This window comes from Saccostrea echinata, unplaced genomic scaffold, assembly GCF_033153115.1.
Source record: "Saccostrea echinata isolate AGI-Se365-2 ecotype Australia unplaced genomic scaffold, CSIRO_AGI_Sech_v1 ptg000037l, whole genome shotgun sequence".
Taxonomy (NCBI): Eukaryota; Metazoa; Mollusca; class Bivalvia; order Ostreida; family Ostreidae; genus Saccostrea; species Saccostrea echinata.
Window position 1 is genome coordinate 3,233,976 of NW_026889786.1, and position 276,025 is coordinate 3,510,000.

The 276,025-nt window shown below is 33.9% G+C and overlaps 9 protein-coding genes and 1 long non-coding RNA gene across 13 annotated transcripts in view; 5 read left to right on the forward strand and 5 right to left on the reverse strand.

The window, feature by feature from the left end:
* Positions 1–37,667: 37,667 nt before the first annotated feature.
* Positions 37,668–107,387, forward strand: LOC133200204 (uncharacterized). The gene is made up of 104 exons (XM_061336007.1): positions 37,668–37,841; positions 43,326–43,419; positions 44,182–44,308; positions 46,280–46,422; positions 48,012–48,145; positions 50,984–51,181; positions 51,770–51,978; positions 52,186–52,310; positions 52,498–52,669; positions 52,789–52,919; positions 53,049–53,182; positions 53,358–53,537; positions 53,754–53,980; positions 54,140–54,270; positions 54,381–54,487; positions 54,600–54,785; positions 58,765–59,006; positions 59,194–59,327; positions 59,477–59,607; positions 60,565–60,744; positions 61,002–61,219; positions 61,642–61,805; positions 61,886–62,022; positions 62,310–62,507; positions 62,736–62,953; positions 63,446–63,600; positions 63,748–63,884; positions 64,231–64,428; positions 64,671–64,879; positions 65,150–65,295; positions 65,535–65,662; positions 66,115–66,282; positions 66,459–66,655; positions 67,012–67,148; positions 67,288–67,406; positions 67,600–67,806; positions 68,085–68,287; positions 68,428–69,229; positions 69,561–69,740; positions 69,855–70,045; positions 71,338–71,453; positions 73,109–73,227; positions 73,752–73,940; positions 74,258–74,481; positions 74,653–74,771; positions 74,941–75,059; positions 75,552–75,728; positions 75,932–76,119; positions 76,306–76,415; positions 76,598–76,701; positions 76,958–77,146; positions 77,393–77,571; positions 77,657–77,772; positions 77,920–78,050; positions 81,006–81,197; positions 81,513–81,667; positions 81,764–81,900; positions 82,061–82,155; positions 82,453–82,640; positions 82,999–83,129; positions 83,559–83,689; positions 83,876–84,082; positions 84,599–84,789; positions 85,197–85,330; positions 85,563–85,681; positions 86,021–86,218; positions 86,452–86,629; positions 86,881–87,045; positions 87,296–87,435; positions 87,567–87,686; positions 87,778–88,030; positions 88,177–88,306; positions 88,415–88,588; positions 88,775–88,892; positions 89,057–89,247; positions 89,600–89,738; positions 90,031–90,235; positions 90,376–90,486; positions 90,710–90,878; positions 91,008–91,127; positions 91,393–91,476; positions 91,572–91,768; positions 93,046–93,204; positions 94,863–95,074; positions 95,388–95,520; positions 95,814–96,075; positions 96,292–96,387; positions 96,574–96,801; positions 97,059–97,231; positions 97,651–97,711; positions 97,944–98,121; positions 99,438–99,553; positions 99,921–100,068; positions 100,271–100,524; positions 100,772–100,892; positions 101,247–101,315; positions 101,733–101,839; positions 102,110–102,251; positions 103,877–104,011; positions 104,219–104,322; positions 104,518–104,610; positions 104,707–104,812; positions 104,989–105,126; positions 105,286–107,387. Exons 1-104 carry the CDS (start codon positions 37,680–37,682, stop codon positions 105,514–105,516), a joined length of 16,977 nt encoding a protein of 5,658 aa, XP_061191991.1. The 5' UTR covers positions 37,668–37,679; the 3' UTR covers positions 105,517–107,387.
* Positions 107,388–121,482: 14,095 nt separating this feature from the next.
* On the forward strand, positions 121,483–131,745 carry LOC133200205 (kelch-like protein 18). Of its 2 annotated transcripts, none has more exons than XM_061336009.1 (8): positions 121,483–121,598; positions 123,285–124,276; positions 126,196–126,342; positions 126,622–126,753; positions 127,492–127,668; positions 128,947–129,093; positions 129,415–129,580; positions 129,971–131,745. In XM_061336009.1, exons 2-8 carry the CDS (start codon positions 123,328–123,330, stop codon positions 130,125–130,127), a joined length of 1,875 nt encoding a protein of 624 aa, XP_061191993.1. In that variant the 5' UTR covers positions 121,483–121,598; positions 123,285–123,327; the 3' UTR covers positions 130,128–131,745. The 2 variants fall into 2 exon arrangements, with proteins under 2 accessions (XP_061191993.1, XP_061191994.1); XM_061336010.1 differs by having other exon boundaries at positions 121,490–121,580.
* A 1,509-nt stretch (positions 131,746–133,254) lies between these two features.
* On the reverse strand, positions 133,255–198,753 carry LOC133200206 (U3 small nucleolar RNA-associated protein 6 homolog). Its single transcript, XM_061336011.1, has 22 exons — positions 198,578–198,753; positions 197,450–197,534; positions 196,943–196,984; positions 196,698–196,769; positions 196,087–196,107; positions 195,675–195,722; positions 195,499–195,562; positions 195,148–195,266; positions 194,963–194,995; positions 194,837–194,878; positions 194,619–194,694; positions 194,408–194,492; positions 194,189–194,274; positions 194,015–194,062; positions 145,501–145,589; positions 143,691–143,768; positions 143,125–143,310; positions 140,370–140,447; positions 139,591–139,697; positions 136,787–136,853; positions 134,350–134,422; positions 133,255–133,630 (listed from the first exon to the last, which is right to left on the reverse strand). Exons 1-22 carry the CDS (start codon positions 198,667–198,669, stop codon positions 133,470–133,472), a joined length of 1,752 nt encoding a protein of 583 aa, XP_061191995.1. The 5' UTR covers positions 198,670–198,753; the 3' UTR covers positions 133,255–133,469.
* LOC133200207 (uncharacterized) lies at positions 159,187–172,347 on the forward strand. 2 transcript variants are annotated; one of them, XM_061336012.1, is made up of 2 exons: positions 159,187–159,370; positions 170,589–172,347. In XM_061336012.1, exon 2 carries the CDS (start codon positions 170,675–170,677, stop codon positions 171,656–171,658), a length of 984 nt encoding a protein of 327 aa, XP_061191996.1. In that variant the 5' UTR covers positions 159,187–159,370; positions 170,589–170,674; the 3' UTR covers positions 171,659–172,347. The 2 variants fall into 2 exon arrangements, with proteins under 2 accessions (XP_061191996.1, XP_061191997.1); XM_061336013.1 differs by lacking the exon at positions 159,187–159,370 and adding an exon at positions 167,719–167,994.
* A 133-nt stretch (positions 198,754–198,886) lies between the features above and the next one.
* On the forward strand, positions 198,887–207,668 carry LOC133200208 (AP-4 complex subunit beta-1-like). Its single transcript, XM_061336014.1, has 3 exons — positions 198,887–198,929; positions 205,347–205,446; positions 205,732–207,668. The coding sequence occupies exons 2-3, from the start codon at positions 205,357–205,359 to the stop codon at positions 207,256–207,258; spliced, it is 1,617 nt and encodes a 538-aa protein (XP_061191998.1). The 5' UTR covers positions 198,887–198,929; positions 205,347–205,356; the 3' UTR covers positions 207,259–207,668.
* On the reverse strand, positions 199,158–202,423 carry LOC133200256 (uncharacterized). The gene is made up of 6 exons (XM_061336069.1): positions 201,678–202,423; positions 201,061–201,445; positions 200,718–200,948; positions 200,300–200,588; positions 199,951–200,189; positions 199,158–199,746 (listed from the first exon to the last, which is right to left on the reverse strand). The coding sequence occupies exons 1-6, from the start codon at positions 201,952–201,954 to the stop codon at positions 199,179–199,181; spliced, it is 1,989 nt and encodes a 662-aa protein (XP_061192053.1). The 5' UTR covers positions 201,955–202,423; the 3' UTR covers positions 199,158–199,178.
* A 143-nt stretch (positions 207,669–207,811) lies between the features above and the next one.
* LOC133200257 (uncharacterized) lies at positions 207,812–213,207 on the reverse strand. Of its 2 annotated transcripts, none has more exons than XM_061336072.1 (4): positions 213,082–213,207; positions 210,106–210,381; positions 209,260–209,415; positions 207,812–208,909 (listed from the first exon to the last, which is right to left on the reverse strand). In XM_061336072.1, the coding sequence occupies exons 1-4, from the start codon at positions 213,098–213,100 to the stop codon at positions 208,689–208,691; spliced, it is 672 nt and encodes a 223-aa protein (XP_061192056.1). In that variant the 5' UTR covers positions 213,101–213,207; the 3' UTR covers positions 207,812–208,688. The 2 variants fall into 2 exon arrangements, with proteins under 2 accessions (XP_061192056.1, XP_061192055.1); XM_061336071.1 differs by lacking the exon at positions 213,082–213,207 and adding an exon at positions 211,788–212,031.
* A 23,917-nt stretch (positions 213,208–237,124) lies between these two features.
* On the forward strand, positions 237,125–246,149 carry LOC133200258 (uncharacterized). Its single transcript, XR_009722907.1, has 4 exons — positions 237,125–237,240; positions 237,677–238,017; positions 245,585–245,646; positions 246,083–246,149. It is a non-coding gene; the product is annotated as an uncharacterized LOC133200258 (long non-coding RNA).
* Positions 246,150–258,781: 12,632 nt separating this feature from the next.
* Positions 258,782–261,021, reverse strand: LOC133200104 (uncharacterized). The gene is made up of 2 exons (XM_061335841.1): positions 260,963–261,021; positions 258,782–259,092 (listed from the first exon to the last, which is right to left on the reverse strand). Exons 1-2 carry the CDS (start codon positions 260,973–260,975, stop codon positions 258,782–258,784), a joined length of 324 nt encoding a protein of 107 aa, XP_061191825.1. The 5' UTR covers positions 260,976–261,021.
* An 8,526-nt stretch (positions 261,022–269,547) lies between these two features.
* The window catches only part of LOC133200209 (guanine nucleotide-binding protein subunit alpha-12-like), an 11,994-nt gene continuing 5,516 nt past the window's right edge, over positions 269,548–276,025 (reverse strand). The window contains exons 2-3 of the mRNA XM_061336015.1: positions 273,666–273,716; positions 269,548–273,471 (exon numbers count right to left, since the gene is read on the reverse strand). Of these exons, the coding sequence (XP_061191999.1) occupies positions 272,902–273,471; positions 273,666–273,716 (621 nt within the window). The 3' untranslated portion in view covers positions 269,548–272,901. The remainder of the gene's footprint in view (positions 273,472–273,665; positions 273,717–276,025) is intronic.

A 276,025-nucleotide genomic window follows, 5' to 3' on the forward strand; every position in this document is an offset into this window, starting at 1 on the left:
GGGGGACCTTTTATTATAGAGGCAGACCGGACCTTATATGTTATCGTATTAGGTCCCCCCGGACCTTTAAACGAGGCGGACCAAATATTATGCGACACCGGTCACACACGCCGTGTGCACTTTATGATAATCAGGTAGAGGGACAACCTGTAGTCAATTCAGTATGAAAATAAGCATTCTGGTAATATTGCATTAGCAATACTAGTACTCTACCGACAAGTGTAATCTGGATCCCATTGAAAATTGAAAATGTCGTAATTCAAAAATCATTGATGCGGACCAGGCTTGGGGCCAATTACATTGTAAAGTAATGCATTACATTTCCATAACGTCAAGAATTTGGACATTAAATTAACATAACTATTACTTTAATTTCTTAAAGTAATGCATTGATTTACCAATACTTTAGCAAAGTAATGCATTACCATTACTTTTGGAGGTTTTTCAAAAATAAAAATACAAAACTTTGCAACTATTTTCATAAACATGCATCCCACCCCTTCAAATTTAATTTCAAGTTCTTGTATTTATTACACTGTAAATAATTTACATATCTTTTTATTCTTCATAGGAAGTACGAACTTCTCAATTGCCAATAAGATATAAACATATACAATATGCACTTTTTATGTAACTATTGATGTCATAAAGCAGTTTAACTTTTGTGGCAATTTACTCCCTCCCCAAAAATAAAATTAAAATTAATAAGACATATTAAGATTATTTGGATCTAGTACCTTAAATTATGACAAAAATTAAATGCATTGACAAACTTGTGAAAAGGGTTGGACAGTATATACATTTTGCTCTTTTAAAAGTAGAAGGCCTGTCTTCTATTTCTGTTGGTGCAATGGATTTGTCATGGTCAGCTCAAGCTAGACCAGCTCAATTAATGTTTCATAAACAAAGTCAGAAGAAAGGGACTGGTTTTAGGGGAACTTCTCAAAACAATACATTGTTTTGTTGCATAACCTTAGAGGCATTGTGTGTTTTGATGATACTCTATTCAAAAGATGACAATTATCACTTTATAGTGTACATTAATTATCATACCGGAATTATTTTAAATGATCTTTTTTTTTAATAAACTCTTTAAGATATTCTTTGAAATTAAACCTGATTTAAAATAAGTATGAAAATATAAAAGTGTGTTATTGTACTTCCAACAGAAAAAATGCATTTAAATAGATACAGAGAGTTTATTTAAATAGGTTAACTTTTTTCATTCGTTTCTATTATTTAAAAACAACTTATCTAAACAATAATTTCTATGTCCATTTTCAATTTTTTAATATAGGTATATACAAAGTCATGCTCTGTAATGCTAGGTAATGCCATCGTTACTCTGGATTGAATAAAATAATGCATTACATTAAAAAACATGTAATGAAAATTTTTGAGCATTACACATTACTAGCATTACTCAATATCTGCAAGTGTTCAGAATAAAATAGCGAAAAACCAAGTGGAGCAGATAGACGGAAGGACAGAGAGACATACGAAAATGAAACCTATAGACCCCTACGGTTTCACAGTGGGGAGGACTAATAATGGCCTAACAATTTGTATGAAGGATGTCAGTCAACATTCGACCGAACGAAGATTGTATTTGCAAACAATTTTATTTTATCGACCATAGAATTAACGAAATGTTAGCTATTAACGATCTTGTAAATACCTATCATAAACTTATTTGTTTGTAGTCTGCCTTGTTTTAGAAATTGTTTGTTCGAAGAACATGATCTTGCGTATTGAATCAACTCGGAGACATAAACCACATAATATACTGCTTCACAAATAAGGGAAAATAAAGTTAAGCTGTAAGGTTGGCATTAATTTATTTCTCTAGTGAAATATCCAAAACATGAGGAAGATGTGTCAAATTCTAATGAGTCTTTTAATTCAAGTTCAATGGCATATATATTGAATCAACGTTTGAACATTCTTTATTTATACAACGTCATCGATATATCTTAACGTTGATCGAATTGATGGCCACGGCAAGAGACTTCTTTTGAATGAATTTTGCCACATAAAAATACAAAAAAACAAGTCTACTAATAATGGGGAAGATTTACTGCCCACGGGAATTCCAATAGATTGTTGGAAAACCTGTCTGCAAAGATTACATAGATATTGTCAATGAGGAAACAAGCATCTTTTTAATATCAACTTCAGAGTACTTGTGCTTATGATCAGAAAGGTTTTTCTTTTAAAGTTTGGTTTTTTTTTGTTTTTTTTTTGTATGTTATTTAACGTCCCTCTCGAGAATTTTTCACTCATATGGAGACGCCACCACTTGCCGATGGAGAGCTGCAAATTTTGTCCTATACTCGGCACTTACGGCCATTGGGCAGTGAGGGATCTTTTTCGTGCCAGCACCTACTGCGACACGGGACCTCGGTTTATACGGTCTCATCCGAAGGACCGGTCTCCACGTCCCACAGTGGGATTCGAATCTGCGATGTAAGGATCAACTCCTTACTTCGCGACTCCAGAGCAGACGCTCTAACCACTGCGCCACGCGGGCGACTTAAAGTTTGTAGATGACCAATGACAAGATAAGAAAATTTGCGAGCACCACTCTTATTAAAAGCAGTCTACGATGATAAAATGTCTTGTATTTAATTTTCATGGGGTATGGGTTGTTTAAAGTGTTGAAAAGTCGTGCTAATAACTTTGGTAAAATTTTGAATTTTTACAAAAGTTCTTTTTTAACAACATCATGCTTCTCTAATATATTGTTTCATAATACTGCTGAATTTTCTCCTTCACTGCTGCTGTTTTCGTGAGGAGTACAGATGACGTGGTAGAACATTTTTAAAGAATTTTTATGAAGTTTTGAAAATCCAGTATAGGGAAGGTAATTACAATGTCTAACCCAAATTATGTCACTTTGTGCCAAAGGTGATGTGAAAGGAGACACGATATGATGGTCTGTAAAAAGAAAAAGTAACAGTTTACTTAAAAAAAAAAGGTTTTCATTCATAGACTTTTTAGATATATAACATACAGTAACTTTTTACCAAATGTATATTTAGATCAAATAATAAAAACAAAGATTTAGGAAAAGAACTATATTAATTAAGTGGAATCATTTAAAATATACTGTGTCAAATTTATATCACTAAATAAGTTTTATATATGAAGTTTTTTTTATTATAATTATGAATAAGTTTTCTTCTACATTAAAAATTATTAATATGAATAATTTCTTGATAGATAGAGCAAGGGAAAAGAAGGACAACTCTAAGCAGAGATTGAATTTTTTGTTGATTTGGTTGTTATCGGCAATGGCATTAATTAAATTCTCCATGCAATTTTGTTGAAATTCATACCATTAATTTAATTCTCCATGCAAATTAGTTGAAATTCATACCAAATATTCTCTTTAACTACAAACTATCCTTAGTTCAATATATACTTTTGTATTGAGTCAGGTGATTTTCGTAAAAAGTTTGTGTTAACCTGCAAGACATTCCAGATCACTTCTAATTTCATATCATGCTAGTAAACAATGGGATCTAATGCTGGATGAAAGGAAATCTGATTTCTCTGAAAATGAATTTATTTTTGTACTTTTGTGGGGTACAAATGTCAACTTTCTATGATATCATTTCTAAAACTTCAAAGAACCTTGAATCATATTGAGATGAATAAAATGAAAATTATTGCAAGAAAATATTTCAATTTCAAGCTTCATTTTGAGACTTTTTTAAAATTAAATAATAGATTTAAGAGTTATCGTTCCTAGCTGAAGATCCGGATATCCTCAACATCGTCGGAAACCCACGGTCGGTCTAACGAGCAAAATTTATAATTTAATAGCTTAGGGGAAATTCAAAGATGTGTTTACAATAGTGAGAGGTCTTTTAAAATTTAAAAATCTGGTAATGAATTCGTTTGTTTCTTTTTGTTTCAAACAAATAACATAACAATTATATCTCTTTGATTCAGTCAATCCATAGATATATCGACTTCACAGAAAAGCATATCGACCTCGCGCTTCGTGCTCAGTTGATATGCTTTTTTGTAAAGTATTTTTATATATATATATATATATATATATATATATATATATATATATATATATATATATATATATATATGTAATTTTTTTAACATGTAAATATGTTATTGTTATGAATAAAGAAGGAATAGAATTTTTGTTTGTATGAAAGGCCCTAACCATGGAGACTGATTAGTGCCCTGATCTTGGAGCCTAATTAGCGCCCTATTTATGGCGCCTAACAGATGTTCTAAATGCATTAGGTGTCTCGACACCTAACAATGGTGCAGCGGCCCTAATACTTGGAGCTTAATGCCCTAACGGGTGCCCTAATCATGGAGCCTAATGCCCTAACAGGTGCCCTAATCATGGAGCCTAACGTCCTAACAGGTGCCCTAACTATGGAGCCTAATGCCCTAACGGGTGCCCTAATGACGTTAGGTGTCAGACAGAGTATATAAGGAGAGAGAGAGAGATAGTGAACAAAAACAGATAACTTGTACTTGATATGTAAACTGCGAATGGATATTATTATACTCGGTGAACCAAAACTCTGCTGTTGTTGTTTTTTTTTTAATTAGATCTATAAAGATCTATAGTTCTTAACTTGAACACAGGATCCACAATATTTTGTGACACAGGGACGTTGTGAATAGTCACTTCTTAAGGACTGATTCCTAGAGTTATCGTCCGGATAAATCCCGAAAAAACGTCACATTTATTTATTTGTTTATTTATTTATTTATTAATTTATTTATTTATTTATTTATTCATTTATGTGTTTATTTCTAATGAGCAGATTCTACAAGTTATCATTATCAAAGAGTAGTTTGCAGAGAATATGAAAGTGAGGAACTCCTCTATTTTGGTTTCTTTACATATTCAGTTTTGTTTCCTTATGTTTTTTTTAAATTAAACTTGATATTTTGATAACATGACTATTTAACAGAAAGATGGCGACAATAAAAAGATTGATACATCTTCCTTTGAAAAAGATCATCTAGCGTTCCACGGAACGAGCGATTATAACTCATTGCAATTGCTTACAACAATTGCCTTACTCGAGGCAGAAGAATTCATGGCGTATCTTGTTGATTATTGTAGTGCACAGACAATGGACTGTATTTTGTATGGTAGCACAAGGCATCAGCTAGGGAATGGAAGACGTTGCAGACCTGGTGAAAATGGAACAGAATTTCCTGAAATATTGAGACTGTCCCTGTAGCATCGTTTGGGCTCAGTGTGTAAGTTGTAATGTTTTATTTCTAACTGCTTCAAAATCTTCAAAGTACTAAAGAAGAAGCTATTGGAACCGTATTTATATTAGAAACCAAGATGTTTGAAGATTGCCTCAGTCTTTTCTTATCTCTACTAAGATAAGAAAAGACTGTAGAGATGTAAAAATGAGTTTTAAGATTTATCAATACACATTTTACAATCGGCTCACTGTTAATTTAAAGTCACCCAAACGTTTAAAAAATGTGTTCTATGCCACCAAAACTGAAAAAAACAAAGCACCCAAGCATACAGGGAAGACTTCTTGGATTCTAATATAAATATGACTGCAACGATTAGCCGACATTTTATCGGCATTTAGAGGATTCTGATTCAGAAGACAGCGTGGATTTTTGTGAGAAATCCCAGAACAAGAAAATCGCAGAACATGAAAATCCCAAAATAAGAAGAGAAAATCCCACAACAAGAAAATTACCAGATACTGCATTGTTAAATTACAAATAGATGTATTACAGAATAACTTTCTTGCCCTCAGCGGTTTGTTTTATCAAATTCTAAATTTGGAAGGGAGTCTATGACGTACGATCTAAACAGTTAATTAAGGAATGGAAAAATGGATTAGTAATATTTAAAATTATTTTGAAAATGTGGTTGTACATATGGGTGAATTTTAAAAAAAATGGCCAAACACATATTTATCAACCTGCTCTAAAAATACATGCAATGGGAATAAATTTCTATGTCTCAGCATATGTCTTTTCATAGTGTCTATATCTGCCAAATATCTCATTGATGTCTCAATTTACAAAAAAGTTATGCCCAAAAATGATGCTAAAAATGTCAGGAGTGCAACACCTTTTGTGACATTTTGAAAAAAAATTATTTTTTGAAGATATGTGGAAAAAATAATAATGGTTGGAAATAAATACTTTCCTTATAATATTCAAAGTACTGAGCTTTAAATGAAATATATGGAGATAGCGAACAGTATTCAAGCTCAAAAGTCCTTTAAACAATACAAAATAGGAGCAGATCAAACACGGACGTCCAAAAATCAGAGGTGGGATCAGGTGCCATGGAGGAGTGAGCATCCCTTGCAGACCGGTCACACCCGCCGTGTGCTCCTTGTCATGATCGGGAAATAACGGAAAAATCCGCCGACATTTCAGTGTGTAAATAATGGCCTAACAATTAGTATGAAAAGCGTCAGTCAGCATTTGACTCAATGATAAATTGTATTTGCTGACAAGGTCTTTGTATCGACCATAGAACTTACGAAATGATGACTTTAAACGAGACTGCTGATATTCTTGTTTCATCAACTTATTTGTCAATAATTTACCTCGTTTTAGAAATTGTACATACGTAGAGCATGCTCTTGCGTATCGAATCAACTGAGAGATATATACCCCGTATGCAGGTGATGAAGGTATATTGCTGCATAAGTAAGGGAAGTTGACGATTGAAAAGTCAAAGTCATCAAGTTTATCATAAAGCTTTGTTGTTAGATTACCATTAACGTCTTTTTCAAGTAAAATATCCAAATTTGAAACAGATATGTCAGACTCTGTGGTATCTTTTATCTCAAGCTCACCAGGATATATCGTATCGACATAATAATGGAAATAGCCATTGTTAATGACAATACGTCGTCGATATATCTAAATGTCGAGTTGAAGGCCACAGCAAGTGTTTTCTTCTTTTCACGTACAAGATTGTGGACAAATTCTGCTTCATATGAATACAAAAAAAAGGTCTGCTAATAACGGGGCGCAATTGGTACCCATGGAAATTTCAATAGATTGTTGGAAGACCTGGTCTCCAAAAACCATATAGATATTGTCAATCAGAAACTCAAGCATCTTTTTAATGTCAACATTTTTATTGAAAAAGCAGCTGTCAATGATATCAAAAAGCCTGGGCTTTAATTTAGCATGGGGAATGGTTGTGTATAAAGTTGAAAAGTCGTAAGTTTTTAAGCTGTTGATTTTGGTAAAATCTTGTGATTTCAAATTTTCCAAAAGTTCATTGGAATTTTTAAGTATCCACATCTGATTTACACCACTTCTCGAGTATATTGTTGCACAGTACTCTTGAAGTTTCTCCTTCACTACTGTTAATATCTTAGTGAGGAGTAAAGAAAGATGCTTGGTTGAATATTTACTGGAACCCGCTATATATCTTTGTAAAGATTTTTATGAAGTTTCGGAATCCAATATAGATATTGTAATTCAAATTCATTTTGGTTGTTTGGAATATTAAAAATATAAATTCATTAAATGTAGATTGTAGAAACATTTGTTTGACCCAGTTGTGGTCATGGTGTTGAAAAAAACTGTTATACCATGTCAGGAGTGCAACAGATAAAATGTAGTGTTGCCAAAAAACATCGATTTTAAATATCTGAAAGAGATTTAAGTCAAAAAGAATTTTCAAAGAGTAAAGCAATAACTGATATACAATTTAAAACTTAAAAATGTTATATAAATCACAAGCAGCATTAATGAGAGTCAATTATCAGTACGTACCCAATAATGCCAGGAGTGTAACATTTGATGTTTTGCTCCCCAACATGTAAAAAAAACTTTTATCAGTATATGATTCTCTGGTTTTAATTTTGGAAAATAATGATACAAAGAACATTTTTACCAAATGGATTTATTAATTACAGGGTCTGTATGTGTTTCAGTTCAATTCCTTTTTTTTTTTTTTTTTTTTTTTTTTTTTTTTGATAGTTTTACTGATAAGAATTCTGAAACTTTTGTATCCAATTGTCTATTCTATTGCAACTTCAGGACTTTTAACTATAATGCATGTACAATATGATGATATTAGTGAAAAATATGCTATGGGTAGTTGAATTTTATCAAAAAATTCAAATTTGGTGGTCATTATTTTTTAATTCACCCACATCAGTTCTGGAACTATACTCAAAGAAAATTTAATATGTTTTGTTCCTTGTTCAGCTTGTATTGATGAAAAGTTAACGTCTAAAGCCTGAGAGTTTCATATAAAACATATTTCTTGGTTGAGAAAGGATGATGTGCAAACAATAAAATATCTAAATTTTACTCTAATTTTTGCATCCACTTAATCACTGATATGTGTACCGTCATGGAATAGTACTTTTACCGAAAATAGAAACATAATTTGGAAGATATTTATCTTAAGTTAAAAGTTAACACTGAGGTTCCATACGTATTATCAAGTATAAAAAGCCTTTGCTGACCATTAAGAGTTTGAAATGTAGTAGAGATAAGTTGATCTAAGCCACGTGTCTGTGATAAAATGTAAACATGTAGTAAACTAGCAAGTTTTGTCGTTCAGTCATCGGATTGGGTAAGCGACTACACAGCAAAATGTGCCACGTACGTATCACGTACGTTAAACGTATGTGATACGTACGTGACTTCACTTCACACATGTTGCACACGTACGTTATTCATATGGTTCAGGTATGAATAACGTACGTGCAATGTTTGTGTAATGTATGTTTTTAGAAATATGCGTTTAACATGTTTGTTAAATTCACTGCTCATATGATAAATGTATAAGTACCATACATGTGCCAAACCATGGTTAAACATATGTTTTGACCACCGAATATTCTTTTTTACATATATATTGTAAACATACGTGAAACAAAAATGATGTGCAATTAAAATATTCATTTCATGCATTTGACATAATTTTCTTCAGGGGCTTATTTTCTTTTCATCTGTTGAATGATCCACATTTTGAAGGTACATATCTGGATATCCTTCACCTCAAATTTCCTGATCCTAATCGCTCTTTAGGCAATCACAACAAAAGACATAATCAAATTCAAGCCAATTTTAATGTTGAGATGTTAACATCAATTCATTCTTCTGCAATTCCCTTTCATCTGTAAAGAAAAAGAAAATATTAAATGAATTTGCATATGGAAAAACACATAGTTTTTTTTTTTCAGAACATTATTTTCTACATATAATTACTCCTGGTTGACTCCCTTTAGAACTAAACTAGAACTGTCCAATATGAACAAATACCCCCCACTGGGTTTTTCAGAGAAGATGCCAAGTCACTAATACTAGTATTTTAGGATCTAAAAGGTGTTCAAAAATTGTTTATACATTTAGAGAGAAAATTTACCAGTAATTGCTCATTATATTTTTTTAATGAATGAAACTTTGGCATAGCCTAGTAAAACAGCAATACTAATAATAATATTGTTTTTTATTACATTGAAAAATTAATAACACTTTTTTCAAGTATTTCTCTGTTGGAAAGTATGGATGCATTATTTATCCATTTTTTCTACAGTATGTGACTATAGGTCAGGATCATGACACACCCTCAGGTCATAAGCAATCTTTGTGTGAAGTGGATACTCCCAACATCCAAATTATCCTCAATAGGAAAGATACAGACCGAACACGAATTATGAACTTTTTCTGTCATTGACCTTGAACTTGTCCAAATGACCTTGGGTCAGGTCATGACACACCTTCAGGTCATTAGCAATCTTTGTGTAAACACGAATTATGATTTTTATCTGTCAGTGACCTTGAACTTGCCCAAATGAGCTTGGGTCAAGGTGATGACACACCCGCAGGCCATAAGAAATATTAATATAACATATGGTTTTGTTGTTCTTGAGCAGAAATTTTTTAAAGATTTTTCTCTACATATGCCTTTGTAAAAACTTGATCCCCAGTTGTGGCCTCTCCCTACCCCAGGGTTCATGATTTGAACAAAATTGAATCTACACTACCTGATGATGCTTTCATATAAACATGACTAATCATGGCTTTTCTGTTCTTGAGAAGAAGATTTTTTTCCTATATATTCTATGTAAAACTTTGATCTCCCATTATGGTCCAATCCTATCCCCAGAGGATCATGATTTAAACAAACTTGAATCTACACAGCCTGAGGATGCTTCCATTTCAAAATAACTATTCATGGCTTTGCTATTCTTGAGAAGAAGAATTTTAAAGTTTTTTCCCTATGTATTTCCTATGTATAAATGTTGATCCCCCATTGTGGCCCCTCCAAACCCCTGGGGGGTCATGATTTGAACAAACTTGAATCTACACTACTTGATGATGCTTCCTTATCAATATGACTAAACAAGGCTTTGCTGTTCTTGAGAAGAAGATTTTTTAAGATTTTTTCTTATATATTCCTATGTAAAACTTTGATCCCCCATTGTGGCCCCAACCTACCCCTGGGGCTCGTGATTTAAACAAATTTGAATTTACACTTTGACATACAAGGTTTCCTATAAGTTTCAACTTTTTTGGCCCAGTGGTTCTTGAGAAGATGATTTTTAAAACATCCCACTAAATTTTCACTATTTCTTAATTATCTCCCTTTTATTGGGGGTGTGGCCCTTTATTTGAACAAACTTGAATCCCCTTTACCCAAGGATGGTTTGTGGCAAGTTTGGTTGAAATAGGCCAGTGGTTCTGGAGAAGAAGTCGAAAATGTGAAAGTTTACAGACAGACGGACAGCTAGACAGACTACAGACAAAATGTGATCAGCAAAAGCTCACTTGAGCTTTCAGCTCAGGTGAGCTAAAAACAGATAGCAATAGGTCATGACTGACTCAGATTATCTAATTAGTTATAACATTTTTTTGTGATTACATGTAAGTCAGCTCAGGTGCAAAATATTGCTTATCACTGATATAAATACAACAGTAAAATTTTAGACATAACCATATGTCTGACAATTAAATTCTATATAATAATAGAACTTACCCTCAGCATAAATCTTTCATAGCTTGGCATGGACCTATATGTTTTTGTGTCTGTTCGAAGTGTAAACTTTTTGTCCTTGGGGAAAAAAGAAAACATATGTTAAAAAAAATTGCATTTCAGACTTGTAAAGCAAAACAAACAATATGAAAAATTACTTATTTTACTGATAACATTTAACATTTTCTCCTCTTTGTTTTGCTTTACAAGTCTGAAATGCAATTTTTTTTAACATATATTTTCTTTTTTCCCCAAGGACAAAAAGTTTACACTTCGAACAGACACAAAAACATATAGGTCCATGCCAAGCTATGAAAGATTTATGCTGAGGGTAAGTTCTATTATTATATAGAATTTAATTGTCAGACATATGGTTATGTCTAAAATTTTACTGTTGTATTTATATCAGTGATAAGCAATATTTTGCACCTGAGCTGACTTACATGTAATCACAAAAAAATGTTATAACTAATTAGATAATCTGAGTCAGTCATGACCTATTGCTATCTGTTTTTAGCTCACCTGAGCTGAAAGCTCAAGTGAGCTTTTGCTGATCACATTTTGTCTGTAGTCTGTCTAGCTGTCCGTCTGTCTGTAAACTTTCACATTTTCGACTTCTTCTCCAGAACCACTGGCCTATTTCAACCAAACTTGCCACAAACCATCCTTGGGTAAAGGGGATTCAAGTTTGTTCAAATAAAGGGCCACACCCCCAATAAAAGGGAGATAATTAAGAAATAGTGAAAATTTAGTGGGATGTTTTAAAAATCATCTTCTCAAGAACCACTGGGCCAAAAAAGTTGAAACTTATAGGAAACCTTGTATGTCAAAGTGTAAATTCAAATTTGTTTAAATCACGAGCCCCAGGGGTAGGTTGGGGCCACAATGGGGGATCAAAGTTTTACATAGGAATATATAAGAAAAAATCTTAAAAAATCTTCTTCTCAAGAACAGCAAAGCCTTGTTTAGTCATATTGATAAGGAAGCATCATCAAGTAGTGTAGATTCAAGTTTGTTCAAATCATGACCCCCCAGGGGTTTGGAGGGGCCACAATGGGGGATCAACATTTATACATAGGAAATACATAGGGAAAAAACTTTAAAATTCTTCTTCTCAAGAATAGCAAAGCCATGAATAGTTATTTTGAAATGGAAGCATCCTCAGGCTGTGTAGATTCAAGTTTGTTTAAATCATGATCCTCTGGGGATAGGATTGGACCATAATGGGAGATCAAAGTTTTACATAGAATATATAGGAAAAAAATCTTCTTCTCAAGAACAGAAAAGCCATGATTAGTCATGTTTATATGAAAGCATCATCAGGTAGTGTAGATTCAATTTTGTTCAAATCATGAACCCTGGGGTAGGGAGAGGCCACAACTGGGGATCAAGTTTTTACAAAGGCATATGTAGAGAAAAATCTTTAAAAAATTTCTGCTCAAGAACAACAAAACCATATGTTATATTAATATTTCTTATGGCCTGCGGGTGTGTCATCACCTTGACCCAAGCTCATTTGGGCAAGTTCAAGGTCACTGACAGATAAAAATCATAATTCGTGTTTACACAAAGATTGCTAATGACCTGAAGGTGTGTCATGACCTGACCCAAGGTCATTTGGACAAGTTCAAGGTCAATGACAGAAAAAGTTCATAATTCGTGTTCGGTCTGTATCTTTCCTATTGAGGATAATTTGGATGTTGGGAGTATCCACTTCACACAAAGATTGCTTATGACCTGAGGGTGTGTCATGATCCTGACCTATAGTCACATACTGTAGAAAAAATGGATAAATAATGCATCCATACTTTCCAACAGAGAAATACTTGAAAAAAGTGTTATTAATTTTTCAATGTAATAAAAAACAATATTATTATTAGTATTGCTGTTTTACTAGGCTATGCCAAAGTTTCATTCATTAAAAAAATATAATGAGCAATTACTGGTAAATTTTCTCTCTAAATGTATAAACAATTTTTGAACACCTTTTAGATCCTAAAATACTAGTATGACTTGGCATCTTCTCTGAAAAACCCAGTGGGGGTATTTGTTCATATTGGACAGTTCTAGTTTAGTTCTAAAGGGAGTCAACCAGGAGTAATTATATGTAGAAAATAATGTTCTGAAAAAAAAAACTATGTGTTTTTCCATATGCAAATTCATTTAATATTTTCTTTTTCTTTACAGATGAAAGGGAATTGCAGAAGAATGAATTGATGTTAACATCTCAACATTAAAATTGGCTTGAATTTGATTATGTCTTTTGTTGTGATTGCCTAAAGAGCAATTAGGATCAGGAAATTTGAGGTGAAGGATATCCAGATATGTACCTTCAAAATGTGGATCATTCAACAGATGAAAAGAAAATAAGCCCCTGAAGAAAATTATGTCAAATGCATGAAATGAATATTTTAATTGCACATCATTTTTGTTTCACGTATGTTTACAATATATATGTAAAAAAGAATATTCGGTGGTCAAAACATATGTTTAACCATGGTTTGGCACATGTATGGTACTTATACATTTATCATATGAGCAGTGCATTTAACAAACATGTTAAACGCATATTTCTAAAAACATACATTACACAAACATTGCACGTACGTTATTCATACGTGAACCATATGAATAACGTACGTGTGCAACATGTGTGTAACGTATGGTAGTCAATACGTATGTTTAACGTACGTGTCACGCATGATATTCATACGTGTGAAAACGTGCGTTTAACATACGTGGTGCTTTTTTCATGTGATACGTACGTGAAGTCACGTACGTATCACATACGTTTAACGTACGTGATACGTACGTGGCACATTTTGCTGTGTATGTATTTTTATATATATATATATATATATGTATATATATATATATATATATATATATATATATATATATATATATATATATATATATATATATATATATATATATAGTGCAAAATTATTTTTCTGGAAGATTAAATCAAAGGAATGAAACAGTATAGATTGCAGATAGAGGTAAAAAAAATAAATTCTGCACTGAAAATTCACTTAAGAATACCTTTTTTTCAATTCATGGATATAACAGCTTATAAAATTCATTTTTATTTATGTTTACCAGTCCAACATGAATGACATTCATGTCAATTTTTGTCACATCCGATCGCCTGTAAATTGCCGCGGAATTCGCAATCCTTTATCACATGATATAGCTATTAACTTTAAGGATTCATTAATATTCAGATGATCCTAAATCAACAAGTATAGTGGACATGTATGGTCAGTTAATGGTGACCATCGCGGTTGAACTGAGGTTTGTTTGAGGTTTAAACACCTTTTTATCTTGTTGTATAAGGCGGACACCCTAGTTAAAAGGTCAGGGCAGAACTTTGAAGATTTTAATCAAAAACAATGTAAGTAATCACTTAACACACTGAGTCATCAATTTACTTAAAGGTGACCTCCTGATATAGCACTACTTTCTTATCATAATGAACTAGTATTAGCACACACGAGGTGAATTGAAAGGTTGATTGATACCCTAATTAATATTATTGACGCATCATTGTCAAGTGAAAAAAGGAAAGTTCAAAGAGCAGGGTCATATTTCAAAAACTGAGTCAGAGATACAATCTCGTTGCACCGTTTAAGGATTGGGGAGTGATATACATACATACATATATACATGTATATATATATATATATATATATATATATATATATAGATAGACAGATAGATAGATAGATAGATAGATAGAACCCCATTAACTAAAAACATGGCTCTAAAAATTGTATCGCACAGAAAAATCATTACAGTCCAAAAACTCTTTCATGTACATGTACTAGTGTCCTTAAAGGAGGTATTATGCATTATAGTACGTAATTAAAAAATTGTTTGTATATCTCAATCAATTAGCCTGAGGGATACTTAATACTGCTCAGTGTTTACTAAGGGCATGGCCCTTGATGTTATACTTTAAATAACTCAATAATCCAAAAGTCACGATCTATGGCATTCGGAAATTTTGCAATCAGGGGCTATTTCTAATTTTTGAAAATTGAAAAGGATCGCGACTTTTTAGTTATATAACTTGTATCATAATTATTATCATATACCATTTTATAACGTCTTTGCTATCTAGTCACTGGAGAAATTTGTTGAATTTAGCTAAATTTCAAGTCTGTATACAGGGAAATTAATTATATTTAAAAAAGAAATTTATGAAAAATAAAACAGAAGGTTGTTCTAAGCACAGAAGAAAGAGAGATGTATTAAAAACAGCAATGCTGCAGCTGAGAAGTATCTTGATTCATTGCCATTAGTCTCTGATCTTGCTTACTAGATTTTCGTGGCAGAGGCAGCAAGATTTTTTCATGAAATGTGAAAATAAGTAACAACCCTAAAATTCATTTCAATAAAAAATGCCAATGCCAACACGGATCTCTGAAAACAGAGGTGGGATCAGGTGCTACCGAGAGTTAGGATCTCCTGTCGACCCGTCAAACCCTTCCTGTGCTCCTTGTCATGATTAAGTAAATGAAAAAAAGCTTAGACAATTCAGTGGGAAAATAATGGCCTAACAGTTACTTTGGATGAAAGACGTCAGTAAACTCGAGCTAAATACAGATTGTATCTGTTAACAATGCCATTTATTGACCAAAGAATTTGCGAAATGTTCATTTGTTAATACCCTTGCAATATCAACTTTTTTGTCAATAGCCTGTCTCGTTTTAGAAATAGTTCGTACGTAAAACATGTTATTCAATCAACTCGGGGACATAAACTGCAAGTCATTATGGTATATTGGTACATGAAATATGAAGAAAACGAACAATAATCAAGTTCAACAGTTCATTGAAAGAATACAAATTGTAAGCAGAGCCAACACGGACCGCTAAAACATCAGATATGGGATCAATTGCCATAGAGGAGTAAGCAAACCCTGCCGACCGGTTAAATCCCGCAGTGAGCTGATCAATTTGAAGACAATTTAGTCTGAAAATAATGGTTTAAAAATTGTGTGAAAACATCAGTCAACAGTTGACTTAATGATAGATTGTATTTGCTAAAAAATGCAAAATGTTGATTTTAAACAAGACTGTTGGTATCTTCGTATCATCAGTTTATTTGCCAATAGCTTGCCTCCTTTTAGAAATTGTTGGTGCGTTGAAAATGCTTTTGCGAATCGAATCAATTGGGGGATATAAACTCCATATGCAGGTGATAATGGTATATTGCAAATAAATAACCGACGCTGGCGATAGAAAAATTAAATTACGTTTATCATAACGTTTAGTTGTTAGTTTGTCATTAATGTCTTTCTTTATTTAGATTTTCAGATATGAAACAGATATGTCAAGGAATATATTGAATCAATAAGAATGAAATTGAATATTGTTAAGTGATAAAACGTCGTCGATAGATCTTAATATCGAATTGAAGACCACAGCAAGAGACCTCTATTCATGTGGAAGTTTTTGGGGAAAAAAATGCTGCTTCTTCAAAATAAAAAAAAAGGTCTGCTAAAAACGGGACAAAAAGCACCCATGGAAATCCCAACAGATTGTTTGAAAATCTGATCTCCATCATTTTGTTGTATGTTTTTATATCAACCTTGAGTACTTGTTGTAGAAGAAGAATCTTTTTAACAAAATAACTTTGCAGATAACTAATGACAATGTATGCAAATTTACGAGTTCCATTTTTATTGAAGAAGCAGTTGCTATGATGTCAAAATGTTAAGTCTTTAATTTATCGTGGGGAATGGTTGTATAAGTCAGTGGAACATTAGGTGGCAAGAATTGTGTAGCTTACGTCAAAACAACAAAAAGGACCGGTACAATTCGACGCTTACATCTGTGAAAACTTGATTATCAATCCACCTCAGATTTTCTCATATGCACACTATTAATGATTAATCCAGAACAAATAATTTTAATTTACGAATACTGCATAACGCCAATTTTTATAACTATTTTTTTGTTTTCTTTGAGAGCGTTTTTAGATTTCCAAAAAAAAAACAAAAATAAATAAATAAATAAATACTTATAAAATTGCCACCAGTTGTTTACCTTGGTGATAACATAGACAAGTATTATAAACAACAGAGAGGATCGCAACAATAGGATCACGGAATTTAAAATAATAGCATTTTGGAATAGTGAAACTGTGATACGCAGAAAAGATGTTCTACGATAGTTTGAAATATTCAATAAATTTAAATTAAATTTTATCTAAACAGTGTTTTCAAGGACACTGGCGAAAGATATAGATATTGATAAATTCTTTCAGGAGAAATTATTTGATTCTGACAGGGGGGATTCCGTTGAGTTAGAATGTTTATTTTCATTTATTTATTTTATGACAGAGTATTTATTTCTTTGATGACCAGAAAGATTTTTTTTTTTTATTGAAAAGGTTGGATCAGAATCTCGTACGTTGCTGTTTGACTAGCAAAGCAAAGGGGGTTTCCTCTATTTCACGCACCTCCGCTACCCAGGTGCCCACCAGCGAATCGGACATAGGCTGGTAAAGATTAATTTCATGGGAGAATGCGCACACGACAATGTCAGACTACTTATTTTCTTGCCATTGGAGGACAGATCATTTATTATATGTCTCACTAGACTCTAATTTGGAAATAAATTCTATTTTATTTTATTCTTTTCTATTTTCAAGGACCGCCGCTTATTTATTTCCAAGATATATCCCCACCTTTCAGAAAAGACATTTGCATGTGCATTTCTATTTTTTAAAAAAGAAAAATAGATAGAAAAGTCTTATCTGCATTTATTTCAAAATTTTTAGAAATTGAAATAAAATTATTTGTTTTCTGCATCAATCATAAACATGTGCGTTTGAGAATAGCTTAGGTGGGTTGAAAATCAGATTTGAACTAGAATTTTAATCAATATTTTCTCCATTTTCCGTGGAAATGACGTAAGCTGCATATTTCCAATCTTGCCAGTTACCGGTCTTATTTCACTTGATTCTTTAAGCATGTGTTTTAAAATCTACTTTCTTTATGAGTTTTATTTGCTTCTGATTCCTTACTTTTAAAAGAAAGTAGTTTTAATAAAGATGGGAGGTAAAAGTTGTTAGAATAAAGAAATGATGGAATTATCAAAACATGCTTTGTTTAGCCTTTATACAAAGCTTAAATTTTATACCTTTCTAAAATTCTTTCATTACTTCTTACAAGAATTAAATAATTTTCCTAACGTGGCGTCTCTTCTGCCAAGCTTCCAATATTTTGTTTATTCATTCACTTCGCCATTGCTGAATAGCATGTTTTAAATGGACTAAATATGTTACTTCACGTTTCATTTGTTCAATTTCATGTATGTAAATTAGCATTTATGCCATCCTACCGTAAAAAGGGTTATCTTGCACGAATCAGTGAATATTTCTAAAATCAATTGTGGCCTTTCAAAGCATGCACTTGTAAACAACTCACAAAACGTTTTAAATTTTTTTTAAAAGTCTACATTGATTACGTACAAGTTGTGATAGAAAACCTACACTGAAACAAGAGATATGATGTAAAGATTAGAATATCTGGAAATACTAGTAATTGTATCAAAAAAAACCATGTTGTGTTTTAAAAGTATAATACGCTAGAAAAATTAGGAAAACAAATAAGAAAATGTTACTTTTAGCTTTCTGCCAATTTATGGTCGACTTTGAACCCTGATAGAAACCTTATTTGATCATATTGTCTTCTTTATTTAAAGTTTAGAGATCAAATTGTTCTAAACTGGTTTTCCCTCGAAAATATTTTTTTTTAATATACTAGTTTGAAAAATTGCTATTTCCAGTTATTTTCTAAAATAAATAAATATATGTCTCTTGTTAAATGTATCAAAGCAAACACAAATTTAAACATTTCCTTCTCTGATGAGCAGATGGGCCTATTTTATTATACACGGTGAAAAAAAATCTAATGTGTTGGATACCAGTGGAGAAGAAGAATGTGTTTTCTTCTGATGTCGGCTGAAATGACAGTCAACAAAATTGAATGTAAATCAATAACAGACTATCTTTCGAGGATGAGGGATAAATGGTTGAATTTGCTCGCACATTTGAAAACCTGGCCTGGTCCCAAGTTAGCCTGGACTCTTTTTTTTTATTATTTTTTTTATTTTGGTAAACGCGGTAAGGCTAAATGTTGCAGTCATCAAAATTAAGACTGCTCGATGGATAAACAATATATAAAATAAAATAATTTGTTATACCATTTATAAAATTACATGAAATTTAATAAGCAAATTTACAGAACAATGGTGTAATGAAATAGGCGAAGATAACAAACAACGATCGATCTCAAAAAAAAAAACCAAAAAAAAAAAAAAACCTACAAACAATACAAATCTATGAACAGAGTAATAAAAGAAACACGGACCCCTGGAAATTCCAGAAGTGGGATCGGGTGCCTAGGGGGGAGCAAACTTCACCTATCGACCAGTCGACACTCGCCTAAAAATAAATGCAAAATAAAATGAAATTAATCACTATTTTGAACAAAGATTTCATTTTGCTCATTTTGGCCAATATGAAGACCAAGAAGAATTAAATAGAGGCAAAGCTTGAGGCCAGATCAACTTATGATACGAGGCCAAAATTTAGGTTTCAACTATAATGGAGGTATAGAAGTGGAATCAGGCCAGGTTGTATGATTTTGTCCATATAAAAGCAATAGAAATGAAATGTTATAAGGCTATTTGACAAAAATGTTTAAAAAAAATTATAATATTCATCTGGTCAATGAAAAACTGAATTAGTTTTCATTACGTGAGGTGTCTCTAGTTTAATTATATACTTTAATTACTTACAGATAGCCATAGACATAAACTCTTTTAAACCTATCATTAAATATGGAATCAAAGTTTAATTGCTTTAAAGCAAGGTACTTGATTTAGCATTTGGACACGCCAAAAAACTATACACTGTAATTCAACTATTGGATTTATATAATTATAATGAGAACTAATCATTTACTACGAAAGTGACAAACTTAATATAATTGATAACTATAATAAATATCTAAACATAATTTTGGGATGTCAATTGTTGCAATTATCAATCTTTTCCCATCTTTATTCTATAATTGTCCATTTTAATTGCATATTTCACAATCTGTATTGGATATTTTTCCATTTGTATTTTATGTATGCTTTTCGATAAAAATAAACAGTAATCTTGCGCAAAAGTTTAAATGAACTAAATTGAGAGCAGACCAATTACAGACCTCTGAAAACATCAGAGGTGGAATCAGGTGTCATTAAAGTGTATTCATCCCCTGCCAACCGATCATGGCCGCTTGCGCCCTTTGTCTTCATCAGGTAAACGGAGTAATCCATAGACAATTCAGTATGAAAATATTGACCCAAGAACTTGTATCAAATACGTCAGTCTACATTCGTCCTAACGACAACTTGTATCAAATACGTCAGTCTACATTCGTCCTAACGACAACTTGTATCAAATACGTCAGTCCACATTCGTCCTAACGACAACTTGTATCAAATACGTCAGTCCAAATACGTCAGTCCACATTCGTCCTAACGACAACTTGTAATTGCAAACAAGTTAATTGCACCGACCATAAAATTCTTCAAATGTTAACTTTAAGATAGATCGTTGATAAACTTGTAACATCAACTGATTTGTTAGTAGTCGTTTGTCTTGGTTTAGAAATTGTTCAAACCCAGAACATGCTCTTGTCTATCAAATCAACTTGGAGATTTAAATCATAGGCAGGTGACATTAGTATGTGCAAAATAAATAACGAAAAGTTGATAACAAAAAAGTTTGCCATCATTGTCTTTCTCAAGTAAAATATCCAGATAAGAAGCAGATTTGTCAGACTCTGTGGCATCTTCTATTTCGAGTTCATTGGGATATATTGAATAACATATGAATAAAAATGAATATTGTTACTTGATAAAACGTCATCGATATATCTAAATGCCGAATTGAAGACCACAGCAAGACAGTTCTTCTTTTCATGCAGAAGTTTTTTTTAATAAAACCTGCTTCATAAGAGTACAAAAACGTGGCACAAAGTATCCATGGGAATTCTGAGAGATTGTTGCAAGACCTGATCCCTGGATCACGAAATAGACTTAGACATGAGTCAATTTTTCAATCGCCTGTTGAATGTTTATTAATTCATTATTTAATCTTTTTTGTATAAATCAGGGTTTTTGTGAAGCAATATTAATAAACATTTTAATTTTGGACTGCTTGACTTCTACAACATTTTAGTAAAACCTAAATGTTTTGACTAAAGCTTTAGATGTTTCATGATCCCGGGGCCCAGGCCCCAGACTTACACTTACATGTAAGTCAAATTTTTAATCGCCTGTAAAATGTTTATTAATTATTGAATTAATCTCAAAATTTGCAAATAACAACACTTTTGTGAATCAATATCAAAACCTATTTTAATTTTGATTTGCTTGACTTCCACGACATTTAAGTATAATACAAAAATGTTGACTTAAAGTTAAGATGTTTCATGTTCCAGGGGCCTGGACTCCAAAGACTACATTCTAGATGTTGTCTTTGAGGAACTCGATCTTCTTTTTCATACCAATTTCATAGTGCTAGTGTGTGGAATCAGACTGAATTTTAACAAGCTAGGATTGTAGATGACAAATCACAAGGTATGATTTTTATGCCCCCGGATCGAAAGATCCCGGGGGTATATTGTTTTTGTCCTGTCTGTCTGTTTGTCTGTTCGTTTGTCCGTTTGTCTGTTTGTCTGTCTGTTGTAAACTTTAACCTTGCCCATAACTTTTGATTGGTTGGAGCTATGACTTTCATATTTCACATGTGTATTCCTTGTGACAAGACCTTTCTTTGGGTACCATCATATTTGACCTTTTGACCTTGGAGTTTGACCCACTTTTGCAAAATTTTATGAGACTTTAACCTTGGCCATAACTTCTGAACAGTTGGTGCTTGGGGTTTCAAACTTCACATGTGTATTCTTTGTGACAAGGCCTTCCTTTGGATACCAACAACTTTGACCTTTTGACCTTGACCTTGGAGTTTGACCTACTTTTGAAAAACTTAAACCTTGACCATAACTTTTGAACAGTTGGTGCTTAGGGTTTCAAACTTCACATGTGTATTCTTTGTGACAAGACCTTCCTTTGGATATCAATCACTTTGACCCTTTGACCTTGACCTAGGAGTTTGACCTACTTTTGAAAAACTTTAACCTTGGCCATAACTTTTGAATGGTTGATGCTAAGGCTTTCATATTTCACATATGTAATCCTTGTGACAAGACCTTCCTTTGGATACCAACCACTTTGACCCTTTGACCTTGACCTAGGAGTTTGACCTACTTTTGAAAAACTTCAACCTTGGCCATAACTTTTGAATGGTTGATGCTAGGGCTTTCATACTTCACATATGTAATCCATGTGACAAGACCTTCCTTTTGATACCAACCACTTTGACCCTTTAATCTTGACCTAGGAGTTTGACCTACTTTTGAAAAACTTTAACCTTGGCCATAACTTTTGAATGGTTGATGCTAGGGCTTTCATACTTCACATATGTAATCCTTGTGACAAGATCTTCCTTTGGATACCAACCACTTTGACCTTGACCTTGACGTTTGACTTTTATTTAAAAAACTTTAACCTTGGCCATAACTTTTGAACAGTTGTATCTAGGTCTTTCAAATTTCACAGGTGTATTCCTGGAGACAAGACCTTTCTTTGGTTATCAACATTTTTTATCTTTTGGCCTGGATTTTGACTTGCATTTGAGAAACTTTAACCTTCGCCATAAGCTGCCATACGGGGGCATCAGTGTTTCACAAACACATCTTGTTTTTTTTATTTTTATTCATGAAGCAGTTTTATTTTTGTTATGCCAATAAATCTGGTCTTTAATTCATCGTGAGGAATGCTTGAAAAAATTGTTAAAAAGTCAAACGTTTGATGCTGATGATTTTGGCAATTTTTTTTTAATTCAAAGTTCTAAAGGTTCTTTCGAATTTTTTAGTGTTCATATTTGGTTACCGATATAACACCACTTCTCAAATATGTTGTTGCACAGTTTTGCTGAAGTTTTCCTTTCATTGCTGTTGATATTTTGGTGTGGAGTAAAGAAAGTTAGGCTTGGTAGAAAATTTACTAGATCCTGCTATGTTCATTTGTTTGTAAAGGTGTTATTGAGTTTTGGAATTCAGTATAGGTATGGTAACAAATTCCTTTTGGCTGTTAAGAATATTGACAATATTAAACTGCTATTTCATGATTTTGAAGATTCTCTTCCTTTGAAAGGGAACTATGTGTATACGTTGGATTACACTTGTAGAATTATAAATCTTCTATAATGTATTTGTTATAATGCACCTACGCTGTTACATACTTTTAAAGCTGAAAACAGTACATACAGATCATGTAATCTATCTTATTTTTTAATTTTTTTCTGAATCACTGACGACAGACGGATAAACGGTTTTTTGTCATTCAACCCTTTCATATCAAATTTCAATATCCAGCTTATATATTTGACCAATCAGCTGGCATAATCTTCGACAGAATTCATAACACTCTTGAAATTTTGTTACCAATTGAAAGATCGGTCTTCCCCAAATGTTGGACCCTTTCAAATGAGTTATTTGAGGCTCTCTTTGTGAAATACATGTATATTCAAAATTACCAGTATGAAGTGCCCAGCTAGACTATAGCGGGAAAAAACAGAAAAATCGGTAGACAATTCAGTAAATAATGGCCTAACAATTAGTACGAAAAATGTCAGTCAGCATTTAACTTAATGGTAGATTGTATTTGCTGACAAGATCATTGTATGGCCCATAGAACTTGCGAAATGATGACTTTAAACGAGACTATTGATATCCTTGTTTCATCAACTTGTTTATCAATAGCTTGCCTCTTTTTAGAAATTGTTCGTACGTAGAGCAAGCTCTTGGGTTTTGAGTCAACTGAGAGACGATTGAAAAGTTGAAGTCACCATGTTTACCATAAAGCTTCGGTTACAATTAACATAATTTCTAGGAAAATATCCAACTATGAAACAGATGTATCAGACTCTCTGGTATCTTTTATTTTAAGCTCACTGGGATATATCGAGTCGACATATGAATGAAAGTAACTATTGTTAATTGATAATAAATCGTCGATATATCTAAAAGCCACAGCAAGTGGGGGTTTTTCTTCTTCTCATGTATAAGATTTTGAAAAATATTGCTTTATATGAAAACAAAAATAGGTCTGCTAATAACGGGACGCGATTGGTACCCATGACAATTCTGACAGATTGTTGGAAGACCTGGAAGTGAGTATCCTTGTAAAAGTGTATATAACATATTTGAAATCAGTTCAAAGTATGTACACCTGAAGACGGATTGTTAAATCCAGAAAGCGCTTGTGTTAAATGAAATTTGGAAACTGTGCATTTTCTTTTTCTTTTATGATAATTTATTTCGTGTGTGTGCAGATTCTTGGAACTGAAACCATATTTCAATTTTCAACCTATAAAAATTCAAACACTCAATCATCATTTCTTGGGATCTAGTAGTTTCTTTTTTTTTATTATTTCAAAAGGAATTATTACACATCTTAAAAGATGACGCAGGAATATAGATTTTAAAAGTAAAACTATGTCACCCCAAACATATAATAAAAGTAAATGAATGGAATTAATCCAACATGTAAGAAAATTGGCCAAGGTGTGGGAGTTCTTTAATATTAAGTAGTTGATCTTTCCCATCAAATTCCTTCGGTGATCGGGGGGCACCTGTATTTGACCAGTTAAAAGCATCATCGCTTCAGTGATTTCCATCTCTTCGTGTAGAAAGACCAGGTCAATAAAAATTGATAAAGGTGAAACATCGTTCTCCGAGATATATTTAATCCATTGCATTTTTATTCAGGCAGGCCAGGGTCGTTGTCAGTGCCATGGACTAAATCATATTTTGGTGAAAGGATTTTACTTTTAAAGGTAAGTACAGGTATTACTACGGAAGTGCATTCCGTGTTTTGCAGCTTAGAGAGACAGTTATTTCGCGAAAATGGCTGAATTATTTCTACTGCTGATTTAAAATGAAGATCAGAGGAAATTTTATTACAAATTCAATGCGAACTGTATATAAACATCAAAGTTGTCTTTTTATGGGGTACTTTGGTAACTATATTATATGATAATTTCCGACTAATCATAATGAGGTCCAATGAACTCAACATTGATGTAGGACATTCCGCCACATGTCGGATTAGATTTCAAGTCGAATCTGTTAATTAACGTCTCCGTTTTCAGTTAACCTAAGACCTAGTTTAACAGATTTCAAAACTCCTTGTCGCAATTTTATTTTGTCCTATCATATCTTTGTTCCTCAGGAACACTCAGGAATATTAGAAACTGCACGGGTTCTTTCCTCTAAAAATTTTCACTGCCACAAAGGGCAAATGTAGTGGCAATCAAGTGATATATTTAAAACTATATGATAATATTTGTACATAGTGATACTTCTGTGTATTTGCTCTAAACTTAAAGATAGCTTTTTCCTGATGTAGATTTTTAGGTATTACATAAAACCAACACGATTTAGAACTACTTTCTTAACTACCAATGCCCATATTTTCACATAGTTTGTCTTTATCACTTTTTTTCACATTACATGGGTATGGACTTTTGCATCTCATAATATATTGATTTATTGTAGAATGAATTTTGTTTAACATTAGTATAATCCACCAACAAATATTATCAGAAAGTAGAACACGAATTCTTGAAATCTGTAAAGACGTGTATGAAATGTTGACATAGTCCTGTTCAATAGTCGGTCAAAAAATGTCAAAGGCGACTTGTGTCAACAAAGTTTTTAGAATGGACCCTAATGAATATTTATTAATTTTAACACAGTTTCGAAATCCTTACGATGGGGTACATTTCATAAGATCTATATAGGACACGGCTATCAGGACCAGTTTTCACTATCGCACCCCTCGAGTGGCACAAAGTTCACACCTCTATCGCGCATGACCCATTTATCAATGTTTGCGCAATAGTTTAGATGTGATTATTTTTTAATGTGAAAAAAAGGGATTAATTAGTATTTTATTAATCAGGTAAGAATACTTCTTTTTTATAGAAAAGAAAATAATTGGCTTTCTCAGGCCTATCCTTGGGGTCAGAAATTAGTTATAAGGAGAATTTTATTGCCTTTTCTTTTTTTTCCGTTTTTGACCAGGGGTATCAGCGTTTTTGAATAAGGAACTCGTAGTACATCAATCTTCTTTCCATAGAGTTTCCTCAACTCTTTGTACATGTATATATTTAGTAATTGAAATCTTGTCGATTTTAATCTTATTATTTCTACTGTGAGCATTTTTTGCATTCTAAACGATCAGAGATTGAACGGATTTATATTTTTGCCTTGGGAGGAATTTACAAAATCAAACTAAAGGTTAGTCATGCTTTCTGGATCAATGAGACAGATTGTGTTTATTATTACAGTATAACACTTTGCAGGTAAAACTCTTTAAACTTTATTTTGCTGCTTTGATTAAAACCTGTCTTACATTCGTGTATCATTGTGACTGATCGCATCACTTTAATTAAGGTACAGCCAATCTTTGGTCGAGATTCTAAATTTTAAAAAAAATCCTGTTTATGAGTGATTTTTCTCCTGTAAAGAAGATGTCAAGACCACACTCATTAATACTGTTATTTTAAATGGTTAATTTTTTTAAGATTTAGTGTAAATTTTAAAATTCAGTGTAAGAAAAATTGCTTTTTAGTCCGCAGACTGCGCCTTTGAATCGAACTTAGTTTAAAAAAAAAACCACGCACGCTTTTATTCCATACCCAATTACAATGACAGAGTCCAAATAAATCCCTCTGGGGTAACTCCGAGCGATCTCAGGATTATAAAACGTCTTTGCATTTCGAAATGTTGTACCATGCCTAAGTTGTTGTGATAGACTGCAAAGGGAATGGGACTGGAATTTCTTCTTTTCAATAGTTTCGTCCAGAATTTACAAAATAAAACTACAATCCTCAAAAATGCATATCCCAAATTTTGTCAGGGTCATTAAAAAGTTCTTATGTAATATATGTACATGTATTGGTACATAGGTACCGAGAAGATGTATGTGGTTTCAAACAGCGTTTGTATAAGACACTCTTTGCTTATCATGTTTATATAGGAATTAAGATAATACAAACAACGTTGACTATTCACCAAGTGAAGTACTCATATAAAGATTTCATTTAAATGTATGGAAAGATCTTTTTCTCTTAAAATCATTCTATAAGGTATTACAATGTATTACAATGTATGCACAATTGCACGTTCCATTTAAAATACAATTTTTGCATTGTTTTGAAAAAAAAATACCGTAAAACATTAATAAAAGTATCTACTGATATCCCATTCATATTATATTAGTCTTTTACAATAAGCTTCAAATGATTTTAGAATGTGAAAAGTTATTTCTTTATCAATTTTTTTTGGGAAGAAATCAAATACATGTATATATACTATATTATTTCTTCACTTTACTCTTGTGTATATTTCATCTTTATTATACATCTATTTGTGGGTTTGTATTGTAGTTCTCACATTTAAAGTGAGGAATGTTTGACTTTTCAGATATCGTCATCTTCATTATTCATACCTATATCATGAACTACACAATACACGCTTTCGCCAATAATACTTTGAAACTCACTCTACACATCTACGCTACTGTTTATTATACTATGAGTGGGATAGCAAACACTTTTTGCCATACTTGGGAAAATCTGCGACATCTTGTCTTTATTCTTATTTAATGGACGAGATTGTCTAACATATTTTTTTTCAGTTTTTTTAAATGTTATGGAAATTCCGTTTAAGAATTTCATTAAGCTTTAAGGTATCAATATTTCTGAATCCCAATTCTCCTTATTATATAGAATATATGCATGGTACATTTTACAGAGCGGATTTTAATTATCTAACATGTCCACAGGTATTATGAAGCTATACTTAGAACATATCAATATTTTGTTTATGTAGCAAATCTTGTCTAGCCGCTTGACCTCGCTTTTGTGTATCTTTATTGTGAGAACTTTGTACATTACGATACATGTATATTTTGTTGGCTCGATTACGAAAATTCACCACAAAATATTCTCAATCATATATGGTAAATCTATTTAAAAGGGAAAAATAATTTTAGTGTTAACATCTTTTCGTCCCATTTGCAAATACTGTGTGTTTGATAATTCGATTATCTAACCATGCTTAAGTCAATAAAACCTTGTATATCACAGCAAAATGAACTCTGACAGTTGCAAAAGACCGGCGAAGGACATTTTAGCCGAATTGCAAATGGTGTGAATAGACATTTTAACGGGAAAAAAATCAGTTAACTGTCGTATGACTATTTCTCAGTCACTCCGGGTGTAACAACATACATAGGCACGCTTCTTTTATGAAGATGTACATGGTTTCCTTTTAGTAAATGTCTTTCATAGCAGCATTGGACATCTTAGCAGGTTGACAGGACTTTTTAGCGGGGAAAAAGTGGAACGTTTCAGCAGAAAATTTGTAGAAATTTTAGCGGAAGATTAATACATATATAAGGGGAAATTAAAATAGGATGTGGACATTTTAGCGGATAGTTAAGTAAAATATATTTAATAATTCCTCGTTCGGTAGCCAGACTGTCTGTTGCGCCCCGCTCACAAAGGGGGAAGTAGGAGTGGGATTTTGAGGAGGACAACGTTCCTTATAATTAATATGGTTAATGCTTAAAACAATATCAAATCAGTCCTGAAACACAATATTAAAATTCTTATTTAAAACCGTCACAAATGATATCCCCTTCCCTTTATTTAACCGTGAAAAAAATCCGCTAGAATGTCCTGTGAATTCTTTTTACAGGTAACTGATTTTTCTTCCGCTAAAATGTCCTATGAATCTTCTGCTAAAATGTTCATTCACACCGTTTGCAAGTCCGCTAAAATGTCCTTCGCCCTTCCATAGATAAATGTCCTTATTAAGTGACTTTCTTTTATTTAGTTCACAATACGTATCGTCAGGTGTTCATCATTTCGCAATACACTGATTGCGAGTGTTGTTACACCCTTCGGTTATCTATATCATGCTTCATTTAGAAATTTGTATTAAATCTTTTTTTCTTTTTTTTGACAATTCGTGTCTCATTTCATTGGATATTATGATTGCGCTTAAAATGACGAACAAATTGATCTTGTTTTTTCAATAGAACTGATATTGTATTCATCATTAACAATTTCCGAGATTCAATTCCTACAGCTAGAACTATGCCATTTTCTTTTATTTCCCCCCTCCCCCTAAATCAATATATTTCTTATGACAATGTGAAGTTTAAAAATCATTTACATCTCAAAACAAAAGTCGAAAAAAGCAAACATTGCCGGAAAGTAAACCCTCGGAAGTAAACAAACTGTTTGGAATACAGTGTACACATCTGACCTCGAAATACATTTTACAGGATTTTTAACCGAACTTGTTTCAAGAAATTAAAACAAATAGAAAAACCGAACTAACTAGGGCTTTGGAGACAAATTAAAAGTGCATGTGCAGAATACATTTACTTACCAACAGAACACCTAAATGTTCTACCCTATGTTCTATTACATATACAGGATTGATAAGTAACCCCACAGTTCCTACAAAAAGTGCATTCACTACGATAGGAAATTGCTGACATCTTATCAAATAGGCATAACCTACTGTGTTTCAATAAGCGTATATAATAAAAGAAAAGAGGTCCTGATATATTTTTTTATGCTTTAAAAGTATTCCACGGCGTAAAAAGTTTAAAAGTAAGTCGCAAATAGGCCTAGATGTAAACAAATGCAGATAAACTACCGCATGTCAGTCAAAATAGGACAATGCGTAGCTTAGATCGAGTATAGTACCTTTTTATTTATACATAATTTTATTCACATGAAGTGAATGGGATTAGGCAGCAGGCATAGCCTATTTTAGCCCTCTCCCTACAGCAAGGTCAAGGTAAATACACTGCATAACATTAATTAAACAAACATTTAAAAAATGCGAGGAAAAAAACGGGAAAAAAAATACAATGAAGTACCGGTTTGGAAAAATTGACAAAAGTTATATATACATTTACATGACAGTGTTCAAGTAAAACGTTTTGTTGCTGCTATATATGCATGTACTGCTTCAAAAATTTGTATATTAATATTGAGTCCATGATCAGGACTACCATATAATAATAATTCAAGTTCAGAAACCTGATTACAATCAATAATATTTTGAATTCTTTGAAAAAGTATATCTCTATAAGATGTATATTTTGAACAAGCGAGAAAGTAATGATAAGCATCTTCAACAGAATCAATACAGTGTTCACACATTGGTGTTTCTGATAAACATTGGCTATATAAGTCTGCCTTTAAATTACTTGCATTGTTCCTTAACTGACAATGTATTATATTGTATTTTTTTATTCCAATATGAAGTAGTTCATTACTTTTTTTACAAAAATAAGAATTCAAAAGACTTTTGAATGATGATATTCCAGAAGCATTTCTAATAAGATCTGGCAAGTTATTCCATAGTTTAACTGTTGATGGAAGGAAACTTTCCATGTATGATGTAGTTCTAATTATTATACTTCTGTTAAAATGTTTTCTATATAAAGTTAAGAGGGTAAAATAACTATCTTTATAGTCTCAAAATTTCCACACATAGCAAAGCTATACCCCGGGGTATAGTTTTTGCTATCCACCCCTCGGAAAATGTTCATGCAATTTTTGCCGCCAAGTTTGATTTCCTGTAATCAATCTATAGATTCATGATGTCATCCTGACTTCAGTAGCATTGTGACGTCATCAGGATTTCAGCTCATTGTAGCAGTGTTATCTTATTCCAAATACTTGTTCAAGACTTTTATAATTTTTTTTTCATGTTTTTACTATAAAACTGTAGTTTCAGGTAAATCCAACCCTCAGAAATTATGATATACATCAGTATAATAAAACGCTTATCCACTGGCTGTGAGTGGGATAGCAGTGTTATCTTATTCCAAATACTTGTTCAAAACTTTTATAATTTTTTTTTTTTCATGTTTTTACCATCGAACTGTAGTATCAGGTAAATCCAACCCTCAGAAATTATGATATACATCAGTATAATAAAACGCTTATCCAAATACTTGTTCAAAACTTTTATAATAATTTTTTTTTCATGTTTTTACTATCGAACTGTTGTATCAGTTAAATCCAACCCTTAGAAATTATGATATACATCAGTATAATAAAACGCTTATCCACTGGCTGTGACTGGGATAGCTCTTTCATCAAACCCTTGACAGGAACCCTCGGGGAATAGTTCCTGTCGCGGGTTTGATAAAAGAGCTATCCCACTCACAGCTAGTGGATAAGTGTATATTATACCATGGGTATTCCCTCTTGTATTGAAACCATGTACGGCAATCCAATGAAGATTGGCGGAGTATCTGGTACATCCAAAATTGTGATCAATAGGTTGGCAGTACAACTAAGACTGGGATTACCTCCATCCTTAATGTATTATGATTAAAGATGCATCTTGGCGCACACCTATTATCTCAAGTATACTAAATGCATATCACTGCATGTATGCCATGCGCATGGAATAATTTGCATGTGTATGTATATTTGCGTACTGTATTGTTGGAGAAGCACCTTAAAACTTATTTGTAACTTTTTTAAGGAGATGCAAGTTTGAAATGTGTTCTTGGTAAAGATGCAGGGAATATATCTTTTTCTATCAAACTGTTTACCGCGCTTTAGAATACATTATGTCCATTGCAGTCTTCTATGCATTATTTTTTGATAAAAAATATGCATAAATTTAGGCTAAATTAAACATCACAAAAATAAATTCGGCTATTTCCTTTATTGAAGTTATTCAAACATACAATAAACTAATTAAATTGGCTATGAGTAATTCAAGTTTTGAAATGAAATATATGGAGATAACGAACAGTATTCAAGCTCAAAAGTCCATTATACAATACAAAATAGGAGCAGAGCAAACACGGACCTCCAAACATCAGAGGTGGGATCAGGTGCCATGGAGGAGTGAGCATAATATAATCTAGCAGAGTTCATTAATTAATTAATTACTATGAATGTTTTAAATTGAGGCCTGCACAGAGAGAGAGAGAGGGGGGATCGAGAGATCACAAATTATCCTGTTACTTTATCAATTTGTCATTTGTGTGTAAGTATCATATGGTTATAGTATATTGCTTTAAAATTTACTATTACGAGTATATTGCAGTTTATTTAAACCACACATTTATAGTGATCGTCTTGAATTAGGTTCGTTCAGGTAATAAAAATCTTCCTAGATATAGGATGAAATAATTAGCACAACAATTTTTAAAAGAGAAATTATTGAAATTTAATCGATAAAGTAGTTCTTAATCAGCAATGACTTATCTCTTGGACTTGCCGTCAAAGAAGTTGTTTACATCAATTTATCTGAGGTCTACATTTCATTTCACAACAAATTACTTATATTTCATTCAACATTTAACCACAACGTAATATCAGAAAAAATGAATCCATTACCAGGATGTTCGCTGAGTGTAAATACTTTTTTTGTCTTACTTTTAAATCAGGTATTTCACAAATAAATCTTCCTTGGAAAATGTGATCGGTATTTGTCAATTAACGTCTTATTGCGCAAGACATCCATCACAACATAACTTCATTTGTTTACGTTGATTTAACATTTACACAGGTAGGATGTTTTAATTCTTTTTTACAAATGATTACATTATACTTCTTTTAAAACATTTAAGCATGAAAATATACTTTTATTATAATCAAACCATTTTCGATTCTATATTAACTTTATTTGGCATATACAGAACTTGATGTACTTTTTTAAAACATACCCGGTACATCATTGTAAATAATTTTTCACTCATATTTTATCCTGTGATAGCTACAATCGTACACATATATTTATATGTGCTTAATATAAAGGGCATTTTGGAGACAGGGTTAACAATGAATATTTACATTTTTAAATGTGTTTGTCTTTTGTTAATGTTTGTTAAGTTTCACCCCTACCAATATTATACTAATGTTATTGTGATTTAATTCAAGACACGTGGTCTTGGTTTACCAATTCAAAGGTTGTAGTGGAACCAGTTTCATTAAAAAAAAAAGTGGCAGTAAAAAAGAAATTGCTATAGTCTGGTGCTATTGTATCATATATTTATTTGTTATTTTTTCACAACTATGACAACTTACTTATAAACTGTTCCTCATGTACCACTGATGTTGGTGTGAGCGAAATTAATGAACTTGAACTTGTTTCCTTAAGGTAGGGCCGTATAGTTTTACGGATCCGGTTTTAATTTTATACACCTTCTATAAACTTTGTCCATCGAAAAGAGTTTTACGTGATAGTTACCAATAGAGTAAGTAAATTGTTTATAATAGTGCCTTTATGAATATAAGACATTTAAGAAACAATATATATGGAAATTAACACTTTGTTAGCTCTATTTTTTATTGATTTTAATGAAGACTGTACCTTCCTTTTATATCTTACTATTTTCAAATTTTTCAAGAATGAATACAAAAACTTGACATCTCCAAAATTGGGGTATACATGTTCTAAAGACTGTTTTTATTTATGTGGTCAACCATGATAAAATATGTAATTTTGTTAACCTTAGATATAATTTTAAATGATTTTAAAGATAAAATGGCATGTGAACAGTTTATATTTTGAGAAATGTTCAAAATTAAAGTATTTTGTTGATTTTATTTAATTGACGTGAGAAGATTTTATGTAACATTAATTTGTAATTTTTTCAGTGAAAATCTTTAAAAATTCTCTTAACAAGTAAATATTTTTTTGATTTTCGTAAGTTATAAGCTAATATAATGTGTTTTAGTGCATAACTAAATAAAATATGAGATCATCCTTTTCTATGTTAAATTTTGGCTGTTGAATTTCATGAGATATGTATTCTGAGACACTTTGTATGAAAACAAGCATACAAAGGTATGTCATTTATGAGCTTTTTAGTTGGTTTATGAGTTGTTCTAGGTATTCAAATGAAAGAAAAAAATATTTGTTTTACAGAAATTTTTGAAAGCCCGAGCCTACCTTAAAAAACATTATTTTTAAAAATTTTTGTGATGGATTTTCATGATTTACAAAGAAGGGTGTGGGGGTTGAAAATTGTAATCTACTTAAACTTCGAGTTTGTGTGAAGTTTGGAGTTCAATAGTGCCTATTTCACTCCAATGGTCCTTTAGGTGGTGAAAAAAATGCTACACTGTCACCTTATGCCTTATATGGCAATTGTTGTTACTGCACAGAGTTCAGTTGTCCAATCGTTGAATGCATTACATTTTTTTTTTCATTAAAATATACGTACCTGAAGATTTTTGTCTTGGGCCAGTGAATCCACCTGATATTTGCATTCACCGATAGTACAACTAAGGAATACAAAAGCAAATCGCAATAATAGAATAGAGAAAACTTAAATTCTGTGTTTATTTAACAATTGTTTGTAAACGTGAGCGTGAAAATAGTAGTTAAAAATGGACATTTTTTTATCTGTGAAATGCATGAAGAAAACAAAATTGTGCCCCCCCCCCCCCCGAGATCTAGTAGAAAACTTGGTCTTTATTGTAAAATTCCTTTAGTATTCTTAGTAAAGCATAATGCAATTCAATGATTTAGCTGATTTGTTGGTTTATAAGTCACATTGGTAACTCATTTAGAATGTAAATTTAGTCTAAAGCCAGAAAATATGTTTTCCTATGCAAGCATATTTGTCCAAGAAAGTATATTATACAACTGGAAAAGATATATCAGGAAAAATTACTGATTGAGGAAGTCTGAATGAATTATATAGAGAGATATTGTAGAGTGATGAAATGTTAACTATGTCTCTATTATCTTCGCTGGGCCAAGTGTCCGATTCACTCTCTCTCATCTTGAAAAGAGAAGAGGAGCGGTTCGTCACCCTTGACCAGCGAAGATGTGTCTCCATGTGCTGCCACATCCTAGATACACTTCCGTGAATAATTTACCTGTTTCATTAAAAGTCTCGCTGTAGTCTCGATAAATCTCGACAGAGCTACTTCGAAGTTCTCGGGTATTTTAATTTTCTGAACACCGATAAATAAAAGATTCCGGATACATAAGATTTATAACTTTGTAGTACATACTTGCCCCCGTTTTTAAAGATGCAATTAGGCATGTTATGAACTAAGTTTTCATATAACGTTTTTCGAATTGAGTATCATTCCCTCTGAGCTATCTTCCACGTGTCTTTTTTAGCTGTCGGCATGTTTTTACCAAATTCCTCACATTCCATTTTAACATTTCCATGAATTGCTTAGATTGAGTTTCAATCGGGATCATTAATGTAGAAAATGCGTTGCGTTTGAGAAATTCTTTTGTGTTCATCAGAAAGACACTGAAAGATTTTAGTACCATATGTGCTTGTTTGGAATACAAAACGATTTGCAATTATTATGGAAGCAGCATATGTCTTAACTCAGAGAGCACAAGAGAACCTCTCAAACGAAATGTAGTTTCTATATTTACAGTCCTCATTCAAACCCAAATAAAAACATTGGGGTCAAACAAAGAAGAGTGTACCTGACTCGTACCATGCTAACAACTTATAAATTAAAAAGATATGTGAATAGCACCCTAGCAAGAACGGTGCTCAATTCCAAAAAAGGGGGGTTCTTTGAAAGCTTGGTTTATAACATGTTTAGTTGTATTAAGGTTGTTATTTCTGCAAAAAAGGAGCAAATAAATACTACTAGTTTTTGTTTGTTCAATTTTTCAGTAGAAATATCTTGATTTCCAAAATGTGCATTCAACCAGTTCTGAAAAGCATGTTCTAGGTTAATAAGTTCTTTTGGGCTGTAAACGTTCATAAAGTTTTACCTTTTAAAAAAAATATATATCATACCATTAGTAGATAAAATCCCTAGGCATACTGTAAACGTATTTGGTTTGGATAAGTATTCTTCTTACCCCATTGGAATTAGACAATTGAAGAAAAAAATCAAATATATACAGTAGTAATGGACCATTATAGAATACAAATTGAAAAATTCAATAATAAAAATAAAAAATACAATACAAATAAAATATAAAAAAAAAAACAACTCTAATACAAAACGTGAAACTTGCATCACAAATAAACAGAATACAAACTTTAAAGATCAAACTTTGCAATGCTATAGGCCTGACATTAATGGAATAATGGGCTCTAAAAGTCAAATAGAATCCATTTGGCACATATGGAAAAAGACAATCACCGCAAATGTTATTAATACATGTCCTTTTGTCTGATTAGCCTTTTTTTCATTAATATTTAAGGAATAACTGTCTAATTTTTTGGATTCATGATGTGATCAATCGAGTGGCTTGCGTGATAATTTGCATAAACGCCGAAGGCGTTTATGCATAAAATTATCACGCAAGCCAATCGATTGATCATCGTCATGAATCCAAAAAATCTGACAGTTATTCCTTATATTTACATGCTCCTGATTCTGCAAATTTCCGTGCTAATAGCCCCGCTTCTGTCTCTATTTGTCCCGCCTCGCACGTGATTTTTTTTAACCGCGCCTATCGATGAACCAGTAGATTTATGTAGAAATAAAGTATTTTTACAATTTGTGATTTTATCTCGGACAAAGACATTGGAAATGTAAATAATCATTCATTTACATTTCTTTCTTGAGACTGTTTACACTCGTATTTAATACGGATATGTACTAGTCTGTTCAATATAAGCTCAAAAGTACGAGTGCGAAAAAACATACAATTTAATGATAAAGAGGGAAATAAATTCAGTACAAACAAAGTTTATATAATTCCAAAAATACTATTGCGTAAGCAAGTGCAATTTACTAAGTTGTTTAAAAGGAAAACAAATTAATTACATAAATTAATTACATAAAAAAGTTCTGTATAATATCAAAAATACGAGAGAGAGAGAGAGAGAGAGAGAGAGAGAGAGAGAGAGAATATAATAATGATTTTGAAAATAAAATCAATACAAATAAAGTTCAATATGATCTAAAAAGTATAATTTAATATATATATATATATATATATATATATATATATATATATATATATATATATATATATATATATATATATATATATATATATATATATATATATATATATCACAGTAATGATAAAGAGGAAAACAAATTCAATAGCCAAGTGCAACAAAATACGTACTATAGTAAATTGGAGACATGAGTGGTTGATATCATTGACCAGTAGGATCTTACATATAACGCCTTATCTAGGGAAAATAATTTCTAGAATAAATGCATATTTATTGTAACATTATAAAAATATGTACAGCAAATAGCTTCTAACACATCATAGAAAAAACTTAAAAGAATATTTCGCAATTTTCCATTGATCTATAGTTTTTCTATTTCCCTTCCTTTTTTCTGTAACGAACATATATTTTTAAAAGCTTTCAAAATACTCAAACATATATCCATGTAAGTCATGAACTCACGTGCATGTTAAACTCGACATGTTATACGTTATGTTTACTTCCTTTACTTTTCATTGTGAAATTAACAACAGGAAGGGAAAAGAGGCGATGAGTTACTCATTTATTTCTCTCCCTCTATTGCCATGAAATATCATAGATATATTGATGATGAAGAGTCTAAGTTAAAAATAAGTGAACGGCTGCGTAAACTTTATGATGATGTTTCAGGTCTGGGAAGCATGGGCCTTTTTAGGCAGTTTCTTCAACTTCTGTGGAAAAACCTCATTCTCAGAAAACGACAAAAGGTAAGAAAAAGCTTAGTGTGCGGGGATCTGTGTGCGTGTGTGTGTGTATTCATTTACTCTCAAGATTTTTTTTCCCTTTTACTTGACAAAATCACACATTTCACTCTGAATGCACTATGCATTACAATTCATTAGCTAAAGTTTCCGTGCAGAGATTTAAAAAAATATATTACTCACTTACCTTTGTGAGAAAATCAAAACTTTCATGAAAAAAATACTCTTTGAAAATTAGATTTAATGTAACGCCATTACAATTTAGAGAAAGAGTTTTGATTTATAATATATTCCAATTTAAACAATCGTTTTAATAAAATCAAGTTTTTCTAATAAGGCCGTGTCACACTTTCACGATTTATGCTACGATTACCCACGAATTAAAAAATGTTGAAAATCGTCGTTCATCGCCAGGTTAGTCTTGCGATTTTTCCATAGCGTGTGGAATTTTTTGCCGCGAGAACGGGGTGTCTACGATGTCTGTGCGACAAAGTACGATGTTTGTACGATTAAAGAACGAACTGAGGCGACAACATTACGAATTGGTTACGATATTTCCACGATTATGAAGGATTAAACGCGGTTACATACGATACTTGTACGAAGGACTACGATATGGCACGATACATGCACGAAAATTCTACGATTAATGATGATTTCTTACGAATATACTTGTAATGAAATGCATATAGAAGAAAGGGAGAAATGTTTGAAATTAATAAACATCATAGTAAAGTTAATTGATCAGGGTAAAAGCTACAGTGTGGAACTTTTGATTGTGTTCAATCTCTTCATGAATTAATTGGACATGGCCTTTATAGTTTCTGTTTGTGTCACATGTAAGTAGATCTTCGAGAAAATAATCATTATGTTAAGCCCATGTCACACTGTCACGATTTATAGCTGCGATTCATTGCGAATTCAAAAATCGCAGCAAATCGGGATTTATCGTAGAGGTAGTCGTAGGATATCTTTCTTAATCGTGTTGAATCGCAGCAAATCGCAAAACTCGGCGATTGTTTTGAGCATGTTCAAAACAATCGTGGACACAGCACGATTTTTAAGTGTTCGTATATAATCGCACAACACCCGCACAGCACGCGTACACAAATTCGTGGTAAAATTTCGACATTCGTGGAATTTCGTAGTACTCGCGACAATGCGAGTGTCCTTCGAGCTACTGCGAGTGTCCTTCGAGTTACTGCGAGTGTTCTTCGAATTGACATAGACGACTTTCCCGCAAATATGATACGAAAAAGGATGATTGATAGCAAGTGCTGTACGAGTACTGTGCGATTGAACTACAAGTTATTACGATGTAGGCAGACGTTGTCTGGTATTAACACTGTCGAAGTCAAATACCGCATAAAATGAAAGGAAAGAAGCTAAGAAAAGTGAAATAAACTGAAAATGCATTTGTCGCAGAAACTATAAAGACCGTGCCCAATAAATTCATGAAGAGATTGAACATAATCAAAAGCTCCACACTGTAGCTTTTATACCCTGATCAATTAACTTTACTATGATGTTTATTAATTTCAAACATTTCTCCCTTTCTTCTATATGCATTTCATTACAAGTATATTCGTAAGAAATAACCATTAATCGTAGGATTATCGTGCATGTATCGTGCCATATCGTAGTCCTTCGTACAAGTATCGTATGTAACCGCGTTTAATCCTTCATAATCGTGGAAATATCGTAATCAGTTCGTAATGCTGTGGCCTCAGTTCATACTTAAATCGTACAAACATCGTACTTTGTCGCACAGACATCGTAGACACCCCGTTCTCGCAGCAAAAAATTCCACACGCTATGGAAAAATCGCAAGACTAACCTGGCGATGAACGACGATTTTCAACATTTTTTAATTCGTGGGTAATCGTAGCATAAATCGTGAAAGTGTGACACGGCCTTATATACCCGGTAGTTAAAATAGTGTCAAGAGATCACTTACCGTATTTAATATATTTAATATAAATACTTCAATTAGAAATATAAAATGAATATTATATTTAAAAACTTAACACAATGACAGTATTATAAACCCAAGTTCACCACAATGAATAAAAAGCATTGTACGGGAAATCCTAATCGGACATGTCCCTAAACATTATTCAGTTTAAGGGGGGATTCTTCTCATATTTCTTGTATTTAGAAATTAATAAAATTTTCACAGATTCAAGAAGACATTACCACTGGGTGATGGTATCAATTAGATTAAATTTGACCGTTTTATTTTAGAAGCAAGGTCTGGTCAAAGTCATTATCTTTTTCCTTCACAATAAAAATGAAAAGTTACTGTTGCCAATCATTCAACGCCTACTTCTATTTCAAAAGTTTAAATACTTTTCTTTTTGCATAAAAAGATACTACCGTATAAGGTGTTTCAGATGATACTACCAAATCGACATGACTAATTCAACTAAAATAGATATTAGCTAATCCGAATTTCCTCTACTTTTCTTAAATTTCTAGGATATATTAGTTATTTTAATATGCTTCATATGTTTAAATTTTTATTATTTTCACATATGGTAAAGTAGTCATATAAAGATACAAATTGACACAAAAACAAAAAATGTTGACCGTTTATACTTAGCGAGAAAAAACACTTTTTACAGATTTTTTGCTCAAATCTGTACTTAGACTGGAAGCTTTTAAAAGCTAATAAAATTGTAGTTTGTTTGAAAAATTATATTTATTTGATATATTTTAAAACTTTAGTCCCTTATTATCAATTTTACTTACATTTGAAATTTTTTGTGAAGTCTTTGATTGTTTAAAAATTTTAACGAAATTCATTGTTAAGAAGGCCCTTACATCTAAATCTATAAGACCTATAAGCGAATATACTTTGAATATCTCATCTTGTCAGAAAACAGACAAGAATCCCCCCTTAATTTTAATTTTAGTAAAAATGTTAATATTAAGTATTTTAATGTTTACACTAAAAACATTTCTACATTAAAAATACTTTTAAAAAAATAACACGAAGACAGTATGTTATAAACCTTAGTTCATCATTCTCCACAATAAATAAAAGCAGTTTAACTCGATAAATTTGGTAGTAACAATACGTACATATATATAAAGTATAATAGGTCCTCTTGTTTATAGTATTAAGAAACTGATAAATAATCTATTTCTTAAAGTAAGGCTATGAAGCAACCTGATATATATACACATGTTTCTGGATCACAGAAAGTGTCTTATCTCTTCATAAATTGCAATAATTGTGACCAGGAAGATAAAAGTAAAGTAAATACATATACGATATTAAAAGTATATATATATAATATATTGTGTACAACATAAATAGTAGATACATACACAAAATTAAATGTAGATACATATACATATACAACATTAGAAGTAGATAAATATACAACATTAAACGTAAATACATGTACAACATTGTAAGCCATTTTTTTAAGAAAAAAAGATCTTTGAACATTAAACATTAGACTAACCAGGTATTTTTATACTATAAATATACGTCGTTGGACAGTCTCCCTCTTTATTTTATTCGTGAATACCAAAATATCAGAAAAGTTACTTGTCTTTTGAAAAAAAAACGAATAGAAATTGCTAATCTATAAGTTGGACAATGTTTTAAATGTTATTTTAACCGTTATTATTAAGGTCTTCCGTTTCAGACGGAAGACCTTATAGTGATTCTACTGTTTCTTTTTATTATTATTTTTTTTTTCCCCTTTTCTTGTCGGAGCGTTTTCTCAGAGATGGCTGGACGGATTTTCTTGAAATTTTCAGGGATGATAGAGAATGAAAATACCCCTAGGCGTTTTTTTCATTTTTTCAAAATTCACTTCCGGTCGTCAGATATGTCCGATTTCCGTTTTTTTCAAAAATATTTTGTCCCAGTCATATCTCAGAAAAGGTAAGAGATTAAGACACCAAACCTATACGGTTAATAGATCTTGAGGAGTAGGCAAAACCATTTGGGTTAAGAGCGTCAGCCGTCACTTCCGGTCGTCACAGGAAGTGATCAAAGAAATCGAAATTTTCAACTTTTCTTTTTTGATTTTTTTCTTTCATTACATTGTTGCATCTTATTTGTAGATTCGAAATATGTTAGTCTTACCGGAACCAAAAACGTCAACTTCCGGCTATAAGTGAAAAACTGCATAATTTGAGTATTTTACTTTCCCATAAATATTTTTTATACATAATGTATTTGAACTGATTTTTGAATATGTTATCAAGACTGCAAATGTCTAGAGTAACGTCAAATATCTTTGTAAAATTCACTTCCGGTCGCGCGTTTAAATGTCCGCAAAATGAGAACTTGTCCGAGTGAGATCTCAGAAACGGTAAGAGATTTAGACACCAAACTGATAAGAGTATTAAACCTTGAGAAGTAGACAAAACAATTTGGCTTAAGAGCGTCAGTCGTCACTTCCGGTCGTCACAGGAAGTGATCAAAGAAATCGAAAATTTCAAATTTTCTCTTTTGAAATAAGACTTGCATCATATAATTGTATCTTTTTCACAGTTACGAGATGTCTTGGTTCCACCGGAAACAAAAAACGACAACTTTCGGTTTTAAGAGAAAAACTACATAATAGGGGTTTTGAATTTCCCCCAACATATCGCTTATAGATAGAGTTCTTTAAATGATTTTTATATATGTTATTGAGACTGCAGTTGTCTAGATTGACATGAAATATCTTAATAAAATTCACTTCCGGTCGCGTGTTTTCTTGTCCACAAAATGAAAAGTTATTTCAGCGAGATCTCGGAAACGGCATGAAAGTAAAACACCAAACTTGTAGGAGTAATAAAACTTGGTGAGAAGGCAAAACACATAGGGTTAAAAGCGTCAGCCGTCATTTCCGGTCATCACAGGAAGTGATCGAAGAAATCGAAAATTTCAACTTTTCTTTTTAAAATTAAAATTTTCATCACTTTATTGCTTCCCTTTCGCTGTTTTAAAATATGTTAAATTCCACCGGAAAAAAACTTTAAACTTCCGGTTTTAAAAGATAAACTACGTTATTTCGTGGTTTAGCTTTCTCATAAATATCACTTATAGATAAGTAATTGAAATGTTTTTTTTTTTTTTTTTTTTTTTTTTTTTTTACATATGCTGTAGATACTGCAAAAGTCAAGAGAAAATTCAGAGATTTTTATTCAGTTCACTTCCGGTCGTGTGTTTTCTTGTCCTCAAAATTAGAATTTGTTCTCACAATTGTTCGGCAACAGTAAAAGACTGAACTCTAAAACTTTCAGGACTTATAGTCAGTCATCAGTTCATTTGCTTGGTGTAAAAATCGTGTGTCGTCATTACTTCCGGTCGTGAGAGGAAACGAAGCAAAAAAGTATATTTTAAGTTATTTGGTTTCTACATAAGTTTTAGGCTAATACCGACGTTGGAAAAGACATGTTCATGCAAACAGGAAGTCGTATAACGGAAGACCTTCTCATTACTAGTAATGAGTTTCTAGTTATCATTATTATTAATTTTAGCATGTGCTGCTATTAGAAGTCGTGTGGCCAGTGTTTATATTTTTGGTGGTGATCATCATTCGTCAAGGCACACCACCCGTGAAAAAAGATACATGTAAGTATTATTTACTTCTTATTATCTACTCACTACTTGATCTGAAGTATTCTGAATGTAGGAAATTTTCATTGTGGTATTTCTTAGAATTGCGATTGCTCTGATACATCAAGCAAACGAAATTATATCCTCATTAAATATACAAAATATATACAATTGGACGTCACAAAGCTTAGTTTACAGTACATATAACAAGGATATATTTTACTTTTTTGCAATACAATATAATATACTATCACCTTTCACTATGAAGTTGAAGTTAAAAATACATTTCCTTCAAATATTAGAAAATATATTTGGGGGGATATATCAGTGCCAAGTTATGAAGAAAGTACTCATTAATGACGGGAATTTATTAAGAAAAAATGAAGATATGTATATTTTGTGAAGAATTGTAATGTAGTGTCTGAAATTAATTATTTCTTATAAAATACTCGAATCCATCCAGTATCATTCGTCGAAAATCAAAATCCGTCTTTAGAATAAAACCAAAGAAAATTGGTGTAACATACGGTAATTAAAATCCACAGGAGTAAACTGTTATTAAAATATACAGGAAACACAAAAAATTTTGGAAACACGCTGAATTTTCTTTTCAAGCCTACATTCTTATAAAGTCTGACACCTGGTTCTAATAGTTCTATAAAGACTAATGTCCATTATATTTGTTTCACAATAACACTCTGTTGATTTCTATCAATCCAAAAATTGGTACCATAAAATTTTGAAAGTAAAATGTGAAAGCTAGATTTGTCTGTATAGGTTCTTACAATGAGCACGCTATGCCCAGCGCTGGACTGGTTCCATTCCTACAGTCCACAGTCTGCAATTTACAGAATCCATGTGAAGCACGGAGCAGTATAGAAATAAAACAAAATAATATGAATAGGTAAGAGTTCACACTTTAACGAAGAGGGAACAATTCACATTTCATAAAATATTTATTCTAAAAACATTTCGATCGAGTTTTGATGTGCAATGTAAATACATGTACATGTATGCTGGATAAAGAAACAATGTGTGCAAGGAATGTTTCACGGGTTGCTAAGCCTATTTCTATAATTATAATCCATTCAATTATAACGTGTTTTGAAAAAAACTAAAACAATATCATTATTAAATTCATATGGGCCTAGAAACGAATTATAAAGCGAAATTTCAACTCAGAATCAACATTACTAGTATGCTGAATTGCATTTTATCACGTGCCGATCAATCTCAACAAAAGTCTGGCCAGAGACACAAATGCTATAGATAATATTGAAAACAATTTGATGCTATATATGTATTGTAATATATATGTTGTTGAGACAGTTCTTATTGCACAAAAGTTTAACAGTTATTATCAGGTAATTATCAGGTATTGTGTCGCCGTTCCTGAACTTTTTTTTTCGCTGAGCTTTTGCATTTTTATTTCATTGTGGTCCACGATAACACTAGACTAATGACGAACTTCTAGTGCTTCAATGATTACAAGATTCGAGATTAGATTAAGTATAAATAAAACAAATACAAAAGTTTAATCCTCAACTTCTTTTCTCTTTTTCTATGTCGCCCCCCCCCCCTTTTTTTTCTTTTTTGGGCCAATGAATGTTTATTTTATAAAATTGTCCTTTATACTGTATATTATGATATGGAGAGAAAAAATAGCTTCAAGAGTAAGTTACACAGCCTGAGGTGGTATAAGTTCGATAAACTTTATTCACAAAGTTTCAGTCTCTTTTTTTGGGGGGGGGGGGGGGTTATTACTTTTTAAAGAATTTTTAGATTTTTTGAACCGAAAATATCATGTCTCCCACTGATACCTTTATTTGAGATGCATGCTATTCGGTTTCAATCTTGATATAGGACAAAATTCTAATGGATAATGAAGTACGATGTACTTTAACGAAAATTATTTAAAAGTCATAGATATTATTCAGAATGAGCTCCCGTATAATTGCTCAAGAAATAAAAAAAAAAAAAATAAAAAAATCACTAAAAGTCAAATAAAACGTAGAGAGTTTTGACATGTTTGCTTCACTGGATAGATTTACAGATTTCAACTTTTGCCTGTGATAATGATAGAGATCCTGATATGTGAGACTTGAGCTGTTTTAATTATTTTTGTAGACAAACCTACCAATTCTTGTGGTTAGTAAATTCCTTACGATTTCGCAATATCCGTGTGGGAATTTTCTACGAGTACATACTAGGTGAATATTAGGGATGGATTGATTCTTTTTTTTCTAAATAGTTTAATATTGGGGATGATTTAACTCGTATATCTGTAGAGCTTTTTAAAAACTTATTTGCATAGAAATCATTGTTAAATTGAAAAAAAAGTTGAATAAATTATTCATCCGACATATGCGTCTGGTTTCCCCCCTGTGTGAACTTTGTAAGGAGTGTAGGTATGAGCAAAACAACATCGTGCATGGATGAATTCGTATCAGAACTAATTTTTTGCATTTCAAATGTTAATCTAAAAACCCTCACATCAAAAGCAAAAAATAAATGAAAATTTCAAAAGAAATAGATAGATCTTTCTTTAATAAAATCCGAACAGCTTCACGTACAGTCTCTCACAAGAAATATATATAGTGAACATATTCCCTCTTTTTTAAAGTAAAGACATAATTATCAATCATGATGATTTAAGGCTATCCTTAATCCCATTCAATCCCATTCAATCATTTATGTCGAAGAATTTTACCTGTCAAATCAAACCTTTCATGCTTTATGGTTACAAAATTTAAAAATATCAACATGAAAAACATATCTATATACACCACTAAAAGGGATGTGCATTTTTCACCATTTATCTGAAATGCTACTTGCCTTTTATAAAAGAAAGCCTTATTTTAGTCACTTCTTTCAGTTTTGCTGCAGCTATACAAGATTTGACTCCACATTTCTCAAGCGAACCGACCCTTAAGGCCTTGAAGTCCGTAAAGACCGGCGTCAAGCTGGCCAATGCCATAAGTGACATCTCAAAGAATGGTTCTCTGTCAAACCTGATGAGTGAGTTACAGTGTATATGTAATCTTAAATTTATTTTGTACCCCCGAATACTTATAATCATAGGGGAAAAGGATACAGGGGTCCAGGGACACAATGTTTGCCAAACAATAGGAAAATCATTTCATTGATGCAAATTAAAAAAAATCAGATGAGGCAGTCTTCATGAATATTTTGGTAGAAAAATCAAACATTTGTGTAGAATAAATGTTATTTTAAATAAAATCAATTATTGTTTTAAGTTTGATCACAAAACGAGTGGAATGGAGTGTATAACAAAAGTCGAACACTCTATTTATATATGATGAATACTTTTTTATGATTTACACATATGAATCGGTTGATTACATAATTGAATTACAATTTTTCAGTTTTGAACCATGAAATTCGCAAGAACATGGGGGATCATGCTTAAAATAATACCTCTGATTGGTCAAAAAAAAAAAAAAGATTAAAAAATCAAAAAGCAACCATAACAATTTTTTTGTACTGTATCAGTTAAATTTATAAACTTGTACATGTACTTGACGTAAAATTTATACAATATTATACTAGTTTCATTAGTACTGAAAGTACTAGTATATACCATGTACAAACCAAAGTTAGCTCAATTTATCATTTTCACTTAACAGTTCATGACACATTTTTCTTCATATGATTTTAATTTGTCTTTGCGCAATCTTTTTGAAAGTGTGTCTTCAAAATAGGAGTAAAAAGAAGGTTGCAAAGCCAACTTTACATTAAAAGTACATTTTATGACAAAAGCATTGTAAAAGTGCTTGAAGACCACATTACGCAAACCAAATTTAAATGCCGACACTTGTTCCAGAAGTTTAATGACGCAGTGATTAAAGTATCTATTTCATTCACAGAATCAAAGTAAGGATTTTTTCATCGTTCGGGTTTAATCCCTGCGTGCACCCATTTTTAATTTTTGATTCTTTTTTTTATTACCATAGAATACTTTCCCGTAAATAGATATTGCTTGGAACAATGTCATACTTTATTAATGATAAAAACATTGCGTTAAACATAAAGTTTAAAATGTTATCCAATGAATCATTCCCTGAGCTATTTCCTCCATGTTCTTTAGTTTCCATCTTTTGTGCATCGTACACATACAATAGCACAGCACAAAAGTAAGTGAAAACAATAGCACAGCACAAAAGTAAGTGTTTTATTTCAACATTTCCATCTGAAAAACGGGTTTCCCAATTGCATAGTATTTACATCAATACGTTTGGGTTGTTTTAGATACTAATTAGTAAAATCGTTAGCTATACTATTACGGGTTGAATAGGATTGTTTATTGTTGCTCACTTCAGAGACAATAAACGGATTTCAAAAGCTTCATATAAGTTTGATTAACTTTTGAGAAATTTGCTATAAAGAATCATGAACTATAAATTGTTTGGACATCAGGTGGGGGGGGGGGGGGGGGGGGGGTCTGTGTATACGGTATATTTAAATCACAAATTATTCACAGCATGATATAAAATATATTAGTTTTATATATTCAAGAAAATAATAAAAAATTACTTATTATTTTATTTTATTAGTAATTTACAAAATAACGATTGTTTACTTTGCAGACGACACAAGTTTTCTGCTGAAGAAATTTTTTCGAGACCCTGACAAGATGAAGGACATATTCGTCAATGAACTCGGAGTGATGACTAGTGACGTAGCTGACGCACTGCTCAACGCCGAGCTCAACATTCCAGAGGTATCAGTCGTCTGCAAGATCAGACTTATGGTGTTGAATGACTAACTTTATCCCTGATACACAGAAAAAAGTAAATTAACTTAGTCCAACAGGTGACACATGAGTACAGTGGGTGTGCTAACAGTATCATTACGACTGATGACGCTTCTCACTTGACAGTAACAGATGAGACTATTCGAACACTCTGTTAGCAATATTTCACTCCCTTTCTCCGTTGATTGCTTCCGGTGTCGTTCTAAGTGACATTTCCGGGGTAGAGCTTACATCAAATGGTCCCTCTTTTACTGACAATACGCAAATTGTCAAGGAAATTACTCTTAAACCATGTCTCCGACCTATCATTCTGATATCGATAATATTAATTTATAATTAAAATCATTCATTATTTACAAGGCATGTTTCCTTGTCCTACAAACAAGAGGACTATACGGACAATACTCATTATTTTCTTGTTGCATTCTTATTCATTGCAAAACATTCTTTAATGAAGCTTTAAAAAAAATTACCTGCGTTGCATATACTATGGTGATCTAATGGAATTTAAGATCTATTTTGAATTAACCTTGTTTTGAAATATGTAAAACAGTAGCATATGTGTTTTATCAGCTTATTTACCTCTTGTCCCGTAAACTGGGTATCCAAAATGAATTGTCTTTGAAAAGTAATCTGCCACATATATAATTTGCATATTTTAGTGTATACATAGAAATACGAGAACATAAAAGTGAAATGGTCATAATTTTGCTCAATTATTACGACGTACATTATGAGGGTTGTTTGAAAAATTCGCGAACTTCTGTCATAACTTGACGTCATATTATATTCAAATTTGGTAGACGTGGTTTAACAATGAATTCGAATGATTTATATTAAAAATTTCAGATTTAGTAATAAATCGATATAATTATATTTATATAAGAAGGGAATAAAGCGAAAATGGAGTCAAGGAGCTGGTCAAAATTTAGTAATTTACAAACAAAACACAAAATAATAACTGTATTTATGAAGCAATATACCCTTATCACCTGCATATAGAGTCTCGTCTCCCAATAGATTCGTTACACAAGAGCATGCTCTTCGTACGAACAATTTCTAAAACAATGCAAGCTATTGACAAACAAGTTGATGAAACAAGGTTATCAACAGTCTCGTTTAAAGTTAACATTTTGCAAATTCTATGGTCCATACAATGACTAGTCAGCAAATACAATCTATCATTAAGTCGATGACTGACTTTTTTTTTCATTCAAGTTGTTCTAGTCCATTATTTTCATACTCAACTGGCTACAGATTTTTCCGTTTACCCGATCATGACAGGAGCACATGGCGGGTGTGATTGGTTGACAAGGGATGCTTACTCCTCCATGGAACCTGATCCCACCTCTAATGTTTATAGGGATCCGTGTTTGATCTGCTCCAAATCTGTATTGTTTCAATGGTCCTTTGAGCTTGATAACTGTTCGTTATCTACATATTTCGTATCTCTGAAATTCAGACATTCAAATTAAAAATTGCTAGGTCGTTTCATATGCCAAATTGACTGATTTTGATTCGCTGATAAGAAATTTATTTCAGAAGATAGGTAGTTCTCATTAAAAAAAAAAAAGATGACGACATAGGAGCAATTAGCTATACAATTTTTAGTGTTGCACTCGGGGAAACTCCAGAACAAATTATGAAAAATACTGGCTGGAGGAAGCAGGGAATATGTCAAGTGAGCTGTGAATTGGAGTATAAATTGCACAGGTGGTTTTTGAGTGGTAGAGACTGTATCAGACGATGGACGATCTTTGAGGAAACGGATTATCAGTAAAAATCTGATCAAAAGAGTTAGTACGTTATGGAAAGAGATGGGTGCTTTACTGTTGCGGATCTTTTGGAAACAGATTTACTCGGTCAAAAATTTGAAAATGAACTCATGGTACTGGAACAATTGTTAGGAAACTAAATATCAAGTAATATAGATACATCTTTAATGAGTGGGTATGACTGTGTGTGAAATGTGTATAGGGAGAGTATTTTTGAGAAACTTGTGACGCTTTTTTTTTGACGTTACAAGGTTGTCAACTTGCTCCGGATCCCTGGTAACAAAACATGTTGATTTAAGAAATTAAATAACACGATTTCCATTTAATCGCATGGAGTGAAACTTCACACATCAAAAATTCAATAATTTTACTTATGATAATGTGCTGATTTTGAATATTTTGGAAATAATATGATAAAGATTGACATTGTCCGCGAATTTTTCGAACACCCCTCACACGAGTTAAAAATATTGTTGATGTTCATGTATGTAAAAATGACTTTCTAAAGAAAATTATCATTATTTTCGACATTATCAAAATAACATGTATTACATGAGATGCAGAACTGAAGCTCTACGGAAAAGTTAAAGTTGACAGACCGGTCTATCAACCTAGGTTTTCGCTTCAGTTCTGCAGCTAGCATTTTCACCAGTGTGACAGTAAAAGGAGATTTCATGAAAGACTTCTTAAGACCACGCGTAATTTAATAATACGGATAGCTTCTGGACACATTTTTGCACAATAAAACCTAGCTGCTTTTCATTCTTCTGATACCCAAACCTTTTTCCTAACCATGTAATACTCATATTCATTTATTAATCATCATTTGATTCTGAATATATCTTTCCTGTGAGATGTGAGGTTTTCAATTTTTGCCGCAATTTTGCAGAATCGTCACAATTTTAGTCAAGAAGAAATAAAGCATAAATATATGTGAAATTTTTAAAAGAAACCCTGCTCATATATACATTTTACAATTTTATTTCTCAAAACCCATCTAACAATATTCACTTTATTGTCGTATCCCCAGGTCCTTCACAATATAGGTTCTATAGACTTCCGTGATATCGTTTGTGATCGAGACAGACTGATGGAATACATGATGTTCCGACTAGAGGTCAATGTGACGTCAGTGTCCACCACGCTTTGTTCCATCCCCGAAAACAGGATCCCAGAGATCACTAACGTGGTGCAGAACCAGATAGATGTGGCGGCCATTATACGAGTGGTGAGTACGATTATACAAAGATCGGAATCGGAAGTACATAGTATGCAGTGTATGGAATGAATACTAGTATATCCTTATAAGGAATAGTTTTCTTATCCTAGTTTTTTCAGCTTACATGATAACCCAGCCACTGGGATTATTTCATCTTACAAAAAAGGAAAATGATACGTAAAATAGAAAAAATAATTTTATATCTTATCGCTGGAACTTTTTGATATGACTAATCTCAACATCATTTAACACTATGATATGACTAATATAAACATCACTTTACACTATATGACTAATCTCAACATCATTTTACACTATGATATGACTAGTCTCAACATCATTTTACACTATGATATGACTAATATCAACATCACTTTACACTATGATATGACTAATCTCAACATCATTTTACACTATGATATGACTATTATCAACATCACTTTATACTATGATATGACTAATCTCAACATCATTTTACACTATGATATGACTATTATCAACATCATTTTACACTACGATATGACTAATATCAACATCATTTTACACTATGATATGACATATATGACTAATATCAATATCATTTTACACATGCTTTAGTCTAAGACACTGACCACTCTGACGATGGATTACACGTTGACGGACGCGCTAGAAGACATCGCCACAATGACGGACCTCCTGTATGGAACCCCCAACTTCATGAGCATCATCCGAGACCTTCCTAACCTCAAAGATCTACCCAGTATAATGCACAAAATTCCAGGGCTGGTGGACTCCATCATCAAACTGGGTGTCACCGATCTTTCCTGGTAAACATTGTTTTGCTCTAAATCATTTCGCTAAAAAACTTCTTAAAACATTTTTTAGAAAAATTAATGTAGGATTTGTTCTGATGAGCAAATAAAGAAAATACTACTAGTAGTATATAATAAGAGTTGATGAAAAATAATAACTTCTATACCATATGATTGTAAAGTCTATAGTATTAATTTTCTTCAATATTGACATATTTGAAGGATGACGGATCTAGTCAAGTTTCTGGATCCAATCATCGATCGTTTAGACCCTGATAACGTGGGATGGAACGTCACTAAGGAACTAGTCGGTGTAGTCTTAGACGTCTCAAGTATCGCAAACGGAAGTACGTAATTCCATGGATGTGATTGTTTTTCCTCTTTTCATGTGTCTAAATACAGAATAAAATATACTAGTATAGTAAATAGAAAATACAAAAATTTTAGGTATTCAAAAAATGGGATTTATCGCGGGGGGGGGGGGGGGTCCTTTATACTTGGACATCATCAAATAAATGGGTTTGACTTTTCCAGAGACTGTTAACATGACGGACCTGATTGAAAAACAGAAGGAAGTGATGGAAATGTTAGAGTCGAGAAACATGAGTTTGGATTGGTTATCCACAGTACCTAACGTCAACCTTGACAACGCTGTAAACGTCATGTCGGCTCTGTTCAGTGGCAATCTTACAGGGCTTAACGAAACGTAAGCCACTTAGAATAAAGAATAAATCCATTGAAATTTATCTTTTTTTATTTTCATAATATACAGAGGAATTATTTTATACCCTGCGTGATATGTACTCACATAGACGGTTTGTTTAGAACTATCCTGCGTGGTTTGAACGAGATCCAGAATTTCACCGAGATGATTATCGGGAACAACAGTCGGTTCATCATGGACTCGATTGATGGCACCATGGATATTCTGTCCACCGTGCTGGATGCCATGCTTGGTATCTGGCTTCCTCACTTATGCTTCTTATTGATCTTTTTCGATTGAATCTCGAAAAGAAAATCTGTATGAATAACACTATGGTCTCTGGGAAATAATGGTACATAATGTATATGATTTGTACTTTTAGAACTAGAGAAGAGCTTAAATTCAACCTTTGTGTACAACCAAGATATAATGGATGCCTTTACAACATTAATTGAGAACGGACCGAACCTGACAAAATCCGTGGTTATGGAGTTCATAGAACCACATAATTTATTGGTATTGTCCTTTTTAATAGATACAACATTTTTAAAAAAAACTTTGACAACTTACAATTAAAAAATGTTTTCCTATGTTATAACAATAAAAAGTTTCTTTTTCGTTGTCAATTGTTTCTTCCTAAGACTCATGTGAAATGTTTTATGCCATTTTTTCCTTATTTTTTTTTAACCAGGCCATAGTAAACAACACCAAAGACTACCCTGCTATTTGTAAACAGATTGTGGAGAAGAGTCTGCCTTCCAAAAATAGCCACGCCCACATCTCAAAATTGGAAAACAGTCTATGTAGTCACAAAATTACCAAAAACATTGAGACTAGTATGCAGATGTGGGAGGATGTGTTTAATAAACAGGTGCGCAGTTGCAGATTTAAGTTAAACATAAGCATCAAACAGTAACACATTACATCACGTTACATCTTCCATCTTCTGTACCTGAAGTTTGCGTATGCCATACATTTCCACGAAAAAGGCAGTTCTGCAAGTTATTGCCAAATTCCTTGAGAATTAACTGTCTTCTTCTATGATTTTTTGTCCTTGCTAATATCAATATTTTTATTTCCATTTTAGATCCAGCCTATGATAGACAATGTTGTAAACGGTACTGTCAGACGTGTGGAAATGGCCACGATCTACCAAAAGGCCAAAGCCCTTGTCTCAGGGGTGGATGAGCTGTACGGGAGGGGGAGCGTGTGGGAATCTATATTCTTGAGGATGAGTCGTCCCTCCATCGATCCTAGGACTGATGAATGGCAGGCATTCTTCAGAGACACACAAACATATCTCATCCAGGGAAGGTACAACCGTTTTCTCTCTCTCTCTCTCTCTCTCTCTCTCTCTCTCTCTCTCTCGTATCCTCAATGACACATTAACCAGACTGGTTCAATGCAAAGTATGTGATTTACATGCGATTTAGTCAAATATTTGGCATTAATGCTTATTCTTCCTGATTGCAGTTGGCCAGTGGTAGTTGTCATGACTGGGCAGTACCTAGAGAATTCACCGATGTGGAACACTATTGGTCCAATAGTAAAATCCATCAGTGTAGTCATGCAAAACCAGATGGAGCAAAATAGAAAAATCGAAGGTATAATATGTATAAAGTATGGATATAAATGATATTATTCTATATTCTGTTGGTTTTGATTTTTTTAACACCCCTCGGTAAAATTTATACTTTTTCATCATCCATTTCAGAACTAACTCGAGAAAACTCAACTATGATGACCCTCATGAAATTTGTGGTTAACTATTCTCCTGAAATCGCAACAGCTACCATGAAAATGATGCAGAATGCTACTATGGTATCTAAATAAATTATATCTGCTTGATTGAGACACTGTCATATTTGTTTTCACTAAAATTATCTTTATCACAAAAACAGTTATTTACAAATATTGTCTTTTATTTTTGTAGATCCAGACTTTAGCCACACAGGGTTTTACATTGGAATCTTTTTGTGACAACCACATGCTGAAAGAAATGGGAATGCCTAGTTATGTACCAGTGGATACTGTAGAAAACAAGATATGTACCACTAACTGGACGGCCATGATGACAGAGGTGGTGTCTATTGTTGACACAAGCTCAATGAGTGCAGAGGTATGTGTTATGGGTTTTTACTTTGAGAGAAATTTATCAGAATTTGCACTATTTTTATTTGGATGATTTTGGTGGCAATAATATTTTTTTATGTTAACAAATTATACTGTATACAATGGGGTTATGAATCATTTCAGTTGTCAAAAAATTGAATGCTACCAATTTTACGTAATTTCTGCCACATTTACTCAATTGCAATTCAGGAGAAGTAATATTGGAAGGGGGCACTTTTTTCGAGAATAATCTTTAAATTTAGCGCCCCCCCCCCTCCCTTTTTAATTTGTCGAAAAGAGGGGAACAACCCCCACCCACAAAGAAAAAGGACATCAAGTTTGGGCTTTTTCTGCTTGTCAACGTTTTTTCAGGCACTTCTTTGGATTTTCAATTATTTCTGACACCCCCCCCCCCCTGCCCAACCTTCCTTGAAAAACGCCAGTCCTTGGACATGTTGGGGTTGCACAATTTTTCAATTTTCCCAAATTTAAAAAAAACACAGGCTTAATTTATCAATTTTGATAAAATTTGATAATTTAAATTTATCATTTTTTCCCTAATTTTAAAAAAAAGCAGAGGTTTAAAGAATGATCGCCAAATGATTCCTCGTGATTGACACGTCGTTCAATATCAGGCGAAATAGAGTTTCTCAACCGGTATCTTATATTCGGTGTTTTCTCTCGAAACTGCATGGGAGAGAAATGGGAAGACAAAATTATACGTAAATAGATTTAGATTTCCACATTACAAAGGGATTTTTAGTTCCCTTATATTTATTTTCATAAAAATTTGTCGACAAACCAAACCCATAGTTTTATTTGGATCGGGTTTGAAATTCCGATTTTGCGGGTAGCCTAATGCAAAATCATGTTGACTTACTAGCAGAAGTTTTGAGAGAAGGGCATTAGTTAGCTCCTGATGATGACGCGGATGCCTTCGAAATTTAATTTTTGTCAAATTTTGTTATCTGTAAATGAAAGTTTAAGTTGGAAAGGCGTTGGATGGATTGATTGATGAAAAGGTATGGGATGCTATCGAAAATATCTCTGATGAATAGAACAGTGTAGAGATTTAAAATCAAGTGTTCATAGACCTTTTTGTTTTTCTAATATCGTACATGTGTTTTGAGAGTAATTTTCTCAATGCTGGGAGCGAGATCTGAACAATGTTCGTTTAACAAACAAAAGAATTGTGCAATGTTAAGCAAAGCTTCAAGTTGACACGTTTCGGTGAAACGTATGACAATAACACTAAACAGACAAAGATTAATGGATATTTGGCGAATACAGTTCTATATGTAAAAATTATCAGTTTGTTTTAGGCCTATTTATGCTGAAAACAGTCATAAAGAGCTAGGTTCACATTATGCATAAAATGGCCCTGTAGACCAGTCTAGACGAACTCCAAAAACAGCGTTTCCAGAAGTAAGAAATTGAGACTGAAAAAGTCTTCGAAAAAAGAGTCCACGCATGCGCACACACACAAAAAATGGCGATTTTTCGGCAAAAATGATGGGTCTACAAAAATTGTCCGTGCAAAGTTTTGGAAAGTATGGCAATTATACCAGTACTCAGAAATGCTAAATAAAAGACTTAGGAAGAGATCGTATTTGTCAGATTTTTGATTTTATTTGCAAAAAAGGAGATATTTACTTTCAAAGTTAACGTTTCAAGTCAGATCAATTATAGAGAAAATGATACGTTTTGAGAAGTAAATATGCATAAAAAAGGGATATATCTGCAAAATGGGACAATATATATTGTAACTGTTAAAAACTTGACTGAATTTTACACATAAATTAGCATTCCGGTTTTTTATTTGTGTACGACATCTGAATTGGACGCGTAAGTTTTTACCATCGTTATTTACCGATTTTTTTATCATATACGAACAGATATTATTATGAACACATTTTTAAAACTATTATCTATCAATATAAAGGCTTTAAAACCCACTCTTCTAGATATTAAGGGCACAACATATCTTCTAAAAATGAACCTGTTAATACTCCTACTCCGTGGTGAAAAATGCCCATTTTCTGATTTAAATAAATACAAGTTGGGTGTCTTCAAAAACAAATAAAAGCACCTTTAGTGTAGGAACGACATAAAATTTAAATCAAGGAGACAATAAATATTTCTTACCGGCAGTATTGAATTTGATGTCGTATATCCAATTCACTCATATGCAAGAGTTTGAAGCGATAAATAAGTCAATATTCACAAAATAATTTAATAAATGCAATTATCCATTCAACAAAAAATAAAATGAAGTAATATTGCACTAGATACAGCCATTATGCAGCCGAATATTTGGAGAAAGCGAACGATAATCCATCGTTTGTTTACATCGGACGCCATTTTGGCGCAATGCATGATGAAGCCAAAGACTTCGTTTTCGGAGTTCACGCTGTTTTTGGAGTTCGTCTAGACTGTAGACATGGTAGATATACCAATTTATTGACTAATACCCCATGTACCATTTTCAACATTAATATAAAGTAGAGACTTAGTGCTTACAGTTTATACAACAGAATTTCCTTTGAAGAGCCCAGGCATTGAAAAACAGGTTGTGTGAAATTGCAATGTTATTGAATTTCGCAGAAAACAGGTGTTTTTGAAAACCTTCAGCAAAGAATTAAAATATGAGCACACCCCTCGATCCAAAAATTAAAATATGTTTTATAATCTTCATTAACAGTTCTTTTACAATATATTTACACATTTTGGATCGGAGGTTGTGCTGTATATGAAATATTGAAAAATGGCATCATAATTTGGCTATTTTTGAAGAAATATTCAGGATATGTGAATGATGACGCAATTCATGACGTCATAATACATTGACTAGAAAGAATATTACGTCATTTTCAGTAGATATTCATTCACCAAGTGCTCAAGTATTATTTATTGCCTTGTTGACAAAAACTATACAGTTTCGAATTTTCAGAAATTCACGGGCCAAAAAAGGCCCTAAGTGGCTCTTGCTCTTTACAGGGCAAAAAAAGCTATGAATATTGAAAATCCACTTTAGAACAGGTGCGGGTTAAAAAATATATCAGATAATTAAAAGTTATAACTTTCATAGATATATGTATTAAAGGTAAATGTGTCAAAATACGGTCTACTAATTGCTAATTCTAATAAGCTTACTGGGGCTTTGCTCCCAGGCTTACATTAGACATTGTCCTTCACCAACTTGGGACCTCGAAGGTGCCCAGACCCCTTGCATCTAAACCTGGCCTGGTTTGTCACATTTTTCTCCTCTCCTGTTACATTTGGTGCTGTGCCATGCTCTGAAATTGACAGGTAAAAGACCTGCCAAGGAAGAGCCTGGGTTTGTGTCTTCTGGGGCAGAGAGCTTTAAGGAGGGAGGAATGTGGCAGTCAGATGGATTTGATCACCGGTGGCCAGATAGCTCAGTTAGTAGAGCACCTGATTAAATATTCAGGGGGTCAGGGTTCGAATTCTGGTCTGGTCTGTCTCATTTTTCTCTTCTGCTGTTACATAATATTTATGGCTAGAATAAAAAATCTTTATCTTTTGTACAGCTGTATATTTATATCCCAATTAGGATATTACATACATGTATAAATGAGTTATTATATCCCAACCTGATGAATATGGTTATTTCAAGTCAAGCAAATTTTATTTATACAGTTTAAGAAATAAATATGAGCTAAGATAGCTCTTTAACCAGCTTTACTCATGTGTTTACCTAAATTACTGGATCACAATGTAAAATTATTTTAAAGATTCCATGGAGTACTATGCTGAACAAAAAAAGATGCCATAAATTGAATGATAATTAAAATGCTATCATTTTTCAAAAAATCCTGACCAAGTGTTACCTTTGAATTTTGTTTGATTTATGATTTCTTTTAAATGTACATTTTTTTAATGTTGATATGCTAATTTGATGTAAGAAGCAGATTTATTTGAATTGATTTTTACAAAAATCTCAAACATATTTTTACTAAATTCAGATTACAAATTATGTGACCAACAAGAACGCCAGCACAGATGTTGATTGGGCCCAGATGGTATACAATATACAGAGTATGGTGTCAATGGAGCAGAACCTCGTGTCATACATGATTGAATCCATGTTGATGTCCTTTAATTTCAGTAAAATAAGTGAAACTATGGAGGTGGTGATGAACCAAATAACGGAGCCAATGATGATATCCAACATGGCATCTAACATGAGTGTTCAGAATCTTATGAGGTATAGCCAGCTTGTAGACTTTAATAGCTATAAATATGAAAATTTTATACATCAGAGGAGTGAGAGTATTCTATGGTGTATTTACTTGATGGTTTATATTCAACATAAATTTTGATAATTTTTTTTTTAAAAATAGCTTGCAAGTATATTCCATTTGAATATTGTCTTAAGAAAAATGATTTTGCAGTCTGAGTGCTGGTTTTGTGCCAACTCTGCAACAACTAGATGTACAGCTAGAAAATGTAACAGAGTGGAAAATGGTGAAGTACTATGTTAATGTGTGGAACAGTATCTCCAAAATGGCTCTGGAATTCCTTCAAGGTCAGGCAAGATTTGCAAATGTTTGCAAAAATTGATCATTAAAATTTTTTTTTATCATTTTTGAAACAAAAAAGAAGTACATGTACAGTGTATTAAATAAAATTACAATAATTGTTCATTTTAATTCTGAAGCTCTGCTTTTTGAACAGATTCCATGTCAGATTTGGATAAATATTTGATGGATTTATCTCCAACTTTTGCGGACTTTTTGAACACTGTAAACAGCTCCACTCCATCACTGTTTAAAGCATTGGAAAGGGTCACACTTCACCCTGGCGTGGTGAGTGAGCAGAAAAAAAACTGATTTAGACTATTTCTACATTCCTACAAATACTGTAAAAGTGGAAACTTTGATGATGTGGAAACCTTGACTAATTTATAACAATTGTCAAAATTTTCACTCATCAACTTTCCAAATCCTTTTAAAGCTAGAGCACTGTAAAATATTATTACTGGTGCATTGTCAAGGTTTTCACTCGCTATATATTTCTAATATACTAAAATCATCAAACTTTCAATCCTTCAAATTGACCACTTTTACAGTATTACAACACCAATAATTTTATATACCGTAAATCTGGAAATTTTTACGGCGATTTATTTTTGCAAATCTGGGTCAAAAAGCTGTTGATTAATTTTTACGTTTCAAAATTTTGCAAATTGTCATTGGCGCTGAAATTAAAAAGCTCTTAGAATTTTCATAACAGTTTATAAGTTACGCATGTACAAACAATATTAAATGAAGCAAAAGTTCCATGATCAGATAAAAATATTAAAAGAGATAAAACATCTTGACTGTTTAAAATATTGAATGTAGTGAAGGAGGATTATCACGGGTAATTAGCTTGTAGTGTAAACGGGTTTCTTAAAATGACCACTGCTTAAGAACACCTGATCACCGGGTTAAAAATAGACACCAGCTGTCAGCCAAATTTTTGTTAAAATTTTTTTGTTGTTGATTTATTTTTAAGAAAAATATTTTTGAGAATGCAATGCACTCGCAAATTTGCTAAAAATTTATCTACAGTAAAAAATTTCAGATTTACGGTAAAAGATAATGCTGTGAAACTGTTAAATAAATATGTTGTTGAGATTTTTCTCTACCTTGGTTTTGACTCTGTCACACAAGTTTTGATTTATGCTTGATTATTTGCATGGTTATAACTTTCATACAACACCAGTGCTTCCACTTAACATTTAATTTCTTCTTGATTGGTCCAATTTTTTTTTCATACAGCTGTTACAGAAGTTGCTGACTACAAACCTGGCTGAGGTATGTCATGGAGTGAGGGTCTCTGATCTCCTCGACAGCCCCTCCCTGGCACCATATGAGGATCACCTGTGTCAGGTAGACTGGACCCAGGTGTACAGGGAGGTTCTAGACAACACTGGTCTGTCAGCAATCTTTAATGACACAGTAAGTTCTGTTCACATCATATGTGTGGCACTGTTAAAGCATTTTCTGAGAAAATTAAGTTCTCTTAATGCATGGAATTGGCTCAGACTCTGTTTATGTTATTGGAGAAAGTGTTGTTGTAAATGTGCTAGACATTTTGTAAACTGTTTCGAAATGTCCTTTCTTCAGAAAATAATATGATATGCACATACAGTAAGTATTTGAACTATTATATAATTTTTTTTTCCTTGAATTAAAAATCTAGTTTATGTTAACAGATGGAAACTGCAATTCATGAAAAAATATATGTCAACTGGAATGAGACATTCCATCAAACTGAGCAGCTGTTTGAAGAAGTCTGGAGAATTCTCTCTCATCCTTCTAACTTAACTTCCACTCTAGACAAATTCTACAATATACAGCTGGGGAAAACCAACATGACATGGGAAAGTCTACTGTCTTTGTATAATACAACACAAAACATGAATTTGACTAAGTAAGTGTAGAAGAGTAGGACTGAAATATTTTATGGATTGACTCAACTTTAATTTACTGTAAACCAACTACATGTATTATTGGGTATGATCAACTTCAGCATCTTTAATTGTCACTGGAAAACCAGGCTAGTGACTACACCAATACTGGTGCTTGAGCTTTGTTATTTTATAAAACTTGACACAGTTAGTTACTGGTTAAGAATGAGCTTGAGTTGCTCAATTCTCACTATATACATTTCTGGCATGTGTATATAAGTTGGTTTACAATACATGTATTAAAAAGTTGTGAATTTTTCTATACACTGTACAACAGAATTGAGACATTTGATGAAATTTTAGGCTTTCCATGAACTGCTCTCTACAATACAGAGAATTTTTTTAAGTCTTATTTTCAGATCTTTTTGTTAATAATTTGTTGTAGGCTTGCAGAATTGGCAAACCAAATTCCAGCAGTTTTAGAAATGTTAAACAAGCTCACTGGGAATTCCTCCATGATTTCATCCTTATTGGACATGCAGCCACAGTTTCTCTACCAGACATACTCCATTCAGCAGTTTATTATCAACCAACTCCAGTATTTTAATGGTATATTTGTCTTATAATATGTTAAGAAGTTACATATATGTAACACATGCATCTTTAATTTTAATTCTGTTTCTATTTAGACACAACACACGTAACTCTGTCTGTATATCTGAACTCCTCTGAGCTGGAGCGACTCTTTAACCAGCTCTCGGATTCTCCAGCAATGAGTGGGGTCCTGTATAGGATTATTGTCAATGTTGTCTTTGATCCCTCAAAGGTAAGTTTGTGTTCATGCAAGTTTGTGTTCATGCATAAAACTTGAATTAACTGTTGTATGAATACTATACAGTCAAACTTTGCTAACTGGAACTTGATATAGCGAAGAAAACAACAGACAGATGTCGAAAAGTTCTCGATATTGAGGTATAAATACAGAAAAAAAGTGGTTGGGACTTCTACATCACTTCAACATATCAGTTGTATTCAAGATATCAATGTTAGAGATATGGAAGTAAAAAAAAAAAACATAGTTTTTATTGATTTGAAATTTTATTTATTTTAAAGATGACAAACCTGACTAGTTCAGTGGACAAGTTCTGTACGGAGCCCGGATTCCTGACTCCTTTTGTGTTACCCAGTGATTTCCAGTCTGCAGAAAAGTTGCGGAATTACATGTGTGACACCGTTAACATGAATGTAACAGCTTTATTACATGAGTTGTCACAAACACATGGCCTTCCTCAATTAATGGAATCATTAGAGGTATATTAGAAATTGTCAAAATTCCTTTGAAAATATGAAATTCCATGTAAATTGCATGCAGGGGGTGGGTTTTTTTATTTTTTTTAGAATATTTGATCGTAGAGTTTGAAATCATCCAAGCCAGTTGTTTTTACTCTAATCATAAGTTTTTTTTGAGCTACGTTTATATTTTAAGATAAATTTTTAAATAAATTAAAATTATTTATATATAAATACTTCTCATTACAGAAGACTGATAACTTTCCCACTATCAACATGAGTTTGATCATTGAACAATCGGAGAAACTGTCCAAGTTGATTACAGACATAATAATTCACCCTCCAACCATCAGCCTCAACGAGAAAGATGCCTGGTTAAATGGATCTCTCTACACAAAAGAGTTCACAGACTTCTTACAGAGACTCACAGACAAAACGACTAGCACAGATATCATTCAGAATGGACAGTATGTACTACATCTTTAATGGATCATATTATCTGAACAAACAGATTCTTAGAAATCTTGCTCCACAAGGGCAGGTAGTCAAGTAAAGTCAGATACATGTATATCTGAGGGACATTAAAAAAAACTCAGACTTTTGTCATAACCTTTTTGTTTAATGTCATATTATGACCAAATTCAGTAGAAATATTTCAATAAATCTGAATAATTTGAAATAAAAAATTCAAATGTATCGTGATATATTTCAAAATTATTTAAAAGATAAAACTGCAAAAATGGAGTCAGGGAACAAGTCAAAATTAAGTAATGTAATCACAATACTCTATAATTTGTCTTAAGTCATATCTCTTTAAAATGGTGTGTAAACAAAATCAAAATTAAATATTCAAATTATATACATTACTAACATCGAAATACTAACATTAGTAACATGGTAACTGATTATATACTTTGTAGATGAATTAATCTGATTGTTAATTTGATGCTGTTTTACAGATTGGCAGAACTATTCCCAGCTATATTAGAGATGATAACTAAGATGACTGGAAACTCCTCTGAATTTTCATCTTTTATCTCCATGCAGTCACAATTCATCTACCAGACGTATTCCATTAATCAGTTCATCATTAAACAGTTGCAGTTTTTTAATGGTACTGTACCTAATTAAGATAATTCAGTATCTCAATGGTTTTATTTGCACATCTAAATGTCTCATATTGCAGTATTTGAATAATGTGATACTTTCAGCCAAGTACTTGTACATATTCATTTGTTCAATTCAGTGATTTCGTTTTCAGATTCCACACACATCACACTAACCACCTATTTAAGTTCCCCGGAACTGACCCGATTGTTGAACCAGATCTCAGACTCGCCAGAAATGAGTGGAGTGTTGTTCAGGACACTGGTCAACATCATGTATGACGCACAGAAGGTGAGAAAATGATGTGTTGGACTGAAGGTCTGACCTTCTTCAGAGTTTGAATCTTTTTTTTTAATGTGCTCTTGTGGAAACATAGAGTCTCTTTCTTTGTTATTTTAGAAAAAGAGTTAAGGATAATTGTAATCTCGTATATTTTGATCAGTGTATGCAAGAAGGATTGGACTCACTACCAATAAAATTAGAATCTAACATTTAATATAATCAGAAATAGTAACCTGTGTGAAAACTGCTATAATGATATATATACTGTGTAGTGTACAATACTGTAGGCCATACGACACTTTTACAGAATTTATTGACATCATGCGATACCGAAATACCTTTTGTATTTTTGCAGACACAATACCTTACAAACAATGCAGAAAAGTTCTGTACAGAAGCTGGTGTATTAAATCCAGTGGTGGATCCAAGCGACATCCAAAAAGCAGAGAAACTGCGTAATTATGTGTGTGATACCCTGAACATGAATGTCACAGCCCTCTGGCATCAGCTGTCAGAAGGCCATGGAATACCACAGCTTATAGAAGCATTACAGGTAGATATAGTCTATTTAGTGTAACAGAATTCATAGCTGAATTGTTTTCATACATTTTGTAGTCAAGAGGCAAACAGCCAATCCCCAACTAGAGCATTACCAGTAAATATTATCAAGATTGGTAAATCACTAGCTAAATTGTGTCAGTACCACGAAACTATTATATGAGTCATAAATATGATTGTATTTTTAGTTGGTTATGATACAACAAAACTAAATGATTTATTATTGTTTAATTGTAGAAGACTGATGGTTTCCCGTCTATCAATACAAGTGTAATCACTGAACAGTCAATGAAGATGTCCAAGTTGATTACAGATCTAATAACTCACCCTCCCACCATCAGCCTGACTGATAACGATGCCTGGTTAAATGGATCTCTCTACACAAAAGAGTTTACTGATTTCTTACAGAAAATCACAGACAAAACAACCAGTACAGACATCATCCAGTATGTCTAAAGCATTGATTCTGAAATTTTATTGTCCATTTTGCTTTTCACAGTTTTCAGTAAATCTTTTTACTGTGGAATTTCAGTTTTTAGATCTAAGAAAACCATTACTTTTGACAAAACCTTTTTTTCTTTCCTTATCAAAGCTCAATAAATAATGAAAGAGTGTGAAAAATTTGAATTGAAATTTAATATATGTTTATTAAAAATATACACACCATAGATTCACTTTTATAAACTGTTAAATGAACTGAATTGTCTACTTTGTAGAAGTTTGATGACAGCTTCCTACCAGAAGCCAATAATTGACTCCATTACTGCACCCCTGGCAAATGTGACAGAGTTCCAGACTATTGTACAGGTCACTGACTGGTTCCTGGTAGAACTCAAAGACAAGATTCTGGCTGGAAGCTCTGGTGAGTCCACAAAGTAAATCTGTATAAGATAGAACCAGGAAGAATCACTTGCATGCATCAGAGCACATATTTAATATTTAGACCATAAAAATGCAGTTATTTCAGGAAAGAAGGGGAAAAAATTTATATTTCCTTGGTAACAATATTTATCATTGTGATTTCAAGATTTAAAAGAACCCATAACTTTATTTAATGATCTAAAGTTGTTAATTACTCATGGAAATTTCTGTATGTTGCAGATGCTATGAAGGATATCATTGCTGAGTTCAAAGGTTATCCACAAATGGAGCGTCTATTGAATCTTCTTGACCAGCTGCCAAGCTTCTACCAAACCTTGCTCTACAACATTGTCCATCATATGGAGAAGGTATGTAGGAGTCTTCATGAATTTCAAAAACATTTGAGTTTTGAAAGTGTAGTTGAACTTTGGTATCTCGAACATTGATATCTTGATTGACATGGTTATGTCAAATGAATTTGAAATCCCAGCCCCTTATTCTTTAAGTATTTTACCTGGATATTTGAAATCCTTGGATATCTCGCAGTTTTTTCTTGGTCCCATAGAGTTGACAAGGTTATGAGGTAACGAGATAACAAAGTTTGACTGTAATAGGAAAGAATGTTCTTTCTCTCTGTTTCAGGTTTCTAAATTGTTTATTGCAGTGTCTAACGGTTGGCATGGGTTTTGTATTGAGACTCTCTTTACATGTACTTTTCCTTGTTTTAGGTGACTCGATTATTTACTGCAGTGTCTAAGGGCTGGGATGGATTCTATAATGAGACAGATTATTTCTTTAGATGTACTTTTCCATGTTTCAGGTGCCTGAATTGTTTACTGCAGTGTCTAAGGGCTGGGATGAATTCTGTAACAAAACAAATACACTGATTTATGATGATCCATCACAGACTTTTAGTGCTAAAGCATTCCTTGGAGAATTGTGTCTGTTGGACTTTGATGAAATGATGACTGAAGTTTCAAGGTTTCAGGTATATATCATACACATGTATGATTATTTACTGATCTTAAATATGAGTGACATTCTGTTTTATTATTCAAGATTCATAGTAAGTGCTCCTAAGAACACAACTTACATATACATAAACTAGACTTAATGAAAACTAAGTAATATTGATCTTTTCTATAATGCCACTTTGTTTATCAGGTGTCCAACAAATCAGCTGCTTCATCTTTGAATGTTAGCGCTGGATTAGAAGACATTATCCAAAAGGTAGAAGACATTGTCAAACTTATGAACACCTCAGCCATTGATAATCTGCCCAAGTTCATGCAGCTGGAAGTCTGGAACAGTGCCTCCTCCATGATGGCGAAATCACTGACAGATCCTCAGATGATGTCCACGTAAGTATTGTAGTAGAGTATTGTAGAGTAGCTAGAGTAAGTATTGTAGTAGAGTATTGTAGAGTAGCTAAATTAGGTATTGTAGAGTAGCTAGAGTAAGTATTGTAGTAGAGTATTGTAGAGTAGCTAGAGTAAGTATTGTAGTAGAGTATTGTAGAGTAGCTAAATTAAGTATTGTAGAGTAGCTAGAGTAAGTATTGTAGTAGAGTATTGTAGAGTAGCTAGAGTAAGTATTGTAGTAGAGTATTGTAGAGTAGCTAGGGTATTTTAGTAGCCTGCTTAGAGTCAGATTTCCTTTGGTTGATTTACAAGGTTGCTGTTAGATCTAACAAATTTTCACGTTTTCTGTCTGACAGTTGGATAAGTGGAGGAGTGAGTAGTCTGACAAGTGTGCTGACCATGATCGATGGAGGTAAACAATTGCTGCAGGTCTTCGATGCCTCGTTCACACTCACAAAAGCTCTTTGGACAAGATTCAGCAATCAGAAAAATGGTAAATCTTGCTTTCTATACTCTTTTTTTTGTTTCAAAAGTGATAATGTCTGTAGCACTTCCCAGTTCTTTTTACCTGATTTACATGAAATAATACAATGAACCTTGAAACATACTCACTTTGTGATTTTACATTACAGAGTCTGTGCTAGACCTGATGGTTCTGCTGAATGGAGCAAACAATACACAGAAATTGTGGAAATTAATACAACAACCAGGTTCTATTGAGGTTCTCATCCACTCAGCCAATACACCACAGGTACTGTAAAAACATTACAATAAAAGCTGGAAAAAATATATGTCATAGATGAAAGGAAATCTAAGGTAGAAGTTAGAATTACATTATTTAAATAAAATGTAATAAGATGTTTTTTGTAAGGGTACTTTTTTGACAGAATTCTGATCCAGAATGTAGAATTAGAGAAGTAAGATTAACTGTGTTTTCTTTGTAGTTTAACCAGCTTGTTCAGAAGAACATGACTGAGGCTCTGCTGGACCTATGTGATCCATCTAGAGGAATGTTTACTCAGATCTTCACTGTGCCGGCTGGAGTTATGGCCAATAGGACTGACCTACAGAGAAGACTGTGTACAGTCAATCTCACACAGCTGGCCACAGAGTGGGAGGATATCATAGATCTACACACTGTTAAACTCATGGTAAGATAAAAAAACAAGTAACCTAGTTAAATGTTTAGTTTATTTAGTTACAAAGGCATAGCAATCATTTCCTTAAACACAAGGTGGTGAAAATGTCCTATATTTTTTATGTAAAATAATCAAGGTACCGGTAATATGTGAAATCATTTTCAACTTAAATGATTATTACAAGTGCACAGTACCATTCTCCATTGTGTAATTAGGACTTCTTGGCAAAAATCTGTATCATCATTATTGTAGGTATGTTGTGTTATGACTAACTAATTTTTTTTATGCAGGTGGATCCAAGTCACCAACCCTCCCTGAACTGGACAGAGGTCACCTTATTCTTTGATGAGATGACTAAGACTATATCAGAGTGGCTGGTACATCCACCTCTAGTGACTGGTTATCCCAGCAGATGGTCAAATGAATCCTATTGGCTCAACTTGTTGATGCAACAGCCAGCTTCCTCTGGATCATTGTCCAACATTACCACTCAGTAGGTCACCACATACTTTAGCAGAAAACCTATATACATTTATATGCATGAAATTATGGTTAAATATTTTATGGGGATTTCCATTTTAAATAACTGAGTATAAATAGAATATTTTTGCACTTTTTATTTCTACTCTGAAGGTTGAAAAGCATTCTGGATGCCATGTCACCATTCTTGGACCAGGAGCCAATCAAAACATATGGTTTGTTTCTGGAAAAATTGCTCAATTTAACCAATCATGAATTAGATATGATGGCAGGTAGGAACTTCACAAACTTACAGGACCTGGTGCATTATGTCCCTGCCCTTGAGAAGTTAATGTTAGCATTGAATCTGAGTGAGGAAACAGCAGAACAGTTAATGATGGCTCCTATTAAAAACCCGTCAGAGCTTGTTAAGATACTGACTAGTGACCAACCTCTAAACATGCTTTGCTCTGCAGATTTCTGGCAAAAACTTGTCTCCTGGTCCAATAGTTCCAGTCCTGTGTCGTCAGTGCTATGTCATCTGAACGAATCTGACGTAATTAAGGTCATCATTGACTCACTCAAGGTAACAGACCTTGTCAAAATTCTGGAAAATGAGACATCAACAGAGAAACCAAATTGGATGAATATCATTGATGAAGTCATGCATATGGTGAAATCTGTCGAAATATTAATCAGCAATTCCTCCTTCCATCTAAATATAGAAAGTGCTTTTGACAATGTAATGAAAGCTTACACAACACAGAACAGTGTTGATGATTTCACCGCCCTGTTTAAAGTATACAGCGAGCTGGCTCTGATGTTCAACAACACAGAGATTTGGCAGAAGGTGAATGAGTTCTTACAGACAGGGGAGATATTGATGACCTCGGCAGTCAGGTTCATGGACCGACTGGTCACTCTGGACTCCAGTGATCTCACAGGAATGATCCTAGGCTTGATGAAGCCATATAAGGTACAGTGGCTTTATTCTTTCTGGATATACCCAGGAGTGTAAATGTGCTTTTTGTACTTCACTGCCTTCTTTTGTTTTATCCAAGTTAAATAATCTGTACATACACTTTACTTCTGATACATATACTGCAAATAGTTGTAAATGTTCTGAACTGGCCAAAATTTTATTTTAATGAAAAATAAGTAAGGAGACAGTACCCAGTCTCATTTGTAACGGATGTTTTGGGATGACTAATTAGTGAATTTGAATATTTCTATCATCATGCATTTAGAAAGACATTCATTCGTTGTGAAAATCTGAATGACATTTCTGAAATCAGAATTTCTTACAGCTTTCAGACCTGTTTACAAAGGAAATGGATTTGTGGGGTGTGTACAACTTAACATGTAATGCCACAGCCTGGAGAGAATTGTTTCATTTTGCTCCAACCACCAATGTGACAGCTTTGGCCAATTTAGCATGCTTTATGAATAAAAAAGAGGCTTCCCAATTTATTACAACTCTTATGATGGTAAATACTATAATTTTAGACAAAAAATAATCCTGCTATTTAACAATTTTGATTCATGATTATCAGACGAAATAGTTTGGATGATATGTTGAAATTTTTTTTTTTGTTTTACAGAGAAATCAAAGCCTTCCTGCAGTTGATATTCAACAATTCTTGAAGACAGTAGAGAAGTTTAACGATAAGTTTGCGATGTTGCTGAATGGTTCCAGTCACATGGTTGACATCAACATGACATCATTTCTACAACGGCTGCAACAGGAAGTGGCAGTACTCTCCAGTACAACGTCCCCACTTATGATGGAGAGGTAATACAATCATTGACAAATTTATAGTAATGCAATACAGGTAAACTTTGTTATCTCGACATCGACGGGACCATCGGAAAATGTCGAGATATCCGAGGTGTCGAGATAGAGTTGAGACTTGACGTCCAAGATTTCATTGCATAGCAAAACAGACAAGCTTATTATATGTACATGACTTTAATATAGACTGTAGCTCAACATATTTCAGAATTCCCTCTATTATTAAAAATCTAGGAAGTTATTTTAAAAATTTTGTTTATAAAACGTGTTCTTTATCGAAATCTTTCTCAATTCACAAAGTTTCAGCACAAAGTTACAGCATTGAGCTGCATTCGCGTGTTACTTGCCTTTTCATCAGAACAGGATACGAAATGCGCTCTATAAACTTCGAACCGTATAAAGTCGACATCCGATATACGGTAAAAAAAAATTGAATGCGGATTATTTTTTTCTTATTTCATTCTGGAAGAATGTACATTAAAATTAATTTTTTTAAAGAGATTTGTGTATCTAAACTAACATAGTGATGTTGCACGAATTACGGCTGATTCGGTCAATCGTGTCATTAATTGGATTGTTTCCTGTTGAATACATTTTAACTACAAAATATCAAAACATTTTTTTTTAATTCCTTAGTTTGAATTTTTCAGTGTGTTTGTTATTCATGGTAATTTAGTTATCTTTTTCAAATTTAAAAGTTATGTTACGTTTCGATATAAATAACATTCTGTACATTTACGCAGAATCGTGTAGATTTAGCAATGATATTACCCAAGCTCAAATAACTTCTCAAAGACGCCGAAGGGGCTTGATATTCACCTAAAAACACAGTCTATAAAATTAATTAGGCAGCGTGCAGTCAAAACATGGGTGTGAAACTTTGAGGACGTTGAGATACCTGGAGTCGTCCGTGCGTGATGAGAGACCCTATCTGACAAACAGTTAGGTTCAGTAGAGCAGAAAATTGCCGATGTCGACATATGCCAGGTAAATTTTGCACTTGGGACTGTGAATATACGTCGAGATAACCCGGGTTGTCGACATTACCGAGGTTGACATAGCAGAGGTTTTGCAAATCATTTATATAGTAAATACTGCCGGGACCGCGGAATGATGTCGACATATCCCAGGTTGTCGACATATCCGATGTCGAGATACCGAAGTTTACCTGTATCTATTAAAGTGATTTGAATTTGGGGGTTTGTAGAAAAATGGATGTATATTCAAGAAAGTTTTCAGTATTATTTTTCTTTTGAAATTCTTGTTATATGAGCTGATTTGGAATATTTCAGCCTAGATAAATATTTTACTGCTATGAACTCGTCAGACTGGGGAGAAGTTACAGCTGTGGTGAATGGAATGTCATTGTGGCTCAAAATGTTGGCTTCTAAACTGGAAAATATTGCAAGTATGTTGTTTTAATTCAGTTTATGGTTTAGTCTTAATACATGTACCAGGTACATGTATTTTAAAGAAGTTCACATTCAAAATACATAAGATATATCCAAAAATGTTCATTAAAAAGAGAAATGTTTTATGATGGTAAATATCAGGCTTTATTATGCTTGTTCTGTTCAGTTCTGTTTCTTCATAAGGCCAAATAAAAAAATGTGTGTGGTTCCGGTTACCCGACCGTCCCTATTTTATACCCCCGACCCTAAACTTTTTTCTGACAATTTTCATATTTTTTTCTGGAATTTTCCCAGATTCCTATCAATGGCTCCGGTTTAAGTTTTAGTTTCAGCAATGACGGCCTACTTGCAAAACATAGTGCAAATGTTTAATAGTGTTAAATCCAAAGCAAGCTAGCATGTAGGTTTCCCCTACTAATATTGACTAGTATATTATCTCACCACATCTAAATGCCATTTGCAGAGCAGTGATCGGTATTATTTAGAAAAAATTTTTTAAAAAAATCATTTTGTTTAAAAAAAAAAAAAAAAAAAAAAAAAAAAAAATCCCGACCTACCTACCCTAATTTTTTTGGAAGTGTAACCGGAACCACACATTTTTAGCTCACCTCGACGAAGTCGAGATGAGCTTATGCTATACCCCCGGCGTTGGTGTCGGCGTTAGCGTCGGCGTCCTGGTTAAAGTTTTAGGAGCAAGTCCCATTCCCAAGTTACTATAAGCCCTACCTGGACCAAACTTGCATGGATGATGCATCTAGAATGGACACTGCCACACTTGCTTCGGATGCTGGATCTGACCTAGATTTTCCAGATGAGTGACCAGGTTAAAGTTTTTGGAGCAGGTCCATTCCCAAGTAACTATAAGCCCTACCTGAACCAAACTTGCATGGATGATGCATATAGGGATGGACACTACCACACTTGCTTTGGATGCTGGATCTGACCTAGATTTTTCCACATGAGTGACCAGGTTAAAGTTTTTGGAGCAGGTCCATTCCCAAGTAACTATAAGCCCTACCTGGACCAAACTTGCATGGATGATGCATCTAGGGATGGACACTACCACACTTGCTTCAGATGCTGAATTTAACCTAGATTTTCCAGATGAGTGACCAGGTTAAAGTTTTTGGAGCAGGTCCATTCCCAAGTAACTATAAGCCCTACCTGAACCAAACTTGCATGGATGATGCATCTAGGGATGGACACTACCACACTTGCTTCGGATGCTGAATCTGACCTAGATTTTCCAGATGAGTGACCAGGTTAAAGTTTTTGGAGCAGATCCTTTCCCAAGTAACTATAAGCCCTACCTGAACCAAACTTGCATGAATGATGCATCTAGGGATGAACACTACACACTTGCTTCGGATGCTGAATCTGACCTAGATTTTCCAGATGAGTGACCAGGTTAAAGTTTTTTGAGCAGGTCTATTTCCAAGTAATTATAAGTCCTTCTTAAACCAAACTTGTATAGATATTGATCTTGGGATGTACACTAACTAGAAAAAATATGATGTGAGATTTGCCTTACTTATAGATAACCTTCGTCGAGGTGAGCTTCGTAATCTTTGATTACCTATGTTTTTGTTTGGCCTAATAGTATTTTTATACAGACTTGGATACATGTATTTAATTGAATTTCTTTACACAGATCAGCCCCTGAGTCTCTCAGTGATCCTGGGTGGGGCCAGTACAGACCCTACAGTGAAGTTTATACTGAGTAATGAATTCCTGAACAGTATAGGGGATATCAAGGTTAACCCTCAGAAGGTAAAGAAGTCAGAGTCCAGGAGAGCTTGTACAGTTGTTATTTTTTTTCTCTGTGAACAATTAAATCAAAATTTTACTCCTCATAATTTTTTTTATAATAATGATAAATTTTGTCTGAACACAATAAAACATGGTATGAAATTAAACCAAAACTGTAGGAGGAGTACCATTTGAAAGAATTATTTCATGCATTTATCTATTTTTAATAACAATGACAACACAATTCATCAATACCTGACATACAGAATTACGTGTATTCATGTAGAAGTTCTTATATTCTACTTGTGTAAAAATTGGACATTAAGTTTAGTAAACATTAGACACATAAAACTAGAAAAATGTGTATCAAGTTCATGTGCTAGTAGTAGAGCTACAGTCTCATCAGAGACTTCTAATTCTATGCAATTTTATATAGGAGTGATGGGGGGTTCAGAGACTTCTAATTTATATAGGAGGGGTGGGGGTGGTGATGGGGGAGGATCACATTCAGTGTTTATGACTGAGTATTTGTATTCTTGTTACAGTTGTCCTCAGCCCTTCAGAATATGAATGACTCGAGCCATGTGTGTGCGGCAATCCTACTGTCTCTATCCACCCCTGCTAACAATGCCACCTTGCTCCACCTCCAGAATTTACTCTGCAGCCTTAACCAGTCCTCTGTACTAGAGGCAGCTATGACTGGGTTCCTGGCCAATCATCAGTTTGCTAAACAAGTAAGTCTACTGACAAATTATTTTTTGTAAGCTTAGATGTATTCCTTGTTTGTTTGTACAAGTAGAATATGAGACTGAGAGAAGTGCTGAAGATTGATGGGGCTGTGATGTTGACTTTTTTGGAGATGAATGGGGCAAAAAAGTTACAACTTTTTGTTATGGAAATTTTGTTTTTGCTTTAATTTTGCAAAATAAGATAAAGAAATAGAAACAATTATTAAAATAGAATTTTTTCAGTATCTTTATTTAGAATGTGGATATTTTTTAGTTTGAACGTTTTGGTTTTCTTATAAGATATAACACATCTTTCGTTTCAGTTCCAGGCTGTGATAGATGAATCTATGAGTGGACAGTCTGCCCTGAACATGAGCGCTTATAGTGAGGCTGCAACAGAGTTCAACATGGCCATTCAGCACCTCGTCATGAAAAATTGGACAGGGCAGAGTCTGGACAACATCTTCAATATGTCTGCACTGCTGAATTCTATCCAGCGATTAGAACAATCATTCCAAAATGAAATGAATGAAAATCTTCTGAAAATGTTAGTTTTTTAATCAGTCTTAATTGTTAGCCTGTCTTTTTCACATGTAATTTCATTGGATCAATTTTGATATGATGATTTAAATTCTACTATTGAATATGTAAATCTGATTAGATATAGGTCTAAACTTTATTTTAGAATTTTTTGTATTTTGTTGAGTTGTGTTTTCAGGGCACCAGTCTTACTGCAGTCAACACTAGGAGCTGTTCCAGACCCAGCAGTCGCTAAAACTGTCAAGACAGTCAACATGTTCCTAGAGTTTGCCAATGATAAACTGAGGTTCTTAAAAGGTAAAAACAGACAGAAATCATGGCTACATTACAACCTGTAGAGGAATTCAAAATACTGGATATACATGTAGTATTTTGCTGAACTTAAAAATTATTAGGGCCCATTATCAAGGTGCTGTATAGTAATCATTGACATGTATGTTGAGGTTTTCTCTTGTCTTTTTTATAGGATCTTTGGGAATCAGCAATGTCTTCCAGAACTCCTCTGCCTTGATAGATTACTTCAATGCTGTGCAGAAACTGACAAACAATGGAATTCAAGAAGTCCAGAAAATGAATTTTACCCAGGTACATGTTTAAGCATTACTGGTGGTGTAATTCTTATATTTGTATGTATCTACAGTGTCCAAGACATTTTGAGCTGTCAATCTGACAGAGTGAAATTTGCATGATAAATACTGGTACACAATTTTATCTGAAGTAACGGACTCTTGAAATATACTGTAAATTCCTTATTTTACGCGAGTACTTAATATCGCGAAATGGCCCAAGGGCGTCAAATCGCGGGAACAATAATTCGTGAATCGGTGATTTTTCTAGAGATTTTACATACATTAAAGCACCATAAAAATAAAAGCGAGTAATTTTATTTCGCGAGTGGTGCTTCTCGCGTAATTACGCGATAATTTATTCCTCGTGTATATTTAGGAATTTACAGTAACTGATCACAATTCTTTACATGGTATATATCTGTAAAATGTTACATTAGCTATTCTTTTGGGGAATACACTGTACATCCTGCAGTTCACAAGTTAACCTGTTTTCACTTTTGATTTCCAGCTGATAGATTCTTTGATGAATGTTGGTTCTATTGAGAACCACTGCACACATGGGACAATCGGCCCATACTTTGGATTGACACCAGATTCCCCATGGATCCCCATTCTGTGTGCTGATTATGATCAGCTTTTAAATTCTTTAGATAATCTCACAGATTCTTCGTCCATTTCAAAACAGGTAGGAATTAAAATTGATATATTTGAAAGACTTTTTAAAGAGAAAAAAAAGTGTATTTTCATTAGATACTAAGGTAAATGATAAATGTCCTTGGGATAAAGTTTAAATTACTTATTTTGAATTCTTTTACACAGATCATGTGAGATTTAAGACAAATTTTCATTCTATTGTGTTTTGTAACATATTTTTTCTTCCCTGTGAAGTTGATGGACATTTGGAATGCCAGCAGTGCTGTTGTGGTAGACTGGGGTGACCTCAGTAAAAACATGGACACCTTTAGCTCCCTACTGACAGAGCTGGTCAAGACCCCGCCCAGTTTCACACTGACCACTTTCCTAGACACCAACCACACCATGAGCATAATCTCAGAGTACATCAACAACCCTCAAAGGTAGGGAGGGGGTGTATTCCATAAAGCTAAGAATCAGAGATGTAGCTATTTCCTAATTGAAAAACAGGGATCCATATTCCTATTTTCAAGAAGTAAACACAGATATTTAAAACAAAGAAAAATCTGAAAAGGTTTTTACCTATTCTAAAAAAAATATGACATAATTTTGTAAAATATTTATTTTAGGATTGTTGAGTTTATGCTACAGACCAGTATAATGGACAAGCTTCCCCCAGTACCGGAATCTTTCAGAGGAATGTATAATGTCCTTACAGAAATGTTGGCATTTTTAAATGGTCAGTACCAAATACACATTCTGTTGTCCTGATTTAAGTAAGCTGTTTATGTTGAATGTAGGATATTCAAATGTTTTAGTAATTTTGCTTCCATTGATTTTGATGAAATCACAGAATTCTGCAAAATTGGACAATTCAGAAATTCACTGTTTTTAACATAACTTATTGCACTCTTGTTGTAGACACACAGAATGTGAATGGACTTGCAGATATCTTCAGAACTTGGTCTTCACTGAATACTCGATATGAACTGGCTTCTAGTCGCTTCAATAAGCTTGTCATCTTGGTGAGTAGAAGTGCCTTTTCATTAAAGTAATTAACATACAATCGTGCAATTTTTAGCATACCAAAATGCATGTATCTTTATTAAAGAAAGTGATGAAGCTTCACTACATTATATGTGAATCTTTCTTATTTAAGTGTACAGTGTTGTATGGGGAATTAAAATTTTAATGTGAAGTGTCTTTTTACAGAACAAGTATTCATTAGTTTCAAGATAAAAAAAATATTGATTCTTAATCTGCATATGATTTTTGTCTTAGCTTGAGGACCACCAGAAGATGTCAGAATTCTCCTCTGTTTTCTGTACCCCTGGAATACTATCTCAGCTCCAGAATTACTTTTCTAACAATACCAAGATAGTATCGGATATTTTGTGTACTAAGTCAGTAGATTCCTGGTACAACGAACTACAGAAAAACTCCATGTCACAGGACATTTTCACCAATTATGTAAGTTTTGTATAATCAGCAAATGTAATCACTGATTTATTTCCATTGGCACTTCTTACACATCACTTCATATCATTCAATGCAGTCAGTAAATATCTTCATTTTAAAGTGTGTTCAATCATGCAAAACTGATTTTATATGTAAATCTTGAAAGAAATTTGACATGAGTATGGAAAACCATGTTTCACAAATTAATGCAGGCAAATGAAATATGTCATGAATTAACTCCAGCTCTTTTATTTCTAGATACTGGCTATATACTACACAGAGACAGGTGTAGAGCTGATCCCAGATCCAGTACCAGTAGCCTGGAGTGAGATGCTTAACGAGGTCAAAAAGGTCATGACAGCCTTGACCTCTGGAAATCAGAGGGACTGGGAAACTTTCCTCAACCAACAAACCTCTGTCAACGACACCATTCAACAGTAAGATAATCTACACAATAAATTTTTCTGTTTTATAGAGGTAACAGGTGTATGTGATACATCATTACATCATGTCTATTTATAGAATTATGGACTGGTTGAAGTTCTTTGAACAAGAGTTTCACATGGGTATTGGAGAGTTCTTCAGTGTGTTTGTGCCAATCAGTAACATGTTCAACAAGCAAATTGATAGAGTCAAAGGTTTGTATTTGACGAAAGAATTTTGTGTCTGTGTGTGTGTTAGCAGCTGAAATTACAAATTCTTTATAGTCCATAGCAGGCCATGTCTTTTCTGTGCATTGGTGCAGTATTCATATTCCTTGTCACTATTGAGTTCTGTTTTTTCAGGTTTTGGTCACAATATTTCCCTTTCTGCATTCCTACCTGTAAACAACACACATCTGGCTAGTTTGATCGGTGATGAAATAAATCACCCTTCAGCTGCTATCCTTGTGTCAGCTGTGGTCGCCCCAGAAATGGTATGAAATACATCACATTTCTTGGGATCAGGTTTTTAGGTCACCTGAGTCACTCAGGTGACCTATTGCTATCCGTTCTCGTCCGTCGGCGTGCGTCGTGCGGTGTGCGTCGTGTGTTAACATTTGAACATTTTTAGCTTCTTCTCTGAAACCGCTTAACCAATTTCAACCAAATTTGGCATATAGCACCTATGGGTGAAGGGGAACAAAAATTGTGAATTTCATGGTCCCTGCCCCCCTGGGGCCTGAGGGGTGGGGCTAAAACCACCAAAAATAATGCAATCTTTAAAAATCTTCTTCTTTACTCCTGGACATCAAGCAGTCAAACTGTTGGCATCATTGTAATAAGCATTGAGTCCTCTACCAAAATTGTGAAATTCATGGCCCCAGGGTCAGGGGTTCTGGTGCTAGGGTGGGGCTATATAGATCATATAGGGAAAGTGCATTATTTCTTTGAAAATCTTCTTCTCTGCTCCTGGGTATTAAATAAAGTATCTAAGTACATAGTTATGAAGAACAAGAGTGCCTCTTTCAAAATTGTGAAATTCATGGCCCCAGGATCAGGGGTTCTGGTGTTAGGGCGGGGCTCTATTGATTATATAGAGAAAATGCATTAATTCTTTGAAAATCTTCTTCTCTGCTCCTGGGTATTAAATAAATTTACTAAGTATATAGTTATGATGAGCAAGAGTGCCTCTTTCAAAATTGTGAATTTCATGGCCCCTGGGTCAGGGGTTCTGGTGTTAGGGCAGGGCTCTATTGAGTATATAGTGAAAATGTATTAATTCTTTGAAAATCTTCTTCTCTGCTCCTGGGTATTAAATAAAGTAACTTAGTACATATTTATGATGAGCAAGAGTGCCTCTTCCAAAATTGTGAATTTCATGGCCCCAGGGTCAGGGGTTCTGGTGTTAGGGCGGGTCTCTATTGATTATATTGTTAAAATGCATTAATTCTTTGAAAATCTTCTTATCTGCTCCTGGTTATTAAATGAACTAATTTAGTACTTAGTTATGATGAGCAAGAGTGCCTCTTCCAAAATTGTGAATTTCATGGCCCCAGGGTCAGGGGTTCTGGTGTTAGGGCGGGGCTCTATTGATTATATAGTGAAGATGCATTAATTCTTTGAAAATCTTCTTATCTGCTCCTGGATATTAAATGAACTAAGTTAGTACATATTTATGATGAGCAAGAGTGCCTCTTCTGAAATTATGAATTTCATGGCCCCAGGGTCAGGGATTCTGGTGTTAGGGTGGGGCTCTATTGATTATATAGTGAAAAGGCATTAATTCTTTGAAAATCTTCTTCTTTGCTCCTGGGTATTAAATGAACTAACTTAGTATATAGTTATGATGAGCTAGAGTGCCTCTTTCAAAATTTTGAATTTCATGGCCCCAGGATCAGGGGTTCTGGTGTTAGGGCAGGGCTCTATTGATTATATAGTAGAATTGCAATAATTTTCTCTGCTCCAGGGTATTAAGTACATAGTTATGAAGAATAAGAGTGCCTCTTTCAAAATTGTGAATTTCATGGCCCCAGGGTCAGAGGTTCTGGTGTTAGGGTGGGGCTCTATTGATTATATAGTTAAAATGCATTAATTCTTTGAAAATCTTCTCTGCTCCTGGGCATTAAATAAAGTAACTTAGTACATAGTTATGATGAGCAAGAGTGCCTCTTCCAAAATTTTGAATTTCATGGCCCTTGGGTCAGGGGTTCTGGTGTTAGGGCAGGGCTCTATTGATTATATAGTAGAATTGCATTAATTCTTTGAAAATCTTTTTCTCTGCTCCTGGGTATTAAATAAACTAACTAAGAACATAGTTATGGTGAGCATGACTGCCTTTTCAGAAATTGTTTCATGGCCCTTGGGTCAGGGGTTCTGGTGTTAGGGATGGGCTCCATTGATTATATAGTAAAATTGCATTAATTCTTTGAAAATCTTCTCTGCTCCTGGATATTAAATAAACTAAGTACATAGTTATGATGAGCATGGCTGCCTCAGAAATTATGAATTTAATGGCCTCTGGGTAAGGGGTTCTGGTGTTAGGGCGGGGCTTTATTGATTAGATAGGGAATTGGCATGAATTCTTTCAAAATCTTATGTGCGCCTGGGTATTTTTCAAACAAAGGAAGTGCATGGTTATGATAAGGAAGAATGCCTCATGGCCTTTGGGTCAGGGGTTCTGGTGAGGGGGAAAGAGCTCTATTGATTATATATAGTGAAAATGCATAATTTCTTTCAAAATATTTTTTCTACTACTGGTTATAAAGTAAAGAAACAAGTGTATAGTTATAATGAGAAAGGGTGCTTCTTCCAGAATTGTGAGTTCGTGGCCAATGGGTCAGATGTTCTGGGTAAGGATGGGGCTTTATTTATTTAATTTTATGGTGAAAATGCATTTCTTTGAAAATCATCTATGCTTCTGGGGATGTTCAAGGCAAACAGAGTAAAAGTTTTAATATGCAAGGGTATTTTTACCAGATTTTTGAACACCTGGACCATTTAGTCAAGTGTTCTAGTCCTGGCCAGGGCTCTATTAACTTGTATTCTGCTGAGCAAAGTTATTCCCCTTTGCCATTCACCTTTGATAATTAATCAGTGTAAATAATGTATTTGAAAGCTTAATAGAATAAGAGAATTATGCAAGATAATTTATTGTGTAATGAAAATGTACTTTCATAGATTTAATGACTTGGAAAGTCAGATAGGCAGATAGATACTAGACCAATTATTTTGTTGATGCTAATCATACTATTTTTCTTGTTTTTGGGCAACAAAGGTTCATTTTTCAGTTTATGGATCCTCTAAATTGTTGTATTGTACTCAGGTGACCGTTAAGGCCCTTGGGCCTCTTGTTCTTATAGTCTTACCCTTTGCATTCACAAGTTGTACTTTCCATGTGATTTTTTTTATTCAAGTGAGGTTGACATTACGTTACTGCTTCTTTTTTGAAGCTGATGAATCTAATTGGGAATGGCATTTGGAATGAAACTATTTGTAACCTGACCAAGTTCCAGGATATTTTCACTTTCCCAGCTGAGACAGATGTGAAGAAGATTCAGTCTGACCTTTGCAAGGACATCAAGGAACCGGGCTCCTTTATTTACAAACTCATGAACGATTTGAATGTCAAGGACATCATAAAGGTACATGGAACAGTGGAGTCCATTACTTAGTGGAAAATTCTCTTTGTTTTTTTTTTTGGTTTGTTTTTTTGTTTTTTATGTTTTTTTTAGAAAATGGCATAAGTTTTTAGTTGTGAATATGAGTTAAATATGTCAAACGTTTAAGTACATGTAAAAATTAACTATTTTAAAAATGTGCATATGTACATGTAGTCAGAATTAAATTTTGAGATTTTTTACTTATAAGAGTTAATACACAAATAAAGAAGATTTGCCGTAAACTTAAGATAAAAATAGGGTCTATCTCAATTTATAAGTTGTTTTATTTTTTGTCAGATTGTGGATAATTACACACCAGTGGAATGGCAAAATGCTGTCATAAAGCTAGTAGATAATATCATGTACCTCCAGAAAATTGAAGTTCGGGATGATTTGTCTGCCTGGATCAGACCAATGATGGATATCTTCTCTACAGATCTCATGTCTACAGTGTAAGTATTGTCCAAGATACAAGAAAACACCAATTATTGTACTGAAAGTGACACCTAGTTTAACAACAATGACTGACTAATCTTGTTTTTTTACAGTGATCTAGAGAGCACCTGCAATAACTTGGTGATGTATGCTTCTGATTCAGCGGCTTATAGACGAGAGGTAGAACCAGTACTTATAGCTGTCACATCTAATCTTCAGACCACTAAGATACAGCTACAGCTTCAGTTAGGTTAGTCCTGATATAGAGCTATAACCAAATGTAGTCCTCTTGTATATAATCCAGTATTTGGTTTTAGGAGAAACTCTTTAGTTATAAGAATAGTAGTAGAACTCTGGATTTGTCAGTTTCTTTTTTAACCATTCTTCATATATGTTTTTTTTTTTTTTAGAACTTGAAGATTTCATGTGTGATATATCAAGCATGAACATGTCATCTCTACTTCACAATTTGGAATCAAAGAATATTTCACACCAGATTCAAGAGGTAAACACATGTCAAAAATTACTTGATATTATTTATTTGGTATATGCCATAAAATTCTTTTAATTTTTGGCTGAAGTTTCATCAGATATTGAAAATCATCACAGTTGCTGAATCAATTTTTGTAATTTTTTCTTGAAAATATCTGCAATGTTTTTAAAGTATATTGGCAGCCATGAAAAAAGCAAACCTTAAATTCATTTTGAAGAAAAGATCTGTACAACATGTATATAAGTAAAACATGTTTGAAGTTATTGCCATATACATAGTTTCAACAATTTTTTTCTCCCTGTTTTGCAGTACATTAATGTGATGACTGGCCAAAACACCAGCAGATTTGAGTGTCATTCAACGTTCAATACTATGAAGGATATATCAGAGTTGTTTCAGAGGATGATCAATCAGACTTTCAAGGACAGTACCAGGACAGTGCAGTGTCTGGAACAAATAACAATGCTGCCATCCAAAATCTTTTCAGGAGATGTGATGTAGGTTTTGGAGTCCTTAAACATTACTGAGTTGAGGTCTAATGATCATCTGATTTATATTTTAACTCATTCTGGAAATCATGATTTTTTTTTGCCTGTTTGGCAGTGTCAGGCAGATATGTAATAAGATTTTAGTGCTCTACTTTTGTACAATTTAAACTTTCTGCATACTAGCAATTAGACTTTGTCTGTGAAACAGTTGTGATAAGGTTCAGAGCAATAAAATTACTGGATTCTTCAAGTGACCTACATTCCTGAGTGTGACCTACATTTCTGAGTGATCAGATTAAAGTTTTCCCACAGGTTTATCTCCGTGTAGCTTTAATTCCTATGTTGTCATGTTATATTTATATTACAGGGAGTCCATTAAGTCTGTGTCTCGTCTGATGGTGGATGGAATGTCAGTGCTGAATCAGCCATTTATGCAGAACAATGAAGTCCTTAACATGATTACATCTGTATTCCAGAAACTAGCTACAGAAGATTTAAGTAAGTCATGATACATTTACTAATTTACTGTATACAGGGCTCTTTTTGCCCCATGTTATTTTTGCCCTTTCATGGTTCCAAACTATTTTGCCCGGTTTTAAATTTACTCAGACACAGTTGTATATGAGATAATGCTGTCTTCTTTAATAAGCCCTATTTTAAATTCACTCTATTTCTACAAGGGCAAAAATAAAATGGAGTAACTACATGTAAATGTTGTAAACACACCATCAAATAGCATTTTAAAATTCTTAATGCAGGCATCAAGTATTTTACATGTAAAGATTTCCAAAGTCATTCATTCTGTCTGAATGTTTTTGTTTTCTTATATTTTAGCATGTGTTGAACCATTCATATACGTGGACACATACACATGTATGTGTGTAATGTACATGTTATGTTATGTACATGTATGTAATCTAATTTCAGCATCAGCTGGAGTTTTGGTTTCCGATCTCCTAAGTTCAAACTCCACAATGGCCGAGAAGTTACAGGATATCTTAGACTTGGCACCAGAGGCTGCCTCTGTGTTCCTTAATGCTACAATCAAACCAGACTTTGTATGTTCAAAATGTTCCGACTTTGAATTTCAAACGCTTTGCTGGGCTTATTGTTGTTGCCTGAAAAAGAGTTCAAACAATACTTGATAGAATTTTAAAGTCTGATTTTTAGGGGTTTTGTTTGCCATTTGTATAATCAATGGAATGGGAAGGTGCCTAATGGGTAAAAAAAATGATTTGTTGTAGATAAACTTGTTAATAAACAATTCTCAAGAGGCAGCAGAAATACTTTGTAACCCAGACAGACTGGAGAAGTATGTAGAACTTCCTGGGGAGCTGATGAATTCTGTCCAGAATGTCTCGTCTGTGTTGTGTGGTACAGACCCAGGACAGGCGGCAAACACAGCTAAAATTATAGGAGACCTACTGACTGTAACTGCCAAAGTTGTTAATGTAAGTACTGACTGTAACCGCCAAAGTTGTTAATATAAGTACTAACTGTATATGTCACTACCAAAGTCTTTGACATAAGTACCAACTGTCGCTGCCAAAGTCATTATCATAAGTACTGACTTACTGCTAAAGGGGTTAACATAAGTATTGACTTACTGCCAAAGTTGTTAACATAAGTTCTGATTGTAGACCAATTATTATTTGAAATATCTTCACAAGATAAATGACTCAGTTATACATGTACTAACTATTCTGTCAAGCAATTTTTGATCCAAAGAAGTCATTCATTTAGAAACATCAACAAGGATAATATTAATTCTGAACTAGTTTTTGTTAGTAGTTGACTAGAAGATGTTGTGAAGAATTGTTGCTTTATCATATTCCAAAATAAATATACATAATGAATAATAATTTAGTAGGATGCAGTCTTTGGATACCTCCATTTATTCTGATAGGGTATCTTTTAATTTTGTATATTGTATCTTGACGTACCGGTACACCAATGCTCTCTTTCAGACCCAAGACTTTGGGAGCCCCGCCTGGTGGAACCACATCAGTGCAGATATTACAGATATTATTGGGAAGGTTCAGAAACTAGGCCTCTTTAACCTGACTTCTATTGACCTGGACAGTGTTGATCTGAAGACAGTTTTACCATATATACAGGAACTGATCTATAGGAATGGCCCAGATGCTCTTGCAGACAGGTATAACTTATAAGCTATGTTACTTAGATGAACAGACCAGTGTTTTATCAAATCTTGGCAGTCTACTAGCCCATCTATTTGTCCACATTCCTGAGGTTATACAGTGAAACCTCGTTATCTCAAACTTGATGGGACCGAGAAAATACTTCAAGATATCCGAGGATTCGAGATATCTAGGGCAAAATACTTGAGGAATAAACGGTTGGGACTTCCAAATCACTTCGACATATCCATGGTATTCGAGATATCAGTGTTCCAGATACGAAAGTTCAACTGTAGTTTTAAAGCAAATATTAAAGAAATTATGTTCATATATCATAGTACATGTATCTATCAAATTTGCATTACTTTGTAGTTGATTTAAATGATAATGAATTACTTAAAGTATATTTGCTTTTAACTAACAGTTTGGTGGAGCTTTTGAATGATTTCAAGCCCATTATGAATGACACCTTCATGATAAGTGTGACCTCTGACATTGAGGTCATCATTAGAGGCCTGACCTCACTCAAGGCCATCAGAAACTTCATACCAAGGACAGGTAATCTTACAGCTATCCAAATGATTTATGAGATGATACTGCTACACAATTTTCTCAAAGTCAGTCAAATACTGCAAAAGCATAGGTTTTGATAGAGATTACAGGCAGATATTTCCATCAAGTTCTGATAAGCAGAATTGCAATGTGATTAAAATTTCCGAAGTTTTGTTTTAATGAAGTGTAAGTTATTTGTTACTTTGTTTTGATGTGTTATTGTCTCTTTTCTGTATAGTGTTGATTAGGACAGTGTTGAAGGATCCAGCAGCCTTCCATGACTACCTGACCCAGAACTTGACACTGTCAGATGAGGATGCCACCGCCATCATTGAGGGAACCATCAACTATGCTTCTGTATGTATCACTTTGGCAAAGGGGAGCAAACTCAATTTCAGCAAAACTCAGTTGTAACGCAGTCACAGGGACTTTCAGTTTTGCTTCCTTATTACTAAGATTCTGCACGTCGATATAAGGAACAAAGTGCAAAGTCTTCTAGGGGATTCATAAAAGTTTTCTTATATCCAAGATCTCCTTGTAAGGAAGTTCTTTATAAGCAGGATATACTGTACATTGTTTTAATTTTTATATACATGATCATGTACAACTAGATTTAAATCATTTTTAGAAAAGTTAGATTTCACCTTAAACATTTCTTAAAGACACATGCACATGTATTATATTCTCACATTTCAGCTAATGAGTCTGAAGGTAGAAGATTTTGGAAACTATGTCTGTAATGTGACCAGCCTTGACATTCTGTTGAATTTGACATCCACAAAAGTCAGCATTTCTGACCTTAGTAAGACTTTGTGTAACATTGGAGAAGCCAAGGCTGTTTCTTTTGTGGAAAGTATGTTGCAGAACATGGATCTTGGAAAACTTGTGCAAGAGGTATGGTATACCAGTAAAAAAAATGCACATTCACATTTCACTTATGGGATTAAAAAGCACAAGCACAGTCTCAAAGATCAAAAAAAATATATAATATTAGTGTCTGGTAACTGAATCAGTAACAAAGCCTATGAAATTAAAGAAAATTGGCTATATTATAACTATTCATTTAATTAACTCATACATCTTTCAAGTTCATAATCTCATTTCTGAGTATCTTGTAAATTTTTCAGTATGTCAGTATGTCATCTGGTAAGTTCCTGAAGCATGCTCAGTTGACCCCCTCAGAGGTTCAGGATGCTGTGAAGTACATGAGTGACAGTAGCTCTCAACTGAATGACCTGGCCAATCTCTTTAACAATAAGTCCAGCCAACTTGGCTTCAGCATGGGAACCTTCGATGCTCTCCATGGTATGTGGTTATTATCTGTTCAAGAAATAAAAGCAAGAAACAAAAAGTCAGTATCTATGATACTTTATCTGAACTAATAAAATTTTTCATTTTTCAAAAAATTTCAAGAACATTTAAGATGGGTCAAATTTGGAATGCAGATTTTTTTTACAAAGTATAAAGAAATTCAACCTATCCTGTAGTTAAACCTAATCTGTGATAAAAGTGTACGCCACGCCTCTTGTTTTGTACATGGATCTTTGTTTATTTAGGGTCAGGATCCTCCTCCGTATCTTCACTGTATGACATGATCTGTGGGACGGGGAAAAGTACTGCCATCAAGGACTCCACTGGAGTATCCTCCATCTCTTCCAAAACCACAACACCTACCACTTCCCTCACCCCAGATCAACAGGCAGAACAAAAGACCCTGCCAGGTGCGAGTCCATTTAATATATTTCGTACCATTTTAGAACAATTTTATAATGGAAATGAACAACATTTTAAATGTTAATTAAGATGTCAATAGATTATGATTTTCAACCAGATTTTTGAGCTTTGTATGCTCTGAAAAACTTGTGAGCATGTTGGTTTGAAAGAGCCAATTATTTTTTAAAGACATATATGAATGTAATACAATTTTATATAAGTTTAGAGTTTTTTATGTTAATTTTTTTCATCTTTAAGGTGAGTTCTGTCAGAACATGTATGAGACGATTATTCAGATGAGCCATGGACCAGTAATTTGGTCCTACCTAAAACCCCTCATCATGGGCAAAATCCTGTACTCCCCAGACACCCCAGCCACACGCAGCATGATTGAGAAGGTAAAGGGTTGTACAAAAGTTACCAAACTAGCTATGAATTTTACAAGAAATTTGATTGCTCCGTAGAATGTAAATTGTACTTAGTGTGATCTAAAGGAATTTCCTCTGATCTCTTGACTTATCATCATCAGATGTACAACAGCAGTTTCAAAGTGTTGGCAGAAGTCAAGGATTTAGCAGAGCAGTGGTCAAATGGCACCCAGGATTTAGGAGAGTTCCTATCTAACACTGCAGCTATTGCAATGGTTAAGGTAACAGTGCTGATTTGTATGTAAACATGCTTGTGTATTAGAATGTAACTGACTTAAAGGTGATAAGTTACCAATGTTTCTTTTTTTATAGAGTCTGGATGGTAACAATTTCATAAACAACCTACTTGAGTCAACTCTACAGGTGTCCTCTGCAGATGTGATGAATGGTTTCTACACACTGGACACCCTCAGTAGTAACGAGGTCCTCAATATCTCCTCCTTCTTCCGACTCCTTGCTAATTACACTCAGTGTGTGTCCACAGATAGATTCGTACCTATGTCAACTGAGAGAGATATGGAACTCATGGCAGTACAGCTACATCAGAATAATACATACTTAGCAGGTATTTTTCTTTACATCAGCTTTATTGTTATTTTTCTGGGTTCTTTTATATATCCAAATGGACAGAGTTATACAGGTGGTCAGAACTTAGCATATTATAACACTTTTTAGATTCATGTATTTAGGCCATTTTGGAATGTTTTACAGGTATTGCTTTTCAAATGGAAACAACAGGAAGAAAGAAAAGACAGGCCACAGATTCTATTCCTAAACATGTGGTCTACAAAATCAAGATGGACATTGAAAATGTGGAGAGCACAAGAAGACTTAAAGAAAAGTAAGTGAGGGGAATGAGAAAGAATTGGATCATGTCCTTAATGCTTGGGTTAATTATATCTGATGATATGGAAAGAGATGGGTTTATAATTTTGATTATAATTAACAGATTCTGGAGGCCATACCCAGAAGACGATATGTTCCTTGAGATGAGATATTTCCGAGGATTTATTCAGCTCCAGGACATGTTAGACCGTGCCATTATAAATCTTCAGACAGGATCTGACGTCAATAACACAGTGTTTCTACAGCAGTTCCCCACTCCTTGCTATGTTAATGATAAGTAAGAATGAGAAGTAGTTTTACAATCAGTAATTTCAATATTTTTTTATCAGGATATAAGATTCTCACAAAAATATTGGAAAGAAAGAATCGTATAACACATGTAAAGTGTATGTGATATAAATTTCAGCACCAGAATTTTATACTTGTAATTGTTGTTACATTTGAGAAATTTGATTTTCAATAGATATATGGAGCTGTTGAGTTCTTATCTTCTGCCGATCATGATGACTATAGCGTGGTTGGCAGCCATATCAGTTGCTACTAAAAACCTGGTGTACGACAGAGAAAACGGCCAAGAGGAAGTAACTCTCTTTTTTACTTTTTACCAAATCAAAACAGATAAATGGTCTCTGTTAAAGAACTGTATGTGTAAAGAGAAATAATTGGAATTCATTAATATTTAGCTTCAGGAAGTCATACTTTTTTTTATTTACAAATTAATTGACTCCTGTACTTTATATTTTAGGCTCTGAAGATAATGGGTCTGAACTCTGTCATGACCTGGTGGGTGTGGTTCTTGTCGACCATGGTGGTGATGACCATCATCTCCCTGATCTGTCTCCTCCTGCTAAGGGTAGGGGGACTCTTCACCTACACAAACTTTGGCATTATCATCCTCTACTTCCTGGCATTCTGTTTCTCCAGTACAATGTTGTGGTAAGTTTACTCCCTATCTTTATGTTATAAAAGTTCAAGATAAATAACACTCTAATTTACACCAATTAAAATTATTCTTATGATTTTTTTTTTTTTTTTTTTGTTGAAATTTTATGTCCTCTCTCAAATTTTGAATATTTCATTGATTTGAATTTCTTTATCAGTGTATTCAACTTTTTATACTAAAGATGTCTATATGTCACTAAAATACTATTTTCATACAAAAAAACTGACAAATATATTAAATACAACATGTACATGTATATGACAACAGTTGTCACTTTCCCACCAAGCACATTGTAAATCTTGACAAATCATTACATTTAATCTTTGGTATTGTTTTGTGATACAGTTACATGGTGGGTGCGTTCTTCACTCAGGCCACGCTAGCCATCCTGTTTGTGGTCATCATATACCTCCTCTCTTATCTCCCCTACATCATCCTCATCGCTATGTCAGCCGAGATGGAGTTCTGGCAGCAGATCCTGGCTGTGAGTTATATATTATTGGTCTATTTGTATGTCAAACTTTAACTAATAAAGATGTAATAAAGATTTTTGATAGAAATAGTAGGAAAGATATTTAGTTGGTTTCAGTTTTTGGACATTGATTTTTCTCCAGAAGAACAGAAATGTTTTGGTTCATTAAATATCTTTATTTTATAGAAGTTAGAAAATTTATACTGGAATAATGTAAACTTGGATTGGGAAATTCACATTGGAGTATGTGTAGACTTGAGGTGTATCATACAGATGTAGTAAGAAATGAAGTCTTTATTTGTAGTGTCTGTCCTCCACTACAGCCTTTGGATTCGGATCACAGTACCTGGCTCACTATGAGATCCAGATGACTGGAATTCACTGGAATAATCTGGATTCCAGTCCTATAGAGGGAGATCAGATGAATTTCCATTGGTGCCTGGTGATGATGGCCTTGGATGGAGTAATCTATCTCCTGATTGGTTGGTACGTCAGAGGGGTCAAACCAGGTCAGTATCTCATCAAGTGTATTTGTAATCAACTTTCTGATTTGATTTTTATTTTACAGCTGTTCTGTTTTTCATAACCAACACAATTAATATATATTTAATATCAAACTTTTATTTTTAAATTGATTCTCTATTTTTAGGAAAATATGGAGTTCCTGAGCCTTGGTATTTCCCATTATCTCCCTACTACTGGGGATGTATCAAATCCACTGTAAAATCGGCAGACAAATATAGAACAAGCTCTGGCACTGGTGAGACTAGGTCTATTAAGGAGTGATATGTATACATGTATTATAGCTTATGTATACATGTATGTTGAATATTCATCATCTCTGTTTACATTCTCGGATATTTATTGGAGGATATGTATGTGTTGAATATTCATGCTCTCTCTTTTTACATTCCCAGGTACTTTATAGGAGGATTATGTACATGTATATACTGAATATTCATGATCTCTGTTTATGTTCCTAGGTGCCTTATTGGAGGAATACAGTAAGGACAGAAAAGTAGGAATGTCTTTAAGACACCTCTCAAAGAAATTTGGGAATCAGGAAGTGGTCAAAGATCTCAATTGTGACTTCTTTGAGGGTCAGGTGACTGTGTTGCTGGGTCACAATGGGGCTGCCAAGTCCACTACATTGTACGTACTTGATTAAATTGACATTTTACATGTAACTGGAAAGTATTTCATGATATTATTAATTTGATTTCATTGTGTATAAATCATGATAAGATTTTACTAAGAATTGATATGTGTGTATTTGATCAGGAACATGATGTGTGGGATTCTGCAGCCTACTCATGGTAAGGTGTCGATATACGGACACCGGGCCAGACATGGGGCTAAGAAGATAGGAATCTGTCCTCAGTACAATGCTCTGTTCCATTAGTAAGTCTTTTTGTTCCTTACCCATTGTTGTACTTCATAGCACTTGTAATATTTGTACATACAATGATGCCTATTTACTTCTTTGACTAGAGTGTTGTCTTGGACTGATACAGTGGCTCCCGTTTTATCCAATAGTCAAGTTGTCAGTCTAATTTTATCAGAATAGCCGATTATTAGAATAGCCGATTGCTCCATACCGAGTCCAAAGATAGATGTATAGAGCTACATGTACTGATAATACATGTAATATGATATATTCTTTCAGCATGACAGTTCGCGAACACTTGGAGTTTTATTCTGCAATCAAGTCTGATGCTTCCAAAAGTAAAATAAAAAAAGAGGTTGACAGGTAAGTTTGTGCACAAAAAAAAGTATCTGTTAATTTGGTTACCATACACATATTTCAAAATCATTATGATAACTTTTTTTTTAATTTTCTGTTAGTTTGTTGCACGATGTTGACCTATGGAATGTTCAGGATGCAGTGGTGTCTACATTGTCTGGTGGTATGCAGCGACGACTCTGTGTAGCTCTAGCCTTCGCTGGGGATTCTAAGGCAGTCATTTTGGATGAACCAACAAGTGGGGTAGATCCTAGTGCAAGAAGAAGCATCTGGAACCTGCTGGTCAAACGCAAAATGAGTCAGTACATTAGAAAACCATTAAATATGCAGTTTTCTTTAAAATGCATCATTTTCATCATACATAATCCAGAAATGTTTGTTACCTATGTAAACCAGCTCTTTTCCTTTCACTTTATTTTGCTGTTAATTCTTGGTAAAAATTGAGATTATGTTTATATGTGTACATCTACAAACATTTGTAATTTAAACAATAATTCCGGTTTCTCAGACATTGGTTTTTGACAAGAAAAGAATTTAATAGGAAGTTTTAAATAGCTAAGCTTTAAAATGATTTTCCTATAGGAAAGAGTTGGTTTATTTTACTGATACACAGTGTTGATTGACAGAATGTTTATATTTGTTTACTAGTGGGTGGAGATGAGGGTAAGTTAGCTGGTAGAAGGGTTTTTGTATAGATAGCTCCTAATGTTGGCATTCTGGTTTATAATCAATAACACCATTTGTTAAAGCTATGATAATTAGCAAGAAAAAATATCTTGCATCCATTATGACCTACTCCAGGGAAAATGAGAAACATATATACATGTATATACCAAAAGTGAGATACAAGTAGTGCACCCAAAAAAGCACTTCTTAGGAATTATACAGTGAAGCACTGTTTTACACATAGTCATTGTGACCCCTTTTCAAACAGAATTTGATGGTTTCTTCTTAGCACACTGCGGGTCTTGAAGTTTTTTGTCATGTGATCAAGAGGTATGACTTAGATTAATTTGACAGACAAAAAGTTGCATGCACAGTAGGTATTTTTTCAGGATATCATAATATTGTTCTTAAGTGTATGATGCTTAACCATGTCATACCAAAATTAGGTATAAAATATGATCTGGACACCAAAAATTAACTGACAGAAAAACATATAGATGAGAAAGACAGTATCATGAAACAACCCATCAGAATGCTGTGTATAAAGAAAAGAGCATCTTATATAAACTCATGATGCATTGTGCATGACCCAAGCACAATCATTCCAGTAGACTTAATATTGTACAATAAGTTTCCAGTGTATATATGCAGTGTATATATTGTATATTAAAACTCTTTGTCTGGTATGCATGTGGATTCTGTATTTTAAAATGATGAACTGCTCAAAACAGTATACAGATACAGGTATTCTGTTGTAAGAATGAACTGGAGTTAATCCAGTTCAGGACATAATCGTATGTTAAAATTTTTCTAAATATTACTTAAAACCATGATTTTGAAAAGATGTTTTAGAATTACCTGTATGTACATGTACCATCATCATTTAATGTGATTAAAATTTACGTACAGGATGTACAATCCTGCTGTCAACCCACTTCCTGGATGAAGCAGACACCATCGGGGACAGAATCGCTGTGATGCACAAAGGCCAAATCCTGTGTACAGGGTCACCCATGTTCCTTAAGGAGAAAGTTGGCAGTGGCTATCACCTCAGATTTGCTAAAGCAGGTACATACCCTATGAAAAACCTAAAAAAAAAAAAATTATGGCAGTTTCATTGAAATTTCTATTTATTTAGTTGTACAGGTACATGTTACTCTTGATGGCTTGAACTTTGGTCTCTCAAAGTTTTTGATTGCTTGAAGTGAATCTCCGGTCCTGATTTTTCCCCTATATAACTAAGCAAAGGATGACTGCACTTAAGGACATGCGAAATTTGCGACAAAATAAACTTTCAAAACAAGCATTTTTCTTTTCATTGCAAGAATGGTCAACATCCAATCTACAACTTTATCTAATTACGTTTAATAAAAGTGTGTATTTACGAAGTTCGAATCTGTTTTCAAAGGCAGGGGTCATCACAATATCTTAAATCTCCGTTCGATAATGAGGACGCCCACTTTTTTACTGACTTTATACATAGTCAGCGCATGTTTGTCTATTGTTCTTCGTTTAACAGTAGTTGTATATTTGCATAAATAATAATGTGTCAAAAGGAGATTAATAGACAAACATGCGCTCATAGTTAAAAAGAGAAAAAACTGCTTCTTATTACATTCGCTCTCTGTGTTGAAACCAAGGATTATGACATGTTGAATATTATAATTCACCACGTGGTTTCTTACTTCATGTAACTTTGTGAATACTAAATTCCGTCACGTGACTTGTAAGGTAGCATGTTTTGTGCTAAATAGGACATTGTGTTCGAACACGATAAGTCATCTGGCATTGAAATAAAATCTGCTTTAATTACATTGACATGCTTATATTGTTAATTTCGTTTTGAAACCTTTATCGGAAGTGTATTTGTGCCATCCAGAATGGAGAGGGAGATTGGAAAGAGTGATCACGTTCTTTTTTCCAAACATGTCATTGTTATTTATCAAGTCTAATTTTAGACCAAATCTTACAATGTTAGCTCCACCTCTCATGCATATCTAATGTTCAATCAAGGGCAGGTAAGTGTAAATTCACTATATTTGGAAAGCAGTAAGGACAAAAAACATTAAATCATTTTATTGTATCACAGTCTAAAATCATTTTAAGATTTAAATGTGGTTCCAAATTGACAGGATTCTTTCATAAATATACAAAAGTGAAATAAGGTTTAGATATAAAAGCAACAGAAGCAACCGAAAAAGACCCAAAAACAGGCGTTAAGTGCAGTCATCCTTTACTCTTGATCTCTCAAACTCTCAATCTCGAGAAACCCTTGAACCCCCAAAGTCAAAATGCAGTCACGATATGCATAATTTATTGGAATTTTAGTTTGATGTTCGTCTTACATAGAATAAATATGACAAATTACAATTTTTGCTATATTCAGTTTAAAAAATATTCACTACAAAAATACAAAGAAGTATAAAATCACGAGTTTAAGATTAGCACTTGAAATAAATAAAAATCATTACATCAGGTAAGACTAATTTTAAAAGCTGTCAACCAGCCCAGAAAATTCCAGACTAGAAAAAAATCAAACTCTTGATCTTTCAAAGTTTTTCCTTGGTCCCGCAGATTTTTGGGTATCAAGAGTTACCTGTATTTGCACTAAAATCTTCAAATTTTAACAATAACCTTGTTAAAAAATATTTTGAATTTTGAGACTGTGGTCCATGTATTATTTTCTTATAGGCCAATACAGATAATTGTAATTATATTTTTGTCAGATACCTGTAATACTAATGAGGTATTGGCAGTGGTGAGGAACTTCACACCAGAAGCTGAAATCGTCACTGAGGTTGGATCAGAGGTCATAATGTCATTGCCATTCTCCAACGACCAATCAAATCAGTTCTTCAAATGTCTATACAACCTAGACAAGGCGGCATCATCACTCGGTGTAAACAATTATGGGGTCTACGATACCACACTTGAAGAGGTAGGAAACCAGACAAGTATATGGCTGTCATATAAATAAAATATTTGTAATAAATAAAACTTCTTTTCAAAAAAGGCAAAAAAAGTTAAAATGGCATAATTTATGAAGGCAGGATACGAATATTGTAAATGTCAAGGCAAGGTACGAATATTGTAAATGTCAAGTCATTATAAAAATTATCTTGTTTAACTCATATACATGTACCTGGTAGATGTGGGTTTAAACCAAAAAATGGAAGAAAAAATGATGAATCTACCCTGAATTTGTAAGTATTTTTTGATAAGGATTTTATGGATGGCTTGAATGGTTTTAGGTGTTCCAGAAAGTGTGCTCTGTAGCAGACAAAGACATGACCTTAACAGAACAAGTCCTACAGGAATGTCGTCAAAAACCCAAAATGGAGAACCCAGAGGAGGAACAGGCTGAGGACAAGGCATCTGAAAAAAGTCAGTGTCTAAATCTGTTACATATCTGATAGCTTATATCAAGTATGAAAGTAGATTCTCAATCCCAAAAAGTCAGTGTCTTAATCTGTTACATATCTGATAGCTTATATCAAGTGTGAAAGTAGATTCTTAATCCCAAAAAATACACTTCTCCTAAATGAATTTAGTGCTTTTGTCATCTTTTGATTCTAGCCTTTTTCTTTGAACTCTTAACAACAAAAGAAATTTTATATCTAGTAGTTCTACAAGTTTCATTAACAATCTGTTTTGATGAATTACATGTGTTTATTCAGGTGCCAGTTATTCAGTGCATTTCTCTGGATCTAAACGGAAGGGGCTGATTGGACACAAACTGGGTCAGTTTACTGGCATGCTGATCAAGCGTTTCCACCATTACCGACGGGACTGGCGTATGTTTCTGTCTGTATTCCTGCTCCCCTTGGTGTTTATGACTGCTAGTCTGGGTCTGATGGAGCTACAGCCACAGATAGGAAACGCCCCAGCCAAAGTCCTCACTCCCCCGCTGTATGGACCCAGAAGCCACGCCTTTATCAAGTCAGTATAAAGATGGAGATTTATTGTTATTTATTTAATGTTGTCCTCAATTCAGCTCTTGGTAACTTTTTCAAGTTATCCTTTGCCGATTTCTTCTTTGTCCGCTTTTTGTCTTTTATGATGAGTAACAGGTACATATAGTTATAGCCGTCATTTATTCTTTTGATTTGAAACCAACTGGTGACTGACATAAATTGTGATTTGAACAATTTTTAGAGATAATGTCAACAGTAATATGACCAGGTATATGGTAGACAGCATCAAGTCCCGGCCTGGATTTGGAACCACCTGTATGAAGGATATTAACTTTGGGTAGGTAACCACATGCATATGAAACTACCTGTATGGGTAGGTTACCACATGGAACCACCTTTCTTGTGTAAATTCTGTAATGTACACATGTATATAGTACATATATCTGATGTTCTCTAGAAAAAGCTGCAAAGCTTTCCCAGAATCTTCTGCCTGAGTTATTTATGACTGGTTTAACAATTTCAGACCTCCTTTTGAGTGTGTTACACCAGATGCAGGATTTTCTACAGTGACAGGTGGACAGAAGTATGACAACTGTTCCTGTGTGGACAACAAGTATGTCTGTAGTCACAGAACAATGTACCAAGACGTCCCACTCATGACAACACGGACAACCACTCAGCTGTATAATCTACAGGATAAAGACATAGACCTCTACTTACTACAGACCTCGCAGAGATTCCTATGGAACAGGTAGGTTCTGGTGTGTTGCTCAGTAGAGAAAGGGATTAGTCACTATGAAGTTCCATTTAACTACAGTGTTCAATTTCTCAGTCTTTTCATGCACCAAATTTATGCTTTCATTATTTTCTTTGATTTTAGTTGATTTCGCTTTTTTTCGTAACCCCTAACTGAGTATGATTTTTGTAAATAGTTAATTTGTTTTATTTTCAGAGTTTTGCATTGTTTTAAATCAGGCTTAAGTTTTGTGAGGAATGTCTTAATTTTAGGTTTGGTGGACTTTCCTTTGACCCAGTTTCTGGTGACCCAACAACAATGAAGTCAACAGTTTGGTTTAACAACAAAGGGAGACATGCTCTACCCTCCTTCTATAATGCCCTTTCTAACACAATGCTGAGAGCTACATTGTCTGAGGCTGGAATGACAGACACAGAGAATTTCGGTAATCTTAAGATGTTTGAAAAGATACTGCAGATCTACTTAAATAATATACTGTAAAACATGCTTATAGCGAAGTGCCAGGGACGGACAATTTTGCTTAGTTATAAATGCAATTCTTTATATCTGTTAAGTTCACAATACTGTTTAAAACCATGGGAAAGGAAAATCACTTCGCTATAAGTGAGAATGCATTATAAGAATGAGAATGCATTGTTCACTATGAGTGTGTTTGACTGTATACAAACTTTCCTGTTAAAATTGTATTTTTAAAAGATTTTTATTCCTTTTCATCTAATAGATCATAAAGCTGTACAATTTAGTTTCAAATGATATTTTAAGTACAAATCATTTCTTTTCTTAATGATGGAGAAATTGAGGGTAGTTAATGATAATCTGTGTAATTTCTTTTTGTCCTATCAGGTATCACTGCCATTAATGAACCCATTCTGCTTCATGAACAGCAGCTAACCATTGATACACTGTAAGTTTACAGCACTGTTTTATGTAGATCTTACACACTCTGCAGTAAAACTGTAAAATGACTAAAATTTAAAGCATAACGAGATGGTCGAACAACATTATAAGATATCATTATTGAAAAATACAACAACAACAAAAAAAAACAAGAAATATACAAGGGTTTGATTTAAAAAATGAAACAGATTTGATCTCTTTCCACATATAAAGACTGATTGATGTATTTTGTCTTCCAGAACAAAGAAGGCCTCTGATGTTGGAATTGGACTGTTCATGTTGGTGGCTTTCTCCTTTATCCCCGTGGGCTTCACCATGTATGTCCTGAACGAACTGTTGAAGAAGGAAAAACAACTCTTGTTCCTCAGTGGAACTGGTCCCCTGCTGTACTGGTTCACTGCCATCTTATGGGATATGGTGAGCCATCAAGACTTTAAACATGGGCTGGATTCAAGCCCTTAGTGGCTATGTATGTCTATGTAGAGCTGCGATCTTGAATGATATGCTAGCCTAGCTGCTACATTGGAATAACAAGCATTAATTCATGCATTCAATAGACCTAGCAGATAGCCTAACTGCTAGGCTTAATATCCACTATCTTGAACACAGCCCTTGTTAATCAACTGTTGGCTAGTTATGGTATCAGCCTAGAGAATATCTGACTGAAGTTTACATAGTAGTACAAATCAGTTCTATATACTATAAATATGTAAACGTTGATTTTAATAACAACGAAGAATTAAAGTCTGGGTTCAATTAATATATTGTATATTCCATCATATGTACAGGTCATTTCATGTGTAGTTCTGTAAATAAAATATTTAACAAATAATTCACAGACAAACAAACATACACAAACATCACACAAAACACTGAATTTTCTGGCTAAGGGAAATAACTCCATTTTCCTCATAACTTTAAGGATAAAAAAATAATCATTTCAGGCATTATATTATGCAACTTCATTATCATAAAATAATTTCCTTTTAACTATAAACATTTCCACTCATAGTATCCAAATGAAATTCTATTTACAATACAAATAGACATCACAATATACACAGACTTCACTAAACACAAATCTTACCAAATATATGGTATATGAACCTGATCTTTCCTGATCCTTTAAATTCTCAGTCAGTCATAACTATAATAAATTATCACAAAGTAAGTCTGACTGATTATTGGCAAAATATATTTAAAACTCATAAAAAATAATATTTTACAGAAATCTCATTCACATAACTTTCACACATCATGCTCATAATTACTAATGTTAAAATGTTAATGAACTGACCTGTTTAGTATATTGTCCGTAAGTCCATAATGTCTGGTATACAAATTGTCAATAAATTATTTAGGAACTTTGGAGTCGGTAAAAATACACTGCTCACTCTAAGGGTCTTTTTTGAATGTCTAAAAAATTACTACAATAGAGAGCTTCTCACCAGAGTAGCCAATCAAATACTTGGGTTCACCCATGCATGAATAGCATGCTTGAGTTAATGAAAACACTATGGAAAGCCTTAGTGTAATAAATATACACAAACGCTCTTACTTAGTACTATTTAAAGTATGGAAATACATTAGGGACAAAAATTAAAACAATAAGTCAATGCTGTATTTTTATTAGATAGTGTCTTTATTGATAAAAACACAAGGTCACAAATATTTAGCTATAAATGTCTTAATTATGTAGCCTGTTTTATGATTTTGACCCCATTCTATTTAAGTTCCTGTACTGTCTCACTGTGGCTCTCACCGTTGCTATCATGGCCATCTTCCAAAATCCTGTTTACTGGGAGAGGTCCAACCTAGTAGCCAGTGTGCTCCTTGTAATCCTGTATGGGTAAGTTATATCTAGTTAATTAAAAGTAAGTCTTTCTCTGGCCATAAAGGCCAACACTTCAGCCATATGCTCAGGCTAAGGTTTTGTAGTTTTGTTTTGAAGTTGGGATACTTATGTGCATACCAGTACCTGAGTCATTTGCCAGATCTAATATTTATTCTAGGGTGTAGTTTATTTTTCTGTAGAATTTTAGATGCTAAACTGGAAAAATAATTTATCATACTTGATAAATACAATTTTAGTAGTATCGGTTCATTGCTTTTAATCTGGATACACTGTTATGACTTTGTGGTAGCAGCCAAGTATTGTGACCCACATGTACATGTATCTTTACAAGTCCTAGCCATCTTTTGTGTGTCTATTCTAGCTGGGCATCAATCCCTCTGATGTACAGCATGATGAAGCTGTTCAGAGATACCTCCACGGCCTACATGGTTCTTTTCTGTGGCAGCGTGTTTATTGGAATCACCACTGCCTGCTGTACATTCCTTCTAGAGTACTTCTCAGATTCAGAGGTATGTCAAAATGTTTTTCTTGCATTAATGTTCCAACATCTGCAAATTAAGTGTAAATTTTTGAGTTTATATGTTCTTTAGTTCAGGCAAGCTCTCAATTAATTTTCTTTTCTATGCATCATTATATGTATGTATATTCTAATTCTTCTGTACTCTTATTTTCTATATGTAAACAAGTGACATGTCCCTTACTTTTTTCCAGAAAATTCAGGAAGCATTTGAAATCCTGAGTTATGTGTTCCTGGTGTTCCCTCAATTTAGTTATGTAAATGGCTTCCTGAAGCTTACAGCCAATCAGCTACGTACAGAGATCCTATCGACGTTTAAGCAGGATGCTTATGTGGACCCGTTCTCCTTTGATATGCTGGCCTGGAACTACATTGCCATGGCAATACAGGGTGCTGTGTTCTTCATCATCACTCTACTGACTGAGTTTTCATGTCATTGTTCAAACAGGTATGTACAAGAATTTGTATAAAAGAATGTATGATTGATAAGTAATATTAAATGGCAGTATTTGATATTAACTGATTAACTTGAGCTGTCTGGTTAAAATAAATCTACTTCTGTGAAATTCATTCATAATAGGATCCGGAACATCACATCAGGATTGCATTATATATACGTATATATGTGGTGCTTTATAACGGGGCATTTAATCATTTCTAACAGTCTACTGATGCTACACTTTTTGTATGTGCAGAGTTCCTCACAGCTTATACCACGAGGAAGAGAAGGAGGATGAGGATGTGGGTGCTGAGCGAGCTCGTATCAGGGAAAGCACGACCAGCGGGAATTCTGTCACCGTGTCTAATCTCTCCAAGGTCAGGTTATCATGTCTACTATGGTAGATACACTGGTCAATAAGGACTATCTCTCATAGGTCAAAGGGTTATTTAAGACTTGTGCAAAAAATGAATTACAGTCAAACCTCGTTATCTCGAACTCGAAGGGACTGAGAAAATACTTCGAGATAACCGAGGATTCAAGATATCTAGGGTAAAATACTGAAGGAGTAAGCAGTTGGGACTTCAAAATCGCTTTGACATATCCATGGTATTCAAGATATCCTTGTTAGAGATACCGAATTTCAACTGTATTTACCCATACATTCAAATTTCATTCATGAACTTTAACACAATTTTTGTAATATCCACGTAAAATTATGTGAATTGCAGGTGTATAGACGTGGGGGACATGACTTCCTGGCTGTGAACCAGCTATGCTTTGGGGTGAAGAAGGGAGAGGTAGGTCAGCTGAGATCACTGAAGTCAGACAAAATTGAACTTTTTGTTTTTATTCATGAAAAACCATCAAAAATGTGCTGGATTTGTTAACTTTTACTGCTGTTACTTCGAACATTTTTAGCTTCTTAATTGTAATGCAAAGGTAAACTGTTAAGTTTCATGTAATTCCATCATTTATTGGAAGGGGGGGGGGGGGGAGATCTCTTTACCTGCCTACATGTAAATAAAATTTGATTTCTGTTTTTTTTCCTTATTATAATTGATAATTCGTCTATATTTACTGGGTTTTTTTATTACTGTAAATTTATTCATCTTCAGATGCATTTCAGATAATCATTTAAAAGTTTTGGATTATTATTAATAATGTATCTTTTAGTAGTATTTTTAGATAATTATGAATGATCTTTTTATTTGTAGTGTTTTGGACTGTTAGGTGTGAATGGTGCAGGTAAGACCACCACCTTCAGAATGCTGACAGGTGATATCAAGCCATCCAGTGGGGCAGCTTTCATAAAAAATCACAGGTAATGTTTTAACTAGTAACACCATCAACTTCTTGTACAATAAAAAGTTTTTCATCAAAGAAAAAAGTTTATTAAGCAAAGCATTTATGATTCTATTGAATAAGCTGAAAATGTCATTTAAAATTTAGAATTTTAAAATTTAGGCTGTCTAACAATAAGATGAAAGTAATAGAGATTTTTGTTTTCACAACAGTTCAACTCGAGAAGTCAAATTTAGAAATTAATATTATATGTTTAGCTTATTGAAGAGATTTTGTTTCCCCCACACAGAATTGCGTATGGAGAGTCCAGTTTGGGTCGGGATCTGGGATACTGTCCCCAAGAGGAAGCACTGGATCGTTATCTGACCGGTGGGGAGATGTTACACTTCTATGCCAGGATGAGGGGACTACCCAGAAGCTATAGAAATTACGTAAGTTTTCAATGATATAGAAATTATTTAAGGTCAAGATCTAGTAAATAAGTTTAGACAGCCTTTTGGTGCTATTAGATTTATTAATTAATTTAGACTCACTTTACAGCTACATGTATCATTATACCCCCCCCCCCCATGAAGTTGGGGGGGGGGGTTATACAAGAATCACTTTCTGTCTGTCTGTGCATCTTGTCTGTGCTATATGCTTACTGGAGAAATTTTTGTATTGGAGAATCATTGGAAACTTGGTACAAAGATTGATTGTGTGTCAAGATTTTGACCCAAGGCCATTCCAGCAAGTTCAAGGTCATTGACAGAAAAAGTATGAAATTTTTGTCTGGTCTTTGGAGAAACATTAAAATTTCATACTTCATACAAAGATTGAATATGACCTGAAGATGGGTCATGACCTTAAAACAAGGTCATTTGATTAAGTTCAAGGCCACTATAGAAAAATATTTAATACCTGCCCTGACCATATGGTCATTGCATTGGAGAATATTAAAGGTGCATACTTACCACAAACATTGCATATGATCTGAGGGTATAAATTGATCATGAACCATGGTCATTCCAAGAAGTTCAAGGTCACTAGGAAAAAAGTGTTTTTTCATGCCCTGTCTAATAACTTTCAAGTTAATAGTTGATTCAAGGATTGCTTATGACTTTAAGATGTGTCATAATTTTTGCAAGTTCAAGGTCACTGGCAGAAAAAGTGTTAAATTTAGGTCTGTATATAACTTTCTGATGGTTAACCATTAGAAGTTGATACTTCACACAAATATTACTTATGTCTTGAAGATGTGTCATGACCTTGACCTAAGATCACTCCAGCAAGATAAAGGTCACTGGCAGAAAGAGTATATAATTTTTACTAGAAGTTGGAACTTCCAACAAAATTTTTTGTGAGCTAAAAGTGTGTCATGACCTTGACCAATGTCATTGTGGGAAGAACAAGGTCACTGGCAGAAAAAAACTATAAGTTCTTTTCAGGACTTTAATTTTCTAATGGAGAAACTGGATGCCGTATTTCACTCCAAGATTAATTATTGCCAGAGGTTGTTTCATTTTTTTAACCAAGGTCTTTTTGGCAAGTTCTAGGTCAAGTTTACAGAATTGTGAAGGGGGGGGGGGGGTTATTATTTTGTGAGCTCACTCACTGTACCTCTAGTTAAATTATGTAGAATATGAAGCATTTTCATGGCATTCACTTTGAAATCATGTGGAAAAGTTATCTGGATGCTCATTATCAATTTCATGCTGTTTTAATAAGAGGTCAAGAACCTGTAAATAAGTATTTTCTGGGAGACTGTAGGCAATCTGGATACATTTCATGTATGTTATATGGACAAAATTTACAGCTGATTTTCCTCATTTTTCCTTACGCCCCCCCCCCTTTCCTAATTTTGTTGAGTTCACCAATATATTTAAATTTTGCCATGATTTACATTGGTAAAATAGTAAGATATGGTAATTAAGCATCAGTGAAGAAATTTACTTTTCAAGTTTGAGAGACCTGTAGGCTCTTAGATCTTGACCTTAAGTTATTAATTACATGTACATCTGCACTGATTTTACCAGTAGCAAGAAGTGTTCTAAATAATTGCTGTTTTTATGTATAGACTGTGCAAGACTTGATCCAGAGATTAAAGTTGGCATCCTTTGTTGACAAGCCTGTCCATACATACAGTGGTGGAATGAAGAGGAAGCTGTCTGTAGCCATAGCTCTACTGGGAGAGCCTAATGTTGTCTTCCTGGTCAGTGTTTGACTTACTGTAGGCTTTTTTTTTTGTACTCCTTAGAACTGATGTTTATGAAATTGTATCAACCTGAATATATTTTTCCCATCAGGCTTAATTAGCATTAATTATTTAACCTCCCCACCTTAAAATTTTTGCTGTAGATGTGTATGTCTTTGTATTTGACAGCTTGAAAGATTGAATTCATTAAATGTTCTGTTACAGGATGAGCCAACTACAGGAATGGACCCTACAGCCAAGCGTCAGGTGTGGAATTGTGTGCTGGCAGCCATTAAGAATGGACAGTCTGTTGTCATGACATCACACAGGTCAGTTTATACTACATATTCCGTTATTTTAGCAGAGTTAATATATTTCCGACTCTGATTAAGAAAAAAAAGTTAAATTATTGATGCCATTTTTGGATCTGAATATCAAAAAGAGTCATACACGTTTCTTCAGGTTGAGGTAACTATGCTTAGATGTTTGGTTACACAATATTAAAATAAGTATTTTGTTTTTAGTATGGAAGAATGTGATGCCATTTGCACACGACTAGCCATCATGGTGAATGGGAGCTTCCAGTGCATTGGCAGCTCACAACACCTCAAAGACAAGTAAGTTTTCCTTAATATTAAAATGTTTGGATATCTTTTATTGAATCCAGAAACATTAGTTAAATGATTCTATGTTGTAAACTCTCTGATCTGTAGGTTTGGAAGTGGACACACAGTGACAATATCCCAGTGTGGTCTTCCATCAGAGAGAGAGGGATTAATGAATTTCTTTGAAGCAAGGTTCCCAGGGTCAATATTCAGGGTATGTTAAATTGTATGTATTACTATTCAAAAATGAAATATTGTCGATGTCATTTTTAACCCCAGTTGAAAGTATCTCGCTCTCTCCTACAATTTTGCTCTGCATGTCAAAAAAAGTGTTCCTGGTGAGTTGTTATTTCAGTATATTCATAGAAAACTGATGAAAAATTTTGTCAGGTACAACACCAGGGTATGCTAGAGGTCCAAGTGCCAAGTAACCACACCTCTGTAGCAGACGTCATCCAAGTTCTGGATGAGCAGAAATGTCGAGGAGTCATTCAGAACTACTCTGTCTCTCAAACCACACTGGATGATGTGAGTTTATTTTACATATACTTTCTGCATGATTACTAAACAGGAAATATTTTGTTAGTTTAGAGTTGATATACATGTGAAATTGGAGGTGTTACTTGTGACATCATCAGGTATATCTTTTGTAATTTCTCCTCTGATACACTTTTTTTTTTTTTTCAGGTGTTCCTAAGCTTCTCTCGCGAGCAGACAGATGGGGTGGGAGCCGAAGGAGAGGATTCCTATACAGACTTCAGTAGTGATGCCAGCGAAAATGTCTCACAGATCAGCAGCTCTATTGCAAAGAATCAGTATGCCTACATGAACCCAGGTTATGCTGGAGACAAGGGGGAGAAAATGGGGCAACTGTCAGCAGTATTCATCAATCCTGAGGAAGAGTTCACTGCCCTTTGATCCATTGACATTCTGAAAGTAGTTTCTAATTCAGCATTATAAAATTTTATCACTAATGTTGCTGTGTTACAAGGATATTTCAAATATATTCAAATAGTTCTGTGATATCGGTGCTTCTGTATTGTGTTAAGGTATATCTTTGATAATTTATACCCAACCTTGAATATATTATGGTTTTGATGCACAAGACTGTAAATATGCACAGCAGTTCATGTGAACTTTAAGATATAAAATTCAGGAACTGAATCGATAGTGCTATGTCTGATAAATTTTTTGTCATCCAACTTTAAGTCTGAAGTTTATCTACTCTACCAATGAAATCCATATGTGCAGTTACAGTGTAGTAGCTGATCTTCATTTATTTATTATCATGCATTGAACTTGTATTTTATTAGCCTATTACGCAGAGTAAAACCTCATAAAAGATTATATTTTTATGTATATCAATGAACCAGGGTAAAATTACGTGTACATGTATATTTCAGTGGGGATGTTTTTTTTCTGTTGCATTGATAACATGAGTCTTTATACACAGTATACTGTAAAAGTGAAAGTTTTGTGAGGGTCATTTTTTGTAATTTCTGTTTACCAAACTTTACACCTTCGGGGTTATTTTTGCAAAAATGCGGAAATATTATTAATCATGCATAAAACAAATTACTATACACACTTCTCATGTTTTGCAAATCTTCTCTAATCCCAAAATTCACAGAGATTACCTTCAAATTTTCACATTTACATTATATAAATACTGTGGTTTTGTCATTTTTCATTGAATACCAATTTTTGTTGTTGTTGTGGTTGAGCCATAACATTGGGTGATAATGAACTACATGTTATACTAATTATAGAATGGGACAAAGTAGCTGTTCACAAATTTACATACCAACGAAATATGGCCAATATCTGCTCCCAAAATCAATTTTTGATGGAAAAATCTTTATGGATATTTGCAGACTTCAGAGCATCAAATATTTTCATCAACCATGACATCATATGTTAGACATGACTTTAAGAAAATGATGTAAATTGAGAATTCCAATGATTTTGAAAGAAAAAAGTATATTTTACATTGATATTTTGATTGGAAGTTATTGAGCCAATGTCAGCTAAGACTTGATCATTTGATATAATGTGTAGAATGATTCATGTATATCAATAAATATTTGTCTAAATATAGTACTAGAATAAGTTACTCTGTAAATACTATTGTCAAAATTTAAACAAACTTTGAGCAATTTGTCCTCTTCTTAAAAAATAACAAAAAATCCCAATAGTTTGTAATGTCAAAGGGACAAAAAATGCTTAATATGGTCTTCCATTCCATAATATATTTTGATATATTCAGATTTCTAATACAATATACTGGTAAACAAATATGCATGTTTCAAGAGATTTTCAAAATATGACTTTTATGGGGGCAGGAATATGCCTTTACCATGTATAGTTCTTTGATCCCGACAAAGATTAATGAAACCACAGGGTGTAGTCCTAATTTATAACCCTTTCATTTTTATGTACAGTTCATATGATCTATTTTTCAGTGAGATATTGTAAAATCCTTATCACTTTCTTTTTTAATGTTGTTCAGTTTTTAGAATGTCTTTGTAGCATATTATCTACAATTAACAATGCAATTTTTAGTGATATGACTGTTTTATTCTATTAAACTGGTTATCTGTAAAACATAATCGTATTTCATGAACAAATATCCAGTACTCCATTTATTCTCCACTTTATCTGTAATCATTGGCTTTTTTTTTTTTTTTACAGAGAACCAGTTTATAGCTTGTTGTCAATTATAATATATATATGGTGCAACTTTGGATACCAATGCAAAATGCTTTAAATAATTTTAATTACACTAATTTTACAAGCAAATCATTAAATAAAAAATATAGTTTCCTAATTTGTGATTGTTGTTATTTAAAGCAGGAGAAAATGTATGCTAGCTGGACAAAGAATCGAACACGGGATCCCTGCATTACTAGTTAGGTGCTCTAACCACTGAGCTACCCATGTCGATATCCATACCATTACATATGTATTCAAAAAATTTATGATGTGCTAGAAAGGTTTGATTGTGTAAGGCTCCTCAACTTTAAACTGGTCATGGTAGCCTATATGTAGAGTGCTTGCTTCGTGATGAGGTCTGTGTTCGATTCTTGTTCCCAGCACTACATCAAACATACGATGTATGACATAAGTAATGACTTTTCCTTTGCCAAGTGCCAGGCATTTAATAGGTGTGAAAGTCATGGATCTTTTGAATATGACCTTCAAAGTGTAGGTTCCTGTAGGCATTGGCATGGTAAAGAATCATCACTGCTCAATGGCCCTGAGTGCCGTCTAAATTTGAAGTCCGACGATATTTGGTGATGTCTCTATTTTTGCAAGGGAGGTAAAAACAATCAGCCCTAGGAAAATGCCTTTCTTAGCCTTTGAGTAGAAAAAATAGCTTGCAATGAAAAACTCTTAATTTAAGCAAATAAAGATCAAAGTATGGTTTACTGTCCACTGTGTCATCTTGCAGCCGATTTTGACGTAAATCATATAATGATAATTTTAAAACTCCATATTTTAAAATTTAAATCCACAACGTTTACAGAAATAAGTTTTTAGAATGCTACTTTTTGCAATTCACCTCAACTACCAGGTAAGTCCAGCATAAAATTGTTTGTTTCCCTCACAGAATTTTTTGAAAATCTCTGTTTAAAAACAAACCTATGCCATCCAAATAAACAAGAACCCCCTCTACAACAGAAGAAAAGCTGAGTCTAAATACTATGTATTATCCTAGAAACCTACCATGCATGGAAAAGGCTCAACTCAAGCTCTTTCTAATATTTTTAAAACTTGAAGTTTTAAATTTATCAACTTCAGATTTATACAGTAGTAATTTAAGCTTCTCAAATTATTTCACATTAAAATCTGATTGATATTTACACGACTGTATATACATCAAGGTGATGACAATGTTACTTGCAGAAAATTAGATCAAGTTTTGAACAAGAGGCCCATGGGCCACATCACTCACCTGAGTACTTTTGCTAGGAAAAAAGCAGAAATCAGTTCAGTATTGAAAAGTGTATATAAAGGTGGTGCTGGGGGAGGGGGTGGTGGTGATTTGAACAAATGTGAATCTACACTACCTGAGGATGCTTCTATATTTCTTTGACTAATCATAGCTTTAGTAGATTGTTCAAGATTTTTCATATACATTTGATCTTCCATTGTGTCCTTGCCCTATCCCAAGGGAACATGATTTCAACAAACTTGATTCTACACTATCTGAGGATGCTTCTGAATTAAAATGAATGTGATAATCATGGCTTTGCGGTTTTTGAGATTTTTCGCACATATTCCTATGTAAAAAAAAAAATCATCACCCATTGTGGCCCCACCCTACCCCCAGAGGTCATGATTTGAACAAACTTGATTTTACACTACCTGAGTGTGCTTTCATATATTTATAATATGACCAATGATGGCTTTGCTGTTCTTGACTGGAAGATTTTTAAAGATTTTTCCTATGTATTCCATTTGTAAAAATTTGATTGCCCATAGTGGCCCCGCCCTACCCCCATGGGGTCATGATTTGATTCTACACTACCTGAGGATGCTTCCATATGAATACATGTATAATCAATCATGGCTTTGCTGTTCTTGAGAAGAAGATTTTCAAAGATTTTTTCCTACGTATTCCTGTGTAAAACTATGATTGCCCATTGTGGCCCCACCCATCATGGGGGTCAAGATTTGAACAAACTTGAATGTACACTACCTGAAGATGATTCCACATAAGTTTCATCTTTTCTAGCCCAGTGGTTCTTGAGAAGAAGATTTTTAAAAATGTTGTTAATTTTCACCAATTTGTAATTATCTCCCATTAGAAAAAGGTGTGGCCCTTCAAGGAAACTTTGTGGCAAATTTGGTTGACATTGGCCCAGTGGCTCCTAAGAAGAAGTTGAAAATGTGAAAAGTTTACAGACAGACAGGCGGATGCTGGACAAAATGTAATTAGAAAAGTTCACTTGAGCCTTCCGCTCAGGTGAGCTAAAAATTGGTAGATATAATATCTTTTATGCAATAGCGCAATATTCAAGTTTATGTGACTTTTGGGTCCAATGGTCAATAAAAAGAGTCTCAGCTCTACAAGAATTAAGCTTCTGTAATTTCTTCAGTACAAGAACCTTTATTAAGATCCTGCCACTCAACCTCTTTGACTTATACCCTGTCTTATGATTTAAAATGGCTAAAGGCATCTTTTTTGATTCATCATTATTTGCGTATCATATTCTGTTTTATTATTTGTTCTACAACATAATTAAGTACTGTCATACTCAAAGACCATTTTCGATGAGAATTTTGTTAATTCAGTTTAAGATCTTATCTAAACAGGATACATCTAAGATCAAAGGGGTTGAATGGTTTCTGACTTTCTGTTACCAATCAATACTATCGGTACTTTGATTTCACGAGAATTTTCAATTTGTGTCGGGTTTGGTATACAATTAATATTGAAAAAGCAACAAGTGCGTTTGGAGGAGGTATAATATGTATGCTGTTTTGGATCTCGTAACCAGCCTCTATAACCAGGCAGAGCGCATGCGCGCAATAAATTTCCATCGAGATCGGAAAACACCAGGGAGGAAATTCGGAATATATAATGGAAACTAGTAATGCGGAATGATACTATAGTCAGATCCAGAAATTTATGCATAATTCGATCAACTTTTATTTAAAAAAAAAAAACAGAAAAATAAATGAATCAACTTTACAGTTAGTTTTTATTTATTCATTTTATTTATTTATTTATTTATGTATTTTATTTTATTTTATTTTATTTATTTATTTATTTATTTATTTATTTATTTATTTATCAATCATTCTTATAATTAATTAACTAAGTAACTGATTAATTCATTAAAAAATGTATTTATGTATTTTTTTTTAATTAATTTATTACATTCTTTCGTTCATTTATTAATCATTCCATCCATTAATTAATTGTCTATTATTTAATTCTTTCATTTATTAATTTGTGTGTATGTTTGTTTATTTATTTATTTATTATTCTAATAATTAAATGATAAAATAAATGATCAATTCATTAAGAAGTTCATTTATTTGTTTGTTTGTTTATTTATTTATTATATTCATTCTTTCATTTATTCCTATTCTATTAATTAATTAATTTATTTATTTATTTATTTATGCATTTATTTATTTATGCATTTATTTATTCGTATGTTTATTTATTTTTTTTCTTTATTTTTTATTTCTTGATTGATTTATTTATGCATTTATCATTGATCACTTTTATAAATTAATTGTTTTTACAGGGTTTGTATACTTATTACCAGGGTTTGTTTTTGTTTTGCCATAGTTTGTATACCATCACCAGGGTCTGTATTTCTATCACTAGGGTTTTGATATCTATCACCATGGTCTGTACATCTATCACCATGGTCTCTATTTCTATTATCAGGGTCTGTATTATCCATCACCAGGGTGTGTGTATCTATCACCAGGGTCTGTATTATCTATTACCAGGAACTGTATATCTATCACCAGGGTCTGTATTATCTATCACCAGGGTCTATATACCTATCACCAGGGTCTGTAATATCTATCACAAGGGTCCTTATACCCATCACCAGGGTCTGTATACCTATCACCAGGGTCTGTATAGCCATCACCAGGGTCTGAATACCTATCACAAGGGTCTGTATACCCATAACCAGGATATGTATGCCCATCACCAAGGTCTGTTTACCCATCACCAGGGTCTGTATACCCATCACCAGGGTCTGTAATAACTATCACCAGGCTCCTTATACCCATCACCAGGATCTGTATACTATCACCAGGGTCTGTATACCCATAACCGGGATATGTATACCCATCACCAGGGTCTGTATACCCATCACCAGGGTCTGAATACTTATCACCAGGGTCTGTATTATCTATCACCAGGGTCTGTTTACCCATCACCAGGGTCTGTATACCTATCACCAGGGTCTCTATTATCTATCACCAGGGTCTGTATACCTATCACCAGGGTCCTTATACCCATCACCAGGGTCTGTATACCCATCACCAGGGTCTGAATACTTATCACCAGGGTCTGTATTATCTATCACCAGGGTCTGTTTACCCATCACCAGGATCTGTATACTATCACCAGGGTCTGTATACCCATAACCAGGATATGTATACCCATCACCAGGGTCTGAATACTTATCACCAGGGTCTGTATTATCTATCACCAGGGTCTGTTTACCCATCACCAGGGTCTGAATACTTATCACCAGGGTCCTTATACCTATCACCAGGGTCTGTATACCCATCACCAGGGTCTGTATACCCATCACCAGGGTCTGAATACTTATCACCAGGGTCTGTATTATCTATCACCAGGGTCTGTTTACCCATCACCAGGGTCTGTATACCCATCACCAGGGTCTGAATACTTATCACCAGGGTCTGTATTATCTATCACCAGGGTCTGTTTACCCATCACCAGGGTCTGTATACCCATCACCAGGGTCTGTATACCCATCACCAGGGTCTGAATACTTATCACCAGGGTCTGTATTATCTATCACCAGGGTCTGTTTACCCATCACCAGGATCTGTATACCCATCACCAGGGTCTGTATACCCATCACCAAGGTCTGTATACCCATCACTAGGGTCTGTATACCAATCACCAGGGTCTGTATTATCTATCACCAGGAACTGTATATCAATCACCAGGGTCTGTATACCCATCACCAGGGTCTCTATTATCTATCACCAGGGTCTATATACCTATCACCAGGGTCCTTATACCCATCACCAGGGTCTGTATACCCATCACCAGGGTCTGAATACTTATCACCAGGGTCTGTATTATCTATCACCAGGGTCTGTTTACCCATCACCAGGATCTGTATACTATCACCAGGGTCTGTATACCCATAACCAGGATATGTATACCCATCACCAGGGTCTGTATACCCATCACCAGGGTCTGAATACTTATCACCAGGGTCTGTATTATCTATCACCAGGGTCTGTATACCCATCACCAGGGTCTGTATACCCATCACCAGGGTCTGTATACCCATCACCAGGGTCTGAATACTTATCACCAGGGTCTGTATTATCTATCACCAGGGTCTGTTTACCCATCACCAGGGTCTGTATACCCATCACCAGGGTCTGAATACTTATCACCAGGGTCTGTATTATCTATCACCAGGGTCTGTTTACCCATCACCAGGGTCTGTATACCCATCACCAGGGTCTGTATACCCATCACCAGGGTCTGAATACTTATCACAAGGGTCTGTATTATCTATCACCAGGGTCTGTTTACCCATCACCAGGATCTGTATACCCATCACCAGGGTCTGTATACCCATCACCAGGGTCTGAATACTTATCACCAGGGTCTGTATTATCTATCACCAGGGTCTGTTTACCCATCACCAGGGCCTGTATACCTATCACCAGGGTCTGTATACCCACCACCAGGGTCTGTATACCCATCACCAGGGTCTGAATACTTATCACCAGGGTCTGTATTATCTATCACCAGGGTCTGTTTACCCATCACCAGGGTCTGCATACCCATCACCAGGGTCTGAATACTTATCACCAGGGTCTGTATTATCTATCACCAGGGTCTGTTTACCCATCACCAGGGTCTGTATACCCATCACCAGGGTCTGTATACCCATCACCAGGGTCTGAATACTTATCACCAGGGTCTGTATTATCTATCACCAGGGTCTGTTTACCCATCACCAGGATCTGTATACCCATCACCAGGGTCTGTATACCCATCACCAGGGTCTGTATACCCATCAGCAGGGTCTGTATACCAATCACCAGGGTCTGTATTATCTATCACCAGGAACTGTATATCAATCACCAGAGTCTGTATACCTATCACCAGGGTCTCTTTTATCTATCACCAGAGTCTATATACCTATCACCAGGGTCCTTATACCCATCACCAGGGTCTGTATACCCATCACCAGGGTCTGAATACTTATCACCAGGGTCTGTATTATCTATCACCAGGGTCTGTTTACCCATCACCAGGATCTGTATACTATCACCAGGGTCTGTATACCCATAACCAGGATATGTATACCCATCACCAGGGTCTGTATACCCATCACCAGGGTCTGAATACTTATCACCAGGGTCTGTATTATCTATCACCAGGGTCTGTTTACCCATCACCAGGGTCTGAATACTTATCACCAGGGTCCTTATACCTATCACCAGGGTCTGTATACCCATCACCAGGGTCTGTATACCCATCACCAGGGTCTGAATACTTATCACCAGGGTCTGTATTATCTATCACCAGGGTCTGTTTACCCATCACCAGGATCTGTATACCCATCACCAGGGTCTGTATACCCATCACCAAGGTCTGTATACCCATCACCAGGGTCTGTATACCAATCACCAGGGTCTGTATTATCTATCACCAGGAACTGTATATCAATCACCAGAGTCTGTATACCTATCACCAGGGTCTCTTTTATCTATCACCAGAGTCTATATACCTATCACCAGGGTCCTTATACCCATCACCAGGGTCTGTATACCCATCACCAGGGTCTGAATACTTATCACCAGGGTCTGTATTATCTATCACCAGGGTCTGTTTACTCATCACCAGGGTCTGTATACCCATCACCAGGGTCTGTATTATCTATCAACAAGGTCTGTATACCCATCACCAGGGTCTGTATACCTATCACCAGGGTGTGTATTATCTGTCACCAGAGTCTGTATACCTATCACCAGGGTCTGTATACTTATCACTGGGGTGTGTATTTTCCTTCACCAGAGTCTGTATACCTATCACCAGGGTCTGTATTATCTAGTACCAAGGTCTGTATAGCTATCACCAGAAACTGTATATCTAACACCAGGGTCTGTATTATCTATCACCAGGGTTTGGGTATCGATCTATCACCAGAGTCTGTAAATCTATCACAAGGGTCTGTATTATCTGTCATTAGGGTCTGTATGTACCCATCAGCAGGGTGTGTATACCTTTCACCAGAGAATGTGGAACTATTACCAGGGTCTGTATGTCTATTACCAGCATCTGTATTTCTATAACAAGGGTCTGTATTATCTATTAAAAGGGTCTGTATACTTATCACCGGGGTCTGTATTATCTATCACTAGGGCCTCTATTATCTATCACTAGAGCTGTACATCTATCACCAGTGTCTGTATACCCATCACCTGTTTGTCTGTCCGCAAAAACTTGCCCATTACTTTTGATTGGTTGGACCTATGGCTTTCATATTTCACATGTGCATTCCTTGTAATAAGGCCTTTGTTTGGGTTCAAACATATTTGACATTTTGACCTTGATCTTGGAGTTTTGCCCACTTTTGCAAGAATTTACCAAACTTTAACCTTGGCTATAAACTTTTGAACAGTTGGTGCAAGGGCTTTCATACTTTATATGTGTATTCATAATAACAAGACCTTTCATCGGATATAAAAAAAATTGACCTTGACCTTTTAGTTTTACCAACTTTTAAAAATTTTAACCTTGAGCAGTTAGTATCAGGGCCTTTATTTTCCACATATGTATTCCTTGTGACAAATCCTTTCTTTGGGTTCCAACATATTTGAAATTTTGACCTTTACTTTGGAATAAAACCTACTTTTGAAAAACTTTAATCTTGGCCATATATTTTGGACAGTTGGTTCTTATTCTTTAATGTTTTTCATGGGTATTTCTTATAACAAGGCCTTACCCTGGGTACCTTTAATTTGACCCTTTGACCTTGACCTTGCAGTTTGACCTACATTTAAAAAACTTTAACCTGGGCTAAACCTTTTTAATGGTTAATAGATATATTCACTGAGCGTCCTTTCTTTGGGTAACAACATTTTCAGCTATTAATATTTGAGTTTGAGTTGCATTTGAGAAACTTTAACCATTTCCAAAAGCTGCCATACAGGGACATCAGTGTTTCACAAACACATCTTGTTTTAATTTGAAATACCAAACAAAATTAAATTGAAATATTCGATAAGAACCATTATAGTTATTTTCAGCTATTAATATTTGAGTTTGAGTTGCATTTGAGAAACTTTAACCATTGCCAAAAGCTGCCATACAGGGACATCAGTGTTTCACAAACACATCTTGTTTTAATTTGAAATACCAAACAAAATTAAATTGAAATATTCGATAAGAACCATTATAGTTTTTTAGATAATTTTGTTCACTAAAGAAGAGAAAGTCCTTTGCTGTAAAGTGAGGTTTATTTGTACGTTTATTTGTTCACTAATTTGTTTATTTATTTTTGGCCTGAAATGACCATGTTATAGACCGTTCGAGAAATTAATACGATATGTTCTTTGACATCAAACATATCAAACTTTCATGTATACTTAGCTTTAAAGTCTGCATTTGGACTGTGCGACTTTGTAAAAATATATTTTAATGAACGCCTGCACTGAAAATTTAAGTTTAAATTTCAATTTAAATTTAAGGAGCTATAACCTAGCGATTACATGTATTTTTATTGGGGGGAGTGGGTTAAACTCACTATTTATAACAAGGTGTTGTCAGTCTAACTATCATGATAAATAAATAAGGATGGCTAAATAATTGTCTGGAATGTGTTGCTTGGAATTTATTTCAAGGCCTAAACATGTAGATCAAAGTGTAGGGAAATGTGGACCAATAATAACGACCCCCTTATAGATTTTCAAGGCTCCTTCTTCGGTGTTAATACTACAAATTTTATTTATTTTATTTGTATTTACAATTCATCAAATTATAAGTTCAGATTAACAATTTGTTATTACAATTTTTTATCTTTTATAAAACAAGTTAACATTTTATAATTGCAAATTATTGATTTGTTGTTATAATGTTGTATAAATATTTTCCTTCCTGCTGAGTTAATGTTAAAGTATGAATTTGAATTCCCCCAATACCGATGTACAAAAATCACCGTTACAGAAAACAAGATGTGTTTGTGAAACACTGATGCCCCCGTATGGCAACTTATAGCGAAGGTTAAACTTTCTCAAATGCAAATCAAATATGTTGGTACCCAAAGTAAGGTCTTGTCCCGAGGAATAAACCTGTGAAATATGAAAGCCCCAGTAGCAATAGATATGTATAAGGTCAAAGTTTTTTTTCAAAAGTATGTCAAACATCAAGGTCAAGGTCAAATGGTCAAAATTAATGGTGCCCAAGGAAAGGCCTTCTCCCAAAAAATACACAGGTGAAATATGAAAGCCAAAGCACCAATCGTTCAAAAGTTATGACCAAGGTTAAAGTTTGTCAAAAGTAGGTCAAACTTCAAGATCAAGGTCAAAGTTGTTGGTGTCCAAAAAAGGTATTGTCACAAGGATTATATATGTGAAGTATGAAAGCCTTAGCACCAACGTTCAAAAGTTATGGCCAAGGTTAAAGTTTGGTAAAAATTTGCAAAACTGGGTCAAACTCCAAGGTCAAAAGGTCAAATATGGTGGTATCCAGAGAAAGGTCTTGTTACAAGGAATACACATGTGAAATATGAAAGCCATAGCTCCAACCAATCAAAAATTATGGGCAAGGTTAAAGTTTTCGCGGACAAACAGACAGACGGACGGACAGAGCAAAAACTATATACCCCCGAATCTTCGATACTGGGGTATGAAAATGCGAGTAAAGCGTTAGATTAATTTATCTTATCCAAATAAATTAAAGAATTGATAACGCTTGAACTGGTTGCAAATTGTACATCTAGTCTAATACAGGTAAATTCTATGAAATATTTTGTTTTTAAAACAAGTAGAATCAAGAGTAAACACATTAATCACAGATTGTGTTTGCCTGCACATGATTAGAAATATTGACTTTCTAAGAAATTGCCCAAAAATGTACGATACATGGTAAAATTACTTGAAATCACAAAGATATAGTCCGATAAGAAACAAACTCACTCAATTTTATAATTAATATTCGATTATCTTGTGATCTACTTTTGAAGGTTGTGAATACTTTACAATTACATTTTAAAAATTCCTGTGATTCATATTTAATTATGCGATAATGCGAAAAGTTCATAGTCGAAATCTTGTTACTGTGTATTTTTTAGGGATGTCAAAATATTTATTTTCCTTAGTCGACTATTCGATAACATTATTCGAACGATAGTCGATTCTTCGGAACATTTTCTTAAAATAAAATTTTAATATTTCAAACCTCACTTGTTAATGCAGGAGGTATTTATAACAAAAAAACCTTTTTACCTCATATATATACAAAAAAGGTAGCATCAATTGCCTCTGTTGCACATAAATGTTTACAGGCACCTAACGTGTGGGCAGTGTGTTTATATGAAATAAATTTAGACCGCAAATTATTCATATATCAGTTTTTATTTTACCAAGCATAAAAAAATTGCCAGCATGATATTTTTTAAAGTTTACAAAAATAAATGGAAAGGGGGGGGGGGGTTGATACACACTATCTACGCGTCTTATTCTTTGCAAACTTTCAAGACTACATGCAGAAAATTATTTGCATATTTCATGAATGAGTGGAACTTAATAAGACTGTCACAAGAAGGTAAACTGGATACTTATGTTAAGATCAAAACAAATTTTGGACTTGAAAAATATTTACTTTGCCTACCATTTGAACAAAGGAAAGTAATATGTAGGTTGCGTACATCTTCTCACAATTTACAAATAGAAAGAGGTCGTTATTTGGGCATTCCTAGAGATCAAAGACTTTGTACTAAATGCTCAATGAGTGTTATTGAAGATGAAAAACACATACTTTTTGATTGTTTGAATTATGTTACAGAAAGAGAGAATATGATGAATATTATACAAACACACTGTATCAATTTTGCTCATTTAAATAATGAAAATAAGTTGTTGTGGGTTCTAAACTGTGAAAATATTGAAGTGCTTTTTGCTGTATGTAAACTAGATAGACAAGCCATTTAAAAATATTATGCATATAAGTCACATTGCAACATTTTCTTTAAATATATAGTACATGTAAATATATGTAATAATAATACATACAAAAATTGACACTTTATGTTTTGTAATAGTTAGTACTTTTGCATTGCCACGTGGTATCTTTTGCAATGCGAGGACTGTAAAATCTCCCCACCTTGCATTAGGGTACACGGTAGTACTATTTCATTTATCAACATTACTTACATATACAGTGTCAAATTGTACAATATACAAATACATGTACTGTAGATTATTATTTAGTATACACATAAATTGTCTGTACTGTTTGTAATTGTAGAAATCATACTTGTTGTTTGTGATGCCTGAAAGGGCCCTGATTTGGAAATAAAGAATCTATCTATCTTTCTATCTATCTATTCTTTGAATATATGTATTGCTAATAAAATTAATTTGGAAAGATATAGATTTCACTACTTCAAATAAAACGTTTTATCATAATTATCATTTTATCTTTCATGGAATTTTATTCAATTATTCTCTATTGCTAAAGCAAATCCGCCGGGACAGTCTATGTGTTTGTTCATCACAAAAACTTGAACATTGGTCATAATTTTTTGTTTAGTTTATCAATTTCAAGAAATATTCATCTGATAGAAAATACATAATAATTTTGAAAAGATCGGACTCTCATATTCCACATATGAATTACGAATTACAAAATCCTTCTGAATTTATTATTTTTTTTTTTATCTTATGACCTTGTGAAATTTGATATACTTATAAAAAAATAATAACCCTGACCTAAGCTTAGTATGGAATGAAATATATGTTTTCGTAATTCACCTGTACAATGCCCGTGACAAAACTATAACAAGTTACTGGAATGTATATTGCCCATGATCTATGACCTTGACATTTGACCTTTTTTTTTTTTTACAAAACTTTTAATCCTGAATATATGGCCAAAGCTTTGGTATACAGACCCTATTGATAGACAAACAGACCCTGTTGATAGATACATGTATTACAAACCCTGCAGTGTGATAGGTATATAGACCCTGGTGATAGGTATATAGACCCTGGTGATAGATAATACAGAACCTGGTGATAGGTATATAGACCATAGTGATGGGTATATAGACCCTGGGGATGGGTATTTAGACCCTGGTGAAAGGTATATAGAGCCTGGTGATAGGTATATAGACCCTGATGATAGGTATATAGACCCTGGTGATGGGTATATAGAGCCTGGTGATGGGTATACAGACCCTGGTGATGGGTATGTAGACCCTGGTGATAGGTATATAGACCCTGCTGATGGGTATACAGACCCTGGTGATAGATAATACAGTCCCTGGTGATAGATATACAGACCCTGGTGATTGGTATACAGACCCTGGTGATGGGTATACAGACCCTGGTGATAGATAATACAGTCCCTGGTGATAGATATACAGACCCTGGTGATAGGTATACAGACTCTGGTGAAGGAAAATACACACCCCAGAGATAAGTATGCAGACCCTAGTGATGGGTATATAGACCCTGGTGATAAGTATACTGACCCTGGTGATAGGTATACAGACTCTGGTGACAGATAATACACACCCTGGTGATAGGTATACAGACCCTGGTGATGGGTATACAGACCCTGTTGATAGATAATACAGACCCTGGTGATGGGTATACAGACCCTGGTGATGGGTATACAGATCCTGGTGATGGGTAAACAGACCTTGGTGATGGGCATACATATCCTTGTTATGGGTATACAGACCCTTGTGATAGGTATTCAGACCCTGGTGATGGCTATACAGACCCTGGTGATAGGTATACAGACCCTGGTGATGGGTATAAGGACCCTTGTGATAGATATTACAGACCCTGGTGATAGGTATATAGACCCTGGTGATAGATAATACAGACCCTGGTGATAGATATACAGTTCCTGGTAATAGATAATACAGACCCTGGTGATAGATACACACACCCTGGTGATGGATAATACAGACCCTGATAATAGAAATAGAGACCATGGTGATAGATGTACAGACCATGGTGATAGATATCAAAACCCTGGTGATAGAAATACAGACCCTGGTGATGGTATACAAACTATGGCAAAACAAAAACAAACCCTGGTAATAAGTATACAAACCCTGTAAAAACAATTAATTTATAAAAGTGATCAATGATAAATGCATAAATAAATCAATCAAGAAATAAAAAATAAAAAAAAAAATAAATAAACATACGAATAAATAAATGCATAAATAAATAAATGCATAAATAAATAAATAAATAAATTAATTAATTAATAGAATAGGAATAAATGAAAGAATGAATATAATAAATAAATAAACAAACAAACAAATAAATGAACTTCTTAATGAATTGATCATTTATTTTATTATTTAATTATTAGAATAATAAATAAATAAATAAACAAACATACACACAAATTAATAAATGAAAGAATTAAATAATAGACAATTAATTAATGGATGGAATGATTAATAAATGAACGAAAGAATGTAATAAATTAATTTAAAAAAAAATACATAAATACATTTTTTAATGAATTAATCAGTTACTTAGTTAATTAATTATAAGAATGATTGATAAATAAATAAATAAATAAATAAATAAATAAATAAATAAATAAATAAATAAATAAATAAATAAATAAATAAAATAAAATAAAATACATAAATAAATAAAATGAATAAATAAAAACTAACTGTAAAGTTGATTCATTTATTTTTCTGTTTTTTTTTTAAATAAAAGTTGATCGAATTATGCATAAATTTCTGGATCTGACTATAGTATCATTCCGCATTACTAGTTTCCATTATATATTCCGAATTTCCTCCCTGGTGTTTTCCGATCTCGATGGAAATTTATTGCGCGCATGCGCTCTGCCTGGTTATAGAGGCTGGTTACGAGATCCAAAAAAGCATACATATTATACCTCTCGCGTATGGAGGAAAATATTTTGATTTTTAAATCGAACTGAAATTGTTGATTTGGAAAAAAAAAAAAATTCGGAAGCCATATTATCAAGAGCACTTTAGATAAAGAATGCCACAGTAGGTGGAACTCCGAAGGTTTGTTGTTAAAGAGCACCAGAATCAACTTAAATTACTCCTACTGTACAAACTCAACCTGTTTATTTCAAGTTCAGCATAATCTCATGAATTAGCTATATAGCTTTATTAACCTATTCAGAATAGCTTGATAAAGCTATTTTTATATGCAGTTTTTCGGAAAAAATGTTTTTGTAAGAAAAAGATAAAAAGTTGCAAGGGTTTCCCTATTCATACAGTGTATATCAGTGTACGTGTACTGTGGACTATCAAAAAAGCATATACAAATCAAAGATAGTTCTGACATTGCAACTTTGAATTACTTTTAATCATAAGTATTTCCATTGTTTGGATAACTGTTCACACCTTGTGAACATTGAGGTGTGGATAAGTATGATTGCTTCACATTGTGCTGAATTATTACCAATCAATTATCTTAATTGTTGAGCAGAACTGACCTCCTTTATAATTTCATTCAAGAAGTAACTGTGTGGTCACGAATCAATTGCTTTATATAGCCCCAAACTTTTAGAACTTTGAGTACAAAGTCTCTAAAGGAGATGTAATTTGATGAGCAATTTTTACATGCATTGTTTTCAAAAGAGTTCAAGATTGAATACCATCACTGTGCCAAAGTGTGACTTTTTGTAAATGCTGAAAAAATAACAAATTTAAGAAAAATGTATGGTAAAATGGCTAAATCAAGCTATTCTGAGTATATAACCAGGGATCTATATACTAACAGGATAGGCAACTCTCGAAAGTCTCGCAATATCTCGTAAGTTGCGGGATTTCGTAAGTCAATTTTAAATAAATATATCTCTTTTGCTATCAAATATTTCAGAATAAAATCTTAATTTATCTATCAAAAAATTATTCAAGATTTGTTATTAGCACTGTTTTTACTCCTTATCTTAGAAGTAATTACGTTTATTTAAAAATCAGTGCGTACCCCTGATCAGCCGTATTTCTGAGAAATCGCCGATTTTGGTGGTTGTTTACTTTATATCTAAATTATTTTATAATATGTGCTTTAAAATTTATTAAATATCCATTCCGATACACAAAAAGAACAGATTACATTAATCAGAAAACAGGCTTTTTACTGGGAAAAAACATAGTTTGAAAAACTTGCAGTGTTGTGTGTGCCGTTTTGGGTAAATAAACATGGCGCTGAAGGAGTTGCCTATCCCATTAGTATATAGGTCCCTGATATAACTAAATCAATAGATTGTGCTGGACCATGTATTTTGGATGGGGGTGGCTACATAAATTATGTATCTGATATTGGAAGAATATATTCATAAAATCATACTAGTGAGAAGCAGAGACAAGATTCAAAATAAGGATCAAGGTTTGAGTCCCAGTTAGTTTCCCCTTCCTTTTCCTCTGTGTCCCCACTCTAAAAAGTTTCAAAGGATGCAGTGTCCAAAGTTCATACAGAAAACCATTCCATAGATTTTTAACCTCTTTGGTTGATTAGATTGTATTTAGCACTTGAAATTTAATTATAACTAGTTACTTAAAATGACAAATATACTGTGATCATGATACAGAATTAATTTTTATCAAAACTTCTGCAATTAAAATAAATGATTAAATTCATGTAAGCATTTATGCCATGATAATCAATTTTATGTCGATTCAGTTGTAAAAAATTGACATATTGAATTTCAGCTTTATACAAGAAAAAATCATTCTTTTTAGGTGACATTAAAGATGTATCTGTAGAACACAGAACTTTATTAGAATGGCAGTGTATTTGGGAAAGCGTGATACAGTTTCCCTACCTGTGAATTTTTGTCCTTCTCTCCTACGAGGAAATCGAGGAAGCATGGAGTCTGTAATGAGCATTAATGGATCCTGTGAGTCGGGGGATGATTACCGGTATGCCGAGGTGTCCCACCCAGCTCAGATGTTAGCAGGTATGCAGACATTGAGACGGAATGGTAAGCTTTGTGATGTTACCTTGTGTGTTGATGGACGGGAATTCCCTTGTCATAGGTGTGTTCTAGCTGCTTTCAGTTCATACTTTGATGCCATGTTTAGCGGTAATATGGTAGAAAGCCAGCAAAGCAAGGTTACCATAAATGGAATTGAGTCATCTATTTTAGAAAAACTTTTGGACTATGCATACACATCAGAAATCACTATAAACAGACAAAATGTGCAAAGTCTCCTCGCTGCCTCTAACTTGCTGGAGATCATTCAAGTCAAAGAAGCTTGCTGTCATTATTTAGAACAGAATATGGATGAAACAAATGCAGTAGGCATCCACTGTTTTGCTGAAATCCATGCTTGTGATGAACTTCAACTTAAGTCTAAAGACTTTATCCTGCAAAACTTCACAGCTGTCTCCCAGCACGAGGAATTCAACAACCTGTCTCAAAGCAAACTGACAGAGCTACTGTCTGATGATGAACTGATTGTGGATTCTGAGGAGACGGTTTATGAGGCAGCAATGCGCTGGCTGGATCACAGCAGTGAGAGTCGAATAAGAGAATTCTACCATGTGTTAGAGTGTGTCAGATTACCTATGATTAACCCGTACTACCTACACGACTTTGTGGAACAGAATGATGTCATTAAAGCTTGTGAACAATGTAAGAAATTGGTGGATGAAGCTAAGAATTTCCACCTTCTTCCTGACAGAAGGACTGAATTCAACAATAAACGCATGAGGATACGTAAATCAGCAGGTACAAATAATATATGTCACTACTATAAGTACTAGATGCTAGTAGTAGTGTTAACATTACCAATATACATGTAGCAGTATTACATTTACAGTTGTATGGATTGGTTATATGAGAGGAAAGTTTATTTGTCAGTGGTATAAATCAGTGATAGCTGGGAAAATGTAAGAATTTAATCTTCATTAGGGCCCCGCAAGGATTTGCGGGTGCACTATAGTAATCACTCTGTCTGTCTGTCTGTCTGTCTGTCTGTCTGTCCGTCTGTCATTCTTCTGTCCACAAATTTTCTGTTTTTTTCTAATAATTTTTTTTGTAGTTGACCAATTAAGTTCAAATTTGGTATGTTGGTTGAAGAGACAGTAAGACATATTTTGATGCTAAGTTTGGTTCTCTATGTCATCCACTTTGGAGCTGGGGTGGTGGGGTAGATTCCTTAACTTTACATTAGAATGAATGCCAGGGCAAAGAGAGATAACTGCTGAGAATGTTCCTATTGTAAACTATGAAAGCTGCAACTAGTCCCATGGGATTAATTAACTTTCCTCTTGAAGAAAATCCAAAGCATTATCTGTTTCTGTCAAATTGAGATTAATTAACACCTGTGTCTGCAGATGAAGTTTGTTTTGAAGTTAAGGTCAATTCTGAATGATGTTTACATTCTCTGAAATGTGGATTTAAATAATGTTCATACTTTATTTTGGTAAAATATACAATGAGTTATGATTTTATTGAATTCTAAAAACAAGATAAACATAAAGATTTATTTTATTTATTTATTCATTTTTCTTTTGGCTGTCATATGTAAATTCAAGAAATCTGTTAATTATAATGGGTAGTCCAATAATAATCTTATTCTATCATTACTGAAAGAGTTCTGATTGTAAACTTGGAAGAAAAGGATAAGAGAGCAGTACAATTAATCCCTTGGGATTAATTATCTTGTCTGGGGCAGAAGATTTTCCAGGCTTATCTTTATTTGTCACTTTAAGATAAATTAACCTTTGTCTGCAACTGATGTTTGTTTTGAAGTTAAGGTCAAGCCTGGGTGATATTTGAAAACACATGCTGTATTCTTGTTTAAATATACATTTAATTGAGTAATTATAGATGTGATGTTTTTTTGCTGCCTTATGTAAATACAGGGATACTCGATCTTTACAGGTTGTTGGATATGTAGGAATTATCTTGAAATTTTATAAATACAGTTGTTATTGCATATTCTTCTTCATATATTTTTAAATTTTTGTAATCAATTAAAATTCTCATTCTGTTAGCTGCACCCTTATATTTCTACCCCTCGCGGGGCCCTTGCAGACTGGTCAGTTTTCTAGTTAATGCAATATATTTAGTTGTTAAATATTTTTTGCACAATCTTAACTCTGCTGCCAAACATGTTCCTATCTAATTTGAAACTTAATTTACAGGGTATTTTTATGTTTTTGGGAGTTGGTGATAACTGTATTTTTCTGATTTAAATTGCTTAATGGTTTTGTAGAGTTGATTGTGACTATTCTTTAAAGTGTTGTCAGGTTTTTTGGAGGCATAGTGGATGTGTTTTTTCCCCATTGTTTACAAGTTTTGTTGAGGTTGTGCTGTCTATACTCTAGCTGCCTTATTTCATTTTTTCAGAATTTGTGGAGGTGGCGGTGGTTGTACTGTGTCATATTTCATTGTTTACAGGTTTTTAAGATGTGGTAGCTGTACTACTCTATCTAAATGTTTACAGTTTTTGTGAGGTTTCTTATTTAAATGTTTACAGGTTTTGTGGAGGCGGCTTTACTCTGATTTAAATGTTTACAGGTTTTGTGGAGGTGGCTTTACTCTGATTTAAATGTTGACAGGTTTTGTGGAGGTGGCTGTATTCTATTTAAATGTTTACAGGTTTTGTGGAGGCAGCTTTACTCTGATTTAAATGTTTACAGGTTTTGTGGAGGTGGTGGTGGCTGTGGGAGGAGAGGATGATAAGGTGGTGTTGAGGAGTGTGGAGACTTTTGATCCAAACACACTGACCTGGAAACCACTAGCTTGTCTGCCATTTGCAATCAGTAAACATGGACTTGTGTCTGTTGGTAAGATACTATTCTAGTCATTTACATTAGATGCCCTTTTTTAATTTTTGAAGATACTGATAATTGAAAAAGAATTAAAGAAAAAGAAAAGAGTTTATAAATTTCAGCCTGTCAAGTCTATTAACTTTACGAGAGACATTTCATCTAATATAGGCATATCAATGAATTTTCAGCAATTTTTATGCATATAGTATGCAAGAACTATTGATTTGTTCATTGTACCAGTTTCTAAAACATTGAATCTGATGGAATGGAAATACTTTATCATTGACATCTAAGGTGGATCCTACCTGTATCTGGCTGGAGGGGAGTATCCAGATGGAAATGCCAGTCGGAGTGTCTGGAGGTATGATCCATGTCTGGATACCTGGGATGAAATGCAAAGCATGCAGACTCCAAGATCTGAGCTAGGTAAGATTTGAGTTAGGTAGACTATTGCCCTTATTCATACCTATGGCTTAGGTAAGCTAAGTTTATCAAGTAAGCCTGAGTCAAGTAAACTGGGTTTAAATCCCATTTGAGCTGAGCTCACGTAAACCTCACTTGTGTTTCACACTGAAAATAAAATTGGTTTTACCTAAACTGCAGTCAATTTCGTGTTTTTAACAGCATTTGGTATAATATTAACCAGAGAAAGAACCGAAGGAAAATGAAAAGACAACATATATTTTCATAGAAAATCTTTCATTCCTTCACGGAAAATGATTTACTAGGAGCGTCCTCCTATTTTCAGTAGAGACAATGTTCTCACCATTACTATCAATAAATTAATTCATTCAGTATAACAAAGGCCTTCACTTACTCTATAATTAAATTTTCTAAGAGAGCAAAAGACACAATTCAAGGGCAGATTCAGGAATTTTTCTTCTTTAGGGGCATTATATAAGATATTATTCTGAGGTAGAATCTGGGCTAAGTAATATTTGGACTACGTAAATTCCACCTCTAGGCAAGCTCAACTGAATTAGTTAAACTGCTGTTGTGCTTAAAAACCAGTTAATTTACAATCATTGTCAATCAAAAATTCCAAAGTAAAAATTTCTGTTAAATTAAATATGGCTTAATATTAAGATATGTGATAAAATTTATATTGACTTTGTCAATATGTAATACATGTACAAGTAAATACCTGTATTTGTTATTTTTCAGGACTGGCTATGCTAGATGGATACATGTATGCTGTAGGAGGCTGGGACGGGACTATGAGACTGGATACTGTAGAACAGTATAACCTTTACACCAATGTCTGGTGTTACATCTCCAATATGAAGATGGCATTGACCAGTCCAGCTGTGGCCCCAGTGGACGGTTGTCTCTATGTAACAGGTGCTTCATCCAACACTTTTCTACATCATCGAATAAGGCTTCTCCTGTTGTGTCTACTTTTCATCCCCCCCCCCAAAAAAAAATACTGGAAGTTAAGTTATATGAAAATTATAACCTTTTTATTTAGTTTTATAATAAATATATATTATCCTTTTATAGTTTTGTAATTGATAAATTTTAAATAAGATATTTTTAGCTCACCTCGACGAAGTCGAGATGAGCTTATGCTATACCCCCGGCGTCGGCGTTAGCATCGTCCTGGTTAAAGTTTTAGGAGCAAGTCCCATTCCCAAGTAATTATAAGCCCTACCTGGACCAAACTTGCATGGATGATGCATCTAGGGATGGACACTACCACACTTGCTTCGGATGCTGGATCTGACCTAGATTTTCCAGATGAGTGACCAGGTTAAGTTTTTGGAGCAGGTCCGTTCCCAAGTAACTATAAGCCCTACCTGGACCAAACTTGCATGGATGATGCATTTAGATATAGACACTACCACACTTGCTTCAGTTGCTGGATCTGACCTAGATTTTCCAGATGAGTGACCAGGTTAAAGTTTTTGGAGCAGGTCCGTTCCCAAGTAACTATAAGCCCTACCTGGACCAAACTTGCATGGATGATGCATCTAGGGATGGACACTACCACACTTGTTTCGGATGCTGGATCTGACCTAGATTTTCCAGACGAGTGACCAGGTTAAAGTTTTTGGAGCAGGTCTATTCCCAAGTAACTATAAGCCCTATCTGGACCAAACTTACATGGATTATGCATCTAGGGATGGACACTACCACACTTGGTTCAGATGCTGGATCTGACCTAGATTTTCCAGATGAGTGAATTTTAGCCATATTTTAATCAAATTAGCATGGATGATGTATCTTAAGATGGACACTTTCAGACTTGTTTGAATGTGACCTACATTTTCCGGATGAGTGACCAGGGTAATGTTTTTGGAGTAGCTATATAATATTATGGCATGTTATGATTAAACTTGCATGGATGGTGCATCTAAGAATGAAAACTTTCAGACTTACTTTGAATGTTGGAACTGACCAAAATTGTCTTGATTAGTAAACAGGTTAAAAGTTTTTTTGAGCAGGTCTCTGTGCGGATTACTTTCCAAGTAACTACAAGTCCTTCTTAAACCAAACTTGTATGGATATTGATCTTGTGATGAACATTAACTAGAAAAAATATGATGTGAAATTTGCCTTACTTATAGATAACCTTTGTCGAGTTGAGCTTCGTAATCTTTGATTACCTATGTTTCTTAGGGGGAGCCATTTTGGATGATGGAGATGGGATAGAACTTGTCCAGTGTTACAACCCTCGCTCCGATGTCTGGACAGAGAAGTCCCCCATGTTGATTCCACGGTCAGGTTCGGGGGCCTGTGTACTGGATGGCATGATATACATCATAGGTATTTAGTCACAGATTGGTCAAAATGAACAATTTTTCATAACAGTTTCAGATTCTGTGAACTCACTTCTTTTCATATACAGCACTATTTAAAAATGTAAACTTGTATGACTTTTTTGTTTTGATTCATTATCTAGTTTATGTTAAAAATCAGCCTTTGCAAAAGAATTTGTGGAATCTTCTTATCTAATGTTTGCAGGTTCACAATTTATCAGTAAGGATACCCTCAAATATATTAGATTAATTACATATATATGAATGTAATCTGATTCAAATCAGATGTTTGATGTGCTATGCTCTCAAAAGTTATGTTTACTTTAAGGTGGATGGCACGCTTCTACAGAAAACACTAACAAAGTGGAGTGTTATAATCCTCGTACCAACCAATGGATCCAAAAGGCCTCATTGTCCGAGCGGAGGTACCGCCCAGGGGTGGCTGTCGTGGGCGGGAAGATCTACGTGTGTGGGGGAGAAGAGGGATGGGACAGGTAGTACAAAATAAGTGTTAGGGACTTTGATTTTGTCACAGTTTACTAGTTTTGGAACTTTTTAGCTAATCTGAGCCATAAAATAAAGAGAACATTTTGATTGATATTTACATTGTTTCTGATCATACATTTGTCAACTGATGTGCCTTTTGATCAACTTTTGCATCTCTTTACAAAATTCCATTAATGAGATAACAAAGCTGAAAAAATACTATCATCACTATTGCATGAATTTTAGCCTACAGCCCTCAGGTGTTAAGAATTTCTAATTGTCTACATCTTCATCAAGGAGGAAAAATGAAAGATGAATCTGAAAATTATTTCTTTGCTAAATAAATATAAGTGGATATGATTAATAAATTTAGTTTCTTTTCTATCCATTCATTGTAGATACCATGACACGATCGAGTGTTATGATCCTGAGTCAGATAGCTGGGAAATTATTGCAGAAATGCAGTCAAGCAGAAGCTGGTTAAGTTGTGTTGCCATGGTGATCAGAAAGGAAATAATCAACAAAGAAAGGTCCTCCCCATTTGGCAACGTCTGATTGGATGAGATCTTTAACATAGTTAGAATCAAGTGACAATATCTACAAAGTTAGAATCATGAGACAATATCTACAAAGTTAGAATCATGTGACATTATCTACAAAGTTAGAATCATGTGACAATTTCTACAAGTCTGAACCTCATGTGACAGTTTACAATTAAGGACTGTTTAGAAGGAAGACATCACAAATTATCAGGTATGAGTAGGGTTGTCGCCCGAGGACATTTGTGCCTGGGGGTGATAACCTTAATCAGACTTGATAATTTGTGATGCCTCCCTTCTATACAGTCCATAATAGTATTATCATCCTGAAGAATCTAAATTTGATAAGATAGAGTAGAAAATTTCAGTCAAACTTTATGTTCTCCTACCCACTGCTCTGATTCCATACTTTCAAAAACATGTCAGCAGACAACTTTGATGTCACTATTGGAATTTATTGTTTACCAATCCTGCATATATAGATCAATTATATACATGTATATGAGTTATCTTGCTTACAACATTTTATTTTCATCTAAAGGGAGATAATACAGTTCTCACCCTGTGCATGAGGGAGATATCATGAATTGTCTCCTTGCATGTGACATGCTCTTGGCCAATCAGATTGACTGTATTATTCTGAAGGATAATAATATCTATTATGTTACTGAATGGGTTGTCTTTCTAACATCCTTCATCTAATTAATAAAGCAGCATGATAATAGAACAAAAGATTCCTATAACTGTTAAAACTTAAACATTAACCCATAGTCAGAAATGTTTAAGTATCTCATCATTTAAGCGTTCCATGTTATAGTTACCTTAAAAATTTAAGAAGAGTGTAATCAAGGTATGTTAGTTCATTGTATATATGTTACTCATTCTAAATTTCTGTTGTTTTTTGTTGCTTTTTTTTCATTTTCACAATTTCAAAACCTGTATAAAATAATAGTTCATTGTACATGTATATATGTTACCCATTCTAAATTTCTTGGTTTTTTTTTTTCCATTTTCACAATTTCAAAACCTGTATAAAATATGGTTGTTAAATACAGTGGAGCTGGCCTCCCAATATATTTTGTGTTCAGAGAAATGCTGGAAATAAGCTTTTATTCAATGTTGTGTGCAAGTACTTAATCGGAGTTAACTAGAGTTAGCCCCCTTAACACATCTTTGCTGGACAAAGAATTCCCACTTATTGCAATTTCTTAGATATATGCGTGATTTATGCTTGCATTTAATCTTTATTTACATTTAATCTGATGCTGTCATCAGAAAAAAACCTATAGTCAAAGATATATTTAAAAAAATCAAGGGTAGCAATGATTGAGCTCTCTAGTCTTGTGTGACATAATTGTGTACTGGGGTGAATAAGTACCCAGTATATGTACTGCATTCTTTTCCTTTGGAATTACAGCAGTGCACAGATGTCTCTGCAGTGACAAATATTTATATAAACATGTATATGTAATTTATGTTCTAGTTGCACTGAAATGTTCTACAAAATTAAACACACTGCCAGATATGTTTTTTTTTTTTTTGAAACACTAAAGTAGTTTACATTACATCACCACTAAGGTCACCTGAATTTTATTCATCATGAAAATTTAAGAATTAAAAAATAACCAATCTTGTCTGTTCATCAGTTGCATTATAAAGATTAAGACAATGTTCGAGGATTTTATCCGTACGAACAAATTAACTTCACCATGATAAACACCTTTGACATCACCTTTTATCAGTTCATTTGAATCTTCCGTAGTACAAGTTACCAATGAAATTAGGGAGGAATGTTAAACCATTTCCATGTAACCTAACCTTCTTTTGGATTTGTTATATATTTCCATTTTATATAATTCTGGTTGGGATCAGTTTTCCAGCAGTTTACCCATGGTGTCGACAGTTATTCTCTTAGTGGTCAGTATAAAAACCTCACAAGCCATATATACAGTTAAAGATTAAAAACAATTGACTTCTTAATCCACACACAGCTGGGCTGGTGGTAAGATGCCCAGTGCTGACCTGAACTCCTCAACTTGAATGGCTAATGTTCCAATCCAGGATGTTTCATGGGAAAAACAATTGGCACACATCCTTCCTGGTGGAAGGAATATGGAAGGTATGTGCTGGCTGTGTGGATCAGGTAGAAGTCTGCTGGAACTTCTACCAAGTTCTGCTCAATTTTAAATATTGGTAGAAAGTGGATCTTTACTCTCTTGTCTGATAATTGTTCTTATCCCAAAGAGCTGATCAAGTTGGAGAATCGCTGATGCTACCTGGATGTCTGTTCCAATAATTTTTTATCACAAATCACAATACTCTGCATTAGACTTTCGATTGGGGTGGGTCCAAATTTAAAATTAGAATTTTTTCTAAAAGAAGATGGGTGATCAGGAGTGTAAAATGTCAGTAGCTTCAAAATACAAAAGTCAAATTCAGCTTGTGAACTAAGTATTTGGAACAAAGTTCTAATTATTCAAGGAATGATATTATGACAAACAAAACTTTTCTACGGAAAAATTCTCTCAAAGAAAAATTTTTGGTACAAAAGAAATTGAAGATTTCTTGGGAATTGAACCCAAACCATAAAAATCCTGGGTATCTTTTTTTCTAAAAGACAGACATGTTAACCACGAACCACACACCCCCAACATGTATCTGCATTTACCAGGTAGGTCTTGTTTGTGATTTGACCGTTGTATAACTGCACCTCAAATTTTTCTTGGAAAGATATGAATTTTGTGTCGTATAAGTGTATTTTAAAGGTAGAGTGGGTTCTTCCTCCTTGTTTTTGTAAAGCAAAATTTGTATATTTTGCAACATAATTTGAAGGTATACTTTGAAAGCAGAAGTCTGATGAGACTGTAGCTCTACTAGTTTGTACTTGCAACAAAGGAAGAAAAAAGTAGCACTTGGACTTGACACTGTGCTACAGCAATAAATGGAATAATGGCCATTGCTTTAGTCTCAAAATCAAAAACCATATTAGTATAGTGATGCAGTCTCCTTGTGTGTCAAGTTGTATTGAAATCGGACCAAAACTGTAGGAAGAGTAGTGTTTTGAAAGAATTTCACAGAAATTTCTATTTTTAGTATCCACGGCAATACCGTTCATCAAACTCAAAAACCAATAAGGAGACATCTTTAGATTACCCATGCTTCATTTCTTTCTTATAATCATTAAGAGACATTAAAACTCTTATGCCTTCAACAGAGTTACTTTATTTACTTGGACAGTGCCACTGTACAAAGCTTAACTTCTTCTGAGAAGCTACCATATTCATCTATACTGTACATATACTTTTATTATCTAATGATATATACAAGAACATGGTAAATAAAACACTAAATATCAGAATTATCTAAGGTGTCCAGTCTGCATAAGTGTATGTTTTGTGACAAATTTTTCATTTTCTTCTCCTTCCAAACACCGAAGAGCTCTGAAGTGTATCTGAGCTGCCGACTCCGCACTTCCTTCCGGATGTTCCGACTCCAGCTGGAAGTACTCAATCCAGATACCTAAAATGAGCAGGAAGAAGTGTGTGTCATTTGATTTATATCTGTATATTTCCTACTCATGGGAAAATTTTAAAATAAGCTGCTTAATAGCTCATAAATATATAGCAGAGAAACACTTTGAGCAAATATTGAAATGGTCAAAATTAGAAATGTTTGGGACATAAAAAGTAAAAATTAAAAGTACACAGTGAAAATTGGTTAAAGTAAAGTCCTGGAGACCTGCAAATTTTTCTTTAATTCATTATATCCATACGATGATTTTGTTAAGGTAGATATAACAGATTCACAATATGCATCTTTAATTAATCAATCCTTCAACTCTGATCATCAAATATGTTTGGGAAGGTATTAAATACAAAACTCTCCTGAGGTGCTAAAGATTTGTGATGAATTTCAAAATACTTACAAAAAATAAAGTGAGTTCAACACTGAATTTTAAAATATTGAAAATTTATTATCTAAGATGTAAATTTCACTATTTTTAACCTCTACATGACACAAAATCAGTTCATTATATCCATAAATACGTATATCAGAGTTCATTTTAACCATAATATTTTATGAAGATTAGATAAGCATTTTGCCAGGAATTCAAAATAATTTCACTTTATCTGTGAAGCTATATCCGTGTTGGTACATGTACTAAATGAGTTTTACTGTAGAAAGTATTTGAAAAGATAAAGTTCACTGTACTGGTTTAAATGTTGGATGAAGATTACCTGAGTCTGATGATCCATATTCCTTTATAGCATCCTCATACGCTGATCTCAAATGTTGTATCTTCTGGTTTACCTATAATACAAAAAATAATAATAATAATTACTGTTCTTTCAAAAAATGAAACACATGTAAGAAAAAAGGAGGTTGGGATGTGTGCTATATAAAAGAGGTCAGGATGTGTGTTATAAATTCTGGACATTTTCCTTGAAAAAATTATTTTAACACAAAGAAGATGTACATTTAAGGAATGAATTTAATAGCTACCCAAGTAATACTGTATAGCCTAAGAAGGGGCAGTTTAGGCTTTATAAACCGCAAAGCGGATTATAGAAAAAGCGTAAACTATTCCAACCCAGGTTATACCCGGTACATGTACCTGTATAACTTGGGTAGCTATTAAATTCATTCCTTATAATTTAATTTTTCATCATTAAGTGTAGAAAATAAGACAATTTCTCCATCAAAAATGACATCAAATTGTACATATTTTAAATGTTAACATCAGGCGGATTGATACTTCTTTGATGTAATTAAGTCATTGTGACATAGGCAACACAGGTTATATGGTATAAACTAATTTTTTTTTATCCAATTAAATGAAGTGTTACAACCAAAATAAAATTATTTGAAAATGTTAAAAAGGTTCATTTAAATGTTCCATCAAAATTTCAGCCAAGGCAAGAGGTAGATTCTCTATTTCATCAAAAAAAAGAAAAGAAAGAAAAACCTAGTACCTTTTTGCCATCCATTATTTTCTTTTTGTGTAAATGTCCAATTAATTATTTACAATTGATTTAAATACATGCATATATGCTCTTTATCAAATGTCCTTTTACAAGTATGTCCTTCACCCAGATGAACTAGGTTGTACTTGTATTTGTTTTCCAATATGGAAAACCAAATAAATCTTAACATGATTCCCAAAAGTGCAAATCATTATTTTAATGGTACTCTAAAAAGTTATTAATGCTGGCAGGTACTTGTTTAACAAGAAATTGTTTACCCAGACACCCATCAAATTTGCCAATCAATTAAATTCATGTCAGTTCATATTTTAATTGTAAAAAGAACTGATTTAGAGAGGCTAAAAACTGATACAAAAGTATAAAACTGAGTTTAACCTTTAGTATTCTGTGTGATGCAAACAAGAGAAAACAATGGACGGGGTTTGCAAACAATGACAGTTTTGTTAAATTTTTTCTTGCTAAAATTGATAGAAACCATTAATAGAATAAAAAAAAGAACAGCTATAAATATTCCATACAGAACAGATGAGGTTATTAGGTGGTACAAAGCCTGTCAGAATTAAGTATATACCGTATTTAACAGATCAGCATCTACAGGAAATCTACAATACTCCCAATCACTCCATGATCAACACAACTCTGCCAGTGATGGCTAAGACATTCGATGACCTTGATACAGCTAGTCATTCTTTTTTAGCAATAATAATGGACTTCCAGGAAACTTGACAGTATGAATTATAAATTGTATAACTTGTCCCTGTGCAGTTACCATGCATAATGCACAATGTAAGCTCGTACAGCCAGGCCATTCCTATATAAGATTTTATGTGTTATAGCTTTCCTTGTTCCATCACCTTAGCACTAATATTGATGGAGACTGGTTGAAGTAACAATCCCTATCCTACTCTTGATACAATTAAAATGTCTAATGAAGATCACGCTTGCACTTCAGATATGACTAAATGAAGAATGATTGCTCGTTTGAGTTTTAGCCTGCATTCCATTGACAAATGATGTTGGGTTAACTACCAGTATGAATTTCAGCTACTTTAATCTGCAGGGTCTGATTACATAATGTGTAATTTACTCATTATATTATTTCCTCTGATTTGACCATTTATTTCTTAATTTTGCATTTAGCTCTTTTCCTCAAGCATTCTGAAGAAAGATTACACTTTAACCATGTAGTATTTGATGCTCTTTTTATGAAGCATTTTGAAAAAAAGATTGAATTTTGACTATGCAATATTTGATGGTCCCTGTCATCAAACTTTTTAATTCTCTGTTTAGTTCATTATCCCAAACCCCACCAAGATGCAGCAGAAATATGGAAGAGTTTCTTCTGATGCAAGACCTACCCCCCCTCCCCTCCCCCCCCCCAATGTGACACCCGATGAGTTACATGTACATATACTGGAAACATTTTTTTTTAACGGGGTCATAATTCCGTGGAATCACAATTTCTGTTCAATCCATGGGTAGAAAATTACACAGGTTTCTTAGATTGTTATTATATGTCCTTTGTGTCTTCAGTATGTAGATACAAACCAAATGACAGTACCTGTATTTTTTATGGAGGTAGGGGTCATCATAATTAAACAAGTTTTTGTTGATATTGTAGGGAGTGTCGAATTTGGTATACATTTATTATAAATTTTATTACATATTTATTCCTGTAAAAGCAATTTACCTGTGATTTTTCCACCTGGATGTAAAGATGATAAAAACCCAGAGACAAGGGCTTTAAATGCTGGAGCCTGCAACAAAATGTTTACAAAGCGTTAATGTATTTTGTGAAATGAACTGAAAATAATAACAAAATAGCTTACTTCAAAATATGACAAAAAGCAATGAAGATAAATCAACACAGCTATAATTAACCGATTTGGACCATTAAAGCCGTGTAGGTTACCAGTCTGGGAGGTTAGGGGCAGATCCCTGAAATGCACCATAGACATTAATGCAGTATTTTGGCTTCACTTTGACTTTACATACTGTAGCTATTACATTCAGGTAATGTCAGCAACACTAAGATTAGCATCTATAAAATATTCAGATGTGTCTTTAACATGCAAAATGTCCATATATACACTAGAATGAATTTTATATCCTGTACTGCAGGGCTTATTAAATCATTAATGTGAACCCAAAGAAAACTTTTTAGCCTATTGTATGTCTAGCAGTGTAGATATATAAAACATTTATTGATATGGGCATGAAAATTATCACTGATGTCAGGCCATTCATAGGTCTTTATTTACAGCTCAGCCAGTTTGAAATATGTTGTTTCTCCACTGTTCCACACATGAAATAGTCAATAAACCAATGCCCCAAGACACATCAATCTTTGATATCTCAATAGCGCTTTGTTGAATATTACATTTCCTGTGAAGTCATTTTATTTTTGAAGTGCACAAATTACTTCTGAAGAGATGGTATTCAATTGAAAGTTGGGGAAACAATGCAACACTTTTACACAGTGCTTTATATCGCTGGTAAATTATATAGATCCACTCCTACACTTCCAAATACAATGCCAATAAATAGCTCTGAAAGTCTTCTCAAAATTTGCAGTTTGTGTTTTAATGGATGAATCTTTGCGGTGAACCTAATTTTTTCAATAAAATATTCACAATGTAATAAATAAGACTTAAACTGACAGAATCATCAAAACCATTACTTTCAAGTTTTTTGCTTCATTAATAAACTTTTAATATGATGAGTGAAATAAATTCAGTGATGGTAGAATTTCATGTCTAAAAGAATAAACACAATCAATTATACATCAAAACAAACATCAAACAATTTTAACTAAGAGTTCAGTGATCATAAAAAATCCTCTGCTAATAACAGATTAAGATGGTATTGAGTTCACTGAAACATGCATACAAGATGATATGCAATACATGGCTTATTCAGAATTTCCACAGAGAGGCATTCTAGTTCATCAGGAGCCATACACCAGATCATCTTAAGTCATCCAGAGCCAAGAACCAGATTATCCAAAGACATCCAGAGCTGAGAACAAGATCACCCAAAGACATCCAGAGCCAAGAACCAGATCATTCAAAGACATCCATTTCTGAGAACCAGATCATCCAAAGTCATCCGGAGCTAAGATCCAGATCATCCTAAGTCATCTGAAGCAGAGAACCAGGGGCCCGTTTTACAAAAGAACTTACGACTAAGACCAAAATTTAATTCTGCTAGCAACTTTTCAATTTACATTAAATTGAAAATTGTTTTAATCTTTTTAAAAAGGTATGTAGAAAGACCCTTTAAAGCTAGCAATTTTAAACAGAATCATTAATTTTGCAAAATTTTACAATCAACTGAAGTTTCTGGTCTTAGTCGTAAGTTCTTTTGTAAAATGGGCCCCAGGCTCTTGCGCCATAAGCTCACTTTTGATCTCAGTCTCACTTTTACCAAAAAATTTAATAGTGGAAAAGTGAGACTGAGATCAAAAGTGAGTTTGTCTAAGTTTTATGGCCCTGGGTCTAGATCTGCAATCCTTCAACCATAAACAGTGGTGAAGCAGGACTGACTTTTTTCTCTCATCTTTTTAAACATCTTCTTGAAAGGAAGATGATCTCCTGACTTAGTCCAGTACTTCTAATCACCTGACAGGGATATCTGGAGTATACCTGATAGGGATACCTGGTATACACACCTGATATACACCTGACAGGAATACCCAGTATACATCTGACAGGGATATCTGGTATACACCTGACAGGAATACCTGGTATACACCTGACAGGGATACCTGGTATACACCTGACAGAGATACCTAGTATACACCTGACAGGGATAACTGGTTTACACCTGACAGAGATATCTGGTATACACCTGACAGGAATACCCAGTATACATCTGACAGGGATATCTGGTATACACCTGACAGGAATACCTGGTATACACCTGACAGGGATACCTGGTATACACCTGACAGAGATACCTAGTATACACCTGACAGGGATAACTGGTATACACCTGACAGAGATATCTGGTATACACCTGACAGGAATACCCAGTATACATCTGACAGGGATATCTGGTATACACCTGACAGGAATACCTGATATACACCTGACAGGGATACCTGGTATACACCTGACAGGGATAACTGGTATACACCTGACAGGAATACCTGATATACACCTGACAGGGATACCTGGTATACACCTGACAGGGATAACTGGTATACACCTGACAGAATACCTGGTATACACCTGACAGGGATACCTGGTATACATCTGACAGGAAAACCTGGTATACATCTGACAGGGATACCTGGTATACACCTGACAGGGATATCTGGTATACACCTGACAGGGATACCTGGTATACACCTGACAGGAATACCTGGTATACACCTGACAGGGATACCTGGTATACACCTGACAGGGATACCTGGTATACACCTGACAGGAATACCTGGTATACACCTGACAGGGATACCTGGTATACACCTGACAGGTATACCTTTCTTACCTTGTATATAGCTGACGAGCTGCCTTGACACCGTCCCTCAGGTAGGTCCACTGTAGATAGGTTTCTTTGACAGGTATGCAAACTTCTCTACAGGCAAGGATTCCTGACTGTGACCAAAAATAAAATAGTGAATAAAGATACTGTCAAAATACTAAACACACAAATAAAATAGTGAATAAAGATACTGTCAAAATACTAAACACAAAATTCTTCCAACACCTCTATATATTTGACTTTTGGACAAATGATTAGAGATACCCCTACATGTATATGAAATTTTTTTTTTAATTATCCAGGCCAAATAATCCACAATATGTCCTCATTTTTCTGGTCAAAGTGGTATTATCTTTGAATTCTTACACACCACAGTCATTATCAGCTAACCTGATTCCAGAGTCCTTAAAATATTGTATTTCTTTCCACTTTGGTCAATTTTCTCTTTTGGATAGATTTGAAGAGAAGTATTTCCTCTTTCTAATAGAAGATGAACCTAGAAATTTTTTCTGTATGACACTTCTTTTATACAGTCAAACCTCATTATCTCAAACTCAATGGGACTGAGAAATCTGAGGATTCAATATATCCAGGATAAAATACTTTAAGAATAAGGGTATGGGACTTCGATATATCCATGGTATTCCAGATATCAGTGTTTGAGATACCAAAGTTTAACTGTATTATATTTTTCACAAATGTTTGTGCCTTTCTGGGGAGCAATTTTACAATGCAATTTGTTTTTCAGAAATAATCTGTGTAACTAACATATATTAAGACAGTACCTCAAAGAGTTCCTGGACTTGTGTTAGGTTACATGCTGTACAGAACTCCAACACTAAACACCATAGTGGGTAGCTCTCCTGTGTGAAAAACAATATGATGCTTTAGATTTAATGGAAAACAATTGTGTCCTATTATGACAATATTAATAAATAAACTAATTAATATCTTACTATGGCAATAATGAACAAGAGGCCCATGGGTAACATCGCTCACCTGAGTAACTTTGGCCATGCTGTTCTTTACCAGATTTCCCCCCTTTTAATATACCTATTGTGGCCCCGCCCTACCCACGGGGGGTCATGATTTGAACAATGGATGCTTCCACTTAAGTTTCAGCTTTTCTGGCCCAGTGGTTCTTGAGAAGAAGATTTTAAAAGATTTTTCCTATATATTTCAATGTAAAACTTGGATTCCCTATTGTGGCTCTGCCCTACCCCAAAGGGTCATGATTTGAACAATTTAGAATCTACACTATCACAGGATGCTTCCATATAAGTTTCAGCTTTTCTGGCCCAGTGGTTCTTGAGAAGAAGATTTGTAAAGATTTTTTTTATATATTTCAATGTAAAACTTGGATTCCCTATTGTGGCCCCGCCCTACCCCCGGGGATCATGATTTGAACAATTTAGAATCTACACTACCCCAGGATGCTTCCATATAAGTTTCAGCTTTTCTGGCCCAGTGGTTCTTGAGAATAAGATTTTTTAATGACCCCACCCTATTTTTGTCTTTTATTGATTATCTCCCCTTGTAAGGGAACTTTGCCCTTTATTTTAACAATTTACACTCCCCTTCACCCAAGGATATTTTGTACCAAGTTTGGTTAAAATTGGCCCAGTGGTTCTTGAGAAGAAGTTGAAAATGTGAAAAGTTTACAGACGGATGGACAGACGGACGACGGACAACGGGTGATCAGAAAAGCTCACTTGAGCTTTCAGCTCAGGTGAGCTAAAAATAGATTGAGAGTCTTGGCTCATCCTATGGAATAATCAACAGCAACATTTTTTTTTTAAAATTTTGTTCAAGGACTTGCATCCATCTGCAAACGTTATATCTCTTTGAAGGGTTTTTAGCTATACAAAAATCTTTTCTTCCCTTTATCTTTGATATTCTTTTTTTCTCCGACTTAAATCAAAAACCTTGATGTTGGGCTATTATCCATATTCTATCATCGTTGTCAGTAAAATAATAGATCTATAAATTTTCCACCTATGAAAAAGATAAAATCAAGAATTGTTTAATTTGAGAGAAAAGAAAGGATTTATTAAAATGCTTGCTCATTTCTAGAACACTAGAACCATGCAGATTTGTTTGATTTTGACAAGGCTGCCATTTTTGTCCAGAGTCATTTATCTGTATTTACCAATGACACTCAGACTTCTTCAGAACAGAGAAATCTTCCCTTTCTGCCAAAGCTAGTCATTTCTCCGTAAATGAGAGGAAATTGAACAGATTCTAGATATGACAGTGACTAGAAATTGTAATTAAACCGTTTAATCAGAATTTACAGAAAATAATCTATGGAATATTTGAGCACAAGCCCTTCATTAAAGGGGTAAAAACCCCTTCTGAATGACCGATATGAGTGCTGAAAAGATGTCCATTTGATAACATTTGCATGTCCATGCTCAAACTCGGTAATTCCAATATCAAGTTCTACCGCTCCATGACGTTGGTGCTGAAGAGTAATGATGGACATTGGATTCCAATTAAAGAGATCAATAAGGGCTTTGTCATCAAAATTCTCCTTTTAAAAGAATTAACCTCACCATGAATAGAGAAGGCAAAAGTCACAACTAATGTATTTACTCACACCTCATAGCAAACTGATGCAAACCCTGTATCTACAAATATCTAACAATAAAGCCTTGTCTTTTAGTGGGTCAACATTTTAATGGAGTTGACTACTGGGAGCAAACATTTATCATCAATATTTTAATGACAATCAATTCTAGTTAAAATTTTACTCAATGTTTTTATCACTGATGTGTTAAGTTGTTCAGATAATGACTACTGCTGGATCCATAGTGGAGCCGACTTAAGAAAAAGAAAGTTCCTTTCATCTGAAGGTTTCTTACAAATTGGTTTCTCCTATTTCAATTGCTAAGACACTGGAGAAAAAAATCAATAAAAAATAGATTGTTATATTTTTCCTCTTTCCTTTCTACCTGAAGAAAAGATTTGAGTAAAGTTTCTCAAATATCACCTTTGATCTGCTAACAAGATGTTTGTAGGCATTTAATAGGAATATTGGTTGATGGGTCCTTGTATGAAAATTGAAGTATATAAACCTATGTGGAAAGTAAATACAGAGGTCTCCAACAGAACATACATGTGTCTATCTGATTAGTTTTTTTGATAAAAGCCTAAAAGTGGTAAAACATATGTTACTTAGTACACTGATGGCTCTTAAACAATTAACTACGAGGGTAATTAACACCAGACAAAGGCTTGAAAAAATTCGGCTAAGTGATCTCCAGGTCTATAAATTTCTCTTGGTTGAGTGGATCACCAATCCTGTATCTGCTGCCTGCTTCCAAACACAGTACTTCTACTGTTAACGTTAGCGATTTATAATGATAGGAATTGATCCGTTTTTTTTAAAAAGGGTAAATTATTATGGCCATTTTCATGACATCTTATGATGTATCTTTTAAGGTTATCCTGTTATAATCAAAAATCTGTGATGCGGTCCATATGTCATATATATGACCAAGTTTTAGTCACGTGCATGCTCAACAAACTCTTCTGTACCTTTTCAGAAACCCTTTTCCTGGCCTTCTTAAAAGCCTTAAGGACTACATCCTCTGTAACATTGGTCTTTATCATGAGTTCCAGTCTCTGTAACCATAGCGACACACACTGAGGGTGGGAGGTCACGGCCGCCTCAAGCACTACTTCTGCCTCGGTGACCTCTCCAAGGTCAAGTAAAAGTTTAACCTAATAATTTTGAAAAAAATTGTCTACAATGTAAGTTGATGATTAAAAAATTACTGATATGCTGTTAGTTTACGGTAGGAGCACAGTAAGTGGATAATGTAAACATATGTTACTTATTTGTACAAGCACAGTAACATATATGATAATTTGGGAAAGGGGGATTTACATGTTAAAAAGAATTATCATAATCAGTTATTGAAATGATTATTCTGAATAAAACTACACATTAAAAAAATCAAATCTATAATTTTTGACATGGTGATGAAATGTAAATTTGTGGTAAAATTAATCGATTGTGTGGGTGTTATAGATCTATAGATCTTCATTTACTCGATATACAGATATGTAGGATGACTTAACAAAAGTACTTTTTCTCTTACCCATTGTTTATACAAGTCTGCAGATAGCAATATTTTCTCTGAGGCTGACTGAAATATCCCCAAAAGTTTTCCAATTTCCTACAATTTCAGCAAAAAAAAAGTGTGAGTGTAAATTGCATATCACCACAAGTCATGACAAACAAATATTACTTCTGCACATTTTCATACCTGTGGAAAAAATTCTCCTAAAACAGACATAAAATGAAATTAGCCATTTAGGAAGGAACTCGGTTGTAAAATACATGCAAATTGTCAATGCCAATCATAAAGCTTAATGTATCATAAGGGGCAATAACTCATGCACAATTTACTGCAACCAATTTACTTCCCTTGCTTTTCATGCCCAATTACTTGTCTTTAGGCTTATATTGCATGGAATATTTTTTTTTTTCTTTTTTTTTTGCAATTTGTACAAAAAGTTTGAAAACACATTAGCACATTTAAGACTCATGGAAAAAAATAAATATTACATTTCATTCACAATAATGCCACATATCCACATAATACCATAATATTAAGGCTATGAAAACATTTTTTTAATTGGAAGATCTAGCTTAGGTATTCTGCACTCTTAAATAGCATACAGTCACAGACTGAAAGCTTATATAAAAAGAAAATTCCTCTGAATGTAAGGAGATGAGCCAAAAGTGTAAATTAAAATATCTGAATCATCCTGTCTGACGAAAAAAAAAAAAAAATTACCAGTCATAATGTATGCAAAATTTATTACATATAATGACATCAAAAGCCAATGCCAGAATACTCCTATTAAAGAAATAATTCAACTTCATCCATTAAATGAAATTTTTTATGAATATACAGATTCAATACACTTGTATGTACTTGGTGACTTTTTCATTGAATGGTACACCTCAATTTTGATGGACAGCATAGGCCACCCTAAGATTCATTCTGTGTAATATGAAGAAAATTCTCAAAGGGAAGAAATTTTTGACAAAGATTATCATAAATGAAGCCTGACATTATACATTTCTAGGGGTCTCATTTCGCCAGGCACCTGGTATAAAGCTGACAAGGGTCTAGACTTATGTGTCATTTATCATACCTCAACAAGATTCCATCCATACAAGACTAGTGGCCATATTGCCACAATGCCACCTCCCTTGTATCAAAATATAATGAGTTATGATACCTGAACATAAGATTTAATGGGTGAAATCCCTGGTCTTTTGTATGAATGTATAAAGCCCAACAGTAATGAACTCAGACCTATAGAAACCTATGGAGGTAGAGGCTGAAATTAATTAGGATCCCCGTTTATTAAAGAAAGTACAATAGACCAGAAAATCACCACCAGTATCCATTAACAACACTTAAACCCACAGAGAAATGGAACACTCCACAAGTTCTTCTTCAAGTATAGCATTTCCTCAAGACATGCATTGACCCTTTGTTTAAGTACATGTATATTGTAACTGCCTTTCAAAAGAAAAGTTGGACATAGCTTAAAGAGGACAGGAAAATGAGGTGTATTTTGTGCATTTTGTTCAAATTTATTAATTAAGGTTGACTACATACATATTCACACAAAACTGACAAAGAACTAATTCAAATTTAAACAGAGACTTCTAATGGCGCTGAAGCTTATTCTTATGTGTGTGTGGTTTTTATTAATTTACTTTCTCTGTTGAGAGACAGTTGCTCAACAGTAACCTACCTGGTTGTGTTTTTTATTTTACTTTCTTTCTCTGTGGAGAGACAGTTAAAATTGCTCAATAGTAACTTACCTGGTTGTGTTTTTTATTTTACTTTCTCTGTGGAGAGACAGTTGCTCAATATAGTAACCTACCTGGTTGAAGTCAATGAAATCTTCATTTAAAGGTGACTTCTTCTCAATGACCTTGATACAGGCCGAAATGTATAGGCTCCAAATCTCATCTAAAACAAAGTAACGTATAACAATGTATTGCTATATTCATAACATACATGATAACGTTCCTATTTATTTAAGGTGGTACACAAAATAAGCCAAATTATTTCTCACATTTAGTTTTTTTGAAACTTTTTTCTAAGAAAAAAATTCTCAAACTATTACATTTGATATCGGTTGGGATTTTCGTACTGCGATATATTGCAATATTTGGAATTGTATTGTGATACGAATTACAATATTTTTAACAACAGTTAAAATGCTCTTTTCTTATTTTATTAACCTCCATTTATAAGTAGAGTGTGTAAAACTTATAAATACATTGTAACAAAAAAAGTTCTAGTTGATTTCTTTACACTTTGGCAATGAAATGCAGCCATACAATAGAAACCTTTACTGTTTTGTACTGTTTGGCACAATTGGAAACATTTCTGACATCATTTCATGTTTTACTTTATAAACTTTAAGCCCAAGCATTTTGCCCGTATATTTGTACTGGAAAAACGTATCGCAATACAATATTTTTTTGTAAATGAATCGAAATATACCATAATATCGATATTATTGCACAGCCCTACAAACTATATATAACACTTTTGCCCACAGAGTTTCACTTATAGTGTATAAGACCTTACTAAGACAAATGTGAAACTAGAGGTTCTAAATGATACCCCTGCTTCCATATAAATATAATGGCAAATCTTATTTTCCCATCATTAAATTAATGTGGTAACATGCATTAATTATGGAAGATCTAAGAAAGATCAATGGAGTGTAGATAAAGACATCTAGTAATTTTTTTAACACGTCAATGAAACAATAATCAGGGGATTTGTACATGCTGATGTTTGTAATTAAACAGCAGAACTCCTAGTTTCCTCTCTGTTGAACATCAAAATTATTTATTAACATTAAAGTGCTGCATCCTTTCTCTTTCATCAAACGTAATGTGACATTTCAAATTTTTGATCAATGAAGTGCACAATAAATGAGTGTTGTCAGAGGTTAGCATACCCAACACCAGCCAAGTCAGGATCCAATGGATTCACATAATAAAGAACTTTTGATGTTCAAAATGATGGCACAGAAAACAAAAGGCAAAATAATAATGTCCATACACAAAAGTACAAGTCATAGTTCATCGATAACAAGAAACAAGAATCAATAAATAAAAATTAATGAAATTCTGTAGAAATGAATGAGTCAGGTGTACAGTACAATTGCTTATCTTTAGTGTGTGTATTGAAAGGGGGGGGGTTAATCACATCCATTTCACACCTTAGTTCTAAGAGAAATGATGATGGTGGCAGTCACACCACTGCTTAGAACAAAAAGATAGAGAGTATTGATATTTCTCGCACGCGAATAAAATTTGGTTTACAGTAGTCACAATACGGAAGGATACTAGTAGATGATGGAAGCAAAGACACTAAGGTGCAGGACAAGAAAGATATTGCAGCAATAATAACAAAGTTTAACATCAAGACAAGTGAAACTGTACACAAAGACATAGGAGACTAAGATACCAGATAATGACAACATCTCACCAAGACTGAGACAGAGGTAAAATCTCATCAAGACTTTCAAGAGATAGCTAATAGCGGTATCAGCTCACCAAGACTAAAATAGGAGAGATAGCTGATAGTGGTATCAGCTCACCAAGACTAAAATAGGAGAGATAGCTGATAGTGGTATCAGCTCACCAAGACTAAAATAGGAGAGATAGCTAATAGTGGTAACAGCTCACCAAGACTAAAATAGGAGAGATAGCTGATAGTGGTAACAGCTCACCAAGACTTAGGAGAGATAGCAAATAGTGGTAACAGCTCACCAAGACTAAAATAGGAGAGATAGCTAATAGTGGTAACAGCTCACCAAGATTAAAATAGGAGAGATAGCTAATAGTGGTATCAGCTCACCAAGACTAAAATAGGAGAGATAGCTAAAAGTGGTAACAGCTCACCAAGACTTAGGAGAGATAGCTAATAGTGGTAACAGCTCACCAAGACTTAGGAGAGACAGCTAATAGTGGTAACAGCTCACCAAGACTAAAATAGGAGAGATAGCTAATAGTGGTAACAGCTCACCAAGATTAAAATAGGAGAGATAGCTAATAGTGGTAACAGCTCACCAAGACTAAAATAGGAGAGATAGCTGATAGTGGTATCAGCTCACCAAGACTAAAATAGGAGAGATAGCTGATAGTGGTATCAGCTCACCAAGACTAAAATAGGAGAGATAGCTGATAGTGGTATCAGCTCACCAAGACTAAAATAGGAGAGATAGCTGATAGTGGTATCAGCTCACCAAGACTAAAATAGGAGAGATAGCTAATAGTGGTAGTGTTAAATCTAAAGCAAACTAGCATGGCGCGGCGCCATGCCCTTTTCTCTCGGCGCCATGCCCTTTTTTCCAGCGCCATGCCCTTTTTTCCTTGCAAAAATAAATAAATATGCCTAGCAGAGGCAAGATGGACTAGCAGCTTTGTTTATTCAGTGCATGCTGATTAGCCCCTTTGTTTATTTAATGCACGCAAAGGTGTGAATTCAGGACAGGAAATCACTTCTCGCTTGAACGCACACAGCCACCTGGCCAGGTAACATGCCTCAGGCTGTCAGGGTATAAGAGATAACAGGAGAAAATATCATTTAATTGCATTGATTATGCAAGAATTAGCCCAATGTCAAAGATAGATTAATTTGTAAATTAAAATGTTACACATTTTAAATCAGGATCGTTTTTTTTAAATTGAAAGTAGAAAAAAAAGAGAGTAGATGAAGAAATGTGAAAAATAAAACTGCTGATGAATTAAGTCAACATACAAATTACAATGTACAATACCAAAAAAAACTGAATATTATGTGTGAAATGGGCTAGGAAACAAGAAAGTATGAAGTTAGTTTCTTTCAACATGTTCAATGATTCTGTGTTCTAACTTTTTTGAGTTGACACCCAGAGGCTCAATGTTTCTAAGCCAAGAAAAAAAAGTTTTAACCAATTTATATATTATTTCAAGTTTAATTTTTTGGTATGATCAGTTTTCACTTGATTTTGTTGGTAGATTATTTTGAAAGTAAAGAGAATGCCCTCTACATTTATTATCCAAGTAGCCCCCCCCCCCCTTTTGCAATTTTGTTCTGTTATTTACCTCATACACAAATAACAATACATGTATTAAAGCAAGGAAAAAAAATCCATACCCCAAACCAAAATAATTCTTGAGCAAGTGACAAAAAGATTCACACCTATTACTTTTTAAGCATAACCTTAATAACCATTCTAATTTCTTGATTAAAAAAATTTGAATTTAAATTTTGGCAATAATTGCCCTCTCAGTGTGTATTAAATGAATTAAGCTGATAGATTTATAATTTTTTTCTTTTAGATACTTGTATAACTAAAGATTTCAGTATTAAATAATAATTTAAGTACATAAACATGATAAAGAAAATATCTATAATTTCAAAGACGTTCAAAAAGTGCCCTCATGAAAACTTGTCGTGGCATAAAGTGCCCTTTTGATTATTGGATTACCATGCCCTTTTTAGGGTCTGGATTTAACACTATAGTGGTAACAGCTCACCAAGACTAAAATAGGAGAGATAGCTGATAGTGGTAACAGCTCACCATGACTAATGAGAGATAGCTAATAGTGGTGACAGCTAAACCAAGACTAATGAGAGATAGCTAATAGTGGTAACAGCTCACCAAGACTTAGGAGAGACAGCTAATAGTGGTAACAGCTCACCAAGACTTAGGAGAGATAGCTAATAGTGGTAACAGCTCACCAAGACTTAGGAGAGATAACTAATAGTAGTAACAGCTCACCAAGACTAAGGAGAGACAGTTGAAAGTGGTAACAGCTCACCAAGACTTAGGAGAGATAACTAATAGTAGTAACAGCTCACCAAGACTAAGGAGAGACAGTTGAAAGTGGTAACAGCTCACCAAGACTTAGGAGAGATAACTAATAGTAGTAACAGCTCACCAAGACTAAGGAGAGACAGTTGAAAGTGGTAACAGCTCACCAAGACTAAGGAGAGATAGCTAATAGTGGAAACAGCTCACCAAGACTTAGGAGAGATAGCTAATAGTGGTAACATCTCACCAAGACTAAGGAGAAACAGCAAATAGTGATAACAGCTCACCAAGACTAAGGAGAGATAGCAAATAGTGGTAACACCTCACTAAGACTAAGGAGAGATAGCAAATAGTGGTAACAGCTCACCAAGACTAAGGAGAGATAGCTAATAGTGGTATCAGCTTACCAATATTTACTGGAGATACCTAATAGTGGTATCAGCTCACCAAGACTTAGGAGAGATAGCAAATAGTGGTAACAGCTCACCAAGACTAAGGAGAGATAGCTTATAGTGGTAACATCTCACCAAGTTGTTATTGCAACAGCTTACCAAGACTTATAAGAAATAGGCCCAGGACAGATAGCTGACATGGCATTGCTCATTAAATTTTAGAAGAGGAAGATAATATCTGTCAAAGACATAGCCAGGATAGTTAGTAGTTGCAACATCTCACAAAGACATAGGAGAGATAGCTGAAGTTGATAGTGGCAATACCTCTCCAAGACGTAGCAAAGATAGCTTATAGTGGCAACAGTTCTCCAACATCAAGGTAGCTGATACTGGCAACACCTTATCAAGAGGTAAGAGAGATAAATAATATTAGCAACATCTAACCAGTTCAAAGCATAGGAAAAATAACTGATAGTGGCAACAGCTCACCAAACAAAAGATACATAACAGATAGTGGCAATATCTCACCAAGACCTAGGAGAGACAGTTGATAGTGGTAACATCTCACCAATACATAGGAGAGAAAGATATAAGTGGCTACAGCTCAGCAAGTGTTCAGAGAGATAGCTGATAGTGGCAACAGCTGACAGCAAGACTTCAGAGAGATAGCTGATAGTGGCAAAAGCTGACAGCAAGACTTCAGAGAGATAGCTGATAGTGGTTACATCTCACCAAGACTTAGGAGAGATAAACAATAGTGGCAACATTTAACCAAGACATAGGAGGGACAGCTGTGGTGTGATGAGCTCACTAAGATGTAGGAGAGATAGCTGATAGTTGCCACATCTCACCAAGACTTAAGACAGCTGATAGTTGTAACAGCTCACCAAGACTTAGGAGAGCTAGGTGACAGTGGCAACAGCTCCCCAACACTTACACAAGATAACATCTCATCAAGATTTAGGTGTGATAAAAAATAGTGGCAAAATCTTACCAAGACTTTGATATGGTAGGTGATGGTCAGTGGCAAAATCTCACCAAGACTTGGCAGAGATGGTGTTGGCAATGCTCAACAAAACATTGTGGCAACAGCTCACTATTTTAATTTTAAGAGAGGTGGGTTATAGTGGTAACCGCTCACTAAGGATTAGGACAGACATATTTGTAATACTGTGGTTTCATTAATATTCGTGGGCATCAATTTTCGTGGATTTAGTAAAAATCACAGTTTCGAGGATACATAAATTCGTGGATAATGGTCCTAACAGAAAAAAGAATTGTCTGTCATCTTTTCCTTCTCTCACCGTATGCTTTAGCGGGAACCATCATGCCATTTACAATGTTAAGAGTACGTAAATATTTTTTTTTTAAAATACTAACAATTGAAAACTCTTTAATTTATTATGTATATTTTACTCGTCTGTATGTTTAAAAGTCGGACCTTCAAGCATTTACAACGCAATATAGTATAACAATAGAGGGTGAGGCATTCCAAATATCTTCTCTGCTGTACACTGTGAGCTCGATTGGCCAATTAAATATCAGATACTGAAACAGAATATTAAAAACAATTAATTAAAACTAGAAATATGTCCATAGGACATGAATGCCCTGCCAAGGGTATATTAGTAATGCAACATTTTAACACAAATTGAGAAAAGTGAGGTCAAGGTCAAAGGAAAAGTCAAGGTCAAAAAATATTGCTGCAGTTGAATAGCTTACATCAGTATGTATCAGCATATGACGTTTGATTCAGAAACTAATTTAAGAAAAGTGAGGTCAAGATCAAAGGAAAGGTCAAGATAAAAAAATGTTGATGTAGTTGAAAAGGTTACATTAGTATGTATTAGCATATGAAGTTTGATGAAAATATTATGAATGGTTTCTTTAAAACTGAGCTAAACACTAATTTAAGAAAAGTGAGGTCAAGGTCAAAGGAAAGGTCAAGGTCAAAAAATATTGATGCAGTTGAATAGCTCTCATCGGTATGTATCAGCATATGAAGTTTGACACTAATTTAAGAAAAGTGAGGTCAAGGTCAAAGGAAAGGTCAAGGTCAAAAAATGTTGATGCAGTTGAAAAGGTTACATCAGTATGTATTAGCATATGAAGTTTGATGAAAATATTATGAATGGTTTCTTTAAAACTGAGCTAAACACTAATTTAAGAAAAGTGAGGTCAAGGTCAAAGGAAAGGTCAAGGTCAAAAAATATTGATGCAGTTGAATAGCTCTCATCAGTATGTATCAGCATATGAAGTTTGACACTAATTTAAGAAAAGTGAGGTCAAGGTCAAAGGAAAGGTCAAGTTCAAAAAATGTTGATGCAGCTGAATAGCTCTCATCAGTATGTATCAGCATATGAAGTTTGATAACACTATCTTGAATGGTATCTTTAAAACTGAGCTAAAAACTTATTTAAGAAAAGTGAGGTCAAGGTCAAAGGAAACTGGCCGGGTCAAGGTAAAAAATATTGATGCAGTTGAATAGCTCTCATCAGTATGTATCAGCATATGAAGTTTGTTAAAAATATCTTGAATGGTTTCATTAAAACAGAGCTAAACATTAATTTAAGAAAAGTGAGGTCAAGGTCAAAAGAAAGGTCAAGGTAAAAAAAATGTTGATGCAATTGAATAGCTTACATCAGTATGTATCAACATATGAAGTTTGATTACACTATCTTGAATGGTATCTTTAAAACTGAGCTAAAAACTTATTTAAGAAAAGTGAGGTCAAGGTCAAAGGAATGGTCAAGGTCAAAAAATGTTGATGCAGTTGCATAGCCCTCATCAATATCTATCAGCATATGAAGTTTGATAAAAATATCTTGGATAGTTTCTTTGAAACTGAGCTTTGAACAGAGCTAAACGCAAAGTGTGACGGAAGGACAGACGGAAGGACAGAAGGACGGAAGACGGACATGACAAACACTATATGCCCCGGCCATATTCATGGCGGGGCATAAAAAGACTTTTAATTATTCAGCGTTCAGTTTATTTATTCAGGGAAAAGATGTGCAAGTATCTCAAAATATTAAGCCAATTTGAATTTTATCTTTTAGGCGCATATGTGTATACGGACGATAGTTAAGTTTGGCAGCAGGACATAAAAACAACAACAATTAAGTACTTTTTTTTTGAAAATGCTGTTAGCTACTTATTTTTCACATGCACGGTGTGTGTTTCTGGACTTGACAGAGACATCCAGACCACCTTGTTTGTAGATCGCCGAACAAACACATCCACGCTCGCTGGATATGACTTTGCGCTTAAAAATGCAAAATGGACAACAAATAATTAAGCCGTGATGGGCTTCGAAATGGCAGGACTTTTGCAACATACATACCCGTTATGTCATGTTTAACAAAAAATGTTTCTAAACAACACGATAAAAGTCAAATAAGCATTAAATTGTGTTGATAATTGGTATGAATTTTTTTGAACTGAGTAATTAATTATTTCTATTGGAACTTTTATTAAAAGATAATTTGTTGTTTTCATTGTGCAGGTGATAATGGGGGTTGGACTGTTAGATTGTTGAGAATAACAAATTCAACACATTTACGCCTGATTGTCATCCTTTGGGGGTAATACCACTGATTGGTATATATGCACCGCGTTGACAGATCTACGTGTTGTTTGTTTATCTCCGTGCAGAATATTAAAACATTTTTACTCAAAAAGCCTTGATAATTATCTAAAAAGTATTTTTTCCTCTTTTTAAAAGATATTCTTAAAATGATAAAATACGTTTATAAAGTCAATCTGTTGGGAAAAGGGGGGGGGTATTAAAGTATATATGCGAAAGTCGGAATGGGCATTTTAAAGGTTTATCATAAATCAAAATGGAGGCACCAAACTTCGATGAACATTTGATTTCGTGGATGGACTTAACAACGAAATCCACGAAAATTGGTGTTCCACGAATAATGATGAAACCACAGTAGCTAACCATGGCTTACAACATGTAGAGAGATAAGGAAAATGCACTAGTGCAATTTTTAGCATTTCAGGTCAAGATATGAGCATTTAGGAATAAATCTAAGAAAATTCCTTCTATCCATTGAACCAAAATATATAAAATTAGCAGGTTCAGTATCAAGCACTGTTTGGCAATGCTTTTTATCAAGACCTATTGAAAAATCATTAAAATACAGGTTTATAATTTGAAATAATTTTCAAACCAAATTAGACACTATATTAGTGTATTAAGCAAGGTTTCTCTTAACCCTTTGCAAATTACAGAATAGAGTATGCACTTGCTTCTCTTAAACCTTTACAAATTACAAAATAGCAAAAGAAAGCTTTCCTCATGGGATCTTTTATCTGATTATCTCTAGAAAATAAAACTGAATAAAAGACTGTAAAAGAGATTTTTGTCATGTCAAAAATGATGCATTGTACTGTACAGAAAATTCTAGAATGTATCAGTTCTCATTATGAACACTGCATAAGAAAAACATTTTAATTCACAAGTGACCAATAAATCAATTCTATAAATGGAAATGTTTTTTCATGCTGTCCATTCTATTACCAAAGACTGATTTGAAAAGAGGAGCAGGCAGCTTAGCTGACCAATAAAGTCTGAAATGTGAGTACTAGCAAGAAAGCTGTACACCCCAAGGGCTTCATTGAATGAAATGCTACATCCCCTTCAATCACCATCCCAGCTGATGGATGCCCACAAAAGTCTATCAGGAGATGCTTTAGGGCTTTCACAGAAAGAAGCAACATAATGCCATCATGTAATGCTATTATCTTGTGAATTTTATTGAAAGGCTTTTGACAAGAATTGAATAAGACATTGTTGTCAAGAGAACACAGGCAGCTGCAATTCTCAATATAGGACTAAAATAAGCAACATTAAATTAATGACTCCACAGTTCCTAGAAAATATTTCAGTAAAAATGTATATAAGGTTTAATTGGTTTTTAAATGAACAATGTCATTCAGGAGTTTCTGTCTCCGTAATCAGTAAGAAAAAAAAATCTCTGTTGTTCAGTGAGTATAACTCTAATTCATTACTTGTCAGCTTCTAGAGAGCTGTTTTCTTAATGAAATAAAGAGTGAAAAAATACATCAAATTAATCTTCATATTCACAGAAATTACATTTGAATACTAGGAATCTGGAATGATGAATATTGTCGCTACTGTTTAACGTCGCCATCAGGAAGTCAAGCTTAGACAGAGTCCGGATTCTAGGCATTCAGGGCCACGCTAGAGCCAATTGTTTCTTTCCAAGTTATCTTCTTTTCTATTTATTTAGATCTGGATCTGCTAACCATCAATAATGCTTAAATTTTGAATTAATGACATGAAATCAATTTTCTGTCATTGTGCACCATCAAAATATCAGACTAAACCCTTTAATCCGGACACAAAACAAAAAAGATCTTTATTCTTCATATGGATGTAATTGTATTAGTTTTTAATGGGGGCATGACATTTATCATAGTTCTTCAGGCAAGAAAAAACCCCAGAGACATATCTGAGACAAAGGAAAAACTGGTTGTGGTTTTTCGATTTTTTCTGTTGATAAAATAATTAACGTCATCTCCTATGTGTTTTTCCTCTGTTGAACAGCCATAAACACCTTACCCCCATTACTGACACAAAAAGACCTCGTCCTGAATCTTTCTTTCTAATTCAATCAAAAATAATTATCTGGCCCACCCGACTGTAGAGAGCAGATTTCTTAAACTGGAGCAATGGTGTTTCCTTTAGAAACCTTCACTTTTATTCAATGTTACAATTATCACTACTGTAATTCATACCCCGACATTTTGAGTGCCTAATCCAGCATTAAGAAGGTTTGGATGTCCGGTGGTGTGAATTCTGGTGTAGCTATACAGACATTATTCGGATTAACCCATCTCATGTCCAAACCAAATACTATCCCAAATTTCTGGCTGTTAATTGACCAAAAAAATTTTAAATCATCACATTCCCATTTTTAAAATCCAGGTCTGTGACCTAAATGTTTCAATTTTTTCATACCCCATTCTTGTCATCTATATGGTACTTTTTATCTACTTAATTCACAGGCATCATTACATTGATGCAATACACATAATGGAAACAAGGAATGATTTCTTCAAATGTATATGCTATGTAAATGTTTGTGCAATATTAGTAAACAATTAAAATTTTACTTTGAAAATTTCTTTGTATGATGTAACTTTCAAGTTGTTTTGGCAAACTGAATGCAATATTGGCAAAACACTGTCAAACTCAAAAAAAAGACTCCATCTAGGAATCCCAAATTTTTTGTTGGGTCAATTACCATATACCTCAGTGTTCCAAATTACTCTTGTGGACAATTTGTTTTGAGTTGAAGAGCCAATCAATATATCTCAATTTCAAACAGTAAACTCAGAATGGGATTGCATAAGCTAATTTCAAGGGTTGATCAACAACTGAAAAATTATCCAATTTAATTCACCCAGCCTTCAAATGGCAGTGATGAAAACAGATGAGGTACCCAGAAGAAATTGTACTTTTCAACTTTCTAATCATTGCAAAATTTGTAAATTTGTCAGGAAATTTTCCTTCAGGGAAATTGCAGTTTACCATGGCACTATAGTGTTTCCCCATAATCTAAGAGATACCTGCTCTCTACACCACTATACCATGGTAAATATTAATTACCTGTCAATTATTTACACAGTCACTTTATCTTCTTTTTCCCTTGATTGCTAAATTCAATTACTGACAGAAGTCTTAATTATATGACAGGCCATGCAATTTTCTTTATAGATGGTATTACGGTAATTCATTGTACAGTATGGCTTCTAGCAGTCTCTACTGCCACCTTCTTTCATGACTTCATTAACCTTGTTTCTGAGTCTGTTTATGGACTTGTACGGTCTTGCAAGTTCTTTGTAACAAAGGAACCACTTTCTCTTGAACTGTCTGCAAGCTAATGATCTTAGATGTCCTCCATATACTGTACACCACAATTGTTATTTCAATAGAAATTGGAGTCTCTCTTTTTCCCTAACTATGTAACAATTAATCTGGATTGGAATATAACTTCATTTTGAGTCAAATGTAATCCAAGTTGGAAATCAGATCATTGGACAATATCCTCCATCTTAAATTGTTATATTTCTTCCCCAAGGTAAATCTACTACCTGTCTTTTTATAAATGCATTATAACTCACTGAACACTCAGGTACTCCAAATTAATTAAACAGCAATACATGTACCATATTCTATCTGTCTAACAACAGTTTATTCACCTAGCCAAGCACAAATGCAGCTTAATATTAATTTCAACATTTATTGAAGGAGTAAAAAAATCCCTTGGGTGTCAAATCTAATTGATTCCCATCAAATATTAATCTTGGACTCTGATTTCTATTTTAATTGCTAGAGTCAGTCAGGAAATCCTTTAATTCAGACATTCTATCTCTCTCCCCAGCAGGTGGATTATTGGAGAGAACTTGTAAGGGGGATAACTCAGCTGTTGGCATTTCTCCATTGCAGCTATTATTGGGTTATTAGATACAGCCCCACTGCCCCACTGCTTTTTAGATATTAGTTACACCCATACTGTCTTACACTGAAAATCCACAAATTTTGATCTGCACTGAAATAAAATGCATGGAATGTCATATAATGCGTACTCCGACCTACACAGTCACATACCAACATGCATTTACTTGTACACGAATAGAGATTTTTTGGTTGAGTTTTGTTAAGTGAATACACCCTCTTCCATTCCCTTTTATTAGGACAGATAAGAATGCTTTTTTTTTGGTCAAAGTCGATTAAATAATGCAGTTATCTTTTATTGTCCCATTAATTAGGTGTATTGAATTCAATTTTTATCAAGCCTTATGCAGAGTATATCACTTTCCCCCTGTAGACAACAAGAATGATAACATTAAGCAAACAGTTAAACCAAACACCCTTCTCTGTACATATTAAGGTATTTTTTGGCACATGACACTTTGTCAACATTGTTGATAGTGAAGCATGTTGATATTGAACCATTCAGCCTGATTTCTTTATGTGCAAACCAAACCACACTTCATGCACAGTCCAAACAAATTACTAAATTATCTCCCCTTGATTAAACAGTGGCCTAGCCTCCCCTATTCTGTGCTGAATTTCTTGATTTAAGTCTGTAATTTAATCCTGATTTTGATTTAAAATGACACATATGTCCAATTTTTTATTCAAATTTAAAATGTAGATCTTCAAATAAATTGTCCTCAGCTAAGTGTGGGCATAAGAGATTTTGTAAAAAGTTTTTTTTTCTTTCAATATTGCAGACACTTATTGAGGGGAGTCTATTGACATAAATTTTCACAACCACCACTCTGTGTAATATGGAGACCACAGAAAATCAATATGGAATTATGGCACGTACCTCCTTCGAATTGAAAAATGTATAAAACATCAAACATGAGGTTTTCATTTAATACAGAAACTTTGATTTAATATAGAAACTTTTGTGTCCAAATTTATTTTTCCCAGCAAACATCTTTATGAATTCACATTGAAATATAATCAAATTATCATCTCTGAATGCCTGAATGCATTAATATAACTAAAGACCCTCTTACACCTGCACAAAGACATCTTTGAGAATTTTCAGACATACATATGCCTTAAAATTTTATATAAATGAATTTACAGTGTCAAAATCAAATTTTACTGATGATTCAGGGATTGATTTTACATTATAGTAAATGTTTTTATATTTTGTGATCTTACATCAGACATTGAGCTTTAATATAAAGAAGGTGTGAGATTTCTGTCATTTCTCACCCAATGTAAAACAACATTGTGATGATAATGTTTCTGGGGATAAATTTTTGTGTACATTTCACACAAGATGGGACAATATGTATGGCATTACTGTTTAAGAACTCAATTTCTAACAATTCTATATCACTTTTACACAGGTTATCAAATAATATGTCAATAGATTGGTGTGAGAAAAGTTTCTCTTGAGAAACTTAAATGATTTATGAACTGTGTTTGAAGTATCAAAGGCACAAAATAAATACTCCATTTCTAGAAGCACTTCAGACAGGAAAATATAATTCTCCTATTTCTTTATTTTTGGGTGATTAAGAAAAGATGTTTATTTTTCATGTCTTATAATTTTTCTGGGTTATCCAAATGGCCTGCAGGGGAAAATTGCAGACCATAATACACATTTAATCTGAAAATCAAACAGTACCTGGATATACACATCCACCCCTTCAGAGTTCAATATCGGGAGAGATATCGATGGTATTTACATAAGAAATTGATTTTTATTTGCTCATCAGCACTGATTGGTTGGTTGTTTCTCAAGAGGTGTGTTTTATCCCTTTGATTGACTTGACGTTGTTGCAGTCATGCCATCTTAGTTTCAGATTACCAACAGTTTACTCCATGTAAAATGTACAGTGTGATGTAAGGTCATTTCACAGGGACAATGGACAGTTTTTAGTTTGTTGTGGACCACTGAACGTATAGTTTACCTGGCCTAGTGATACACATAATGGGAGTGTACTCGGAGGGACCCCCCTATCACCAAGTAAATAAGGTCTCCCGAGTCAGGGGGAACCTGTATAATAGGATTATAGAATGTCTTGTTGTAAGGTAATTATAGATTGCAGTTTTTTCTTGGGCTGATGAAGCTTGCTGCCAATTTCCAAGGACAGGAATTGCTGAATTTTATGAGCTGTTTATAGCTGTAGTTAAATGATTGGATTTCAGGCAATGGACACAGAATCTGTGCAATTTGTTGTGTATAATTAAATCAGAGAGAAACTGGTAAAGCAATATGATAAAAAATAAATATGACTACCTATTACTTCAGGAAAGAGGCAATAAAACATTGTTATATCAAACCTGCTGAGTATGCATGCAGTCAGCAGCTTCTTTATTGCTCAAAAAAAAAAATTATTTATAACTTTTGGAGTTTTTTATCATTATAGATATAGGAATATTTTTACCTGTTTCTAAGAAAAATCTTCATTATATAAAAAAAAATATAAAATAATAGGAAAATATATTATTTACTTGTCTTGATGGTAAAAAAAAAAAGAAAAAAAAAAGAAAAAAATTAATTCTAACACGCTATGAATAAAAACTCTTCAAATATTTCAATTATTCAAATGTGATACAAATGAACAAATTGAAAAATATATATATTAATTTTTGATTAATATAATATAACCATTTTTAACATAAAAATTTCCCCATTTCAATTCTTGATTTTAATATTATATGAATTTCTGAGATATTTGGAAGCTGTTTCAATTAATTGCCTGCATATTTATCTTGGTATATAATATCTATGCACACAAGGCACCATAAAGAATGCTATTTGGAGGAACAAGATAAAATAAAATAAACTTAACCATCAATAAAGCCTTTTCTTTTGAAAAAAAAAAATGGAGGTTTTTGTTAACTAACTAATGCAGACAGCAAAATACTAAAGGATTAAAATATCTATGAAATACTAATGTCTCCAAGAAACGACCCACTGAGTTAGAAATATTTCAAGCTCAAGATAATGAAATAAATATTAATTCTGCTCAAATTAAATTGAAAAGTGCAACTCCAACTCTTAAGTCAAGAATTTGCTCCATTTTAAAAGTACTGCCAAGAAAAATAGAGCTACATTTAATCTTTTCTTTTTTTGTCTGATAAATTGACACATTCAGTATTTCAAATTTACAGCAATATAAATTTTGTTATGTCATTTTAAATTATTTTTGATAAATTAGCTCTTGTTTAAGTAGATTCTCTGTTTTTACATTAATCAAAATATCAAAAGTGCAAAAAAAAAAATGACAAGACTGGTTTGGAAAAATGTCATCATGGTAACTCGCAGGGTCCAGTTTGCCTGATTACAATTAAGTCACCTATGTAATAGCATCTGACATGTACCAGATGCTTTTCAAAAATCATTTAATATTTTCTCTAGATTTTTACTAAAAAATTTCTAACTTATTGTGAAAATTTTAAATAGTTCCTAGTTTTTCAAGCATTCTTTAAAGCAAAATAAAAATTACTACTATAGGCAAATTCTCTCTCTCTCTCTCTCTCTCTCTAAATATTATATATCAGACTCACTTTTAACAAATAACTCTTTTTTTCAATGGTTTGTACTTAAAAAATCTCATAAATTCTCATATGCTACCTTAATTAATTCCTTTTATGAAGTATCCTTTTACCACCCCTTAGTAAGCAAAGATACTTAGAGGTTCCTTGAAGTTGGAACCTAATATAGTAGATCATCGTCTAGTCCAACTGTGAATCTAATGCATATTCTGTCAGCACCTAAAAGGCTCGGATGCTAAATCAGCCTCTCATCTTTTTATCTGCATTTTTTGAAAAACGACAATGTCACCCCTAGTGTCTGGGCTGGGAGATTGATCGTCTTTCAGTGTCCGACCGACCCCCGCTCCCCGACACCTGCTGGCCCAGGTAATCTTTCACCTGTGTGACGACATCCTTATGGAATGTGTGTCATTTTTATTCCTGATGTAAGGTCGGCTTAGGTAACAGGGAGTTTAGTTTCATCTAAATCTATACATATTTTTGCTAACCACAATAAAATAAAAAATCAATAGGCCTGTAGTAGTTCAGAAGCTGTCAATATAATTTTATTGAAAGCTGCTGTATATTATAATAGCTAATTGCTCTGCATGAAATTTTAAAATCTATTTTCAATTTTGACTCTCTTACTGGGTATAACGGGTCCAGAAGATCCCCTTACATTTAAATAGTCCATAACTCCATGTTCAGTTTTAAAACTAAATAATTCATATAAGCCTTCTGTCAGAAAAATGTTGCTCTTTTATCAATTTTCAGATACCGGTAATTGGTGGAATCAACATTCCAGTCTTTAAAAATAAACAATTCAAATTAATTCTAAATCATTGACTGCAAATAGCACACTCTATTTTTTAAAGGTTCAGTATGTTTCATGTTTATAATATGAAACTTCAATCAAATTGACATGTTGGTTTCCAGTCCTTTTTTCAACAGTTTCACTAAAAATGCGCAAATTTAAAAAGGATATGATGGAAAAATCATACCATTAAACAAAAATGTATTTGCTCCAAAAAATATTTTATCAATTTGTTTGATATATTATTTATAACATTTAAAAAAAAATACCAATTATCTCGTTCTTTGATTACCGACGTCTACAGCAATAACTATTGTTACACATAGGAAACTGTTCTGACATTTCACACAAATCTAAATTTTATTTCTGTCTTATTAATTCCTGTTCGATATTTACATTAACCTTGCACAAATAAGTAAACCATGTCTTTTATAGAAAACAAATTGTCCTGCAAACAAAAGCTGTGGTTTTACTTTTAAGCATATATATTTGAAGTAGTCAAATTAATCGTAAACAGCAATTAGCAAATATTACCCATGTGAGAACTAGAAAATGATATAAAAACCTGTCGGGTTATATCAAAGAGAATTATCAACAGAACACACTAATAAATGCCCTTCTTTTTGTTTACTATATTCATTATTGTTTTGTTACTTCACACAGTGGGCAAAAAACATTTCAGACAATCTATTCTGGACCATTAAATCAATTCCAAATTAAACAGTAAAGGTTAGAATATATGTCTGCAGGCTGCTTGCACTCTTTATAGTGTTAGATACAAGTTTCACTAACACAAAACATAACTACTTATTGGTAAGCCTAACCAACACAACTACTTAAGCAGACTGTGTCCACAAAAAACTGCTAAATCACCCCATTTAATTTAAAAAAAAAAAAAAAAGGACTAGAGTCCACACAATAAAAACAGTTCAGATTTAGAGAAAACATTAAAAATAAAAATTCTGGGTGTTCAACATTTTGAATGTTGCATGTGTGTACAGCTGTTGATTATGTCACAAACTTTATAATTGCCAAAAAGATACATAATATTTTTTCTAATTTAAAGTGAAAAAAATTCCTAGAATCTTTCGATTTTTAATATTTCTATTTCTTTTTTAACTTCAATTCCATCATTCTGAATTTTAATCAAATAGATTTCTGCTTTCAAAAAAAAAAATTATATGTCATTGAGTATTCCTTTTCAATATTTAATATGTAAAATAGATAAAAATATTTTAAATTAATTGCTGAAATTATTCAAATTTGGTATATTTCCTTTATTTAAGCCAACTAAATAAATTATGAAGTCCTCTTGTTGAGTTGAGAAAAGAAACAGATAATGTACCTAGCATATTTCAAAGCATTTCATTTTGAAGGATCAATTTAAGACAGTATTATATTTATGCTTCTACATTTATGAGCCCCTAAGTCTACAAATTTGGGGGGGGGGGGTGTTAAATGCTTGTCTAATGGTAGGACTCAAGGGTGTGAGTGCATCCTTCATAATGAAATTCCACAAAAGGCGTCTAAATTTCACCTGAGTTGACCCCCGGCCCTGTACTCTGTGATAAGAAGGGGGGTTTTATGACTGTAGCTATCTCTGATGTGACCTATAGATTTCTACACCTCTGTCATGGGTAGATGGATGATATCAGCAACAGACAAATTACCTGGTGATGCTAGATCTAATAAGATAAGGCCTGACAGAATTCTCTGTCTGTGATGAGACTGTCATTGGTAACAGTCTCCAGGAACTTAGGCCTGGTGGTCCGTGTTGCCTGGTACTGATTAAACGTGGCCCTAGCTGCTACCAGATAGACAGTGGAGTTAAATGTGGTACCTGCTGTGCGGCGTACCTGTTTTGGTGGTGGTTGATATCTAGTCCCTCCCTGCTGGGACATTATCTACTGATACCTCCATATACAGGAAGGCAACTTCACACAAATATCAATTTATCTTTGCTGATAAAGAATTCATTTGCGAGAACATTTTTGTGTTATGTGCATTAATCTTTATTGATGAGACTAAAGCAGAAATCAAGAGTTTCGTGTGGTTAAGTGATTTCAGACAAGGGTTAAAACTTCAAATACTTGTGATTTTTAATCACAATAACAGCCACATGACGTCAGTCTCTAAAAATCTTTGTCTCGACAGCCAGATATTTAAAACTCTTTCTCTTCTCAATCTGTATCCTTTGACAGAACACACTAGCATTCCTGAAGGACCAATTTCACCAAATATATTTAATTAAGAAATAGCACTATTGCAGTACAATTCAGTAACATGTCATAACACTATTGACTAAATCAATCTGTGGAACCTCTGTAATAACTAGAGAATGTCCTTCTATCTTGGAATGCCCTGATTATTACTAGCTCTAAGGCCCTAAACTTGTTTCTCTTCTATGTTGCTGTGATCAGGGAGGTGGTGGGGTCTTCATGATGAAAAACTTACATAATCTCCTTCTTTTACAATCATTAATGGTATTTATAACTCTGTATGATAGGGTAGCTTATTGCCTCCCACTATCTCTAATATTCTGTGAGGGATGACAATGGCTGATAACTTTGAAAATATGATTCAATGGCTTAAAATTTTCCACATGAAACACTGACGTGCACTTAAAATTGGACATTAGATTAAATACAATTACCATATAACCTTCCCAAAATAGATGATATTAATCTAGTAAATTAATTTTAGAGAATGCATAACAATAATCTTAATAATAATATTTTTTTTTAAATGCAGCAGAAAGAAAAATCTGTATTTTTTTAAAACACTTTCTGTATATATTTTGGAAGTCTATTTGGGCCCCTCTTAATTGTGTGTATCTAAACTATTTTTAATTGGACATGGAGTCAGTAATACTAGGTGTGGCCATGTGGTCTGGTATTTTATACACTAAGGTGCTGATCTACATTCAACAGGTTTAAACATCCTTGTGTTTTATTGGTGTATTGGTGTCACATGATATGCAAGATCAAAGTGAGACTGGCTATGTGTTGATATGGTTACATTCTTTAACAGACAGGCTTCATTTTTTATTTATAAATATCCAGTTCTCTAAGCCTTTACAAATTGAAAATTAATACAATTGTCTAACACTGCAGGTAAACAAAAATCCAAAGATGACTTCTAAATTTATATCAATCTTAGTATTCATAAATTAAAATAAACAATAAACATGATTCTCTACCCTTAGACATATATTAGCAACACATCTTAGAAAGAAAGGCTAACTGTACAAGAACTTATAAAACAAACTTCGATGTTTCATTTAATATCAAAAGCATTTCCTTGTAATTCAAGACGTTTGTCGAGCTGGCCCGGTGTAAGAGAAATAAGGGATGAATGGACAAACAAGTTATTTTTTTATTGACTTTGTCCCCAGATAGGGTCTCCTTTTTTGTGTGATAAATTTATGACATTGTTGTAGTCCCTCCACTCTTAAAAGCTCTGAGCAGTAATTATAGTTTGTACTGTAAAAATATTGTTACAACCCACAATTATCTCACAGTGTCAAACGCCCAGCACAAATTGCCGGTATAGTTCAACAAGGCAATTTAAAGTCAAGTAAGGTCAAAAAAGAAGTTTAACTGTAAATCAACTGTTCTCCTCAAAATCCATTTTTTATGTAAAAATAAAATATTCTTTCCAAAAAATTATGCTTTTCAAACTAATTTGAATCTTGACTCTTGAGAATATTACATGAATAAGTGAAACAAAATTCACTTCAGACTAAGGCATTGCAGAAAAGAGTCCCATATCAAATTAAAATGCCTGGACAAGGTATTTTCTTTAAGAAATCCATGTTTCTTTTTATCTTTCTTCTTTGATCAGTTTCATCTACAAAAACATGACATAGCTCCAAGCACCACATGAGAGATAGAATTTCTGATTTGCATATTTAAAAGATACATATCACATAATATCAAAGCAGAAACTAATTTTCTCCAAACATACTGTATTACATAATTCATCAACTTCACAAAAAGGCATTCAAATTTTACATAGGCTTGAAAAGTGCTAAAAGTTTTATCTCCTTGATATCTTGCAAAATTTGATATCTAGTAAATTGCCCAATAAAATTTCTGTGATATAATAATTACATAAGGCAATGCATGATGAAGCCTTCATAAATAACTAAAAGTGTCTTGGACAGATAATAAGATCAGAATAATCCAATTTCTTCTGTCTTAATTGACCAGTCTATCTGGACTAACTAGTCTGAATAATCGAGGTAGATAACCCCAAAGATCAAAGGGGAGAGAACTGACTGCAGTAATATGCCTTGACACTATGTACTATTAGTTTGAGTGACATAATAACAGCTGTTTGTAGCCTCTGGAGTGATTGTCTACCTGTTTTCACAGGTACTTCCCAAAACTGACCAAGTCCTGATAATGAGGCTAATAGTAATACCTACAGTTCTGCTTCCTCCTTCTGTTTGTAGACCACTCAGATCCACATCTGATTACGTCTACATAGTCTAAAGTAGTTCTGGAAGTTTACTTACGTGGTGTCAAAGTTATATCTAATGCACTCAGGATATTTTTCTTTAATTACTGCGGCGAATGAAGGATTTCCTTACATTATGGTAAGTTCATGGCTAGATTTTCTTTTCAATTCTTTCTAATCTACCCAATTCTGAATTTCCTGAGGTTTAATTGTTTTGGTTTTTGATTTGTGAATAAAGGAGGATATAAATTCATGAATCACTTTCAGACTTTTATTACGGAGACTAAGTGACCATACTATAGTTGTCAAAACAGCTAAAATGTGACAGATTGTCCAGGAGCAAGAGATCGGCCTGATAAAACAAGGTTTCACTTACCAAAGAAAAGCCTTAAATCAATTAATTAAATCTATTCAATTGAAGTTTAAAGTGGTAAAAGTTTTCCCAAATAAAGTTCTGATGGCCCCAAATAGACCCTATAAATTTGTTGTTAAGACTGACCAAATTGTTTTCGTATCAATCAAAACCAATTAAGTAAAATCAATCAGAGAGCTGCCAAATAAGAGAGGGGATTCTATGGTTTATCAAAATTCAACGGGCTAAGCCTATTTTCTTATCAAAATGTTTACACAAACATTAATGCAATCAATGAGGCCATTTCACAATCAATACCATGATGTTTCTTACAATGGTAACACAGCTACAAGTCTTGGGAGGGAAAAAAGAACTTGTTAGATTTGCAACCAGACAAAACACACAGGGTTATAATGTGTGAAAATATATGAGGGGATTTCAATAAAATTAAATCAGTTCTCTAGTCATACTGAGCTTACTATCCAAATACAACAGCTACTGTTAAACTGATTTAAAAGATGTTTTCTCTCTTTTGAAAAACATCATTCAGGGTATAGCGTTTCGTCTTTGTTTGGGTGTACCAGACTGCAAACACAGTTTGTGTACAATGTCCAGAATATAGATCTTTTGCAAATATTGATTCTTCACAAACTTTTGAGAAATTATCCCTAATGAGAACCTATTGCCTTCACGAAATTGTGCAGGTGAGAACTGGGCTTAACTGTATGGCCCAAGGGGTTCCAGGTGGACTGAATCTTTATGACTAATTACTGTTTGTAATAATTTATGTAATACACATAATCATTTGGTAGCAGTGTATTCTCATGCACTGTTAGTATTGTATTTACTGCTTAACCAGCCTAACCAGTGCTACAGTCTTTAGTCTAAAAATAAAAAAAAAAAAGAGGGATGGGTGAAAATTTATTTTACCAGAAGTCCATCTTAATTCTGAAAGATTTCTTTTTATCTCAATTGGTTTTTTGACTTTTAAATCGGGTATTGAATTAAGATATGTCAAAGCAGTTCAAATGTCTTTTAAAACCATGATATCATCTCTCTCTACAAAATGTTTACCTGGATTTTCAAGTGAATAAAGTTTTGAAAAATTAGTCTGATCGAAAAGATAAGATTTTAAGGAGTATTTTTAGACATCACCTTGTGTACCATTTATCACTGAACACAACGTCACAACGCACAGTCTAGGTGCCAAAGGTAGCGTGTTTTAAAGGGGCATGAACAAGAGACGCGCATGGATCGTTTTCAGTTGCTCTGGACTTGCTGAGTGGAGCATTCATTCATGTATCATCCTTCGAGACTTTAACACTATTGTGGATATATAGGTAGACTGTATTGATTGGCGTTATAGTTTTCTGTTTGAGGAAAAGCATGTCAGATTTCTACCATGTTACAAAAACACTGGATCTAAAAGTCAGGGGATACTCACTGCTTCTTAATTTTTGATCTATAAATGTAAAAAATTCAGGTAAGACTTGTTTACTTTTCATTAACTGAGGAAATGAGTAATTAAGAAGTTGCCTCAAATTAAGTAGGTTAATGAAATCAAATTGATCATTTGCCATGGACGGTTGGTGATTCCTTAACAAAGGAGAGAACTGGATCTGAAATCTGAAGTCGATACATTTGATTGATCAGTTGTTTAACAAAGTCAAAATCATGAATAAAATGGATGATTTCTGGTGTAGGTGCAGTGCTTCATGTGTAAATGTATTTGAACTAAATACCGACAAAAACTAAGACTTTCAACACAGATTCTTTAGCGATTTATTTAAATGTTTTTATTGTAATCTTATCACATAATGGGAGAGAGTTTTAGAAATGCAAAAGTTTACGAACAGAGTGTAAATTGAAAAGGTTTTTCTTCAATGCGACTCAAACAAAACAAGAGAAAAAGCCTTGAATTTTTTTCCAAATATGAGAGCATTGCTTTCTCACACAAAAGCTGGTTATTATGTAGGATTTTAGATTTAAATTTGTGCAAACAGTTTGTAATGGCAAAGTCAACAGCACTTTTTCAAGACTCGCCTCCCCGAAAGGAAAAATGTTCTAACAATGTCTCCCAGATTAAATTACATTTAAACCCTCCAAATTTTCATACTCTGTAAGGAACAAGGTAATGGGGTAACCATCGCAATGAAAATAAAAGACAAATAATTGTTAAATCGAGAAACGAAATGAAAAACCGCCTCCTGAACAATGGCCCATCTGATGGTACCCTAACAATAAGGTTGTCAAGCAATTTCAAATCATCTTTAATAAAATATGACAGGTAAAAAAAATTCATTAATTTTTGTCCTATCATCCTACTAAATTGGATAAAAAGTCTTTGTATGCAAGAAAAAAAAATGAAGAAAAAATTTTGCATGAGGAGAGACAATTTCTTGACACTAAGATTGCTGTGTGTGTCAGTGCAAGAAAAAAGTTTTTGTATACCAAACATAGATCTAAAGGGAAGAGCTTACAACAGATTAGGATAAAATTCACAGCCCTTGCTGGAAACAACGCATATCTGCTTTGTTTACATGGCTTCAGGGAATGGACTGTTGTCTGTTTTGCTTCGAATACATTCATTATTTATGGAAGATAAAAGATAAAAAGGCTCGATCCTGTTTTAAAATAATTTCCTTTTTTTCTTCCTTTCTATTTTTTTTTTTTTTTTTTTTTTTTGCGTTTTACCAAAGTCATGGAGAAAAAAAGTTATCAGAAAAAAATCTTGAGTATGGTTGCTCAAATAAAATTCAGACTTTTTTCAATTGAGGAAAGGAAACGTAAATTAATATTTTCAATGTTATTAATTACAATTACGCATTGAAGAAAATTCTGTAGTTATGTATTTTTACTTAAAAAGAAGCAACTTACAAGAGCACCTTACGAGAAAAACATATACCGAAATATAAATGGCTATAAACAAACCTGCATTTAAACAATGCACTCAAATATCTTTTTTTGTGAAATCTTATCACAAGATCTTTTCCTGTGTTTTGTTTTAAAAACATTCCATTAAAGTCATATACCCAAACTGTGCACACTATGCATTATATTCACAAGAATAAATTTGTGTAATATTTGCCAGGCTACATGGTATTCGTAACGTGTATTTGCCGTCAATGAAACAGTGAAAATGAAACTCTCAAATAATGCATCTGATGTTTATCTGTGACTCCAATGTGCAGTGTAGTAATACCCATTACAACAAAGAACCTGTCTAACTTTACATGAAATGATACGATCAAACTTCAATCTAGTCAGGCAAAGACTTGCATTTTCCTGAGAAATTAACTAATTAAAGCTCCCCATTTTCACCTACCCCTCCCTTATCCCTGACCTCCACCCCCTAACCTATGTCTAGCTCTTATACCCATGGTGAAATTAGTCAGCGAGCACCTGCCGAACTTACTAGGCTGCGAGATGTACAGTGTAATTATTCTGCAATGCTTTATTAGATTTATGGTCACAAGACATTTTCAGTTAAATCTTTCTGCCTGGGTACCTCAACAAACATTTCAATACCCAATCCATGCATAAGCCTGCACAATCTTAAATCTCCTCCTTTTGATTTGGAAATTGAAATGACTCCCATTCACAGATGCAAGATGGAGAAATTAGTGAAGGCAGCATTAAGATATGAGGAGAAGCATTATGTGACAAACACATAATAAAGAAATAAAGAATCTAAAAAGCAGCCAGCCATCTAATTGGTTTATCTCAAATATAATCTCATATCTGTACAAGTAAATTTCACTTCTGAAAGGTAAATTTGCATTGGGAATGGGCCGTATCAATAACTGACGACAAAAAAAATATTTTACTCTGCTCAAAAAATTATTAAAATAGGTCAAGTATGATTTTTTTTCATTTTTCACAAATAAGGATGTGCTGTGGTCCATCAGGATTTGGTTGTATAAGGGTCTATCTTCTTATCATGTATTTTCTGAAACCCTAAGTAATGCTGGATTAAACATGTAATCTGTTTGCAGATCAGCATTATACTTTGTGATGACAATAAACTTGTGATAGTCTAATCTGGGATTATATTCTTTTTTTCTGTTCTTTCTCCAGGTGAATGTTTCAGACAACCTTACCACAGCCTGACCTCACAGTATGGCTAAAAAGTCCAGGACAGACACTACTGAAAGCCACTCAGCATGACCGATGCAATGACCGTGAATTATCTTTTTTTCCTCGGAATCCTAATTCCCTGTATCATCACCATCGCTCTCTTCATCGTCTTCATCTACTGCATGCAAAAGTTTAGAATACGCAGAGAAATTATGACAAAGAAGCATGATCCACATGGACGGTTGAGAAAACTCCATGGAGCCTACGCTCCCCCACCCCCTCCACTTCCACCAATGTGGAGTAGACAATCCAAACAGTTTAAACAGAAGGATAGACTACTAAGTGAGAGGGACAATGAAGCTTATGAGGCAACTGGTGAATTATCACCAGACCAGCCAAACAATCCTCAGCTTTACCAAACGTGTAATGATAGTGGAATGTCCGATCTCAGTGAAGGGCAGTACCGATATGATAGAGAGCGACCATATTCCCAATCATCCACAGATTCCGAGGACTCCGGATTTCGAAGTTCCAGATCTGGACAATACTTACATAGTGCACAAAATAGCAATACTCAAGATATGCCTCTGTTCAAACCTATTAAATCTCACAGAGAAAATCTAACAATGACTGTGCAACAAGGGTGTTCATCTAAACAACCCAGTCCAAGTCACCGATCAAATTCCAACTGCGACTTTTATCGCAGTTCTAGTCGACAGTCTAAACATAGAAACAGTCGCCCTTCCTCCAGGAGGAAAGCTTGTGAAAGGTCCTCATCCGCCATTCATCAAACTCCATCCCCTACCTGTACAAAACTTGATCCTATTACCATGACATTCATCAGTAACTCATCGCCATCAACCATAGATCTCCTACCACCACAACCCTCTTACAGAAAAAGCACCCCGGAGGCCATAGATCTGCAGCAAATAGAGACAGATGTTAAACTCAACCATATTCCTTCTATCTCTCAGCAGTGTCGACCACTGACTATGACAACTGCGATGGTACACACCCCTCTCCATCACTACCCAGCAAACACTCCAAGAATGTCATATTCTGTTGTATGAAACATGGAGTATTTTCTGAATGGAATATTGTGATAGAGAGATAATGGAAGTGATTTTGTTCAGTGTGTATTTTTATCTTTCTCTCAGTAGAGGATTATTTCAGTGAGGCAATCCTTGTGCAATTTTCGGACAGGATGTATCCATTTAGCTTACAAAGCAAGTACATGCTGTTGACACTATTTATTTGTGTGAATCTGTGGACTGCAGAATAAAAAATCAAACAAGAAATCCTATATAATTTCGAACCTCTGGAAATCCGCAAGGAGAAAAGCCAGTTTTCCGGCCATTCAGCAGGATCGAGTCTGTGATAAATAGAAAATGTCTGATGATCTACTTTCACTATGTGTTAGTTCAGATAGAATGTTTTGCTTCCCCGTCAATATTATTTCGATGCCGGAATTCACATATAATTGTGTAAATGGTTGTGATGACAATCAAAATACAGTCTTTGTGACGATTGTCCAGTGAACAATCCATGTTTTATTCAAAGACACAAACTAAAAGGATTTTTTTTTTAATGCTGATGGAGAAGAAACATAAAGTGTTGTTAGGTAAATGTGATGTTACTTTGAAATGAGTGGCAGTGATGAATGGAGAGTATATTTTTCATAATTTCTATGTTAATTATTTAAACAAGGAATTATTCTGCTTCATAAAGAAGCGTGAAATAAATAAGGAGAAAATCTTTTTATGTAGATTTTTTATTCTATTTTTTGATGGACATATGTGACTGTTGAGGATTAGGTTAATGCAGTGTGAAGCAGGCTGGCATTTATAGCACGATTTCAAAAACCACAAGGCAAATTTAAAACACAAACCACAAAGTACCAGACCAGGGTATAATATCATATCATTTTTGTGTGACACGTCACACACCCTGTTTAAATTTGAAAAAAAAAATTGTGATCAATTTCATCTGTGTGGAATTTCATTCCTTGGTCAACCATGAAAAAATATATGTATTTTTGCACAAAATTAAACATTTCTAAGTTACTCACAAATCATTTAAAATTCAATAAAATTTAATCTTTTCCAAATTGACTTTTTGATGTAGGAGATATAAAATGCACAAGGATATTTCAAGCATATAGAGCCAGAAGGGCCAATTAAATTGCCTTTTTATCAAACTTATGTGATCATCATCCATGAAAGGTTTTGTATAACATCCATCATCACTCCCTTGTATGAAATTTAAATTCAAAAAAATTTCAAGCTTGATGGTATAAAAACCTATTACCACTTAATATTTTTGTCATTGAGAGAAACAAGGCTAAGGAGATCATGCCATACTTTAGTCTCACCTCAAAGGAATCCATTCAATCTTGTTTCATTTTATAAGTTTTTGGTTTATTTTTTACAAAATAAATTATTAATGACCAAATAAAAAAAAATTCTTCACCAAAAATATGGATCAAAAGCTTTTTTTAGACCTATTCAATTTACACAATTTTTTTTATATCTTTATCTTACAAATTTGTTTTACATCCCATATGGCAATTTAAGTAATTTTTAGATCAAATTCTAGAGAAATTTATTCAAAACATGTATTCAGATCTAGACTTAAGGATACATAACACAAACAAAAAAATTGATGCATGGATTGATAAATATTTTTTGACTGTTTAATTTTGATTAGAAATGACATAAACAATAAATTCCTAAAATATAAAGAAATTGTAAGTTTTTTTTTGTGCTTAGATATGCAACTCTGTGTCATTTTCTATGTAATTCTATACAAAATTTTGCACATACTTTTAACTTTATGAAAAATCTTTCAAGTTAAAATTCTCCCATTTTTACTTGGCAAACATTATTCAGGTTACCTTTTTGAATATAAATCTATTAAAAATATTGTTGATTTGTGATAAAAAGTTTGTTTGTGGTATTTACATACATCCTTAAAGAGAAAAAAACTTAAGTTTATATTTACTGACTTAATTGATCTTTTTTTATTTCTTGCTAAATCTTCTTTGACAATTTTAATTTTTCATATGCAGCCATTTTTTTTTTGGGGGGGGGGGGGAGGGGGGGAATTCACTACACAAAACAGTATTAACAGAGCAAGTGTGAAATTCAACCACCCTATAACCATGAATGAATTTTTTTTTCTAGTTAGAGAGTGTAAATTTAAGACCATTACAAATCATTTAATTTCCAAAATAAAGATGTTATGAACAGTGTAACAATGTTAGATTGTATCGGAGATTTGATAAAGTCCTATTTGATTTCCTACACTCTACTCCAGCTATCAGATACTGTCGAGATCGTAACTCAATACAAACCAAAACAATTGCCTCTTTATGGAGTTATTCAGAGCCCGAGGCTGATAAAAAAAACTAATACTATACAATACAAATGTGGGAACTCAGTTGACCCCACAGTAGAAAAATTAACCTGGGTGATCTCGCACAGAATATCGGCGTGGCCAATATATGAAGAAATTACACTAGATTTTCTTCTGATATGAACTGTATGTTAAAAAATTCTAAAATTAAGGCTCAGTAAAAAAAGAATTGCAAAAGTTTTTTACTTAAACTCTTTTCAAATATTTTATTTGAACAAGTCAAGGATTTGAAATGAATAGATTTTTTTTTTTAATAAACCTGCCCAATTTATTATCCTGTGAAAAGGATAATATATTCAGCTACATTGTCCGAGAGAGGTGATTCTCATAAGGAGTATATTAGGCGTAACTTTATGTTGATGATTTCATTTCCACACATGCAGAGAAAGCCAATGATAGGCAACAGGACCAGAACGTCTTTTTTGAAAACTGATAAAATGTCCCGTGGTCCTAATAATGGACCGTCCCTGTAACCAGGGCTTATCAACTGAACGGTGTGACAGAAAAAAGATACAGTGACAGAATTTGAAACTATCTTCTCAACTGCCACAGCTAAGCTTTATGTCTGATCTACAAAAAAGTGGTAGACTCGTAACAAAGGAAGTCAGAGGGGATTAAAACTATAGTGAAACAGCAGACAAAGGGTAGAAATAGCCAACACAACACCTTAATCCTTTTCCCACCCTATATTTTTATAAACTTATCTATTATAGCCTTTTCTTCAACCTTTTTTTGTATGTTTTCTTTTTTCAGATAAAAGACATATTTCATAAAAACAGTCATGAAAGCTTCTTAACAGAAATAAAAACTTCCACGGAAACACATTAATTATCATTCAATATTAAAAAAAAAACAAAAAACAAAAAAAACACACATCAATATTTTCACCAAAAAAAAAAAAAATCCATCATGATAAGTAATGAAAGTGAATGAATGTTATTATAAATTTGTTCTTTATAAAAATTCCAATTTTACTGTTTTTTACAATGAAGTCATGGGTCATCAGTCTACATACATCAAATGCTGCCATGGATCATGTGTGGTCAACATAAGAATCACAGGTGTGTTGACTCCATGTAATTCAAACAATGTCAAAATGTAGTAAATTTTAATTTTTAATGGAAGACCAGTGTACCATAGGAATTTAAGAGATGGCAACCAGATGACTAATTTCAAAATGAATCTTTTTCCACTTTTTAACACCTGAGGTAAAATATTCATTAAATGATATACTCAAAATAAATAACAAAGAGTGGAAAAGGATATAAAAAATAAGAAAGATCTCAATTATTTTAAAGTCTTGGTCCTTAACAGGTATTTTTAGACACCATGTTTCTACCTCCATTTAATGAACATACTTCATGGACCTTGTTACAAAGAAACAAAATAAGATTTTCCGCTTTAAAAAATTATACAATCAACACTCGATATATCGCCAGTGAGTAGATACCTGGTAATAGTAACCCCTGATAATGAGACCTAATTATGCATATCACAAAAATTAATCACCAAACCACAAAGATCAAAGCAGTACCAATTCATCAACAAATTGTTTTATAGGAGATCAGACACTGTACATCATTACAACATCTATTAGTCAATGATCATCTTCTCTCTGGAATGCTGGTCTCCATTTTATCATCAAGTGATTACAAGCCTGATCACATGGAAGACCTTTTGTTAACTCTTATCAACAAGAGCAGATCATGTCAAGCCTTTGAAGTGATCAACACTGGGTATCTATAGGGTGATAACACTCTGATAATAGTCCAAATGCACGGGTGTTACATTATTACATTATTTTACATCAAATACATGTACTGCTTAATGAGGTAAAACTGACACATACTTTCTCTGAATTCTGTGACAGTAACATCCAAATAGGACTATGCTGAACTCCCAATTCAAACCATCTCCTGGTTCAAGTAAAATTATAAACAGAGAGAATTCCAGAACTTATTGTTTCTAATTTCGGGAGTAGTATCTGAAGTCCTAGGTCTAATCAATAATGGGACCAGTATCTGAGGTCCTTGGTCTGATCCACAATGGGAGTAGTATCTGAAGTCCTAGGTCTGATCCACAATGGGAGGAGTATCTGAAGTCCTAGGTCTAATCTGCAATGGAAGCAGTATCTGAAATCCTAGGTCTGATCCACAATGGGAGTAATATCTCCCAGGTCTGATCCACAATTGGAGTAGTATCTCCTAGGTCTGGTCCACAATGTGAGTAGTATCTGAGGTCCTAGGTCTGATCCACAATGGGAGTAGTATCTCCTAGATCTAATCCACAATGGAAGTAGTATCTGAAGTCCTAAGTCTAATCCACAATGGGAGTAGTATCTGAAGTCCTAGGTCTAATCCACAATGGAAGCAGTATCTGAAATCCTGGGTCTGATCCACAATTGGGAGTAATATCTCCCAGGTCTGATCCACAATGGGAGTAGTATCTGAAGTCCTTAGGGTCTGATCCACAATGGAAGTAGTATCTCCTAAGTCTAATCCACAATGGGAGCAGTATCTGAAGTCCTAGGTCTGATCCACAATGGGAGTAGTATCTCCCAGGTCTGATCCACAATGGGGGTAGTATCTGAAGTCCTCGGTCTGATCCACAATGGGAATAGTATCTGAAGTCCTAAGTTTGATCCACATGGGAGTAGAATCTGAAGTCCTAGGTCTGATCCACAATGGGAGTAGAATCTAAATTCCTAGGTCTGATGTACAATGAGAGTAATATCTGAAGTCCTAGGTCTGATCCACTATGGGAGTAATATCTGAAGTCCTAGGTCTGATCCACTATGGAAGTTAGTATCTAAAGTCCTAGGTCTGAATCAAAATCAGAGTAGTATCTGAAGTTCTAAGGTCTGACCCCAATGGGAGTAGAATCTGGTCCTAAGTATAATGGCCCACACTGGGTGTAGAATCCATGACCATCCACACACAAGATGAATCTCATCTTACAATGTTCTTAGAGAATTCATGTACACTGTCTCCAATAATAATCAAATAACACAGCAGAATGAATTTTGATAAAATATGATGGGTGGTCAAAAAAAAAAAAAATACATGTGTAATATTAAGGAATAGAGAACTTCTAATTCTAGTGAAATGTTATATGTAGCACAAAATGCAAAAAAAAAAAAATAAATAAATAAATTAAATAAAATAGATAAAAAGTATTATAAACTTCAAAGGCATTTAGTTTTTTTCTCTGATTTAAGAAGAGGTCAGCTTTCTTTGCAGCTGTTATTAAAGGCCACATATGAATATGAGCTCATTCTGCTTCACAACTCTGGCTTGTAAAATTCATGAAGCATTATAGGATTAGGTCAGAATACATCAACGTCATGAATATATTGCTGGACTCAAAGGGGTAATCCCTGGAATATTGCATTCATATCAAACATCATAAGGTTTCCATATATTGTTGAATTTATAATCTGGCTATCATGAGAACTGCATCAATCTGTATACATTATCAAAACATGAAAGATAATTATTTCTTTTGGTACAACTTTACTTTATAAACTGAAGTAAATGTAAAAAATAAAAAAATAAAAGAAACTTTAATATTTTCCTAAGCGTAATTTAGAAATGCTACTTTACTTTGAACTTTACAATATTCCTGCTTGGAATAATATTATTTAAAGAAAAAATTGAAATTAGATTTTTTATTTATTTATTTATTTTTCTTTTTTGGCCTATAAATCGTGTTTACAGAACACCACATGACAAGTATAAACTGCATATTTTTGGTGCAAACACTTTTTGCTTTAGACAACCTCTAATGACACTTTTTTCCCCTACTAGAAAAAATAACTCTTCCATTTCACACAATGTTACAATGAAGGAGGACCGAAATTCCCTTTAATCAATAGGTCACATTTTTAACCCAATCTTCATGAGCACTGCAATGGTATGTGTTATATCAATTTTTTAAAAATTAAATACAGCCCAAATATTTGTCTTCTTGTTCAAACAACTTGCTGGGGGAGTCATTTGGACAGAGACCTGCCTCTTAGTTGCTCCTTAACCAGCTGTTGTATAGCTAAATATTCTCAAAACCCAATGTTTTTACAGAAATACATTGTCTGTGGTTCCATGCTGGTGTTAGATCAATCAGGCCATTGTATACATGGTAAATATCTGTAGTCTCTTTCATTTGCATTTATTCTGGACCCTGCCAACATCAAAAGAGTGGACGTGTGGTGCTGTTCTGACACTTATATTGTCAGTTTGTTGTCTCACCATTGTCATTAAAATACTGACCAATTCTGCATGAGTAGGGCTAAAATCTGCCCTTGTAATTATGCATGCGATCATATCTATAAGAATATCTAGTAATCTGGAGGGGGAAGGGGATTAATATCAATGGGAGAAAAAAACTTCGATATATGTGAGGGTTCATGATATTATGGTTAAAATACAATAAGAAAATACATGTAGTGATTGGGACATCCATTTCACTTCAACATATCCATGGTATTCAAGATATTGAATTTTGAGATACTGTTCAAATTCAAGCTGTGTGTACATGTATTTCAGTATCTTGAATGTCCCATCAAGTTTGAGATACAAGGTCTGAAAGTATATTTAAAATTTCTGCCAGTCTTGAATTCAAGTTTAGCTCACAAACATTTACTAAACAAAGTGAACATTTTGTTTCATTATAGCTATAGTATCTCCTTGTTTTTTTCATCTATTCTGTCAAATTTGATTGAGAATCACAGAGTAAGAGTAAATGAACAAACAAAATATGGCATATCCTACTCTGAAATTATCAAATTGCAAAAATATATTCTTTTCATAATACCAAAATGAGAGACATCCTGAAGTGAAGTCTGGGAATTTTTGAAAATTGGCTACCTAAATAAAACTAATTTTGAACCTGAAAATTTCTTTTGCCACTAATTTCTTTCACTCTATAGAATTTTTTTTAAACATTTGAGTCCCTTCATTCAATAAAAAAGGGTTTTATTTGAAAACGGAAATGGGGATACAACTAATGCTGATTTGTGTGCACGCTATACATTTTTATTATTGGCTGCACTTTAAGTTCTTTAACCACCATTTGAAAAGGACTCTTCAAGACAGCAGTGTGTGAATCAAAGCTGCCATTGGTGAGAGTTTAAGAAATCATTGAAGCGTGTAACAGATGATCATCATTCATCATAACAAAAGGAAGCCTCCATTATCGGACTGCGCGAATATCTGTGGCAACAAGCAGGATCAAGACATATCTCATCTCTCCCTAAAAATTGTATTAAAATCAAATTACATGGGCACTCGGCTATCAATCATTTGACTTTTGCTAGTGTTAAATCTGTAGGACAACACTTACTGGACCAGCGGTTGAAAACCCTTCCGGTTCACTGGCAGTTTAATTTGCACTGAGAGGGTCCCTTTGCAATGATTGTGGGGGATTATAGGCTTTCCTACAATACTCCTCTGAATCACATTTTTCACAAATCTGCTAAATTTGTTGCATGATTAACTTACATAATCTTCACCTCAAAGAGTTGCCTAATAAAGACAGTGATCATGGACATCCGTTGGACTTGTGGAATGTTTTTAAGTTTATTGCCATTTTGCTGTGATTTATTGCAATGAACATGCTCTGTGGTCTTTGTAAGGTAACGCCCCTGACATATGTGCCCAAAATAGGACCCTCGCAAGGACAATCATTTGTAACGCTCTAACTCCAGGCATTGGAAGTTAAAATCTTACAAGCCTTGTCATGAAAAATTCTATGGTCATAACCTTCATACAAGGTAGACCATTTTTTATCTTAGAACAGTATACTGTTTAACCTGCAAAAATAAATTACACCAGAAATAATAGCATCTGTACCTATATTATCCTTTATAAGCTTTCTTAAATAAAGTTTGTTTTTAATTCATTAACTATAAAAACAATGTCTTGCCTTGATAAACATTTTTAATACAATGTATTTCAAATCAAGGTGAATGACTGCAACTAACTTTTTAGCATCTTCCATCAACTTGCACAAGGAGCACAAATCACATTTTATACAAATATGTGTACCTAATGCAACGTTACATAAAAAAATATAAATCACAGAAAACAATGCACTAATTAGTTCATTTACAGAGATACAGTTCAGTATTATCTAACCATTCTGGGAAATGAACAGAATGCTGGGAGGGCTAAACACCCGGAGAGCTGTCAGCTTCACAGCAACAGACCAGGCAAACGCTGAAGAAGACACTATAGACGGTATCTGATTCAATATATTAAACATTTATTATGAGATCAGGATGGATAAGGAAGAGGTCACACAAGGTGGAGTACTCCAGGAATGCTACAATTAATAACAGAAGAGACAAATCTACCTTACAGCAAAGTCATCGTCAGGTGAAGCACAGATTCTCCTTATCAGGAACCATTATTAAATTCGTTGTTTTAATATTTAACCAAAGAATCCCCTATCATTACTCTGTCAATAAAAGTATGGGAAATTGAGGCTTAGTTGAATGGCTTGTTTGTCTTTATTAGCAATGCTGTATGACCAGGTAAATTCAAGGAGAAAGGTATGGGAATGCAAACTGTTTCCCTATTCCAGATAAATTCTTTTCTCCTGCTGGTCAAAAATGCTTCCATCAGGGAAAAAATGCTGTCACCCATTCCGTTTGCACCAATCAACTTCTGCTACCTAAATTGTCTTCTGCTACTGATGAGGGCAAAGGACATGAGATCCCCCATCACTGGGAAGATATCAGATATCCTCTCATCTTGTCCATGTCAGTGGTTAGACACCCCAGACAACAGCAGACAATTGAACACATCAAGCAGACGGCGATTACCCTCCAATGTTCTCACTGTCATCCAGACACGGGAACAAGTTCAGAACACTTTCCATTTTGATTGGAGGGACATTATCTTTCAATATTTTTCCAATCCAATCTGACATTGTAGGGTATCACAGTGGAGGTCGAACTATACAAGCAGGAGAGATCAAAGAGGGATTTAATCAAGGTACAAAAAATGCTGAATAGGGGATTTTCTAATATCAGTTTTCTTTTTTTCTTTACCATTACTCTACTGCAAGACAAGGACATAATCTCAACTCCTCCAACGTTCAGACACTATTCAAAATCCCACACATGCAGTTACATTTTTATTTTAAAGAAAGTTTTTAAATGCATTAGATATTGTGCTCTAACTTAAACCAATTTAAATTTTAAAAAGAGGACTAAATGTAGTAATGGGCCTATTTTGGTCATAACTTTGGTCTGTATTTTAACCCTATGAAGAAAATATGACTTTTTTAAAATGAATTTCTAGAGAAACACTTCAAAATAAACAAAGGAATAGGGAATGAAATTTACACCTGGACTACAGTTTTGCAGTACATCACGTCAGAAACACATGAATTTTTCACAATTTTTTTTTTAATTATAACAAAAAACAAAAATCACCTTATTTCAACCTTACTTTAAAATTTCAGAAAATGCACATCATTTCAATATTAATACAATATTTACAGCTTAATCTAAAACATTTCAAAGATTTATTAATTTTTCTGCTCCTTTAATACGAGATATTTTCATGCAAATTTTTCATAGTTTAATTCAGCTTAAAAGTATTCAAAAATTTAATGGCCACCCACTTTTTTCTTTTCAATCGCTGATGAAGTGGATTTATTACTTGTCCCTGTAAGTACAGCTCCTCTATCTCGCAGTTCTATCTAAATCCCTTAACTGTTTCACTCCGACAGCTGATGATATCTCAAGCACTTAGCTACCAAAGAATATTCCGTCAAGTGTTTTTGATATTTTATTTAGACCTGTCAGTTTCTTTCTCTGGGTGCGGGTAACAAGGACCTCAGACTTGATATAAATGCGGTCCCATGTTGGCCAGCCTTTTCATCAGTTCCCTTATCAATACTTGTGATATTTTAATGATTGCTTTTTGTAAAACTTACAGGCCGTCTTTTGTGGTGCTCTATAAGGGTGTAAATAACGAGGAGGGAACTAGATAAGAACATACTAATGACCCAGGTCACATTACTTACACTTTCCTACACAAATGAACACCAAACATCTAAATTTGATTTAATTTCAATAGCTCTATCTTACCAAAGGGAGACTGTTTAAGTGCAGATCACCTATTGCAAACACAGCAACCCCTTGATCAATAAGTCACCTGCATTGAGCAATCCCATCTCTCTCTCTCTTTTTCTCTTTCTCTCTCTCATTATATATATAAACATTCTCTGCACACTAACCCTATATTACACGTAGCTACATACCAGATATATGTCTTACTGGGTCTGACAAAACAATTTTCAGATGTTTTAGTTAAAAAAAATATGATAGTCATTTTGTTTTAAAAGTCTTCTGGACTTAAAAAGCCCTGTAGCAAGTATTAAGGCATTCCTCCATAATTCACGCATCATCATTATATATGTACAAAAGTTTACCTCAAACAATTTGTAATAAAGTGCACGTGCACAATATATTACGCAAAAAAATATATGTAATTTGGAATGTCTGTCAAAAATCTGTACACATTTCATTTCAAATTAGCCTGTAAAAGTATTTTCTAAGCATTCCCATGTCCCATTAATAATGTCTTAAATATGACCAGCAGCTTAAATTTTCTCCAAATATGTAAATGAGGGTAAGACACTCTACTTATTGTGGTAATAAACAGGGCCAACCTCTACCATGATGCCTAAGCCAGCAGTTTTACAAATTCTCATCTCTAATCCTAACACATTTATAATCTTCATTTATGAAGTAATATACTTGATATATTGTTTATATTTTCACCTGTTTTTTTACACATTTTAGTAAATAATGTTAATAGTGCGAGCTAGGTGTGCTGTACAGTGATGTTCCGTTATGATCCATGATGTAAACATCGTAAGGACAGCAATGATGGATTGCTTTGGTTAATCATCTTCCAATACCTCTGGCATGACACTCACACTATTCATCAAATCATATTACAAACTCTCCATAGATATGTACATAGGCTATTTGGTTAGTTGGGTATCCTTCTCTCATAGACCAATTAAGCTTTGACCCCCTCCATCCCCCCCTCCCCCCTTCACCATTTCTGTTCATTGACTCCAAGTTCTTAATTCATCTCAAAAAGCACTTTCTTTTTTTTTCTTTTTTTTTTTTTTTTTACATTTTTGCAGATGAAAAACTTTCCCAGAATTGTTCTTTCAAGATGAATTCAGATAAACTAATTTCCCTGCCTATTTTCCTTAAGGCTAAAATGGTGAGACACAGAAAGGATCGAAGCAAGAGAAATTTAATTTAGGTTCTGCTAATGAGATTTTAATTGTAATGAGAGAAATTATCTAAAAGTGTCACTCGTAGGCACAAAAAAGGAACAGGCCATCATCATTAAGCCTATGCCAAAGTTTCGGGGACTTTTTTTAACGCTAACATTGCAATTACAAAAGCCTTCAAAGACAAAAAGCATATTTACTGTAATTCATTATACACAGTTCCCTCTTCATAATTTTCTTGCTTTGCCTTAAGAACATAAACTTCATCTAGAGACAATTTCAGGCTTGAGAGACTTGGATGCTTTTTTGCAATTCAATTAAGAAAGTAATTAACTGTAATACATGTATTCTACTTGATATTTAACCAGTAAGTGTTGCAGAGGGATTATAAATGAACTTGTCATAAACTCGTTTTCCATGGTTCCTTTTTTGTCTGATGAGGATGATCCATCAATACATTACCCACATACGATTCTGATCACATCCTTTTGTTGGTACGTTCATACATCAATTCTAGTTAATACAGGGAATCATTTTCATTAATGCCCACAAATAGAGTGTACATTGTATGATTTCTGTGACCAATCGTTGGGTTTTTTTGTGTTTAGAACATGGTAGATTGAACACAGGGTAGCATTAGAAGTCGGGAAGAGATGGAGGACTGATTTATGTGGAGTAATTACAAACCAATCACATCTCACACATTCAGGGCTGTAATCCTACATATTGATCAGACAAAAAGGCTTCAAAAATGGTTTACATTACACTAAAGCACACTCCTCGTTACACCAACAAAGCTAAACAAGCCCAGCAATCTGCTGCTAGTGACGACTTGACAATTGGCATCATGTCCAAAATACGATCAATGGCAGACGTTCATTGTTCTTTAAGAACTATTATTGCAATTTTTCATGCTATGAAGTGGAATGCAGTCCCAAATATTTGCACAAAGATTTTAATAATTTAATTTACTGACAATAACAATGCAATTAAGCAAAGAAACAATTGTTTTATTTCCAACTTCGTCCATACGCATTGGCACTTAAAATGGCCCCTAGGAAAAATTAATGATGCACAGAAATATTCCAAAGAGTGTTATAGGCAATAGAGTTTTCAGGACTGGAAAAAAAATCATAAAACCAGTAGGCAGAACTCATAAGTTGAACACTTTAATGCATGTTTTCTCCTGGTGACCATAAAACTGTATTAAAGGTCATGAACATGAGGAGTTGCTTGCATATTGAGCTACCTCTTGTCAAACCTCTCCATTTCCCCCTTTTGTGGTGGAAACCAATGGAAAATTGATGGAATTAACCCTAGACATATTGCCTCTCAAACACATTGAAGCTGAAAATCTGTAGATATTGTGAATGTAGGATTTGTTTTTTTATGAAGAAAATTTCCACTTCAAAAAACACCTAAAAAGACCTTGGTAGCACCTGGGATACTTAGGGGAACCAGCCAATACAATCATGAGCAATGATAGGGTTAAAAACAGACAAAGTCATTTTACACAAATATAAACAAACACAACTGATTTATGTAGTGAATTCTTTCAAAATGAAATAATAATTCCTCCTGGACAGGAAGCCCTGGCTAACAAGGCATGACATGGTCCATGAAAAAAAGCCTGCACCTCTACAACCATAATTAGCCAGGTCAGATGAAAAGCACTTAAGGAACACTGAAGCATTTTATTAAAGATACACTTAGACCATAGAAGCAGGGATATGGGAGTTGATCCAAACAATCCATAGATAGATGTATGTCCAAAAACAGTGCAATCTAACTGCGCTTTAAGATCATATCATCAACTAACAATCTACATGCAGACTTTAAGGTGTACAACATTAATACAGTCTTATAGCACTTCAATTCGATATCTTCAATTAATGATGCACCCATAGACAAACAGAACGAAATGTCTGAAAACGGTGCAATTATTTAGCACTTAAATTCCATACAGTCAAGTGGTAAAGCAAACCTATGTCTTCTATAATGGCAATACTGATAAACTTGACTTTATTCTCTTTCATTTCGTCATCATTGTTTGCAATATTCATAGACTAAATTAAGCTTAAACAACTTATAGTCATTACAACAAAGTAGTGGATTTGCATTTTTATAATAGGCAATGGGTGTGACTGAGTATCCAAGTTCTCCGTTTGGCCAAACATGACAAGAAAATCAAATTTTCTTCTATAGTAAAAAATATTATGCCGATCCTTTTTCTTGGTGTACTGGATCCTGAATCTAGAATATGTCTGTCAAATGGTCTACATATTATACCAACCTATTGAATTGAATCTAGAATATGTCTGTTAAATGGTCTACATATTATACCATCCTATTGGATTGTTGGCCCTCATATGATTAGGTTCTCAATCCAGGTCCAAACATCATCAACTGATCCGTCCCTTAATCTATAGCTCTTAGCATTCTCTTCAGCTGACCTCATAGTAAAAGTGTGCCAAGCTCCTAATCGTAAAGGTCTTCATAGATTCTTAGATCTAGCTAAGCTTTTTGGTCTAAGTCTTGTTGGACTCTTGATGAGAGTCTTTTGAAGTCTTAGGTATAGGTTTACATTGGTCTTAATTTAGGTCTTATTAAACCCTTAGTCCAAGTCTTGGGCTTGTATTGGGGAATTTGCTGGGACTTGCTGGAACTTTAGTGTAGTTGAGTCCTTAGTGTAGCTCTCATTGGGTCATTCATGTAGGACATTTTAGGTTCTCTGTGAAAGTCTTGAATGGTCCATAGATAAGGTATCTTATGCTGTTTTCTACAATTTATTTGGTCTGTGTATTATTGCTCCCTTGATACTAGTTCTGTTGGGCCCATATTTACATCTTATTATTAAGTGTTGGTTTTAATAGATCCCTAGTATAGCTCTCATTGGGACCCATGTCAGATATCATTTGGCTTTCCTCTTTGTGTTAATTAATAGGGTCGCTTGTATCCAGTTCGGTTTTACTGAACATGTTTTCAGTTTGTTTTGTTTTTTTGGTGGTACCTAGTTCAGTTTAATTGAGCAAAGCTTTAAATTTTTCCAATGTATTTAAGAAGATCTTACTGAACCAGATTTCAGGGTTTTTGGAGAGGTATCTAGCACCTGGTTCTCAGGTTTTTGGTTTCTCTAATTAAGTCTTTTTGAACCCCATCTTTTCAGGTTTTATTGGGTATCTTGTTAGGTCTTAGGTCCTAATCTAGGACTTTTTTGACCCTTGGTCCAGGTCAGGCCACACTTCCTGTCACATCCTTGTTGGGTCCTGTATCATGGAATTGTTTGTAAGTCTTCATCTACCCCAGTCTTTTAAGCAGCTTTAAAATTGTTCACACATTACAAGCAAGCTCAAGTACGCTAATGAACATCTAAATAGGGATCAATAACAGGACTGTTATTTCAGTACAGCTACTAATGTATGTTCATTATAATTTAATTCTGGTTGCAAATTTAGTGCCATTTCATTGGATAAAAAAAAAGTTTATATTGTAAAACATGTGTTTCCTACATCATCATATGACTTGTGTCATAAATGCATTAATCCTTTTGATCTTATAGGTGTATCTACAGGTTGATGGTTGCCAATTTGCTTTGCTGATATTAAGAAATTTTGCCAATGGTGACAAAAGTCAATAAACCAGTATAAATACAAGTTTCTATGATAAATGATCTGTAGACTGGTATAAAAAATAATAGACACTGACATATTACAAAGTTGTTCTTTGCTTATGTGAAAGATATATGATTTAAAAATAATTAATGCTTTTTGGAAATTACATACTATTTTTAAAGAGAATGGAAAGACATCAATTTAATATGAAAAACACCATAAAAAGTGCTTTTATTTATTTGTTCTGTGAATTGGCTAATACTTAAATCATTTTGTTATATCACATTTATCAAACAAATTATGAAAAAGAGCCTTTTGGCACCTGAATTAGCTTTTGAATGGTAATCTTATTTAATGAGGCATATTTTTTTTCAGAAGCTTTTCATTACGTTAACAGAAGTGAAAAGAAAGCAAAGTTTTAATCTTCGTGGAATGGTATTGGGGTGATGGATATCACCTAAATTATGAAGTCAGACAAACCTGCCATAAAAAGGGTGAAACAGGTTCTGATTGTTCAAAGGAACAGCCTATCTTTTATCAGTCCCTGGAATTACATAACCCAGACCAATATCCTGGGCCTATTTGTTTTGTGATTGAATGATTTCCCAAACCCAGTTCTTGCTGAACAATACATAGGTCTCTGAGCTCACAGAAACAGCTCCCAGGTACACAATACATCTGTATGTATACCAAACAAGTCTGCTTCCTTTATATTACAGGTAACTTAGCAATTATCTACACAAGATATCAACATGGTTTGTTTTTTCTGAGTCCCAGGGAAAAATGAATTATTAAGTAAATTGACAGACTTGTGGACCATCAAAATCAATCTGTAGCAAATCTCACATGAAAATATCTCGAAATGAAATTCAATCATATTTACTAGAGGGGTTTTCTATCTCACTGTCTCATTGTTAAAACCACATCACATCCCTACTGTTCTGATATACCTCTCATCAGCATCTATTATGTATCCCCAACACTTTTTTTAAAAACTCCACAGGACATTTTTATAATATAACTTGACAAGAGCATGCAGCAATTGATTAAGATGTCTGAATTAGTATCGGAAAGTAATAAGCAGGTCATGCCGCCCGCCTGCGTTTAATTCTCTTCCAGGTAACTAGAGGTCAGAATTGCAAATCTCCATGTTTCACATTAATATAGAGTCAATTGTCATTTGAAATCGATATAGTACTAATTTAATTCCATTGTCCATACTCTACTATTGAAATTTTTTCCGTGATTGCAGATGTCTCCTCATTGAGTGGCAGACGACAGATCGATTTTTGTACAGGGGTCACAAAAAGGAGAGGGGAAGTGAGGCCGCCAAATTGAATGTTACCTCATGAGGGGGGTCTACATTGCGTTGGTCTAATGCGATGGGTCGACAATCTACTGTACCATACTAATGGCAAACCTGTAACATATTTCATTATTGAAAATATCCTCAGTTAAAAATGATATCTGGGGTAGTAAAATATATTAGAGTTTACATATAATTAAGTTTAATATACTGTAATCCATGAAAATAAAATGTGACATTGAACTACATCACATATAGTTTTTCACCCCCTTTTTTTTGGTAAAAAGCAACATCAAAATAAAATTTTATCTATAAATATTCCTTCCCTTCAGATAATCTTGCATTGTTTACTTGCCACTAAAATTTTCATTCTTTCCAGCAAAACAAAATAGTTATTTTGTATTCCCAGAATAATCATTTATCCTAATTAATTATCACATAAAAGTGCAAATGTTTGACACATTTGGTTTTCTAATAGACTGCAATTCTAATTAGTAACAGCCAAAATAAATCAATTGCATGTAAATTAATTCACACACTGCAATTTTTACTGAATGGATTGGGAAAACTTTCGCCTTAAAATTTGTTATTTGACAATTTTTTTAGCAGACAAGGTCAGATGTGACATACTAATGATTGAAGGGGAGGTTACAAGGCATTTCAGCAATGTTCTGTCGGAATACCATGACAAGTGAAATTTCTAGATTTCAAATGTATACCTTCAGTGTCTCTGGTAAATACAGATTTTTTTTTTGTCTTTCAGTAACTTGTTGAACTTCTCAGCATATAGGCATCTAGTGAATCAAGTGATCTTGTTAAACACATATTAAAAATATTTTCTAAATTTTCAAATTCAGGGTATACAAAATGTGGAAAGATAGCTAGAGTACAAAATTACAAAGTGTGGACAGATAACTAGAGTATACAATTGTCAACTTAGCAAACATAAACAAATATTATGCTAAGAAATACTCAAATGACTAAACACTAAGAGAATTCATTGCATTTACTGACTTACAAAACTTCATTTGATTTCATAACACACTTATTTGTTTCCTAAGATTGTTGACAATCTATATTTTGATTGTCATTTTTTTCCTCAATAAGTATACTTCAGGATATACATGTAGTAAATATCTATTCCATTTTCTATTTTGACTACAATTTTGAACTGTTAATCAATTGCACAATGAATCATCGATCATTGAAGATTTGTGTAAAAGTGGAATATCTACAAGGTATATGTAAAAGTGGCATTAGCAGCAAGCACACACATTCTCTTTTTTTCTTTAGTATGACTTGTACTGTCAGACCTTATTTTTCAAAAAATAAAAATGTTCAGAAATTGTCCTTTAACAAATAATCTTTGATCAACAATTTTTAATCCTTCTTGAACTTCTATAATGGTGAAAATAATCTCTCATTCAAAAGGTCCTCTTTACTATTTTCTGTACGTCAATCTAAAAGCCTAATTTAATGTCTGACTATCAGAACTTCACATACGCAGTGTAGTCAATGGTTTGGTATCCAAAGAGATATAATTGTCTGATAAATAATTACTGAAGATTTATTGAATATACACTTCCCCATTATGGTACATTTATTACCTAATTTCATTTAAATTAGGATGTCTCCATTAATAAGCCTTTGGTATGATGTTCACAAAATGAATGTGTTATGTGAACAATACACTATTTTTATCTAACATGGTATGATAATTTATTTGACTGAATTGAGGTGTCCAAATTAATAAAGGCAGTCTGGATAAAATACCTCACAGGAAATCTAGTTGCTTCATTAGAACAGGAAGCTATAATTCTCTGCCAACTCTACTCCTTTTCATTACAAAGGACATGATTGTGTTCAGACCTACTGCTAGCTGACATGATTTGATTCCAAATACAGAATATACCCAAACAGAAAAGTCAATTGTGAATTGCAATGCCAAGTCTTAAAAAAATGTTTTGGACTGGCAGCATATATGCCAAATTTCATTACCAACATCTATAATTGCTTATAAACACATTCACAACACTCATTGTTATCTCAACATCTCTGAGAATTCAATTATTCTGAAACAATGCCCATGTATAAGTATAAACATTTTTGTTTTTACTGTAATGCCCACATTATGGTGAATTCAATGTTTTTTTCGATCATATAATGTAATGAGTTTACTGCCCACAATACTATATTATTAAGTCAGTCTTTTTATCCACAATACAATGTAATGATCAAGTTTACTACCAACAATGCAATGTAATAAGTTTACTACCCACAATGCAATGTACAGGCCTCTAAAATTTAGGCGCCAGCTGGCGCCTTATTAAAAAAATTTAGTTGCCAATGCAAATTTTTAGTCGCCAGGCAATTTTTCTAAGGCGCCAACTATAAAGGTTAATAGAATATAAGGACCAATGATGTGCTTAAGAAAACTTGAAATGTCCATTGCTAAAAATAATTTCCTCTTCTTTTAAATTTCTTTTCGCTTTTTCAGAAAAATTGTTAAAAATGTGAAAATTTCTTGAATTTGATGATCGCCAAGTCAAATAAAAAATGGTAGCCAATTTGGCGACTTATGGAAAAATTTTAGGCGCCAATCAAAAATTTTAGGCACCATGGCAACTAAATTGGTTGCCATTAGAGCCCTGATGTACCGAGTTTACTACCCACAATACAATGTAATAAGTTTACTACCCACAAAGCAATATGATGAGTCTACTCATATCCACAATGCAATGAGCTTACTACCCACAATACAATGTAACAAGTTTACTACCCACAATGTAATAAAATGAGTTTACTACTCACAATGCAATGTAAATGAGTTTATTGCCAACAATACAATACAGTCAGTCTATTGGCCAAAATAAAATCAGTTGATGTCCATAATGCATTGTATAGAGTTTATTGCCCATAATGTAATGAGTTTATTACCCACAATGCAATTTAATGAGTCTATTGCTCACAATACAGTACATGTACAATGAAGTCATTTTATTGTCCAGAATAGAATGTAATCACTTCATTATCCTAATGTAATGTAGTTATTTCATTGACCATAAATGTAGTGTGTTAACAGACACAATACAATGTAGTGTGTTAACTAACCATAATGCAATGTAGTGTGTTAAGTGCCCCACAAATTGACAATATAATGTAGTGTGTTAACAGACATAATATAATGTTGTGTGTTAACTAACCACAATATAATGTAGTGTGTTAAGTAACCACAATATAATGTAGTGTGTTTATAACTAAACACAATACAATGTAGAGCGTTACAATACAATGTGGTCAATTTATTGCCGAAACTAGTAACTTACGATACAATATAATGTAAAAAACACAGTGTAATCAATATTACGGCATAATTACAATGAAAATTAATCCAGGACCAAGACGCAGCACTCAAATAATAATAATTTTCCTGTTGAGCACAAATCATCAACGACATAAGAGGTCCCAGACCACCTACATAAAATTGGACAAGATGCTGGTTTAGAAGACATTTTTCACAGTTCTTTGAATGGAGACTGTAAATTTGTTCAGTGGAATGTGTCCTTTTCACAAATATCCAAACTTGGATTCTTAACAAATTGTGAGAAAAAAAAACTTTTTTAAAACTACTTAATATTCGCTTTTCACTTTTCAACACAAACTTAATTGAATAATCTTTTTGCACTGCATGTGTGTAAAAGGCTTGTTTTCTTTTAATCAGTAATTTGCACAAAGACCTCTTAATATAAACATTGTCCACCAACATATATTTACTACAAATAAGTTTGTTAAACATCTTAAGCGTTTAGAATGTCCTGAAATTCTTAAATCTGTAAAGTATGAAATAAATAGAATAAAAGAATTAATTAAAATTCGGCCAGTTTACCTGCGTTACAACATAATCCTTCATGAACAGAATTGATTGATCAATTATTTGAATAATACAGTGAAAAAACCTTTTTTAAAATATTATAATTTAGGGCATTCTGAATGAAACAGTAAGACCTTAAAACTATCTGTGCAACTAGACATTCTCATTTTCTCATGAAATAAGGGAAGCCATTTGTAAGCCATTTGTGAGCCATATTTAATGCCTCTGGCCTGCAGTTTTTGCAACAGATAACACATTGTTTTGTCAAGTGTTCTCCATCAGACCCACCCTGTAAAGACCCGTCATCCCGCTGTCACTACAAAAATACTTGGGTATCCCCAACGTGACAGTTTATCAATAATTAGCCAGAGAAATAACTACATTCCATGTCTGTCTTGTATCTTTCTCCAAAGGGTAAATGACAGTATTCATATGACCAGCTAACCTGAAAAGCCACTCCAATATAAGGGGCACCTTGCAGAAATTGTGGTCCCCAAAACCCTGGTATAAATCTTTGCTGACAGAGTGCACCTTGATAATCGAAAAATGGTTTTAAACTCTAATACAAAGTCAATATCGGACAAAGGATTATTTTTCATGATTGCTTTCTAAATTTCATCACAAAATCCTCATTCGATCCCTGATCATACAATATTATAACTTTGACATGCAGCTAGGATTAAAGTGCCTTAGCTATCCAATTTTCTGCCGAGATATTGACAGATTTAAATGATTGCTGTCAAAAAACTTTTTTGATACTTCAAATACTAAAGATATCGTACCATGAGAACAAATACAAACAAGATTGTTTATAGAACTCTGATTTCTAAAAAATATCCTTGAAGATTTACCTATCTCATTTACATGTTCTCTAGATTTTATCATTATGAAGTATGTGTATACTGTAGCAATGTCAGTGATATTTTACCATGTGAGAAAATCAAATGTTTCGTTAAAAGAAAATTGAAATAATGGTATTTTCTAATGAAAAGAATTCAGTTTTTTGACATTATTTTTTATATGAAGACTTAAGTTTTACAATAACTGAATGACCCACTGCAGGTGTTACTATGCACTTAAGGCTAATTCATTCTTATTTCCCTCTCAGATCTGAGTGTTTCCACTGAACAGAAGCTTATCATTTTTCTGAGGTGATAAACAACAAAAGTTTTGATTTATGAAGATACAAGTCTTGTTGATTTTTTTTATATATGGTATTAAAACAGGCAGTGGTTACATCCTACCTGTAACTTTCAAACACCTGTTTTATTTCTATGACAATAAACTCACTTGTCTTTCTGAGTTCCTAAGTTTTTTGGTACTAAAATATTTAAAAAAGCAAAAGAAATCTGTTTTTAACTGTCCACTTGAAGTTGCATAATTTTAGTAATATGAAAGAGTTAAAATTTAATACTTGTGCAACCTACACAAACAATCAAGGAGGCATAACCCAAACAAAAACAAAGCTTTGCAGGATCACTTTTTATGATTTCCTCCACATATAAATGATTTTGCAATCCTCTGTTCCTAAAATATTTTGTACCACATTATTTTCTGTATTTTTTCTTACTGCAATGCAAAAATATCTGCTCTCTTATTTACTAGTAAATGATATACAGGTGTACATATATATTGAATGGTTGCCCGCATGGCGCAGTGATTAGAGCATTTGCTCTAAGAGTTGTGCAGTAAGGAGTTGATTCATATGTCACAGGTTCGAATTCGCTGTGTTATGCAGAGACCGGTCCTTTAGATGAGACCACATAAACTGAGGTCCCGTATCACAGAAGGTGCTGGCGCGAAAAAGATCCCTCACTACTCAAAGGTCCTGAGTGCCGAGTATAGGCCAAAATTTGCAGCCCTCCACCAGCAAGTGGTGGCATCTCAATATGAGTGAAAAATTCTCGAAGGAACATTAAACTTACAAACAACCAAATATATAGATTGCATTGCACTGACTTACCCTCTTTCACTTTTTCAGTAGCCTCTTCAAAAACTTTATGAAACATTTCTGAAAATGCATGAAAATTCCTCATCAACATAAATAACTCACATTCAGGGATGATTAATCATAAAACTTGAACATTTCATACTTAAACATTATGCAGCTTATAAATAACCCTAGGTTTGAGCTTACCCAGAGGATGATCCTGGTCAATGTCGAGCTGTCTCTTGGCCTTAGCCTCCCACAAATAGGGGTCACTGGGATAGAGTGTCTCCAAACTACAAAACCAGGCAAATCAAAAAAACAAATATCAGAGAAAGAAAGACACAAAGTGAGAGTTCAAAGTAAAGGTTCATACAAAAAGTCTATGTTAGAGGGAAGAGAGGGAGGGGTTGAGAAAGAGTTGCCTACCCTTCAAGCATGGCATCTTCCTGTTTCGACATGAAATCAAATGTCCTACAGATAGGCAAAAAGGATAGGGCAAATTTAAGGTCCCCTAAAATATAATAAGGTTAAAATAGCCAACAGAAGAAAAAATATATCCTAGGCTTAAACAATACCAAGCTTTGTGATGGAATAATTGGATAAAAAGTGCTGATAAACAGTCAAATACTGTACGTACCTGGAAAAGCCTCTACAGCTTTCCTGTAGACAATCTGTGCGATAGCTCCCTCTAGTATTTCACTGTGTTCTTCACTCTAAAGAATCAAATTAATATCCAGATAAGGACAAATAAAAATTACGATTATAATAATCAGATGTAAAACATATACAGATCTTCAAGAGATCTTCAAGATAAACAAACAATCCTACAGTATATACAGTATATAATATAAATACCTTCATTTTTGATGCTTGGAATAATTCTTTTCTCTTTCTAAGCTGAAATACAGTTTAGTACCATTCAAATAAAAAGCCATTTTTATGATTAGAAATTCGACTCTTAATTCTTAAACTCTTACTTACTTTCTCCACAAACAGCAACTCTAGTCTGTAGTACTAAATAAAACAAGAGTAAGAAATGTTGTTACTCATTTTCTTCGTTTTCCCAGTGATATAAATGTAGTTTTAAAATATCATAATTTCAGAAGCCTTTATAGTGGTGTCCTCCAAGAAAGAACAAAAGTAAATAAGTCCCCGAGATACAATACCTCGAGCCACAGAGGTTTAGAGGAGGGATTAAATCTCAGTCCCCGCTGCATCAGGTTCCTGGCATTATCTGCATTCTTATTGTTCTCAAACTCCCACTTTGCTGCAGCTATCCACAGATCTACAAAAAAGGAATTTAGAAGCAGAAATCCATGACTATCTTATATAGCTTTTTTAATAACATGAAGTCAATTGATTTAAAGACTAGAGCTCACCCCAAAAGACACATTTTGTAAAACCATAGTCTGTATATTAAATGTACAAGACACTTAGTATATTGTAGATCATCACCACTATTTGAACTTGATGCTTGTGATATATACATAAGCCATATAATGTGTATGTTTCAATACCTGGGTTCTTGCTATGCACCTGAAGCATCTGAGTAAATATTCTGCTCACAGTAGGTTTTTCTTTCTGTAAAAACATAATACTGTCTAGTTCAAAGAGGCTATCCAATGTTTGATTTGGTACAAAAGTATGGCAACTTCTTTAAATACCAAATATTTTATGAATTATTCAGACTTACCCTCGTTATGGAAAACTTGATGTGTGACAACCATAATTCTACATCACTCTGTGAACAGCAGAAAGAAGAGTAAATATATACTGTAGATTCCTAATTTTTCCCGAGTACTTATTATCTCAAAATGGCTAAACATGAAATCGCAAGAATAATAATTCGCGAATTGACAGTTGATCAAGAGATTTTACATGGATTTCGGTACCATGAAAATAAAAGCAAGTACCAGTTACTTTATTTCGCGAGTGGTGCTTCTCACAAAATTACACAATAATTGATTCCTCATGTATAAATAGGAATCTACAGTATATATCTCATTCTATTTTATTATGAGTATATATGTGATATAAGTGTGTTGTTTAACTCATATATCTTATAATAACTTAGAAATAATATAAAAGGTTCCTAATATTCTCACCTGAAACCTCGCAATCACATGCTGAAACAAAATCAGAAATTTCTGATGATAATATAGCTCTACTGGTTTTTAACTTTCATTAAAAAAATAGCTTGTCAGATGGACTGATAGATGACATTTACTGCCCCCCACCCCCACCCCACCCCACTCTCTCTTAAGTTGTAAATTTTCCATATCTTAAATCACACAACAGTCAGTACAAACAAGAATTACAAAATACCTAACACATTAAAGTCATGTGGAATATTCCTGTAAATTTCAACTCTAACTTAAGCATGAGTAGTCCACTCAAAAAATGTAAGTCAGAACATAATTCCAAGAAGACACAGTGATGGGAAATTAGCTTAAAATCCTACCAAGATCATTTAACATGCCATCATTTCCATAATGTTTAAGTGTTTTAAAGAAAGCCAAAGAAAACTAGAAGGGTTCTTCACACTGTAGATTGGAAAACCGTAATAAGAACTTCCAATATAGGAAAATACAGGATATAAGTTGAGGTGTCATTGCATTAATTAGTAAAACCTCAATACCACGAGATCCTTTATCAATAAAGGATTATTGTAATGATATTTTACACACCTGTAAATTCTGAGAGCAGACAAACTTACCCTGTACAGTCTGTGAATTCTATGAACAATGGCATAATCAATTTCAACCTTCTTGTAATGAATCCCAGAACTCTAAAATAAAAGAAATATGAATGTAAATGTCATCATTATTAATCTCTTTAAATCACTTAAATCTATTTTCTATTGATATAATATGTCTGATTATTAATTACAGCTTCAATGGAATTTTTAAGAAAAATTTAAATAATCTTGATAATTCAGAAGCTTGAACAATGAATACATACCTTCCTTCTTCTGCTAATTAGCTCTAAGACGTTCTTTTCATACTGAAATTAAATCAAAGTATTAAGTGTGGAAAATATGGCTGTAGCAAGAAAGGAGAAAATGTATGGCAAGACTTGGAATGGAATCCGGGGCCCCTGAATTACGAGTCAGGTGCTCTACTGAGCTATCCAAGGCCCAAACCACCACACTCCTCCCTCCTTAAATTGTCTTTGCCCTTGAAGATACAACCCAAGTTCTTATTGCCCCTGGCAGGACTTTCACCTGCAAGTCCTGAGGTGGTCAATGGCACCAAATTATGAAACCAGAAAGGAGACAATGTATGGCTGGACCAGGAATCAAGCCCTGAAACCCTGCATCATTAATCAGGTGCTCTATCTCCTGAGCTATCCGGGCCTACATCCATGGCCCATACCATGGCATTATCTTTGAATTTAATTTTCATGTAAGAGGCTCTTAATGATAAGACAAACAATCATGGCTTAAAAACTTTGATATATAGTTAGTACCTCTATGTATTGCATATAGTCTTCTTTGTATTTTGTTCTTCTGCGCATTCTATACTCCAATGCCCTCCTTTTCTTTAATATTTGACTAAAAAATAAAAAAGAAATTGAAAATAAGGTATTTAGAGTCAAACTTTCCTATTATATATTATCGCATGGTGAAAAACTTTTATTTTAATTTTATTTATTTACAAAAACCACATGTGGCGCAAGTCATACATACAGTATACTAGTTAGAATAATCTAACTGTGTCTCGGGACAAGCCCTCACCACAGTTAGAATACGTCCCATATACTTGCAATGTAGCAAATCGGAGTGGATCCACTCCAAAATGACTTTGAAGGATACAAAAGGAGTTGCACTGAAAATAACTACCAAATTTAATAATTATTATAACAAACCTTTTTGAGATTGTATATGCCTTTTAACCTAAAAAATAATCCATATAAATACGAAAATTCAACTCATTTTCGCAACATTTTTCCTCACTTCAAATTTAACGCCATGTTGACATTCGGAACTCTCTGGATTGTTCATAGAAAATGCACAGAGTTTGAGTTATTGCCCGTGTTTATTTTGCAACATTGCCAATACACAGAAGGAATTCTATCGTTAAACCGGGTCCATAGGACAATATCATTTTAACGATAGAACGTTCTATCTAACAGTATACAATATATTAAGTCACATAGATTTTATTATATCAAATACATCAATTATGAACATGATGAAGTCACAAATATTTCTTATTTATTTAATATCTGCTGGATTAAGAATTTTATAAGATTTACATATATTGTCAATAAGTGTACCAATTTTCACTTCGCAATTGTTTATAAAGAGGACACACAAATAAAAAAAAATGATATTCATTTTCAACAACAGTATGACAGTTAATACAGTATCTTTCATTCCTTGGAATTCGTTCAGTATCTGTAATTTGTGGGCACTTATTCTTAACTGAGTCAAAAATTTGAGTCAATTAATACATATATTTAATTTTCAAATAATCTGGAAATTATCAAATGCAAATTACCAATTTTAAACCTTAATTTGCACTTTAATGTTGATAGACCTACGTGATTCACTGACATTTGAGTGGTACAGCTGTGGTTTTCATTTAATCTTACTTTGTCTCTTCCTTCGTAAACAGTCCTATTCTTTCCATCTGTTCAAGCTCAGGAAGCATCTCCTCGATGCTCTGTTGCACGAATTCGGCCATGATTAGGAATAATAAACCTCAGAGAAAATGTAAACACTGTCTACACGTGCTTGTCTTGCGACTCGCCTTCAAAAACTTTACCGGATATGAAAATTTTCTCAACTTCTACACAGAAGAGCTCCAGATTTATTTCGGATACGTTACGTGGGGTTTTAAAATTAGCGTTCAATCATCGGATCTTGTTTCGGTTAGAACAAAAGTTCACAGCTGGATAATTTTTATTTAATAACTCTGCGTATTAATATTGTATAGAACTTTGAGTAAGTATTCTTCTCCTACTCAAACACGTTCATCCGACATTTTATCTAAAAATTGCCCCCTTTCAAAACACTGCCAAAAAAAAAAAACTAAATCGAAGAATCCCACCCTCAACTGACCCTCTGCATACCTGTCAACATTCCAAATATTTTTTGGGGGAGAAAACGCGCGACGACCTTTTTTGATGGTAAAAAGTCATCGCGCGTTCTTTTTGTTCATACTGATAACTAAGAAATAACAAATGATACACTTTAATGTTCTTTATTGTAATTGTAAGCTGCTGATTTAGTCAGTTTTAGAGTGTCCTTAGAAGGTTTCACTTGATGGCATTCCTCTTTACAGTTTATTTTAGCACATAGAAGACTACATAGTGTCTGATTGTCCATGGAAGATCTTTGTTCTGTCTGTATTTTTCTCACAAGGGAGAACACCCTCTCACAATCTGCATTGCTGTTTGGGATACAGCACATAGACTGAGCAATTTTACTAAGAATTGGGAATCTTGGTGTTCCAGAGACTTTGTTGGTGATTTTCCCCATCTCTCCCCAAAATGAGTCTATTCTTGTCTGCCCTTTCTCAAAGTTTGGAAGGTCACAGTCAGGAGAAACACTGAAATCCAGATACTCCTCTTCCAACTTTGGGAAGTCCTTTTCCTGAACTATGACAGGGAATCTTCTGGCAATCTCCACTATAGACTGTAAGGTGGTCTCTTCCCTTCTGTGAGGATTCAAGAATCCTAAATTGTTGACAACTGGGTCCTTGAATGGAAAGTGCTTTAACATTTTCTTTGTGATGGCACAGTAGAACCCCCTTACATTCCTAGAATTAGACAAAAACAAAGAGGTATAATATCAATATGAGTTTTTGTATATTAATGCAACATTCCTTAATACATGATGAACACTGCATACCACAAATATTTGAAGGAAGTTTTTTTAGCAACTTATTTATTTACTTGCTTTACTTAAACTGAGCTAAGAACTGGCAGCTTAAAAAACTTAAAAGGTCAGAATCTAAACTTACTGGAAAAAATTTGCCAAGTCTACTGGTGGAATATCCTCATCATTCTCTGCAATGTAGGACCTGGTAAGAATTCCAACTGCAAGTATGTTATCTTGGAGCTGGTTTTCTGGGTTTTGGAAGTCCACACTGATGAGGTCCTTGGAATTCTTGATTATTCCTGCCTTTATAAAACGGCCAAGGAATTTTCTTAGAAGTTTGTGGATTTCTTCTCCAAGATATCCAATCCTTGATTCATCAGCCTACAAAGATAGAAGAAGAAATCAGTACTTAAATAAGTAATATACAGTTCTGTAATTTTGTGACTTATTAAAACAAAATTATCAATATATTAAGATTATAGCTTATATACCTGAAATGTAGTGTTGAACTCATTCAATGGCTCCAACACATAACCTAAGAAGTGGAATGTCATCCTCATCTCATGGCTTCTGAGGAGCTCTGCCACTCTCTTAACTCTTCCAGGCTTCTCTACATCACTGTGTGAGTTGAAGTAGCTTGTCAGAGCAGGCCAGTGGTGCAGCAACCTTTTGACACACTTCTCAAGACTTAGCCACCTGGTTGAGCAGTGCTTCAGAAGTTTTGAAGGGTCAACATCACAGAAGTCCAAGTATTCCTTGTATGTTTCCTTACGTAATGCACTGTTAAAAGAAAAGAAATAAAATCTAAGGTCAAGATAACAGATATAAAGTGTGCAATTTGAAACTATGTAAAACTGAAAACTAAGTTAAACATTACCAGTAGATGTATTTATTAGATAAATGTTTTACCTATGGTGAAAATGATAATAGACGTCAACAAGGAGGTCATCTACAGGAAGGGACAGACTTTTGACACCAGCCATTGTGCAGAGATTGGCCAAATGACAAATGCAGCCAATGTCAAAAACATGTGGCTGCATTTCCTTGATCTTTGTCATCACTGAATTCTTCTTGCCCATCATGACATTACAGTTGTCAGAGGAGAAAGCAATCAAGTTTTCCCAAGGAATGTTGTTGTTTCTACAAAATATATTGATAAATTAAGATCAATTCCCTTACTGAAATCTTTATCTGTAAAAAAAAAAAAAAAGAAAAGGATATTGAATATAAAATCTATACACACTGAACTTACATAAAAACTTGTTCAAGGTGGTCAAATATATTCTGTGAAGTTCCCACATTGCAAATTGGCATGTCCAAAAATCGAGTTACTGCCTGATTGTCAAAGTATCTGACAAGTATAGCAAGGGTTTTCTCTGAGTTTCTATCGTTGCTTTCATCACAGGCTAAGGAAAATGGCTTTGTCCTGCAATTTTGAACTACTTCCTTGTGAAGCTGAGGGGCAAGGGCGTTCTTGACAATCATGGTAGTCTTTGTGCGGCCACAGGCAAATTTTCTAGCAATCTGGCTGTCAGGAAACATGGACTTGCAGAGTTTGGTGAAATGATCTGCAACAGCAAATGGGATGTTGTGCTCCGCAATGAAATTTGAAAATAAAAACTCTGCTTTCACCACTCCTGAAATGGAAATTATTTTGTCAAAGATCAACTTAATGTACTTGAAAATATAAACAATAAATATGTAGTTTTTTGCATGTTTAAATATTACAAAATCATTTAACTGCATTCTCCCTCATGACATTATGTCTGTTACATTCATTAAAATTTACATTTTCATTAATTTCAGTACATATTTTACCAATTTCAAACAAGTGCAATTTGCAGTTCTTTAAATTATGATATGTCTTACCTTCATCACTTGAAGTTGTCAAGAAATTTTGTATTGGCATTGTGACGTTCTGTGATTTTTTGCTGCTTTGATGAGCTGCTGATGAAACATGCTTCATAAGATCATTTTTTCCACCGTGGTCAATCTTTATATTTTTCATACACAATCTGCAGAAAGCATGATCTTCGCCTTTCACACTTTTTGTTAGCCAACCTTGGAATTCTGCTTCCTTTTCCCAAGAATTTAGGTACTTGCAGACGTATCTTTTCTTTTTTGGCTTTGGTGGTGTATTTTCCATGCTTAAAAACTTCGTACGTGATTATAATAAGGAATGCCATATTTCTAAAACTTATTTCCATTTATAAGCCGTTTATTAGTATATTGTCATATTTTGCTGCAGAGTGTCACTACCTCGTATCCCGTTGTCATTTTTCTAATGTGTATTTCTAAAATTTCCACATCTGGCATGCCTGTCTCTGTTAAACTCTGCTAATGAGAATCGGAAGCAATTACAATCCCAGTAATCACTGATAGCACAGTTGACACCTTGTTGATTACCTGTTATCAGCGGCAATAAACATGTATCTACCGATAAACAATGAACTGCCATCTTCTCTTTCACAGGAAATATGGTATTATTCAAAGCGAAATCGGTAAAAATTCCGGATTTCTTAAAAATCGGTAGAAATTGGGGGTAAAAAATATATCGGTAGACAAGCGGTAGAATGGGTTCAAAATCGGTAGACTCCCGAAAAAATCGGGAGAGTTGACAGGTATGCCTCTGTTCTGTAAGTAAAACCACTAAGATTTCTGTAGTATCCCTGATATTTACTAACATCAGTTGATGGAGATCAAGCTGCTGAACTGTAGCTCTATGAAACAGAAATTTGTACAAACATACTGGAGAGCTTCAGATCCACCCATTGTCAAATTGTGAAAAACCTTTGCAGCGATAATTTTTTGTCGCAGGCTTCAAGCATTATTTCTCACATTATATACATTCCCCTTAAGCATATGGTATTCATTTATTAACCATATTCTTTACTTCTACATTTGTAACTTCATTTACCTTTAACTAGTGAAGTAATGATTGTGGCCGACTTCCAATTAGCGGTCATTATAAATGAAACCAAGAGAATAATAGATTAATTGTTATTTTCATGATTGAAAATCACCAACATTGGTAGTTTTTCATTGTACGAACTTACCTTTATTTTACTGTGACCTAACTGAAGACAAAATAAAAATGGCAGTAGAAGCTTGTCCATCCGATTGGCACGAGACAGATAAAACAATGATGAAAGTCAGGAACAACATGCAGATCTATCCAGTTCCATGAATAATGATATGTGAAGCATGAGCCTTAATTTAGTCGTTTTAGCAAGATAAATGACAAACCTGCATAACCGTCATTAGATATGAGTCCAATGACACAACCGTCTATTGCAATTGCGGGATAAACAATATAATCAAGATTCATTGTACTTAAGTGTCAAAATCATTTATATTTAAATGTTTATGTTTGGATATCAATCTCATTATGAATTTTATTTTATTTTGACTTTACATTAGTTTCAATAGTCAATAATGAGGGGTGATGATGTTCAAAAAAAATTTTACAGGAAGATACTGACTGTAGCAATTAAATTATAGGTTTCACGGAATACACAGCACATTTTTTAATTTTTTTTTTATTATTTAGTACAAAATCATAATGAATATAAATTTATTTTCTCATTAAGAAAATTTTGATTATTTTCAATAAATTGATTGAATATGTATCTCTGATTACTGTAATCTGATCATCTTATTAATATTTTTTGTCCAATTGCCGATCACTATTTTCAACAGCTCAAAACAGCCCTCTGTTACCTTTGAATGTCAGTTTAAAATTTTTTTCCAATTCATGTTGGGGTTGTGCTTAAACATGCATGCCGGGGGAAATAAGCCTACTGAGAAAATCTTATTCAAAATCTTTTGTATCAAATGTCATCTGTAATACATATAGTTATACATAGTATATAAAAGAAATAAGATAGGTAATCAAAATGACAGGAGTTTTGTTGGTTTGAACATATTTTATTGTATAAATAATATACAAATGGTTTGAGTTTTGTTTTCCATGGCATGTGAATTTTCTATGGTGTGCATAATTTAGCATGACTCCAACATGGATATATTGCTGGATAATAGTTAATATCTGAAGTGTGCAGCAAAAATTAATCTCTGTAAATCAAGGGCTCTAAAGTTTAACAATGGGTGGATCTGTAACTCAATGGTATGCCTGTCAAAATTTTCTGTCCCAGAGAGCTATGGTTTTGCACGTAATGGAGATCTCATCTTGAAGGAAATTTGTGTGTATCAAGTGCAAAGCATTAATTATTAACGTTGTGGAATCAAACCTGGAACCCCTGCATCACTAGTCAGGTACTCTACCCACTGAGCTACCCAGGCCAATATTCATGGCCCAGACCACTACACTTGCATCACACCATCAAATCCTAGTTTTTTACTGCATTTTCTATGAAAGCAAAATAGACTGCAATTCTTGGAAGGGCTGTACTATACAATCAATGTACTATGAAGCTTTGAAGAGAAACTTTTATTACAGAAACGAGTGCCTATGATCTATATGTTACTTAGTTTTATGTCCCTGTTGAATTAAAGCTTTTTAATGTATAAATATTAAGAAATGCCACACTGGATTTGAACCTATTGATACAGAGCACTAGGTATTGCATCCAATTATTATGGTTAATAATGAGCCTGAATCGAGGAGAGGGTCAAAATGGCACCTTGTGTTTTTATATAAAAGGGAGGTTGGATTTGCAAATTATTGATAAAATTTCAGGTGCTTACAATTCAAGTCAGAATACAATTATACTTTGCATCAAAGGAAACAATTACAACCTAGTTGTCTTTTATTCATTTTAAACAAAAACTAGAGGTACTGTGAGCACTGAGCTCACAAAATGATACCCCCCACCGCCCATATGTTTATAATGGCAAAGTCCATGTTTTGCTATGGGAGACCCATATATGTGTCTGATCAAAAAGTAAAATAGGAGGTACACAATGACACTTTGTAACAAAGATTCTGTGAAAGTATCATTAAATTTTATTCAGTGGTATAGGAGGAGTTGCGGATAAGAAATGGGTACCCCTTAATATTATAGAAAGAATGGCAGTGTTCTATGTTATGCTATTGGAAACCCGAAATATGTGTCTGATCAAAAAGTAAAATAGGAGGCGCACAATGGCACTATGTAACAAAGATTCTGTGAAAGTCTCATTAAATTTGATTCAGTGGTATAAGAGGAGTTGTGGATAAGAGAAGTGTACCCCAAAGTATAACAGACAGGTGAACGGACGTGCAGCTAGACGAACGGACACCCCATCAATTGTATATACACACCCCACTTTTCAAGGAGGGGGGAAGTATAATAAAATCTGTAAGCATTTTTGTATTTTATCATGTGGTTGTATTACATCATATAGATGTCCTTTTCCTGCATGAAGGAATCTTAAGAATATGTTCTGACTTTTGTCATGGATACTTTCCTTCAAGAAATTTCTCTTAAAAAAAGTAAGATACCTTCTACAAATTGATGTATCTAAATCATATATGGTAGCATGAGATGCTTCAAGTTTGCATTTCTTCATCATACATTTGGTATTTTATGATTTCAGGTCACAGAGGATGAGTTCAGAACTGGAGAACATTGCAGCTCAGTTTGGGGGGCTGACTGTACACTCGAACCCTGCAGTGTGCAGGACTGTGTTAACAAAGGTATACTTATTGTGCATGCTCAGTCAAATACCCTAAATGTACAAAAAGATAAAAACATTGCAGATGTATATAGTAGGTATACAATCAAATAGCTAAGCACAGTGGCACAAGGGAAGTGCAATATTTCCCTGTTCTGATGAATATCAGCAGCAGTAATTTGCTATTAATCAAATTCTTTTACTTCTCACTATGACCCTGGTAAATATATTTTTCAATGAATGCTGTGAACTTTTCAATGGGGTAAATTATTAGAATAATATTATATAATGTCCCTCACATTTACAGGTTATGAGACTGCAGATGAATGGGACAGACTGTGCTCAGCTATTGCCAGGGATGCTCAAGCTTCTTGCTCACCCGGATCTTGCAACCAAAAAGGCAGTGTACCATTTCACAGCACTGTATGCCAACAAAAACCCTGAGGTTTCACTTCTTGCTGTCAACACGCTGATGCAGGAATGCTCAGATAGTAACCCCGTGATTCGAGGCTTGGCCTTGAAGACTTTGTCCTCTCTTAATCACGAGTCCTTTATTGAATATGGTCTGAGAGGAATTAACATGGGTCTTACAGACAAGAGTGTTTATGTGCGGAGAGTGGCGGCGTGCTGCTGTGGAAGGTTGTACAAGCAGAACGTGGACCTGTACAATGATGGGCGTCTAATCAATCAGTTGTACACCATGCTGAGGGATTCTGATCCTATTGTTATTGTGAATTCTGCAATGGCTTTAGAGGAGATTTTAAGTAAGGAAGGAGGGATTGTGATTAATAGGAACATTGCTAACCACCTCCTGAATAATCTCCAAGGCTTGACTCCCTGGGGTCAATGCTACGTCCTTAGCATCTTACAGAAATATAAACCTAAAACACAGGATGAGTTGTTCAACATGCTCAACATTCTGGATTCCTTCCTCATCAGTAATCACACTGCTGTGGCTTCAGCTTGTCTACACTTATTTCTCAGTCTCATTTCAACTCTACCTCACCTACGACCTCAGGTTTTCAAAAGATACATTAAGAATATTGTGGCAGCAATTCCCCATGGAAATACAGAACTAGTTTTTCATATCTTAGAACATCTTAATTCATACAGAGATGAAATAAAGGCAGAGTTGCAACCACATTATTCAATATTTTTCTGTAAAGAAAGTGATCCACTTTATTTAAAGAAACTAAAATTAGTAGCGTTACCACATCTTGCAGTGGAAAATAATGCAAAAGAAATTTTAGGAGAATTATTTCTTCATGCTTCAAACTCATCCAAAGAGGTGTCCCTCTGTGCTCTACAAGCTGTCACAGAGGTATTCAAATCCAGTCCTACCACCGCACCAATTGTCATCAAGAAATTGAAACAACTTATAGATTCAGAAGCCCCACATATACTGTCCAATATCTTTCAGGTTCTGAAAAATTTGGAGTTAAATACAATTGATGAAGGATCAGATATAATAATGAAAATAGCTGACAAACATCGGAAATTGACCGACTCTGAAGGCCGTCTGGCTTTCCTTTGTTTGCTATCACAATATGGAAATTTGTTAGAGGAAAGCCCCTACATTTTAGAAGAGTATGTGGAAAACTTCCATAATGAGACAAGCACTATAATAAAATACCAGATTTTAATGACCTGTGTGCATGTGTTTTTCCATCACCCTGCTGCAATGCAGGGAATTCTGGGACAGATTTTGGAGTTGTGTTTGCAGGACTCAGACAAATCCATCCAGAGCCAAGCTTTGTTTTACTATAGACTTCTCAGCAATGATGTCAGACATGCAAAAATGATCATTTCCACAGAAACAAGGGCATTACAGTAGTTGTGTCAAGTTGTATTTTATGTGCTTTTTGAATTCAATAGGTAAAGGCTTTCTATACTGTATTATATACCTAACTGTTTATCACTCAGTTTTACTGTTGAATTTGTGCAATCACGTGACCGTGTGATCCGACGTTCCGGATCACCACACTGTGGTTTTCTGACTCCATATCACCTCTCTCTGAAAGTGATGACGTAGTACACAGAAAAATGATGTTTTATTCTCGCGTATCAAAAAGTTTCTTGACAAAATGGTTTGCTAAATGGATAAAAGTTGTGCAAATTATCCCAAAAGTTTTCTTTTATTATAATTTGCTCACTTTACAGGGGTATATAATAAATTTTTCATTATAACAGTAACTTGATCCGAAGAGCCGTATCACATCTCGTTGACAGGCGCGGATCATCAGATCAAACTCGACGCTCCGCGTCTCGTTTGATCTGATGATCCATGCCTGTCAACTCAACGTGATACAGCTCTTCGGATCAAGTTACTGTTATAATAATATATAATAACTGATCGTTCCAATATCAATTCATTAAAAAGTATAAACTTGTTATTGTAGTTTATTTCAACAACAGCAATAGCAACATTAACAAAACAAAGGACATGATATGCAAATAAATATTTCATTTCTGAGATTCAACTACAGTAGAGCCATAATTTATGCATTGAAGGCACATATTCTTTGTATAAAATTAATACAAGATCTTAATTTATAAGTATGCCATTGAGCAGTTTCATCATGTACACAAGGAAGATACTGTAAATTCCTAATTATATGGAAATAATTATCGCGTAATTTCGCGAGAAGCATCACTCTCTAAATAAAATAACTCGCTTTTATTTTTATGGTGCTGAAATCCATATAAATTCTCTTGATCAACCGTCCATTTGCGAATTATTATTCTTGTAATTTTTGCGTTAAATGGCCATTTCGTGATAATAAGAACTTGCGAAAAATAAGGAATATACAGTAGTTAAATTTCAGTTCTGTTCCTCCATTACTTTAGCTAAATGAAACACTTTTAAAGTTTTTATAAATGGAGAAGTAAAGAGGTGTGTACATTTATACACAGTATACACACTTTTTTCTACTTAAGAATTAATCAAATGTACGAAGAATATGATGTGAAATATTAGTGCTATATTTAGATCAGCATATACAGATTAATTAAGGCTTTAATTTAAAAGTATCATAATTTGTATGTTACCTAAATAATAGCTATTTATAAGATCTGATTTACACTGTAACAGATTTAGGTCAATCATCCATTAAATACAGCTCATGCAAATATCATTAGAAAATAAAATGTAAAATGAAACAATATATCTACAAAAATAATACAAAGCAGATTATCCACCATCAGTGCATAAGTAGATTTATAAATGCCAATTTAGAAAACAGTCCCTAAGATGTGACTCCTTAATCAATCAGGTTTAAGTTTACTGTCTTCTACGACGGTCTCAATCATCTCCTTGAGCAGACGGTATCGTTTTGGAGGTAGGTACTGTTTGGACTCGGCGTATTCCTGTCGGAGTTTACTCAGTCTGTTGTGTGCTCGTAAAAACTTGCTGTCGTAACACTGTATATGGTGCTTCAGTTCCTCGTTCTCGTCTGCTATCTCAGCCTTGTGCATCACCGAAACCTCTGTAAAATGATGGATAGAAAAGATCAGTTGTAAATGTTATTTACATATCTATAAACTCCCTTTTTTTTCAATGCATCATCATAAAATATAAATTCAGTTTTTCTTGGAAGAAAATTCACAATCAGTCATCAAAGGACAAGCTATTCAATCATGAACATTTCAGTAAGAGTCAACTAAAGTGTACCAGGTGTATGTACATAAAGAAAAAGTCTTGTGGGCAGAGTATACAAATCAGACCAAAATATATAATAATTTTAGCAATCATAATAAAGTTAATGAAAAGGTGTGTCCTCTTTGTATTTTATCATTTTATAGACTGAAATAGTAACAATGTAACATCAAAACACACCTCGTCTTCTCTGTTGTATGTGATTCTCCCCCACCCCCGCAAACTCCCGACAAGATTGGAGAAATCCAGCAGCTCCTCCTTTACGCTGGTCATATCGAGCCGCTACTGCATCCTTAATGTGGAGCTCTACATTAGCACTAGAATTATGGTTAAACGCTACAAAAGAATATATGTAGAAATATTTCAAAGTGCAATATAATGAAATCAATTTACTTGGTTACAAAATTATTTTTAGAGATATTGGTATATTTCTTTAGAAACAAATACTACCACTGGCAGATTTAGAGGGGCAATCCCCTAAACCCCCCCCCTCGGGTTTGTAACGTTTGTTTTTAGATATTGCATTTATCATATGTACCCCAGGCCCTGAACCTATGTGACCCCTCCTTTTTAAAAATCTTGGATCTGCCACTGGCTATGTGCATAAAAATTAATACATTAACTTATGTATCTTGAAGTTAGGTACAGTGTAAAAGACAAAACCCTGAATATATGTGACAAACACACCTTAAATTAGCCTGAAGGTATATATTTTGTTCCCCTGAAATACTCAGTATTACAAATCTTCATTTCAAACACTACCCATTTCCAAAGACTAAAACTTTATACAATATATAAATACCAAGCTTTGAGCATTTAAACAAAAATGAAACATGCATCTTGTGATGTCTACTCTGTTTTACAGGAGTTATTTCCCTTTTATACAGTTTCTTAACTTCACTACATGTGATTAAAATGTCTAAACCACATCAGCATTTGGATTATCATTAACTTGGATGTGGTGTACTTGATGTAACATATAAGACTCTATAAACATTTTCCGAGTCCAGTACTTAGTCTACTTACAGTGGTCTATACCCTTGTTTTGTACAGAATGCTTGTGTTCTGGTACCCTGCATCGTTCTAGAACTTCATCACTCGTGGCTTCTTTAATCAAATGTTTCAGTTTTTCGTAGCTGGGCGTGAGATCTGTTTTTGTTTCATTATACCGTCTCTTTAGGTTTTCTATCACACTGTAAACGTTATCTCGGTATTGCCGACGAAGGGTGTCCAATTCTTTGCGTAGTTTCCTGTTTTTTTCCTTTAATTGGTCTTTTGTCTTTGGTAATGGTGGAATGTTCACTAAAAATATTCATTTATTAAAAAATATTACACAAAACTAGAAAAAACTTGATAGTAATATTGATGCACCTTACTATTTAAGTATCAATCTGATTCAAATCAGATCTTTGTTACACTCCAAAATTATTATAGTTGCTGTACAAAGTGACTTAGTATATGATTTTCAGAACATAACAAAGATCTGATTTTAATCAGATCGCTTAAGTATAATAATTAATTGTGCAGTTGGAGGGGGAGGGAGGTGAGGGCAGGGCCAGATGCATGTTACTTTGAATGGCCAAATATAAAGAAGTTTTGTTTAATTTTAAGGCCAAAATTTAGGTTAATGTCTTCAATCTTGTAAACATATAAAAGACTTTGTTTCAAGATCAATGACCCACACAGCAAAGGAAAACAGATTTATCTACACACTAACAAGCATTGATGACATACTCTTACAAGTTTCTTAAACTTTGGGAAGATGCAGCAAAGATTCTAGACTCAACTCTCAATTTAGAAATTAATAACCCAACTAAAGTTAAATACATGATACATGCACATTATCCTGTTTTTCTAGTTTCACTTGTTTGAGATTCATTGTCCCAATTGCGAGTTTCACTTGTTTGAGAAACTAAACAAATCAACATGCAGTAGTTATATAGTTGTAACAAGATAGGAGAAAATGTATGGCTGGACCAGGAATCGAACCTGGGAACCCCGCATCACTAGTCAGGTGCTCTACCCCCTGAGCTACACAGGCCCATATCCAGGATCCAAACCAATATATAGTAAACAGAAAATAAATTTTATTTACCTTTAACACTTTACCAAGACATTTAAATAATTTTTTTTAAATGCAACACCTATATATAGAAATGAAACCCAATGAGAAAGTGACTAAAATAAGAAATTTTGCCAAATCTGATCAGCTGCACATGTAACATTTAAAGAATTAACAGTTTATTATAATTTAAAGGTTTTTTTCACAACCATGACGTCAAACCAAGCTCATAATCAGATGTGCAAATGACACAAGTTTTCTTTAATATAAAAGAAAATTATCAAATTCTGTTATAAAACTAGTGCATTTTTATATGTACAACATCAATCAAACAGAAACTAAGTTTCATCCTACAGGCAAAATGTCCACACAAAGGTCACATAAGACATATAGAATTCTATAACATGCCATGACAGTTCTTCACTATCTAGGTCAATGCTCTGTGATACACAATTAAGGTATACATTATAAGTTAGAGATTACAATGTTTAATTTGTCAAACTAACAATTCCAAATTGACAAAACAGTGCTTAAATTCTGTTATATTATTAATCCCTTTCATTTTCATCTTCTACATTTATTTTTGTAGATCCCTTAAATGTAACAAAACACATAACTACATTTAACATAAAGATTTAATACACACCTGAGCGAGAATGGTCCAAACGTCCCCTCGACATCTTTGTGTCTCTAAGGCTTCATTACACGTTTGTTTACAACAGAACAAAAACTCCCATTCCTTCTAATGACAAGACTCGTACAGTGTAATATATCTATGTGGGTTGTCATGCATAGCCGGCCATGAAACAGGAAACATGCAGGTATAAACACAAGGAAATCGACTCAGGTTAAAAATCACCTTGTATTGATCTAACTGTAACAGATGGAATAAAATTTAAAGAGACAAGTCATCAATTTTCCTATCTGATAATTTAAGGCATGAACCATTCTACTTCAAGCAGATTTATCACATAAAAATGGATTTATGTATCTATCTATAAGTGATGTTTTTGTGGAGAGATTTTGATCAAGTCAAGTATACTTGACTTTAAAAAAAGACATAAATACCATAAAAGTCCCATCTGGAAAAGAGTTTTATTCCTTTGATTTAGAGTCAACTACAACTTTAAATCAAAAGTTGATGATATCAGGAAACTTATTAGACAGTCATTTAAATTGTACAGTTCAGTTCAGTTCTTTATTAACTTTTGAGTTTTAACTGTACAAATTTAAATATTTTTCTATCATATACAAACTGTGGTTTCCCACATCCTGGATCACTGTTAAGTAGTGTTTATATAAAATCATGGTTATGCAAGGAAATTGTTGATTTTTTAAAAAATACTCTTTTGAATAAAATGAGAACCTTTGATGTTCCTGTACAATTTTCTGATCTCTGACATGTGGAACAAACTCACAACACTTATAAACTTGAACCTAGACACAACTTAATTTAATGAGTCAATAATGACTAACACATGCACATAAACAAATATGCAGACATAACATCTACATGACTTGCGTATATTTGCAAAAGTTCTACAAAATATATGTTTAAGGGGGAGGGGCTCCAGTCAGGCATGTAGAATTGGGAAGGGGGGTTCTTGTCCAAAAAAAAAAAAAAATCAGGAACATTCAATTATTTTCTGGCTCACCCCTTTCTTTTAAAAAAACGATGCTACATGCCTTCAGTGAAGTATGATACCCCCTCCCCCCAACTTCCCCTGACTGGCCAACATGCACACGTATTGGGAAAAAAAAAACATTGTTCAGTGTAAAAATTACTATCAAAGTAAAACAAAATAATAATATTTAATTAATTAGAAATAGAGCAGTAAAACAAAAGAATAATATTTAATTAATTAAGCTGTTAGAAATAGAGCAAATAAATTACTGACAATAATAAACAATACACAAAAGCTATATACATCTTAACGCACCTTTCTCTCTGCTTTCCATTGGTTTCTATCGTTCCCCGCACTCACTAGTCTTGTTCAACCGATACACATCAATTAATTTGTCACGCATAAATTACGTAACAGTGTCGATAAAACACCAGTAAAGTGGTTATGCTCCTGTTAACTCACCAGTATGGTGGATGCACACATGCATGCATGTTGTTGTTCTCAATGGAGACAACAGGACCTATTTTTACACAGAATCCTGTACTCCCGCCAAATCTATGTTATGGCGCGGATCTACTGACTGCTCAAAACAATCTTTTGAAAAAAAAGTCTTCAATTCAGGTTGACACTTTGCTTTATAATGAGGAACCAGGTAGCTTCTATCTTATTCCACTTTACCAAGAGTTCAACAGTTTAAAAGAAGTCAGTGTGTCTCATTTACATAGTGCAAAATCAAAGATCTTATTTAGATAAAATCCCGATAAAATTAGATAAAATCCCGAGTCCCTGTAATTATACGACTGTGGTATCAACTCTAAATTCGAGGAAATCCTGTTATTGTTTGCCTAGATTAGTATATGGGTTCATTCTCCACTAAATCGGTGAATGCATAAATACTGTTTACGAAAAATCGATTCACAACACAAACAGAGAGAATAGAGACACAAAAAATATTCTAGGATAAAAAAGGCAACAATTGTGCTCAGTAGCGGATCCAGCGGGGAGAGGACACAGGGATGCGGACCTATATTATTAACAGATCAGTTATGTACAGTGTAGCTTCTTTAACCCGGACGCCAGTTATCCAGCTGCTTTACCTTCCGTGGACGAGAGTTGGGTACAGAATTTACATATTTATACCAATAATAAAGGATCCGTTCAGTAATTCGGAAACCTCATTTATCCGGACGATTTTCTTGGGAACACAAGCGCCCGGATGAACTAGGCTTGACTGTACTCCCAATCATATTCCAAAATATGTATGGGGTACTGCAAAAAATGTAAGAGGAGTTCAGGGAACCAGGTTTTTGTAGAAAACCCTGTTTTTGACCCCCATTTGGCCCCTAGAGTAAAATGAAAAAGTTCTAAAAATTTTTGCACATTTTCAACGCACCACCAATCATATTCCAAAAGATGAGTTGGCTACTGCTTTAAAAAATGTATGAGTAGTTTGAGGGAGAAAATAGTGTGGCAGACGGACAGGCGCGGACCAGAACAACACCACTATATCCGAACTTTCTTTTAATATGCAGATCATGTCGGAAGTGCACATACGCCAAAAGGCATAAACAAGTTAGATATCATAACTTAAAGAGAAATTGGACAGCATCAGCGAAAGGAACGGAGCCGTTTCTAACAGTTAAAAGTCTGAAGTCACTGAAAGACAAAGGGTAATTTAAAAAAAAACAAGATGTGTTTGTGAAGCACTGAAGCCCCCGTATGGCAGCTTATGGCGAAGGTTAAAGTTTCTCAAATGTAAGTCAAAATCCAGGCCAAACGATAAAAAGTGTTGATACCCAAAGAAAGGTCTTGTCTCGAGCAATATACCTGTGAAATTTGAAAGCCCTAGTTGCAACTGTTCAAAAGTTATGGCGAAGGTTAAAGTTTTTTAAAAATAAGTAAAACGTCAAGGTCAAAGTTGTTGGTATCCAAAGAAAGGTCTTGTCACAAGGATTACATATGTGAAGTATGAAAGCCATAGCACCAACCATTCAAAAGTTACGACCAAGGTTAAAGTTTTCGAAAGTAGGTCAAACTCCTATATCAAGGTCAAAGGGTCAAAGTGGTTGGTATCCAGAGGAAGGTCTTGTCACAAGGAATACACATGTGAAGTTTGAAACCCCAAGCACCAACTGTTCAAAAGTTATGGCCAAGGTGAAAGTTTTTCAAAAGTAGGTCAAACGTCAAGGTCAAAAGGTCAAAGTTGTTGGTATCCAAAGGAAGGCCTTGTCACAAAGAATACACATGTGAAGTTTGAAACTCCAAGCACCAACTGTTCAGAAGCCAAGGTTAAAGTCTCATAACATTTTGCAAAAGTGGGTCAAACTCCAAGGTCAAAAGGTCAAAAATGATGGTACCAAAGGAAAGGTCTTGTCACAAGAAATATACATATGAAATATGAAAGTCATAGCTCCAACCAATCAAAAGTTATGGGCAAGTTTAAAGTTGACAACAGACAGACAAACAGGACGAAAACAAAATACCCCCGAGATCTTTCGATCCGGAGGCATAAAAAACTAATCATGGATGATGATACTACTTCAGATCACTTTAATGTGAGATTCGTCATGCCAAAAAATGGTTTCATTCCGCTTGCAGTGTCAAAGCTTACTGGTATTGAAGTTCATGGGTTGACCATGTGTTATAAGCTTGTTCCAATAGAATCTACAATATGCGACCTTGCAATTGATGAATTCTTGGCATGGCTGAATAAAATGTCACCGTTGCTTGTTGCGAACAACCCCAAGTTTGATACGCTCATCCTAGTGTCGACCATATGCACTCTACATAAATGACCCTTTAAAAGACATAGCTGGATTCAATGATACCATGAAACTTTTCAAAAAAAGAATACCCACGAAGAAGCTCATACAAACTAGGGAGTTTAACAACTGACCTAATAGAACATCAGTATGAAAACATGCACATTGCAGAAGTAAACATTCTGATAGCATTAATGAAAAGCGTGTCAAACGTGTATGAAAAATAATGCAGATCTCAAACAAGAGGCCCATGGGCCACATCGCTCACCTGAGTACACTGGCTAGACTAAGGCACAAATTAGTTCAGTAATGAACGGGGGGGGGGGGGGGGGGGCTTGAATTTTAAACTACCTGATGATGCTTTCATGTCAATATAACAGATGAATTTGTTGTACTTGAGAAGATTTTAAAAGAAATTTCCCATTTATTCCTTTGTAAAAATTTGATCCCCCATTGTAGCTCCTCCCTATCTCAGGGGTCATCATTTGAACAAACTTGAATCTACATTACCCGAGGATGCTTCCATATCAATAAGACTAACATAGTTTTTCTGTTCTTGAGAAGAAATTTTTTTTCTATATGTTCTTATGTAAAACTTTCGATCCCCCATTGGGCCCCACCCTACCCCCGGGGGTCATCATTTGAACAAAATTGAATCTACACTACCTGAGGATGCTTCCATATAAATTTGACTCATCATGGCTTTGCTGTTCTTGAGAAGAAGATTTTTCCTATATATTTCTATGTAAAACTTTGATCCTCCATTGTGGCCCCGCCCAACCCCCGGGAGCCATGATTTGAACAAAATTGAATCTACACTTCCTGAGGATGCTTCCATATAAATATGACTCTTCATGGCTTTACTGTTCTTGAAAAGAAGATTTTTAAAGATTTTTCCTATATATTTCTATGTAAAACTTTGATCCTCCATTGTGGCCCCGCCCTACCCCCGGGGGTCATGATTTGAACAAACTTGAATCTACACTACCTGAGGATGCTTCCATATAAATATGACTCTTCATGGCTTTACTGTTCTTGAGAAGAAAATTTTTAAAGATTTTTCCTATATATTTCTATGTAAAATTTTGATCCTCCATTGTGGCCCCGCCCTACCCCCGGGGGTCATGATTTGAACAAATTTGAATCTACACTACCTGGGGATGCTTCCAAATGAGTTTCATATTTCCTTGCCCTGTGGTTCTTGAGAAGAAGATTTTTTAAAGATGCTATTCATTTTTCACTAATTCTTAATTATCTCCCCTTGAAAGAGGGCATGGCCCTTCATTTGAACAAACTTGAATCCCCTTCACCCAAGGAAGCTTTGTGGCAAGTTTGGTTGAAATTGACCCAGTGGTTCTGGAGAAGAAGTCGAAAATGTGAAAAGTTTACAGACAGACGGACTACAGACAAAATGTGATCAGAAAAGCTCACTTGAGCTTTCAGCTCAGGTGAGCTAAAATACAATGCAGCCATCTAGCTGCGCAGGGGATTTGGGAGATGTACGTATCTTTGGCAAGCAAACGGGCAGGAATAGAAGGGATGAAGAAAATGTTGAGGGGGAAAATCACAGAACTTCACTATGTTGTTGAAATATATTCCCAATTCTAGAAGTCAAATAATGCATAAAGAATTATCGTTCATACATGTAAAAAAAAAAATTGGTTTTGTAAAAGGGATGTAAAATGTCTTAAGGGTGAAGTATCATTTGCATTTTGCATTTCTGTAGTTTTGTGGGTCAAAATCATGTAAAAAGAGAAATCCGTGTCATCCTTTAAACCTTACATCAGAAAAAGTTATAGCTTTACTAGTTTTAAATTTAATGGTTATGTAAATATTATCACTCCTTGTCATCACGGGAAATATCCTTAGACAATTCAGTATGAAAACAATGGTCTAACAATTTGTATTAAAAAAGTCGGTCAACATTCGACTTCACGACGGATTGTATTTGCTAACAAGGTAATTGTATCGCCCATAGAATATGCGAAATGTTGACATTAAACGGGACTGTTCATATCCATATGACATCAACTAATTTGTTAATAGCTTGCCTCGTTTTCGAAATTGTTCACGAATACGTAGAGTATACTATTGGGCATCTAATCAAATGGGAAACATAAACTCCAAATTCAGTTGATAATGGTATATTACTTCGTAAATAAGGGAAGAAGACGATAGAAATGTTGAATCCATCATGTTTATCATAAAGTTTTGTTGCTAGGTTGCTTTTTACTTTTTTTTTCAGTTAAATATCCGAATATGAAACAGAAGTGTCAGACTCTGTTGTGTCTTTTATTTCGAGTTCAAAAGGATAAATCGAATCAACGTAGGAATGAAAATGAATATTGTTAATTGATCAAACGTCGTCGATATACTAGTATTTAAATGGCGAGTTGAAGGCCACAGCAACAAGAGATTTCCTTTTCTCGTGCATAAGATTCTGAATAAATTCTGCTTCATATGAATGCAAAAATAAGTCTGCTAACAACGAGGCGCAATTGGTACCCATGGGAATTCCAAAAGATTGTTGGAAAACCTGGTCTCCAAAAACTACATAGCTAGATATTGTCAATCAGAAACTTAAGCATCTTTTTAATATCAACTTCAGAGTACGTGTGTGTACAATACAGAATGCTTTTTAACAAAATAATTTTGCAAATGATCGATGACAAGGTATTTACATTTATGAGTTCCATTTTATCTATATTTATTTATATTTTTATTTTACATAAGTAATCAATGCCTAGTTTGTAGGGTATGCCACGGACTTTAACAACAGCTGGAAACGTGGGATTATTTATATACAAATTATAACCACATAACTTTTTCAGTTGTATAAAATGGGTATTTACATCATTTTTATGTGAAGTCAAACTGTGCATATATTTTTCAAACAAGGAAGACCACACAAAACACAAAAAAAAATAAACCCTACTGGAAATATATCATTGACTGAGCTGCTTCAGAATTTTTGCAACTACCAGGTAATTACACATCATATGCTAAGAAATTAAATTAATGCATGCCCCCTGCTGCTGTGAGTAATAAAGGTATGAGTGGAAAATATCTCTCTCTCGTGTCTTCAATAAATCCTCTTTAGTACAGGCCCGTATCAACGATTTCAAAAAAGGGGGTGGGTGGGCAACTTCCCAAAAATATCTGACAAGCAAAAAAATAAAAAATAACAAAAAAAAAAAAAATAAACCAAAAAAAAAAATAATAACAAAAAAAACCTAAACCGACCTAAAGTGGGGGGGGGGGGACTTCCCAAAATTATCTGAAAAGCAAAAATAAATAAATAAATAAAATAAAATAAAACTTAATTTACTGTCCAAATCCTGGAATTTGCTAGTGCTCGACCTTACAATAACAAAAAAAAGGGGGGGGGGGACAACTATCATAAAGGAAGATTTACTATAGCAAAATACTATACTCAGAAAAAGTGGGGGGGGGGGCTCCTGCCCCCCCCCCCCGCTTTCTACGGGCCTGTAGTAATAGTACCAAAGAGGGGGCTTTGATGTTGTCTGCACAGCGGCAAAACTGTCGCTGACTTTCTGAAGGAATACAACTCTTACATGTACTGAAGAATATTTGATGAAGTTATGCTTTTTTGGCCTTTTTTCATGGTTATAATAAATGCAATATTTGTTACACTCATACAATACATCTATTAAATATTGCTATGTGCAACAATAAAGTGATTGTCTACTGAATACCTATCATCAAAATGTTGAACCTTTAGTTTTTTTCTTATATTTACTTATATGGTAGATGATTCGTTGTCTTTTGATAGAGATCTGCATACAATAGGTATGTAATTGCTTCATTTTTTTCATTACAATGAATGCTAGTAATACGGAAAAATAAAATACAGTTTTCATAACTAATTGGAACTTTATCACAATTTGGATGACCCTTACAATCCGACAATTACAGCTCATGCAAGTAATGTAAATCACTTTATTCGCAAGAGCTTTATTTTCGCGTAATTGAGCGAGACGTTTAACGCCTGGTTTTGGGTCTTGTTCGGTCCCTTCTGTTGCTTGTTTATTTTAACCTAATTTCACTTTGGTATATTTACTCAAGAATTCTGTCAAAAATTTGTCACCAAATTTAAATGTTAAAATGATTTTAGACTATTAAACAACAAAATGATTCACTGTTTTTTGTCCTTACTGCTTTCCAAATATAGAGAATTTACACTTACCTGTCCTATTTTCTTTAGAGAAGTAGAAAGGCTTTCGTCCACGAAAGCCTGTTCACTTGTCTAAAGAGAATATTACCTGCCCTTGATTGAACATCAAGTATGTATGATAATGTGAGCTGGGGTTAACATTGTACGAATGGGTCTAAAATTAGACTAGATAAATAACAATGACATGTTTAAAAAATATGTGATCAATCTCTCCTATCTCCCTCGGCACAAGTACACTTTTTACAAAGGTTTCAAAACGAAATTAACAATATGAACACGTCTGTGTAAGTAAAAGAGACTTTAAATCGATTCCTGACAATTTCACGTGTTCGAACAAAATGTCCTTGTTGGCACAAAGCATGCTACCTTACAAGTCACGTGACGGAATTTAGTATTCACAGAGTTATCCGAGGGAAGAAATCACGCAGTGAATGATAATATTCAACATGTTACAACCATTGGTTTCATCAGAGAGAACAAATGTTAGAGGAGGTAGTTTTTTTTCTCTTTTAAGCCATGAGTGTATGTTTGTTTATTTGCTTTTGACACGGCATTCTTAATGCTAATATAAAACTACTGTTAAACGGAGAACAATAGACAAACATGCGCTGACTATGTACATATGTAGTCAATAAAAAAGTGGGCGACCTCATTATGTTAGAGTTATTGTACGAGTAAAAGCCCCGAAGTGGCTGAGGCCCATTGCTTTTAAGGAATGGAGCGCTACGAGTATTTTAACCCGCTTAAAATCCACCTTTTTTACTGTTTGTAATTATTGTTTGTTAATATATAATAAAGAGTATTTTTAAGATGCACTGTAAATATACATTTAACATATAAGTAGTATTTAATTTATATGTAGAGAGAAAGTTATGAAGGGTAATCGTGTTCAAAAATCCAGACTTGCAAGTTTGTAAATCCAAACTTGTAATCGTATCAGTTTCATAGTCTACATATGTAAGTAGGTAATTCCGACATCCTAGCATGTAGTTCCGAACATACAAATGTGTTGACTTTGAATTTATACTATGAATGTGTGTATTTTTGATGTTGTAAACTTTGTTTTCCGGAATTTATATTTCCGCGCTCTGAATAAAACACAAAGACAATTGACAAGTTTACAAATGTAAAGTCTACATGATTGTCGAATTTTGATTATGAGAAACTATGGAGGGGCATCAGTGCCACATTTTTCCCCTTTTTTAATTCTAACTTCTTTTTCCAACTGAAATAAATTATTTACATTTTATTTCTTTTTTTTTATTCTAACTTCCAATTTTATATTAATATTTTCATTTGAATTTGTTACTTAATTTTAATTCTAACTTTTTGTTTATATGTTCCAATTTTATTTTATCTTCTTAATTTTATTTTATTTGACGATGTGACATGAATCATTACCCGCTTATTCACGGCTTGCGCGGATCTAGAGGGGCTTTGGTTTTTAAGGTCTCAACCGAAAAATTATTCAATTTGACTTTCAATGCCGTCATTACCAACACGTATGTTAAACGTCTTACATTTTGCCGGCCGGCACTAGGAACTTAGGACAAGCGAGCTCTTACCCTCCAATGGCCTACGAAGCTAGCGCCCAACCACTTGCTACTGTGATCAGTGCCCCAGTTTATTAAGAACCAATGTAACTGCAATGATATCATATTTAAAAAACCACCACCACTCAGTAGATGAAAATCTGTATCAATGTTTATCGGGGGGAGGGGGGGGGCTCCAAAAAATTGACGATGAAAAAAAAATAAACAACCCAAACTCCTCCTTCGTGGGAGGCGATGTTTAGGATATCTTTAACTTTTCAGTAACTTTTTTTCAACGCAAGAATTTGCCAGAGATTAATGATACTGCAAAATAAGGGGGACGGGGGGTCGGGCTGGTTTGGCATACAGCCTATAAATGAATTTTCATTTTAAAACAGCTGCAAAAGATTACTCCACACAAAAAAAGTTGGGAGCTCAACCTTTCGATCCCTCCTACTTCGGACCTGAGATTTGTTAGTGAAAAAAATTTTTCTCTGTCCTACTTTAAAAAAATAATGTGATGACAATATCAATTTAAAGATACCTGATATTTGTGTACATGTACCATAAGCGGGCAATCAAAAATGGCGGTCATATTTATCATATTTGAAACATCTTGCACCAGGGCCATAAAACTTAGACGGGTTCATTTTTGATCACAGTCTCACATTTACCAAAGGAATTAATAGTATGTAGAAAAGAGAGACTGGGATCAAAAGTGAGCTCTTCTAAGTTTTATGGCCCCGAACCAGGTCCGTAGGTAGCAAGTGGGGTGAGGGTGCCAGTATATACTTTACCAATAAAAAAAAAGAAGCAATTTCTGATTGTGCCCCCTCGATAATTTTGTAGGTAAATACATAAGAAAAGAAATAAGGCTAATTCATCGTTGTGTCCCCTCAACAGGAATGTTTCTTTTTTTTTGGGGGGGGGGGCTTATCAAGAAATTTTTGTTTATTGCCCACTGCTCCACCCTCACCCCCACCCAATGAAAATGCTTCTGGGACTGCCGGGACTGAAAACGAGAGAAAACACGCAAGAATGATATCATAGGGTTTTTAAAATGAAAAAAAAAAATATGTTCCATGGAAATGTTTCTACGTTTCGTAGCTAGACTGATCGCCAAGATCTCTGTGTACCTGTACATAAAAGGCCGTAGCGCCCCTTTTCGTTTAAATTTTATTCGGATTTCTTAGTTTAACTCTGGAAGTTCTACTTTCTTAAACAAACTTTCGATTTTGCTTATAGTTACCAAAAAAATTAAGTATTAAGTTAGGTGAAGTGAAACATAATTGAAATTTTAAGATAGAATCAAAATACGAAAGGAATCAAAATTGCCATAATAAAATAAATGAAATAAAATAAAACTGGAAAATATAAACAAGAACAGGCACGGATCCGGGGGGGGGGGGGGGTCCATCCCAGTCTAAAAAAATCCAACCCAGAAATTTCTTGACAAGCAAAAAAAAAATGTAAACTCCTTTCCCAAGCATGAAAAACCTATTTCGCGCGCGCGCGTGTGTGTGTGTGTTGGGGGGAGGGGTGTAGTCGTCAACTTAACACAGATCAGCGTTTTCGAGGGGGGTCCAAGGTCACTTTTAGTTCGTTTAGTATAAACATTTAATAAGTCTGCAAATTTCAGGGGGAGGGGTCCGGACCCCCTTCTAGATCCACGCCTTCAAGAAGAAAGAATTAAAATAAGAAATAAAAAATGAAGAATTTAATTTGGAAAACAAAATTTAGAATAAAAAAGAAAATAAGACCATTAAAATTAATTGTGGCACTGATGACCCTCCATAGGTTCTCATTATCAAAATTCGACAAACGTGTAAGCTTTACATTTGTAGACTTGTCAATTGTCTTTGTGTTTTATTCAGAGCGCGGAAATATAAATTCCGCAAAACTCAAAGTCAACACAGTTGTATGTTCGGAACTACATGCTAGGATGTCGGAATTACCTACTTACATATGTAGACTATGAAACTGATACGATTACAAGTTTGGATTTACAAACTTACAAGTTTGGGTTTACAAACTTACTAGTCTGGATTTTTTAACACGATTACCCTCCATACCCGATTACCCTCCATAAATACGAACATACCAAATTCCGTTTTCAATGTAATTTTCAACTCTCCATTCCTGAAAAATAATGGAGAACTCAAACGAAAGAGAGACGTCACAGGTGGATTTTAACGTACGGAGATTCAAGAAATTGTAATAATCCCCGCCTTTGAAAACAGATTCATACTTCGTAAATACATTGTACATACTTTTATTTAATGTTATTACGTAAAGTTGTAGATTGGATGATGACCATTCCTGCATTTAAAAGAAAAATGCCTTTTTTGAAAGTTTATTTTTCGCAAAACACCCATGTCCCTAAGTGCATGCAGTCTATCTTTAATTCTCATGTACATTTGTATTTTAAAGATTTTATGTAACCAAAAAATTCAAAAAACAAACAAACAAAACGCAACAACAACATCAACAAGATGTGTTTGTGAAACACTGATGCCCCCGTATGGCAGCTTATGGCGAAGGTTAAAGTTTCTCAAATGAAAGTCAAACTCCATATTGTCACAAGTGATACACATGATCCTGATATGTGAAAGCCCTAGAACCAAACGTTCAAATGTTATGGCCAAGGTTATTTTTTTCTAAAGTAGGTCAAACTCCAAGGTCAAGGTCAATGGCAAAATTGTTCGTATTCAAAGAAAGGTCTTGTCACAAGGAATATACATGAAGTATGAAAACCCTAACATCAACTGTTCTAAAGTTATGACGGAGGTTAAAGTTTTTCAAATGTAGGTCAAAGTCAAAGGGTCAAAGTCAAAGGGTCAAAGTTGTTGGTATCTTAAGTAAGGTCTTGTCGCAAGAAATGCATATGTGAAGTAAGAAAGCCCTAACACAAACTGATCAAAAGTTATGACCAAGGTTTAAGATTTTCAAAAGTAGGTCAAACTCCAAGGTCAAGGTCAAAGGATCAAAGTTGTTGGTATCCAAAGTAAGGTATTGTCACAAGAAATGCATATGTGAAGTATGAAAGCCCTAGCACCAACTGTTTAAAAGTTATGGCCAAGGTTATTTTTTTTTCAACATTAGGTCAAACTCTTAAGTCAAGGTCAAAAGGTCAAAGGGTCTAAGCTATTTGGTGTCCAAAGGAAGGTCTTGTCACAAGGAATACACATGTGAAATATGAAAGCACTAGCACCAACTGTTCAAAAGTTATGGTCCAAGTTAAAGTTTTTTCAACAGTAGGTCAAGGTCAAAGGGTCAAAGTTGTTGGTGTCCAAAGGAAGGCCTTGTCACAAGAAATACACGTGAAGTTTGAAATCCCAAGTACTAACTGTTCAAAAGTTACGGCCAAGGTTAAAGTCTCATAAAATTTTGCAAAACTGGGTCAAACTCCAAGGACAAGGTCAAAAGGTTAACTATGATGATTCCCAAAAAAGGTCTTGTCACAAGAAATACACATGTGAAATTTGAAAGCCATAGCTTCAACCAATCAAAAGTTATGGACAAGGTTAAAGTTTTTGCGGACAAACGGACAGACAGACAGCTAGTCAGACAGACGGACGGACAGAGCAAAAATTATATACCCCCGAATCTTCAATTACGGAGGCATAAAAATCAAACAAACAAAAACAAAAAATAAAACAAAACAAAATCGTGGAAGTTTTATCTCGCTTACAAATAATCAAATAACTATCTCGCGACGACAGGGTGCTGCAAAAAATGTTATCCACCTTAAAAAAACCAAGATTTGTTTGCGAAACACTGATGACCCCACATGGGAACTTACGGCAAAGGTTAAGGTTTCTCCAATGCAAGTCAAACTCCAAGGTCAAAGGGTCAAAGTTGTTGGTATCCAAAGGAAGGTCTTGTCACAAGGAATACACATGTGAAGTATGAAAGCCCTAGCACCAAACGTTCAAAAGTTATTACCAAGGTTAAAGATATAAAAAGTAGGTCAAACTCCAAGGTCAAGGTCAAAGGGTCAAAGTTGTTGGTATCCAAAGGAAGGTCTTGTCACAAGAAATACACATGTGAAGTTTGAAAGCCCTAGCACCAACTGTTCAAATGTTATGGCCAAGGTTAAAATCTGATAAAATTTTGCAAAAGTGGGTCAAACTCTAAGGTCAAGAGGTCAAATATGATGGTACCCCAAAGAAAGGTCTTGTCACAAGGAATACTCATGTGAAATATGAAGCCATAGCTCCAACCAATCAAATGTTATGGGCAAGGTTAAAGTTGTTGCGGACAAACAGACAGACAGACAGACGGACGGACAGGGCAAAACTATATGCCCCGAATCTTCGATTACGGGATTAGCAAAAAATGGAATTACATAAACGACAAAAAGTAATCATCCATCAGCACATATGTACTAATAGGATTAAAAAATTTAAACTAATCAATCTGGTGTAAGTTCACTGTCTTTTATAACAGTCTTAATCATTTCCTTCAGCAGACGGTAGCGTTTGTGAGGAAGATACTGTTTGGACTCGGTGTATTCCCGTCTGAGCGTGCGCAGTTTATTGTGTGCCTGTTTAAATCTGGTGTCATAACGTTGAATGTGACGGATAAGTTGTTCATTCTGAACTTCTATTTGGGCTTTGTGCATATTTGACACTTCTATGAAATAATGGATGAAAAAAGTTGTAAACAGTATTTAAGATTTTTAAAAAATCCTTCTTTTACAATGCATACTCATAAAATTGGAAATTCATAATCCTGAAAATATTTTTCCTCTTTATGATGTTATACGAAGGAAATTCTTAATCAGTTATGAGGGAAATCCATTCTTAAACATTTAAGAGGGTTGGGTGGTTGTGGCCATTTTCAGACTATATTGATCTCCTTTAGAAGAAGAGCTCCATATAAAGATATACAAACATGATCAAATTTTAAAACTAAAGTGTATGAAATTTTTGTTTGCCAAATGATAGTTGACAGCTTAAGATATCATATCTAAAAAATTAAGTTATATCTGATGGTTAATTTGTTGACCCCCAGCCTCCTTAAGTATGAATCAACTTGTGAACATTTCAGTATGAATCAACCATAGTGAAAATATATTAGTTTGAATCAACTGGAATGTACATATTACATAAAGAAATAGTTTTGTGGACAGGGTACACAGACCATATCAAATTATAATAATTTCAGCAAATATAGAGAAATAAAATATTAACATCACAATTCACCTCTCTCGTGTTGTGCATTATTTCTCATCAACTCAGTTACTTCCTTGGTATTTTTGCGAAGTCCGGCTAAACCATGACGGATAGGAACAGATACTGAAAGCATAAATAGGTCAGCACATCAAAAGTCTTAAAACATAACATGTTGTTTTAAATTAGCTAACTCGAAGAATTTTATCACAGTAAAACAATCACGTTTCTTTATTGTTCCAATGGTCCATTTTTGCAGGAGGTATGTCTGTTGTCAAAACAGTTTATAAACTCCATAAACAAAACATGGAATCATTTATTTCAATAATGCAAGTAGCCCTCAGTTGCAATGTACGGTAATGATATCATATGGGACGAAACTATCTTTACCTTTCCCTGGAACAACCCCGGATTGTTCTAGACTTTCATCACTCGTTGCCTCTTTAATGATTTGTTTCAGTCTTTCATAGCAGAGGGTAGGGTCCATTTTTGTTCGGTTATACTGTCTTCTTAATTTCTCTATAACACTGTAGACGCATTCTCCATACTGCCGACGAAGGTTGTCTAATTCTTTGCGTAATTTTAGATTTTTCTCCTTTAGTTGATCTTTTGTCTTTGGTAATGCTATAGAGATTTAAAATTCAATTACAAATTCAATCATAAAAACATAAGAAAAATAAAACTTTTAAAACACTATTCTTGAGTACGTCTTTGGTGATACTGCTGGGATTTTTTAATAATACAAATTGCACAAATTTTCAAATTAAAAAATAAAATTAACAGTATTCATGTGGTTTACTATATATATTTACACTTAAAAATATTTTTTGCGACATTCCAGTTTTTTACTTTCTATTTCAAATAAAAAAAGATGGTGTCATTTGACAATTATAACCACACTTAAGTGTTTGCTAATAATTCTAATGAAAATTCTATAAATATACATATACATGTACATCAAATTGCCTGTCCCAGGGCCATTTATGTCAGTATATCATATAACAAATTCATTACTAGTCTAAAATTCTTAATTAATGATTTCATGAAGCAAATTTTTTTGAGTTTTGAAAGAATGTTTTAATGCATAAATGATGAACATTTCGAAACCTTAATTACTGTACATCCACAAGACATCACTAACCTTAATCTAACAGTTGATTAGACTACTGTATAAAATGTATGAGGAGTTCAGAAACCAGTTTTCCCCTCTAAAATCTTTCCCCTGGAAAATGGGCTCTAGAGCAGGATTTCCCCTCGGAAAGTAGGCTTTAGAGTAGGATTTTCCCTTCGCAAAAATAGCTCTAGGATTTGCCCTACGGATATCCTACATCAGATCAAATTTTACGGGAGGAAAGTCCTACTCTGTGTAATAGTTATAGAGTGCAATTTCGTCCAGAGCTAGTCCCCCCAATATGATATATCATATCTGTATTTATGTATGGGGGGACACATTGTAACAAGTGTTCCTTCTTCAAAATGGCTATAAGTTCAACTGAAACAAAGGTAGTATGAAAATTAAAATTTTAAATCTCATTTTTATCAGTAACTGTCCAACTAATACTTTAGAAGCATTAAAATCTTATTCTTTTCATCTTGTCAAACTGGTTTCTGAAAATAAATTGGTACAATGTTATCGGTTAGACAGATTTTTAACTGTATCCCTAGAAACAAAAATGAATTAATTTTAGATGGATCTTTTTCTCTCAACATGTAATAATATTGATATGTAAGAGTCTCTCCAAGTTTATGGTGTTTAAATATCTAAAATAGCTGCAGTTGTCATGGAACTAAAAATGGGTCATTTATTTCTAAAAGTTTAAAAGGGTATTTCCTATCTGCTTTCAAATCCAATATAACACCACTTGGGCCAAGGGGACATACTTATGCTTCGGCTTGCAAAAGCAGTGTTTCTTGTATTGTTTGTTTTTAGATTTTTCTTTTCCCCTTTGAAGAACTAATCGATTCAAATACTCAAAAAAATACACTATGTGGAACCTCACAATAACATAAAGTTTACAATTTTCTTACACACTCTTTGTAAAAAGGATCGATCCATAGATAAAATACTGGGCTTTTATAGAACAATTAAATTTTTAAATTACTTAAGGTGGCCTGATATACATTTTTTTAATTCGTGAACAAACAGGTACGGCTTCGCCGAGAGAGAGAGTGTTTACGATTTTTTGAGTGACTAATAATACAACTTCCTATGAGTAAAAATTTTGGGCTTATGTTTTGAACTATTTATTTTCAAAATAATACTAAAATTGACAATTTTTGAGCAGAAAACACTCATATTCCATTAAAGCTATATATGGCGTATCTGAGCAAAAAAAAAAAAATAAATAATAAAAATAAAAATACGAGATTGAGTGTAGATAAACATGATATATGTTATTTACGTTCAAATTAAAATTTTCGCCGATTTTGAACTTGAAATACCTCATGTTTCTATAGTTATATTGACTTTAAACTGTGTCTTGTTTAAATGCAGAGTCGGTTAATAAATCGGAAAGTGTTTTAAATTTCTAATAATATCTTTGAAACGTGATTGATTTAAAGTGTGTAATTTACAGGAAAGTCCTATCTTTATTATAGGAATATTTTTAAGTTTTGTGTGAATTATTGGTATGTAAATCACACAGACTTGTCACTTAGGCAATTATATGCCTACGTTCAAGTCTGTGTGATTTACACACCAATAATTCACACTAAACTCAAAAACATTCCTTATATTTACATTTTACATGTTCAAAAGCACCAATCGTTACATTTCTATTAACGTCTATTCCAGAGCAGACATTCCGGGGGGCTGGCTCTGGGGGAAACCCTACTCTACAACAACGTCAGTGTAGCTCAGTTGGTAGAGTGCTCGCTCCATGATCTGAAAGTCATGGGTTCAAGCACTTTGAGGTGAAAGTTGTAGGTCTTTCGGATGAGACCTTAAAAACTGAGGCTATTAAGATCCCTCACTGGCCACAAATGTCAAGTAAACGTCTAAATTTGAAGCACTTCGACGGTATATGGTGACGTCTCTATATGACTGAAGAATTCTCGAATAGAACGTATAACAACGTACAGACAATCAGGATACCACCAATCATATTCTATCAGATGACTCGATACTGCGCAAAATGAAAGAGTACTGGCAAGCAGGTTTACTTCGTTTTTTCGACCCAAATTGATCACTAGAATGAAAATGAAAACTTCGAAACCTTATTGCACATCTGCAGGACACCGAGGAACTCTGACAACAAGGTTGATAGTGGAATTATAGGGCTAACGTGATGGCTTCGGCTGAAGGAATGTTAAATAAATAAATGATTTTTATTAGGCGATGGAAATAATGACATAACGTAAACATGGCTACATCATTACTGAAGCGCATGGGGAAGGTGAACTGGGAGGGAAATCTAATATGAGGGTTACGAAAGCGAGAAGTCTAATTTTCTAGCTTATGCAAGTACCTATGTAATGATCGACTGCATTTCTTATTACGTTACTTGAGTACAAGAAGAACTTGATTTGTTACTCCCACAAAAATTCCTCGTTATGTTAAACAAATTAAGGGGAAAAACAATCGAGAAGTTCCGTTAGACTTGCTGAAATCGAAGAGAATTCTTTATCTTATAATTCCACCAAATTGTAGAGACAAATTGCAGTCCGTAAAGATTATCTTGTACTAGTTTTATGTTGTAAATTTTGAATTTCCTAGGTGGCGGTAAATGCAAAACCTCCACCTGGTAAATTCAAAATTCTAGCATCCCAGTTCCAGGAATTCTATGCCGCTGAAATAGTGAAACAGTCAAAGACTGACAGCGACACTGTTGTCAATATAGACATATCTGAACTTGTATGAAGTAACTCGGAGTTAAATGGCAATTAGAATCAATCTAAATGCAAAACCACAATGCCATTAATGTAGCATTTTGAAACCATGAGCATGCTATTATACATCGATACACACCATTATACGTCTAAAAAATCAAACGTCGAGAGACGCAGACTAAAAATAAGACGAAAATAAAATCCCTTGAGACAGAATCTAAAATAAGATTACTAAATTATGCAAATTCTGATTAGCTGCACATTAATTTAAGTTACAAAGAACACAGTTTATATTTTCAAGGTATTTTTCACAAGCATGAAATCCCTCTAAATCAGCCGTGCAGATCGATGACACAATTTTTTTTTCTTTTAATCAAATATAGAATCATTGAATTCTGTCATAAAATAAGTGCATTTATACAAAATCAATTGAAACCAATTTTTATTCCTACAACCAAAGTGTCCACACATAGAATATATACAAGAAATAGAATTCTATGACATGCCATAACAGTTTGGTCACTACCTATAGGTAAACTTTTGGGTACATATACATTTTACAACATTGTTCTTGATAAGAAAAATGTCTAACGTTTCTAACAAAATAGCATTTAAACTTGCTACTTCATTTTATGTAAAAATACGTTTTATTTTCGATATATTCATTAATTTTTTTATATCCTAAATGTAACAAAACAATGTGAGATTTTCTACAAACCTTTCCCGGCCATGGTACAGGAAAAATAATGGTATAGTCTAAACACAAAACAATAAACTCTGCCTCTCAAGGAATATTGATAGGCCTGTGATAGACGTATATATGTAGTTAAATTTAGAGACAGTCACCAATTTTCCTCTTATCTACCCCTTGTTCCACTTCTCCTACGCCGCAGAAGAAAAGATATGGATCTGAAGGCTCAAGTTATCAAGATTTTCTGATCAAATTTTGTCTGGTGTCCGTCTGTCTGACTGTGAAGGGGATTCAAGTTTGTTCAGAGAAGCCACGTCCTCTTTCAAGGGGAGGTAATTAAAAATTAGTGAAAATTTGGTGGAATAACTTAAAAATCTTCCCAAGAGCCACTCGGTCAGAAAAGATGAAAATGGTTTAAAAGCTTTCTTATATAGTGTAAATTCAAATTTGTTCAAATAATGCCCCCAAAGGGGGGGGGGGTGTAAGAGATCAGAGTTTAATATAGGAATATACTAGTATAGGGAAAAAATCTTTAAAAACATCAATAACAGCAGGACCATGATTAGTCAAATTAATATACAAACATCTTTATATAGATTTGATACAAGTTTATTCAAATCATGGCCCTTGGGGGTATGGTGGGCTAAAAAGGGGATCAATATTTCACATGGAAATTTATATAAAATTATCTTTCAATTATCTTTAAAAATCTTCTTAACAGCAAGGTCATAATTAGTCTAATTTGTTAAAGTCATCCTCCGTGGAGTAGGGTGGGACCAAAATAAAGGATCAAAGTTTTTCACGGAATTATCTATGTATATCTTTAAAATCTTCTGATGAAGAACCAAAGCCATTATTAGTCTTATATATGCAGGCAATCTGAGATAGTGTAGGTTCTTAAATCAAATTATGGCTTCCTGAGTTAGGAAAAGGATACCTGATCAATAGGGTATAGTAGAGAGTGCATGACCATTTCTTTTCAAGAGTAACAAAGCCATACTAAATCATAATCTAAAATGCAGACATTACTAAGTTATGTGGATACTGAGCTGAAGGCTCAACTGAGCTGTTCTGATCGTTGTCCGTCGTCGCCGTTGTCGTAGTCGTCATTGTCGTCGTAAACTTTTCACAATTTCATCTTCTTCACCAGATGCATTTGGGCCAGTTTCAACCAAACTTGGCACAAAGCCCTAGCACCAATTATTCAAAAGTTATGACCAAGGTTAAAGTCTGATAAAATTTAGCAAAAGTGGGTCAAACTCCAAGATCAAAAGGTCAAATTTGATGGTACCCAAAAAAGGACTTGTCACAAGAAATAGACATGTGAAATATGAAAGCCACAGCTCCAACCAATCAAAAGTTATGGGCAAGGTTAAAGTTTTTGCGACAGACGAACAGGGCAAAAACTAAATGTTCCCGAATCTTCGATTACGGGGGCATAAAAAAAACAACAAAGTCATGTTAATCATCATGAATCCCAGATAATAGAAGACAAAACTCACAAAGTTAGAAACAGAACACATCAGAAATTGTTCTTGCAATAACAACTCCAGTACCGTCTCTATAAATATCAGCCTTACTGGACTCGATGAATATTAAAAAATTGTACATATTACCGGTAATATATATCGATATTATTGAGCTCATTACTAAGCAAAAAGCCTTCAAATGTTAATCAGTCTAAAAAAAAAAATCAAAGTACTGAAAGTACTATTACGAGTTGATGGTATTGATTATATAATGTTTAAATGAGTTGAGGTCTCTAATCCATATTTGGATTATGTGATATTATGTGCAATGATGAAAACTATCACTTTAAAATCTTTCCTTTTTGTTTTCTTTGAGAAATAAAATTATATCATTTCATTTACACCTTTTCCATCATGTATTTTTAACATGTACATGTATATATATTTTTTTCAATATCTACTGGAATGTATAATAATTTATCACAAATCGAACCTTTAAACATAGAAAACAAATAATACTAGTTGTTTTGGGATTTTTCGTAAAATGAAAATGTAGCTTGCATTTAAAGTAATTTGTATTTTTACAAAATATTAAAGGATACCATCATTGAAATGGTCACAGGGCACAGACTATCATCTTTAAAACTACCGAGAACAGTTTTTGGGCACTCGATGTCATTTGACAGAAATATTATATACATGTATCAAGTGCATGATTAGAAATTTCAAATATGGAAAAATGGCACAACTGTTGCAAAAATCATATTACAAAACTAAAACAACTAAATAGACAAAAAACAAGAAAAAAGCTTTAAACACACATATCTCAAACTAATAGGCCAAACCTACAATAGTATTACAAGTAGGGAATTATTATTTACAAACAGCGCAAATTGAATTATTTCATTAACATGCTCATTGAATATTTTCACTGCTTTCTTAAATTGACAAACACTTTGAAATTTTCAATGCACATCAATATGTTCCAATTCTCGTGATTAAGACAGTCTTAAAATTCATATCTTTTACTTTCATTTATATGTTTATTACATAATTCAATTTTCTTGATTTAGTTACAATTGAAATTCAACTCCTTGTCTTTCAAAATTTACATGCACATTTGATATTTCAATTCTCTTGATTTAGCCACTCTTGAAATTCAACCCCCTGTCTTTTATGATTGATATGCACATTTTATATATCATTTCTCTCGGTTTAGCCTTCCTTGAAATTCAACTACTTGACTTTCATTGATACATGTATGCACGTTTAAAAATTTCAATTCTTTCGGCTTTTCGACTGAAGACTTTAAATTCATCACAATGGTTTACATGACCTATCTACTCTTGAATTAATTTGATTTCTTAATTGATCTCTTCACATTTATAAATATGCATTTCACATTTAATTTATCAGTAACACCACCATTTATTTTTTGTTTTTGTTTTTATTCATTGCCTTCAGTACTATTAATTCACTTTATAATATGACCAGCATCTGATAGCAAAACACAGCTGGACATATTAAAGGAAACCAATTTCCAGTGTAGTGCCGACAATTAAAGAGATAAGAATCACAGGCATGTAAAGTGACCATCACCGTATTTAAAGCTTGCTGTGAAACAGATCTCGATTCTGAAAGATAGGAATTCTCAACAGTGTTTTTAACAGAGAAAAAGAAATTGGAGCACAAAGTTGTCCGCTGCTGAAAAAATGTAACCGTTGAAGCAATCGAAATCCTTTCTTGCACAAGAAATAAGAACTTTAATTTCAAAATTTTTTTCAACTTGTACAGCTCATTTCTTCCGTTTGAGATTAGTAGTTGATTTACTTCGACCTCCTTTACTGCAAACTTCTCGCTTTGTTTACAAACATAGGCAGTGTTCTCTGTGTTGAACGATTCATCACTAACGCGGGAAAACTGCTCTGTTCATTAGCATATCAGCGCAAGAATTAGTTTATTTATATACCCCTAGCACGTCAATCTTGTAAAAATAACCTGGTTTATACAATGTTCAATTTTGTGAATTTTCTTTAAAAAATCTGTTTTAAAAATACCCTTTATTGTATAAAACATTTATTGATTTATAAATCAAAACTTTGTTTGCACGACATGCCATTTTTGTTAACCTTATGTCCCGAACACTATTTTCTCTCGCGGAAAGACACAAATTCCAATAAAATTAATAATAAATATTTATGTTTATAAACACTTCAAAGCATATCAGGAAACATATTCTTGTTCTGTAGATTATGAAAACTGTAAATAAACCAATATTATACAAGAACCCGTACGCAAAATACTCAAATGAAAATGTGATTAGTTTCGATACATTGGGGAATCCTTACAAGTCACATAACAATACCATCAATAACAATACCAGTTGATACCATCAACTCGTAAAAAAAAACTACAATCAATACAAACCTGTGAATAGGGGAATAAACACGGACCCTTGGAAACTCTGAAAAACCTTGGTAGAGCACTTGCTGTACCCGGCAATGTATCTTTGTAAGGATATTTATGAGGTTTAGGAATCCGGTATAGGGTAGATTGAACTCACCTTCTTTGATTGGAATGTTAAAAGTATTAAAGACTGAAATGTGATTTTGAAGAATTTCATCCTTGGAAAGTGAACTGTGATTATAAGTTGGATTTTTACGAGTTGATGGTATCAACTCATGTTAAGTGACTTGTAAGGGATTCCCCAGTGTATCGAAACTAATCACATTTTCGTTTGCGTACTTTGCGAACGAGTTCTTGTATAATATTGGTTTATTTAAAATTTTCATAATCTACAGAACAAGAATATGTTTCCTGATATGCTTTGACGTGTTTATGAATTTAAATATTTATTATTAATTTTATTGGAATTTGCGTCTATCCACGAGAGAAAATATTGCTAAGGATATGCGGTCAACAAAAGTGACATGTCCAAACAAAGTTTTGATTTATAAATCAATAAATGTTTTATATAATAAGTATTTTGAAAACAGATAATTTTTAAAGAAAATTCACAAAATTGACATTGTACAAACCAGGTTATTTTTTACAAGATTGACGTGCTGGTGGTATATAAATAACTAATATTCTTGCGCTGTTATGCCAATGAACAGAGCAGTTTTCCCGCACTAGTGGATGAATCATTCAACACAGATAACACTGCCTATATTTGTAAACAAAGCGAGGAGTTTGCAGTAAAGAAGATCGAAGTAAACCAATTGCTTATCTCAAACGAAAGAAATGAGCTGTACCAGTTGAACAAAACAATTTTGAAATTAAAGTTCTTATTTACTGTGCAAGTAAAAAAAAAATTCGATTACTTAAAGGGTTAGATTTTTTCAGCAGCGGACAACTCTGTGTTTCAATTTTTTTCCCCGTTAAAAACACTGTTGAGAATTCCTGTCTTCCACAATCTAGATCTGTTTCACAGCAAGCTTTAAATACAGTAGAGGTCACTTAACACGCCTGCGATTCCTTATCTCATTAATTGTCGGCACTACACTGGAAAGTGTTTTCCTTTAATATATCTAGCTGTGTTTTGCTATCAGATGCTGACCATGTGATAAAGTGAATTAATAGTACTGAAGACAATAAATAAAAACAAAAACAAAAAAATTAAATGGGGTGTTATTAATAAATTAAATGTGATATGCATATTTATAAATGTGAAGAGATTAAGAAATCAAATTAATTCAAGAGTAGATAGATCATGTAAATAGTCAATATCATGCCATTGTGATGAATTTAAAGTCTTCAGTCGAAAAGCCGAAAGAATTGAAATATTAAACGTGCATACATGTATCAATGAAAGTCAGGTAGTTGAATTCCAAGAAAGGCTAAACCGAGAGAAATGATATATAAAATGTGCATATTGTGGTGAAGTGTAAATATTTGAAAAGTGTATATAGTTTTAGTATTTTAGATTTTGTGTTTATTTGACAGGTTTAGTATTATCATCTACAAAATAATTGTGACATTATTATTTACAGGAAATTTATTTAATTTCACTTATTTATATTTCAGGAATTTATTATTTATTTAAGGTATATTATACTTTAGAAGATACAATTATTTAGGAATTACTTTAGTATAAATAAATATGTTTCCCTTATAGTATTTATAGTAATAAACTTTGAGAGGTCAGTGACCTATGAAGTGACCCATCAGTGAGATTTCATTGGTCGGGGTTTTTGGAGGGAAATCTCTTTGTGGGCAGTGTATTTTTGGTTAGAACTGGTCATACCAGTCTTTGTGTTCAAACTGAGAGGATGTCTTGATGTTCCTGATTTCATACATTTTTGGGGAGTAGCAGTTTATTTTCTTTGATTGTTTAATTCCAGAATTTCAGGTCTGTTCTTAATATTATTTTCATGTATGATTGTGATTTTGTATGTTTATGTGAAAGTGAGTGAAAAAGGTGTTTGAATGGTGAATGCAAGTTTGAGAGATTGTGTAAATGAGCAGTATAAATATTTTATCAGACATTTCACTCTAATTCAAGAATTAAATTGTATATATGTAGGACTGAGTGAAATGAATAAATAAGTCTAAAGTTGTAAAACTATTTTTTATAATTAACTTGTATAACTGTAATGTGATTAATAGTAAAATTAGGAATTTTATCTTTTGTTTCATATAATTTAAATAATTCTTCAAATTTAAAAGCATAGGTATTTTTCATTAAATAAAGCAGTTATTATTATTAAAGATTTTTAAAGCAGCTAAGGGAGATTACTCATTGTTATGCATTCCTTATAGGACTGTCACAGCTACATGTGTAACAGCTAGTATATAATCCAGACCTTTTGACCATATTAAAGGTAATTTATGTGTTTTATGTTTATGTGTTGTTCCATTATATGTATGTGTTGACAGAACTTATTTTTGAGTATTTGTCATGCATGTCTATATTTTATGTTGAATTAAATTTCATGTGTGTTATGTCCAATGCATGAAATTGTATTTGTGTTAATGTTCAATATGAAATCACATAAGATTATTTGATTTAGAATTATTTAATATCAGATAATGATTTTGATAATTATTATGATTTTTTATTTTAAATGACTAAATTAATAAAGGAAATATTTTTATGATAAATTGATCTGTGATAAAGAAGTGGTAATTATTTTTATATCAATTTAATTTAAAGAGAATATGAATTATAAAGTATGAGATTTATTATAATGATGATATACTATAATGGAGTTAAATGTGTATTTTTAGCTTGTCTAATAATTGTTATTGTTATTACAGGGTCTACTATATTATACTACTCTACTGTTACCATGGTTACTATTATTTAATAAAATACAACAATGAAGCAAGGATCAACTGCGTTTTTAAATTATTCAACGAACCCTATTACATTTTGGCGCCCAACGTGATGTTTACTGCAGTCCTGGATCATCTGATGTCGACTGGTATTTAGATCGGGATCGGAATTCAACGCTCAACACCGGAAAGTGAAAATAGCGTGTGAACCATCACAGAGATTTGACAACTTGTGTTTTCCTACTTTTCAACGCTGGAATAATTCTGTTCATCGTCGATATTCATCTCCGGAGGGATCGAGACATTAAGATGTTCTACTTCTGGTAAATATACTTAGCTGTAGTGCTATATTTACATGTAGAATAGATCTCTGCGTACGCATATTCTAAACCAGACAGAATTCTTCGTCGTCAAAGTGCACTAGTGTCAACGAATTGTGTTTACATTAGTAATCTAGGCCTATACAAAACTTACTGTATGCATACAATTACTTGCTATTCTGCAGAAACATTATTGTGTGTTTAGTGTGTATATTTGACTCTAAAGACAACATGGTAAGAGTTTGTTGTGTATTTATTTTACTTGCATAGTCATACTCGAGTTTTTGGTGTTTTCTGAATTAAGTCAAGGTCAAGGTCACGGTACCGGAAGTGTGTTTGTTTACATTTTTTCTTTCTTTCTCCCTTCATTTTTTTTGTATGTAGATAAGCCATTTATTTATTAATTTATTTTTGAAAACAAAACATTTATTAAATGAAATAAATAGGAGTATAAGTCATCAGGGATTTCAGATAGGTTGAGAGATAGTGTTGTTTGAAAGGAAACATACACACATCTTGCTTGCACACAGTTGTATTTTGTTTGAAGTTGTGATTTGAAGTTCAGTGGTTTGTTGTCCAAGGAGTTGTGTTGTTGTGTTGTATTTAGTTCTGTTTGGTGTAAGTAGGTTAAATTTCTGATCAATTTGAGTCTGGCATCAATTATCCGCATTAAGTTTTCGTAGTATCATTTAGATTGAAATATAATTAGTTATTTAGCTTGATAAGACATTTAATCAAATTTGAATTTCAGGTTTAATTTTTTTTTTTTTTCAGCATATAAATAGTCAACTTAATTAAGTCTATTTATTTAGTTTATTTAAATTTATTTAGAATTTAATTACGACTTACAACTTTATTTTGTGTTTCACGTGACTTAGTCGTGATATTGCTCGAGTGTACATGTACAACGCGTTTTCGTGTTTTGAATACACAATTATTTCAACTACAATACATCATGGCAACTGGAAAGGATCAAAAAAGCGATGAAATTGAAGGTACTGAGGAAGAGAGCCTGGAATTAAATGAATCACCAGAGAAAGGTTCCAAGGAGGATGAATACGCAAACTTGTTAAAAACCCTCAAAGAGTTAAAAGAGATGCCAAAAGTTAGCAACCCAGATGATTTGAAAATATGGATGCAAGAGTACTTGATGAAGTCTGGAGAACTATTAACTGGAGGTAAAAAGGCAGATGCCCATCCAGGAGAGAAAATAAAACATTTCACTCTTTCACCAAGTGCAATTAAAAAGGAACCACAGACTAGCATACCACCTCTCTTACCACCTCCGTTAGTTAAACCAAAGAAGCTTAAGATGAAAGGAGATAGCGATACTAGTAGTCCATTTCCTGTGTCAACTACAGAAACAGTCACTACAAGTATTCTAAAGGAACCACCAAAAATTTCTATATTCTCAGGAGGTATGAATAAGAATGAAACATCATATGACCTTTGGAGATATGAGGTCAGTTGTTTGTTGAGGGAGGAGATATATCCACGTCCATTGATACTTCAATCGATTAGACGATCTCTGAAAGGAGAAGCAGGAAGAGTTCAGATGAGGATAGGCCCTGAAGCTTCTATTGAGGAAATATTGCAGAAAATGGACAGTGTGTTTGGAGATATAGAAAAGAAAGAAGATATCCTTGCTCATTTTTACGGAGCTAGACAAAAAGAAGATGAAACCGTTACTGCGTGGAGTTGTCGCCTAGAAGACATTTTAGGCAAGGCTGTTATTCAAGGAATAGTTAGAAGGAACGCTATGGATAGTATGCTACGATCAATGTTATGGACAGGACTGAAGCCATCATTGAAAGATATCAGTGGCCACAAGTATGATGCGATAGAAGATTTTGATGATTTACGAGTAGCACTTAGACAAATTGAGATGGACCAAGTTTCAAGAGTATCCGCCATAGGAAATAAGCAAATTGCCAAATCATCTATTTCCAATGAATCAGATATGGAGGAAATCAAAGGGATGATACAACAACTCTCGGTCAGGATGGACAAATATGAATCAAAGAAACAGCCAGGAAGACAGGAAGGTCCAAATTCATCAAAACATCAATATATAAGACCAGATCAACAATTCAGACAAAGATTTCCACAAAGTAATCAATACCAACCAAGATTTCTACAACAAGAACAGCAGATTAGACAATATAGACCATTTCAATCTCAATTTAACCAGAGGAGACCACCAACACCGAGAACGCATGGCATGGATGAAGTACAGTGCTTTCGCTGTGGACAGTATGGCCATATAAAATTAGGCTGTAGAGTGAAAATTGACCACACACGCAGGAATTTAAACATGAAGAAGCCTATGGAACAGGGCCGCCGATAGGCTTAAATTATGCACTAGGTCCTACAAACAGAGTGCCAGCAGGATTAACTGGTGAGCCTACAGAAGCAGAAATATTTATCAACCATCAACCTGTTAAATGTTTGCTAGATACTGGATCAACAGTCTCCACAGTATCAGAAAATTACTACAGAAAAAATTTAAAGGATACAAAATTACAAGATTTGACACACATTTTAGACATTGAATGCGCAAGTGGAGAAAAGCTTCCTTATTTAGGCTACATTGAACTTGAAATCCAAATTCCAGATTTACAGGAAAATTTTCCCATACTTCTTCTTGTGACACCAACTAGCAACTACAGTTCAGAGGTTCCCATTTTACTAGGCACCAATATTCTTCTGACCATCATGGATAAACTCAAAGAACAACATGGCAACAAATATCTACAAAATTCTAAATTGAGAACATCATGGTATTTGGCTTTTAGATGCATCACAATTCGGGAAAAAGAGCTCAACAGGAATAACAACACTTTGGCTTTGATCAGAAATACATCTCATCATCCGATAATTATTCAGCCAAATTCAGTCATGGAAATTCCAGGAGAAATGTACAAACAAATTCCTTACTTCAATACAACATGTATACTACAATCATCAGAAGACTCCTACTGCTATCAGGATTTAGATGTGGAACCGCAGCTGATAGATTATGACTTCAATGCCAAACAAATCATCAATGTCTGCGTTTCAAATGTGACAACGAGAACAATCAACATCCCACCTAGAGCAGTCATCTGCGAAGTACAACCTGTCACAATAGAAGAAATGCCACAGAAAATTGAGACGGCAGATATAGATGTCATGAAGAAAATTACCATTATGAAATCAAAGTTATCAGATGAAGAATATCAGAGAGGAAAACAACTCATAGAGTCATTCAGAGATATATTTTCCACCAGTGACAGTGATATAGGACATACAGATCAGGTCACACATAGAATTGATTTACTGGATGAGAAACCATTTAAACAACGATATCGGAGTATACCACCATCCATGTACAATGAAGTCAAGAAACATATACAACAACTTTTAACAACAGGCATGATTAGACCTTCCCATAGTCCTTGGGCATCCAATGTTGTTCTGGTGAGAAAGAAAAATGGAACACTAAGGCTATGTGTGGATTACAGACAACTTAACAAGATCACTAAGAAAGACAGCTATGCTTTACCAAGAATGGAAGAAATTTTCAATTGTTTAGAGGGCAGCAAGTACTTCAGTATTATTGATATGAAAAGTGGATACCATCAGATAGAGATCAAAGAGAGCCACAAAGAAAGGACAGCATTCACAGTTGGCCCTTTAGGATTTTTCGAGTACGAGAGAATGCCGTTCGGACTAACAAATGCACCGGCAACTTACCAACGCATGATGGAGAATATTCTACACGATTACCATCTGAACATATGCTGCATATTTATTGACGACATCATTATATTTGGAAGAACATTTGAAGAACATCTAGAAAACATAGAGAAAGTACTTACTAGGATACAACAGGCCAATCTGAAGTTATCACCAGAAAAGTGCAGTTTCTTCAAGGACAAGGTAAGGTATATAGGACATATTGTTTCATCCGAGGGTATTGAAATCGATCCGGAAAAGACAGAAAAAGTCAACAAATGGCCTACACCGAAAAATCCAGAGGAGGTAAGAAAGTTCATTGGTTTTGTAGGATACTACAGAAGATTTATCAAAGATTTTAGCAAGGTAAGTAAGCCGCTTACAGATCTTATGCCAACTCCACAGAAGCAGAAAACTAAGAAAGCAAACAGAAAGAAATGGGAATGGGGAGAAAAACAGGAAGAAGCCTTTAGAACTTTGAAACATCACTTAACATCCGCACCAATTCTGGCATATGCTGACAGCCATTCTCCGTTTGAGCTTCATACCGATGCATCCGGAGTAGGACTTGGAGCAGTTTTGTATCAGCAACAGGATGGAATGAAGCGAGTAGTGGCATATGCAAGCAGAGGACTGACAAAGTCAGAGGCTAAATACCCCCCACATAAATTGGAATTTCTTGCCATGAAATGGGCCATATGTGACAAATTTAAGGACTATCTTTATGGACAGGATTTTACAGTGCTGACAGATAACAACCCAATGACGTACGTGCTAACGACAGCCAAATTAGATGCCACAGGACACCGATGGCTTGCCGCATTATCAGCATTTAATTTCAACATCTTGTATAGACCAGGGAAGAAGAACAATGACGCTGATGGACTTAGTAGAATCTCACCACCTGTAAACATGGAGTCAATATCATCAGATTCAGTCAAGGCTATCTGTAACTCAAGGATTTCTGGACCTTACATTGAAAACTTGTCAACATCAGTAAATTTAGAAGAGGATGGAACAGTTACAATGGACAAAGAGATAATAGACTGGACAAAAGCACAGAAGGTAGACCCAGAATTAGACAAAATAATTCATTTCGTTAAGTTAGGCAGAAAACCAACAGTTGCAGAAATTGGACCATCACCTTACATCAGACAATTTCATCATCTTAAATTGCAGAATGATATTTTGTACAGAGAGGTTATCTACAATGAGGAAAACAAGAAACAGCTAGTTCTACCATCAGATCATATAAATACAGTATTGAAAGCACTACACAATGATATGGGACACCCTGGGAAAGATAGAACATTATCATTAGTACGAGAGCGATTTTACTGGCCAGGAATAGACAGAGATGTAGAAGACTGGATACATTCATGTGGAAGATGTGTTAAGAGAAAAACACCAGTAAACCAGAGAGCTCCACTGATAAGCATCGAGACCTGTTTTCCTTTACAACTTGTCTGTATGGATTTCCTGAGCCTGGAAAAATCTAAAGGAGGACAAGAGAACATACTCATCATAACTGACCATTTTACTCGCTATGCACAAGCCATTCCAACTCACAATCAAACAGCTAAAACAACAGCAAGAGCTTTATTTGAGAACTTCATAGTACATTACGGGATACCAGAAAGGATACACTCGGATCAAGGAACCAACTTTGAAAGTGCCATTATAAAAGAACTCTGCATATTAACAGGAATGAAGAAATCTAGAACGACCAGTTACCACCCCATGGGAAACGGCATGTGCGAAAGATTCAACAGAACACTTCTAAATATGTTGGGAACATTGGAAAAAGAAAAGAAAAATGACTGGAAATCATATGTACCATCACTTGTTCATGCATACAATTGTACAAAACACGAAACTACAGGAGTATCACCTTATTTTTTAATGTTCGGGAGGAATCCGAGACTACCGATAGACGTTGCCTTTGGGATAAGAAAAGAAAATCAAGAATCCAAGACCAAATACATAAGTGACTTAAGGGAAAGACTTGCTAGCGCATATCAATTAGCAGAAAAAAATGCAAAAGAAGCACAGATGAGACAAAAGACAACATACGACATTAAGGCAAGAGGAATATCTTTACAAAAAGGAGACAGGGTTTTAGTTAAAATTTTGGCATTCGAAGGAAAACATAAAATTTCAGACAAGTGGGAGGATACCCCTTATGTAATACTAGAGCAACCCAACAAAGACATCCCAGTTTATACAGTTATTAGAGAAGATGGATCAGGAAAGAAAAGAAATTTACATAGAAATTTACTTTTACCTATTGGTTATTTATCAGAATCAACAAATTTTCCATCACAGGACAAACCCATCCCTAAGCCACGAACCAGGCTGACAAGGAAGAAAGAAATCACAGATAGAGAGAATTCAGTGACTGATTCCCAGTCAATTTCTGAGTCTTCTTCTGAAGATGAAACATATGAGGTTAAAACATCAGTCAGGACGAGAAAATTTTTAAAGAAGGATGAGAAGGATAATGCTGATCAGCAGATTACAACAGAGAAACCACAGGTTACACCAGAGAAACCACAGATTATAGAAGAAAAATCACAGGATATCCAAGAAAACGAAGAGATTATACAGGAGAATGAAGAGATTATACAAGAGAACAAAGAAGTAGTACAAGACAATCAGGAAGATGCTAAAGAACCTAAGGAGACAGAAACTGAAGATGTTCAGGAAGAGGTACCCTTACCTGAAACATCCGTACAATTACGAAGATCGCAAAGGGTAAGAAAACCACCAGAGTGGTATTCTTCAGGCAAGTATATAACAAAGTCATTGGTGCAGTCACCATGGGAGGAAAAAATAAATTGTATACAAAGTCTTGTTTCTAATACCAATTTATTTTCAGGGATGGAGAAAGATGTAGCAGCAACTATACTTAACATAATTGACCACGGTTAGAATGACGAGGACGTCATTTGCCACCTGGGGGGAATATGTGGTGAAGTGTAAATATTTGAAAAGTGTATATAGTTTTAGTATTTTAGATTTTGTGTTTATTTGACAGGTTTAGTATTATCATCTACAAAATAATTGTGACATTATTATTTACAGGAAATTTATTTAATTTCACTTATTTATATTTCAGGAATTTATTATTTATTTAAGGTATATTATACTTTAGAAGATACAATTATTTAGGAATTACTTTAGTATAAATAAATATGTTTCCCTTATAGTATTTATAGTAATAAACTTTGAGAGGTCAGTGACCTATGAAGTGACCCATCAGTGAGATTTCATTGGTCGGGGTTTTTGGAGGGAAATCTCTTTGTGGGCAGTGTATTTTTGGTTAGAACTGGTCATACCAGTCTTTGTGTTCAAACTGAGAGGATGTCTTGATGTTCCTGATTTCATACATTTTTGGGGAGTAGCAGTTTATTTTCTTTGATTGTTTAATTCCAGAATTTCAGGTCTGTTCTTAATATTATTTTCATGTATGATTGTGATTTTGTATGTTTATGTGAAAGTGAGTGAAAAAGGTGTTTGAATGGTGAATGCAAGTTTGAGAGATTGTGTAAATGAGCAGTATAAATATTTTATCAGACATTTCACTCTAATTCAAGAATTAAATTGTATATATGTAGGACTGAGTGAAATGAATAAATAAGTCTAAAGTTGTAAAACTATTTTTTATAATTAACTTGTATAACTGTAATGTGATTAATAGTAAAATTAGGAATTTTATCTTTTGTTTCATATAATTTAAATAATTCTTCAAATTTAAAAGCATAGGTATTTTTCATTAAATAAAGCAGTTATTATTATTAAAGATTTTTAAAGCAGCTAAGGGAGATTACTCATTGTTATGCATTCCTTATAGGACTGTCACAGCTACATGTGTAACAGCTAGTATATAATCCAGACCTTTTGACCATATTAAAGGTAATTTATGTGTTTTATGTTTATGTGTTGTTCCATTATATGTATGTGTTGACAGAACTTATTTTTGAGTATTTGTCATGCATGTCTATATTTTATGTTGAATTAAATTTCATGTGTGTTATGTCCAATGCATGAAATTGTATTTGTGTTAATGTTCAATATGAAATCACATAAGATTATTTGATTTAGAATTATTTAATATCAGATAATGATTTTGATAATTATTATGATTTTTTATTTTAAATGACTAAATTAATAAAGGAAATATTTTTATGATAAATTGATCTGTGATAAAGAAGTGGTAATTATTTTTATATCAATTTAATTTAAAGAGAATATGAATTATAAAGTATGAGATTTATTATAATGATGATATACTATAATGGAGTTAAATGTGTATTTTTAGCTTGTCTAATAATTGTTATTGTTATTACAGGGTCTACTATATTATACTACTCTACTGTTACCATGGTTACTATTATTTAATAAAATACAACAATGAAGCAAGGATCAACTGCGTTTTTAAATTATTCAACGAACCCTATTACAATATCAATTAAAGTCAAGTAATTATATCTATTTCACGAGTGACTAAACCAAACGAAATGTCATATAAAATGCTCATTTCAGTTAAAATTCAAGAAGTGAATTTCAAGAGTAGCTAAATCAAGAAAATTAAAATATCAAATGTGCATGCAAATTTTGAAAGACAAGGAGTTGAATTTCAATGGAAACAAAATCAATAAAATTGAATTATGTAATATATATATATATATATATATATATATATATATATATATATATATATATATATATATATATAAAGCATTAAAAACCAACAACACTGTATATCCTAAGTGTCGGATCTACTAAGTAGATACAAGGTCACGGATGGAAATTTATATAAAGCACTAAAAATGACCAACGACACGAACAATAATAATTGTCAAATTTTCGGGACAACCTGTCCCTTCCTCAGGACAAAGAAAAAAGTTAAGAAGTCATAAAAACAAAGGAAATAGAGAAGCAAAAACAACTAGCACTACTACTAAACTACCAAACACTAAATATTTACAATGTTACATGTTTAATTTGGAGTTTATAAACAGTTGTGAACAAAGAAATCCGGAGCGCTATGAATTGCGTCCGGTCTATCGGGTGTAGTCTGGTGAAGTGTGATTTACATAATTGAACGAATTAATTATCGCTAATTAATTACGGCCAACAGTAAATCGTACATTGTCTTATTCTCTCAGAATAGCGTAACTCTATACATGATAAAAAGAAATTAAAGAAAAATAATATGGAAGGACAATTTTGAAATATGAATTTGGATATATTATAAATTTGGAAATCGGAAAAATGAAATAAACAAAAATGTGAGCTGTAAATATTTGGGTAGGTTGTTCCAGGATTACTAATGCGAATTAACGGTAAAGTTTACACTATATAGAGAGAATGAACTTGTTTGTTACAATCCGGGATTGGGTCTAGTTCACGTTCATCCTGGTGAAGTCATTAAGTTTGTTAATACCATTAGGGCGGAATGACTTCAGTCTGTGCATCCAGAACTTTTCCTTGTCTTTTCTCTGCGCGTCTGTCCATCTTGGATTATGGTCAATAACCACTACTGTCATGTCCTCCCATTTGTGACCTTCAAGGTTGAAATGTTCCCCAACGGGTTCATTGAGTTTTTTGGTCCTAATGGTAGAACGGTGATTATTGACTCTCCTGCGGAGATCTCCTGTTTCACCAACATACTGTTCGGAGCAAACTTTGCAACTGATGAGATAAATGCAGTTGTCTGTTTGACAGGACAAATTCCCTAGTATTTTGTAGCTGCGGCCTGTAACGGGGCTGTTAAAACTGTCTGTGTCAGAGCTGTACTTACAGAGAAGACATCTTCTGTCAGAGCAAGTTTTAAAGCCCCCGTTAGGTAATGGATTGTCCAATCTGGTTCTTACTACCATGTCCTTCAGGTTCCTCGGGCGTCTGTATGCAGCCAATGGGGGCTCCTTAAAGACCTCTGCCATTCGTTTATTTGAGTGGAGAATTGGCAGATTCTTTTGAAGGATACCGCTGAGGTTCTTAAGGACGGGATGGTATGTGGTTACCAGAGGGACCCTGCCGCTATTGTCTTTTTCCTTGTAGCGTAATAGGTTTTGCCTGTCATGTTCCGCAATCTCATCAATAGCAGTTTGTACGGTGCGGGCATTGTAGCCTCTCTTGCATAAGTGGGACTTAAGGAGACCGCTTTGTTCTTGATATAAGGCAGGGGATGAACAGATGCGCCGAATTCTGGTGGCTAGACCCTTAGGCACACCCTTAAATGTGTGTGGGGGATGACAGCTAGTTGGCATAAGATACAGATGGGAATCTGTGGGTTTCGTGTGGAGACTGAACTCGATTTCACCATCAGTCAGGGTAGATGTAGTATCTAGGAATATGTTTTTCGAATTAGATACGTCTACTGTAAATTTGATAGACTGATGAAAGGTGTTGGCAAACGAAATGAATGCCTCGAGGCTCTCGCGACTTTCCACCCACTTCATCTCTATATCATCAATGAAACGCAACCAGCTAAGGGGCCTAAATGGTGCTTGAAGTAGCAAGTTGCGTTCCAGTCTGCCCATGAAAATATTGGCATAAGATGGTGCCATTTTCGTACCCATAGCAGTGCCATTAACCTGCAGGTAATGTTCTCCATTAAACATGAAGTTGTTATACTTGAGAACATGTTCAAGGAGCTTGGCAAGGGACTCGGTAGAAGGAATTTGTATGGATCTACTATCCCAGACTTCTCTACAGGCTTCGATACCCTCATCGTGCGGAATATTGGTGTACAAAGATGTGACGTCCATAGTCACGAGAAGGGTATGATCTGGAAGGCCAGTAGAGGGCGTCTTGTTAATGTAGTCCGTGGTGTCCTTGAGATAGGATGGCAAATTCTCTACGTGTGGACGGAGATGTAAATCGATGTATTCAGAAATTTTCTCCGTGGGGTGTCCAATTGCGCTAACTATAGGGCGACCTGGCATACCTTCTTTGTGTATCTTAGGAAGCAGATAAAATTGTCCTGGTCTACAGTCAATAGGATTGAGTGTCTCATAGACGTTGATACCAATCTCGTTTTTCTCAAACATTTCGTCAAGAGTTTTGGTGATGGCGGTGGAGAATTCTTTAGTAGGGTCAGAGTCCAGTTTCTTATAGAAACGTTCGTCTGAGAGTTGTCTGTGGGCCTCCGCCATGTACGTCTCTTTATCAAGCACTACTACTGTAGAGCCTTTGTCTGCTTTCTTGATTACAATGTCATCCCGATTCTTTAATGATTGTAAGGCGGATCTCTCTTCCTTACTCAAATTGTCGGGAGCCTTGTCTGGCATTGAAAGGAGTTTCTCTATGTCTGACTCAACGGCGTCAATATACGACTCAAGGGCTCCGCATTTGCCCGGTGCAGGTTCCCAGTCACTTTTTGGCCGATAGAGTTTGTGTTCCTCTAGGTCGTGCAATTGTGGCTGAGAAGAGTCATATGAGTCAACTTCGGAGTTTTTTCTAGAAAAATGCTCCTTCAACCGAAGTCTCCGAAAGAAAGCTCGGGTGTCCTCTCTGACTTGTTTTTCGTCGACCTCATGTGGCGTGGGACAGAAATTCAGCCCCTTGGAAAGAAGTGAGGTCTCCGATTCGGAGAGAGGAACACTAGATCTATTGAGCACTGGGCAGACGTCAGGAGTTTGTGAGGGTCCGTCCCTTGCGATTGTCGTTAAGCGCTTGAAGCGTCTCGAGCGGGGCTTACGTGTTTTGTTAACTCGGACCTCTGATCGGTTGTTCCTGGTCTGTGGAACACTGTCTCGGAGAAATTTCTTTCTTTGAGTCTTGTTGAGTTCATTTGTTAGGGCCATATTATAGGTGTCAATAATATTATGGGCTTCAAGATCAAGATCAGCTTGGGACATGCTATCAGTGAGGGATGATTCTAAGGAAGTGATATCACTCTCAAATTGTCCTAACTTGTGGATATCCCAAGAAAGACAGAGTGACATCAATTGTTTAGAACACCTCTTTGTAATATCTTCCCAACGTTCTTGAAAGCGTTTGGAGATCGGCCCTATGTTAGGCGTGACATTAATCTGGAAACCTTTAGGTATAATGTCACACTCTAAGTAGGTCTGTAAATTCGAGACCCGGTGTTCAGTTTTGATTGATTTTTGGTGTTGTTTCTTCAGAAGTTTGAATGTTGGATTACTTTTTATAGACATGTTTAAAAGGAAATAAACAGGTAATTGCCTAAAGAATATGACTAATTTTTAAACTGTAGCCGTGTGAAGTCGAAGATTCAACGAACGATTGCACTATTTTCTTGATACGTAGGAGATAACTCGTACAAGAATTCAAAAAAATAAAAACAAATGCTACATGAATAAAATTTTGAAGAGAAGAGTGGAAAGAACTAAATTGCAAGAGTGGAATACAAATAAATAACCAGAAAATCAAACGATGATAGAAATAAACAAAAATGAATGATAGGTGCAGAGAATTAGAATAGAGAAATAATGGATATACGGGTGGATCTGAGACGATACAGTTGGCGAAAAAAGGATATAAAAAGCACTAAAAACCAACAACACTGTATATCCTAAGTGTCGGATCTACTAAGTAGATACAAGGTCACGGATGGAAATTTATATAAAGCACTAAAAATGACCAACGACACGAACAATAATAATTGTCAATAATCACCGTTCTACCATTAGGACCAAAAAACTCAATGAACCCGTTGGGGAACATTTCAACCTTGAAGGTCACAAATGGGAGGACATGACAGTAGTGGTTATTGACCATAATCCAAGATGGACAGACGCGCAGAGAAAAGACAAGGAAAAGTTCTGGATGCACAGGCTGAAGTCATTCCGCCCTAATGGTATTAACAAACTTAATGACTTCACCAGGATGAACGTGAACTAGACCCAATCCCGGATTGTAACAAACACGTTCATTCTCTCTATATAGTGTAAACTTTACCGTTAATTCGCATTAGTAATCCTGGAACAACCTACCCAAATATTTACAGCTCACATTTTTGTTTATTTCATTTTTCCGATTTCCAAATTTATAATATATCCAAATTCATATTTCAAAATTGTCCTTCCATATTATTTTTCTTTAATTTCTTTTTATCATGTATAGAGTTACGCTATTCTGAGAGAATAAGACAATGTACGATTTACTGTTGGCCGTAATTAATTAGCGATAATTAATTCGTTCAATTATGTAAATCACACTTCACCAGACTACACCCGATAGACCGGACGCAATTCATAGCGCTCCGGATTTCTTTGTTCACAACTGTTTATAAACTCCAAATTAAACATGTAACATTGTAAATATTTAGTGTTTGGTAGTTTAGTAGTAGTGCTAGTTGTTTTTGCTTCTCTATTTCCTTTGTTTTTATGACTTCTTAACTTTTTTCTTTGTCCTGAGGAAGGGACAGGTTGTCCCGAAAATTTGACAATTATTATTGTTCGTGTCGTTGGTCATTTTTAGTGCTTTATATATATATATATATATATATATATATATATATATATATATATATATATATATATATATATATATATATATATTAATGAAAGTAAAAAATATGAATAAATTTCAAGACTGGCTTAATCACAAGAATTGAAACATATTGATGTGCATTGAAAATGTCAAATTATTTGTCAATACATGTACATGTATAAGAAAACAGTGAAAATATTCAATGAGCATGTTTATGAAAAAAATCAATTTGCGCTATTTGTAAGTATTAATTCCCTACTTGTAATACTAATGATTTGACCAATTAGTTTGAGATATATGTGTTTAAAGCTTTTTCTTGTTTTTTTTTTTTTGTTTTTTTTTTTGTCTATTTAGGAGTTGTTTTAGTTCTTTAATGATTTTACAACAGTTGTACCATTTTTCCTACTTGAAATTTCTAGTTACTTGATATATAATATTTCTGTCAAATGATATTGAGTGCCCAAAAACTGTTCCCGGTAGTTTTAATGATGATATTCTGAACTCCGTGACCATTTCAATGATGGTATCCTTTAATATTTTGTAAAAATACAAATTACTTTAATTTAAATGCAAGCTACATTGTCATTTTACAAAAAAATCCCAAAACTAATTAGTATTACACTGTATTTGTTTTCTATGTTTAAAGGTTCGATTTCTGATAAATTATCATACATTCCAGTAGATATTAAAAAAATAAAATATACGTCTTAAAAATACATGATAGAAAAGTCGTAAATAAAATGATATAATTTTATTTATCAAAGAAAACAAAAAGAAAAGATTTTAAAGTGATAGTTTTCATCATTGCACATAATATCACATAATCCAAATATGGATTAGAGAACTCAACTCATTTAAACATTATATAATCAATACCATCAACTCGTAGTAGTACTTTCAGTACTTTGATTAGATGTAGATTTAAAACTAAATTCTTCTATAATATATGTACATTTATAATTATAATGAGCCTTACAAACAAAGACGATATTGTTACAAGCCTTGTCGGCTGTAACCATAACATATTGTTCATATGTATTTTTTTTCTAATTCTTTTTTCTAATTCTAGTGAAAACGTAAGGATAGATAGTTCGCATATTGCCTTTAACCTTTCTAACACAATTCTTTATTATATTTCTAAAACATTTAATCCATTCTGACAAAGTGTTCAGGTCTTCCCCTTCATATTTCGCCCAACGTCTGGTATAATCCTACACAGAATTCATAATAGAAATGAAGTTCTGTCGCCGATTGAAGGATCGGGGTTCCCTGTGTTTAGGACTTTTAAAATTATTGTTTTAGGTCGTCATTTTCAGCTATATAACGTCATCAATAATGACGTGTTCAGCGGGAATATAGTTGAAAGAAGAGCAACAAAAACAAAAACAAAAAACAAAAACGAACAAAAAAAAAAAAAAACAAGAACACTTTAGAGGATTTTGTTTTAGATGTTCAATGTCTAGGCAATGCAAGGTTTGTTTATAATTGAAACGTTTGGGAACATCTGTAGGAAATGCAGAGTGTAGACTTCAACTTGAAATATAGTGGAACGCAAGGCTGAACCTTTTTTATGATTACTTAAGTTACACTTGAATGATATGATGCATACTGTAGAGTAGAAGGATGATATCAAATCCAATCTGCAAACATTGAAGCCCTTGCTGTTGTGGCAACGAAGGAGTACGTGTGTGAGGGTGTGAGTGGGTGTGTAAAAACGAGACATCTTTCATGCATCCTCTTCAGTAATTGTACCAAAGAGAGGCTTTGATGGTATTCACACTATAACGGTAAAACTGTCACCGACTTTTTGAATAAGAAAAATAACTCTTACGAATGAACATTTAATGGTGTATGATGTATTGTTCCTTTTTCATAGTTATAATCAATATAACAGCTTAGTTACTAGTAATAATCACACACACAAACACCCATATATAAATAACGTAAATAACAGCTTTTTAGTTACTAGAAATAATCACACACACACACACACACACACACACGTGTGGGGGTGTTTTTGTTTTCCATATGCAACAATACTGAATGCAAATGAGCAAAAAATCTTATTTCTTCTTTCCCTTAAATTGATTTATATGAGAGGCGATTGCATTACCTTTGGAAAAGATCTGGAAACAATATATATAAATGCTTGATTATTTTCAATGAATAGAATAGAAAAATAAAATACCGTTTGTTTTAACTACAAGAATCTTGACTAGTTGCAAATACAATTCGGGTGAGCATGGTAATCCAACAATTACAGCTCATGCAAGTACATATGTACTATAAATCACTTTTTATTTTCCCATAATTACACGAGACCTTCTTTGTTGCTTAAATAACAATCTCAAATATTTAAAATAACAATAACCAAAATTCGATAAGTTTTCGATCGCTTATAAATACCAAATAACTATCTCGAGAATATAAGGTACAGCGAGCTAAAATTAACTACAGTATAATTTGTCCAAACCGGACACCAACGGTTCCATGAAATTAGGCCGGATTAGACAGAATCCCGAGTGCAGGAAAAACGCAGGAATATATTTGAAATTTATTTCCGTTGTTTTATTAACACGTTTAATGCACATGTTGGAAAACTTATATAAATCATTTGATATTTATGGAGTCTAAAATTATTCAAAAGTATCGCATGACTTACTGTCAATTTTTCTTTTTCATTCACAAAGTTTGAGACTTTCAACGTGAAATATTGACGGAGTAAAAATCTACAGACACGTGGATATCAAGTGTGGGTTCTGCAAGTCGGAAAGCGCATTCAACTTAACCGTAAACACAATTATTTACGATTTGATAATTATTGAATTGACATTTTAATTTTTATGCAAACATTTACGCCTTCCCTTCAATGTTATGGCGCCATTTTGAAATAAGAGTTTCGATCCCGATTTATATTTTGATTTGCAAATCGTGTACCTATATTGTCATTGATTTTATGTCATACTCATTGCTGTGTGAGCAAGTTAAACATGTAAGCATCTACTTGTAACTTAACTTTATACTTCTTAAAGCGGGTTGTGTCACCGCCGCGTTTCAGTTCGTTTAATGACATTTACATGTTAGCACGTCTACCACGAAAGGTGTTAATTGCATGGAAGTGACCTACATGTAGGTTATTCTGCGTGGCCGGATTAGAGGAAATAATTACCGTTAATTAAGAGTAGTTGGGACCAATTTTACCATTCGGAATACAGAATAGACAGTATCCGGACTACACGGAATTTTTTATAATACATTTGTTAAAGAAGTCCACGGGACTAAAATTTATAGCCGAGATGGACAAAATTCCGGAGTACTCAAAGTCCGGATTAGACAAATTTTACTGTATATTGCGAATGTAAGGTACCGCTAAAATGAAAATCTCGCGAAAATAAGGTACCGATAAAATTCACTATCTCGAGAATATAAGACACAGCTAAAATGGTAATCTACTGTATCACCTGAAAGTCATGAAAAAATCAAATAATGTAAATCAGCACATATACCAATAGGATTAAAGCAGCCCCCCAAAATTGAAACTACTCAATCTGGTGCAAGTTCACTGTCTTTTATAACAGTCTTAATCATTTCCTTCAGCAGGGAATATCGTCTTGGAGGTAGGTACTGTTTGGAATCGACGTATTCCCGTCTGAGCATGCGCAGTCTGTTGTGTGCCTGTTTAAATCTGCTGTCGTAACATTGTATGTGGTGGATAAGTTCTTCATTCTGAACTTCTATTTCTGTTTTATGCATGTTTGAAACTTCTATAAAATGATGAATAAAAAACAGTTCTAATCAGTAATTACGTATCTTTTACAATGCACAGTCATAAAACAGAAATTTCTTATTTCTCCAAATGTTATTTTCCCTGCTGTAAGAAAACTCTTAGCCGCATTATTCATTAACATTTCAAAATGAGTCGACTATACTGTACATAAAAACATTAGGTTTATGAAAAGCTGTGTCTTCGTTGTACTAGTATCTAATATTAACACACCTCTCTCGTGTTGTGCAGTCCTCTTCATCAACGCAGCTAATTCCCGACTACTTTCCTGAAATCCGATGGCTCCACGAAGGATAGGTTCAGATATATCTGAAAGACAACAATTACTATATCTCTACTGATTTTCTACTGTATAAAAGCTGATTCCCTGAAAATCACCGTAAAAAGACTGATTCACTGCAAAAAGGTGCGTCAGTTTGATGAACTGATACACACCTATTGGAAGAACTAGCAATTTCTTTCAATCATATGAAAAACTCCAATATGTTCCAAATAAAATCGTGAATATTCATAACGCAGCTCAGTAAAGAGGTGGGGCCTAATTTATACGGGATATGAATTACTTTTATAATGCGCAGTGAGAGCTAGGCGGATCATGTGACTTTGTCGCAGTGTAACAAGTCGAGCGGACCCTTGTCACAAAATAAAAACTCCTTTGTCAGGCATAACAAGTTTTTATTAGGATGGCAACAATCAAGAACAATAACAACGAATGAGATGCTGACCATTCAGACAATAGGTGACCCGGAGAAAAAAAAAAGGGGGGGTGAACTTGTCTTGCGACTACATTACACAGTTAATTTATTGTTATAACTAGTATCTGCAAACAACTCCTTGTTCTCGAACTCAAGGTAAAACAACTTTGCGTAATTAATTGCGTAAAAATAATTGTAAATTTAATAATTCAACAAGCGACGATCCGGACAGTCCCTAACTATTTGGGAAATCCAAATAAACTATCTCTGTACTAAACTATTAGACATGCCTAATATTAAACTCTAATGCCACTTAACTTATGAAGAAAATATGCGTAAACTATTCAGAATATGTGTATACTCTCAAAATGAATATATTTTCAGCTCAAGCTAATCCGAACAAATACTACCAAATCCGGACAAGCCATTCCGGACAAGAATAACCTAAGTGAACTTAACTGAGAGAACTACTCTGGATATCCGAACAAACGATCCGGACAGCTATTAAAATGTATAAACGTGACATAAACTATCAAATAAACTTCTGAACTTGGAAACGACTGACTCATAGAAATGTTCCGGTCATAAGTCCTAATTAATAACTCGAACTGTAAACAATAAACTACTGGTCTACATGACTGGAATAATCTCTATACTCTTAAAACTATCCTGTCCGGACGCGCAAGTCCTTATAAAAATTAGCATCATCCACAACAAGATTAATCATCTTGAATACCTTGGACTTTCTCTAGTTCTAACCAAACAACCCGAAGGGATGAAGAGTCAAGAGTGAGTGTCGAGATGCTGAAGCTGGGTCCTATATATAACCTTCTATGACCAATCAGCGTTTGTCCTTTTTGTCCGGAAAATTTATAACCAATCCAAACGCTGTACGGATCTATGGAAATTCCGAACAATTCCCGATATCCGGACAAGCTAAATTACAACCCTTAATAATCATTTAATGAATAATACAAGACCTTGTCCGGATTACTTTAATTATATGGACACTAAATAATGTAATTAGTTTAATAAATAAAAATATCCAGGACTACGTAGTTTTACTATAAAAATCAAGATTCGAATCTAGGCGCCTTCTAAAGTAGTGCGCGCAGCGATATATGTAAATACGGAAGTATGACTTCACAATATAGTGCGCCGATGAGATCGATAAAATAAGACAATAGTTCACCATCATAAGGTAAAAAATAGACAAAAATAGTGGTCAGCATCATATTACAATAATTCAAGATAAAAATAATGTACAACATGGTTGAATAATGAAAAATCAGACAGCAGAATCACAAGTGACAAGATGAGTAGTGAAGCGGTCAGTCAGACGAGAGAAACGCATGGTAAAGTACACAAGAAGTTCGCGAGCGGTAAAATGACGATTTCACATAGATGAAGGTAAAGGAATACTCTGGTACTGAACATGCATCAACAACTGGTAATTATAAACAGCTGCAGTTTAATTAAAACGATTGTTTTACCGTATTTACGAAGAAATTTAGAGAATAAAATTTGTAAACAAATGATCGAAAATGGGGGAAGTTGTCAAAACACGAACGGTAACACTGCAGGTTTTGTAAAACATATCTGAGTTGAAATAAGGCATAATAAATGCTGTTAAAGCTTAATAAATCACTTTAGAATCATGTACTATGATTATAGTAAATTCCCATCCAGAATAAATTAATTGTAAACAATATAAAGAGTTAGCACATGAAGGTCTCACATATTACAGCAGTATAAATTGCTATATAATAAACAGAATATTGCTTGCCGATACATGTATTTTATAGACCATTAATTCAAATGCAAATTACTTCTATTGAATTTATTTATCTATTTTTAGGGGTGGCAATCAAATACAAAATTGCCAATCGGTTGTTAACTGCAAGACGGTCCGATCGATTAACCGGTTAATCGTTAATCGCATGGACTTTGCCTCAGGAAATAGGCTTGGTCTTAGGGATCTTGAATCTTGCTGACTCCCTCAATGATATACTTTGACTGTATAATAACAGAAAAATATGCCTTCATATCAAAACACTAGGACATTATACAATCATCAAACTCTAAGAATTTTAAAAAAGGTAAAACACAGTTCTTTGCAGAGTTACTTCCCTTGGTCAAACAGCTTCTTCATGGAGTTAATTATCGCAAGAGTACAGTTCATTTGCAAAATTATTTTGTTAAAAAGCAATCTGATTGTACACACAAGTACTCTGAAGTTGATATTAAAAAGATGCTTGAGTTTCTGATTGAGAATATCAATGTAGTTTTTGGAGATCAGATCTTTCAATAATCTGTTGGAATTCCCATGGGTACCCATTGCGCCCCCTTGTTAGAAGACATATTTTTGTATTCATATGAAGCAGACTTTATTCAAAAACTTCTACATGAGAAAAAGAAAATATTTGTGTAGCCTTCAACTCAACATATAGAAAATCGACGACATATTATCAATTAACAATAGTTACTTCCATTTATGTGTCGACTCGAAATATCCAAGTGAGCTCGAAATAAAAGATGCCACGGGGTCTAACACAACTGTTTCATATATGGATATTTTACTAGAAAAAGACTTTAATGTTAACCTAACAAAAAAATTTTATGATAAACGTGATAACTTCAATTTTTCAATGGTCAACTTCCCTTACTTATGTAGCAAAATACCTAATCATCTGCATATTGGGTTTTTGTCTGCCAGCTGATTCAATATGCAAGAACATGATCTACATATGAACAATTTCTAAAACGAGGCAAGCTATTGACAAACAAGTTGATGATATAAAGATATCAACAGTCTCGTTTGAAGTCCTCATTTCGTAAGTTTTATGGTCGATTCAGTGACCTTGTCAGCAAATACAACCTAAATGCTGACTGGCGTTTTTCATTTTTAAGCCATTATTTACACACTGAATTGTCTAGGGATTTTTCCATTTTTCCGATCATGATAAGGAGCACACGGCGGGTGTGAGCAGTCGGCAGGGGATGCTCACTCCTCCATGGCACCTGATCCCACCTCTGATGTTTTTGGAGGTCTGTGTTTGCTCTGCTCCCAATTTTTTTTGTCTTTAAGCTTGAATACTGTTCGTTATCTCCACATTTCATTCAAGAAGTCCTTTGATGCAATCCACGGTAGTGAAATATCATACAAGACAAAACTGTTTTTACCTTGCCCTGGAACAACGTCACTTTGTTCTAAATTCTCATCACTCGTTGCTTCTTTAATGATTTCTTTCAGTATTTCATAGCGACAGGGGTCCGTTTTTGTTCGATAATACTGTCTCTTCAGATTCTCTATAACACTGTACACATTATCCTCATACTGTCGTCGTAGGTCGTCTAATTCTTTGCGTAATTTCAGGTTTCTCTCCTTTAACTGATCTTTCGTCTTTGGTAATGCTACAAGATTTAATAGGAATTACACAATACTTTAGATTAAAAAAACTTTTTATGTGTGCGTCTTTGATGATATACCCATGGGATTTTTTAATTAAAAAAAATTGTTTTTAGAGGTCTTTGTTTGTTTTGCTCCCAATTTGTAATGGACTTTTGGGCTTGATAACTGATCGTTATCTTAATATTTCATATATGTAAACAATATGCATGATAAAGTTGAAGTGGCAAACACCTGGATTTCCTTTGCACAAAATATTTTCGACAACTGTGGTTTATCAAATGTATGGTAAGAGCAAACTTTTTATAGTGTAAAATGGATAACTGCAACAGTCAAACAAAAGTTAAAAAATAAATATCTTCAAAAGCGGAATTGTGAAGTTAATGAATCTTAAAAAAGAGTAAATGATACATTTTTAAAACCAATTTTAGTGTAAAAAAATTTCTCTATTATCATGTAAATTAAGGAAACTTGTATAATTTAGAACAACTATTTTTTGCGGAAACGTGGCGCACCGCCCTCTCTATAGTACGCGTACGCAGAAAACATAACCAATGTCTCAAATCGCAAGAAATGGAATGTCGGTAGACCGAGGACGATAAAAACGATATTTACCTTTGCAAGCTGTATATGCGAATTTAAAGTCATGTGACGGTGACATTGACGATAACAATGCGGAAATTCAGGCAGTTCAATATTCAACGTTGAAAAATGAACCCCGCGTCAATTTTCAACTCGGGTCAAAATTCGTTAAACCTGACTGTAACGCACTTATATTTTACACTATTTGCGTTTTATAGTGCAGTAGAGCTTGTGAAAACTTTTCAATACTCATGCTTTCAATAAATCTTTTGATTTTTGATACAAATATCATAGAAGAAAGTAAGATTTTGACTCATTTTCTCTCTGAGTAACAAAAATGTTTCTACTTTCGATGTTTTTCTCTAATTAAATATAACATGAATGAATTCTGAATCATATAAGTGTATCTATACAATATCAATCAAAGAGACACAAGTTTTCATTATAGTGGCTTTTTTTTTTAATTTTTAATTTTTATTTTTACCAATCATGTTGTTTTTCGGGGAGGGGGGTCTATTGATTATATAGTGAAAATATGTTAAGCACAGATATCAGAATAGCGATGACTTTAAAGTAAAACATCATGATAAATATATTTTGCAGAAATAATAAAGCCCGTACAACGTATGGTGTGTAAAACCTTACATTTTTGATATATGGTATCTGTTATTTTCTTACCCTGGAAAAATGTTCCAGAAGATATATATCAACATAATAGTATGCACGCAAATACTTTATCTTGGACAAATACGATATTTCGAAAACTTGAACCTATCACATATTTCTAACACTAGTATACTGTAAATTGCCGTTTATTTTTAATATAAATTTCAGAACAGATCATTCCAACTGATGAAAGTTCGATATATAGGACGAAGAATTTTTACAAAATATGAATAGCTTCACTTTAGTTATTGTTAAAAGTACACACACCCCTAAAAATAAGTTTTTTAATTGATTTAAATATGAAATTATTGAATTCTGCGATAATAAATGTGTATTTTTACAACGTAAATCAAACAAAAATCAATTTTCACTCCCACTTACAAAATATCTACACAAAGTAGAGCCAACAATAAGAATTCATTGACATGCTATGACAGTTGTTCATTATCTAGTGCATTTTGAGGTACATGAATGTATATATATTTTATAACCTTGTTGTTGATTAAAATAAATTGTTCTAATACTGACAAAATAACGCTCAAATTGTTTCAATAATATCAAAATAAATAAATCCGTTTCAATTTCCATAGCTATTTTTCAAGACAAATATACAAATGATTTACAAACCTATCCAGGCCATGATACAGGACAATATCAGCTCAGGTTAAATATTGTCCTCGATTGATCTGTCTAGATCGGTAATCGACGGAGTTAAATTTAGAGACTGTCATCAACTTTCCATATTTTATAAATTAAACCACATTCTGGTTTAGTTTTGAAATTGTGTTTTATATGTATTTATTCATTATTTTATTACATGTGTACTTTATTACTTTATTTGTCTTTTACTTTATCATTGTTTTGTTTTCGTTTGGATTATTTCCCTTGCTTGCTTGTTTGTTTAATTGGTTGTTTTTTTCTTGGGGGGGGGGGGGTCTTTATTTATTGATTCGGGGGGGGGGGGGGGTTCAGCTATTGCTTTTAAGGGTACCTATTCCAGTAGCCAGATAGTACATGTTGACCCCGGCTGTAACTACAATTTACCTTGAGCAAAGCTGCATGCGCCCAAAGTCTAGCTTCGCAATTCTTTAAAACAAAATCTTTCCTATGTATCCATGGTCATACTATATAGAATATACATTTTGTTGCTGCAGTTTCCATGTGAATTATTTCCAGGACCAAAACCTATCATCAGCTCGACTGAACTCAACATGAGTTGGTAACTATTGTTACTGTTGAATGGAAGTATTTACATTACCAGCTTAGTAATTAATTTATATTTTCATAACTCAGCGTACCTGAAGTAAGTGTAAATAGATCCGGGATAAGAAGTCACACATCTGAAGCACGTTTAATCTCTTGGGAGGTATCATTGATTCTTACTGTTCCAGTTTTTTTTCAGTCTTATGCTCACTCTAACGTCAGTCAATTGTTTTCTAACAAAAGTTAATTTTGTCCAATTAATTACAGTATTTGAAAATTTTGGTCGTATTAAATGACTTTTATTGTGTATATACATGTATATCGTTGTTTGTTTTGATGAGTATATCAGCAACGGAAATTACTACAGTTTATATTCACTTCTGGCTAATTAAAATTGATTATTTGAGTTTTAGGTCACCTGAGTCACTCAGGTGACCTATTGCTATATGTTTTCGTCGGTCGTCGTGCATCGTGCGTTGTGCGTCGTCCGTTAACATTTGAACATTTTCAGCTTCTTCTCTGGAACCACTGAACCAATTCCAATCAATTTTATTATTCAACATATATGAGTGCAGGGGAACAAAATTTCATGGTCCCTGTCCCCCTGGGCCCTGGGGGAGGGGGGGTGGGTGGGTGGGGCTTAAACCATTAAAATTAGTGCAAAGTTTAAAAATTTTCTCCTTTACTCCTGGACACCAAGCAGTTGAATGTTGTCATGATTGTAATAAGTATTAAGTCCTTTGCCAAATCTTTGAAATTCGTGGCCCCAGAGTCAGGTGTTCTGGTGCTAGGACGGGGCTATATAGATCATATGGTGAAATTGTATTATGTCTTTGAAAATCTTCTCTGCTCATGGGTATGAAATAAACAAACTAGTTTTTAGTTTCTTCATAGTTTATTAGTCTTTTTTTAGTGATAAGCAAGGGTGTCTCTTTCAAAATTGTGAAATTCATGGCCCCATGGCCAGGGGTTATGGTGTTAGGGCGGGGTGTATTGAATATATTGTGAAAATGCATTAATTCTTTGAAAATCTTCTTCTCTTCTCCTGGGTATTAAACAGACTAACTAAGTACATAGTTATGATGAGCAAGGGTGCCTCTTCCAAAATTGTAAATTTCATGGCCCCAGTGTAGGGGGCTCTGGTGAAAGAGGGGGTCTATTGATTATATAGTGAAAAAGCATAATTTCCTTGAAAATATTCTTTTCTGCTCCTGGCTATAAAGGAAAAAAAGTAAGTGTATAGTTTTGATGAGCAAGAGTTCTTCTTCCAGAATTGAGTTTCGTGGCCCCTGGGTCAGGTGTTCTGGTGTAAGGGTGGGGCTCTATTGATAATATAGTGAAAATGCATTAATTCTATTAAATAATCCTGTCTGCCCCTTGGTGTTGAGCAGATACATAAAGTGCTTAGTTATGATGAGTAAGGGTCCTTCTTACAAAATTTTTAAAACCTGTGGTCCCAGGGCCAGGGGTTCTAGTGTTTTTCGGGGGTGGGGTGGGGCTCTGTTGATTATATAGTGAAAATGTGTTAATTCTTTGAAAATCTTCAACTAAATGCATCGTTGTGATGATGAGGATACCTCTTCCAAATTTGTGAATTTCATGACCCTGGGTCATGGGTTCTGGTGTTAGGATAGGGCTGTGTTGAATCTGTGTTGAAAATGCATTATTTCTTTGAAAATCTTCTCTGCTCCTGGGCATATCGGAGGCAAACAGTGTAAAAGTTTTTAATAAGCAAGGGTATTTTTACCAGATTTTTGAACATATGGAACATTTGGTCAAGTGTTCTGGTCCTGGCAAGGGTTCTATTAACTTGTATTCTACTGAGAGAAGTTATTCCCATTTGCCATTCACTTTTGATACGCAGCTATGTTAAGGCTTCCCGAAGCTTTAAAATGCGCTCAAAACATAATCTGTCATTCCGAGGTCGGTTTTGGTTTTAATTTATAAGTATTGAACTTTAGTACTTCCAATTTATAGCGAGCGCAGCGAGCGGCGCGAAGCGCCGCTCGTCACTGCGAGCTCTAACGACAACGCCTGGGCGAAGAGAAAATTCGGACTACTGCACATTCATTCAATAGAATTTTTTTCCGCAGTAATTCTGACCCACAATGCATCGCTTCTTGTTCTCGCTGCTAACTTCGTTCACGCGGTGACAACAACTAAAAATTCACACAAAATAAACTCACCTTGATTTAATGGATATTGCATGCAGATAGTAGATTAAACGTTCTTTGTTAAAATATTTGCACTTTTTAAACTTTGTTTATGGAAATGCAGCTAACATCCGACGTCATGTGACGTCACAGTCTAGACGTTCCAAATGTCTCGTGCGGTTTGAAGAGGCGGATCATAATAGCGAGCGCAGCGAGCGGCGCGAAGCGCCGCTCGTCACTGCGAGCTCTAACGACAACGCCTGGGCGAAGAGAAAATTCGGACTACTGCACATTCATTCAATAGAATTTTTTTCCGCAGTAATTCTGACCCACAATGCATCGCTTCTTGTTCTCGCTGCTAACTTCGTTCACGCGGTGACAACAACTAAAATTTCACACAAAATTAACTCACCTTAATTTAATGGATATTGCATGCAGATAGTAGATTAAACGTTCTTTGTTAAAATATTTGCACTTTTTAAACTTTGTTTATGGAAATGCAGCTAACATACGACGTCATGTGACGTCACAGTCTGTCTCGTGCGGTTTGAAGAGGCGGATCATAATAATGAAGTGAACACTGCGCTCGCCCCAACGGTCGCACCGTCAACATATTAATGAAGTGAACACTGCGCTCGCCCCAACGGTCGCACCGTCAACATATTTTAGAAAGTTTCCTCGGCTATATATTAACATATTTGTTATGATGTCACATGACTTTGTTGATCACGTGACGGTCATTTATAATTTTTTGAAGTGTTTCATATAAATCGCTTCGGCGCAGCTGATTAACACAATTATTATTAACATTTTGTTATATAAATAAACTCACCGTATCCTTGTGTATCCGAAATGTGCTTGGGAAAAGTCATAGTATTACTTCGATACAAAATATTTCCTGAGAAATTCAACTTACCTACAAATTGGGGGGGGGGGGGGGGGGGGAGGTTATTTTCCACACAATATCGTAATCTGTATTAAAACAAAGCCAACACACATTTTTCCCAAGCAAGATTCAGTCAGAGAACAACCTCTTCTTACAGATTTCCACAAAAATTCTTAGATTAATCCTCATTAATCACCTGCGCCAGACTCTTTTATACACACAAAATAAAGTCTACCTCCAACCACGGGTATATAACAGAGTACATTTCAAAAGTATATTTTTCATAAGCATTTTGAACATGCTGAATTTCAATCAAGGGTAGGAAAGCGGTGTATTTTTTAAATATTCGGACATATAAGACTTTAAAAACCTTTAACGACCCGTGATTTTTGCAATAGCTATATAGCATTTTACATGCAGTTTAAAATAAAGTGTAAAGTTCATGACACTCCCCCCGTCATAACACCTCAAGTTTGCAGTGACTTGACGTCATTTTCGATTATGACGTCATATTTTTCAGAGATGTGAAGGCACAGAGTGCAGTGTGATGTTCTACGGGAAGCCTTAACCTACCTGCGTAATTAATCACTGTAAATAATGTATTTCAAAGGTTAATAGAATAAGAGAATTACATGTATACAAGAATTTTTATTGCATAATACAAAAAGTACTTTTATGATCAGGTAGACTTTTAAATAAGAGATGAATAAAAATGAGACAAAAATTACTTATCTTATTAATTGTTCTTCAAAGTCCAAGAGAGGCCAGTGTGAGAGGTTCTGAAATGGGGTTAAAAATAGTACAGAAGCTCTTATAGTTTGTGAATAGTTTGTATGGTGATAGTGATACATGTGGGATAGTTCAGAACTTAATTTATGAGTTGTTACTGAATACTTGACTAATCGTTTCGTTGATCCTGATCATCATATTTCTCTTGCTTTTGGGGAACAAAGCTTCATCTATCAGTTTATTTTATACTTTATCGATAGTCTAAATTGTTGTATTATACTCAAGTGACCGTTAAGGCCCTAAGACCTTTTGTATATTTTTCTAATCACAAAAAATAATAACCCCCTGATTTATTAAGTAGGGAGTATATTTTTGTGATAAGAAAAATATACAACGTACGTCAAGTACCTGTGTTCCCATCGTCTTAGACCTCAATGTCGATACAGGCCAAGGTATATCATTGCCCGTTTAGTCTTGAATGCAGCGAGAAGGTCATGTTTTACTAATAAGGATTATTGAAAACCATGGGATGGTAGGACAACAACCCTTAGTTTATACACTCACACACACACACACACCCTCACACACACACACACACACCCTCACACACACACACACACACCCTCACACACACACACACACACACACACATATATATATATATATATATATATATATATATATATATATATATATATATATATATATATTAGGGATGGCAATTTGTAACCGGTTAACCGATTACTCGGTCGGAACAATGGGAATCGGTTAGAAAATCTGTAATCGGTTAGTCGGAAAAATAAAAAATATGTAAGTTTTAACCTAAATTTGTTAAAATTCATGTTGAAAAAAAGAGATCTTTGCATAAACGTTAATAATTCAGCGTTTTCACATATCCAAGCTGACTTGGCTGGCTGTAATTATGGTTCACCGGATTGAAAGTGTAGGGTAATTGGTCATTTTGTGTTTGAAGTATTAATTACTTTTAAAACACCATGTCGTTACACTGACCGTCCTTGTATTTCTTTAATGATAATTAAATCACCGTTGAGAACTGCGAATTAGTATGTTTGTTTTTTGCAGTTATCTATCGAATAAATATACTATACAAATTTTGTAAATTAAGTGATGTATTTCAGATTTAGTTTTAATTATGGCGACAATGCTGAATGAACGTATGTGAAATCTGCTTTGGAAAAATATCAATGATTTTTCAGTCATGATTAGTGTTTTTCTTAATTTTTTCCAGTCTACATTGAAACTAAAATAAAATATAGAAGCATGTAGGTTTTTTTAAATCAAGAATCAAGACAAATAAAATGATTTAACATCTAGACTCTATCAGTCTTCTTGTATATATGAAAAGAGCTACTTAGGCAAAAAGTATGTACATCAAGAAAATGTTTATTTTGATACGGTTAACCGGTTAATCGGTCGGAACGCCTTGCGGTTAACCGATTAGCAATTCTGTATTCGATTGCCATCCCTAATATATATATATATATATATATATATATATATATATATATATATATATATATATATATATATATATATATATATATATATATATATATATATATATATATATATATATATATATATAAACTTAAAATAAAGAAGAAAAACCTTATTAAAACTTTAGGCCTCTCATTCTATCTTCAGAAGCTTTACTAAATAAACAAAAGTAGTAACATAGTATCGTTACACAATGATACGCGGAGTATATGACGTCGTAATTGTGAAGTCTAGGAATCTTTTCCATTTAGATTTAAGGCTATTGGCTATATCTTCTCCCCATAACGTTATGAGTTTTTGATGTGGTTTGTATTCTAGGTAACCTAGGGTAAGTGTTGCGTATTTTGGTGCAACTTTTGTTCCCATTGCAGTTCCTTTAGTTTGTGAAAAATTACTATTACCAAAGGCAAACGTATTATTTTGAAGTACTAATTTCAATCTTGAAGGAAAAATTCTTGTGGGAAGCGATCATAAAGAAGGTGAGGGCATTTTTCTGTCCAGAATTTTATCGCTTCTATTATTATTAGGATTGTGATTAAGGAGGAAGCCAAAGGAGGAGGAGTTGTAATCATGGACAAAGACTTTTACGAAAATAAGATTCTAACCATGTTACAAGACATCGAATTTTACCATAAGGTTAACAAAACACACGAAAAGAAAAGTCTCGTCAATGGAGCTTTTTCTGAAGCCTTAACAGACAAGGAAAGAGACTATTTCAATTCTAAATTTTGAAGCCCGAGAAAGTCTATTTTACAGCTCATCTAAAGTTCATAAATCGAAGAAGTATATTAAGAACGCAATAGAATATCAGAATTTTGAATATATTACCCGCCTTAATCCACAGGATTTATCTTTTCGACCTATTGTTGGAGGTCCTAACTCGTCTCCCCAAAGACTGAGCCATTTATTAGATATATAGGGAAAATACTTCTAAATAAAATGTTCAAGTAATTTATTTTTACCTAATAAAATGTTAAGAATGCCTTAATTGGTTAAAAATTTAGTAACACACTTTTTAGATGGAATTTAAAGGCAGATCACTCTAATTGCATAAAAATATTAGTATGCAGTGTATAGAGGATTCTTATGCAGTTAGAGTGATCTGCCCTTAGATGTAAGATTAAATAGGCATATACAGTTAACGACTTGATTTGTAATGGATTAAAAGTATTCTTTAAAATTATATTTAACCAGAATTAATCATTGAATGTACTATGTATTTTATTTTCCAAACTTAAACAGAACAATAGTGGTTTATCTTCTGTAATTGCTTATATTTTATTGTCTTCCTGGGGAAATATGGGAGTTACCCTACGTTTAAACTCATTACGTACAGCTTTATGATGACATGACAAACTGGGTTATTTTCTCAAAATGTAAAAAAAAATTCATTCAGTGTTTAGCTTTCTTATATGAGGCACAAAGAGAAATTTTAGAACTTTCATAGTTTCTCAACGATATCATACATGTATCATATCTGTGCCACTGCTAACTAGATGACTGTGTTTGCCCTCTCATGATCTTTGAGTAACATTTTATGTACAAATATAAGGAATTCTCGTCTCATTTTCACCTAATTATTTTATTCAATAAACCTATCAGTTACATTATTTAGTGATCGTCATAATTAAGTGAATAATAAAGGGCAGTAACTTTTCTGATTTCCATACATGATCATAATACAGCCCACCTTAATCACCTACTCCTGACCCAATGTTCATGAATTTCATAATTTTGGAAGAAGCACTCTTGCTCATCATAGCTATTCAGGAGCACAGATTTTCAAATTGATGCATTTTGACTATGTGATAAATGGAGCCCTGTCCTAACTCCAGGCTCCGGGGCCATAAAACTTAGACGAGCTCACTTTTGATCTCAGTCTCACTTTTACCAAAGGAATTAATAGTGGAAAAGTGAGACCGAGATCAAAACTGAGCTCGTCTAAGTTTTATGGCCCCAGGGCCTGCACCCCTAACCAAGGAGCCATGAATTTCACAATTTTGGAAAAGGCACTCTTGCTCATTATAACCATGCACTTAGTTTGGCAGCTAAATACCCAGGAGCAGAGAAGAATTAATGTATTTCCACTATATGACCAAAAGAGTCCCATCCTAACCCCAGGGTCATGTATTTCACAATTTTGGAAGAGGTACCATGCACTTAAGTTTGTATAATCTTTTATACCCAGGAGCAGAAATTTTCAAAGAATTAATGCATTTTCACTATACGACCAATTGAGCCCCATCCACTAGAACACCTTAACGTGGGCCTATGAATTTCACAATTTTGGTAGAAAGCTCAATGCTTATTATAATAATGCCAACAGATTGACTGTTTGATGTCCAGGAGTAACAAAAAAGAATTTTGAAGATAGCATTAATTTTGATGTCTTTGGCCCCACCCCTCAGGGGGACAGAAATCATGAAATTCACCGTTTTGTTCTCCTTTGCCTGTAAATGCTATATACCAAATTAGTTGTAAATGGTTCAACAGTTCCAGAGAAGAAGCTGAAAATGTTCAAAAGTTTATGACTGATGAACAATCTTTGACCATAGATGAAAAGAGATAGCAGTAAGTCCTGAGTGACTCAGATGACATAAAAAATCTGGAAAACTATGATGGAATGACAGATGAAAACGGGTAACTCTGCTAAAGCTATTTCATGGCAGGGGCACAAAAAGTCTTCGATTTAAGTGCAAAATATCAACAACACAAAACAGCAGTAGTATAGATAGATTTTAATCTAAAATTTCTATATATGTCGTTAAGGTAATTGTTTACATGTAGATAAATGATTCTTATTCCTGCCTGGGCATCATACAGATGTTTTCAGGCTACACACGTAACAGACAATATCCAGTAACCAGTGCCTTAACATTTGTGTCTACAGATAATTCTCTGTTATATTGTCTCTGGTTTGACTTTTTTTCTGTTAATGCCATTAGAAAAGATATCTCTAGCAGTGCAAGATGAAAAAAGGACAAAAATTTATATTTTATAGGAATTTGCAGATAAGCTTCAATAAAATGTATACAGTCAAACATTGTTATCTCGAACTCAATGGGAGAGAGAAAAAACTTCTAGATATCCAAGGATTTGACATATCGAGGTTAAAATCCATAGAGAAATAGTAGTTGGGACTTCTAACTCACTTCGACATATCCAAAGTATTCGAGATACCGATGTTCGAGATACTGAAGTTCAACTGTACATAATCTGAATTACATGACATATATAATACTACTGCAATTGTAGAATTCTTTCATTCAAAATTACCTTGCATTAATAAAGTTGGCCAAACATAAATTGTAAAGGTAAATAAAAATCAAACCAGATTCAAAAGATGATAAGTTATAAAATTACCCGCCAACAAAATACATGAAAATATATTATGTATTAACAAATTCTTGGTCAATTGATTTGGCTTAGATAAAAGAATGAGGAGAATTTTGGCAATTAATGTTTCTGATTTCTTATTTTATCTCTGGTGGGATGAAAAAAATATATGATGAAAGGCATAACTTTTACACAACATGCAAAGGAATACAAAGAAAATAAACATGTTTGTGAAATAAAGTTAAAACTGGAGTTGTCTTTCTTTAAGACACTAGCGAATGCACCAAGGAAGTTTATGCTGATTGTACAGTAATAAAATAGAAAATTATTGAGCAAAGTCTGGATCAAGATTTGCTAATAACTACGCAATGTATATATAAGAACAATAAACTAGTCTTTGCTTCATAAAAATGTTAACAGAAAAATAGTGAAGTTGAAGCATAATTCATACACTGAAGTCAGCAGAGGATTAAATACTGAACCATTTCCCCAAAGAATAAAAAATAAAATAATGAAGTATATGACTATTTTAAAATACTGAGTGTGAAAACTATAAAAAATGATCAGAGAACAGGTATAAAAATATTGCAACACAGGGAAAATGAAGTATTCATTCATGCTTTGTAACAGTAAAGCCCCTTACTTAGAAACAAACTTACAGCTCCTCATTAGGAAATACATTTACACATCATAACGTTTTCCTTCTTGCCATACTTTTCTCTGTTGTCGATTTATTACAACAGTTGTTTATGACCTCTATACCAGTACACATCCATAATATTGCATTCACCTTTTTAAACTTCAAAACATTTAGGAAAACTTTTATAATTATTACACATGTCAACATTGTAAGATGTAATATGAATTATTTCTTAGGATAAAAACTACAGAATGCATTGAGGCACTTGATGAACATTCGTATATTTCTACTTAACGACCAACAGTCATTTGAAAATCAGCAACAGTCCTACTACAAGTGATGGTCTTTTACTATTCTTTATATATTAAAATTCAGTGATTCACATTAACACAGCTTTAAAATTTCTGAATATATGTAATATACTGAAATGGATTACTCTCTTTGCTTCTCTCTTGCTCTCCCTCTCTCTTAGCTAAGATAATCCTGAAATTGGTTATAACTAAACGTGTACATCTTTCAAACAATTGACTCCACTTACTAAGTGATGTATTAAAAATGGTCTGCACACACTTATTTCAACATTTGTAACAACATTTAAAGTTCTTTCACAGATAGACAAAAAAGATGAAACTTGTAAACATTCAAGCTATGAAAGTGATACATACTTAAAAGTTATTTTTTCAGGTTATAAAGTAAGATTGAATTTCGGTATGCCCCTTAAACTGAACAAGGAAGTCCTCATCAAATACTTAATATGATGAATAAAAACGGACAAGTCTTCAGTACTTATAGCCATCACACAAAAACGATTCAGTCATCTAAATAAGTCTGTTTTTAGAGGAAGTGATAACAAGTATTCTACAGGAAGTCTTTAGAAAAAGTATTGAATTTCAAAGATCTCGCTGACGGATCAAGTGTTTACTACAAACTGTAAATACATAAAGCACGGACACAAACCTAGCCCAAGTAGTCAGCCAGGAATGTTATAATTATACAGGAAATGTACCACAGTTTTCATTTGATAAATCACTACAACCTATACAAGTAAATCACTGTGTAAATGTCTTCATACATAAAATTTTTTCCTTGTTATTACATTACAAAGTTTTAAAAGCACCTGAATGTGCTTTTCAACATGTTTAAAAAATCAAACAATAGAAAGCAATTGTAAACATAACATTATTTTAATGAAAATACATGTTTTTGAAAATACTTAAATTTGACTGGGTCAAAGTGAATACAATGATATTACTGGACTGCCAATAAGTGGGTAAAATAAATTAAAAAAAATTACATCTTCCTGTCATGTGATTTGTGCCAACATAATCTCAACAATTTGGTCAAAATGAAACTACTACATAACGTGAGCCCAGAATTATCGTCACTGGTAGATAACACAAACATTCAGTGACTCTGAACTTCTGAAGATAAACGATACATAACTATTCAAATCTTACAGGAAAAAAACAAATCTATGTGACCTTGAAGTGAATAAAATGGCTGATAACAGATTGACATGCATCCTTGCCTGACTTTTTTATGCTGGTTATAGATAATACATAATTAAAGTGTTTCTGAAAAAAAAAAAAAAACAACTAATGTACACTTCTGAAGTGAAAGAATAAAATTTCCTGGAAAAAAAGTGTCAATACACAGTGTGAATGTGTGTGTAATGTAACTTCTTATAGTCAATATTATTTTGAATATACACAAATAGTGCATTTTACAAATGTGAAATGACAGAAGGCTCAACACCATTACACAAAATCACCACACTACATGTACAACATGCATATTGACAGAGCAATTATCACTCCCTTAATGATGGACTAGAAAAAGATATATGCAGAATTCTGTATCATTTAAGGTGATACCTCTCGCTTTCGTACACTGCTCACATATTTTGCACATGACACATACTTGCCACATGAAGCTATATCAAGCAAGTCCCCCTAATGAGGATCTCTGTATTTCTGACAGCCCCTCACTCATGTTAGGTGACCGAGTCACTGACAGGTGGCTCCCCTGTAAGATATACGGGCAATCTATACTCATTTGTTTTGATTTGCTTATTTCACAACACTTGTAGGTAGAACCACCCTCACTGTAACATGAGAGACTTGAGGTTTTCTTGTAGAATCGTGTCCTTCACAGCCTGAAAGACAAATTTCACATTCTCAGTGTCTATGGCAGTTGTGAAATGATGAAACAGAGGTTTACTCCGATCTTTTCGCTTCTCATCGAACATTGTTAACAGAAAGTTCTGTACATGTTCGAGATTATGAGGGTCACCTGGAAAATCGGGGAAGTAGTCTTTTATGCTGACATGCTTGATTTTCTCTTTTAAAAGGTCGAATTTGTTCAGAAAGAGAATTATTGACACACTGCAAAAAGTTTTATTGTTTATAATTGTTTCAAAGATGTCACACGACTCCTGAAGACGATTTGTTTTCCTGTCCTCTAAAAGCACTTGATCAAATTCACTGGAGGAGGCCAGGAAAAGAATTGAAGTAATGCTCTCGAAGCATTGAAACCATTTTTGTCTTTGTGACCTTTGACCTCCAACATCCACAAACAGAAATGGTACCCCACTGATATCAATGGTGTGCTCAATGATGCCTTTAGTAGCCTTTCTAGCATGGAGAATATCAAGTTTTGTTGGCACATAGCCCTGAAAAACAGAATTACAGAATTGTACTTTATTTTAATGACTTACTGATAAACCATTCCCTTCTTGATAAAAATGGGAAGTGTTCTGTTCTACTGTATTTGTTACTGCACAATCAAGGTTCTTAATTCAAATGTTTGTTTTCTTTTATATACTTGACCAACATTTTTAACTTATTTAATAAAAAAGACTCTTACTGGTTGTCCAACTCGATTCAAGTCATCCAGGAAGTACTTCAGTGAATCTCCCTGAAAAAGAACAATGACAATAGAGACTTATCTTACATTAATATAATTCAGCAGAATATACAAGCTTTCACTCTTTCAGTAGATTTATTTATTTCTAAATAAAAAGATAATTTTCATAAACACAATCTTTTAAGCTGCAGTAAAGATTAGCCTTTGGGTGTATGGTTAATGATGTGAAACAAGAGTACATCTTACATACAACACAGTTTCCAAAAGGCAAACTAAGAGCAAATAACCCATTCTACCTCATACATCATCAGAATGCTTCAGCTTAGACCAGTTAGTGACATCTAAAAGCTCTTGTCAGAGGTTACAACAAAACACAGGAATTGTCCAGTAAGGATGACATTTCTTTTGGGGAGGGGGTTGTCCAGTAAGGATGACATTTCTTTTGGGGAGGGGAGATCAGTTTATAAGCTGAGTGTTACTGATATTCTGCTTCTTAATGTCAGACATGTACCCAGGTATGCAAAAGAAAAAAACATAATAACCATAATCACAAATAATGGCTTCATTAGCATGAAAATAATGTACAAGCATCTCACTGGCTACTTTACTCTGCTGAGAATCTGACTGCTGGGAAGCTGCTAAACTGTTAATCAATATTTCACTTACAAGTACTTACTTGTCACAAGATTGAAGATTGCTTGGGGTAAATTAACATTCTTATAAATAGGCCTAGGGTCTGGAAATGACAGATTGACCTCACGTTGGGGTATTCATGTATTTAATATAAACATATAATTGAAAATATAGATAAATACTACGCAGTAGAAAAATGTCAGCTTAACAAATACTGCTCGATTTCCTTACTTTCTTCATGATTAACTTTTCCCAGATTTTTGAATTACTGCTATTAAAATCACCACTAAGGTGCCCCAAAACATCATAACTTAAAACTTTCAACCTAAAAATATATGTTCCTTAACAATACATGTATGCTTTTTATTGGACTCATAGTTTGCCACAATCTCTTGTGTGATTGAGCATGAAAACTGCTAAATATCATACAAATATAGCCCTTTTACCAAAAATGTTGACTTCACACAAACAAGAGGCCCATGGGTCACATTGCTCACCTGAGTAACTTTGGCCATGCTGGCCAGATTTCCCCCTTATAATACCTATTGTGGCCCTGCCCTACCCTGGGAGGTCATGATTTGAACAATTTAGAATCTACACTACCCAAGGATGCTTCCACATAAGTTTCAGCTTTTCTGGTCCAGTGGTTCTTGAGAAGAAGATTTTTAAAGATTTTTCCTATATATTTCCATGTAAAACTTGGATTCCCTATTGTGGCCCCACCCTACCCTCGGGAGTCATGATTTGAACAATTTAGAATTTACACTACCCCAGGATGCTTCCATATAAGTTTCAGCTTTTTTGGCCCAGTGGTTCTTGAGAAGAAGATTTTTTAATGACCCCACCCTATTTTTGTCTTTTCTTGATTATCTCCCCTTGTAAGGGGACTTGGCCCTTTATTTTATCAATTTAAACTCCCCTTCACCCAAGGATACTTTGTACCACGTTTGGTTAAAATTGGCCCAGTGGTTCTTGAGAAGAAGTTGAAAATGTGAAAAGTTTACAGACGGACGGACGGACAGACGGATGGATGGACAATGGGTGATCAGAAAAGCTCACTTGAGCTTTCAGCTCAGGTGAGCTAAAAAGTTTATTGACTAAGAACAAAGTGTGAGGTCAGTATGCTTTTCTGAGAACTCCATATATCGTTTATATCTTGGAATTAGTGGGCTTCATTTGTTAGTTTTATTTCTTAAGGATACGATTTTCATTAATTGGCTCAAATTTTCTATCACGATCTACTGGTTATCGTATTAATTAATCTAACTTTGGATTTTCCTGATCATATTTATAGAACTTGATCAAGTCAATTTTGTAATTTAGCATGTGATGCAAATCAAACCAATCAGATTCTTTAATTAACACAGCAAAAATTAATATATACCAGTAAAATTAAATATACATTGAAATATAAAATACTGGTACTGTTAATTCCTGATTAAACTAGAATTAAGGATATGTTACAAAAAATTACAGGAACAGTAGCAGGTATCCTCATGTTGATTTTTCTTTCAACATGATCAAAAACATTATCAATTTTCAAGGTAACATTAATTAATTCAATCCTTGATAATTCCTAAAAATGATGCAGCCCTTAACTTACACTTATGACCTTAATAGATCAAAAATAAACAAGAGATGTTTGTGAAACACTTATGCCCCCCCCCCAAATAATTGGAATTTTTCTAAGCCCAAGAGGCATAACTCTGTCAAAAATTACTCGATCA

Excerpts from the sequence above, each read along its gene's own strand:
- LOC133200257 (XM_061336071.1), bottom strand. The coding sequence starts at position 211,821 with ATGTCGAGGGGACGTTTGGACCATTCTCGCTCAG. Across the intron at positions 210,382-211,787 it reads TTTGGACCATTCTCGCTCAG|TGAACATTCCACCATTACCA; the intron begins GTGTGTATTAAA and ends GAATATTTTTAG. Across the intron at positions 209,416-210,105 it reads AAACAAGGGTATAGACCACT|CGTTTAACCATAATTCTAGT; the intron begins GTAAGTAGACTA and ends ATTCTTTTGTAG.
- LOC133200207 (XM_061336012.1), top strand. The coding sequence starts at position 170,675 with ATGACCGATGCAATGACCGTGAATTATCTTTTTTTCCTCGGAATCCTA.
- LOC133200204 (XM_061336007.1), top strand. The coding sequence starts at position 37,680 with ATGAAATATCATAGATATATTGATGATGAAGAGTCTAAGTTAAAAATA. Across the intron at positions 76,702-76,957 it reads TCAATAAGCTTGTCATCTTG|CTTGAGGACCACCAGAAGAT; the intron begins GTGAGTAGAAGT and ends TTTTTGTCTTAG. Across the intron at positions 88,893-89,056 it reads GAGAAAACGGCCAAGAGGAA|GCTCTGAAGATAATGGGTCT; the intron begins GTAACTCTCTTT and ends TTTATATTTTAG.
- LOC133200208 (XM_061336014.1), top strand. The coding sequence starts at position 205,357 with ATGAGTTCAGAACTGGAGAACATTGCAGCTCAGTTTGGGGGGCTGACT. Across the intron at positions 205,447-205,731 it reads GCAGGACTGTGTTAACAAAG|GTTATGAGACTGCAGATGAA; the intron begins GTATACTTATTG and ends TCACATTTACAG.
- LOC133200205 (XM_061336009.1), top strand. The coding sequence starts at position 123,328 with ATGGCAGTGTATTTGGGAAAGCGTGATACAGTTTCCCTACCTGTGAAT. Across the intron at positions 126,754-127,491 it reads GACTCCAAGATCTGAGCTAG|GACTGGCTATGCTAGATGGA; the intron begins GTAAGATTTGAG and ends GTTATTTTTCAG. Across the intron at positions 127,669-128,946 it reads CGGTTGTCTCTATGTAACAG|GGGGAGCCATTTTGGATGAT; the intron begins GTGCTTCATCCA and ends TATGTTTCTTAG.
- LOC133200206 (XM_061336011.1), bottom strand. The coding sequence starts at position 198,669 with ATGGCCGAATTCGTGCAACAGAGCATCGAGGAGATGCTTCCTGAGCTT. Across the intron at positions 194,493-194,618 it reads AGCTGTAGAGGCTTTTCCAG|GGGACCTTAAATTTGCCCTA; the intron begins GTACGTACAGTA and ends ATTATATTTTAG. Across the intron at positions 133,631-134,349 it reads ATATGGATCATCAGACTCAG|GTATCTGGATTGAGTACTTC; the intron begins GTAATCTTCATC and ends TGCTCATTTTAG.
- LOC133200256 (XM_061336069.1), bottom strand. The coding sequence starts at position 201,954 with ATGGAAAATACACCACCAAAGCCAAAAAAGAAAAGATACGTCTGCAAG. Across the intron at positions 201,446-201,677 it reads GACAACTTCAAGTGATGAAG|GAGTGGTGAAAGCAGAGTTT; the intron begins GTAAGACATATC and ends TTTCCATTTCAG. Across the intron at positions 200,949-201,060 it reads CACCTTGAACAAGTTTTTAT|AAACAACAACATTCCTTGGG; the intron begins GTAAGTTCAGTG and ends TATATTTTGTAG.